The sequence below is a fragment of the Giraffa tippelskirchi genome, chromosome 5, assembly GCF_054371585.1.
Source record: "Giraffa tippelskirchi isolate mGirTip1 chromosome 5, T2T-mGirTip1v1.2.pri, whole genome shotgun sequence".
Classification (NCBI taxonomy): domain Eukaryota; kingdom Metazoa; phylum Chordata; class Mammalia; order Artiodactyla; family Giraffidae; genus Giraffa; species Giraffa tippelskirchi.
The window spans coordinates 79,535,171-79,778,963 of NC_137279.1; the positions used below are offsets into that span (position 1 = coordinate 79,535,171).

The window sequence follows — 243,793 nt, forward strand, 5'->3', positions numbered from 1 at the left end:
GGGCAGGTTGGGGCAAGGCTGGTAGGTGTGTGGTCGGGTGTATTGGGGTGACACAGATAGGCATGTGGCAGGATGGTTATGGGTGAGGGGTATAAATGAGTGGCAGAGCAAAATGGGGGTGTGGGCATAGGTGTATGTGGGAAGTACTGGGTTGAGGCAGGTAAACATTTGGAGGGGTATGAGAGGACAAGGTGGATAAGCTTGCTGTGGGGCAAATTAGGGTGGCAGGTGTAGGCATGTTGTGGTATAGGTTAGGGGCGGGCAAGTAGGTGTGTGGCAGCTCAGATTGAAGAGAGATGGGCACATGTGTGGGGGGCTGGTTGGAACGAGGCATGAAGGCATGTCATAGGGCAGGTTGGGGAGTGGCAGGTAAATGTGTAGTGGGGCAGGTTGGGATGAGGTATGTCGGAGTGTGGTGGGATGAATTGGGGTGAGGCTGTTAGATGTGTGGCAGGGTTGGGAGAGGCGGCTGGCATGAGTCGGAGTGATTTGGCAAGAGACAGGTAGGTGTATGGCAGGGCGGTTACCAGCAAGGCAGGTATGTGTGTCAAGGGGTGCACTGAGGCAAGGCAGGTACACATTTTAAGGGGTGGGTTGTGATGAGAGGCTAGGCATACGAAGTGCCAAGTTGGGACAAGGCAGGTAGGCATGTGCTCAGGCAGTAAGGTAAGGAAAGTAGACCTGTAGCAGGTCAGCTTGGAGTGAGGCAGTTTGCCTGCAGTGGTACTTGTTGGGTGAGCTGAATATGCATGTGGAGGGGCAGTTTCATGTGGTGAAGGTGAACATGTGGTTGGGAAGGTTGGTGCAAAACAGTTAAGCATATGGTGGGGTGGGTTATGGTGAGGTGGTTAGGCATGTGCCAGGCAGGTTGGGGTACAGTGGGTAGGCCTGTGGCAGGGTGTGTTGGGTGAGTTGGGTAGGTGTGTGGAGGGATGAGTCCATGTGAGATGAGTACACACATGTGGGGTCTGTTTGGGCAAACTGTGTTAGTGTCTGACGAAGAAATTGGGCAAGATGGATAGGTGCGTGACAAGGCAGGTAGTCAAAATGGTGCATAGCAAGGCAGGTTGATTGAGGCAATCAGGTGTGTAATTGAGTGGGCTGGGCAAGGCAGGTAGTCTTGTGGATGTGGGTAGTTATGTTACTGGGCGGGTTAGTGTGGTGTCTGTAGGCATGTGATGGGTGGGTTTAAAGAGAGAAGGGTAGGTGTGTGGAAGGGAAGATTGTTGAGTGGTGCAACGGTGTGTGGTTGGGCAGGTTGAGACAATGTGGGTAGGCATACAGAGGTGCATGTTTGGCGTGGCTATAGGTGTGAAGCAGTGTGGTTTAGGGTGAGCCTGGTAGACTTGTGGTGGAATGGGTGCTAAGGACAGGTGGCTATTAGTTTGTCAGGGCGAGTTGTGAGGTGTATAGCAGTGAAGTTGTGCAATTTGGGGCAAGGTGGCTAGCTGTTCGTGTGGTGCAACATATGTAGGGAGCGTGATACAGTGGATTGAGACAAGGCAGGTTAGTGTTCAGCAAGGAGGACTGGGGCAAGGCAGGTGGCATGTCACAGGGCTGGTTGAAATGAGGTGGGTAGGGGTGTGGTGGTGTGACTTAGTGTGAGGTAGTTGACATGTGTGGGACAATTTGAAGTGAGGTGGGTACTCATCTTGCAGGTGGGTTGGGGTGAGTTGGGTAGGTGTGTGGTGGGGTGATTTCAGTGAAACAGGTAAGCATAGGCAGGGCAAGTTAGGTTAGATGAGTAGGCATGTCATAGGTAGGGTTTGGGCAACGTGGATAACCATTTCAAAGTGCTGGTAGGGGTGAGGTAGGTAGAGGTGTGGCAAGGCAGGTTAGGGTGAAGCTGCATGGTGGGATGCACTGGGGAAGGATGGGTAGGCATGTGGTGGGGCAGGGTGTGGCATGGTGTTTAGGCATGAGATGAAGCAGGGTGAGGGGAGAAAGGTAGGTATATTGTGGTATTTCTTGCATTAAGGGGTGTAAGCATGTGGCAAGGCTGATAGGGACAAACTGTAAGTGTGTGGCAATATAGGTTGGAGTGAGATGAATTGGTGTTTGACACAGCATGTAGACACATGGTTCACTGAGGCAAGGCAGGTAGGTGTTCGTTGGATGAATGGGGTGAGGTGGATAGGCACATGGTAGGATGGATTGGGGCAAAGCAGGTAGATGTGAGGCTGTCCAAGTTGGTGTGAGGCAGCAAGGTAAGCAGTGGGGCAGTTAGGTGCAAAGCTGGTGGACATGTGGCAGAGCAAGTTGGGACAAGGCAGGTGAATGTGAGTCAGAGCAGATTTACAACAGGCAGGTAGCCCTCTGGTGAAGTGGGTTGAACAAGTCAGGAAGGTGTGTGGCTTGGCAGGTTAGGGTGAGGAGGGTAGTCATGTATTTTGTTGGGTTTGGACAAGGCATGAAGGTATATGGTGGGGAGGCTTAAAGTGGCAGGAATAGGAATGTGCCAGGGCATATTTGGGAGAAGCAGGTATGCATTTGGCGAAGCAAGCTGGATGCGAGGCAATTAGACATGTGGTGAGATGGATTGAGTGAGGCAGGTAGGTGTGTGGCAAGGTAAGTTTGTCAAGGCACTTAGATTTGTGGTGAGTCGAGTTTGTGCAAGACATGTAAACATGTGGAGGGTTGGAGTGGGGTGAGGCTGTAGGTGTGTGGCAAGATGAGTTTAGAACAATGTTAGTAAGCATTTGTAGATTTGGGTTGGGGCAAGGTAAATAGGCGTATTGTGAGTGGGTTGTGGTGAGTTGGTTAGTCACATGGCGGAGCAGGTTGAGGCATAGCAGGCAGTTGTGTGGCAGAGTGGGTTGGGTTGAAGTGGGTAAGCATGTGACATGGCAGGTAAAAGTATGTCGGGTAAGCATGTGGAGGGGCATGTTGGGTTGAGGCTCATAGGTATGTGGTGAGACAGATTGGAGTATGGAGGGTAGTCATGTGGCAGGGCAGGTTGGGGTGAGGTGGGTAGGTGTGAAGTGGAGCGAGTAGATATGTGGAGGTGTGGATTGGGACAAGACAGGTATGGATTGGGTTGATGTGTGGAAGGGCAGTTGGGGTGAGGTGGAAAGACTGGAGAGGGGCAGATTAGGGTGGCATGTATAGGCGTGTAGTGGGTCGAGATTGAGCAAGGCACAAAGAGGTGTCCTGGGGTGGCTTGAAATGGTGGGGGTATCTTTGTTGCAGGGTGGGGAGAAAATATAAGTGTAGGTAGAGTGAGTTAGGGGAGGGGCAATTAGGCATGTGGTGGGATGGGTTGAGAAAAGGTGGGTAGTCATGGGGTATTGCAGCTTGGGGCAAGGTGGATAGGAGTGTTGTGGGGCAAGATGTGATGAAGTGCCTGGGTGTGTGGCATGGCAGTTTAGGGTGCCATGGTAGGCATGTTTCTAGGTGGGTTTGGGTGAGGCCATTAGGTATATGGGGGCAGTTTGGGCAAGGAGGGTAGGTGTGTGGAGTTACTAGTTGATACAAGATGGATAAGCCTGTGTTGAGGCAGATCGGGGCTAGGTGGGTAGAGGTGTGGCAGGGTAGGTTGGGGTGAGGTATATATGTATGTGGCAGGGCAAGTTGGGGGCAAGGCAGGTAGGTATATGGCAGGCCAGGTTGGGGTGAAGCTGGTAAATATGTGGAGGGGCAGGCTGGGGCTGGTGGGTAGACGTGTGGAGATGTGAGTTGCTGTGAGTTTAATAAGTGTGTGGTGGGGTGGGTTGGGACAAAATGAATAGGTGTGTGGCAAGGTGGGTAGGGGTGAAAAGGTTAGGTGTGTGGCAGGGCAAATTGCAGTGTATGGATAGGTGTGTCTCAGATCCTTTTCAGAGGAGGTGGTTAGTAGTGTGGAGGGGAGGGCTGGGGTGAGGTGAATAGTCATTTGCCTGGGCAGGTAAAAAGAGGTGGGTAGGTGTATGGCGGACCAGGTTGGCCTGAAGGGGATGGCATGCGGCAGGACAAATTGACCGGTTGGGGAGAGGCGAGTAGGCATGTGACAGGGCAGGCTGAGTCACACATGTAAACATGTGACAGATCAGCTGCAATGGCTGGTGTAGGCGTATGGTTTTAGGGTGGAGTCGGTAGGTGAGCAGTGGAACAGGGGGGTGAGATGTGTAGGCTGTGGGCAGGGTGTAGTGTTGTTTGAGTAATTCATGAGGAAAGGAGGATTGGGGTGTCAGGTAGGTTTGGGGCAAGTCAAGTAGCCATATGGAGGGCAGTTTGGGTGAAACAGGCATATGGTGGGGTGGTCTGGGGATAGGCATGTGGCAACGCTGGTTAATAGAGATGAGTAGGTGTGTATTGGGGTGGTTTCTGGAGAGATGATAGGCATGTAGCACAGCAGGAGGAGCAAGGTGATTAGATGGATGCCAGTGTGGGTTTGGGCAAGGCAGGTAGGTGTGTGGCTGGTTGGATTGGGTCATGTTTTCATGTGGCCATGTGGGTTGAGTGAGGCCCATAGGCATATGTTGGGGCAGGCTAAGGCAATGGGACTAATCTTGTTGAGAGGCCAGTTGGGGGAAGGTGGTTAGACATGAATAGCTTGGGGTAAAGGAATATGGTAATAGTTTGATTTCATTGAACTACAGTTTAAGCTCTTCAACTTTTTTTTTTTTTGGTCACTAAACTGAAACTGGGCTTCCCTGGTGCCACAGTTTTCAAGGAAAATGGAATTAGAGAAAGATGATGGGCTTCCCTGATAGGTCAGATGATAAAGAATCTGCCTGCAATACAAAAGACCTGGGTTCAGTCCTTGGGTTGGGAAGATCCTCTGGAGAAAGAAATGGCTACCCACTCCAATATTCTTGCCTGAAGAATTCCATGGACAGAAGAGCCTGGTGGGCTACAGTTCATGGGGTCACACAAAGTTGGACACAACTGAGTGACTAACACTTTCATTTCTCACTCAGTAGAAACCTGTGTCATATGAACAACAAATTCTCCATTGACATAATTTTACTTTTACTTTTTTTGTGTGAAATTTTAAAAAAACACAGCACTCCAGAAATTCTACTCTTCTCAAAGAAATGACAATAAAAATTCAAAACACTGAAACATTTTTCCTGATATCTGACACAACTGAGTGACTAACAAATTTTTTACACATAAAGTTTATAGCAATTGAGCTTTTACTGGATTATAATTGCTTTACAATGTTGTGTTCATTTCTGCTGCACAAGGTGAATCAGTCATGTGTATACATACATCCCTTGCGTCTTGTGCCTCCCTCTCACTCCCCAATACACCATCTAGGTCATCACTGAGCACCAAGCTGAGCTCCCTGTGCTATAGCAGCTTCCTGCTAGCTAGCTATTTCACACATGGTAGTGTATGCCACATGTCAAAGTGACACAAGGTAGTCACTGCTACTCTCTCAATTCATCCCACTTTCTCCTTCCCCCTCTGTGTCCACAGTCCATTCTCTATGTCTGAATTCTATTCCTGCCCTGCAAATAATACGGTCAGTACCATTTTTCTAGATCCCATGTATATACGATAATATACAATATTCATTTCTCTTTTTCTGACTTACTCTGTACTACCATCTCCAAGTTCATCCACATCACTGCAAATGACTCAATTTCATTCATTTTTATGGATGAGAAATATTCCATTCTATATGTGTGCCACATCTTCTTTATCCATTCATCTGTCAATAAACATTTAGATTGCTTACATGTCCTGGCTATTGTAAATAGTGCTCCAATGAACACTGATGTACGTGAATTTTTTTGAGTTACAGTTTTCTCAGCGTATATGCCTAGTAGTGGGATTGCTGGGTCATATAGTAGTCTATGTTTAATTTCTAAGGAACCTCCATACTGTTCTCCCTTTTCTCCACAACTTCTCCAGCATTTATTGATGGTAGACTTTTTGATGATGGCCATTCTGGGTTGTGTGAGGTGACATCTCATTGTAGTTTTAATCTGCATTTCTCTAATAATGTGCAATGTTGAGATCTTTTCATGTGCCTCTTGGCTGTCTGTATGTCTTCTTTGGAGAGATGTATATGCAGGTCTTCTGCCCATTGTTTTTATTGAATCGTTTGGTTTTTGAATATTGAGCTCCACGAGCTATCTTTTCTTTTGCGGGGGCGGGGGGGAGGCGGGGGGGCGGGGAGAGATTAATACTTTGTCTGTTGCTTCATTTGGAAATGTTGTCTCCACTCTGAGGTTGTCTTTTTGTCTTATGGTTTCCTTTACTATGCAAAGGCTTTTAAGTTTAATAAGATCTTATTAGTCCATTTTTGTTTTTATTTCTATTTTACTATTCTAGGAAGTGGGTCAAAAAAGATCTTTTGTGGTTTATGTCAAAGAGTATTTTTTCCTATATTTTCCTCTAAGAGCTTTATCATGTCCAGTCTTACATTTAGGTCTTTAATCCATTTTAAGCTTACTTTTGTGTATGGTGTTAGGTAGTGTTTTAATTTCATTCTTTTAAATATGGCTGTCCAGATTTCCCAGCACCATTTATTGCTTTCAGTCTCTCCGTCATGTCTGACTCTTTGTGAACCCATGGACTGCAGAACGCCAGGCTTCTCTGTTCTCCACTATCTCCCAAAAGTTGCTCAAACTTATGTCCATTGAGTTGGTGATGCTATCTAACCATCTCACCCTCTGCCACCCACTTCTCCTTTTACCTTCAATCTTTCCCAGCATCAGGGTCTTTTGCAATGAGTTGATTCTTTGCATCAAATGGCCAAAGGATTGGAGCTTTAGCTTCAGCATCAGTCCTTCCAATGAGTATTTAGGGTAGATTTCCTTTCAGTTCAGTTCAGCCGCTCAGCCATGTCCAACTCTTTGTGACTGCAAGGACTGCAGCACGCCAGGCCTCCCTGTCCATCACCAATTCCCAGCGTTTACTCAAATTCATGTCCATTGAGTCAGTGATGCCATCCAACCATCTCACCCTCTGTCATCCCCTTCTCCTCCCACCTTCAATCTTTCCTAGTATCAGGGTCTTTTCCAATGAGTTAGTTCTTCACATCAGGTGGCCAAAGTATTGGAGTTTCAGCTTCAGTATCAGTCCTTCCAATGAATATTCAGGACTGATTTCCTTTAGGACTGATTGGTTTGATCTTGCAGTCCAGGGACTCTCTTCTCCAACACAACTCAGTGGCACCAATTCTTCAGTGCTCAGGCTTCTTTATGGTCCAACTCTCACATCTGTATGACTACTGGAAAAACCATAGCTTTGACTTCGTAAGTGGTATCTTTCAAAAATTTGTCCATCTCTTCCAGGTTGTCCATTTTATTGGCATATATTTGCTTGCAGTAGTTCGGACACGACTAAAGTGACTTAGCAGCAGCAGCAGCAGCAGTTTCTTATGTTCGTTTGTATTTCTATGGTGTCAGTTATTATATCTCCTTTTGCATTTCTAACTTTATTTGAGTACTCTTTTTTTTTTTTTAAGAGTCTGGCTAAGAGTTTATTGGAGAAGGCAATGACAACCCACTCCAGTACTCTCACCTGGAGAATTCCATGGACGGAGGAGCCTGGTAGGCTGCAGACCATGAGTCGCTAAGAGTCAGACAGGACTGAGCGACTTCACTTTCACTTTTCACTTTCATGCATTGGAAAAGGAAATGGCACCCACTCCAGTGTTCTTGCCTGGAGAATCCCAGGGACAGGGGGAGCCTCATGGGCTTCTGTCTATGGGGTCGCACAGAGTCGGACACGACTGAAGTGACTTAGCAGTAGCAGCAGCAAGGGTTTATGAATTTTGTTTGTGTTCTCAAAGAATCAAATTTTACTGATCTTTGCTATTGTCTTCTTTGTTTCTATTTCATTTATTTCTGCTCTGATCTTTATGATTTCTTTCTTTCTACTGCTTTGGGTTTTCTTCGTTCTTCTTTCTGTAGTTGCTTTAAGTGTAAGGTTAGATTCTTTATCTGAGATTTTTCTTGTTTCTTGAGGTGGAATTGAATTACTATCACCTTTCATCTTAGAAATGCTTTTGCTATGTTCCATAGATTTTAGGTTGTCATTTCCCTTGTCATTTGTTTCTGTGTATTTTTTTATTTCCTCTTTAATTTCTGCAAATCATGTGGTTATTTATTATAGTAGTTCGCTGTTTAGCCTCCATGTGTTTTTGTTTCTTATAGTTTCTTGTTTTCCTGTAATTGATTTCTAATCTCATAGAGTTATGATCTGAAAAGAAGCTTGATACAATTTCAATTTTCTTAAATTTTCCAAGGCTTTATTTGTGACCCAAGATGTGGCCTATCTTGGACTGTTCCATGTGCACTTGAGAAGAAAGTATATTCTGTTGCTTTTGAGTGGAATAGCCCATGAATATCAGTTAAGTTTATCTGTCTATTGTATCATTTAAAGCTTTCGTTTCCTTATTTTTTTCAGTCTGGATCATCTGTCCATTAATGTAAGTGAGGTGATAAACACCCCATTATTTTTGCATTCCTGTCAATTTCTCCTTTCATGGTTGTTAGCAATGGCCATAGGAGCATATTGAGTTGCTCCTATGTTGGGTGCATAAATATTTATAATTGCTACGTCTTCTTGTTGGATTAACCCATTGATCATTATGTAGTGTCCTTCCTTAACTCATGACAGTTTTTATTTTAAAGTCTATTTTGTCTGATACAAGTATTCCTACTCCAACTTTCTTCTGATTTCCATTGTGTGGAATATCTTTTACTACCCCCTCATAAGTTTCCCTACATCTAAGGTAGGTCTCTTGTAGGTGGCATATATACAGGTCTTGTTATTGTATCCAGTCAGCCAGTCTGTGTCTCTTGGTTGGAGCCTTTACTCCATTTACATTTAAGGTAATTATTGATATATATGTTTCTATTGCCATTTTCTTAACTGTTTACTGTTTGTTTTTGTGGGTCTTTTCCTTCTCTTGTGTTTCCTGACTAGAGAAGTTGCTTTACCATTTGTTGTAAGGCTTGGTGGTGCTGAATTCGCTCAGTTTTAATTTGAATGTTGGTGCATTTAATATTGTCCCTGGGGTCTCTGAGATTGTCCTCAATTCTTTTCATTCTTTTTTTGCTTGTCTGTAAAGCTTTTGATTTTTCTGTCAAATTTGAATGAGATCCTTGCTGGGTAGAGTAGTTTTTGTTGTAGGTTGCATTTCATCTCTTTAAATCTGTCCTGCCACTTTCTCCTAGGCTGCAGAGTTTCTGCTGAAAAATCAGCTGATAGCCTTATGCAGATTCCCTTGTATGTTATTTCTTGCTTTTCCTTTGCTTTTATTAATATTTTTTCTTTGTATTTAATTTTTGTTAATGTGATTGATATCTGTCTTGTTTTTCCTAGGATTTATCCTGTATATGACTCTGTACTTGGGTGGCTATCTCCTTTCCCATGTTGGGGAAGATTTCAACTATATTCAAATATTTTCTCAGCCACTTTTCCTTTCTCTTTTTCTGGGAACCCTATAATTTGAACGTTGGTGCATTTAATATTGTCCCTGAGATCTCTGAGATTAATCTCAATTTTCTTCATTCTTTTTTTCTTTATTCTGCTCCTTGGCAGTTATTTCCATCATTCTATCTTCCCAGGTGGTGCTAGTGGTAAAGAACCCACCTGTCAACGCAGGAGACATAAGAGATGAGGGTTCAATCCCTGGGTCAGGAAGATCCCCTGGAGGAGGACATGGTAATCCACTCCAGTATTCTTGCCTGGAGAATCCCATGAACAGAGGAGCCTGGTGAGCTACAGTCCACTGGGTCTCAAAGAGTAGGACATGACTGAAGCGATTTAGGAAGCATCTTCCCTCTCACTTATCCTTTCTTTTGCCGCAGTTATTCTGCTATTGATTCCTTTTAGAGTATTTTTAATTTTAGTTATTGTGTTGTTCATCATTGTTTATTCTTTAGTTCTTCAAGATCCTTGTTAAATGTTTCTTGCATTATTTCCATTCTATTTTGAGATTTTGGAAAATATCTTTAGTATCATTTCTGTAAATTCTTTTTCAGATAGGTTGCCTGTTTTCTCTTCATTTATTTGATCTTGTGGGTTTTTATTTTGCTCCTTCATGTGTAGCATATTTTTTTGTCATCTCATTTTTTTGATGGATGAACTTTGTTCCTCTCTTGCTAGTTGTTTGACCTGAGGTTTTTAGCAGTGCAGTTTGTAGGCAGTTGGGTGGAGTTGAGTCTTGGTGTTCAGATGTGGACCTCTGGGATACCTCACTCAGATTAATATTCCCTGGGGCCTGAGTTTCTTTGTTAGTCCAGCAGTTTGGACTCAGCACTCCCACCACAGGAGCTCGGGCCTGACCTCTGGCCATGAACCGAGATCCCATAAGCCACAGGGCATGGCAAATACTAATAACAATAAATGAAAAGAAAAAAAGCAGAGCAGAACAATGGTGAAGAAAAAAAAGCAAATTTGGAAAACTAACAGATATATTAGAAAAATAAGAGTATATATGAAACAATCGCTGGAATTCCAATAGCAATGAACTAAATAGCAAAGAACAACAAAAAAAAAGAAGAAGAAGAAGAAGCAGAGAAAACCTTGACTGTGGGTGGCAGGGTTTAGACAGAGGTAGCATTTAGGTGGACTCAGGGTCTAGATTCAAGACCTATGCCACTGAAAAAGGCCCTGGGTGGGAGTGGGGGTGGGCCTAGGCTCAGCCCAGATCAAGGGGCTTCAGGAGTGCCCTCTGCCTCCTAGTGGGGAGGACCAAGCCTGAGATGCCAGGAGGTTCCCCAGGGTAAAGTGGGAAGGGAAAGGGGAACAACAGACAAGTTGATCCTCTAAGCCTCGAGGGTCCCCCCCCCCCGCACACTACCCCTGGCCAGGTTGGCTTTTTCTCCTTCCCCTTCCCTCTCCCAGTACCTACATGGATGGAGGAGGCCCCAGAAGGCCTGGAGCCTCAGAAGACTCCCTGGGGGCTGAGTGGGCAAAGGGGAATCCCAAGCACATTCCTCTTGATCCTCCAACCTGGGAGTATCCCTCTTCATTCCCACTGATCCCCCAAAGGCAAGCATGTGAACTTCTCTCCTCCATTCCCTTAGCCACCTCTCAGGTGTGCAGATCCCCTCTGACCTCTACATCTTCTCCCGCACTTGCTCCCCCCCCCACACATATATATATATATATATATATCCTACCTGGTTGACCAGGAGTTCCTCCCAGCTGCCTGATTGTCAGAGGCTCCCCACCAGTGTTTGGTAAGTACCCTAGCTGTGGGAGACACAGACTTGTATCTTCTCTCTCCACCATCTTGGCTTCACCTCAGCAATAATGTTTTGAAATATTATCTTTACAAAATGGAAAAATTCAATCAAGATCATGACAGGGAGCATTCACAAGATGGCAGAGGAATAGGACAGGGATACCAATTTCTCCCCCACCAAGTACATCAAAAGATCATCTGCATGTGGAACAACTTTCACAAAACAACTTCCGCACACTGGTGGAGGACCCCAGACACCCGGAAAGACAAACCAATCTCTTTGAAATGAGGTAAGACAAAAGATAAAAGTGAAAAGAGAGACAAAGGATTTACAGATGGAGACCTGTCCTGGGGAGGGAGTAGTGAAAGAGAAGTTTCCACACAATAGGAAACCGTCTAACAGGTGGGGTCAGTGGAGAGCTTTGGAATCTCAGAGGGCAGCATAAGTGAAAAAAAAAAGAAGTCCCCCACAGTATAGGTGCCAAATGGCAATTACCAGTGGAGAAGGGGCTTACATGCTCTCATCCGCCCACAGTGAGTGGGGAGGCTGGGTGTGGAGGCATGGGCTGCGTCGTAGGTCCTTAGGGTAAGGACCGGGGTTAAATGCCCTGAGGACACTCTGAGGAGACTAACATGACATAGCAACCCAAACCATGAGAATGCCAGAGAAACAAAGAAAAACAAAAGACCTTTCCTGTGAGAAGGCTCTAATGCCACACTGTGACTCCTGGTGCACTCACCGAACAAAGGGTCATGCCCTAGTGAATACCAAAGGAGAATAAGCCAAGTGCAATTTTCATGACAGAGGTAGGTGTACAACAGCAAAGGCAGAAGGCAAGGGGCTGCTGCAATCTCAGCCCCAGAGACTGCATCTCCCGCCATGCTGTGAGCAGGCTACTAGTCACTAACCGAGTCTTCCTGGGGTCCTGAACTGTTCATATCTGCCAAGAGAGTCACAGTCTGAGACCAGCTTCCCTGAGGAGATACACAGTGCACCTGGGACTGTTCACTCTTGGCACACCTAGGAACCTGAGCAGCTTGGACCTGGGAAGTGCATGCTGTCTTGACCTGTGGCTACCCTAGTATATGGTCCATCCACTGTGAGTAGATGAAGTCATGATGCTACTGTAAGAGGGGGACTAAAACCTAGAGGCAGGAAGCTCAACTCAAGACCTTTGTAACATCATAGAACTCCTGACCCCAGGAAACACTAATAGATGAGAGCCCACCCAAAAATCTCCATACCTACACTTTGGGTGGACCAAGTGCCACCCAAGAGCCAGCAAGCTCCAGTAAAAGACACCCCGCACTAATCCTCCAGCAAAACAGGAACACAACCCTGAACACTGAAAAGACAGACTACCCAAAGCCATACCAAACACATAGACACCCCAGAACTCACTATTGGATGCTTCCTTGCTCTCGAGTGAGATGAGATCCAGCTCCATCCACCAAAACACAGACACAAATTCCCCCAACCAGGAAACCTTGACAAGCCACTGGTCCAACCCCACCCACAGGGAGCAGACTCCACAATTAAGAGGAACTTTGTCACTTCAGCCTGCAGAAAGGAGACTCCAAACACAGCAAAGTAAACAGAATGAATAGCCAGAGAAATATCCAGGAGGTGAAGGAACATGATAAAAACCCATCAAATCAAACAAAAGAGGAGGAAATAGGGAGAGACTACCTGAAAAAGAATTCAGAATAATGATAGTAAAATTGATCCAAAATCTTGAAAGCAAAATGGAGTTACAGATAAATAGACTAGAGAGAATTAAGAAGATGCAAGAAATGTTTAACAAGGACCTAGAAGAATTAAGAATAGTTAACCAGTAATGAACAATGTGTTGACTGAGATTAGAAACACTCTAAAAGGAACCAACAGTAGAGTAACTGAGTGAGGCAGAAGAAAAGATAAGTGAGCTGGAAGATGGAATGGTGAAATAAATGAAGCAGAGTGGAAAAAGGAAAAAGAATAAGAAGAAATTAGGACAGCCTCAGAGATCTCTGGTACAATGTTAAAAGCTCCAACATTCAAATCAGAGGTGTCCAGAAGGAGAAGACAAAACGAAAGGGTGTGAAAAAATATTTCAGGAGATAATAGTCAAAAACTTTCCCTAAAATGTGGGAGGAAATAGCCACCCAAGTCCAAGAAGCCTAGAGAGTCCCACACAGGATAAACCCAAAGTGAAACATGCTAGTTTAGTTCAGTTCAGTTCATTTTTTCAGTCGTGTCTGACTCTTTGTGACCCCATGTACTGCAGCATGCCAGGCCTCCCTGTCCATCACCAATTCCCAGAGTTTACTCAAACTCATGTCTGTTGAGTCAGTGATGCCACCCAACCATCTCATCCTCTGTTGTCCCTTTCTCCTCCCACCTTCAATCTTTCCCAGCATCAGGGTCTTTTCAAATGAGTCAGTTCTTTGCATCAGGTGGCCAAAGTATTGGCCTTTCAGCTTCAGTATCAGTCCTTCCAATGAATATTCAGGAATTATTTCCTTTAGGATGGACTGGTTGGATCTCCTTGCAGTCCAAGGGACTCTCAAGAGTCTTCTCCAAAACCACAGTTCAAAAGCATCAATTCTTCGGCACTCAGCTTTCTTTATAGTCCAACTCTCACATCCATATATGACTACTGGAAAAATCATAGTCTTGACTAGGCGGACCTTTGTTAGCAAAGCAATGTCTCTGCTTTTTAATATGCTGTCTAGGTTGGTCATAACTTTTCTTCCAAGGAGCAAGTATCTTTTAATTTCATGGCTGCAGTCACCATCTGCAGTGATTGTGGAGCCCCCCAAAATAAAGTCTCTCACTGTTTCCACTGTTTCCCCATCTATTTGCCATGAAGTAAGTGATGGGACCCGATGCCATGATCTTAGTTTTCTGAACATTGAGCTTTAAGCCAACTTTTTCACTCTCCTCTTTCACTTCCATCAAGAGGCTCTTTAGTTCTTCACTTTCTGCCATAAGGGTGGTGTCATCTGCATATCTGAGGTTATTGATATTTCTCCCATCAAACTTGAATCCAGCTTGTGCTTCGCCCAGCCCAGCATTTCTCATGATGCCGAGACACATATTAACCAAACTAACAAAAATTAAGCACAAAGAGCAAATATTAAAAGCAGCAAGGAAAAAGCAACAAATAACATATAAGGGGATCCAAATAAGGATAACGATTGATCTTTCAACAGAAACTCTGCAGGCCAAAAGGGAATGACAAGATATACTTAAAGTGATGAAAGGAGAAAACCAACAACCAAGATTACTCTACCCAACAAGGATCTCATTCAGACTCAAAGGAGAAATCAAAAGCTTTACAGACAAATAAAGCTGATAGAATTCAGCACCACCAAACCAGATCTTCAACAAATGCTGAAAGATCTTCTCTAGACAGGAAACACAGAAAAGGTTTATAAAAATGAACCCAAAACAATATAGTAAATGGTAACGGGATCGTACTTATCAATAATTACCTTAAACATAAATGGGCTAAATGCTCCAACCAAAAGACAAAGACTGGCTGAATGGATATATGCTGGCTACAAGAGACCCACCTCAAGCCTAGGCACATATAGACTGAATGGCAAAAGCTGGAAAAAATAATCTCATGCAAATAGAGACCAAAAGAAAGCAGGAGTAGCAATACTCATATCATATAAAATAGACTTTAAAATAAAGACTGTTATAAGAGACAAAGGACATTACATAAATGATCAAGGGGTCAATCCAAGAAGATATAACAATTACAAATACATATAGGAGTACCTCAATACATAATACTAACAACTCTTAAAGGGGAAATTGACAATAACACAATAATAGTAGGAGACTCTAATACCCCCACACACACCAATGGACAGATCATCCAGAGAGAAAATTAACAAGGAAACACAAGCTTTAAATGATACATTGGACCAGCTAGACCTAACTGATATCTACAGAGCATTCCACCACAAAACAATGGATTTCAACTTTTTCTCAAGTGCACATTGAACATTTTCCAGGTTAGATCAACAACCTGGGCCACATATCTAGCGTTGGTAAATTTTTAAAAATTGAAATCATCTCAAGCATCTTTTCTGATCACAATGTTGTAAGATTTGATATCAACCACAGAGGGGAAAAAAACTATAAAAAAAACAGACATATGGAGGCTAGACAACATGCTTCTGAATAACCAACAGATCACTGACGAAATCAAAAAGGAAATCAAAATGTGCATAGAACCAAATGATAATGAAAACACAACAACCCAAAACCTATGGGATTCAGTAAAGGCAGTGCTAACAGGGAAGTTCAAAGTAATACAATCCTACCTTAAGAAAAAAGAGAAGCATCAAACAAACAACCTAACTTTACACCTAAACAACTAGAAAAAGAAGAACAAAAAAAATTAGTAGAAGGAAAGAAATCATAAAAATTAGAGCAGAAATAAATGAAAAAGAAATGAGAGACTATAGCAAAGCTTAATAAAACTTAAAGTTGGTTCTTTGAGAAGATAAACAAAATAGACAAGCCAGTAGCCAGATTCATCAAGAAAAAAAGGGAGAAGACTCATAGAAAGGAAAGTGGAGAAATCACAACAGACAACACAGAAATACAAATGATCATAAGAGACTACTATGAGCAACTATATGCCAATAAAATGTACAACTTGGAAGAAAGGGACAAATTCTCAGTTTAACCTTCCAAAACTGAACCAGGAAGAAATAGAAAATTTGAATAGACCAATCACAACAAGGAAATCAAAACTAATCCAAACTTAAAAACAAAAGCCCAGAACCAGATGGCTTCACAGGTGAATTCTACCAAAAATTTAGAGAAGAGCTAATACCTATCCTACTCAAACTCTTCCAGAAAATTTCAGAGTAAGGAAAACTCCCAAACTCATTCTATGGGGCCACCATCACACTGATACCAAAACTAGACAAAGACAACACAAAAAAAGAAAACTACAGGCCAATATCACTGATGAACATAAATGCAAAAATTCTCAACAAAATTCTAGCAAACAGAATCCAACAGCATATTAAAAAGATCACATACCATGACTAAGTGGACTTTATTCCAGGGATGCAAGGATTCTTCAATATTTGCAAATCAATGTGATACACCATATTAACAAATTGAAAGATAAATCCACATGATTATTTCAACAGATGAAGAGAAAGACTTTGACAAAATTCAACACTCATTTATGATAAAAACTCTCCAGAAAGTAGGCATAGAGGAACATACCTCAATATAATAAAAGCCATATAAGACAAACCCACAGCAAGCATTATCTTCAATGGCAAAAAATAAAAACATTTCCTCTAAAATCAGAAATAAGACAAGGGTGCCCACTCTTACCACTATTATTCAACATAGTTTTGGAAGTCCTAGCCACAACAATCAGAGAATAAAATGAAGTAAAAGGAATCCAGATTGGAAAAGAAGAAATAAAACTTTCACTGTTTGCAAATGATATGATCCTCCAAATAAAGACTAAAGATGCCACCAGAAAGCTACCAGAACTAATCAATGAATATGGTAAAGTATATAAAATTTGAAGTACATAAAATTAATACCCAGAAATCCCTTGCATTTCTATATGCTAACAATGAAAAATCAGAAAGAGAAATCAAGGAAAAAATCCCATTTACCATTGCACCAAAAAGAATAAATACTTAGAAATACGTTTACCTAAAGAACCAAAAGACCTGTATATACAAAACTATAAAACACTGATGAAAGAAGTCAAAGATGACACAAATAGATGGAGAAATATACCATGTTCTTAGATTGGAAGAATCAATATAGTGAAAATGAGTGTACTACTTAAAGCAATCTATAGATTCAATGCAATCCCTATCAAACTACCAATGGTATTTTTCAAAAAACTAGAACAAATAATTTCACAATTTGTATGGAAACACAAAAGACCCAAAACAATATTGAGAAAGAAGAATGGAACTGGAGGAATCAACCTTCCTGACTTCAAAATATATTACAAAGCTACAATCATCAAGACCGTATGATACTGGCACAAAGACAGAAATATAAATCAATGGAACAAAATAGAAAGTTCAGAGATAAATCCATGCACTCCCTATGGACACCTTATCTTTGACAAAGGAGGTAAAAATATACAATGAAGAAAAGACAGTCTCTTCAACAAGTGGTGCTGGGAAAACTGGTCAACTATGTGTAAAAGTATGAAACTACAACACTCCCTAATACCATACACAAAGATAAACTCAAAATGGATTAAAGACCTAAATGTAAGACCAGAAACCATAAAACTCTTGGACAAAAACAGGCAGAACACTCTTTGACATAAATCACAGCAAGATCCTCTATGACCCAGCTCCCAGAGTAAAGGAAATAAAAACAAAAATAAACAAATGGGGCCTAATTAAACTTAAAATCTGTTGCACAATGAAGGAAATTAATAAGCAACGTGAAAAGACAACCCTTGGAATGGGAGAAAATAATAGCAAATGAAACAGTTGACAAAGAATTAATCTCCAAAATATACAAGCAGCACATGCAGCTCAATACCAGAAAAAGGAACAACCCAGTCAAAAAATGGGCAAAAGACCTAAACAGACATTTCTCCAAAGAAGACATACAGATGACTAATAAACACATGAAAAGATGCTCAGCATCACTCATTACTAGAGAAATGCAAACCAAAACCACAATGAGGTATCATCTCACACCAGTCATAATGGCCCACATCAAAAAGTCTACAAAGTATAAATACAGAAGAGAGTGTGGAGAAAAGGGAGCCATCTTATATTGTTGGTGGGAATCAAACTGGTACAGCCTCTGTGGAGAACAGTGGGGAGATTCCTTTAAAAAACTGGGAATAGGAGTGCCATATGACCCAGCAATTCCACTGCTGTGCATACACCTGAGGAAACCGGAACTGAGACACATGTAACCCTATGTTCATTGAAGCACTATTTACAATAGCTAGGATATGGAAACAACCTGTCCATCAGCAGATGAATGGATAAGGAAGTTGTTGTACACAGACACAATGGAATAATACTCAGCTATAAAAAGGAACACATTTGAGTCAGTTCTAATGAGGTGGATGAACCTGGAGCCTATTATACGGAGTGAAGTAAGTCAGAAAGAGAAAGATAAATACTGTATATTAATGCATATATATGGAATCTAGAGAGGCGGTACCAATAATCCTACATGCAGGGCAGCAAAGGAGACACAGATGTAAAGAACAGACTTTTGGACTCGGGGAGGGTAGGATGATTTGAGAGAATAGCATAGAAACATGCACATTACCATCTGTAAAACAGATGACCAGTGCTAGTTCGACACAAGAAGCAGTGCACCCAAAGCCAGTGCTTGGGGACAACCCAGAGGATTAGAGTGGGGAGCGAAATGGGAGGGGGGTTCAGGATGGCAGGGACACATGTATACCTGTGGACAATTCATGTTGATATATGGCAAAAACCATCACAATATTGTAAAGTAATTATTCTCCAATTAAAATAAATAAATTTAAAAAATAGACAATGATAGATTGATTCAATTTCGCACATCTACAGAATAAATTCTATTAACATTGTTGCTTCATTGAATAATTTATTCACGTTTTTCATGGCTCAATCACTCATTCAGTAAATATTGGTAGAATACCAAGCACTGCTTTATTATAAGAATGTATCTCAAGTATAAAATCATCTAAAAGTGAAAAGAGAAGAGATGATGTTAAGTCCAAGTTTGGTGTAATTTAATTCACTAATTTGCATGTTTTCAATGATGTATTTACTTGCCTTACCAAAGCATATAAAGCTCTTAGATTGAGATTCAAATACCTCAATTTTACATATTTTAAATATTAGCAAAAATAGGAAATTGAAAGAACTTAGAATTTATAAAATGGAACCATGAAGAATAAAACATAAACTCAAAAAAGAAGTGTTAAGTTCCTTTGTAGAAGAATGAGAAAACAAGGAAAGAGAGGGAGGAACAGCAGAAAACCAGCAGCAAAGATCCAGATGATTTTATTTATAGTGTACTATTAATTTTTTAAAATTTGACTGTATCACAAGAGAATTTTTTACTTTATCTTAATTTTCTTCAAGGTAAGTCTTTTCAACATCTAGTCAGGGCACAGGTCAGGGACAGAGGCACATATTTCAAGAGTAACGATACATTCCTGCTACTCTGAAGGAATGAACGCCACTTTAAAAAAAAAAAAAAAAAAACCACCAAGGAAGACAATACACCCAGAGATTTTTTTTAAATTTCTACCTTCACTTTTTAAAAAAAGTTATATTATTAGAGTGAAAACCTTCAGGCTCTGAGCTTTAATTCTTGCCACCCCGTAGGAGGAAGTTAAATGGTAGTTAGAATTGAAAGGACCCTCTCAGTTGTGGCTCTTCTGAGTAAGAGCATCAACATATAGTTTCATAGAGGTGGTATGTCAAAGTAATTGATTTTTAATGGACACCTACTGGGATTCTAAGTACAATCCTACTAGCCAGAAAGAACAACACCAATACAGTATACTAACACATATATATGGTATTTAGTTAATCGGTAAAGATAACCCTGTATGTGAGACATCAAAAGAGACACAGATAAATAGAACAGTATTATGGACTCTATGGGAGAGGGCGAGGGTGGGAGGATATGGGAGAATGGCACTGAAGCATGTAAATTATCATATGTGAAACGAATCGCCAGTCCAGGTTCGATGCATGATACAGGGTGCTCAGGGCTGGTGCACTGGGATGACCCAGAGGGATAGGATGGGGAGGAAGGTGGGAGGGGGGGTTCTGGAAGGGGAACACATGTACACCCATGGTGGATTCATGTCAATGTATGGCAAAACAAATACAATATTGTAAAGTTAAAAAATAGATAAATAAACTAATTTAAAAAAAAATCCTACTTCACCTGCTTCAGGGGTAAAATTAAGCTGCATAGAATTACATATTCAAAATAAACTTATCTATGTTGCTATCCTGTTATCACGAGAATCTTTTCTTCTTTTTAGGCATCTCACCTTGCCATGATGTTCAGAACAAAAGCCTCATGGATAATTCTGTATGCTGTGACCTACTCCATTCATGAGTAATGTTGAATGAGTGTTTTCTCATCCCTAGACTGAATGGGTGGCAACAAATGCTTTCTAAAGTCCTTGTAACTAAAACATCCTTCAAGTACTAGAATTATGCCAAGGTTGAATTTACTTTGCTGCATTTTGATATGGTTGTCTTGTGGAGTTGGGGGTAAAGTGAGAATCTACAAGGAGGTAAATATTCTCTGCTGGTCATCCAGAGAGAAGATGGGAAACCTCAGAAAAGAAACTCCTATGTTTTTCTGGGCAGCAGTCTCTTGGTTTGAATATCAAAATATTGGATTATATACTGAAAAAGTAAAGAGATGATCTTCTGACTGGAGGACAAGATGAGAGGTAGACAGTTCCTACCATTTGATTCCATTTATATGATGGTCAAAAACAGGTTAAATTAACATGCAGTGATAGTGGTCAGTGTACTGTTTATCTTAGAGTGCCTGGGAAGGGGCACAAAGGAGCACTCTGGGGTGTTGGAAATATTCTATATCTTGATCTTCTTGAGAGTTTTACAAGTATGAACATATATAAACACTGATCAAGCTTTAAACATTAAGATTTGTGGGCTTACTAAATGTTACATCTCAATACAAATAAAAAATGTTAAAATTTATGCCAGTAAATTGAAGATGATTAAACTCTACTTGAAAATCAAGTTATGTAGATATATATGTAACTCTTTCTGTTATAGAGAGTTTCCCCTCTGTAGTACTAAACCTCTAGAAAAAAGACATTACAACTTGGCTTGTGCATCACAGTTGGGTGATCACAGATCCACCACTGAGGCAGTGATAGAGTCCAGTGCAGTGGAGACTAGTCATTTTGAGAGATTTCCCAGGAATCTAGAAGCTTCAAATCTACCCGTCTCTCCTCAAAGAACATTTTCCCTCCACTGCCAACTGAAGAGGATCTGGGTTGACTTTGGTAACAGTGGTTTTCCTTGCAGTCCCTTCAGTATTTTTGTTATCATGATCCAAGATCCAAGCCACAGCCTGAAAACCAAGATGTCTGTAGTCTTTCCAGGCAGATATTCTGAATTGCAGATGGAGGTGATTAGAGCACTCACACTAGGATTCAGTCACATAATGGAGATGGCCTCCACTAGTCAACAAGAGAGAACAGTACTTGCCCAACTAGCAATGTGACTAGTGCTTAGCACAGAATCCAGCCAGTACAGACTCTTCAGAAACCATGTGTTGGATGTCCCAATGGGAGAAATGTCATCTAATGAAATCAACTCAGTCCCTTTTCTAGGCAAGACTAGGTGTGCTAATGAAGCTTGCTACTTGCCACTTTTAACCACTGGCCTCAAATCTCATTCTGTTCATGATAAATATCAGCTCCATTTTTTCCATTTTTACATCATTTTTATAGGCCTGTACCATAACACAGCCTGTACCATACTGAAACTTGGAATTAACAAGCTTCTGTGTGTTTGCCATGTTGCTTGTTTTTCCTGTAACAGATGGGACTCTGGCAGAGAGTCTCTCCAAACCAATCAACTCAGCAGGATGGAGTACAGGCATGATGGCCCCCACTACAGATGCGTAGAGTAGGAGGAGGGGAGGCAATTTCCCCAAGCGTGTGGGAGGGGGTGGCGGATTCTGTATCCAGACAGTTGAGGTGCTGGGTGGATATCACAGCTGTCTCTAAAATTATGATGGTGTTGGGAAGGTTTTGGAATCTTCAGACCCCAGAGGCTCTCCCCAAATGCCTTTTTTAGCACTGCACACACCCTCCCTGATCTCAGCTCCCAGATGCCCATATTCTCCCTGTATACCAACCTAGCCAGAGCCAACAAGTGGCTCAATAAGATGGGAATGGGTGGAGAAAATAGAAGGGAGGGAGATGAAACAAGTGCCACTGGAATGTCCCAGTTGCCTTTTCTCAATTTTGACTAACATTTAGTTCCATAAAGCAGGATTAATAGTCTTCACAAATGTGACATGCTAACTTGCTGATATTCACCAGACTTATCCAGTCTTGGTGAAACATGGCAAACACATATCAGGCCTCAGATATCTTTTATGGGGATTTTTCTTAATAACTTAGTGTTCTCACTCTCTTTATATCCCACCTCCCTGCTCCTTCCTTCCAGGTCTAGGAGGTACCCAGCGAGTGACTGGAAGGGAATGAGCAGAGCCTGCAAAGTCCTGGCCTAAATCCGGTGGGCAGAGGAGTTTGGTAATAATATTACTGAATCCAGGCTCACTTTGCTCACTGTACCACAGGTCAGTGACTCAGGAGGTGAGGTGTTGAGGCAACTTTATAAAGAAATAAAAAAGCCAGGAGACTAAGAAGATGGAAGACTAGTGCCTCCAAAACACCATCTTATGGGATCTGGATGCCAATTTCTTTTATAGAACAGAGAGGGAGAGGAGGTGAGGAAGTAAAGTAAAAAAGCCATTTATCAGGGCCGGGGCAATGGGATGATCCAGAAGGATGGGATGGGGAGGGAGGTGGGTGGGGGGTCCGGGAAGGGGAACACATGTAAACCCATGGCTGATTCATGTCAATGTATGGCAAAAACTATTACAATATTGTAAAGTAATTAGCCCCCAACTAAAATAAATAAATTTATATTAAAAAAAAAAAAAGCCATTTATCTTGTAAAATACAAGGTGTGTGGTTAGTCATGTCCGACTCTTGTAACCTCATAGACTGTAGCCTGCAAGGCTCTTCTGTCCATGGGATTCTCCAGGAAAGAATACTGGAGTAGGTTTCCATTTCCTTCTCCAGGGGATCTTCACAACCCAGGAATTGAACCCAGGTCTCCTGCATTGCAGGCAGATTCTTCACCGACTAAGCTATAAAGGAAGCACTAAAATAGGAGGGGATGTGTTCATTTCTTCTTTTCTGCAGCCATTAACAGGTGGGCAGGGTCAGATTGTCTTCCTGTGAGCTGAACAAAATCACTTTAACATTCAGGCAGAGGGGCAGGGTTCCCTGGGGCAGGCCATTATGTACGATTATAAAAACAAAAGCTGTATGTCTCAGGGAACTCATTCAGAGTCTCTGTATCAACCTAGAAGGGTGAGATGGGGAGGGAGATGGGAGGGAGGTTCAAGGTGAAGGGGATATATGTACACCTATGGCTGATTCATGCTAATGTTTGACAGAAAACAACAAAATTCTGTAAAGCAATTATCCTTCAATTAAAAAATAAATAATTTTTTTTTTAAAAGAGAAAAAAAGCAAAGAAAAGCAAAGGTTAAAGTAAAAGAAACAATCCAACATGGAGTCAGAAAATTGACTTCCCTGTTACCAAAGGGTGGCTCAGCAGGACAGGGGAGAGCCATGCAGACACCATTAGGCCCCACAAGGGGAGACACTTTCAAATAGACCAGGCCTTCAGAAGAGTTAAAATCTCTACCATCTAGCTAAATGAATTGTATTAACTCTTTCTTATCTAGGTGAGATTTAAGTTTCTCTTAAATGTCATGTGACAGGGCTAAACTCCTGAAATGGCACAACTTCTGTTTTATAATGGGTCAGATAAAGAATATGCATAAGCAAAGAAACAATGTAACAGGCTCCAAAGTTTGTCTAATATCTCAGAGACTCTGTCATTTATTAAACTGACTTAAGCAACTAAGTGTTATTCTTCCTGATCAGAAATTAGCCATGAACTATTTGGAGAAAGCACAAGAAAGTATATGATTCTTGCTGCATGGCTAACACCAAATAGAGATTCTCCACGTGGACCAACTATTGCAGTATTTAAAAATCATCACACGTTCCAAGCGCAGCATCTGGTAAGATTGATGAGGTATAATTGCCCCAAACTCAGCTAACACATAGCTCTGCACAGACCCCAATTCACCTGAGCAATATAAATGAAGAAAGAAGGGAGGTTATTGGCTTCTTTCTGCTCTGTGCCTCTGGTCCAGGTCTTCTGGCTTCTCCAGGCTAGGGGGAGGTGCAGGAAGGCTAGACTTGTTCATTTGCTCAGTCATATCTTACTCTTTGCAACCCAATGTACCACAGCAGGCCAGGCTTTCCTGTCCTTCGCTGTCTCTCGGAGTTTGCTCAAATTCATGTCCATTGAGTCAGTAATGCCATCCAACCTGTTGTACTCATTCTCTGTTGCCCTCTTCTCCTCCTGCTTTCAATCTTTCCCAGCATCAGGGTCTTTTCCAATGAGTCTTCTCTTTGCATCAGGTGGCCAAAGTACTGGAGCTCCAGCTTCAGCATCAGTCCTTATAATGAATAGTCAGGATTTATTTCCTTTAGGACTGACTGGTTTGATCACCTTGCTGTCCAAGGGACTCTCCAGAGTCTTCTCCAGAACCTCAGGTCAAAAGCATCAGTTCTTCGGTGCCCAACCTTCTTTATAGTCCAACTGTCATATCCATACATGACTACTGGAAAGGCCAAGCTTTGGCTATATGAACCTTTGTTGGCAAAGTGATGTCTCTGCTTCTTAATATGCTGTATAGGTTTGTCATAGTTTTTCTTCCAAGAAGTAAGCATCTTAATTTCGTGGCTGCCATCACTGTCCACAGTGATTTTGGAACCCAAGAAAATAAAATCTGTCACTATTCCCACTTTTTCCCCACCTATTTGTCATGAAGTGATGGGACCGGATGCCATGAACTTTGTTTTTCGAATGTTGAGTTTTAAGCCAACTTTTTCACTCTCTTCTTTCACCCTCATCAAGAGACTCTTAAGTTCCTTTTTTGCTTTCTGCCATTAGAATGGTATCATCTGCGTATCTGAGGTTGTTGGTATTTCTCCCAGCAATCTTGATTCCAGCTTGTGATTCATCTGGCCTGGCATTTCACATGATGTACTCTGAATATAAGTTAAATAAGCAGGGTGACAATACACAGCCTTGACATACTCCTTTCCCAATTTTGAACCAGTCCATTGCTACATGTCCAGTTCTAACTGTTGCTTCCTGACCTGCATACAGGTTTCTCATGAGACAGGTAAGGTAGTCTGATATTCCCACATCTTTAGGAATTTTCCACAGTTTATTGTGATCCACACAGTCAAAGGCTTTGGGGTAATCGATGAAGCAGAAATAGGTGTTTTTCTGGAATTCCTTTGCCTTCACTATGAGCCAACAAATGTTGGCCATTTGTTCTCTGATTCCTCTGTCTTTTCAAAGTCCAGCCTGTACATCTGCATGTTATTGGTTCATGTACTATTGAAACCTAGCTTGAAGGATTTTGAGCATTACCTTGCTAACATGTGAAATGAACACAGTTGTATAGTAATTTGAACATTCCTTGGCATTGTTCTTTGGGATTGGAATGAAAACTGACCTTTTCCAGTCCTGTGGCCACTGCTGAGCTTTCCAAATTGCCAACATAGAGAGTGCAGCACTAGCACTTTAACAGCATCATCTTTCAGGATTTGAAATAGCTCAGCTGGAATCCCATCACCTCTACCAGCTTTGTTTGTAGTAATGCTTCTTAAGCATTACTTCTTAAGCACTTGACTTCACACTCTAGCATGTCTGACTCTAAGTTAGTGACCATACCATTGTGGTTATCTGGGTCATTAAGACCCTTTTTGTAGTTCTTCTGTGTATTCTTGCCACCAGGTCTGTAGGAAGGTTAGACTAAAGGTAAGTTTCATAGATCTAATTGCACTTGCTAAGCACTTTGGTGTATGACCAACTCTTACAGTGACTGGTGAAGAGGCCTAACAAAATGAGAAATTGTCACTTTTTACAACTTACCAAAATACCGTCTTACAGAGATGCTAGTATATTAATATCTTAAAGGCCTCTTGGTATTGCAGAGGGACCAGGAAACCAAAAGCAGTCCTGTCTCAGGGGTATGCTGAGCGGGGAGCTTTTCAAGGAGCAATCATGTGGGCACATTGTGCTTCAGTCACTCACACACCATTTAGGGGCCCAGAGCTCTGGCTAGGCAACACTAAGTGCAATTTAATGCCTTCCCAGGTTCAATAAAGGACAGAAATGGTATGGACCTAACAGAAGCAGAAGATATTAACAAAAGGTGGTGAGAATACACAGAAGAACTGTACAAAAAAGATTTTCATGACCCAGATAATCACGATGGTGTGATCACTTACCTAGAGCCAGACATCCTGGAATGTGAAGTCAAGTGGGCCTTAGGAAGCATCACTACAAACAAAGCTAGTGGAGGTGATGGAATTCCAGTTGAGCTATTTCAAATCCGAAAAGATGATGCTGTGAAAGCACTTCACTCAATATGCCAGCAAATTTGAAAAACTCGGCAGTGGCCACAGGACTGGAAAAGGTCAGTTTTCATTCCAATCTCTAAGAAAGGAAATTCCAAAGAATGTTCAAACTACCGCACAATTACACTCATCTCACACACTAGTAAAGTAATGCTCAAAATTCTCCAAACCAGGCTTCAGCAGTACATGAACTGTGAACTTCCAGATGTTCAAGCTGGATTTAGAAGAGGCAGAGGAACCAGAGATCAAATTGCCAACATCCAGTGGATCATAGAAAAAGCAAGAGAGTACTAGAAAAACATCTATTTCTGCTTTATTGACTATGCTAAAGCCTTTGACTGTGTGGATCACAATATACTGTGGAAAATTCTGAGGGAGATGGGAATACAAGACCACCTGACCTGTCTCTTGAGAAACCTGTATGCAGGTCAGGAAGCAACAGTTAGAACTGGACTGAGAACAACAGACTGGTTCTAAAGGAGAAAAGGACTACATCAAAGCTGTATATTGTCACCCTGCTTATTTAACTTATATGCAGAGTATATCATGTGAAATGTCGGGCTGAATGAATCACAAGCTGGAATCAAGATTGCTGGGAGAAATATCAATAACCTCAGATATGCAGATGGCACCACCCTTATGGCCGAAAGTGAAGAAGAACTAAAGAGCCTCTTGATGAAAGTGAAAGCGGAGAGTGAAAAAGTTGGCTTAAAGCTCAACATTCAGAAAACTAAGATCATGGCATCTGGTCCCATCACTTCATGGCAAATAGATTGGGAAACAGTGGAAACAGTGAGAGACTTTATTTTGGGGGGCTCCAAAATCACTGAAGATGGTGACTACAGCCGTGAAATTAAAAGATGGTGTCTACAGCCATGAAATTAAAAGACGCTTACTCCTTGGAAGGAAAGTTATGATTAAACAAGACAGCATATTAAAAAGCAGAGACATTATTTTGCCAACAAATGTCCATCTAGTCAAAGTTATGGTTTTTTCAGTAGTCATGTATGGATGTGAGAGTTGGACTATAAAGAAAGCTGAGCACTGAAGAATTGATGCTTTTGAACTATGGTGTTGGAGATGACTCTTGAGAGTCCCTTGGACTGCAAGGAGATCCAACCAGTCCATCTTAAAGGAGATCAGTGTTGAGTGTTCATTGGAAGGACTGATGTTGAAGCTGAAACTCCAATACTTTGGCTACCTGATGCGAAGAACTGACTCATTTGAAAAGAGTCCCTGATGCTGGGAAAGATTGAGGGTGGGAGGAGAAGGGGACGACAGAGGATGAGATGGTTGGATGGTATCACTGACTCAATGGACATGAGTTTGGGTAAATTTCCGGAGTTGATGATGGACAGGGAGGCCTGGCATGCTGCAGCTCATGGGGTTGCAAAGAGTCAGACACGACTGAGCGACTGAACTGAACTGAACTGAAGGTCACCACGTGTTTGGAGTGGCATCATTTCCAGAGATCCAGGTCCAAAAATGGAATGGCACCAGAAAACAGGCTACCTACAACATGTTAAAAGATCCTTCTCTGTAGAAAGAGCCAACGACTCAACAGTGCTGTGTTTGGATGCCCCAGGCTAAGAGTTGGCCTGGGTGGTTTTGCATGGGCTCTACTGATGGAACTGTGGTAGTGATCTTGGTACCCAGCAGTGAGTGGTGACATGAAGTGAGAACTTAATTCTCTGCCCAGGAATTGAACCTGGATAGCCTAGATGAAAACTAGAAGACTTAGCTACCAGACCAGCAAGGGCTAGAGGCTAGAAGCTATTTTTCTGGGCTCTTTCCTCCAGTGAGAAATGTATTTATTATGGAGGCAAAAACTGTAAATGCAGGCTCAAAGTTTATTATTATAGGTACAGCACAACAAAAGTGGGACAGCACACAGAGGTATGGCTTGTTAAGATGGAAGCAAGGGAGAAATGCATACCCAAAGAGAAAGGGTATAGGTGTACCCCCTAGTGAGGAGGAGCACAATAAAGAAGTGGTTAAGTCATTTACATATGACAGTTCTTCAGATCTTTGTTTATCTTCTGCCAACTATCTGGCTTCTTTTTCCACACCTGACCTACCCTAGAACCCTTCCCAACACGCACACACAACTGTTTTCCAAGATGGATTTCAGTTGAGAGGCCTATGGAATCACATATTAACATCACATATTATGGGGTAGTACAGCATTCTTTTTTACCCCAAGGACTCTGCACATGTGAAATGTCTCTCTTGCCCCAAGGATGGCAAATATATAACCTCTTGATTCTTTACTCAAACAAGGTTTAGCTCCTCTATGTTCCTGCCATGACTGTTACCTTAGGGTGTCCACAGGAGACAAAACTTGGCTATTTATCCTGTTTCAGTTGTTACTTCAATTTAGAAGGGCAAACAGGAGGCTAGTTGTAAATATCTAACCTGGAGCCCACCTATCGTCTATTTCAAGAAATGCAAACAGGTGGCTAGCTGTAAGTGTCTAGCCTGAAGCCCACTTTTCTTGTCTCAAGAAATGTAAACAGGAGACTAGTTATAAATGCCTGTCTCTTGCCTCAGTGGGAACAGCTGAGCCATGGCCAGGTTCCAAATGGACTCTCCAAATGGACTGGGCAGAAAGCTGCCCAGTCAGTGCAGCTTGATGTCGATGCTGGGAGAACCACTTATCATCCAGATCTGGAGACCTCACTCCTGTAGTGATCAGCACATCCAGTAGGGGGTAGAAAAGGAAAACCAATGAAACGTGATTCTGCTCATTGGCTATAGCAACGGCCTAGAATGGTGCAGAGATTGAAACTTATCTGATAAGATCCCGGGAGTATTTATCATTCTGTTTCTCTGTTCCAGGCAAGTCATTTTCAAATTTGGCACTGAGACCATTGTCTGGAACACTTATATGAAATGCAGATTCCTGGATTCCACCTCCAAAGATTCTGATTCAAGAGTTGTGGAGTGTACCGAAGAATTTATTCCTCAGTGTTCCATGTGGTTCAGAGGAGGGGATCCAAGGACCAGTGTCTGGGAACAATCACTCTAGCCCACACCATCTCCTTATACATCCAATCATTGAGAAAGGGCTGCACTGCAAACGTAATGCCCAGAGTGTCCCCAAGCTCCCACTTTGACCAGCTGCCCATTCTGGGACATATATCTCTGAGCTCTGCCCCCAAGTGAGCTCCATAACTGTTCTTTTCACACATGCACTTCACATCCATTCAGTTCAGCCAGTGTTTATTGGGCACCTCCTATAGGCAAGGCACAGAACCAGGTGCTGCTGTGGGGAACAGAGAAGAGAAGGCTGGGCCTCACCCTCAAGGGGCTCACAGTCTAGTGGAAGAGAGACACAGGTACTAAAAATACAAGGCAGCATGAGATGAGCTCTATAACAGAGGCAAAACCTGTGGGAAGGCAGGGAGCCCAGGCAGATCAAATGCTTGATGCAGCAGGTGATGCTCTGGTCAGTCCATGGGAGACAAGCAGGATTCGCACAGGTGGAACTGAGCAGAGAAGGAAATTTCAGGCAGGAGAGAAGGTACAGAGGTGGGAAAGAACACTGCATGTTCAAAAGATAGAGGCAGAATGTATGCCTTGACTGAAATAGAGGATACTAATGGGGTAACAGGGAGCTAAAGCTGGAGAAATGTTTTGAGGGCAGATGGCAGAGGAGATGAACTTTGATCTGTAGGTGATGGTGAGTCATCCAAGGTTTCTGAGCCAAGGAGCAACATGATTTCATTTCCTCGATTCTCAGTGCTATCACATGTGATTAACTCTACTTCTGTTAACTTCACTCCATGGACTTACACTCTCTCTTGGTCTCAAAGCAGAAGCTCTGTGGCTACACATACCTTTAGGACTGTACAAAGTTATGATGCAGTAGCCTTAGGCTAGGTAAATTTTGAGCTCACTTACCAGCTTTACACTATGTCCACAGAACAGGAGGGGCAGCCTTCTAGAATCATTTGAGAGTAAGGGTCAGGGCACAAGGAAGGTACTCAACGAACTTTTGTTGCCTAAGCATGGCATGGATAAGCTGCAGAAAAAAATGGGAGCACAAAGAGAAAATGGTAGAGAGATGCAGGTGACAAAATTAGCGTCATCTAAACTAAACCATTTCCTAGGAGGCTTCTGCTACAACCCACTTCATTGGGTGGGGAGACTCTGCAGTCTGACTCACTGGGATCGGTAGGTGGTTCTTCTAAGAGCTCTATATCTAGCAGATTTTCTACTGACACCTTCACTAGGATCCTGCTTAACTATCCAGTGAGGAGGGAGAATGGTGCCCACCCCTACCTGGGCTACCCCAGCCTGTAAAGGAATGTGAAGCCACTGCTGTCCAGGTGGACATGGCGATGCTGGTCAGCGAGGGCTCCCCTAGAACCTCCACACTAACCGAAGTGGGTGTCTGGGTGGAGACAGGAGAAGTTACAGCTGGGTTACCCAGGAGAAGTGCTCCCGGAGAGTTGGCATGCACCTCTGAGCCCAACCCAGCAGGGCCCCCGCCACTGTTGTTGATGGTCCACAGGCATGGGTATGGGCTGCAGAAACACAGAGAGAGAGAGAGAATGGTGATGATACTCCCAGACAGGATTGCCATTTGATTAGCACATACACAGTGCTGAGAGGGACATGAGTTAGAAGGAGAGTATCTAGCCATGGCTTTATTTCCAGCTCTGACACACATTGGTCCCATTTCTGCAGAGAAGCAGCAAGATGTAGTAGAATAAGCACACAACTAGGTGTCCTGAGACCTGCATTTTGATGCTGGCCCTGTCTCTAGCAAGTTGTTCAGTTTTAACACAGCATTTTATTCCTCTAGCCTTTCTTTGCTACCTGTGTAAATGGACAGGGGAGTTGAAAGGAGAATATATGGGCAGTATAATCTGTGAGTAAGATCTCTCACTGGCCAAGAGAGGTGATGTGGCCTAATAACCAGGACAGAAAATCTAGGTTTAAATTCTAGCATTACAGCTTATTAGCTCTGTGACTTTGAACAAATTATTTAATAGATAAGTCTCAGTTTCCTTATCTTCAAGATTTGGAGTGATAATTAAATATACCTTACTAAATATTTTTATGAGGATTGAATAAGAAAATGAGTACATGAAATCCAAAACATAGCACTCAGTAAATGGTGGTTTTTATAATTAATTCTTCCATTCCAGGTTTCTACCTATCAGTTCTGGTCCCTGGTAGAAAGGTGGGGAACTGGACCACTTTCTTAGATTTTTCTATCCTACATCACTGGGTCACGAACTTGACTTCACATTGAAATCACTTAGCAAATTAAAAACATTACTGACACTTGGGTTCTACCCCCAGAGATTCTGATCTAATTAGTCTGGCATGTAGAATCAGAACTTTTTAAAGCTTTCCTGTTGACTGTGATGTGCAGCCAATACTGCACCTTAACACAGAACCTGGATTAAAATGACTGCAGTCAACACAGGCAAAATAACTTCCAGTACTTTTGTCATCACTCTTCAGAGTCCCTACTTTGCTTGATAATAGGCTCATTACCCAGTGACAATACTGAACACATTTTGCTTTTCTCTAGCAAAATATTTAGAGTCAGAAATGGGTTAAATATGCCACTGATGAAACCAGAGGTAGAAATGCCACCCTGCACTCTGCCATATTTCAGATTCTATAGACCTCATTGGACCATATGAAACCTGCAGAAACCTAGATAGGCTATGGGGGTTGTTGTTTTTTTTAGCCAGCTCAGCTTGCTGGGATTCTGACTCCAATTCCCCAGTTTTCAAAAGAAATTCTTCTACAATAACACTCAGAGCCCCTTTCTGATGGTTCCTGGGCTGATTCAAAAACCGTGGGCTCTGAGTTACTTCATTTACTGTCTTACCTTCAGGCAGTTTTTAATGCCTCTGAGATTTAGTTTCTCCATCAGGAAAATAGGAATTTTAAAAGCAGCCTCATGGATGTCTTTGAATCTTATAAATGACTTACATAAAGGATCTAGTATAGAACTTGGCACATAGTTAATTGTCTGATAGCTTCAAGGACACTCTTTCCCTCACTTCCAACACAGCACTAATAAATGCATTTCTCTGAGGTCCTCTAGTCAAGTACTGTCCAATAGAAATAAAATGTGAGCCACAAATATGAGGCTAAATTTTTGAGAAGCCACACTTGAGAAAAGAATAAAAAGAAACAAATGAACTTATTATTAATAATATTTTATGTAACTGAAAATATTTAAAATATTATCATTTTTACATGCATCAGTATAAAAAATTATTAAGAATTTATTTTTTATTATCTACTGTCTTTAACATTCTGTGTATTACAGCCCATCTCAATTTGGACCAGTTGCATTACAAGAGTCCAGGAGCCAGAGGCAGTTGGGGGCTGTTGCCTTAACAGCACAACACTAGATCCTCAAAGGCCATAGCAACATTAACGTCAAAATCAAGATCACAGTTTACAGCAACATCAGCAACACCTGGAAGCTTGTTAAAAATGCAGAATCCTGGACCCTAACCCAGACCTATTAATCAGATTGTGCAGTTGAACAACATCCCAGGTGATTCTAATGCACATTAAAGAGTGAGAAGCATTATTGTGAATCAAAGTTCTACGACCCTCAAACTTTTTTAGACCAGCAAGTCATAAATCATCTAACATCTCCCCCAAAAAAGATAGGACATCTTTTAATTTTGAATTGCTTTTTGGACCTTCTCAAAACTCTGCCTAATTATGTTTAACTTAACAAGACATGTATATATTGATACAATGTTATTGCTTCAGTTCAGTTCAGTCGCTCAGTCGTGTCAGACTCTTTGTGACCCTACGAATCACAGCATGCCAGGCCTCCCGGAGTCTACGCAAACCCATGTCCATCGAGTCAGTGATGCCATCCAACTATCTCATCCTCTGTCATCCCCTTCTCCTCCTGCCCCCAATCCTTCCCACCATTAGGGTCTTTTCCAATGAGTCAACTCTTCGCATGAGGTGGCCAAAGTATTGGAGTTTCAGCTTCAACATCAGTCCTTCCAATGAACACTCAGGACTGATCTCCTTTAGGATGGACTGGTTGGATCTTCTTGCAGTCCAAGGGACTCTCAAGAGTCTTCTCCAACACCACAGTTCAAAAGCATCAATTCTTCGGCACTCAGCTTTCTTCACTGTCCAACTCTCACATCCATATATGACTACTGAAAAAACCATAGCCTTGACTAGACGGACCTTTGTTGGCAAAGTAATGTCTCTGCTTTACAATGTTATTGCTTATAGTACATATTATGCTCTTTTTAATTTTGGTGTTCACCATAACTCTACAGAGTAGCTCATATTATTGCCAGGTTATAGATAAGAAAGTTTAAGCTTAGTGAGGCTAAGAAAACTTCCTAAAGTCACAGAGTCAATAAGAAGTGAAACTGGGACTGAAGGCCACATTTGTCAGATTCCAGGCCCCTTTCCTTTCTACTCATCACACTGATTTCCAACAGTCAGAACTGAATGCCGGTCTCTGGTATAAGAGTTATGCCATGGGTCCTACAAGATACTCTCAGCCCTATTGCCTGGGTTGAGGCCTGGGGACCCAAAATCTGTCCTCCTGTTAGAATGAGTAGCTTGTGAGGATATAGACAATCAGGGGTCTTGAGGTTTCAGTGCATAGTTACACTTTTCCCTTTTAATTCTCTGATGTTCAGTATTTATCTGCTACCACCATTGTTCACAGTATTTCCTCCTGACTTGAGACAAACATTCCTGGGCCACAATATCTTTTCCCTCTTAAAAAAATACCAAAGTTACAAATGAAAAGAGTACATGACTGGGTAGGTGCTTTCTCACCACACTTTTTCCAGGGGCAAAGAGTTGACCTTGCTATTTTCACTTCTTAGTGGCTTAGAAGTCAGGACAAAAGCTTAGACCAAGGCACCCCAGGAAAAAAATATGAATTCAAGACCCCATGCTAAAAAGTAAACCTCCAAGAACAATAAGCAAGTTGCTGGTGTTGGTCTTACCTAGGCCCTGGATTGACTGGTCCGCTGGTGTGGGGTACAGACAGGATGCTGGCGTGGGGTGTGGAGGACAAGGAAGTCCAGTTGTCAGCTCCAGAGAAAACTTGCAGATTATTGCTGGAGCTTTCTATCAAATTCACTTTGGGGAAATAACAACAGTTCAATTTATGAAGCATGGAAAATGTAAAGATAGTGACCAATGACATTATCCTAGGTCAAAACACAACCATGGCTGTGCCACACGTGCTAACAGTGTGTGGATACTTTCTGAAGGAAACAGAAAAGAGGGAGGAACCTAGGTTTATTGAAGTTTATTGAATGTCAACTATATGTCATGTACTGAAAGTGAAAGTTTCTCAGTCATGTCCAACTCTTTGCAACCCAATGAACTATAGAGTCCATGGAATTCTCCAGACCAGAATACTGGAGTGGGTAGCCTTTCCTTTCTCCAGGGGATCTTCCCAACCCAGGGATCAAACCCCGGTCTCCTGCAGTGCAGGCAGATTCTTTACCAGCTGGGTCATGTACTGTTCATCTTTTAATCTTTAACACAACTTTTCACCTCTATTTTATAGATGAGGCTCAGACAGGTGGGATGATTTTCCCTTTTTGACACAGATATAACTCAGGTCACCACACTCACATCCCCTTTAAAATGGGCCATGTCATCATCCCCTCAAAACAAGCCTAAGGCCACCAGTGCTTCAGATGAAATTTTTGAGGATCAGGACCTATTTTTCTCAGCAACCCCAGGGAGATTTAAACATTTCAGGAATAGTGTCTTCTATGTATTTGAATTTTCATTTGCACAAATAGTGCATATATAATAGAGAGGAAGAAGGGAAAGAAGATGGGAAAGAAGGAGGGGAAAGATAGGAAGAGGATTTCATGTACACCCCTGGCCAAGTCACTCCTTTTCATGGTGTGGCCCTCAGCCTCAACTCCTGCATCCACCACATTGCCTCCCTCTTTCTCTACTCTTTCCTCAAACCATTCCCAGATACCCTACGTTCTCTCCTCCTTCTGTACCTTTGCTCATACCACTCTCTCACATGGGATGCCCTTCATCTCTGCCTGTGTCCCATATTATCCATCTTTCACCCCTGCCCACTCCAACGTTTATCCTTTTCTATTCATTCTTCAAATCTCAACTTCAACATTAAGCCCTCTGGTAGATCTAGCTGCCCTTTTTCTTTCATTCCCATAGCACCTTGGCTTGTGTGCTTTATAGAATATTTCTCTAACTTTAATGTGCATAAGAATCACCTGGGGATTTTGTTAAACTGAAAACTCTTTCAGAAGGAGAACCTGAAAGTTTACATTTCTAACAAGTTCCCAGGGAATGCTACAGGTCTGAGGACCACATTAGAGCTCTCACTATACTGTATTAGGATTAATTATATGTATTTGCATAACCCTGAGATCCTCCAGGGAATAAACTAAACCTTAATCACCTTCCTTACCCCACTGCCTACAAGAGTGCCTGGTGCATAGCAAATGTTCAGATGTGTTTTGTGTGCTGACCCCAGGAAAGAATCAAGAAGTAGATGAGAGCCCTGCTCAGTTTCTGATATCGTTAAGCTCCATTTTCTCCCTTCCTGGAAGCAACTGTCAAGGTTGCTGGGAGTAACCAGTGATGGGGCACAGGGACAGGTAGCTGATGACCAGCAAAGTCATCTGCAGGTACAGAGCTCAGGATGTCCCTGAGGCTGGTATCCTAACGCACTCCTCTATCTCCCATACCATGAACTTTACTTGTTTCATTTAGTGTTAGTGTCCCCATATGAGAACAGAATCTCTGTGAGATGATTGGTGCTGTAATCTATTTTGTTCATGGACAAAACCTGGCACAAAGTCAACCCTTGATAAATATTTGCTGAATCAGACCAAAGCCTGGATATAGAGTGAGCTAGCTTCCCAAAACTTCCTAATAGCTCTTCAATACTGGGCCCAATATTTTCTGGACTGAGCCATGAACTACAACTGTAGAAAAGAGTCATGTGAGGGCAATGAGCTGAGGGTCTCAGAACTCCATGACTTAACTTGGCTTTTAGAGATGCAGCCTGAAATTAAACTTAGTACACCAGTGCCCTTGGAGGAGGACTTTCATACTCATTATAAATTGGGAGACTGGTTGTCTCCCAGCTTTTATAATTATTTGAAGTAATTATAAAACACTAATAATGCTATAATGATATAGTCAACTATTAGTATATAAAACATCAAAATTTTAATATATAATAATATTACATATATTACATAAAATGGATTCTATCATCAGATATTTACTTCTACTAGTTGTTTATCTACTTCTTACCACCATCCACACCCTCAAGGGTATTGTTAGCAGAATCACACACCTGAAGGAGAATGATTTCTACGCATGTACGCAGAAGGGTAGGGAGCCTGCCGGTGGTGTCCTCGGATGCCAGGATAGTGCTCACAGCCATGGTGGGTGTGGGGAGCAGATAGAGGCAAAGGAGTAGTATACTGGTAACTGGTGTTTCCTGCTGTGCACACTCCATCCGGATTGGAAAAGATCCAGCCTCCCACTGGAAGAGATAAGAGGAAGACACAGAGGAAGACTCTGCGAACTTCCACACCAAAAATCAGGTTACCAGCCACTTTGCATAGTTATGTTTCTGCATGAATGGCAATGTCTACCTGTGTGGACTTAGATACTACCACCTCCACTGCTACTCCCCTTCCATGTTAGCAGCAAAGTTGGCTTCTTTGGAGATGGATGACAGGTCCTATCAAGTTTGGAAAATCTCTTAAGAAATGCTGGAATCACAGCTATATAAAATATTATTTGAATGTATAAGTTAATAGAAAATACAAGGTAAGTTGCTTCTGACTTAATTGGATTAAAAGTCAGTCCAAGAAGGAGGTATCAGATGATATGTTAATCATTGATTGATAGCTACTAGGGAATGTTTAATTCGGTTATCCAGAAAGAATGGAGCCCTCTCTGTTTCTGCCAAGTGAGAAAATATCTTTAGTTCTCACTCCAAGTAAAAGGAGACATGATGCCTCCCATCACCACCCAACAAAGAGGATTCTGAAGGCAAAAAGAGAGGGAGATGGCTAGCACAACTTGATAAGAATCTTGCAAAATATTTTGGAAAACTGCAAAATATTTCACAGAAACGTGTTTGTGAAAGACCATCTCAGTTGATGCAGAAAAAGCATATGACAAAATTTAACACCCTATCATAATAGAAGCATTCAATAAAGAATACAAGAAAATTGCCTCAACATAATAAAGGCCATACAGGACAAGCCCACAGTTAACACCATACTCAATGGTAAAAAACTGAAAGCTTTTCCTCCAGGATCATGAGCAGGACAAGAATATTCACTCTCACCACTTCCATTCAGCATCATACTGGAAGTCCTAGTCAGAGCAATTAGGAATAAAGAAAAAGAAGAAAGAAAGAAAAGGCATCCAAATTGGAAACAAAGAAATAAAATTATCTCTGTTCATAGATGACACAATCTTATATGTAGAAAACTCTAAATATTCCACAAAAAACTTTTAGAATAAACAAATTCAGCAGTTGCAGGATACAAAATCAACACACAAAAATCAGTTTCATTTCTATACACTAACAATGAACAATCCAAAAAGAAGCTAAGAAAACAACCCAATTTAGAATAGCACCACAAGGAATAAAGTACTTCGGAACAAAATATACCTACACTGAAAACTATAAAATATAGATGAAAGAAATTAAAGAAGATATAAATAAATGGAAAGACATCCTATGTTCATGGATTGAAAGACTTAATATTATTAAAATGTTCATACTACCCAAAGAAATCTCTATCAAAATCCATAAGACACTTCTGTCAGAAACATAAAGCAATACATTTTAGTATTTAGTATTCATATAGATTCTCAAAGAACTCCAAATAGAACAATCCTGAGAAATAAAAATAAAGCTAGAGGCCTCACAGTTCCTGATTTCAAAACACATTTCAAAGCTACAATACTGTAAATAGTATGTGCTCGGTTGCTCATTTGTGTCTGACTCTTTGCAACCCCACGGATGGTAGCCAGCCAGGCTCCTCTGCCCATGGAATTTTCCAGGCAAGAATACTGGAGTGGGTTGCCATTTCCTATTTCAGGCGATCTTCCTGACCAGGGATCAAACCCAATCTCCTGTGTCTCCTGCACTGGCAGGCAGATAGTTTACCACTGAGCCACCTTGGAAGTCCCCTAATTAGTATGGTGTTGCCATGAAGACATATAGACCAATGGAAGAAAAGAGAGCCTATAGATAAACTCCACTTATATGGTCAATAATCTTCAACAAGAGTGCCAAGACTACACAATGGGGAAAGGATAGTCTCTTCAGCAAACAGTATTAGGAAAACTGGATATCCACATGCAAAAGAAATAAACTAAACTCGTATTACACCATATAAAACATTTAACTTTAAATAAATAAATAAATGTAAGACCTATAAAACTCCTAGAAGAAATGCAGGGGAAAACTTCATGAAATTGGATTTGGCAATGATTTCTTAGATATGACACCTAAAGCACAGACAACAAAAGCAAAAATAGACAAACTACTTCAAACTTTAAAACTTCTGCACAGCAAAAGAAACAATCAACAGAGTGAAAGAGAAATTTATAGGATGGAAGAGAATATTGGCAAACTATAAAACTATAAAAGGGATTAGCATCTAGAATATATAAAGATCTCTTATAACTCAACAATAAAACAACAAAAATCCTAATTAAAACAAGCAAAGGAGGTGAATAGACATTTCTTCAAAGATAAACAAAAAGCCAACATGTATATGAAAAGATGTTCAACATCACTATTCATTAGCAAAACACAAATCAAAACAAGATATCACCTCATACTATTAGGGTGGCCATTATCCAAAAAAAATTAGGAAATAATAAGTGTTGGTGAGAATGTGGAGAAATTGGAACCCTTGTGAACTGTTCGTGGGGATGCAAAATGGTGCAGCTGACGTGGAAAACACTATGGAGTGTCCTTAAAAAATTAAAAACAGAAGTACTGCATGATCCACCAATTCCACTTCTGGCTATATATCCAGGAGAATTAAAGACATTTGCACACTCATGTTCATTGCAGCATGATTCACAGTTGCGAAGAGGTGTAAGTAACCTAAGTGACCATCAACAGATTATGGGATAGGCAAATTTGGTATATACATGCAAGTGAATATTATTTCAGCCTTAAAAAGAAGGAAATCCTGTCGTATGGTACTATATGGATGAGCCTTGAGGAACATTAGGATAAGCAGAAGCAGCCAGTCATTAAAATATATATATATATTGCATGATTCCTCATACTAGGTATCTAAAGGCTATGGATATAGAGGTATAGAGTAGAACAGTGGTAGCCAAGGGCTTTGTGGAGAGGGAGATGTGAAGAGATGAAATTTGGTGAGTATATGTAGTTTTAACGTGCAGGAATTGGGGTGGAGGGGGCAAGCAGGTGGTTCTGGGAATCTTTTGCACCAAAATGTGCATGTGATTGACAATATTGTACTATACATACAATTCTTGTGAAGGTGCATTTTATATTGTGGTTTTAAGCCACAATAAAAAATTTAGTAAGTATTATGAGAAAAAGGCTTTACTGCAAGTGAATTCATGGGAAAAGACAGAGAAGCCCTAGAACAAGCAGCACATCCTTTCACCAACCAGCTCTCAACTGAGGGGCACACAGATAAAGATTCAGACAGGACCACAAATGTTCCTTAAGAATATTGACTAGGGATTGTCACCAGGGCTTTAGTGATAGGGAAATAGAACTTTTATTAAAACTATTTGCTTAATACTTTTTAAATATAAGTAAACAAATCGTATAGAATTCATATTACAAAATGTAGGTCAGTCATTCTCAATAAATCATTTTGTTATCTTCATTTTCTCTTTGTTGTATAGACATGTGGCACAAGGGATCACTATCTGAATGATAAAATCAAGATTCAGGTGCTCAGTAAGCAAAGCCAGGCAGAACCAGACTTTTGTTCATGAAGTTTGCCACATATAAGGATGTTTACTGAGAAGGTTGCAACACATGAATTTGAAACGGTGTGGTTCCACATGTGATCCTATCCTATACAAAATAGCTTTTCATTTCAGGTTAGTTAAAAAGTGCTTTTCTTGGATAAATTGTTAGAAATGTACCATCTCCCACAACTGAATAAGGAAGAAATAGAAAATATGAACAAATTGATTACCAACAATGATAATCAGTAATCAAAAAACTCACAACAAACAAAAGTTGAACTCTACCAAATGTTTTAAAAAGTAAACATCTATCCTTCTCAAACTATCCCAAAAACTGAAGAGGAAGGAATGCTTCTGAACTCATTCTATGAGGCCAGCATCACCATGATACCAAAACCAGACAACAGCACCACAAAAAAGAAAGTTACAAAGCAAAGCAAAAAAAATAACATTGCAGCATTATTTACAATAGCCAAGAAAATGAAGCAAATCAAGTGACCATCAAGAGATAAATGAATAAAGAAGATGTGTGTGTGTGTGTATACACACACACACACACACACACACACACACACACAATGGAATATTATTCAGCCATAAAAAATAGTCATGCCATTTTCAAAAACACGGATGGACTTAGAGGGTATTATGCTAAGTGAAATAAGTCAGGTTAAAAAAAGATAAATACCATATGATTTCACCTATACATGGAATCTAAAAAAACAAACCATATAAACAAACATAACAAAACAGAACAGACTAATAGATATAGAGAACAAACAAGTAGTTACCAGACAGTGGGGAGGAAATAAATAGGTGAGGGAGATTAAGAGGTACAAAATTCCAGTCACAAATGAATCATGAGGATGAAATGTGCAGTATGGGGAATATAGTCAATAATATTGTAATAATTTTGTATGGTGACAGATGGTAACTAGACAAAAAAAAAAAAAGACTCCTGAGAAAAGGTTTTTTTAAAGTAATTTTCTGAGAGTTGTTTCCCTTTATGTGGCTATACTGTCACTTCTGCAATGAAAGATGCATCAAACTTTAGGGGAAGGAGGGAGTAAAGAATTTCATAGCTGGAAAACTGCAGAAGGGATCTTAGCAAACCATTATACTCTAAATTAAAGGGTATCTCAGACACTGATGCTACTGACCTTGGATTACTGCTGCAGCTTTAGAGGACTTGCTCCACTGTGGAGCCTCCTCTCTGTTCTGAGACATGGAGAAGGTGGCACCCTATCAAGAACATTCAGTCTACCTGCAGAATTCCAGGTATATGACTTCACTAATACTGTAGTTTTCCAGTCAACAAATACGGAAGTTTCCTCATATGCAAAGCTATGGCCTTCCTGAAGCGTGGCAATAGTGATAAACTCAAAAACCAGAAAGTACTAAGAACAAGGAAACCCCAAAACAGGAGTGGAGTGTCAGGGTAGAAGGTTTATCCAGAATGCACTTTTATGAGCTCTTTAGCTTCCCTGACACAAAAATGGGAGTCAAAGAAATTCACTATTTCCATTTTTCTCTCCTGCCTTGGATTTGCGTACACTCCCCCAGGAGTAGTGGTTCTCTCTGGGAATTCTTGAAAGTGCATATACTTGTCTTGAGTGAAAGAAATAACCATTGGGTCTTGATAGAATATTGGGAACAAGACTAAAGCATTCATGACAGGTAAAAAGTCTGAGCATGGTGGAAATGCTCCTAGTGTATCCCCAGGCCCCTCCTATCCAGGGTTCACCCAACTCACAGTGAGAATAGGTCACATGCTGGCTCTCAGACATAGCTTCTGGAATATCCTTGAGGTGGTTCCTGAAAGAGCAATGAAAGTGCACCATAGCTGTCCAGCTTACCATTCACATCCAGCATCAAGTACACCCAAGATTGTCTTTGGAGAGCAATAAATTTCTTGAAATAAGAAAATCAAACACTTTTTTCCCCTCAAACTACTATCTTTCCCCCATTCTCCTTCTTCTACTTTATGTTCTTGTGCAATTGCTCTTTGAATTGCAACTTTATAGTCAATCCAATTTACCTTATTTATACCTATCCCTATGTAGCTTGATCTTACTGATTTGTGGTCAGTGTTTCTGCCTGCCAAAATTTAAGCAATGATTATAGCAGTTAAGATTTGCATAGGACTTCAGGGCACAGTCACATCTGTGATATGCTAGGTCCACCAATTATCCTGTGATAGAATATTACTACATGCTTTCGCAGATTTAGAAAGTGGGTCCCAGAAAAACAAATTGACTTATGCAAGTCAGGAAATGGTAAAGCCAGGACTCAAAGCCAAGATCTCTCTCTCAAAGTCCTAAATATTTTTATTATATGACTTTTCTTATCTGAAAAAAGATATTTCTTCTACGTCATCAAAATTAAGTCAAATATTGACAGGACAGACCCCTGTGACACATTATTATAAATACTTGTCCATTAGTCTAGAGCCTTTATGATGAAAAAGAGAGATTAGAAAGTTATAAGAATTAGTGTAAAGATTTGAAACAGAAACAACAAAATCCAAACACTTCAAAGGAAATCATTCACACCCCCAGAAGTCTCTGACTTCTGAAAGACATGAGCCTCTCACCTTTATGAATTACTCACCTTTCCTAGGTGAAATCTAGCTTTAAAAAATTTATTGAAATCATACTACTCAGATAACTGTGGTAAAGGAAGATTGGATTATTTAAAATGTAAATCACTTAGTTTTTTTTAAATGTGATTATATTATTTTTAAGAATCTATCATAAAACAGGGCAGAAAAAACATGGCCAGTTCCAGGTCCTCCTGTTGTTTAGCTGCTAAGTCATGTCCAACTCCTTGTGATCCCATGGACTGTAGCCCACGAGGCTCCTCTGTGCATGGGATTTCCCAGGCAAGAATACTGGAGTCGGTTGTCATTTCCTTCTCCAGGGGATCTTCCTGACTCAGGGATCAAATCCACATTCCATGCATTGTCAGGCGAATTATTTAACACTGAGCCACCTGGGAAGCCCCAGGTTCTCCTGGACTCCTATTATAAAGGACAAGTAATTATAAATTTGTTCTATCTTGCTGATTTTGTTGAACATTGAATTAAATATTAAAAACAAGTTTCTGTCAAAGGTAATGCAAATGCCACTAGTTAGTTCCTTCCAAGATTATTATAAACTTCATATTTGCAAAAATCATAAGATTTCCCTGAAATTTCTCTACTCACCTTTCTTTAGCATCCAAGAAGGCTTTGGCAAAAGGGTTGTACTTGATTTTGAGAGCTGTTATCTTGCATTTACAAAGACAAGAAGTGTTAGTGAAAGTAGAATATGCGTGGGGAACAGAACACTTTATCTTCACCTGTGAATTTCTGTAAAATCAGAATAATTCTCCTCTCTTTTTCTCCCTCTCCATGTTTCTTTGCTTTCTTCTGCACAAAATCACTATTGCACTGTCCAACAAGAAACATTTTATTGTCACATGTGGTGAAAACGGCAAATGCAGTATAAAGTGAGCAAAGACAGGACAAAGCAACAAAATTGCACAAACCTGATGTGCTAAATCTAGCATTTATTCTATTATCCATTCATTTTTTTCAACAGTAATTGAACACCCACCATCTGTCAGTTACTTTTCTAGTCTCTGGTACACAGAGGAGAGTGTACGGATGAACACCTGTCTCTAGACTCTCAAGTACAGACTAGAATCAACTCCCTGACCTCTTAAATAATCACCTACCTTTTGGGCCATGTTTACACACACACACACACACACACACACAATCAATTCCACCTACTGTCACCCTTTATCTCCCCTGGCCTTAGCCTACTTCATTTTCCTTCAGAGCCATCTGACCAAATATATATTCATCATTTTCATCTCTTCTCACTGGGATGTAAGTGCCTTGAGTACATTGCAATATTACCAGCATGTAGGAAAACATCCAGCCTGTAGTAATACTCAACAAATATTTGCTGAATAAAAGAAGATTTTTGGCTCCATCCACTCCTGTACCCACTCTCAGGGTGCATTTACATTGGCAGGGGTACGTTGTCAGGAGACAGAGGCTCTGACGTTCGAGTTTCCCAGGTTTGATTCCCTTCGGGCATGTTCAAGACCAGAATTACAGCATCAGGCTAGTAGCCTGCTGAAAACATAGCCTTAGCCTTGCGGCTAGTTCAGAGGGAACCCTCTAGCACGTGTCCAGGAAAACCTGAGCACTTAGCCAGAGGGCAACCAGATGACAGGTTCCACTTGCCATGGACTAAGAGAGCAGGCAGCATGTCAGTGGATAAAGGACATTGTCCAGAGAACAGAGGAGTCCAGGATGTGGCCCCCAGCTCCTCCTCACTTTCCAAAGTTGCAAAAGCCCACTCTCACTTCATAAACCCAGAGGCCATCCTACAGAGATTTAAAGGGGATGAAAGGCAATCTGAGAAACAAAATGTGTCAGCCTATAAAAACTGAACAGTATTTTAGGGCCTGTTTAAATTTTCAGATATTTGGTTAATTTTTCTTTCCAGTGACCTGCTAAAGGGCTCAGCTGAGAGGCCAGATTAGCTATAGAAAAGAAATTACATTTCCCTGCCCATCATCTGTAGGCACTAAGGCAGTAGTTTCCAAACCTGGATGATCATCAGAATCCTTTAAGAAGACTCTTAAAACTAGATTGTGGGTATTCTCCCTGGAGATTCTGACTCAGCTAGCTGAATGGGAGCCTAAAAATCTTATAAAGCTTCCAAATAAAGAAATGCAAATTAAAGCAACAGTAAGATACCATCTTTTCTACCCTATCGAATTATCAAAGCTGAAAATGTAGGTAATCACCAGCGTTGAGATTGGTGTGGGAATTATAAATGGATATGCTCTTTGGAGGGAGACAATGGGGCTTTGTCTATCACAGTTCTAAACATACACTCTCCTTGACAGAACAATTCCATTTCTGAGTGCTTAATATTCTTTGCAGTATTATTTTCATAGAAAATAAAACAACTGGAAACAACCTAAACGTCATTTAGGTGGGAAACTGATTGCCTGAAAGAAGATAAACCCGAATCCAATTTACATAGAAAGATATTCATAATGCCCTCTTAAATACAGGGGGTGGGGAGAAATTTCATACTAATATGAACATGAGCCAATTTGTGTAAGGAAATCTATACACTGTGCATATTTATAAATGGACAGAATATGCGTGGGGAAAAAAGCACACTCTAAGCTATTATTTGTAGTGTCCCTGGGGTGTAGGAGTCACAAAATAGGAGGGAAAGAGTAAATTTTTACCTCTAACTTTTCATTTCATTGTATATACTTCCATACTATTTGTTTATCATGTGAAGTTTTTTTAATAACCATGTATTATTACCATTAAAAAATTATTAAGGGTGGAGGAGGGATGAACTGGGAGTTTAGGTTTAAATGCAAACTATTAAATGCATAGAATGGAAAAACAGCAAGGTCCTTCTGTATAGCATGGGGAACTATATTCAATATTCTGAGATAAACCATAAAAAAGAACATACAAAGAGAATATATATGTGCGTGTGTGTATAACTGAATCACTTTGCTGTATAGCAGAAAAAAAACATTATAAATCAACTATACTTCAATTTTTAATAACCTTTTAAAGTTTAAGCAAAAAGAATCCAACTGATCATGTGTCCTGGTGACCAGCAGTCCTGGAAACTCCTATAGTACGTGGATGAACCAAACAAATTCTGCTCCCACAGAGTTTACGGAGGCCAGATGCTGGCTACTCAGCTGTAACCATCAGAGTGGCCCGAGTTAGGCAGGAAAAGATATACATATGCCCCCAAAAGAGCTAACAAGTGGGACAGAGAGTATGACAACAAACCCAGAGAGGGTGCACGATTGGATCAATTCCCACAGACTTGCTTTAGGGCAGGAGAGACACCTAGCTCTGTCAGGTCAAGGGCCTGGAAACAAAGACTCCTACATTTCTGCTGGTTGTATTACAATGCACCACTGTGCCTTATTGGCACCAGGAGAAGAAACACTGGTGGAGCTTTGGCAAGCAGGAAGAAGGAGTTGGAAATTGATTACCACACTGTTTAACTTTGTCTCTACCAAGTGTATCTGAGTATATCTGAATCTTAGAAAACCTACCTTTCATCCAAGTTTGGTCATAGCAATAAAAGCACCACTCTCTAGTCCCACCACGCTCCCCCAGGTGACATTTACACATACATACACACACACACTCACCTCCTCGTTCTGATAGGCAGTCACAGCTATGAACTGGGTTTCAGGGAAGGAGCAGTTCATCACCATTCGATGGGCATCTCCAACACGCACTATGTGAACCTGGGGTTCATATTTATGCAGAGAATTCAACATTATCTGTTTAGGTGGAAGAAGAGAGAGGACACACAAAGCCTGGGGCATCACAGGTGACAGATGACCCAGCACCTCTGATTAGTCCTAAGGTTAACACCCATCTCAGTTAGGGCCACACACTTTGATCCCCAATCATCTGAGCTGCCACCATCTCTCTGAGAAATTATTGAAGGGAGATTTTTTTAGAAACTCTTAAGGAGAATAACTTTGGAGCTGCTTATATGAGGGTGACCGAACACACACACATAAGAGGGTGAAGGGTGGGTTGCCAGAGAAGAGCTGGTCTAAAGAGCATTCAGTTTTCTGCCAAAATCCTGGCTTCCTTTTCTTTTTCTTCCTATTTTCAGCACAACGATATGAATTTTGCTCTGTTAAACCATACTGTTTTTCTTCCTGTGAGAAAGTGTGTTAGTGTTAGTAGCTCAGTCATGTCTGAATCTTTGCAACCAATCTAGCCCACCAAGCTCCTCTGTCCATGCAATTCTCCAGGCAATAATACTGGAAAGGGTTGCCATTCCCTTCTCCAGGGGATCTCCTTGATCCAGAGATCAAACTTGGGTCTTCTGAATTGCAGGCAGATTCTTTACCATCTGAGCCACCAGGGAAGCCCCCCTAGTAAGAAATCCTAATTATCTCAAAATCCTGACAAAGGGCTGAATTACCTAAAAAGTAATGATAGCTGACATCTGCTGGTTATATAACATCGACTCTTTGTGATTCAAATCAAAGGTTTATTGAAAATCTCCTGTTGTGAAAACTGGGAGGGAATAATATTTTCCTTTTCAATTTCCTCATTCAATAAAGAACTGGAAACTTCCAAATATTGCAGAGACTTAGGAAGATGACTTACCATTCTTAAAACGAGAACCCCTACATCCCAGCTGGATAAGCACAGAGATCAGAGAAGGGGTGAAAAGTCTAAGGGCTATGAGACTGACCAAAGTGAAATCTGGGGGAATAAGACCTCTTCCTCCCAACTGGGTCTAATCCCCCCAAACAGTCTACATTTTATAAAGCAAATGACAACCTTGCACAGCACACTAGTATGCACAATCCTACCAGAGAAAACAAAAGAGTAAAAAAGCCTCAAAATCTTGTTTACTCTAATTGGAGACCTTAAATAAAACCCTCCTTATTTAAGATTTGTTTGGATTCTTTTTCTGAAAACCCAAAGCTGATTCAATATTCTATTGATAATTATCATAATGCCCAAGTGGAGGGAGCAATTATTTCATTTAGGAGCAGCCTTTTATTAAGATGCCACTTACACCAAAAAAAAGGGAGAGGGAATGACAAAACCCTGGTACCCACAAACATCTCCCTCCTCCTAGGCTTGGTAAAAAGCACCACACACAAGGCAAAACTCTGAAAGGCCCCTGATGATTAAGTAAACTACTGCACTCTCTCACTCTCTGTTAACATCAGGAAGTCCATTAAAAACTGAAAGCACCAATTAACAGCTGTTTATTCCTGTTCACATTTGGACTCCAGGGAATAATTGGCTTCCCTGAGAGAAGAGGTCGGTGAGGACCCCCTAATTGCCTAAATGCACCCTTGATATTTCTTGATGGGTGTTGTGGGGCAGCCGGGTGGCCAGGCTACCGAGCATACCTGCCCACCTCCGTTGAGCTTATTGGTCAGCTTCACTTTGCTGAAGGAGATGGGTGCCTTCATCCAGTGGGCACCGAAGTTGGGGGAGTCTGGGTGGATGTAGACACAGCTGTGGCTGGAGACCTCTGGCTTGCCTGCGGGCACCCATTCTCCATTGACATACTTCCAGCGATGGCTGTCCGTTGGGACAAAGTCCAGAAGGAGTGAGTACATGGCATTGGGATCCAGCCCTGTGATACTAATCTTTAGGACTGGGAACATCCGTCTAAAAGAAAAGGCAGAAATTGAGCCACAAGGATATTAGAATGTTAGGAACATCTCTCCAGTTGCCCAGTCCTCTCTCTGCTCAGAGGAGACTGTCCTTGGAGGGCTCTGGTGGTGCAGAAAATGCACAGGGGGAGGGCAAATAAAGAGGGGCCAGGCCAGCAGCCTCAAAGTCAGACAAGCCTCTTTTTACCAATATATTTTATATTGAGGTTTTACTTTTAAATGTTGTGCTCTGTTTTAAAGTCTGAAAATCACTGATCGAGTCATTTGACTAAAATGAAATTCCTCCTGAAACTTGAGGTATTATATACAGGCAGGTGCCAGGTTCTCACAGAGCTTCTTTCAAAGGTTTTCTCCCAGCATACATCAGATTTTCACACTATTGCCACAGAGCAGGCCTTCTCTGTATCACAAAACAGTTCTAAATAATAGTAACAGTGTTAATACAGAAAACATGGTTTGTGGTAAAGGCAGTGAAGGGGACCCTTGACTCTACATATTTAGACCAGTTCCTTTCCTGCAGGACTTGTCAGAGGCTTTAATTCACTTGTGTGCGCTTTGAGAAGGGGTGAGGGATTCCACATTCTGCACTTGCATACCAGTGCAGCCATCTTCTCACTGAGCATTTTGTGGGAATTTGTGTTCAAGAAATACACTTTGAGGACCTCCCTGGTGGTCCATTGGTTAAGAATCTGCCTGCCAATGCAGAGGACATGGGTTCAGTCAATCCCTGGTCTGGGAAGATTCCACATGCCATAGGGCAACTAGGCCCATGAGCCACAACTACTGAAGCCTGCATGCTATAGAGCCCTCAAACCACAACTAGAGAGTAGCCCCAACTCACCACAACTAGATAAAATCTGCACACAGCAACAAAGACCCAGTGCAGCCAAAAATAAATAAATAAAATTTTTTTTAAAAAAAAGGAAAATATATACTTTGAGACATGATGATCTGGATTTGTTGCTCCTTCTCCCACCCTCTGGGGGATTCTCAGGTGGTTCGGTGGTAAAGAATCTGCCTGCCAATGCAGGAGACAGGGATTTGATCCCTGGGTTCGGAAGATCCCCTGGAGAAGAAAATGGCAACCTACCCCAATATTCTTGCCTGGGAAATCCCGTGGCAAGAGGAGCCTAGTTGGCTACAGTCCATGGGCCCCAAAAGAGTAGGACACGATGTAGAGACTAAACAGCTGCAGCAGCAGCTCCTACACTCTAAGAAAATGCCAGCAAGCTTACTCTCACAAATATTTGGAGAAGCTATCTCACCTGGCTTCTGATTCTCTTTAGCTTATTTTTCTTTCACCAAGCTTTCTAAGTTGCTCCAATCTCCTCAAAAGACCTAGTTTCCATACAGACTCTCCTACCACCTCCCAATTGCCCCAGAAGCTGTCTTATTTGTCAATACATCTTTGAAAATCTGAGTCCCCAAGTTGAGAAGCTAACAAACTAGGGTCCAAACACTTGCTATTCAGAGTGGGTCATGACTCAGCAGCAGCAGTAATCAGTAATGCAGCAGCTCAGACCTAACTCCAGACAAACACAATCAAAATCTGTGTTTTTCAAAATCCCCAGTTAAGTCACCAGAACTTTAAAGCTTAAAATGTACTGGTCTAGGGTATCTTTAGCTTTTAAGATAGCAACTAAGGAGACATCCAAGGGAGTAAGGGGAGTCACTTGGAGGATTTGTGGTTCTATTAAGGTTGGGAAGAGAATAAAAAGGGGAAAACTGAGTATGTCCACTGCTAAAAGAAGGAGTCCAAGGATGCCAGGTATGGAAATATTAAAAGCATAATGGGTATAGATGAGGGATTGGATGGTCACCAAGAGAATCCTCCTGCGTCCAGTAGTACCTAGTTTTGAAATGAGGTATAATAAGAACTGTAACATATGGAAAGTGAAGAAATTGACCAACAGGTAACAAGGGCTGGATCTAGAGATGGACTCAAGCCATCCAGGCTCCTCAGTCTTCTGAGCTTAAATTACATGGGCTCCCTGAATACTCTAGACAGACAGGATATTTTTCCCCTTGGCTCATCCACCTCATCAATACTTCCTTCCAAGTCCTTTGCTGGGTCCTCTTCCAACTTAGTCCTCCAGCAGTGTATGAATAATGGGGATCTGTTTTCAGCACCCCCTGTTTTCTAAATGCCCTGCCTTAGAGACCACTTCTAATCTCATGGCAGAATACAAAGAACCTGGGGGAGTTTACACCAACCAAGGTTTATACCCCGGTATGGCTCTTAGCAAGCATTTAATAGATAGTAAATAGATAGTACCTTTGAGTACTAGAGGCTGGGTGAGTGAGATAATGAAATTGAAGCTTGGTGAGTTTAAGTAAACCAACTTAAGTCCATATATTCAGGAAGAGTGGGAGTTTACACCTAACAAACTGAACCATAACCTACGTTTGAAATCATTCCTCATACTCACTAGGATGGATACAATAATAATAATAACAAAAGGTGAATAAGAGCAAGCATGTGTGAGGATGTGAAGAAATTGGAACGCTCATACATTGCTGGTAGAATATACAATGGACCAGTCACTCTGGAAAAAAAGTGAGTCTTGCAATTTCTCTAACAAGTTAAAATACAGAGTTACCATATGACCCACCCTGCCTCCAAGCCAAGTTCAGCACCTCCTGCTTCTCTGCCCCTTTCTCCAGCCTCACAAGGACTGGGATGTGATATCTCTTTACTTATGAGCAACACTCATGACCAGGCTGTTTTCAGGAATGAGCTGCACTTCTTTGATCTTTTCTCCCTTTTCTTCCATCTCTGTGGCTTATCACAGAGATGGCCAAGAATGTTTGAGAAGCTGAGAAATATGTAAACCAATCCCTATATCAGAGAGAGATAGAAGCAAATGTAGTAGGGAATATAAGCACTGCCCAAAACCATGCTTGAGAAACCACACATGCTTAGGCTTGGCCGTGAACTCTGTATTGTTTAGCTATGAGGCTAGTTTCCCAGTTTTTATTTCTCTTACAGGGGATCTTGAAAGCCAGCACTGCTGAAAGAGGCTATGAGGACTGAGATCTATAGGAAGAAAGAGGGCAGAGACAAGGTAGATTTTCTAGGTGGGGAAACAGCAAAGATGGTTAAAGGCAAAATTCAGGAAGTAAACTCCCTCTCTTTCTCCCCACAGAATTTTAATAATCATGAAGCATTCATCAGGGTTTTGGAGTGTGTGTGTATGCAGGCACATGGGGCATGGATGTTTAGGTTTATGTGAAGATAAGAGGAGGAACAAGTGAACAAAGTAGCCTGATTAGAGGCAGATCACATAAAAACATATGATCCTCATAAACTGAAATTGCAAACGTCAGAGAAAAATCTCCATAGACTACAGGAACATGGAAAATTTTTTCCTGATATGCAACATTGGTTTTCTCTCCTCTTGCACCACTATACCTTCATGGCCCTCATTGCCTCCCACTATGAGCATTAGCTCACCGTACCAACATCTCTAAATCACTGGGAAGTTCAACTTAGTGATCTTAACATTTTATGATAACAAATGGATACACCAGTTACATCAGAAATTCTTCCAATTTATTAAAATCTTCTCAAGGAAAATTTAATCTGAATGAAATCAAATTATTCAACTGCATGGAAATGCACATGAAATATAGCTTTTCCCCCTAAGGCAAATATGTTACTGTAGAGAAAACAAAAGTTACAAGAGATTTCACTTATTTGCCACTGAAATCTGAAATAAATCTTTTTGTGCAACCTAAAGAACAAGTTCTTAGCTTAAAAGATGGAGATGAAAGGAAGTATTTACAAGCTGATGCACTAGAGATGATTCAAATGAGCTCTAGGGAGGTATTATAATTGTTATTGTTATGTCTAAAAGGCTATTGAATATCAATAACTAAGCATTTTCAATAAAAAAGGAAAGGAAGAAAAGAGAGGAAAGAGAAAAAAAACAATAAAACAGCACAAGGAAGGGACAGGAGAGAAAGGAATGAAGAATATTCATAATCCCAGTTTCTGTGGATAATTCACTGTTTTTCAGGGAAAATCTCTATTACTTCTGATCAATGTCAGAAGCAAGTCTCCTATTTATGCATATAAAGAGACGTCCATTTGAAAATGAGTCTTTTAATTCATCATCTCATCCTATGCTATTTTCAAACTTGCTATTACACAGGACAATTATGCTCAAGTGTACAGGAGATAGCTGATTAACTCCATCGAAGATTTAGAAAAGTCAGAAAGTTAACTGACTACAGGGGCAGGAGGGTAACATGAATGAAAAGGTCCAAGACTGGGCACTAACTACCAGGAATGTTCTTCTTTCCAGAGAAGGGCCACAGTTCCATCTGCCTTAGGCTCAGGAGTTGGTATGAAAGGTAGGAATGGGGCATCTAGAAGAGACATTGTGGGTCTACTGACAGAGGAAAATGGGTCAAAAGGAGTGATACAGGGATAGCTGGTTAGGAGAAAACAAGAGGGAAAAGAGAGATGAAGAGGAGAATAAAGAAAACAGCAAAACAAGAAAGATGTGCCTATATCAAGAGCGGGAAAGTGTTGTTAACAGTTTATTCTGAGACACTAAACAGACTGAGAGTAATTCCAGACCACACTCACTCATTACCAACTGCATTCAGTTCTTAGAGATTTGTCTTCCCTTGTTTATCTGAAATACAAGGGGAACTATCTCCTGGCAAAATCTTGACCAGATGGGGTTCAAAGATCCTAAGAAAAGATTTAATTCACTGAGGAGGTAAAATGTCAGCAGGACCTCCACAGAAAATAAGAATAATCACAGAATAATCACATTGACCATAATTAGACTTTTTCTGTAGACTTTCTCACATAGTTAATGAGTTTAAATATGTGAAGACTTTTCAACTTTAAATATGGAGAAAATTATACAGGTGCAAAAAAGCAAGAGAAAGCTCTTCTAAAATTGTAAAAGAACATACCAATATGACATATTATTGTTGAATTTTATAATGGTTTTCAAAATTTTAATTTATTCCTCATTCAAATATATGAACTGTATTTTTACTTATGATTATACTTATTTTACTATCATATATGGCCGCTTTGACAGCCAAATAAATAGTATGAGGTTAAGTATTAGTGTAACTAAAAGAATAATAAACAGAAAGGTCTACCTGTCATCAGACATCATAAACTTTTACAATTGTATCATCACTCATCTTTAAAAGGAAAGACAGTATATCCAGTTTTAAGAATTGGGGATAATTCTTTGAAATTACAAACATATTTTCTATTTCTTTTTACAGAATATAATGTGTCAATACAGATCAAAAGTCAGAATAGGTGAAATTACAATTATAATTATTAAAAATAACAAATTCTATATATAAAATAAATATGGGACCCATTTAGAGAGAGAAAATATAAGCATCAAGCAAGATTGATATTCCTGCTTCTATTAGTAATCACAATTTATTGAAAGGCCCTTATCTCTAAAACAATTTTTATTTACAAAGCACTGTAATGTCACACAACAACACTCAAGTTCATAATTTTCCAGGATAGAATAGTTCATTCTCTATGCCATGCATTTTATTCAGAAATGGAAAAGTTAGAAGTCAGGAATGAAAGTGTTTTTCACAAGGACAAAAGCCTGCCAGAATTTCAGCTAGCTTGGACTTTTCTCTCATTGGAAAGCAGAATTTCTCTCAAAGGTCACAATCTTTAAGATTGTGCTGAAACTAACCATATTGAAAATACTTTTCAATATTTTGTACTTTTTTGACCATGTGAACAGAAAGATCAGTATCACATTAATATTGGGAGCTGTTTGGCCAAGCTTGGGAGCAATGATACTTTCTTTCTAAATATTTTTATCTCCTTTACTAAACAGAAACTCCAAATATTATGTTAGACAGTCACTTGGCAGAAATAGATTTAATATAATCCAAGAAATGCCAACAGAAGTCCATTTCAGTTAATCCCTAATTTGTTACAATGAAAAAAAAAAGAAGGCATCTTCTCTTTTCTCAGTCAGTATATTATGGTTTCATTAACTATTACTGCAATGGCTTTTATACTGTCACAAACACACACAATTTCCAATGAACACTCACCACAAACACACAGGATGAAGCAAGTGTAGTAATAGGCAGTGAGATTAAATTTGCCTTTAGCCTCTGAATCTTCAGCTTGTCAGAAATGTCTCCCAAGTTTGCTATACTTCAGACAAAATCACCCGGCTTCCAGATAAAGTTGCCTTTTATCTTATCTGAATGGAATTGGGGTTCAAAGAATAGTAATCTGCTCCAGGATGTACAGTCAGTCAAAAATTAACATTATTTTCTGACATTTGAGTGCATTTCCCAAATCCACAGGACATGCCCCCCTTTACAGTAATTTCAAAGAATTTCTTCATTTAAAGTGCAGGCAGAACAGGTGGCTTCATCCTCCACTTCTCTGACGATCTCAGAGAAATTAATTAAGTTGGCTGGGGGAAAGCCGTGGGAGACTGTTCTCGGGAGCATTTAATCGGAACCCGCTACCTCTGAGTGAAGAGCTGCAGCCTCTTCTATGTTCAACGGGCCTTGCCTCCCTTGCCAAGCCCCACCAGCCCAAGTAGAGCCACAGATAATCTCACCTGCCGTTCTTGGTCACGATCATTTCGTTAGTGACTTCCTTGAACCTCTGCCAGAGAGGGGCATCCTCCAGAATGATCTGAAGTTGCTTCTCTGTAGGGTCGCCTTTTTCCCTCCCTGCCTGAAGTTCACTTTCCACCACGTTGAGCAGACGAGAAACAGTGCCATCACAGGTCTTCGGAGTGTCCAACTCACTCATGGCCACAGGCCCCTCTCAAACTTTGCTGAGAAATGGTAGTTACTTTGCCGGCTTCCACCTCTTTCCTCCTATCACTTGCCTGCTTTTCAAATCCAGTTGGACAGTGCCTGGGAAGCTGGGGAAGAGATGCCTAGTCTCTTGCCTAAGCTCCTAGTATGACACCCTGAAAGTCTACAAATTATACCACCAACCTGTTAAGCTTTAGTTGGGGGTGGGTGGGAAGGGAGAGGTAGGGAAGAAAAAGCCCTCTCTTAATTACTCACTGGGTCAGGTGGGAGAAAGCCTGGCTTTCCCATTGGCTGCTGTGTATAGAGTAGATATTTAAGAAGGGTACTCCATCCAAATTATCAGGCTTTTATCTTGCTGTACCTGAAGAGGTCTAATCGGTGTATTGAGGACCATTTTCCAGTTAATTAAAATTGTTCTGGTCCCAGACTGTAACAATCAGGCAAATCACATTTGTGTATAAATCATGGCTTGTGGTATCTATAGGGAAAAAGAAGGATCGAAAACCTTGATGCCAATACAGGATTTCCTGACACAGTTGAGAACCTAAATCCCTGAGCTAACCACTAGCTCTGAATAGGATAGAATATATGGAAGGCCAAGGGCATTGTGCCAAGGAATATGACAACTGTACCACAGAAGGAAGGAAGATGCTCTGTGTGCCATCCACTCAAGGGTCAGAGATCAGGAGAAAAGAGCCAAGGACTTCATTCTCCCAGGATATCCCCTACTGGCCATCTCTCTCCTGAAGGATCCTACAAACCTCTCAAGGTGTAGTCTCCTGCTCATCTCAAAGTCCCTCATTGCCTCCCACAAGCAGAAGAGCTCTGAACCTTGCTCCTCCTCCCTAGTATCCACAGCCCAAATATTTCTTATTTCCAATCCTAGCCAGAAGGAGAAAAAATCCTTCTAGCACCATATTAATCTAAGGAAGCACTCTGTCCCCATTGATTGAAAAATAAGCTTTTTACTTTATTATGCAATTGTAATCTTAAATCCAGAAAGGCATTCTGGTTTCCCCTTCAGTGGTTTGTGGCCTGTCTGGCATTCTGAGGTGAATCCCTACTTTCCCTGAGGAGATACTACTAGTAGAAAACATTTCTTTTACCCATGACACCCAGTACACACAGTATACATGGGGAGGGCAGAGACAGCTCCACCTTCCCAATTCTGAGTAGATCCTGGGACTTGTGAGTTTTCCTCTTGCTACAACAGAAAGCTGTAGAAAATGAAAACAAAAGAAAAATAAAAGCAAAAACATAAGATAAAGTCAGAGTAAGGATGGTATACAAACAGTATGCAGTGCCTACTAAGTGCCAGATACTGATGAAGTCTTACACCTAACAATGAATGAAATAGAAATGGCCCTGCCTTCATGGAATTAAAAATCTGACAGAGAAGATGAATAATATAAACAACTGAGACGTTTGCTCTTTGGAAGAAAAGTTATGACCAACCTAGATAGTTTATTAAAAAGCAGAGACATTACTTTGCCAACAAAGGTCCGTCTAGTCAAGGCTGCAGTTTTTCAGGTAGTCATGTATGGATGTGAGAGTTGGACTGTGAAGAAAGCTGAGCACCGAAGAAATGATGCTTGTGAACTGTGGTGTTGGAGAAGACTCTTGAGAGTCCCTTGGACTGCAAGGAGATCCAACCAGTCCATCCTAAAGGAAATCAGTCCTGGGTGTTCATTGGAAGGACTGATGCTGAAGCTGAAACTCCAATACTTTGGCCACCTGATGTGAAGAACTGACTCATTTGAAAAGACCCTTATGCTGGGAAAGATTGAAGGTGGGAGGAGAAGGGGATGACAGAGGATGAGATGGTTGGATGGCATCACCAACTCAGTGGACATGAGTTTGAGTAAACTCTAGGAATTGGTAATGGACAGGGAGGCCTGGTGTACTGCAGCCTGTGGGGTCACAAAGAGTCGGACAAGACTGAGCAACTGAACTGAACTGAGTAATTACCAGTAGTGATAAGTCTATGAAGACTATGTAAAGGGGTAAGATAGTTGAGAAAAATGTGTGTAAGGCAGGGTGTGGAGGATCCTAATTAGGTGGGGTTGTATGGACAGTCTCCTTTGAGGAGGAGACATTTCAGGTGAGAACAAAAAGATAACAAGGATTTAGTTAGAGAAGAGTTGGAGGAAGAGTTTCAGGCAGAGGAGGCATATATGAGAAGTGTAGCTTGGGCCAGTTAAAGAACCATGAGGAGGCCAGCGTGGCTAGAACATGGTGGTACACAGATCAGAGTGAGATGTGCTTTAAGAGGGGCCTTATAAACCTTAAAAAGGAATTTGGATTTTATTCCACATGAGATACAAAACTATTAGTGTGTATTAAAGCAGGAAGCTAGTATGTTTTGCTTTGTGCTTTCCTTTAATCTGGGCAAATTATAGAGAATAGAGTAATAAAAGTCAAGAGTTGAATAAAAGAAAAAAATTAGAGGGTTGTTATAGTGGTTCAGGCAAGAGATGGTGGTGGCTTATCCTAGGGTGGTGGCAGTGGCCACAAAGACAGGTGATTGGACTCTAGATTCATCTTAGAAGTAGATACGGCAGAACCTCAGAGGGACTGGTTGTGGGGTGAGGGAGAGAGTGAGGAATCAAGTGTCTGTGGTGAATGGTTAGTAGGTAAAAGGGCCATTTACTGAGATGGGGAAGGATGCAGGGAGAGGAGTCTACAGAGCTACGGTTTTAGTTTGAGGAATCAAAATTTTCATTTTCATGTAATTAATATTGAGAAAATTGTGATAGTCTGAATAATATGTCCATGCCCTAACCTCCAGAACCTGTGAATATGGTATCTCACATATGATAAAAAAGCACTTTGCTGCTCAACATTGTATGTCATCAGGGAAAAGCAGGTTAAGCCAATAACGTTACCATTATGTGTCCATTAGCATGAACACAACACTGACAACATCAAATGCTAATGAGGTGGCTGAGCAACAGTAGTTCTCCTTCATTGCTGGTGGGTATGCAAAATGATACAGCCACTTCAGAAGACAGTTTGATGGTTGCTTACAAAACTGGACATACTCTTATCACACGATCTAACAGTCCATGGTACTACCCAAATAAGTTGAAAATTTATGTCCACAAAAAAAACCCACACACAGATGTTAACAGCAGCTTTGTTTATAATTGAACAAACTTGGAAGCAACAAAGAAGTTGTTCTATAGTTGAAAGGGCTAATAAATGGTACATCCCAACAATGATTATTCAGTGCTAAAAAGAAATGAGCTATCAAGCCATGAAAATACATGGAGGAAATTTAAATGTATATTGTTAAGTGAAAAAAGCCAATCCCAAAAGGCTACATATTGTGTAATTCCAACTATATGACATTCTGAAAAATACAAAACTATGGAGACAATAAAAAGACCAGTTGTTGCCAAGGACTGGGAGAAAGAGGGATGGATAGGGAGAACATAGAGGAATTTTAAGCAGTGAAACACTCGGTACGATTTCATAGTAATGAACACCTGTCATTATATACTTATCCAAACCCATAGGACGTACATCACCAAAAGGGTACAATACCAGAATGTAAGTGATGGACTTTGGGTGATAATGATTTGTCAGCATAGGTTCATCAGTGTGACTCTGGCCCAGAATGTTGACAGTTGGGGAGGCTATGCATGTATGAAGTTAGAAAGTATATGGGAAATCTCAATACTTTCTGCTCAGTATTCCTAATAAGCCTAAAACTGTTCTAAAAACTAAAGCTAACTGGTGGGGGGAGGAGGCTTTGCAGATATGACTCAGTTAAAAATTTGAGATGGGGAGATTATCCTGGATTATCTAGGTGGGCTCAAGGTAATCACAAGGGTCTTCATAAGAAGGGGACAAAAGGATCAGAGTCAGAGAAAAAAGATGTAGGCACAGAAGCAGAGGTCAGAGAGAAAAGTATCTTACTGCACTGCTGGCTTTGAAAATGGAGGAAAGGGTCACAAGACAAGCAAGTTGGAAAAAGATAAGGAAATGGATTCTCCCCAACAGCCTCCAGAAAGAACTCTCACCAATACCTGGATTTCAGTCTAGTGAAGCTGATTTAAGACTCCTGACCTGCAGAATTGTAAGATAATAAATTTGTGTTGCTTTAAGTCATTAAGTATATGGTAACTGTTATAGCAGCAATAAGAAACTAGTTCAAAGACGACGAGACTTCTAAGCAGAGATTTCGAGAAGAAACTACTTAAAACTATGGCACAAGTGTGGCTCTGATCTTCCTAGAAGCCAGTACAAGCAGGGGGAAATACAATCTGACATACATTACGCTGTGTTTCTGAAATAAAAAACAAGCCATTTGCCCAAGGGAAACTTCTCCTATGAGTCTTTAGAGGAAAATGTGTGATATGCTGAATTACGTTTCCTCAAATGGTCCATAAATACCAGTAGGATGAGGATCCCTACCTTCAAAGTATGTAACAATCTAAAAGAGAGAAAAAGGCATGTTGTTGTTCTGTCACTCCATCGTGTCCAACTCTTTTTGACCCCATGGACTGCAGCATACAGTTTTCCCTGTCCTTCACCATCTTCCAGAGCTTGCCCAAACTCATGTCCATTGAGTTGGTGATGCCAACCAACCATCTCATCCTCTGGCATCCCCTTCTCCTCCCACCTTCAATCTTCCCCAGCATCAGGGTCTTTTCAAATGAGTCAGCTCTTCCCATCAGGTGGCCAAAGTATTGGAGTTTCAGCTTCAGCATCAGTCCTTCCAGTGAACACTCAGGCCTGATTTCCTCTAGGACGGACTGGTTGGATCTCCTTGCAGTCCAAGGGACTCTCAAGAGTCTTCTCCAACACCACAGTTCAAAAGCATCAATTCTTTGGTGCTCAGCCTTCTTTATGATCCAACTCTCACATCCATACATGACTACTGGAAAGACCATAGCTTTGACTATTACAGACCTTTGTTGGCAAAGTAATGTCTCTGCTTTTTAATATGTTGTCTAGGTTTGTCATAGCTTTTCTTCCAAGGAGCAGGCGTCTTTTAATTTCATGACTGCAGTCATATGCCCAGGGAATTACAATACAGAGATGTGTGAAGTGTACCCACAAGGAAGAAAAGAAATAGTGTTATTTTTCTTATCCATTACATAGAAATCAGTGTGCTCCTAAAAACTAGGTTAACACACAAATATCTTCAACCAGTAGGCCCAGTAAAGAATGGTCCTTGGAAAACAGTACATGCAGTGGTTATGGGGTGAAACTAGCAATCAAAAATGATTTGCACTCTCTTGACTTTGAGTCTAGCCTATCTAGACAATGACTCCATTTCCTAGACTATCACCTCTAAGGTCTGTATTTTATTAGATAGTTTAGATTGAACCACATGAAACTACTGCTATTCAACCTTTGTTTTATTTAAAAAAAAAAAAAAGCAATTTCATATAGTTCAGTTCAACTAATTATTGGATTTGAAATTAATATAAAATGCTTTCACTGAAACAGCTATATATTGCGGTGTCCAAAGTTTGTTTGGGTTTTTCCATGCCATCTTATGGAAAAATCCAAATGAACTTTTTGGCCAACCCAATAATATCATTTCACTTGAATGATCTTTCTCTAGTTACTAAGTATCTTGCTATAGATAATTTTGAAAAATTAAGTAAAGAAAAACTATCCATAATTGCAGCACCAAGAGATGACCTCTGCTAACAAGTTTGATGAAGACACTTTTATTTATAATACATACATACTTCTTCTTTTAAAAAAGGAATTTTTAAAGGCTCTTGATTAAGCATGGCAGATTAAACACATTCTTTTATATATGCTCCTCAAACAGCTCTAAAATGGCACTAAGGTAGTATGAAATGTAAACCCACAAAGTTGAGGAGCACAGCAGAGGAAACAACAGCAGATAAGAGATGTCACCAAGACTTTGGAAACTGCCAAAACAAATGGCTGAGTGGCTACTGATGAGGCAGATCAGAGAAAGTTGAAATATAAGCTTCAGGGGAAGAGGCCAATAAGAAGCAAGCCAATTGTACCACAGAACCTTGAAATGCCTCAGGGATTTGATGCACCATACACCTCTGAAAGAAAGTTGTTCAGTTGCTCAGTCGTGTCCAACCTTTTGTGATACCATGGACCACAGCAAGCCAGGCTTCCCTGTCCTTCACTGTCTCCCAGAGTTTGCTCAAGCTCATGTACATTGAGTCAGTGATACCATCCAACCAACTCATCTTCTGTCAATCTTTCCTAGCATCAGGGTCTTTTCCAATGACTCAGCTCTTCACATTGGGTAGCCAAAGTATTAGAGCTTCAGCTTTAGCATCAGTCCTTCCAATGAATATTCAGGGTTGATTTCCTCTAGGATTGACTGGTTTGATCTCCTTGCAGTCCAAGGGACTCTCAAGAGTCTTCTCCAGCACCACAGTTCAAAAGCATCAAGGCGCTCAGCCTTCTTTGTGGTCCAACCCTGTTTCTGGCTAGAATCAAATAGGAAAATATCTTGAAATTTTATTTAAAAACCTATTAACTTTTTTTTTTTAGCTTTCTCAAACTTAAGTTTTATTCACAGATTATTATTGCTTTTCAGCTGTTCTTGGAGTACACAATTTGCTCAACAACCCCAAGTTTGATGAAGAAACGACAAACACGAAAGGCGGCAAAGGGCCTGTGAGAAGTAAATTGACTTGAAATCTGTGGTAAAAAACCATTAACTTTTGAGATCTTCACCTCTCAGCCAGGCAATTGTACCTCCCTATTGCAGGAGAAAACAAGAGAATGACTTTCAGAAGAGAGGGGATTTGGAAGGATTTGTACTCAGAGACAACAGTTGCTGGTGGAGGCAGGGGTGAGGAACATTCTGAAAACAGTGTTATGACACACTTCTTAGGTAATAGACTTGGTGATTCCTCAGTGAAATGACCCATCCCCAATTATCACCAACCTCAATCAAATGGGAAAGCCAAATTTTGTAAAACTTCCCATGAACATAGAATTGCATCAGCATTGACAGGCATACTTCAGTGGTTCAGTTCTAAAATCCCCAAACAAAATGAATATTGTGATAAAATGAGTCACATAAATGTTTTTGGTTTCTCAGTGCATATGAAAATTATCATTATGCTATAGTATAGTCTATTAAGTGTGCAACAGCATTGTGTCTAGAAACATAATGTACATACCTTAATTTAAAGATATTTTATTGCTGAAAATGCTAATCATCATCTGAACCTTCAGAAAGTTATAATCCTTTTACGATAGTTACAACATCAAAGATCACTGATCACAGATCACCATAAAAAATATAACAATAATTTAAAAGCTTGAAATATTGTGAGAATTACCAAAATGTAATGCAGAGACATGAAGTGAGCAAATGTTGTTGGAAAAATGGCACTGATAGTCTTCCTCAATGCTGATTTGCCACAAACCTTCGATTTGTAGAAAACACTATATCTGTGAAGCACAATAAAGTTAAATGCCTGTATATGCCTCAAAGTAAGAGATCATCAAACATCAGACATGGAAGTCAGAGACCAAAGCAAAAAATAAATTTAAAAAGGAATTCTGAGTAAACAGAGACCATGTAGGGAGCAAAATATAACAAAAGAAAACTATTTTCCACCTAAACATAAGAGAAAATATTGCATTCATAAAATAAGACAAGGAAATGGAAGGAAGGAAGGAAGAAAAGAAGGAGATAGGAAGCACAATAAGAGAGGAGGGGAGGAGGAGAGGAAGAAACAAAGGAATGAAGAGAAAGGGGGCGCAGAAAGGAAGAGAAGGAAGAACTGGAGGACAAAATAGAGCTCTTGAGAATTAAAGACATCAAAATGTGCATTTAGAATTCAATAAGAGCTTGGAAGTCAGAGTTTGTGAAATTTCTAAGAAAGTAAAAGAGTGACAATGAATTCCAAAAAGAAAGAACAGCGGGACAAAAATGCAGCAATTCTCCAAGAAATAATACAGGAGATGTTCCCAGAATTGAAGAACATAAGTTTCCATATTGAAAAGTCCATGGAGGGCACAGAATAATGAATAAAAAATATTTATCTGCTCTGAGACACATACATCATCATGAAATCTTCTAGAGAAAAAGCAATTTGTTACAATAAATCACAAATTATAATGCTATCAACCTTCTCGATAACAACCTGAAAGCTACAAGAAAATTAAACAATGCTCTCAGAATTGTGATGGAAAATTATTATTCATTCAGAATTCTATACCCATTCAAAATACATGGTTTGAGACTAAAGACATTTTCAGACCTACAAGGTATTTAAAAATTTACCTGCCATTCACTTTTGCTCAGAAGTTGCTAGAGAATGTCCTTAAGTGAAACAAAAGAGTAAAATAAGAAAAGAGAGCAGAATATGAAACCTTGGAAACAGGAGACCCAACACAAAATAAAAACAAAGGAAAGCCCCTGGAATGATAAGTGTACAGACAAATGACACTGTACAGACAAATGTCAGTGGTAGGCTAGGCTTTATGAAGAGATCAGAAACTGAGAACATTTGGGTAAATCAAAGTTGTTTGCCTAACAGTTATGGAAGGCAGTGAGCATACAGAGCAGAGAGGTCAGCAACATTCCCCAGAGTAGACAGAATGCAAATTTCTGTGTCCTAAAAAGTCCTCACCAGTAGACTTATTGTTGACTGATGAATTTGAGTAAGTATGCCAACACATCTGCCCCCAAGACAAATGCTCCCACATATACATCTATATTTTCTTCCAGTAGTCACGTATGGATGTGAGAGTTAAACTATAAAGAAATCTGAGTGCCGAAGAATTGATGTTTTTGAACTGTGGTGTGTTGGAGAAGACTCTTGAGAGTCACTTGGACTGCAAGGAGATTCAACTAGTCCATCCTAGAGGAGATCAGTCCTGAATATTCATTGGAAGGACTGATGTTGAAGCTGAAACTCTAATACTTTGGCCACCTGATGTGAAGAGCTGACTCATTTGAAAAGACCCTGATGCTGGGAAAGATTGAGGGCAGGAGGAGAAGGGGACGACAGAGGATGAGATGGTTGGATGGCATCACTGACTCCACGGACATGAGTTTGAGCAAGCTCCAGGAGTTGGTGATGAACAGGGAAGACTGGCATCCATCGGGTCACAAAGAGTCGAACGCGACTGAGTGACTGAACTGAACTGAACTGATACATCTAAATTTGAAAAACTGCTACGCATGTATCAAGAACCACCTCTTGGGGTCAGGAACCCCAGAATTCTTCAAGTTATGAAATATTACAATAGCCAAGAGTAGTGTAGCTAGTATTTGAGCCTATGGATAGCTTATAATCTTAACCATTATGTTTTATTGACTATTTATTATGGACCAGGCAATGTATTATGTTTTTACATACATGATTTCATATAATAGTCATAACTTTGTAAAGAATCATTGCCACTCTTTTTCTTTTAAAATGAGGCAGGCACTCCAATTCCGAGAGATTATGAATCCTCCCCATGTCACATAGTAAGTAAATGGAAAAGTCATTTCAGTCTAGGTCATTCTCATTCTGAGTACCAATTTATAGTCCAAATAGATAGACTTCATTTTAGCCCATCTATCTCCAGGAATTCATTCATTCAGCAATTTAATGATCAAATCGGGAGATGATAATTATCTCCATATTATAGGTGAAAAAACTCAGTAAGGGAGGAAAAATTATTTATCCAATAAGAAATGAACCAGGGAATGAGTTAGAAAAGAAATGACCCCCCCACCCCCGAAATACAGTGCAAAAATAAGTGCACTTTTAGGGATCCAGGAAGAAAGACCTCATGAGTGGCCCTATATCCCCTTGCTAAGCTGAAAGGTTAACAGGGAACTAGCAGGTGGGATTCCCCACCTCACCATCCCCTTGCTCCACTGAACATCCTTCAATCACAGAAATTCTTTTTCTGCATTGGGTTGCCAAGGAACTTCTTGTTTTAAAGAAAGGTGAGAAAAATGGTCTCATATTCTAAACATAGATAGTAAACTTTAAAAATACATTTCAAAATCCCTGGTCTAAATGATGCCAAAGGTGTTTCCCAGCTCTAGCAAACTAGCATTCCTTTGATACATATTGGTGGTACTACTGTAATTGTTGCTATTTTACCTACTAGCAAGGGACCAATTGTTTCATGTATTTAAAAAAAAAAAAAAAAGGTCAAAATTCCTCATGGAAATCTTGTCTTGCTCAGATGTAATATGCTATTCTGACTTTCCATGGCAGTGTGTTACCACTTTCTGATGTTCTAAGGGCCTCACATTGGGGTCCTTGGCACATTTTATAAGTAGAAATGCTAATCAAGCCTCTTAAAAAACAAATCACTCATTTTATTCTCCCTTCAGTTGTCTTAACAGAACAATGCCTTCCTGAAGTACAGAGTTAAATCTTATATAATATGTAATTCAGTATCACATCTTCAATAGTTTAAAATAGAGCTTCATATCTACATTTTAGGATTAAATTACTAAACTGTTTTGCCTCCAATATCATGTCCTTACTGCCTTTAACCATAAAGTTAGTAGCTAGCGCATAGTAGATCCTCTATAGTTAGTGTTTGATTTATTGCTTAATGTCAAGATGCAATAAGGTAAAAATTCATATTTATTAAGAAAAACCATTGTGTTTATTTAATAACAAACTTTTAGGGGGAATCACAATCTATTTTTATTATAATATCAGTTCAGTTCAGTCACTCAGTCGTGTCCAACTCTTTGCAACTCCATGGACGGCAGCACACCAGGCCTCCCTGTCTATCACCAACTCCCGGTGATTACCCAAACTCATGCGCATCGAGTCAGTGATGCCATCCAGCCATCTCATCCTCTGTCTTCCCCTTCTCTTCCCGCCTTCAATCTTTCCCAGCCTCAGGGTCTTTTCAAATGAGTCAGCTCTTTGCATCAGGTGGCCAAAGTATTGCAGTTTCAGCTTCAACATCAGTCCTTCCAATGAACACTCAGGACTGATTTCCTCTAGGATGGACTGGTTGGATCTCCTTGCAGTCCAAGGGACACTCAAGAGTCTTCTCCAACACCACAGTTCAGAAGCATCAATTCTTCAGCACTCAGCTTTCTTTATAGTCCAACTCTCACATCCATCCATGACTACAGGAAAAACCATAGACGGACCTTTGTTGGCAAAGGAATGTCTCTGCTTTTTAATATGCTGAATAAGTTGGTCATAACTTTCTTTCCAAGGAGCAAGCGTCTTTTAATTTCATGGCTGCAATCACCATCTGCAGTGATTCTGGTGCCCAAGAAAATAAAGTCTGCCACTGTTTCCACTGTTTCCCCATCTATTTGCCATGAAGTGATAGGGCCAGATGCCATGATCTTTGTTTTCTGAATGTTGAGCTTTAAGCCAACTTTTTCACTCTCCTCTTTCCCTTTCTTCAAGAGGCTCTTTAGTTCTTCTTCACTTTCTGCCATAAGGGTGGTGTCATCTGCATATCTGAGGTTATTGATATTTCTCCCAGCAATCTTGATTCCAGCTTGTGCTTCATCCAGCCCAGTGTTTCTCATGATGTACCCTGCATATAAGTTAAATAAGCAGGGTGACAATATACAGCCTTGATGTAGTCCTTTTCCTATTTGGAACCAGTCTGTTGTTCCATGTTGGGTTTCCTTGGAAGGAAAGTTATGACCAACCTAGACAGCATATTAAAAAGAAGAGACGTTACTTTGCCAACAAAGGTCCATCTAGTCAAGGCTAGGGTTTTTCCAGTGGTCATGTATGGATGTGAGAGTTGGACTATAAAGAAAGCTGAGCACAGAAGAATTGATGCTTTTGAACTGTGGTGTTGGAGAAGACTCTTGAGAGTCCCTTGGACTGCAAGGAGATCCAACCAGTCCATCCTAAAGGAGATCAGTCCTGAGTGTTCATTGGAATGACTGATGTTGAAGCTGAAACTCCAATACTTTGGCCACCTGATGCAAAGAGCTGACTCATTTGAAAAGACCCTGATGCTGGGTAAGATTGAGGGCAGGGGATGCCAGAGGATGAGATGGTTGGATGGCACCACCGACTCAATGAACATGAGTTTGGGTGGGCTCCGGGAGTTGGTGTTGGACAGGGAGGCCTGGTGTGCTGCAGCTCATGGGATCCCAAAGAGTCAGACATGACTGAGGTACTGAACTGAACTGAATTGTTTTTCCATGTCCAGTTCTAACTGTTGCTTCCTGACCTGCATACAGGTTTCTCAAGAGGCAGGTCAGGTGGTCTTGTATTTCCATCTCTTTCAGAATTTTCCAGTTTATTGTGATCCATACAGTCAAAGGCTTTGGCATAATCTATAAAGCAGAAATAGATGTTTTATTAAAGTATAGTTGATTTTAAATATTTTATTAATTTCAAGTGAACAGCATAGTGATTCAGTATTTTTATAGATTGTACTCCATTAAGAGTTATTGCAAGATAATGGCTATACTTCCCAATGTTATACAATATATGTTTGTGGTGCTAGTGGTAAATAACCTGCCTGCTAATGCAAGAGACATAAGAGATGCATGCTTGATCCCTGTATTGGGGAGATCTTCTGGAGGAGGACATGGCAACCCACTCCAGTATCCTTGCCTAGAGAATTCCATGGGCAGAAGAGCCTGGTGGGCTACAGTCCAAAGGGTCACAAAAAGCCGGACACGACTGAAGCAACTTAGCACAGCATACGCAGCACAGTCTGAATTTCTTAATCTCATCGCCATAACATGCCCCTCCCCCTCCCCTATCCCCAATAGAAACTACTAGTTTGTTTTTTAATTTCTCTATTTTTTAATTGAAAGATAATTGCTTTACAGTATTGTGTTGGTTCTTACAAAACAGCAACATGAATCAGTCATACGTTTACCTACGTATCCTCCTACTTGAATCTCCCTCCCATCTCCCGCCCCATCCCAACCCTCTAAGTTGTTACAGAGTCACTTTGTGTTCCCTGAGTCATACAGCAAATTCCCATCAGTTAGCAATTTTACATATGGTAATGTAAGTTTCCATGTTACTCTCTCCATGCATTTCACCCTCTCCTTCCTTCCGCCATCCCATGTCCATAAGTCTGTTATCTATGTCTATGTCTCCACTGCTGCCCTGCAAATAATTCCATCATTACCATCTTTCTAGGTTCCATATATATGCGTTAGTATACGATATTTATCTTTCTCTTTCTGACTTACTTCACTTGGTATAATAGGCTCTAGGTTCATCCACCTCATTAGAACTGACTCAAATACATTCCTTTTAATGGCTGAGTAATATTTCATGTAAATATGTACTACAGCCTCTTTATCCACTCATCAGTCAATGGACATCTAGATTTCTTCCATGTTCTAGCTGTTGTAAATAGTGCTGCAATGAACAATGGGGTACATGTGTCTCTTTCAGTTTTGGTTTCCTCAGGGTACATGTCTAGTGGGATTGCTGGGTCAAATGGTGTCTTTATTCCTAGTTTTTTAAGGAATCTCCATACAGTCTTCCATAGTGGCTGTATGAATTTATCTTCCCACCAACAGTGCAAGAGCTTTCCCTTTTCTCCACACCCTCTCCAGCATTTGTTCGTAGACTTTTTGATGATGGCCATTCTGTCTGGTGTGAGGTGTTATCTCATAGTTTTGATTTGCATTTCTCTAATAATGAACGATGTTGAGTATCTTTTCATATGTTTGTTAGCCATCTGTGTGTCTTCTTTGGAAAAATGGCTGTATAGGTCTTTTCCCCACTTTTTTATTGGATTGTTTGTTTTTCTGGTATTGACTTGCATGAGCTGCTTGAATATCTTGGAAATTAATCTTTTGTCAGTTGTTTCATTTGCTATTATGAGGGTTGTCTTTTCACCTTGTTTATAGTTTCCTTTGATGTGTAAAAGCTTTTAAGTTTAATTAGGTCCCACTTGTTTATTTTTGTTTTTATTTCCATAACCCTAGGAGGTGGGTCATAGTGGATCTTGCTTTAATTTATATCACCAAGTGTTCTGCCTATGTTTGCCTCTGAAGTTTTATACTTTTGGGTCTTACATTTAGGTCTTTAATTAATTTTGAGTTTATCATTGTGTGTGGTTTTAGAAAGTGTTTGAATTTCATTCTTTTACATGTAGCTGTCCAGTTTTCCTAGCACCACTTATTGAAGAGGTTATTTTTACCCCAATATATATTCTTGCCTCCTTTGTCAAAAATAAGTTACCCATAGCTGTGTGGGTTTTTCTCTGGGCTTTCTATCTTGTTCTACTTGTCTATATGTCTGTTTTTGTGCCAGTTCCATGCTGTCTTGATGACTGTAGCTCTGTAGTATAGTTTGAAGTCACGAAGATTGATTCCTCCAGCTTCATTCTTTTTTCTCAAGATTCCTTTGGTTATTTGGGGTCTTTTGTGTTTCCATATGAATTGTGAAATTTTCATTCTAGTTCTGTGAAAAATGCCACTGGTAGTTTGATAGGGATCACATTGAACCTGTAGACTGCATTTGGTAGTAGTCATTTTCACAGTATTAATTCTTCCAACCCAGGAACATAGAATTTCTCTCCATCTGTTTGTGTCATCTTTGATTGCTTTCATCAGTGTCTTATAATTTTCTGCATACAGTTCTTTTGTCTCCTTAGGTAGGTTTATTCCTAGATATTTTATTCTTTTTGTTGCAATGATGAATGGGATTGATTCCTTCTCTTTCTCATTTTTCATTGTTAGTATATAGGAATGCATGACTTCTGTGTATTGATTCTGTATTCTGCAACTCAGCTGAATTCAATGATTAGCTCTAGTAATTTTCTGATAGTATCTTTAGGGTTTTCATGTCATCTGCAAACAGTGTGAGCTTTACTTCTTTTCCAAACTGGATTCCTTTTATTTCTTTTTCTTCTCTGACTGCCATAGCTAGGACTTCCAAAACTGTGCTGAATAACAGTGATGAGAGTAGGCATCCTTGTCTTGTTCCTGATCTTAGAGGTAATCCTTTCAGTTTTCCACCATTGAGAATAAGGTTTGCTGTCGGTTTATCTTATATGGCCCTTACTATGTTAAGGTAGGCTCCTCCTATGTCCATTTTTTGAAGTTTTTTGTCATAAATGGGTGCTGAATTTTGTCAAAGGCTTTTTCTGCATATACAGAGTTCACCATATGGTTTTTAGTTTTCACTTTGTTAATATGGTGTATCACACTGATTGATTTGCATACATTGAAGAATCCTTGCTTCTCTGGAATAAACCCAACTTACTCATGGTGTATGAGCTTTTTTAATGTGTTGTTGAATTCTGTTTGTTAGAATTTTGTTGAGGATTTTTGCAACTATATTCATCAGTGATATTGGTTTGTAATTTTCCTTTCTTTGTGTTGTCTTTGCCTGGTTTTACTATCAGGATGATGGTGGTCTCATAGAATGAGTTTGGAAGCATTCCTTCCTCTGCAATTTTTTGAAAGAGTTTTAGAAGGATAGGCATTAGCTCTTCACTTCTGTGAAGCCATCTGGCCTTGGGCTTTTTTTTTTTTTTTTTTTTGAGAGATTTTTGATCACAGCTTCAATTTCAGTGCTTGCAATTGGGTTGTTCATAATTTCTATTTCTTCATGGTTCAGTCTTGGAAGGTTGAACTTTTCTAAGAATCTGTCCATTTCTTCCAGGTTGTCCCTACTATTCCCATATAGTTGCTCAAAATAGTCTCTTATAATCCTTATGGCTTCCTTCATAGCTCAGTCAGTAAAGAATCTGCCTGCAATGCAGGAGACCTTGGTTTGATCTTGGATTGGGAAGATCCCCTGGAGAAGAAAATGGCAACCCACTCCAGTATTCTTGCCTGGAGAATCCCATGGACAGAGAAGCCTGGCAGACTACAGTCTATGGGGTCACAAGAGTCAGACACGACTGAGCAATTAAGCATGCACACACACACACACACACACACAATCCTCTGTATTTCTGCATTGTCTGTTGTAATCTCTTTTTCCATTTCTAATTTTGATTATTTGATTCTTCTCTCTTTTTTTCTAGATGAGTCGGGCTAAAGGTTTGCCAATTTTGTTTATCTTTTCAAAGAACTAGCTTTTAGTTTTATTAACCTTTACTACTGTTTCTTTCATTTCTTTTTTTTTTTAAATAAATTTATTTATTTTAGTTGGGGGCTAATTACTTTACAATATTGTAGTGGTTTTTGCCATACATTGACATGAATCAGCCATGGGTTTACATGTGTTCCCCCTCCTGGACCCGCCTCCCACCTCCCTCCCCATCCCATCCCTCTGGGTCATCCCATTGCCCCAGCCCTGAGCATCTGTCTCATGCATCGAACATGGAAAGGTGTTCTGTTTCACATATGATAATATACATGTTTCAATGCTATTCTCCCAGAACGTCCCACCCTCACCTTCTCCCTCAGAGTCCATAAGACTGTTCTATGCATCTGTGTCTCTTATTCTGTCTCGCATATAGGGTTATCGTTACCATCTTTCAAATTCCATATATATGCATTAGTATACTGTATTGGTGTTTTTCTTTCTGGCTTACTTCACTCTGTATAATGGGCTCCAGTTTCATCCATCTCAATAGAACCGATTCAAATGTATTTTTTTTAATGGCTGAGTAATATTCCATTGTGTATATGTACCACAGCTTCCTTATCCATTCGTCTGCTGATGGACATCTACGTTGCTTCCGTGTCCTAGCTATTGTAAACAGTGCTGCAATGAACATTGGGGTACACGCGTCTCTTTCAATTCTGGTTTCTTCGGTGTATATGCCCAGCAGTGGGATTGCTGGATCATACGGCAGTTCTATTCCCAGTTTTTTAAGGAATCTCCACACTGTTCTCCATAGTGGCTGTACTAGTTTGCATTCCCACCAACAGTGTAAGAGGGTTCCCTTTTCTCCACACCCTCTCCAGCATTTATTGCTTGTAGACTTTTGGATAGCAGCCATTCTGACTGGTGTGAAATGGTACCTCATTGTGGTTTTGATTTGCATTTCTCTAATAATGAGTGATGTTGAGCATCTTTTCATGTGTTTGTTAGCCATCTGTATGTCTTCTTTGGAGAAATGTCTGTTTAGTTCTTTGGCCCGTTTTTTGATTGGGTCGTTTATTTTTCTGGAATTGAGCTGCAGGAGTTGCTTGTATATTTTTGAGATTAATTGTTTGTCTGTTGCTTCATTTGCTATTATTTTCTCCCATTCTGAAGGCTGTCTTTTCACCTTGCTTATAGTTCCCTTTGTTGTGCAAAAGCTTTTAATTTTAATTAGGTCCCATTTGTTTATTTTTGCTTTTATTTCCAATATTCTGGGAGGTGGGTCATGGAGCATCCTGCTGTGATTTATGTCGGAGAGTGTTTTGCCTATGTTTTCCTCTAGGAGTTTTATAGTTTCTGGTCTTACATTTAGATCTTTAATCCATTTTGAGTTTATTTTTGTGTACAGTGTTAGGAAGTGTTCTAGTTTCATTCTTTTACAAGTGGTTGACCAGTTTTCCCAGCACCACTTGTTAAAGAGATTGTCTTTTCTCTATTGTATATTCTTGCCTCCTTTGTCAAAGATAAGGTGTCCATAGGTGCGTGGGTTTATCTCTGGGCTTTCTATTTTGTTCCATTGATCTATATTTCTATCTTTGTGCCAGTACCATACTGTCTTGATGACTGTGGCTTTGTAGTAGAGCCTGAAGTCAGGCAGGTTGATTCCTCCAGTTCCGTTCTTCTTTCTCAAGATTGCTTTGGCTATTCGAGGTTTCTTATATTTCCATACAAATTGTGAAATGATTTGTTCTAGTTCTGTGAAGAATACCATTGGTAGCTTGATATGGATTGCATTGAATCTATAGATTGCTTTGGGTCGTATACTCATTTTCACTATATTAATTCTTCCAATCCATGAACACGGTATATTTCTCCATCTGTTTGTGTCCTCTTTGATTTCTTTCATCAGTGTTTTATAGTTTTCTCTATATAAGTCTTTTGTTTCTTTAGGTAGATATATTCCTAAGTATTTTATTCTTTTTGTTGCAATGGTGAATGGTATTGTTTCCTTAATTTCTCTTTCTGTTTTCTCATTATTGGAGTATAGGCATGCAAGTGATTTCTGTGTGTTAATTTTATATCCTGCAACTTTACTATATTCATTGATTAGCTCTAGTAATTTTCTGGTAGAATCTTTAGGGTTTTCTATGTAGCGGATCATGTCATCTGCAAACAGTGAGAGTTTTACTTCTTCTTTTCCTATCTGTATTCCTTTTATTTCTTTTTCCGCTCTGATTGCTGTGGCCATAACTTCCAAAACTATGTTGAATAGTAGTGGTGAAAGTGGGCATCCTTGCCTTGTTCCTGACTTTGGGGGAAATGCTTTCAATTTTTCACCACTGAGGATAATGTTTGCTGTGGGTTTGTCATACATAGCTTTTATTATGTTGAGGTATGTTCCTTCTATTCCTGCTTTCTGGAGGGCTTTTATCATAAATGGATGTTGAATTCTGTCAAAGGCTTTTTCTGCATCTATTGAGATAATCATATGGTTTTTATCTTTCAATTTGTTAATGTGGTGTATTACATTGATTGATTTGCAGATGTTTGGTGGGCATTTCTCATTTTCCTTTACTTGCTGAGTATTTCTCTGCCTTTTCATCTTGTTTAGATTGCTGTGTTAGGCGTGGCCTTTCTGTATTCTGGTAGTTTGAAGTTCCTCTTTATTTTGGAGGTTCCTCACTGTGGGTGGAGTTGGACAGGTGGCTTGTCAAGGTTTCCTGGTTTGGGGAGCTTGTGTCGGTGTTCTGGTGGGTGGAGCTGGATTTCTTCTCTCTAGAGTGCAATGGAGTGTCCAGTATTGAGTTTTGAGATGTCTATGGATTTGGTGTGCCTCTGGGCGGCCTGTATATTGATGCTTGGGGCTATGTTCCTGCGTTGCTGGAGAATTTGCATGGTATGTCTTGCTCTGGAACTTATTGGTTCTTGGGTGGAGCTTGGTTTCAGTGTATATGTGGAGGCTATTGGATGATCTCTTATTAATTAATGTTTCCTCTGGCTTTCAGTCTTATTCTTACAGTAGCCTCAAGACTTCTCGATCCATACAGCATCAATAATAAAACTTTTAGGTTAATGGTGAAAAGATTCTCCACAGTGAGGGATACCCAGAAAGGTTCACTGAGTTACATGGAGAGGTGAAGGGGGGGGGAGGGGGTTGAGGTGACCAGGAGGAGAAGAGGGGGACTCAAACGTGGAGAGAGCAGTCTAGCCAGTAAGCACTTCCCTCTGTGCTCTCCACAGTCTGGAACCCTCAGAGAGGTTCACAGAGATACATAGAGAAGGGGGAGGAAGGTAATAGAGGTGAGCATGAGTAGAAAGGGAGGAATCAAGAGGGGAGAGAGAGATCTGGGCAGTATTCTGTTCCTGAAGTGTTCTCCGGTGCCCAGAACACCCTCAGAGATTCACAGAATTGGGTTGAGAAGAGAAGGAGGAGGGTGGGAGATAGAGGTTCCCTGGGGGAGAAGAAAGAGCATCAATAGGGGGAGAGAGTAATCAAGCCAGTAATCACACTCCTGAGTAAAAATGGGTCCTAAAGATTGGATTCTTAAATACACAAAATTGATATCAAATATGTAAAACAAAGATTAAAAATCTAGAGTAGAGGTTAGATTCTTATAAAACATACAATATAAAAAAAAGAAAACAGTGTAAAAAGAAACAGTAAAACAGTAAAAAAAACAGTAAAAAAAGTAAAACAGTAAAAAAAAGAAAACAAAAAGGTATAAGATATATGTATGCAGTTTGCTTTAAAAATAGGGTTTTTTTTTTTGCAAGGTAATAGTGGGTTATGAAAATGAAAATTAATGTTGTAATAGAGGACTTAAAGAAAAAAGAAAGAAAAAAAATTTTTAAAAACAAAAAAATGATAATAGTAAAAATATATATCCCAGACTTTCTCTGGAGCTGTTGTGAGCAGTGTGAGGTCTGTTCAGTTTCAGATAGATCCTTGTTCCTGCTTATACTTTTCAAGATCTATAGGCCCCTTTCAATGCAGTCGGTGTTAACTACAGGGGTTTTTATCTGTTGGCCTTCCAACGCGCTTCCCTGTGTTTATTTGGCTTCTGTTTGGAGGTCTCTTCAGTATCTGATTTCCGCCCTGCCACAAAGGGGCGGAGGTGGTCTCTTTAGGTTCGCTTGTTCAGTCGTGCTGTGGGGAGGGAGGAACACTGCAAACCTATATCACTGGCGTGTGTGTGGAGAGCTTGCAGTGTCTCGGCCGCACTGGGTTTGCCCCCACGCACGGCGTGTGTGCTTTCCCCATCTGCCCTGCTCAGGCTTCAGGTTACTTGGCCGGTCAGTGGGCCTTGAGATGTGTGCACTTCCCAGGTCTAAGCCGCTCAGGTTCAGGTTCCCGGGTACTCCACAAAGGCGCAGACTCGGTTGCGCCCGCAGTTTGTGCCGGTCCCGGTTGGAGCAGCTCAGGCAGCCAGGATTTTGGCGAACGTACTCTCCCCTGTTGGGGTGGTGCGGCTTATCACCTCCCTGGTCCCTGCCTCGGTTTACGGGTGCGCCCGGCTCCAGTGTGCTTTGTGTCAGTTCTGGGGAGCTGGTCTCGGGCTGCGACCCTCCCGGCAGCTGTCGACCCTCCGGGATCTCAGGCAGTCTTTGCTTAGAAACTGGGAGCCTGTTTGCAGTTTGGTAGGGGGTGCCCTCTCTGGGGCCGATTTTGCCCCTTTCCGGCTCTGGCTGGCCGCGCCTGCCTGCTGTGTCCGGCGGGGGATGGCGCGGTCCGCAGCCGGCTAGCTCTCCTCTGGTATCGCTCAGTCCTTTGTTCTGTGAGTGGGCCGGCAGTGCCTTAGATTTGGGCTTTTCGCGGGATAGTTCTCTCTCTCTGGCTGTCCCACAGTTTAGGTTACTATCTCATGTTAGCTCCCTCAGATTGCCCTCAGGGCGTTCGGGCCCAGTCCTTACCCTAAGCAGTGCCACCTGCTCCTCTCCGTTCAGCCCCCACTTGCTGGTGGCAGATGCGAGCGTCTGGGGTTCTTTGCTGGGAGTTGCCTTTAGGCACGTAATCTGTGGGTTTTATTTATTTTTTCTCCCAGTTATGTTGCCCTCCGAGATTCGAAATCTTCCCCCAAACCCGCCGGTGAGAGGGTTTCCTGGTGCTTGGAAATTTCTCCTCTTTTACGACTCCCTCCCCGGGACGGGTCTCCATCCCTAACTCTTTTGTCTCTCTTTTTATCTTTTATAACTTCTCCTACCTCCTTTTGAAGATAATGCTCTGTCTTTCTGGATGCCTGACGTCCTCTGCCAGCGTTCAGAAGTAGTTTTGTGAAGTTTGCTCAGCATTCAGATGTTCTTTCGATAAATTTGTGGAGGAGAGAGTGGTCTCCCCGTCCTATTCCTCTGCCATCTTAGCCCCGCCCTCCTCATTTCTTTTTCATTTATTTCTGCTTTTATTTTTATGATTCTTTCCTTCTGCTAACTTTGGCGGGGGTTTGTTCTTCTTTTTCCAGTCATTGTAGGTGTAAAGTTAGACTATTTATTCAATGTTTTTCTTGTTTCTTGAGGTAGGATTGTATTGCTATAAAATTCCCTCTTATAACAGCTTTTGCTACGTTCCATAGATTTTGAGTTATCATGTTTTCATGGTCATTCGTTTCTAGGATTTTTTTAATTTCCCTTTTGATTTCTTTAGTAACCTGTTCATTATTTAGGAGTGGATTGTTTAGTATGCATGTGTTTGTGTTTCACAGTTTTTTTCTTGTAATTGATATCTAGTCTCTTAGTGTTGCAGTCAGAAAAGATGCTTGATACAATTTCAATTTTCTTAAATTTACTGAGATTTGATTTGTGACCCAAGATGTGGTCTATCCTGGAGAATGTTCCATGTGGGCTTGAGAAAAAAGTGTATTCTTCTGCATTTGGGTGGAATGTCCTGAAAATATCAATGAGATTCATCTGGTCGAATGTGTCATTTAAGGCTTGTTTTTCCTTATTGATTTTCTGTTTTAATGATCTGTCCATTGGTGTAAGTGGGGTGTCAAAAGTCCCCTACTATTATTGTGTTATTGTCATTTTCTCCTTTAATGTCTATTAGTGATTGTCTTATGTATTCAGGTGCTTCTATGTTGGATGCATAAATATTTATAATTTCTATATCTTCCTCTTGGATTGATCCCTTGATCATTATGTAGTGTCCTTCCTTATCTCTTGTAATATTCTTTATGTTAAGGCCTATTTTGTTTGATATGATAATTGATACTCCAGTTTTCTTTTGCTTTCCATTTGCATGGAATATATTTTTCCACCCTCTCACTTTCAGTCTATATGTGTCTTTAGGTCTGAAATGGGCATATATATGGGTCTTGGTTTTGTATCCATTTAGCCAGTCTGTTGGAGCATTTAATCCATTTACATTTAAAGTAATTATTATATAAATGTTCCTATTGCCATTTTCTTAATTACTTGGGGTTTGTTTCTGTAGGCTTTTTCTCCTCTTGCATTTCCTAACTATACAAGTCCCTTTAACATTTGTTGTAAAGCTTGTTTGGTGGTATTAAATTCTCTTAACTTTTGCTTGTCTGTAAAGCTTTTGATTTCTCCATCAATTTTGAAGGAGATCTTTGCTGGGTATAGTAATCTTGGTTGTAGATTGTTCCCTTTCAGTGTTTTAAATATATCCTGTCATTCGCTTCTGGTCTGCAGAGTTTCTGCTGAAAGATCAGCTGTTAAACATATGGGGTTTTCCTTGTATGTTACTTGTTGCTTTTCCCTTCTTGCTTTTAATATTCTTTCTTTGTGTTTAATCTTTGTTAGTTTGATTAGCATGCATCTTGGCATGTTTCTCCTTGGGTTGATCCTTTATGGGACTCTGTTCTTTCTCTTCAAAAATTTTCTCACATCTTTTCTTTTTTTCTTCTTCTTCTGGGACTCCTATAATTTGGATGTTGTTGTGTTTAATGCTGTCCCAGAGGTCCTTGAGACTATCCTCAGTTCTTTTCATTCTTTTTCTTTTATTCTGCTCTTCAGAAGTTATTTCCACTGTTCTATCTTATCCATTATCCATTTCCACTTATCCATTTCTTCTGCCTCAGATTCTGCTATTTACTCCTTCTAGAGTATTTTTAATTTCAGTAATTGCCTTGTCTCTGTTTGTTTATTCTTTATGTCTTCTAGGTCTTTGTTAATTGACTCTTGCATTTTCTCCATTCTAGTTTTGAAGTTTTGGATCATATTTATTATCATTATTCTGAATTCTTTTTCAGGTAGTTTGCCTATTTCGTCATTTATTTGGACTTGTCTGTTTCACTTGTGCAGTATTTCCCTGACTTTTCATTTTCTTTTTTTAACTTATTGTGTTTGAGGTGTTCTATTCCAGGGCTTCCCTGATAGCTCAGTTGGTAAAGAATCCGTCTGCAATGTGGGAGCCCTGGGTTCAATTCCTGGGTTGGGGAGATCCCCTGGAGAAGGGAACGGCTACTCACTCCAGTATTCTGGCCTAGAGAATTCCATGGGTCACATTGGGTCGCAAAGAGTCAGACACGACTGAGCAACTTTCACTTCACTTTTCACTTCATTCCAAGGCTTTGGGTTGAATTATTTCTTCCTTTTGGCTTCTGCCCTCATAAGTTTGGTCCAGTGTATTGTGTAAGCTGTATACGTGTGACTTGTGCTTGAGATCTGATGGGAGGAGGTGAGTTTGTTTTCGGTTTTTGGTTTTTGTTTTTTCTTTTTCCCTCTGATGGGCAGGGCTCTGTGAGGTGGTAATCCTGTCTGCTGACGATTGGGTTTGTTATTTTGTCTTGTTTGTTGTTTGGATGAGGCATCCTGCACATGGTGCTGCTGGCAGTTGGGTGATGCCAGGTCTTGTGTACAAGTGGTTGCCTTTATGGGAATTCTCACTAATTGATACCCCCTAGGGTTAGGAGTTCTCTGGTAGCCTAGGGTCTTGGAGTCAGGGCTCCCACATCAAAGGCTAGAGGATTGCTCTCTGGCCAGGGAATGGAGATTCCACAAGTGGTTTTTTATGGGATTAAATGGGATTAAAACAAATACACAAATATGAGAAACAAATGACACACCCCAGACAAATGGCAATTACAGAATCAAGCAAACAATAACTAAAATAATGGACTATACACGTATACATATACACCCATAAACCAAACCAAAACAGACAAAAATAATAATAATAATAATGTACAATAGATTGACCTGGTGAACAAAGGAAACCAAAAATGATGTCCACCAGTTAAAAAAAAAACTAACTAGAGCACAAATTGGAAAACAAAACTAAAGCAAGATGCCACCTAGGGGATAAAGCAATGAAAACAAAACAAACTAATAAACATGGTGAGGAAAAGAGAAAAAAGAAAGAATAGAAACACAAAGTTAAATAGAGGTATATAAAGAAGATTTATATATATTAAAGATTAATTACAATGGAAAATGAACAGTAGGAAAAGGAAACAAAAGAATAAATGTAGAAAAAGTAATAAATTATTAAAATGCAAAAATTAAAATTTTTAAAAAAAGGAAAACCCCATAGAACCGCAAAAGGCCCAACATAGAGACAGAAGTATATAAAAGAAACAGGAAGTGTGATTTTTTTAAAAAAATTCTCAAAAACTTAAATAGATTTAATAGTACTAATAAAATTAACAACTGCAACAACATAGAGGGGAAAAGGGGAGGCAGGAAAGAAAAAGAAAAACCAAAAAATCCAGAGGCAACTATATAACAAGTTAAAATATAAGAATAATAAATGTTTCTCTTGAGTCTCTGCTGTCAGCATCCTTCCCCTTGCTGGGAGTCACAGTCTACCTCGCTTCCCTAGGATGACCTCCAACACTGGGCTGATCTCTGGACCTGCTGTGGGGGCAGCTCAGACTCTAATCTGGTCCTACTCTTCTGTGTTCTTGCCTCCAATGTCCACACTGTCAGAACTAGTGCATTTTCTTTTGTGGGAACTCTCATTGTTCTTTAATATATTCCACAGACACAGAGTCTGCCTAACTGATCATGTGGATTTAATCTGTAGCTTGTAAAGCTGGTTGGGAAGGTTTTGGGTCCTCTTCCTTAAGCACACTGCCCCTGGGTTTCAACTGTGGTTTTATCTCCTCTTCTGTGAGTCACCCACAGAGATTTGCTCCTGAGGCTGCCCTGGAGGCCTTGGGTCTGCCCCAGTGAGGGCCAGGTGTGGAGGTGCCACAGCTGCTTGGGTCGCAGGAGCCCTGGCAGCACCAGGTATTCAGGGGAGCTGGTGGCAGGGGCAGCAGGAAATATGGTGCTCTAAAAGGGTATGGCAACTCACTCCGCTATTCTTGCCTGGAGAATCCCATGGACAGAGAAGCCTGGCAGGCCACAGTCCACAGGATCACAAAGGGTCAGAAATGACTGAAGCAACACCACATGCACAAGTGCAGGATTTTTTCTAGCCTCTGGCAGCTCTGTCCCACTGGGGATCATGCATAGAGGTGGCACGGTTGCTTGGATCACAGATTCTGGCAACACTGGCTACACAGGAGTGCCAGCAACTATTGTCACAGGATAACGGTGCTATTAGAGCTTTTTCTATCCTGTGGCGGCTCTGCCCCAGTGAGGATTAAATATGAAGGTGGTGCAGCTGCTTGGGTCATGGGGACCCTGGCAGTGCCAAATGTGCAGGGACACTAACTACCTCAGCTGCAGGAGCTATAGCTCTAACAGAATCTTTCTAGCCTCTGGCACCTGGTGATCAGAAGGCCTCTTTAGCTGGTCCTTCTCTGTTGCTCAATACATCAGGGGCTTAAAGAGGCCCCCTGGCTGGGGTCCTACTCTGTTGCCTGGCGGTCAGGTGCTTAAAGGGCCAGCCTCTCTATTGTTCAGCTGTCAGTGCTGGCGTGTGGGGAGAGAGAGGCTACAGTGATGACTCCAGCCCCTACACATGACTCAGCAGTATTGCCTTGCCTCCGCGGCTGCCTGGTTTTCCTTCACAGGCAATGCCCACCACAGTCTCCTCCCTCATACTCCCTTGGGCTGTGTCCTCACAGTCAACAGCAGACCTCACCCTGGGATTGTTCCACAATCCCTACGCTCCAGCTCCCAGCCACTGTGCCTTCTAGGGGACCCATGTCCCTGTCCATGGTATGTCTGGCTGTGGCAAGGATTGTCTGTGTGATTATTATTCCATTAGGATTGTTGCAGCTCAGCTGTTTCACTCTCAGCCTCAAATGTTTCTCCTCTGTCCCAAACAATTGCCCCGATGTGGGGATCAGACCTCTGCTTCAGTTCCCCTATCTGCTAAGGGCAGGTCCAGTCCTACTAACTCTCTTCCCCCCTACTTCCTTCATCCTACCAAATTTTGTGTGGTTCTATATATTCTTTCCCGGTGGTCAGGTACTCTTGCCTGCTCTCAGCAGGTATTCTGGAAACTCTTTCATTTCTGAAGGTGTATTCCTGATTATCCATGGAGAGAGATGTATTCTAATCCACCTACACCTCCACCATCTTGTTCTCATCACTAGTTTGTTTTTTATACCTGTGAGTCTGTTTCTGTTTTTCTATACATTCATTTCTATTATTTTTTAGATTCCATATATAAATGATATCCTACAGTATTTGTCTTTCTCTGATTTATTTCACTAGTATAATATTCTCTGGGCTTCTCTGCTGGCTCAGCAGTAAAGAATTCACCTGCAATGCAATAGACACAGGTTTTATCCCTGAGTCAGGAAAATCCCCTAGAGAAGCAATGACAACCCACTCCAGCACTCTTATCTGGGAAATCCCATGGGAAGAGGAGTCAGGCAGGCTAGAGCCCATGGGGTTGCAAAGAGTCAGAGACAACCTAGCAACTAATAGCAACATAATATTCTCTGGGTCCATCCATAGTACTGCAAATGGCAGGATTTCACTCTTTTTATGGATGAGTAATATTCCATTATGTGTGCATATGTATGTATATATATGTGTGTGTGTGTATCTTTATATATTAATATCTCTACCCATTCATCTGTTGATGGACAGTTGGTTTGCTTCTATATCTTGGCTATCGTAAACAGAGATGCTATGAATATTGAGGTGCATATATCCTTTCAAATTAGTGTTTCCTTTTTTTCTGTATATATAACCAGTATGGAATTGCTAGATCATATGGTAATTCAATTTTCAGTTTTTTAGAAGCTCTCATACTTTTTTCCATAATGGCTGCACCAGTTTATATTCTCACTAATAGTGTACAAGTGTTCCCTTTGGTCCACATCCTTGTTAACATTTATTTATAGACTTTTTTATAACAGACATTCTGACAGATGTGAGGTGGTATCTTGTTTTGATTTGCTTTTCTCTGATGATTCACAATGTTGATGATCTTTTCATGTGCCTACTGGCCATGTCTTCTTTGGAAAAATGTCTGCTCAGTTCTTCTGCCATTTTTTTTGGGAGGGGGGTAATCTTTATGATGTGGAGTTATATGAGCTGTTTATATTTTTTGCAAATATTTTCTCCCATTCTGTAAGTTGTCTTTTTGTTTTGTTGATGGCTTCCTTTGCTGTGCAGAAGCTTTTGTGTTTAATTAAGTTGCATTTGTTTATTTTGCCTTGAAGACAGTTCCCCAAAAATATTGCTACAATTTATGTTGAAGAGTGTTCTTTGTTCTTTTCTACGAGTTTTATGGCTTAAGGTCTTACATTTAGGTCTTTAATCCATTTTGAGTTTATTTTTGTATATTATATAAGGAAATACTGGGCTTCCCTGGTAGCTCAGCTGGCAAAGAATCTACCTGCAATGTAGGAGACTCCACTTCGATCCCTAGGTTGGGAACATCCCCTGGAGGAGGGCATGGCAACCCACTCCAGTATTCTTGCCTGGAGAATCCCCATGGAGAGAAGAGCCTGGTGGGCTACAGTCCATGGGGTCACAAACAGTCCATTGGGTCAGCACATGGAAATATAAACTCATTGTTTTAGATGTTGCTCTCTAATTTTCCCAGCACCACTTATTGAAGAGACTGTCTTTTTTCCATTGTATATTCTTGCTTCCTTTGTCATAGATTAATTGACCATAAGTACATGGGTTTGTTCCTGGGTCCTCTATTCTGTTCCATTGATATATGTGTCTGTTTTTGCTTCAGTACCATGGTGTTTTGATTACCATAACTTTGTGGTATAATCTGAAGTCTGGGAGGCTTATCCCTCCAGCTTTTTTCTTTTTTTCCCAAGATTCCTTGGACAATTTATAGTGTTTTCAGTTTGGGGTTCCATAGAATTTTAGGATTATTTGTTCTATGAAAAATGTCATGGGGTATTTTGACAGGGATTGCATTGTCTGTAGATTGCTTTGGGTAAGTATGGCCATTTTAACAATATTAATTCTTCCAGTCCAAGAGCACAAGGTATTTTTCCATTAATTTGTATCATCTTCAATTTCTTTCATGAATTTTTTATGGTTTTTAGAATATAGGTCTTTAACTTCTTTGGTTAAGTTTGTGTGTTAGTCACTTAGTCGTGTTTGACTTTTTATGACCCCATGGACTATGGCCCACCAGGCTCCTCTGTCCATGGGATTCTCCAGGCAAGAATACTGGAGTGGATTGCCATTTCCTTCTCCAAGGGATATTCCTGACCCAGGGATCAAACCCAGGTCTCCTGCATTGCAGTCAGATTTTTTACCATCTGAGCTAAGAAAGTCCCTGGTTAAGTTTATTCCTGGGTATTTTAGTCTTTCTGATGTGATTTTAAATGAAATTTAAAAATCTATTCTCTGATGATTCATTATCAGTGTATAGAAAAGCAGTAGATTTCTGTATATAAATCCAGTATCCTGCAATTTTGCTGAATTAGTTTATAAGTTCTAATAGTTTTGGGGTGTAGATTTTGGGGTTTTCTATATAAAGTATCAAGTCTACTGTAAAAGCAACAGTTTAACTTTTTCCTTTTCAATTTGGATGTATTTTCTTTTTCTTGTCTTGAGTACTGTAACTAGGACTTCCAATACTATGTTAAATAGAATTGGTGAGAGTAGGCATCCTTGTCTTGTTCCTGAATTTAGAGAAAAGGCTTTCAGCTTTTCACCATTGAATACAATGTTAGCTGTGGGTTTGTCAAAAATGGCCTTTATTATGTTGAGATATGGCAACTCACTCCAATATTTCTGCCTGGACAGAGGAGCCTGGAGGTTTACAGTCCATAGGGACGCAAAAAGTCAGACAACTCAGTGACTAAACAACAATTTTCCTTTTATATTCACTTTCTGGAGAGTTTTTTTATCATGGATGTTGAATCTTGTCAAACGCTTTCTCTGTGTCTATTGAAATGATCATGTGATTTTTATTCTTCCTTTTGTTAATGTGGTACATGTGTGTGTGTGCTTAGTAGTTCAGTTGTATTCAACTCCCTGAAGCCCCATGGACTATAGCCCACCAGGCTCCTCTGTCCATGAAATTTTCTAGCTGAGAATACTGGAGTAGGTTGCCATTTCCTCTTCTAAGGGATCTTCCCAACCCAGGGATCGAACTCACATCTTCTGTGTCTCCTGCACTGGCAGGCAGATTCTTCATCACTGAGCCACCTGGGAAGCCCAATGTGGTGCATAACATTGATTGATTTGTGAATGTTGAATCATCCTTGTGTCCCTGAAATAGATCCAATTTGATCACGGTGTATGACTCTTTTTATACACTGTTGAATTTGGTTTGCTAATCTTTTTGGGGGAGGGTAGAGGGGGGCTGTGCTGGGTCTTCATTGCTTTTGCACAGGCTTCAGTTGTGACTAGCAGGTGTTACTCTTCATTGTGGTACACGGGCTGCTCATTGTGGTGGCTTCTCTTATTCCAGAGCACAGGCTTCAGTAGTTGTAGCATGGGTGCTTCAGTAGTTGTGGCTTGCAGGTTCTAGAGCAAGGGCTCAGTAGTTGTGGTACAGAAGCTTAGTCACTCCATAGCATGTGGAATCTCCCCACACCAGGGATCAAACCTGTTGTCCCCTGCATTGGCAGCTGGATTCCTACCACTGAGCCACCAGGGAAGTCCCTACTAATATCTTCTTGAGGATTTTTACATCTATATTTATCAAAGATATTGACCTATAATTTTTTTTGTAGGGTGTTTGTCTGGTTTTGATATTATGGTAATGGTGTTCTCAAAGAATGAATTTGGGAGTGTTCCCTTCTCTTCAAATTTTGGAATAGTTTGAGAAGAATGGGTATTAGTTCTTTATATGTTTGGTATTATTCCCCAGTGAAACCATCCAGCCCTGGACTTTTGTTTCCTCAGAGTTTTTATTACAAATTCAATTCTACTAATAGTGATCAGTCTGTTCAAATTGTTTCTTCTTGGCTCAGTCTTGGCAGGTTGTATACTCAAATAATATCAAGGAGTCAAGCCTGTGGACCATTAGACTAGAGAAGAAATGATAAAGGGCTTTGGATGTTACGTATTTCCCACAAGGAAACAATTTTAGGTGGCAAATGGACTAACATCGATTACTGTATTAGTTACAGCAAAGAACTTTAACTAGCATGTGAAACCCAGGCCATTCCTAGGACAAGTAAAAGTAAAAGGAGTGGTAAGGTTTAAATTAAAATAATAATAAAGAAATAGTGAAGGTAAAACTTGAACATTACAAAGTTGGTAAGAAGACTGAAGATTAGCAAAAGCTGCTATATGTGACTAGGAGCCATTCTGTAACTTTAAGCAGGTACACAACCTGAGATTGACACTTCAAAAGAGTGCTTTAGTAGTAATGTGGAAGCTGGACAGGAAAGTGATGGGATTTCAGGCAGGCAGGGAGAATGCTGCAGAAATCTCAAGTGGGGTGGTGAAGGAGAACAGGGTAGGTGCAATGGAGGAGAGGACACAGTAGATGTGATAGCTATTTAGAAGGTAGAAGGCACATATGATACCAAGCATCTGGCTGGATGACTGGGCAGATGACAGGACCATTCTCAATATATCAAATACAAGAGGAGAAAAGTTGGGAGGAATGGTGTTCCATGTTCACCACCAGCAGGGTGTTAATTTTCAAGAACAGCCAGCAGTTCACAGACTGTTTGTGAATACACACCTAGACAGCAACTTGAATATTCAAAACCCAGAACTTGGGAAAGCAGATTCCCAGTTCAGTGACTTCCGGCCTTAAATGCTGCCAAAGGAATTAAGAGGGCTAAATGTTCCTCTTCTTCTTGATGACATAATGGAGTTCTATCTCACAGGCCTGGCAGATGGCTTGCTGGAAGTGAGGGGCTATTAATTAAGGTGTGTAGTCTAACTGACACCTGATAGCACTCCCGTGTCCTCTGGCACACAGAGGTTCATGTCTCGGACATAAAGGGCAGAAATTGAATGCCATGCAATCTGAGCACATGAGCATGAGCTCCCCTGAACATTGTCCGCATCCCTAGGCACAAACCAGGTAGAATCCATGTCTGCACATTCAGTCCCTGCAGCGTAGAGAAACCTAACACCTTTCTCCACCCACCTCCAGTGCCACCAGGAAATTAACACTCCTCCAGGTATTGGGTCATAATTAAACTGAACAAAAAGACAGCTGCTCCTACTTTTCTTTTTTAATCACCAACATGCAGCCCTAGGGATTACTAGCTTTTGGGTGATTTAAGGAAGATTACTCTTTCATTAGTGTCTGGAGTCAGTTCCAAATCAATCATAAGAGCCTTGTAAGATACCTTTCCATAACAACAGCTCATCCTTTTCCATGTGTGAAAGGTTAGATTTTATCAAGTCACTGACAATCTATTTGTCAGACCCCTAAATATCTGATTTTTCACTGAAAACTTCACTCAAAAATTAATTTGGTCCTGAGTTTCTAGGTGTCCATGAGAATGTCATTCTAAATTCTCGATTGAGTTTCTAACAATAATGAGAAGGAACAGCACTGGGATAGGAATATGACTGTTCTCCATGTGGGCAAAGTAAAAAGACCCTTGACTTCCCCACAGATACCCACTGTGCATCTGCCATGCCCTCATGCAGCTAAACCAAAGAACATAAACACTCTAACATGAATGAAGGACAGGACTAGGGAAATGGAAATGCACATGTCAATCCAGAGGCATCAAAAGACATTTTAAACATTGTGTGGGAATAAACAAAATATGTCTGTAAGCCAAAGTGACCCACTTGTGACCTTATATGGCTATTTATACTGCCATTCCTTCAGCAAATATTTCTTAAGTGTCTATTCTCTGTTAGGTGGTATGCTAAGTGCTAGAGAAAGGGCAGTTAGCTAACATAAACACAGCCCATGCTCTCGTGGAACAGCAGACCGTAAGTCTGCTAAGGACAATGGCACTGAGTCAAGGAGGTCAGGGCAGAGCACCCTTGGAAAGCAAAGCTTGCTCTGAAATATAGAAGGTAAGGAAGAAATAACTTGGCTAACAGGAGGAACACAGGCAGATGAAACAGCATGCACAAAGACCACGTGACAAGAGAGAACATGACAAAAAGAGAAACAAATGGAGGCAAAATGAAGATGAAATGGTAGGTAGAAGCCAGACTATACAGGACAATATACAGTCTTATAGGTCAAAATATGAAGCATTCAGTAATCCTAAAAATAATGAGAAAATGCCCTTTTGAAAGATCACTCTGCACTATTGATACTATGTATAAAATAGATAACTAATAAGAACATATTGTATAGCACAGGAAACTCTTTAATGCACCATGGTGACCTGAATGGGAAGGAAGTCTAATCAGAGGGAATATATGTATAGCTGATTCACTCTGTTGTACAGTAGAAACTAACACATTGTAAAACAACTATATCCCAATAAAAATTTTTTTAAAAAAAGATCACTCTGGTTACAATAAAGAGACTATTAGAAGAATGCTAGAAAGATGTGAATAGACAAATTAGTAGACAGCTTCATTAGTAACTGAGGGCTTCCCTCATAGCTCAGTCGGTAAAGAATCTGCCTGCAATGCAGGAGACCCAGGTTCAATTCCTGGGTTGGGAAGATCCCCTGGAGGAGTGCATGGTAACCCACTCCCGTATTCTTGCCTGGAGAATCCCATGGACAGAAGAGCCTGGCAGGCTACAGTCCATGGGGTCACAAGAGTTGGATACAACTTAGCGATTAAACCACCACTAACTTGGACTACATGTATTATTTCTCAGAATCACAAACATCACATTTACTCCCCAGCTTTTGTTGTTCAGTTACAGTTGTTTCCGATTCTTTGTGACCCCATGGACTGCAACATGCCAGGCATCCCTGTCCTTCACCATCTCCCAGACTTTGCTCAAACTCATGTCCGTTGAGTTGGTGATGCCATTCAACCATCTCATCCTCTGTCATCCCCTTCTCCTCCTGCCTTCAAACTTTCCCAGAATCACAGTCTTTTCCAATGAGTCAGCTCTTTGCATCAGGTGGCCAAAGTATTGGAGCTTCAGCTTCAGCATCAGTCTTTCCAATGAATATTCAGGGTTGATTTCCTTTAGGATTGACTGGTTTTATCTCCTTGCTGTCCAAGGGACTCTGACGAGTCTTCTCCAGCACTACAGTTCAAAGGCATCAATTCTTCAGTGTTCAGTCTTTTTTATCATCCAGCTCTCACTCCCCTGCTAATATAGTGGTAATTTGAATCTAAAATGGTCTCCTTTAATCTTCAAGGAGTACCTCCAGTTCTGGGACTCAAGAATTTGTGACATCAACCTGTGTTGTTTTTTTTTAATGACTACCATTCTTTCTATAATTATATAATCTCTATTTATAGCCAGTTAGTTGGCTTCATTTTTCTATCCTAAGGACCTCACGTTTTTATTCTTACCTTATTCAGAAACCCAGGATTTTTTGAACCATTTCCAGCTGTATCACAGCTTTTGTGAAGTGTGCCAACAGAACTGTATCCAGTGTTTTGGTACAGAAAAAAAATCCAGGGGAAGATTTTCTATGTTTTGTTTATAATACCTTCCCACCAATACCCATAAGGACTCCAAAGTTCCTCTCAAGGTTGCAATAGGCAAGATGGAGCCCATGATCATAAACACAATTTGAGTTGCTTTACACTATGTGCTTAGTCTTCTACCACTTTTCTGACCATTCTTAAGATTTGGTTGGATTTTTCCTGCACTTTTACATCACCTCAGAATTTTTACTTTTTAGGTGAACTTTACCTCATCTATAAACTTCTCAATTTTACATGTATTCACTCTTGAGGAATATTTAAGAGAATACTAAAATAGAAGCAACCTCAATTTTGATCCTCAATGGACCTCATTATTTGACATATTCCCTTATTGTTTACTTTAATTCCCAAAATACAATGATAATTTATAACAGAAGAGTTTTACTTGCTTGTTTGGAAAATAATACATTTCTATATAGAAACGTATGAGTGGTTTTTGGAAGTATCCCCCATCAGTTGGTTAGCTTATCTACCCTATTTCAAGTTCTCTGATGTTCTATCTAGAGGCCAACATTCTCCCCTTTTTCCTAAATTAGGTTTAGGGTAAGTATAACTCCAGAAAACAGAAGTATGACTTCCATGAAATAGTTCAGAAGAAAATAAATTAAAAGTAGATTTTTATTAATTACCCACTTCTGTGTATATATATATATCTCTAATGAGAATTTTTAAATTTTATATATATATATATGTATATAACTAAAAGATGTTTTTAAAATGTACAGCTCAAGCATTTTATCTAAGTTACTAAATATTATGGTATCTTCTAATACTAAATTCCCAAGCAAAAGAATTCTAAGGCCCAACAACTACTCTTTTTATGAGGAAGAATGAAAACAAATTTTACCTTGCACAACACACAAGTTTTTTTCTGTTGCATGCAGCTTTGATATAACTTGAAAAAAGATGCCAAATGGAAAAATAAATGTTGAGGGTGAGCAAAAAATTCAACAACAACAAAAAAACACAGGGAAGGAGGCTAAATAAGGTCATTATTCTTATTAGTCAAAAGCTTAAGCACCATAAAAAGCATGAAAAGGTCATTTGTGACTATGCTGCTGCTGCTGCTGCTAAGTTGCATCAGTCATCTCCGACTCTGTGCGACCCCATAGACAGCAGCCCACCAGGTTCCTCTGTCCCTGAGATTCTCCAGGCAAGAATACTGGAGTGATAGAATCACAAAAGTTGATAGGAAGGCATTTTTGCTTCCATTCATAGCAAATCAAATAATCTGAACTAGCCTTCATTCTGAGGACAAATAGAAAATCTGAACAAAATGTAATTATCTACTTGAAAGCATTAGAGAGCCAACAAAATGGTAAGGATTTATAAAGTCAAGATAGGAAAGAAGACAGAGACTGGAAAAGTGATTTGACTGTTTGGAGTGCTTTTTCTGGGAAGGTTTTGCTGATTCCGAAAGGGTCTAGCAAACACTTCTGAAGGCTTCCTGAATCTAGGTCAGGTCAGGGAGACTAGCACACAGGGAGGAGAACAAATAATGGATCCTCCTTTTCTTGGGTTTGGCCTTGAAGATCTCTGCACTGGGAAACAGAGTAAACCAGGAGTAACTTATCTATCAATCACCTTGAAATTACCCTGAGTGCTGGTATTCCCAGCCACTTAACAGAAGCTAATATAAATTATCTCTGGAAGATTATAGGCTTCAAATTATTTCCACAGAGCTTTCTGTAAAGCTCTTCCTAGCATGCAATAGTCAGGCAAATAAGGGAAACACGATGACATGACGAAAACCCATAAAACCCAAGACACTAGAAAGGGAACTATTGGGGCCTTCAGATAATAGATGCATGGATTCAACAGATATATGCTGACCATTTTCAGGGAGATAAAAGATAGTATGATTTTTCAGCAGAAAACTGGAAACTATTTAAGTACTAAATAGACATTTTAAAACTAAAACTACAATTGAAATTAAGAATTCAATGTGGATAAGTTCAACATAGAAGGGACAGCTGAAGAGCAAACGAACTGGAAGAAGTCATAAGATAATATCTAGAATTAAATATGAAGAAACAAAAGAACTAAAAGTATACAGAAAATAGGGTAAGAAACATAAAATGAAACTATCACATTAACTACAGTCCCAGAAGGAAAGGAGAAAAACAATGGAAGAGATAAAAGCTAATATTTTTCCAAAACTAATGAAAGACATTGAGCTAACAGTTCACGAAGCCCTAAAAATTCTAAAAACATGAAAAGAAATGGACATCTAAGAATGTCATAGTAAAATACTGAGTACAGACAGCAGGTGGAAAAAATAGACTGCTTTCAAAGATGTACCAATTATCATAAAACTGACTTCTTAATGGACACAATGAAAGTAACAGACAATGAAAATTCTGAGAAGCTTGGCAGAGTAGAAAGCACCAGGAATCTGCCTCCTCACCTAGACAACTACACTGGCAGTGTGTCTGATATAACTATTTTGGAATTCTGGGGTCTGTTGAAGGCTTGCAACTTTGAGAAGGCTTGGACAATAAATTGTGGTTAATAACTGTGGTCAATTTCAGCTCTAAGCACAGTAGCACCTACTCATCACCCATCCCCAGCCAGCTGGAAGGCAGCTGTGCCGTGTTCCTGAAACAGTTTGCACACAGCTTATGGGAGCTAGGATAATAAAAAGGACTTAAATGTGGCAGAAGAAGCAGGCAGAAGAATCAGTGAATTGAATGTAGGACAATGGAAATTATCAAGGCTGGGAAACAGGAAGAAAAAAGATCGAAGAAAAGTGACCAGAGTCTAAGGAACATTTGGGATAACAGCAAGTGGGCCAACATATGCATTGTGGGTTTCTCAGAAGGAAAAAGACAGAGAAAGGGAAAGAGAAAATATTTGAAAAAATAATGACTGAAAACTTTCCAAATTTCATGAAATACATGAAACATCCAAGCCCCAAAACTCCAAGTCAAGTGAATTCAAAGAAACCCACACCAAGACACATGATAATCAAACTCTCAAAAGCCAAAACAAAGAGCAAATATTGAAAGTAGCAAGAGAGAAGCTAATCATCACAAGGGATTCTCAATAAGATCCTCAGTGAGATTTCTCATCCGAAACTTGGAAGGCCAGAAGACAGTAGGCCAAGATAGTCAAAGTACTAAAAGAAAAAACTGCCATCTAAGAATCATGGTCAGCAAAACTGTCCCTCAAAAGTGAGGAAGAAATCAAAATAACCACAGATAAACAAAACCTGAGACAGTTCATAACTATTAGACCTGCCTACAAAAAGTACTCAAGGGAGTCCTGCAAGGACACCTGAAAAGATACTAGACAACACCTCAAACCCATATGGAAAAATAAAGATCTCAATAAAAGTAAATACCTAGGCAATTATAAAAGGTAATCTTCTTGTAACAACAGTTTGTAATTGTACTTATTTTCTACATGACTTTAGAGACTAATTCATTTAAAGAAAAAAAGCAATTATCAACAAAGTATAAAAGACTGTATTATTATGACTTTGGTTTATAACTCCAAATTTTGTTTTCTACAAAATTTAGGAGAGTAATACATTTAAAAAAATTATTAGTTTATGTTTTCAAGCACACAATAATAAAGGTGTAATTTTATGACACTGACAACCAAAAGAAGTGTGGATAAGAACTATAAAGAAATAGTTTTTATTTGTTATTAAAAGTAAGCTGCCACACACTCAAATTAGAATATATTCAAATTTATACCTTTAGGATGTTAAACACAATTTCCATGATAAGCACAAACAAAACTGCCCAGAATAAGCACCAAAGGAAATTAAGATATTTAAATATTTCACTCCAAAAAATATCAATTAAACACAAAAGAAGATGAACATGCAGAAAATGAGGGACAATAAAGCTATAGAGCATATAGAAAAGAAATAATACAATGACAGATGTAAGTCCTCCCTGATAAACAATTATTAATACTTTAAATGTAAATCGACTAAACTTTCCAATCAAAAGACAAAATTTGGTAGAATGGATTAAAAAAAAGCATGATTCAACTACATGCTATCTACAAGAGACTCATCTGAAAGCCAAAGTCACAAACAAGTCAAAAGTAAAAAGATAAAAAACGATATTTCATGCAAATGGTAATAAGAAGAAGGCAGGAATGGCTATACTCATAGCAGATGAAACAGACTTTAAAGCAAAAAGACAAAGTACATTACATATTAATGAAAGATTTAATACAGCAAGAGATATAACAACCATAAACATTTATGCACATAATGACAGAATGAATATCTATGAAGCAAAAACTGACAGAATTGAAAAAAAGGATAAACAGTTCTACTGTAATAGTTGCAGATTTTAATATCTCACTCACAGTAATGAACAGAACAACCAGCCAGAAGATAAGGAAATAGAGGACTTAACACAATAAACTAATGAGATTTAACAGACATATACAGAACACTAACCAACAACAGCATAAACATTCTTCTCAAATGCACAAGACATTTTCCAAGATAGTTCATGTATTAGGACATGAATTAAGTCTCAATAGATTTTAAAAGACAGAGATCATACAGAAGGTCTTCTCTGACCAGAACAGGATTAAGTTAGAAATCAATAGCATAAAGAAAACTGGAAAATTCACAGATTATGGAAGTTAAACCAAAAAAATCACTAGGAAATATAAAGAAGAGGCTTGTGGACACAGTGGAAGGAGAGGGTGAGACGAATTGAGAGAGTAGCACTGAAACAAATACATTACTATATGTAAAACAGTCAGTGGGAACTTGCTGTATGATGCAGGGAGCTCAAATCTGGTGCTCTGTGACAACCTAAAGGGGTGGGGTGGGGAGGGAGGTAGGAGGAAGGATCAAGAGGGAGGGGACATATGTATACCTATGGCTGACTCATATTGCTATATGGCAGAAACCAACACAGTATTGTAAAGCAATTATCCTCCAATTAAAAACAAACTTTAAAAAAGAAAGAAAATATTTGAAGATGAACAAAACTGAAAACACAACATACCAAAACTTATGGGATGCAGCAAAGGCAATCCTGGAGGAAATATACAGCTATATACATGCTTACATTAAAAAACGAAAAAGATCTAAAACCAACAGCCTAACTTTACAACTTAAGGAACTAGGAAAAAAGAACTAAACTCAAAGCTAGCTAGTAGTAAAGTAATAAAGTAAACTTAAAATAATAAAGGTTAGAGCAGAGATAGAGACTAGAAAGACAATAGAAAAAATCAATGAAACAAAAACAACAGGTCAATAGATCTACAAAAGACTGATAAAAAGATCAACAACAAATCAAGATCAATAAGATCAACAAATCTTTAGTTAGATGAACTATGAAAAAAAGAGAGACAATTCAAAATATTAAAATGAGATATGAAAGTAGGAGCATTACTACCAGTTCTACAAAAATAAAAAGGATTAAGAGAGTACTATGAACAATTACTGGATAACCTAGTTTAAACGAACAAATTCTAGAAACACAACACTTGGTAGTCCTCTACCAAGACTAAGTCACAAACCAATATAAAATCTGAATAGACCTATAACTAGTAAGGATGTTGAATCAGTAATCAAAAATATTACCACAAAGAAAAGCCCTGGACGTGATAGATTCACTATAATTCTACCAAACATTGAAAGAAAAACTAATCCTTCACAGACTTTTCCCAAAACTTGCAGGGGAAGGAAGACTTCCTAAATCATTCTATGATGCCAAACATACTATTTAAAAAACTAGAGACAAATATTCCTCATGAACATTTATGCAGAAGTTCTCAAAACAAGCAAACAAACAAAAAAAAACCCCAGGAAACCAAATTCAGCATCATATTGAAACACAAACAAAGGAATATTATGCAGCCATAAAAAAGGAAATTCTGCCATTTATGACAGCATGGATGGATAAGTGAAGTCAGACAGAAAAAGACAAATACCATATGATCTCACTTATATGTGGAATCTTAAAAATAAAACTCACAGAAAAAGATTCAGATTTATAGTTACTATTTATAGATTTCTAGACAGGGATTGGGAGGTGGGAAACTGGGTGAAGGTGGGTAAAAGTTAAAAACTTCCAATTAGAAGATAAATAAGTGTTGGGGATATAATGTACAACATGATAACTATAGTTAAAACTCTGTATATCTGAAAGTTAAGAAAGTAAATCCTAAAAGTCCTCATCACAAAGGAAAAAAAACTATTTTTCTTTTTCTTTTTTTGTATCTATATGAGATGATAGATGTTAACTTATTGTGGCAATCAATTCAAGATGTATATAAGTCATTATGCTATATGCCTTAAACTCACACAGTACTGTTATGTCAATTATATCTCAATAAAATTGAAAGAAAAAACTCTGAATAAAACCAAGGAAGTGACACTATAAAATCAGAATACTGGTCCCCTTTTTGAAGGATATAGGAAATAATACCTGGAAAGGAGCATAAGGGAACTTTGGGGTGATGGTAATGTTCTATTTCTTGACCTGGGTGGTGGTTAGACAATCATTCTGTAAAAATTCATTGAGCTATACATTTTTGTCTCATATTTTGTTTCTCCATGTGTACTTTATTTTTTAATGCTTTAAATAAGCTATTTTTAAAAAGCTAATTGAATGGATAATTAAATTCAATTATAATTTATACCATCTCACTCAATAAATTTATAGAAGTAGACAAAATTAGTAAGGTTAGAATTTAAATAATACTATTAGCCAATTTGACCTGGTATCTGTAGAGTACTCCACACAACCAGTGCTAAATGCAATTCTTTTCAAATATACATGGAACATCCATCAAGACAGAGACTATATGCTGGGCCATAAAACAAGTCCCAATATACTTAAACACATTAGGATAATGTAGACTATGTTCTTTGACTACAACAGAATTAAATTATAAATCAACAGCAGACATCCAGAAAATCTCCAAATATCTGAATATTAAACACACATGAATATAATCAATGGACCAAAGAAAAAAAACAGAGAAATAAAAAATATATTGGACTGAAAATGAAAACACAATATATTAAAATTTGTGAGATGTAGCTAAAATGGTCTTTAGAGAGAAATTTACAGTATTAAATTATATTACAAGAGAAAGATCTAAAGTCAACTATTTAAGTGTCTAACTTTTAAAAAGCTAGAAAAGTAATATAAACCCAAAGTAAGTATAAGAAAAGAAATAAGAAATGTAAGAAATCAATTAAATAGAAAACAGACAACCAATGAAACTGAAGCTGGTTCTTTTATTATAAAATACAACACACCACAAAAGTGCACATGCAGGGACTTCCCTGGTGGTCCAGCAGTTAAGAATCCGCCTTCCAATGCAGGGGACACAGATTCAGTCCTGCCTGAGAAACTAAGATCCCACATGCCATGAAGCCCATGTGCCTCAACTACTAAGCCAGCACAGTGCACCTAGAGAGAAGCCTGTGCACTCCCATGAAAGATCCCACCCACATGCTGCAATGATGAACCTGTGTGCCACAACTAAGTTCCAATGCAGCCAAAAATAAATAAATATTCTTTTAAAAGAGCACATACATAAAAAATACAAAGTGCAATGATTTACCAATGAACACCCTGTAAGTACCACTTGATCAAGAAATAGAATACAATCAGCACCCAGGGTCTCCCTACGCATTTTGCTTCTTCTCAATCATTAACCTCTCCATCCTTCTCAAAGTAATCACTATCCAAACTTTTATGCAAATAACTTCCTTGCTTTTATTATAATTTTACCACTTAAGAATATATCTTCAAAATCTAGGATTGAGTTTTACCTGTTTTTATTAGCTTCATATAATGATGATATATTATTATTAGATGTGTTTGCTTGCTATTCACATATTTTCTTAAGTTAAATGTCTGTTCAAATCTTTTTAACTGAGTTGTCTTTTGAAACAATCAGTACAATTGATAAACCTAAAGCTAGACTGATCAATATAGAAACAAATAATCAGTATCAGCAATGAAAGAACTGACATAACTACAAGTGCTACAGACATTAAAAGAATAGGAAATATTATTATTAAAAACCTTACAGTAATTAATTTGACAACCTGGTTTACACAAAGTAACTAAACCAGCTAGGTATACAGGAATATTCCAGAATAACCACTTGAAATTTCTTACATTTCAAAACCTTTAAAACTGTCCTTAGATATGTATTTATCCTAAGTCATTTGAAAAAAGGATAAACATATCAGTTTATCTCAAAACACATCTTTAAGTACCTATGATATGTGCTACCATTAAAGATTCATATTAAAGACATGGTCTTTTCTCATAGTCATGCAATCTTCATTTGGCTTAGTGACTCCTGGAAAAACAAACATGAATAAGAGACAACACAAGATTTATTAAAGATCATAATGCTATCATTTATTGGAGAAAAAAAAAGTTTTGTGATATTTGGGGGAAAAACAGCTTGCTTAACAGTAAAATTCTTTCTCTTTGAAAGGAATTAGTAAAAAGAAAACAATATTCTTTGTATGAAATAGGATCTCAAGGTAGGAAAAACAGCACACAATATATTTTTTGATATAAAAATTCAGGTATGCCATCAGCAGCATTCAAAATTAGCTTAGTATCTATACAATTATAAAAATTGAATTTTTAACAAAGTGTCTTAAAAGCTTGTCATATTAGAACAGGCACAGTGTTCTGTAGGCATATAAATTCCCCATGGGCTTTTAAAAATCCTTAATCTCAACTGCACAATCAGAATGTACAAAAGCAGCAAAAGATCATAGTTCAGAGGTTTTAATTTTTTTTCCTTGTTCAAAGTGGCTAAGTCAAGCAAATATATTGAAAAAGGTAAGAAAGCACTTTTCATAGCATTAAGACCACAAGATTGCATGTGAAGTATGGTTCTCCTTTAAGACACTAAACAAGTATAAGGTTCATCTACACTTAAGGTGCATTAACCTCTTCTTGCAGTTTGGAAGTTCAACAGGCAGAAAGCAACATTCTGTCCAGGAGCAAGTCTTAGTTTGGTCTCAAAGGATGGCTCCCATGGATCCACACTGATATTAAATCTAGGCAGCCATTTATATCAGGGAATTTTTGCCTGTGCTATGTCTATTTTTTGGTGCTATTTATTAAATGTAATGACCACTGTAAAAATTATACTCCAATAAAAAAATGTAGTGACATTGTTCTGAATATACACATCAGTAGCAGTTGTTTACTACGATGCTATGGATTAACCTTTCACTTCAAATAAGCCATGCTCCTTCTGCCTAGTGAACATACCCTTCCCTGCTTTCAGTTCATTCCATCTATAGAAAATGCTTTGTACATTTTCAAGCTCATCATCAGTTTATCAGCTCCAGCTAAGAAAGAACATAATTTTATTCAGTCAGTTTACATCAACAAAGGCACTGATGGTCCCTGGACTCTGCTCACAAGCTCTGCAGCGAGATCTCTGCCAGTGCTTTGTGAAGCCAAGGGGCAGAAATCTGAGCCATCAACAGCAAAGCTTAAGTGTACCAGGGCCTTAGGACTAAGTGTTATCAAGGCATTCAGGGTAGAACTAGATAACTGAAAAGTAGGACTAAATGCCCTACCCCAAGTAAACTGGGGGCAACTACACCGCATAGCACTCTCCTCTTCATTTGACCAAAAAACCCTCAAGATCTCAGAATTTCATAAAATTATAAATGAGAAGGTACTTTAAAGTCACATGATTTAACTTCTCAACTTTTTAAATAAAAATTGGTAAAAAAAAAAAATGTAGACTTTTAAATGTAAATTCTTTTGTTAATCTTTTCAAGAGCTACATACATATAAATCGGTATTTAACATCAGGTGAGAGTCTATTCACTTTTTTTAAAATGCTAACTGCAAGGAAACTACTGCATATCTAAAAACTTAAGTCTTGGATTTTAAAATCAAAAGAACGATGCCTACTATCTAGCAAAATGACTTTATAAACCTTAAACACTGATTTTGTTGTTTTCATTTGTTTAAAATGAAGTTTAAAGATGGGTTGCGAACTCTGAAGTATCTGTAATTCTGCAGCCGACTCTAGTCAAAAGTTATCTGAGCAAAGAGATAAGACAAGCCTTGTATAGGCAACCCCATACAAAAAGAATACCGAAGTCACAGGGCTGCAGTTTTATTTTCTAATTCATTCCACCAAGTCTCATCACGTGTGTTGTAACATGTGTCACTCTCGTGGAGAGATCAAAAGCAGAAGCTGCCAAACCAGTGCCCCCACACCATTTTTTTTTTAAGGTATGACCCTCTTCTTAATTATCTTTCCTAATGGAAGTATCCAAAAGTAATTTTAGATGCATTTCATGATTATATTTCTTGCTTCTGAGCATATACTGATTAGGATATATGGGTGGATAATCCACAGTCACCACACAGGAGTGATTCACAGACGCTCCAAGCACTGATAATGAGGCCAATGAGAATGCTCAGCCAGAGAGAGTGTTTGCTCCGTCCCAGAGACAACACAGTCTTTGGGAGGGAGAGAGGAAACCTTGGCCCAGGGCTCAGCAGCCCATAGCCATGGGCACAGCCATGCAGAGAAGTTGGAGAGCCAGAGGCCCCCCTGAGCACATCAGGCAAAAGTGAAGAACTCTGCAACAGGAGATGGGGGGCAGTGAGTTAGTAAACACACTAGCCCAGCATCAGACAAGCAGTTTCTAAGGGGCGGGGAAACCTAAGAGGAAGCCAGGCCTCCAGGACTGGACAGCAGTGCTGCTCCCAGCACAGTGGTCACAGGCCAACATAGCCAAGGAAGAGCGTTCAGGCCAGCCTCCCACCCAGCTGCTGGAAGCACCGCCTTGAACAAACACATTTCTTGTCTACAAAAGATCCACCTCAGTGGTTCCCTTCATTCCAAAATGCAAAGATCTAACCCAGCAATGAACAGGTAAGATGGAAGGCAGAGGAGCAGGGAAAGAGACCAGGAACAGCCACAGGATCTAAAACCCTAACTCTCCACTCCTTGTCTCATCCATGGGGTTGCTTTTAACCAGCACTGTTGCTTGGTAACAGGTTTCGATACATTTGAAATGGACACCTACAACCCCGCAGACAAGAACAAGTAGAGAAGCAACTGAAAGGTAAGGCAGTGGAAAGAAAAATGTAGGCATCTGGGAAGACCCTGGAAGGCAAGATTACCCACGAGCTGCTAAGGTGTTGGAATGGACCTGTCTGAGCAAACTGGCCACAGGACTCAAGAGTAGACAAAGCAGGAGCATTTACCTAAGAACTGGCGTCCTCTGCCTGTGAGATCTGGTACAGACCCTTTACCATTTCTGAGGCTGTTCCTTGTCTAATAATGTCTAATAATAGAGACAAGACTGCTAGTCTATGGTAACTCACTCCAGTATCCTTGCCTGGAATATCCTATGGACAGAGGAGCCTGGTGAGCTACAGTATGTAGGCTCACAAAGAGCCAGACACAACCTAGCGACTTAGCATATACTGCTAGTCTAGCAAAGTTATTGTGAATATTCAGTGAGATGTTGCATGGTGCTATTTATAGTGCCGGACACATACTACAAAATAAATTTTTTTAGATAAATTAATGATCAGAGACATTCACCCTGTCACCTTCAATGGTCATCCATTATTGTCAGGCTTAAATAATAATACCCACCTTTTACTGAGATATTTACCTATGCTGGGCCTCCTGCTAAGCACTTGACACATTTCTCATTGATATCCTGCGATGATCCAGCAGCAATTATCCCCATTATTTTTAAACAGATGAGCAACGTGAGGACCAGAGGTTAAGGAGCTTGTTCAACCTGACACTAGCATGTGACTGAGCCACAACTCACCCAGACCTGTTTGAATTCACAGCCCACATTAACCACTACTACATCATACAGGCCAGATGACCTCTTGACCTCATGTCTCACAAAGTCCAAGTCCAGCCTCTGAAAAAGGTACAGAGGGATTAGCCACAGAGATCCTGTGGCTGTCTGTGGCCTCCAGGCTAGTTGAAGCTCACAGTGAGACCAGGTTAGTTTCACATCAGCTTTAAAGAGAAGAAGCAATGAGGACTCCTGACTTCCTTCTGGCCCCATTCAGGGCCCTTCTGAGATCTGAGCAGTCTCCTGGAAGCACCTGGCATGTGAAGGTAACCAGATGGTAGTATATACTTTCCACTTCTAGCTGAAGGTATATTAGGGGTCTCAGCAGAAGACAGGATGCCCTCAACAGCCCAGAAAGGACCCAGTAACATTGGTTCCTCACTCTGGCACCATCAGGCCTGTTCATACCTTCCCCAGATCAGAAGAAAAGCCTTGCCAGTCTGAGGTCTCAGCTATAGCAGAGAAAAAAATTCAGCGATTAGCAAGCAAGGAGACAAGAGGTGGAACACTGCCTTTGGTTTGGTGACTCCCAGAGCAAGAGCCTGAGTGGACAGGTCAGACCTGGAAGAAGAAAAGAAAGGCAAACCCAAATAGACTGGCTTTGAAGGCGACTTTGGAGGCCCTGCAATGCCAAGAGCTCTGATGATCAATACAGGACATTCTAATGGTCATGCAGCAAGGAGGGGCAAATGGGCACAAAAGAACTGACGAAGAGGCCATAGATGCAGGAGGAAGCTTCCCACAGGCAGACTAAGCAGGAGAAGATACAATGATGTGGAGGACTGGGGCCAGAAAAGGAACAAGCTTGACTGATGAAAATGGGGAAAATAGTTACAGGAGATATCACCAGAGCCACATCCAGAAATGCGGGTTACAAAGGGGAATGAAGCAGGGGCACCCAGGCTCAGGACTCAGTTCTGCCATCAATTCTGATTTTGGGTTGATCTAGTAACTTCTCTGACCCTTGACTTTTTTTGGACTTCCAAGTGGGTTAACAATCTCTGCTTCATCCCAAGGCTCTTACCAGGACTAGACAAGATCAGGGACATGAAAGCAGTCTGTCTGTGATCAGGCATCAGGCTGTGATATGGCCACTCTGCAGCCCCTGCTGTCTTCTCCCACTGTTTCCAGCACAGGCTCCAGTGCAAAACACTGGGACTGTTTAAAGGTCACTGGGTAGGCGTGTCTACTTTCTGCTGGCTCCACGGTTGGGCTCTGTCTTCCCACCTACTCTCCCCTGGCCCCATTCCAGGGCAGAATGGAAAATACAATCAGTTTAAAAGCAAACATTTACAAATAAAGGTGGTGGGGGCAAAATACAGCAGAGAGCAGAGTGGTTTTTCACCGCCTACTGGCTCCTGTCCAAAAGAAAACACTAGTATTTACTGCTGCAGCTTTCTTCTCTTTCAATCTCGTTCTAGGAGGTCAAGAGTGAAGATACATTGGGGAGGGAGAAAGAAAGAAAGGAAAACCCAAGAAAAAGAGTATGCACTGAGCATTAGAAAATACATTCCCACCCAACACTGTAAAGCAACTACATTCCATTAAAAAAAAAAGGAGAGAAAATACGTTCCATAGTCAAGTGTGGAATCAGAAGAGAGCTGTTCAGGTTTAAAAACAACACACATTATCAGAAAGTGCTTTTCTACCTCATTCCACAGCCAGGCTCTTCACAGGCTCGTGTTCAAATGTCAGGATGGCAGCTTATTCCTGGACACCAGAGTAGAAGTACATCCATGTTGTATGAGACAGGTGTGACACGCTGAGGGACAAATCTACAAAGTCCCATTGACTCCCAAACTCTATCCCTTCCTGTTGCACCTGAGTCTCCAATGGGGCCATCTGTCACCAACTGGGAATCACTGGCTCCCAAGGCTTATCTGCTGTTGCTAACAAGGTTTTCACTCATAAGAACTCAGTGGAACACCATCCAAAGGTATATGAGGAAGATTCCACTCTGTCAGATATAGAACCCATTTCTTGTATCATGCGACAGACATTTGGGTTTGGGAATACACAGTTGCTCCAGAAGCAGTCCTCAAAGGTTCAAAATGCAAGCCACACGTTGCTTGCAAGATCAAAGGCACATGTCTGTGAGACAGAGGTTTAGAAGATATTTACAACACAGTCCACCCACATCCATCCACGGTGCTTTCCAGAGTTTTGCAAAACTGGCTGTGTGTTATGCAAGACACACGGTAAAACACTTCTTTACAGCATCCCTGGGAGAAAAAAAACACAAAGAAAAACAGGAGATCATCACCCCAAAGCCTCCTGGAAGTGGTAAAGGCCCTCCTTGAGGTTTCCTAGGCACCCAGAGTAGCATGCTGCAGAGCAGAAAGCACCTAGAATGAGGTCATATCTACATGGCATCAACTTCAGCTTCAACATCTATTAGCAATGTTATACTGGGCAAGTTACTTGCCTTATTTGAATTTCAAATTCCTCGTCTGTAAAAGGGCAGTTCCCACCTATCCTACTGACCAGTTTGGGGATTAATGCATTGAGCAGAGGAGGTATTTAATAAACTACAGCTATCTTGACAATTAGAGGGAAAAATAGGAAGAAAGCAGAAACTTTCTGAAACCAAAAAATTAGTCAGGACTGTGTACTTTAATATCAACCAGAAGTGCAGAAGGCACTAAAAACATGAAATAAAATAGGCACTAGGGCCTTTCTAAGTAGGCAGTAGAAACTTGTTAAGAGACATCGTGCAGTTCCCTAGCACATGGAGCTCTCTATGAGGACTGAGCACTTGTGACCCCGCTGTAGGAGCCCTAACTCAGGCACTTACTCCTTGGAATTCAGTGTAGAGCATGCAAGAAAAGAGTGAGGGCTTAGCAAATTACTATGCTCACCAAGCAGGCATGTCCATCCCACCTCCACAGCTAAAACTTCTCACCCAAGCTCTATTCTCTGTGTTCTCAGCTGCACTTGTGCTAAGGATGCTAGAGTCACCTGAGGGAGGGAGCATGAGAGAATGCATTCACATGAACAGCCACTGTATTTTACTATCAAGATAATTCTAGGACTGCATTTCTTAAGATACGCTCCACACTGAAGTCCCAGCAGATGCACAAGAAAGTGTTTTATGACCAAGTAAGATCCCTCGTGGCAGCTCACAATATACATAACATATTAAAGAACCTGGAAAATCTATTCACACAGCCTTTAACATAATGAGCTGGTTAACTTCCTGTCTAATCAGTCACTCCCCAGCATCTTCTGGTCACTGTCAGACACAGGCTTGGAAGGCGTTGAAACTTAAGCCTGCTCTTCCTCGTTCCCAGCTCTCCCACACTTCTCATTTCCTTAACACAGTTAAGGAAAAGCCCCTTTTTAGTTAACAGGTTATAAAACAATGGAAATTAAAGAGTGACATGAGAACAGAGTCAGAGATAGAGATCACTGAAAGTGCTAATTTAAGGAAGTCTTGAGGTCAGAAGCTCAGAGTGAGAAGGGGTGAAACTATTCTTAGTTATCATGAGTCCTTTCAGGCCAAGGTGGGGTCAAGTCAGTTGCCCACGGTCACACTGCTAATTAGGAAACAGCAGTCCTCCAGAGTTCTGGCCCTACTTACTTCCCTTTATGAATTCTTTTCTGAAATGTTCCTTCAGTGGGATAGGGCAAGAAAACAAGCATGAACCTTCCATCCTTTGCTCAGTGATTATTAAGGTGATAATCACCTTTAAGAAAATATCCACAAAGTTAAAGGTTAAAAGAGTGATAAGGAATCTATCTATCTATCTATCTATCACAGCAGAATGTTCCCAGCATCAGGAATTGGTAGACCTGGGTCAACGACCATCACTGGTTGTATTATAGATGGGGCTGGGGATGAGCCTCAGCTTACAAATGTATAAAATCATAAAATAGATGTATAACATCTGCCTATTTGTCTCAAGGACTTTTAGTAAATATATAATAGCACGAGGTCTACAAAACCACCCTAAACTAAAAGGACCTGTGCAAACATACCCTCATCCCCAAATAATTGAAGTTACAATCCTAAGGAGAGTCAGTCTTACCTTGCAAATGGTATGTAGGAAAGACTGTACCTACAATGAAAAACAAAGAAAAGATCTAGTCAGATGAAGGGAGTGGAAGATTACACAGTGAACTGGGCTTCTGAGCACCTGCAATGTGTGGAGGGTACATGAACACACACACACCTATACACACATATACACATACACAAGCACACACACACAAGCATACACACACACTGTGTCATGTGTATAACAGGGAAGCGAGTATCATCTGTAATCAAAGTTGGAGGGCAAAAGGCCCATGTGGCGATAACTGTCACCTCAGCCTCATGGGGTTAATCTTTAACCAAAGGAGCCAGCAACATCAGCTACAACACACAGATTCCAGATATCCTAGGAGCCCTATTCTTAAAGAACACTAAATAAGATCCAGATCAGTTGTCCCCTAATATTTTACAAATCCTCAACAGAATGTACTTTCTACCCAACTGGGATAAATTTTCTGCTCTGTGCCTATTAATTGTAAAAGAAGTGAAAAGAGAATAGGTAAAGTTGGGGAAACACACTACCAACTACTCTATGGATCAAAGTATAAGCAAGCTATGATTCTTCTTTTTAAACTATGACTCTTTAAGAACCCAAGCCCACAGATTTCTTGGTGGTCTCAGTTAACTCAGCTCCTTCCCCAGGAGGGAACCACACAGGGAGGAAGCTGGCCACACCCTAAAAGACCAGGCTTGGGTGCTAGGCAGGCTGGAAGTCAATCAGCCCTAAGAAGGCATATATCGTTGGAACACATCAGCATTGTAACAGGGCCATTTGCCTGTGCCCATATGAATGCCAAACCTTTAAAAACTGGCTTCGTAATCAGTCTATAAGCAAAGAAAGGCATGTGCATGTGAGGACTAATTTCTGCCTCTAGAAGAAAACCAAAATATAAACATAAGCCATTACACCAGGCCCTTTCAATACATTAACACACTGTGTGCATCATATTAAAATCAGGCCATCCTTCTCTGATTCTGACACTCACTATGTACAGAAGCTCACTTACTTGGAACAGAGTAAATTCCAAAGGGCATTTTGAAAGTACATTTATTCAAAAGTCCAAAATTACTAAAAGGAAGAATGGATGTTAAGCATGCAGTCTCAAGATTGAATTCTATCAAATAAGACTACACTTGATCCCCGGAAGTTTTAAAACTTTCAGTTCTCCTTTCTTTGCATTAGAGCCAACATTTCTTTCCCAAAGTAGATCCAGTCACATCTTTATGAAACTGTCCTGGCAGATACCATCCTTTGATAAACTGTGAACATACTACAGCAATGTCTCAGAAGCTATTGTTTCCATACGTGCTTGGACAGGTTTGAGATGGTCATGAACCTACAGCACCATCTATGGTTTTGAATAATAACGTCTCCAGTGGTCCTTTCTCTATGCTTGGGCTCTGGGCCACAGTTCTCTGGTCGTGCTACAGCCCACAGCCACACGGTTTTCCATTTCATCAGTCTGTTCCTGGACAGTGACACTTTTTGTCCGTCTGTTAAATGATTGATCCAACCATAAATATAACACTCATGATTTTTTTTTTGCCAGTTTCCCTTTTCTTTAATTATGTTTGACTCACAAGCCTCTTTTTACCAGCCCCTACAATACTTCATTGTCCTCGCCCTTACTGGACGTGAATGGTTGAATAATGTTAGCAACATCTCAATACAACCCTGAGCCCAGCAAAAATGCAGCGGTAGGCAAATAGCCTCCCACGACCACTCAAGATCACTAATGCCACCTATTGGCAGTGGGCTGAATTGACAGGTTGTGGCTCTACAGTGTACTTGACTTGCATCATTAAGGATTTTTAAACTGAAAAGCTTCTGTTTTCCTAATCCACCTACCCACATCATGTGGGATTTTATCTCCTTCAGCTGCATTAGTCAGAGACTGATGTGGGAGGGGATAGCTAAAAAGGTTACTTACCACGTCAGGGCCAGAGACTGCAAAATGCAGAAGATGAGAGCAAGCCCTTTGTTGTGCCACTGGAAGAAAAATGATATGGTTACAGGAATGTGTATGACAAGAGGCATACACCAAAAAGGTTAAGGAAAATTAAAAAAAAACACTTACCCAAAAGGCAGAACACAGGGTAAGTGCAAAACACAACTAGAGAGAGAATGGAAACGTTAATTAATGTAGTGACAATGACAACAGGGAAGGGAAAAACTGTAAAGACATCATTCTTGACAAACTTACAACAGCACATCAAACTGCAGTAATCAGATTCTGTGATTATTACAGCAACCAAATGCATCCATTACTTCAAAGCATCTAAGCTACCTCAGAACCCATGTTTTGGCAGAAGAGTTCAAATGAAACTGTCAATAAGAATTCATGTAGATTAAAAAGAGAAGGAAGATCCTCTTCTACTTTCAAATTTTCTCAAAATCTCTGCCCAGCAAATACAAGCACATTTCTGGTCTACCCATCCATCCATCTTTCCATTCAAATGTGCTAAAGTAGGCTTAACACACACTTCTTTATAGTCTCTGGAGTAGAAAGGGCATGCAAGGACAAAGGTTAACATGGGATGTCACTCTCAGAGCCCATGAGTCAGTTATCTGTTTGTATCTGTTTACACCTCTTTCCCCGAGTCCTTTCTATTCTTCTTCTTTTTTTCTGGCTATGTCACACAGCTTGTGGGATCTTAGTTCCCTGACCAGGGACTGGACTCAAGCCATGAGAGTGAAAACACAAAGTCCTAACCACTGGACTGCCAGGGAATCCCATGCCTTCTCCTCACCCCTGCATCCTTTCTTAGAAAGTTCTTTCTGCAAGAGCCTTCTCCCGCTCATCTACATCCAGGGCCGGCCAAGAACAATTAATCCAGCTGTGAGTCATGCTTGTCCTCTCTATCCTGCTGTATCAGTAATTGCTCAATAAATATGATGGAAATAAACTGGTGTCCAGCATTATACCCAATGCTCTGAAAGAACACAAAATAGTTGCAATGGACTTTTACCTATCTAAACAAATGAGATGTACACAAATAAAACTAAAAATAGAAGTATATGGATAAAGTTACAATACTGTAATACTGATAATTGTAACAGAAGTCCAGAGAAAATGGTCTGGAATGATGGGATGGTCCAAGGGAACGAAATGGCCCAAGGAAGAGAGAGGCATTCCCCATTAGGGACAGAAAGACAGGACAAGACTTAAGGCACTGCGGTGACCAGCAGGGAACAGGAGTGCTGAGCCAGAGGGAGACCAGACCCACCACAGGGAAACTGATGAAAACAAATAGGATTCCAAAGTCAGATAATGGCAAGGAGAAAAAGAGACCGTGTTAGACTGGACACCCACTCTAGAGAAAGAAACCTGTGTTCCTGAGTAATGCCCTCCAAGCTCTGCTTGTATGTGGCATCACCTGCTACCAGAAGGATGTCACAGCTCTCTTATTACCACATGCCTGCATGCATGCTATGCCGCTTCAGTGACGTCTGACTCTTTGTGACTCTATGGACCATAGCCCGCCAGGCTCCTCTGTCCATGGGATTCTCCAGGTAAGAATACTGGAGTGGGTTGCCATGCTCTACTCCAGGTGACCCTCCCAGCCCAGGGATTGAACTCACATCTCATGTCTCCTGCATTGGCAGGCAGGTTCTTTACTCCAAGTGCCACCTGGGAAGCCCATTACCACATGAGTTTGGCTAAATTGACAAGCAACACCTTCTGGGAGGTCTTTATAGAACTGGCAATACCTTAATACCAACTAAAACACAAGTCAGAAGGAAGAGAAAAATTATTAGATAAAGAATTCTCCTGGGACTTTCCTGGTAGTCCTGTGGTTAAGACTCCTCACCCCCAATGCAAGGGGCCCAGGTTCAATCCCTAATGGGGGAACTAGATCCTGCATGCCACAACTAAGACCCAGCACAGCCAAATAAATTAATAAAAATAAATTTTAAAAAAGGGATGCCCCCTTCTGCCACAGTGGGTACAGACATTGGGTTGTAAGTGAAAATGAAAGAGAAAAGGGTAGAAGTCTACAGATTTAAGAGGAATAAAACTCCAAACAGAAGAAACAAAAACTCCTATTTAAAACAGGCAGACCTTACCAGCACCATGACAGTTGCAATCAAACGCGTAGGCTCAAACATTCGCTTCAGCTGTTTCATTGGTCCCATGAGGAAGACAGTGCTAAGAAGCAAACACATACAGCCATTCAGACCAGAACAAAACCACACTGGGGACACCAAGGTGCCTCCTCATCACCTGCTCCAGCTCACCTGTGGCAATGATACCAGTAACAGCAACCAACACCTGAAAAGCTCTGTGCTAGATGCTGTGCTCAGGGCCTTTGTGCCTTATTCTTATTCAATCCATTAACAATTTATGAAGTGGTCACAGAACAGTTACCATACTTATTTTGCAGATGAAGAAACTTAAATCCAGAAGTACTTATTACTTATCCAAGGCCATCCAACTAGAAAATGGTAGAGGGAGGCTACAGATGCATGTAGGCGTGACTCTAGAACTACCCTCATAACCACTAGGCTAGAGGACCCCTCTCTTACAGGTGCTACCTTGGCCTGCTTAACAACCTACCCATGGAGACAAAAAGACTCAGGTAATTGAAAAAAGAAAAAACATATCTTACAGGCTTAGGTAGTTTATGTTAATAAGTAGAGAATTCCATTTTCTTTTATAATCTCCAGAGAATAATTCTAATGATGATAGTAGTAGCATCCATGATGTGTGGACTATTTGCTAAATGCTAGATATCACATACATGATTCCATTTCATCCTCTCAACTACTCTGGCAGTTAGGTATTATTACACTTATTTTAGAGCTGAGAAAATGAAGTTCAGAAAGGTTAATTTACTTGTGTAACTTATCCAAGATCACACAGCTGGCACTCCAGCCCACATCTATTGGATTACCAAGCTCCAAAGGACAGGTTTAGCATGTCTTCTGCAGGGATGAAATTTGAGAGGTGGCTAATAAGAAAGAGTAAACACAAATGAAGCAGACATGCCTAACACAGCAAGAGCCAGGGCCAGCTATAGGTCATGCTTCCTGACTCCTGACAGAAATGCCACAAGAAGCATCACTCCAAGAGCAGCTGGTTATAGTCAGTGTTTCACACAAGCCAACCAGCAGATGACATTAGCTACTAAGTGTTCTATAAAAAAAAAAAAGTTAAATAAATCTACCTCTCTTTGAAGTGTCATTAAGTTTCCACTTGAATTCAAGGCTGCCAGGTCAAGTGTTTGAGCTGAGTGCACTCTTAAGCCTACATTGAACAAGAAGCAAGAGCCAAAGGAGGCCTTCAAAATTAAATGCAGCACATATACAAAAATATAAAAGATTACAGGTAAAGCCACAAACTTCTAGACACATGCTGAAATAATTCACTCCCTTTATTATCTCCCCAAGCAATGCCATGAAGGGTCAGCTCCATTAGGATTTGTTAAATAGTTCTTTTGGACTGCTGTTGCTGCTGCTAAGTCGCTTCAGTTGTGTCCGACTCTGTGCGACCCCATAGACGGCAGCCCACCAGGCTCCACCGTCCCTGGGATTCTCCAGGCAAGAAACTGGAGTGGGTTGTCATTTCTGTCTCCAATGCATGAAAGTGAAAAGTGAAAGTGAAGTCGCTCAGTCGTCTCTGACTCTTAGCGGCCCCATGGACTGCAGCCTACCAGGCTCCTCTGTCCAAGGAATTTTCCAGGCAAGAGTACTGGAGTGGGTTGCCATTGCCTTCTCCATCTTTTGGACTAATACACCTATATATTTCTGCTCAACCTAGACTCTACATTATAACCTACGCTACTTACCCAAAGCAAAACTCCCCAAAAGTTAAGTCTTTGAGAGAGCTTTAGAGCAAGATTAGACATCTTCAAGGTCCAGCATTATACTATCATAAGAATTAATAAATTAAACTTCAGGAAGGTGTCCAGTGCATTATACTTAATCATTCGGTTAACATTTCCAGCCAGAAAAAGATCTAGATTTGGGGACATGTAGAGACAAATAAGACAGAAGTACAGCCCTTGTCAAGTGGTTTACACACCTGCAACAAGTCAGTGTAATAAAATGCTATCTGTGTTGTCACTTAAATATGTATGGGATAGACAGAGCCCATTTTAAAGGAGCAGGTCAGTGATTCTGAAGGGGAAAATGGAATTAAGAGAAGTTTCATAGAAGAGGTGACTTTTAAGTCAGGTACTGACAAATAAGCAAGTACCCATCAAATAGGGGGTGCACATGGGCCAGGACCCCAGGCAGAGAAAAAGTCCCAGCAAAGAACAAAAACGTTTGGGGGAAATCCAAGTTGAGCCTGGTTGAGGAAGAGGACTGAAAGGGTCTGTCCCACATGCATGCTGAGGGGTTTGGACTTCACCTGTTGAGAGCAACTTGATTTAGGTCATACCTGAATGGTCTAGTGGTTTTCCCTACTTTCTTCAACTTAAGTCTGAATTTTGCAATATGAGTTCATGATCTGAGCCACAGTCTGCTCCTGGTCTTGTTTTTGCTGACTGTATAGAGCTTCTCCATCTTTGGCTGCAAAGAATATAATCAATCTGATTTCAGTGTTGACTATCTGGTGATGTCCATGTGTAGAGTCTTCTCTTGTGTTGTTGGAAGAGGGTGTTTGCTATGACCAGTGCCTTCTCTTGGCAAAACTCTATTAGCCTTTGCCCTGCTTCATTCTGTACTCCAAGGCCAAATCTGCCTGTTACGCCAGGTGTTTCCTGACTTCCTCCTTTTGCATTCCAGTCCCCTATAATGAAAAGGACATCTTTTTTGGGTGTTAGTTCTAAAAGGTCTTGTAGGTCTTCATAGAACCATTCAAGTTCAGCTTCTTCAGCATTAGTGGTCAGGGCATAGACTTGGATTACTGTGATATTGAATGGTTTGCCTTGGAAACGAACGGAGATCATTCTGTCGTTTTTGAGATCGCATCCAAGTACTGCATTTCGGACTCTTTTGTTGACCATGATGGCTACTCTATTTCTTCTAAGGGATTCCTGCCCACAGTAATAGATATAATTGTTATCTGAGTTAAATTCACCCATTCCAGATTCACGACCCAGATAATCACAATGGTATGATCACTCACCTAGAGCCAGACATCCTGGAATGTGAAGTCAAATGGGCCTTAGAAAGTATCACTACGAACAAAGCTAGTGGAGGTGATGGAATTCCAGTTGAGCTATTTCAAATCCTCAAAGGTGATGCCGTGAAAGTGCTGCACTCAATATGCCAGCAAATCTGGAAAACTCAGCAGTGGCCACAGCACTGGAAAAGGTCAGTTTTCATTCCAATCCCAAAGAAAGGCAATGCCAAAGAATGCTCAAACTACCACACAATTGCACTCATCTCACACGCTAGTAAAGTAGTGCTCAAAATTCTCCAAGCCAGGCTTCAGCAATACGTGAACTGTGAACTTCCAGATGTTCAAGCTGGTTTTAGAAAAGGCAGAGGAACCAGAGATCAAATTGCCAACATCCACTGGATCATCGAAAAAGCAAGAGAGCTCCAGAAAAACATCTATTTCTGCTTTATTGACTATGCCAAAGCCTTTGACTGTGTGGATCACAATAAACTGTGGAAAATTCTGAAAGAGATGGGAATACCAGACCATCTGACCTGTCTGTTGAGAAACCTGTATGCAGGTCAGGAAGCAACAGTTAGAACTGGACATGGAACAACAGACTGGTTCCAAATAGGAAAAGGAGTATGTCAAGGCTGTATAATGTCACCCTGCTTATTTAACTTATATGCAGAGTACATCATGAGAAACGCTGGGCTGGAAGAAACACAAGCTGGAATCAAGATTGCCGGGAGAAATATCAATAACCTCAGATATGCAGATGACACCACCTTTACGGCAGAAAGTGAAGAAGAACTAAAAAGCCTCTTGATGAAAGTGAAAGAGGAGACTGAAAAAGTTGGCTTAAAGCTCAGCATTCAGAAAACTAAGATCATGGCATCTGGTCCCATCACTTCATGGGAAGTAGATGTGGAAACAGTGTCAGACTTTATTTTTTGGGGCTCCAAAATCACTGCTGATGGTGATTGCAGCCATGACATTAAAAGACGCTTACTCCTTGGAAGGAAGGTTATGGCCAACCTAGACAGCATATTTAAAAGCAGAGACATTACTTTGCCAACAAAGGTCCGTCTAGTCAAGGCTATGGTTTTTCCAGTGGTCATGTATGGATGTGAGAGTTGGACGGTGAAGAAAGCTGAGCGCCAAAGAATTGATGCTTTTGAACTGTGGTGTTGGAGAAGACTCTTAAGAGTCCCTTGGACTGCAAGGAGATCCAACCAGTCCATCCTATAGGAGATCAGTCCTGGGTGTTCATTGGAAGGACTGATGTTGAGGCTGAAACTCCAATACTTTGGCCACCTCATGCAAAGAGTTGACTCATTGGAAAAGACCCTAATGCTGGGAAGGATTGGGGGCAGGAGGAGAAGGGGATGACAGAGGATGAGATGGTTGGATGGTATCACCGACTCAATGGACATGGGTTTGGGTAAACTCCAGGAGTTGGTGATGGACAGGGAGGCCTGGCATGCTGCGATTCATGGGGTCGTAAAGAGTTGGACATGACTGAGTGACTGAACTGGACTGAACTGTTGAGAGGGAATGGGGGGCCACTAAGGGGGTAAGTTGGGCTACAAAATGAGTGACTCCACAGTTCTGTGGAAAATGGCCTGGCGAGGGGTCCATAAAAGAGGCAGGGAAGCCCAATAGGAAACGCATACAGTCTTCGGGGGGGAAGGGGAAGTTGCTCAGTCGTGTCCGACTCTTTGCGACCCCGTGGACTGTAGCCCACCAGGCTTCTCCGTCTGTGGGATTCTCCAGGCAAGAATACTGGAGTGGTTTGCCATTTCCTTCTCCAGGTGATCTTCCCTGACCCAGGGATCGAACCCGGGTCTCCCACATTGGAGGCAGACGCTTTAACCTCTGAGCCACCAGGGAAGCCTTATACAGTCTTCAGAGGAGCAGTGATAGATGCCAGAGCTCTGAGCAGCTCAGATAGCACCTTCTCCACAGAAAGTCCTCCTGGCTCCCCAAGTTGAGTCAGATCAGCTCAGCCCACCTGCCCCTCTCCCAAGCATCACTCTCTCCATATCCTATATGTCTGTCTGCCTGGCCAACCAGTGAGGAACCAAACCCTGTTTGTCTTTGAATCCTCTGAGACCAGCACAAGGTGGGAGCATGTAAGTCAATCAGCAAGGAGCAGAACAGTAAGACTAGAGCAATGGAGAAGGTGGTGTTGGAGACGGTGGAGTTGTAAATCTTGAAGAAGTCATTCAACTGCTCTGCGCCATGTAAAATTACAGTGGTAATTTTTACAAGTGGTTCTTGCCTCCTCCTAGGGGTACTTCAAAGATGAACTAAGATGTAAATACATACTGAAGTTAAAAATACATATGTATATATAGAAGTGATAGGATATGAAAGTGATGTGTTTTAACGACCTCTTTACTCTCCAAATCCTTATAATTACTGAAGCATCCTCCTTCACCTCCCTCTAAACACAATCTACATCCATTTCCCCATCTAATAACTGGCTAAGGTTAGATTTTGAAAAAAACAAAACTGTTACCTCCCAAGAGATGCGATGTTACCAAAGGTATAAAACACTGCGAAGAGATATAGTCCCTTCCTGGGCACCCAGAGCAAAAGAGTTCCCTGTAAGACAAGGCACAGGGTATTTGCATGTGAGGAACTTCTACCCTAGCCACAGAACCAGGAGTTCACAGAGAAACCTGTTCCCTCCCCGCACCCCTTAGCTTCCTCTCCGCCTCTGTTACCTCCCCCTCCTCTTATCCATGCATTTCAGTGAAAAACAAAAGAGAAAAGGTGGTTGATGAAAGTAGAAAGAGGAGAGAAGAAAGGCAGAGGGAAAGATTGGAGGAGGGGAGAGAGGTCTTACCAGAAGTGAGCAGAGAATTCCTGCAGCAAAACACACAATGAAGCCTTTTATTCTGGTAGCTGAGCTTAATGAAGTTGCCTCAACAACCTGAAATAGTTAAAAAATAAAATTAAAAAACTAATTACATACATGTGTATGCATATTTAATCACCAAAACAAAGGATACACATAATTAAATTTAGAATTTGTACTGAGGAAGGCAGGAACACAGACTCCTACTTGGTCATGTCTACAACAGCCGTCATGAGTCACTGAATCCAGCTCCTTATCTGTCCCACGAATCTCTTCTCCTGTAGCTAATTAGAGGCTACCAAGCTTCTGGCTGAATATCTCCAGAGGTGAAAACTCTCTGCCTTAAGCACAATGCATTTCACAAACAGAAAGGCAAGACTGCAGAAGATCCTAGAGTAGCCTGAGCCCTTACGGCAGCCCAAGCAAGATGAGGAGCACAACTGGACAGGCATGAGCTCTGCCTGTAGGGGCCCAGGAAAAGGGGAAGAGACAGGAGTGGCACTCGGGCAGTTGGGTCCATGGGGCACCATCTCCTAATTCAACCAGCCAAGTTTTGTCACTCACTGCTTTTGCTGGCCTTTCCAGCACCCGGGAGGAGTCTGACTCTCATCCTAATCAGGATTCTTATCCAAGTCTATTCACTCTTGGTAGAAACTGTTCTTCAAGATGTTGGCATCAGCCAAGCCACCCTCATGTGAGATGGATTCTAGTTAATTAATGACTGTCCTACTCATCCCTCTCTGCCACCACAATTAATCCTTCCCAAGAGCAAAGTTCAGAAGAGGCCAAGATTTCCAGAAAAACTGCTAAAACAAGGGAGCCTATGAGTAGCTCTTGAGGCTTTTTTCCCCATGTCAAAGATGACAGTCAGGTGTCTGCACCAGAGGCATGAGGCCTGCTCACCTCATGCAGGGGCCACAGCTGTTCCAAGCTGCACAGGTAGCTGCCAGGGAGACCAAAGGCCTTTCCTCCAGCCCAGCTGAGGCAGGGCAGCCAGGACCCATGTATATTCATTCACCCAGGCCTCACCTCAAGTGGACAGCACATCCACCAGGCCATGTGGTAAGAGCTTACAGACTCCACATCCCCACAGCTAATGGAAGAAGGTAGTGTGGTAGAGGCTGTGAAGGTCACTAGATGGGCACCGCCTTGACTGCTCCCAGCTTAGGAGCCTGTTCTCAACCCTGTCTCCAAACTTCCTGTCAAACCAGAAGCCAGAAGCACAGGACCAGAGGCTCCCCCTGGCATGGCAAGTCTTGCTACAACATGCTTCCTCTCCACTCACAAGAGAAGTATTTAGGGCAGCTTATCAAAAGGGGCTCTCCTGTCCCACCTATTCATACATATTGAAAGTGGGCTCATGACACTGCAAACCCCCTCACACACACATGTACACAAACCCACAAAGAGCACCTGCAGAAACACATGGCAACAGAATGCACCAATGGCACGATCAGAGACGGTGACGTGCAGGGGGAGCAGGTGGTCAGAAGCTGACAGCAGAGCCATCTGATTTCACACTCTCCCCCAAAATGAGCCTTGTGATGCTGTTACCAGGCTTTACTGGCATCCCAGAAAATCAGGTTAGACCCTTTTTCAACCTCCTACTGAGGACAGAGGAAAAAAATCAAAGCTACCACTCTTGCTACTCATGCAAGCACCAAAGAAGGTGCTTGTCAAGGTGGAAAAAGGAACAGAGCTATATGAGAAAAAAAAGTGTGGTGGCGAGATTGGATAGGATTGCTTGGCATCTACAGAGACATTTTAAGAGTCACCTGTTATTAAAAGACGCTTACTCCTTGGAAGGAAGGTTATGGTCAACCTAGATAGCATATTTAAAAGCAGAGACATTACTTTGCCAACAAAAGTCCGTCTAGTCAAGGCTATGGTTTTTCCAGTGGTCATGTATGGATGTGAGAGTTGGACGGTGAAGAAAGCTGAGCGCCGAAGAATTGATGCTTTTGAACTGTGGTGTTGGAGAAGACTCTTGAGAGTCCCTTGGACTGCAAGGAGATCCAATCAATCCATCCTAAAGGAGATCAATCCCGGGTGTTCATTGGAAGGACTGATGTTGAAGCTGAAACTCCAATACTTTGGCCACCTCATGCGAAGAGTTGACTCACTGGAAAAGACCCTAATGCTGGGTAGGATTGGGGGCAGGAGGAGAAGAGGATGACAGAGGATGAGATGGCTGGATGGCATCATTGACTCGATGGACATGGGTTTGGGTAGACTCCGGGAGTTGGTGATGGACAGAGAGGCCTGGTGTGCTGCAATTCATGGGGTTGCAAAGAGTCGGACATGACTGAGCGACTGAACTGAACTGAACTGTTTTTTAAAGAGGATAAGCCACAAAGTATCAACCTGATATGGCCTTAGCATTTAAAGCACAAAATAGCCTCAAAAGGATGATGAGCTGCCAGCTCTTGTAAAAATTAAAATCATTTGTTATAGGAAGTTCTGGTTTCTACCTTCAGAAAGGAAAGTAACACGTTGGTTCTACACGTCTCTCAAGCTGACCATCATCCAAATGTCACCCTATTTACCAAAATGGGGGAGGAGGCCATAATTTTTCATCCACGTAATGGCAAGTTCTTTCACACCTATGCTTGGTCACAGGCCAGAGGAAGCTGTTGCTGTTGCTCCAGTTCCAACTGGACCCAGCAAAAACCAAACACTTCTTTTTGTCAGTTTGTGAAGACCAACCGTGTTGATGCAAAATAACTCCCTAAATTCACGGTTTCTAGAAACTGCTAGTGCACTTTTTGGAAATTAGAGTAGTTGGAATAGCACCTGGATAGAACCTGTAGGCAAACAGCTCCTAGGCTGTCTGACTGGTAGTTATGCACAAAGGTCCCTTTGACTCTGGGATGTGGAGAGAAGAGGGGCTCTTGCCAAAATAAGAAAAACTGAGAATCATTCAGGAAAACAGGATTGGTAACCAGAAGAAAGTGAGAAAGGAACACTGCTTCATTCCTGTGCTTTCAAACCAGGTACCATTCAGACCTTCCTCATCCCTACAATCCTGTAGAGAAAACACATAGCCTCTATTTTCAGAAAGCCCACAGAAAATAAAGGTTGAAGTTGGATTTATGAAGACCAGGTTATCAATTAGAAAACTCACCAAGAAGCCATCTGTGACTAGACATTACCAGGCAAGTTTTATAATTCTGCATTTTCATACGTAGGAGAAACAGAACTAATCATACTTCTGTTGTTTGCATTAAAAGAACAACATTTTTTTAAAGCACTCATTTCTGGTGACATCTGACAGCTTTTATAATTCAATGTAAAGAGACTTTAAGGTCACCGAGTCTAACTGCACACACACACACACAAAACAGAAATTTCACCAGCATCCTCAAGCCTTAAAAGCATCGGAAATGTGAGACAAGTCAGGACCAACATTTTCAAGGTGGCCTGGACCTAATTAGTAAAAACTAAGCCAAAAGCCACCAAAAGTGATTCAGCTGGATGCAAAATGCTTCCTGAGAGTCAGACTCAGGAAGTGCCACACAGTGATGTACGCAATCAGGAATCGCACACTCAAGAGAGAGGAACCTGACAGCAGTGCTTTAGAACAAGAGAGAAGCACCTAGTCTTTCTAAAACAGACTTTACATATCTGAGCTTACAACTCTTTAAAGCCTTTCATTGTATCCAACATAGGTGTTCACTATTTTAGGTAAAAACAAACGCAGCATTTATATTTTCAATCTGTATTACCATCATTCACTCTTGAAGATCTGTCTACCACTTCATGATGGTTTTCTAAATCAAAATAACTGCATAATTCCCACTGTTTCCCCAAGAATCCTCAGGAAAAGAAAACATCTCCCTTTTGAACCCCAGCTGCTTTAAAACCTTATTGACAGTCTGTGCAGCATAAAACTTAAGATAAGCATGATTGTCAACCATCTAAATTTGCTTAGGCCTAGTCTGAGGTTGGGCTTAAGGGTTCATATTAGAAGCCAGAAATCAAGAACAAGGAACTAATGAAATTACTTCTGAGCCTTGACCAGTTAATAAAGGCAATAGATTTAAAAGAAGCCAAAGGCTGCTTTGAACTGTCCAAAAAAAGTTAAACCCCAATTTCTGTAACACTCAACATCTACAGTGTTACTTCTTCAAGGTGAAGATTCAGACAGCAAGTTTCAGGGTTCTGAGATTTCATGGAGGGGTGGAGGTATCAGGGTCACTCAGCATAAAATCAACAACGGCAAAACCAAGTGAAAGCAGCATGCTGAGATAACCACTAAAGACACTGATGAAAATTAGAGGAAAAACTTAGGTACAGAGTTGAAAGAAGCTATATTATCTTGTGCAACGGCTTCTTTTTACAGATGAGGAAACCAAGGCTCATGGAATACAAAAAAGAATAAAGAGAAATGTTATTTTGTCATCCACAAAGGAAAAAAATAAAATAACAAAAGCTCAAAGCATTAGAAATAGGCAATAAACATACTGTGTAGCTCTAGAACATAGCGGGTAATACTGCCCACGTTTCAGCTCAACCAAATCTTTCTAATAAACTAAACACACAAGCAGGTGGCCTCAAAAGGTTTTGGGCGTCTATGAAGTCTAAGACGTCTACGTGCAGGCAGAGAAACAAGATGTGGTCCCAAAGCTCCAGGAATTCACGGTTTTCCTGGAGGCAATTTACAGCAACAGTGTACACAAATGTCGGGTGAGCGTGTCACATCCCACAACTTAAACCGAGCAAGAACGCAGCCGTGAGCACCAGGGCGCGGCCGCAAGTCCCGTCACGCAGTAGGCATCGAGCAGGGACCCTCACCAAGGCCTAGCCCAGGCAATCTATACGGGGACTCCCTCCGCCACGTTCTCAGAGACCTCTCCCCAGCTCGGCTCTAAAGCCTCTTCCCTGGCCAGCAGGAACGGGGCCGCCGATGGCCACCCTTTCCTTCGCAGATGTTTCTAGGTTTTGCTCCAGCGTGGCCCTCCCTTTGTGGGGGGATGGGGCGCGGAAGGTTGAAAGGGTGAAGGACAAAAAAGTAAACAGATGCCAACCGCCCTATGCAGAGTGCCTGGGCCCTGGCACTTGGGGTGGGAAGTGAGGGGAACGCGAAGGTCTTGAGCCTGCAGGGGAGGAGAAAGGGGAACAGGCAGAGTTGCTTTCCAAGAAATCCTAGAAGTCCAGCATGCTTTTCTCACCAGCCAGCAACAAGAGCCGGCGGAGCTGGGGGGAGGGCCTGGTGCTCTCCCAGGCCCCCGACAGACCTTCCACCGCGGCAGGGGCGCAGCAGCCGCGGGGCGGAGAAGGAGAATGCGACCAGGAGGTGGGGCGCCAAGATGCACTCACCTCGGACAGGCCGCCCCGGTCCTCGGTGTCCTGCCCGCTCAGCACCTTCTTCAGCTTGTCCATGGCGGGACTGGTCCCCCGGCTGCCCTTCTAGCCGCCTGTTGCGCTGGCTAAGTCGCAGGTTCTTCCGGCTGCGGCCCTAGCCGCCACCAACCACAGCGCGCCCCGCCCAAGTACCTGCCCACCTGGCTCCTGCCCACGCAGGCGCCTAGCGAGGCCACGCCCACAGCCCGCCTACGCCCCGCCCTCTTTCTCCGGTTGATTTTGATCAGGGAAGGAGGGGTGGGCCGGAAGAGCTGGATTTAAGGTCTGTCGAGCTAGGATAAGTTGTGGTTCTGCGTGCAGCGCTGCATTCCACACTCCAAGCGGCAGCCCTCCCTTCTGGGGGCCCTCCATAGGTTCAGTTGACAAACGCGGAGTCCCTAGCACATGAAAGGCACTGCAGAAACAAGACTGAAGCCTGGAACCCATCTTCCTGTGCCCCACACGCCCTCTGGTGTGGGTGCAAACTTATAAACAAATGCTGTGAGGAATCTGCATTCTTGTCCTAATGACAGTGTAAACAACTGTTTAAAAATCACTTGAGGCCAACTGGAGTAAATTTAATCTAATAAGCTTAATGGAAAAGTTAACAAACACTACTGTAATTCCAACTGGAAATGCATCCAGAAGACTGATTTTGGCAGAAAGGGTAGAACTTGCTTGAGGGAGTGGGGGAAAGTATATTATATTGTTTTGTGTTTTTTGGTGTTGACTAAAAAATTAGTCACAACCTGAAAGTAGAGAGTTATTTTATTTCGTGGGAATGTTAAGGACTCTGAGCCTGGAAGACTGAGCCCGGAAAATAGTGTCTCAGTAGCCCTGAGAAAACTGCTCTGGGGAGGCAGGAAAGGGAGTCAGGCTATATACAAGTTTGTTACAAAGGGGCAGGCAGTCTGAACATCAAAGATTATTGTTAAGTGGTAAGGAAAGCCAGATGTCAAGGGAAGATGCAAGCCTCTGGGCTCACTGAATTCATTCCTTTTACATGTACCTCAGCTATCTGGGGGCTTCCCAGGTTGGCACTAGTGGTAACGAAATCGCCTACAGATGCTGGAGACATAAGAGATGCTGTTTGATCCCTGGGTTGGGAAGATCCCCTGGAGGAGGGCATGGCAACCCACTCCAGTATTCTTGCCTGGAGAATCCCATGGACAGAGGAGCCTGGCGGGCTACAGTCCATAGGGTCACAAAGAGTCAGACACGAGTGAAGCCACTCAGCCGCCGCTGCCAGCTATATGGGGCCAAATCCTGTCTCTAGATTGTTTACCTTCTTAATTGCTTGTTCACCGTAAAGGGTGGCAGATGTGGCAGATGGCTTCTTCTTGCATTCCCCCACACCCAGCTCCTCAGCAATCTGTGTGGGGTTAGGGGGAGGGCGTGGAGGGTTGGTGGCATCTGCTGGATTGCAGGCATTGTGTTCCATTTTGGGAGCCTTCATTCACATTTGGAGGCCTGAAATCACTGATGGCTGTGACATTTCTTGCTCACCATATGGCAGAAAATATTTCATTTCACCTTGGTTTGTTTTACTGAAACCAGACTCCAGTGCTAATGATTCTATGTTGGAGAATCCATGTTACCCTCAGATGGTGCCATAGACAGGACATGGTCTCACATCTCAAACTGCTTGCTGGGAAATGTCTGGAAAACTAATTTCAAGTTTAAAAAGGTTTAGAAAAAGAAATCCACAGGGAGAGTACCAGGAGCACCCACTAGAGAATCTTCCTATACCCTCTTTCCCCACCATGAACACAAACACACAGAAGAACACTTATGAAAGGGTAGGAATGCTGTGTCTGAATGGAGAGAATTTAGATGTTACCAAGAACTTCGACCTTTAGAAAGTATTGTAAATCAACCAAGCAAAGGAATTTGCACAGGACCCTATGCAAATCAGTCAAATGGCTGTAATTACACCTTTATGTGATTTCATCTTTATGGATAGGCTATGCTTTATAATTTTAGTTTACACCTGAGATCTTGAATAACAAATGCTATTGCTCTTGCCTGGATGCTCTTTACCCTCTTGTTTCACTCAAGTAAATTCCTACACGTCTTTCAAGACTCTTCACATATAAGGACAGAGTGAAAAGTCCATCCATAGTGGAATTAGAAAGATATGGGTGTTAAACATCACTTACTAGCTGTGTAACATTGAGCAATTTACTTAACCTTTCTGGTCCTCAATTTTCTCGTGCATAAAATGGACACAAATAACTACCTACGCAAGGTACTGTGGGCAGTAAACATGACAGTATATGTAGAAAGTCTGGAACATGGCAGGCATTCAGTTAGCAACTAATGGAAGCTGGTATTACTCTGCCTCATCCTCTGAAGCCTTCTCTAGGCCAACCCATACTGACATGGCAGTTGCTCTTTCCTCTGTGTTCCCAGAGCCCCTTAAGCACACATGTAAATACTTACCTCACAGTATTACCTTTATTACACGTCTGTCTCGTCTACATTGTGAGACTCTCACAGTGCCATTCATTTCTTTAGTCCCTGAACCCAGAAAACACCCACGAAACAGGTGCTCAGTAAATTCACGTTGAGTGAGTGAATGAATGAATGAGAAACTTTGTCTTTTGCAATTCAGTGAATTTAACAGCCAGATTGGCAGATATGGTGACACTTAAATGGCTATGCTATGTAACTCAGCAGAGAAAGCCTATTTTTGTTAGCAAAGTGAGACCCACTGGTCAGCCCTCCACCTCCACCTCCACTCTGCATTCATCAGAGTCAGTGAGATTTTGATAAGAAAGGCCATACTTGTAATCTCACTTCATGCCTAAGATTAGTGTTTCTCTTTCGGCTGGGTAGGGATAGACTCTGCTCTTGGCCCAGGCTGGCAGGAGCCTGAAAACCACAAACACAGGCACACATGCATTAAAGAACACAGGACACTCTGGTTATTTGGGATCTCACACTCAACACTGTGACACCCCGTTCTTGTGGTTAACACTGCTCAGGCCCCAGGGAGCTGCTTATCCATGTTTTCTGGCCAGTGCCCTTGAAACAAAAGGCAACAACATCTGAATGCTGTGAAATTCCTAGGTTGTGCCACTACCTGTGCAGACAGAGACTGCTTCGCCAGTGAATACAAACAATGGAAGAGCTTAGGTAACAGAAGAAAGATAAGTCCACTTGTCAGATCCCTCCATAAGATTCCTTGAATGCAATAGATTCTTGTGTAAGAACATACCATCTCCCAGCACTACCAAATAACCATTTTCTTGTTTTTCTGAATGCTCTAATTTAAGATCCCAGAGGTACCCATAAATTAATTCAGTATTTGCACCAGTTCACATGGAGGCTGGCAAGTATTTTGCAAAATTAAACAATTCACATTACTCTTTAATATGAACACACATAAAGTACATGAAACATGACTCTCACTTGATACTGAACACTAGAATCATAAATAACTTTATTTAATAAGATTTCATTACATTTTCAAAATGTCAAGTAAAAAGTTTCAACTTTATTTCAATACTTGATATTCAATTCTTAATGTTTATTAGTCATAAATTATATTTCTTCCCTTCAACTTTTGATTTTGAATATTTTAGAAAAATTACTCTTGAAAACATAAAAAAGTGACAATTTTATTTGCAAACTGAATTTATGTTGTTATGATAATATATTCCACTGGCTTTTAAAATAGTATTTAGACAAATGGACTTCCATTTGTACAGTTTCTCAGGCCCTGAAAATCTTAGGGGAACACTTACCTGGAAGTGGTCCAGTCAAAGGACTTTTGAGTTGTCTGAGGGGAAATGCTAGAAGGGTTCAGATATAAAAGTACAAAGCCTTTCTGTTTCTTTTTTTTTTTTTTAGTTTTTTTTATTTTATATTATAATTGATTTACAATGTTGTATTACTTTCATGTATACAGCAAAGTGGTTCAGTTATATATATAATATTCTTTTTCAAATTCTTTTCCTATATAGGTTATGACAGAATATTGAGTAGAGTTCCCTGTGCTGAGAGGGTTAAAGCTTAGGGCCCTTTAAGGAGGAGGTGAACCTTCTTGTTCATGCTTTCCTTAAGCCTTGTGCAACAATGTACCCAGCCCGAGAACTGGCCTTTCTTTAGAAGGGGAGCTAAGGAACTAATGATCACAGGCACAAGATCTTGCTCATGGAAATGCTTTTCTTAGGCTCTATGTTAATGATTGTAACTGTAACAAATCTTGCCTGGGAACCTGTTTCTTAAGACTTGTACCCTGATTTCATAGCAACAGTATATCTTTCCCAGAGACCTTTCCCAGAACCCTTCCTCCCTGGCTAATCTTGTGCCAAAATTATCTCAGAATGTATGCTTTGGGTAATGGTCTGGTGAAAGTCTTATACCTTGAGGTATTCTTTTTATCTATTCTCAGCAACCAGCTGAGAAGTAAATAAGGCCCCACTTAAAACAGTGAGGTGGGTTCTCTGCTACCCACTTCTGATGTCTATGTCAGATGCCTTGACTAGACGGACCTTTGTTGGCAAAGTAATGTGTCTCTGCCTTTTAATATTCTATCTAGGTTAGTCATAACTTTTCTTCCAAGGAGTAAGCGTCTTTTAATTTCATGGCTGAAGTCACAATCTGCAAAGATTTTGGAGCCCAAGAAAATAAAGTCTGTCACTGTTTCCACTGTTTCCCCATCTATTTGCCATAAAGTGATGGGACCAGATGCCATGATCTTAGCTTTCTGAATGTTGAGTTTCAAGCCAACCTTTTCACTCTCCTCTTTCACTTTCATCAAGAGGCTCTTTAGTTCTTCTTTGCTTTCTGCCATAAGGGTGGTGTCCCAATGTAAGAACCCCATGAACAGTATGAAAAGGTGGGGGGAGGCATGCTCAGTAAATCTTTAATCCAATTTTCTGCTGATGGGTGGGGCTGTATTTCGTTCCCTGTACACCATACACTAAAATAAACTCAAAATGGATTAAAGACCTAAATGTAAGACCAAAGTCTATAAAACTCTTAGAAGAAAATTTATAGAACAGTCTCTGACATAAATCCCAGGAATAACCTTGATGACCTGCCGGAGTCCAGCTCCAGCAGTCAGGGAATCGGCCTGAAGGGATGAGCGGTGTTGGTGGAAAATGATGCAGCCTCTCACTCAAAGTACTGGACTGCATGTTTACTTCAAGCATCAGGTTTTCTTTTATACTTTTACAAAAACATTAGGTCAGAGGTTTGACATCTTCAGTTTCCCCTCACCCAGATTTACTGTGTCCATAAATCATTGTTGTCCTTCAGAGTTCTCTCTTGTGATTACATTGTAACTCATGTTTGTCTCTGGGCTGCATACCACATTCCTCAGTTTATTTCTTATCTTTCTAAATCCTGCTATCCCCTAGTAACTTAAGCTCATTATCTCCTAAAAAGGCTTCTAGCTATTAGTATCTCTAAAATTCCTAGTCTCTATAAGCTATAGTAAAATATGCCAACACTACAACATACCTTAAACTTTTAGCTTCTAACTATTCTTAATTGTTCCTCAACCCTAAACTCAGCAAACTTCTTTCACCATAAACATTTTCCTAACAAGCAGGTTTCAATAACAGTCTTTCCCGTGGCCTCAAGCTGCGGCCTATGTGCTCATCCTGAAACATTCTTTGTAAAGGTCCTTGAACAAATGTAACTTTATGGATTATTTCCTGGGCAACTGCAGAAGGCTTTGTGCTTTCTCATGCAAGAACAATAAGCACCTTAACACTCTTTCCAGCCAACTCAGCTGAAGGAAGGAAAGGACAAGTCAGAATCACAAGACCTAACTCCTTCATCCCGGGACCGTGCCTGCGGGATGAGGAGAGGGGGTTGGGGCCGTGCCTCCATTTTGTCAGTAATGCCTAACGCGGCTCCTAACAATGACCCACCTCCTAAAATAACGGGGGGGGGGGGATAAAACAAAAATACACAAATGGGATCTAGTTAAACTTAAAAGCTTCAGCAAAGACAATCATAAACAAGACGAAAAGACAACCCTCAAAATAGAAGAAAATAATTGCAAATGAAGCAACTGACAAAGGATTAATCTCCAAAATACACAAGCAGCTTTTATAGCTCAATCAGAAAAACAAACAACTCAATCAAAAAATGGGCAAAAGACCTAAACAGACATTTCTCCAAAGAAGACATACAGATGGCTAATAAACAGATGAAAAGATGCTCAACATGGCTCATTCTTAGAGAAATGCAAATCAAAACAACAAAGAGGTTTCACCTCACATCGCAAATCAAAACAACAAAGAGGTTTCACCTCACATCAGCCAGAATGGTCATCATCGAAAAAACCTACAGACAATAAATGCTGGAGAGTATGTGGAAAAAAGAGAACCCTCTGGCACTGTTGGCGGGAATGCAAGTTTGTATAGCTACTGTGGAAAATAGTATGGAGCTTTCTTTTAAAAACTAGGAATAAAACTACCATATGATCTAGCAATCCCACTCCTGGGCATATACCCTGAGAAAACCATAATTTAAAAAGACACATGTATCTCAATGTTCATTGCAGCACCATTTACAATAACCAGGACATGGAAATAACCTAGATGTCCATTGACAGGTGGATGGATAAAGAAATTGTGGTGTGTATATATATATAGGAATATTGAAAGTGAAAGTGAAGTCGCTCAGTCATGTCCGACTCTTTGCGACCCCATGGACTGTAGCTTCCTCTGTCCATGGGATTTTCCAGGAAAGAATACTGGAGTGGAATATTACTCAGCCATAAAAAGGAATACATCTGAATCACTTCTAATGAGATGGATGAATCTAGAGTCTATTATACAGAATGAAGTAAGTCAGAAAGAGAAAAACAAATGTCATATGTTAATGCATATATATATGGAATCTTGAAAGATGGTATTGATGAACCTACTTGCAGAGCAGAATAGAGATGCAGACATAGAGAACAGACTTGTGGACACAGTGGGGGTAGGAGAGGGTGGGACCAATGGAGAAAGTAGCATCAAAATTTATACTTTACCACATGTAAAATAGATAACCAGTGAGAATTTGCTGTATGACACAGAGAGCTCAAACCCAATTCTCTGTGACAACCTAGAGGAGTGGAATGGGATGGGAGGTGCAAGGGAAGCTCCAGAGAAGGGCACATATGTATACCTATGGCTGATTCATGTTGACGTATGGTAGAAACCAATAATAATTTACAATAATATTGTGAAGCAATTATCCTCCAATTAAAAATAAATAAATTTTTAAAAAAAGAAATGTAAAAGACTCTCGCTACTTGGAAGAAAAGCTATGACCAACCTAGACAGCGTATTAAAAACCAGAGGCATTACTTTGTCAGCAAAGGTCCATCTAGTCAAAGCTATGGTTTTTCCAATAGTCATGTATGGATGTGAGAGGTGGACTATAAAGAAAGCTGAGCGCTGAAGAACTGATGCTTTTGAACTGTGGTGTTAGAGAAGACTCTTGAGAGTCCCTTGGACTGCAAGGAGATCCAACCAGTCCATCCTATAGGAGATCAGTCCTAGGTGTTCATTGGAAGGACTGATGTTGAAGCTGAAACTCCAATACTTTGGTCACCTGATGTGAAGAACTGACTCATTTGAAAAGACCCTGGGATGCTGGGAAAGATGGAAGGCAGGAGGAGAAGGGGATGACAGAGAATGAGATGGCTGGATGGCATCACTGACTCAATGGACATAAGTTTGAGTGAACTCTGGGAGTTGTCATGGACAGGGAGGCCTGGCGTGTTGCAGTCCATGGAGTCGCAAACAGTTGGACATGACTGACTGACTGAACTGAACTGAACTGAAAAAAAGAAAACATTGTACAGGAAGTCATGATAAAATCATCCCCAAGAAGAAGAAATGCAAAAAGGCAAAATGGTTGTCTGAGGAGGCCTTACAAATAGCTGAGAAAAGAAGACAAGTGAAAGACAAAGGAGAAAAGGAAAGATTATCTCTCTGAATGCAGAATTCCAAAGAATATCAAGGAGAGATCAGAAAGCATTCCTAAGCTATCAGTGCAAAGAAATAGAGGAAAACAATAGGTTGGGAAAGATTAGAGATCTCCTCAAGAAAACTGGAGATATCAAGGGAACATTTCATGCAAAGATGGGCACAATAAAGGACAGAAACAGTATGCTGCTACTGCTGCTGCTAAGTCACTTCAGTCGTGTCCGACTCTATGCAACCCCATAGACGGCAGCCCACCAGGCTCTCCTATCCCTGGGATTCTCCAGGCGAGAACACTGGAGTGGGTTGCCATATCCTTCTCCAATGCATGAAAGTGAAAAGTGAAGTTTTTCAGTCATGTCCGACTCTTTGTGACTCCATGGACTGCAGCCTACCAGGCTCCTCTGTCCATGGGATTTTCCAGGCAAGAGTACTAGAGTGGGTTGCCATTGCCTTCTCCAAGAAACAGTATGGATCTACAGAAATAGAAGATAATAAGAAGAGGTGGCAAGAATACACAGAAGAACTATACAAAAAAGAAAAAAAGACTGTTAAAAGAAGAATGAGGGTGTTCTTAATATTTTGATATGAAACTATTTCCAAGATATACTGTTAGGAGAAAAAAAAATCAGGTCCAGCAGTGTGTGTGCATACTAAGTTGCTTTAGCCTTTCTGACTCTTTGCGACCCTATGTACTATAATCCTCCAGGTTCCTCTGTTCATGGGATTCTCCAGGAAAGAATACTGGTGTGGTTTGCCATGCCCTCCTCCAGAAGATCTTTCCAACCCAGGGATTGAACTCATGGTTCTTATATCTCCTGCACTGGCAGGTGGGTTCTTTACCATTAGCATTACCTGAGAAAGCCATTCAAAGAGTGCTGGAGAAGATAAATCGATGATGAATACATAAATAGATACATATGTATATATATGCATGGGTGTGTGCTAAGTCACTTCAGTCATGTGGTAACTGTTTGTGACCCTATGGAACATAGCAGACCAGGCTTCTCTGTCCATGGGGTTCTCCAGGCAAGAATACTGGAGTGGGTTGCCATACCCTCCTCTAGGCAATCTTTCCAAACCAGGGATCAAACTCTTGTCTCTTACATCTCCTGCATTGCCAGGCAGGTTCTGTACCACTAGATCCACCTGGGAATATATATATATATAAACACACACACACACACACATATATATATATATTTGTTTAGTTGTGTCTGACTCTTTTGCAACCCCATGGACTGTAGCCTACCTGGTTCCTGCTGTCCATGGGATTTCCCAGGCAAGAGTACTAAGAATACTGGAGTGGGTTGCCATTTCTTTCTCCAGGGGATCTTCCCAACCCCGGAATCAAACCTGAATCTTTTAAGTCTCCTTCATTGGCAGGCAGGTTCTTTACCACTGAGCCATAAGTGAGGCCCATATATGTTTATTGCAGAAGGAAATGGCAACCCACTCCAGTATTCTTGCCTGGAGAATCCCATGGACAGAGGAGCATGGCAGGCTACAGTCTATGGGGTCGTAAGAGTCGACACAACTGAACGACTAAGCACATATATGTGTATATATAGATAGATAGATGTAAACATAGATAGACTATGTATATATAGTAATATACTTGCTTTTATGTACATGAAATATCGTGGCAAAGGAGAAAAGGAAATATATACCCATTTGAATGCAGAGTTCCAAAGAATAGCAAGGATAGATAAGAAAGCCTTCCTCAGTGATCAATGCAAAGAAATAGAGGAAAACAAGAGAATGGGAAAGACTAATTTTCTGAGATACCAAGGGAACATTTCATGCAAAGATGGGCACAATAAAGGGCAGAAATGGTATGGACCCCACAGAAGCAGAAGATATTAAGAAAAGGTGGCAAGAACACACAGAAGAACTATACAAAAGATCTTCACGACCCAGATAATCACAATGGTGTGATCACTCACCCAGCCAGACATCCTGGAATGAAAAGTCAAGTGGGCCTTAGGAAGCATCACTATGAACAAAGCTAGTGGAGGTGATGAAATTCCAGTTGAGCTATTTCACATCCTGCCAAGGGCAGAGGACATATCTCTGTATATCTTTCATTGACTTTTCAATTATGAAACTTTTGAATATGTCTACTATTCACAAATAAATACAGACAAAAAAGGTCACATATTATATGACTCTATTTTTAAAAAAGAAAGAATCTTGAAATTATTCTGGTTTATCTCAGTTCAGTTCAGTTCAGTGGGTCCGACTCTTAGAAGCCCCATGGACTGCAGCACGCCAGGTTTCCTTGTCTATCACCAATTCCCGGAGCTTGCTCAAACTCATATCCATCGAGTCAGTGATGCCATCCAAACATTTCATCCTCTGTCGTCCCCTTCTCCTTCTGCCATCAATCTTTCCCAGCATCAGGGTCTTTTTCAATGAGTCAGTTCTTCACATCAAGTGGCCAAAGTATTGGAGCTTCAGCTTCTGGTTTATCTAGGTGGGTCCTAAGTGCAATCACATCCTCAGAAGGAGGAGGCAGAAGATTTGAAAAATGAAAGAGGAGAAGGCAATGTGGCCAGGCATTGGAGGGACAGAGCCACAAGCCAAGGGATGCTGGAGGCCACCAGAAGCTATTAGAGGCAAAGAAAGGATTCTCCCCTAGAGCCTCCAGAGGGATCATAGCTCAGCCAACACCTGGACTGGTGCATTTCTGGCCTTCAGACATGTGAAAAAATAAATTTCTTTCTTTTTAAAACACTTATTATTTTGCACTGGGTTTTGCCAGTTAACAATGTTGTGATAGTTTCAGGTGAACAGCAAAGGGACTCAGCCATATATATATATACATGTATCCATTCTCCCCAAAACTCCTCTCCCATCCAAGCCTGCCACATAACATTGAGCAGAGTTCCATGTGCTATAAAATAGGCCCTTGTTGCTTATCCATTTTTAATACAGCAGGGTGTACTTTTCCATCCTAAACTCCCTAACTATCCCTTCCCCGCTGGCAACCATAACTTCATTCTTTAAGTCTGTGAGTCTCTTGCTATTTTGTAAGTTCATTTGTATCGTTTCACATGTAAGGGATTTCATACAATATTTCTCCTTCTCTGACTAACTTAATTCACTCAGTATGACAGTCTCTAGGTCCATCCATGTTGCTGCATATGGCAATATTTCATTCTTTTTAATGTCGGAATAATATTCCATTGTGTATATGTACCACATCTTCTTTATCCATTCCTCTGTCAGTGGACATCTAGGTTGTTTTCATGTCTTAGCTGTTGTAAACAGTGCTGCAATGAACACTGTGGTGCATGTATCCTTTCAGATTATGATTTTCTCTGGCTCTATGCCCAGGGTGGGATTGCAGGGTCATACGGTGGCTCTATTTTTAGTTTTTTTAAGGAACCTCCATACTGTTCTCCATAGTGGCTCTCCCAATTTAAATTCCCACCAATGGTGTAAGAGGATTCCTTTCTACGTGTGGGAGAATAAATTTCTACTGTTTTAAGCCATGAAATTTGTAATAATTTGTTATAGCAACCCCAGGAAACTAATGCATGTGGGTCCTCACCACCTACAGATAAACTGTGGCTGACTCAGCAGCACATCCCTTCCTTCATGGTCTCATTTCTTCCCTTTCTCTGACATGCCCAGGCCCTAAGCTTAAGAGACAGTAATTCCTGAATTCATTGCATTTGCCATCTTGTCTTCCTGAAAAACTCCTGCTCCCTGTCCATCCTTTTCCCCTTCTCTCTCCCAACACACAGTGCTCCCAAGTCACCTGATTCTTACTTCTATTTTAACACTTGGCATCATGTGCTCTAACTTGCTGTTCCTCCCATCTACATAAGAGTTCCTACAGGGCATGGAACCTATCTTATTTGCCTTCACATCTCCAGCACCAAGCACAGTGCCAGGACACAAAGGAAGTGCTAAATGAATGAATAAATTTAGCATCAAAGCACTACTGCATCATTGTCCATTTGGCTTGCTATGGACAGCCAATTCTCCTGATTCTCCACTGCACAATGCAGAGGCTACCAGCTCCTCCAGGCTGCATGATGCACTCCTCCACAGCCTCTCTGTACACCTGTCTTGCTAGGGTTGACAAGCAGGTAGCATTTTTTTTTATTATTATTAATTAATTAATTTAGGTTGCACTGGCTCTTCTTTGCTGTACTCAGGCTTTCTCTAGTTGTGGCATGAGAGACCTACTCTTAATTGTGGTGTGTGGGCTTCTCTGGTTGCAGAGCACAGGCTTTAGGTAATGTGGGCTCAGTAGTTGTGGCACAGGGGCTTAGGAGCTCTGTGGCATGTAGAATCTTCCCAAACCAGAGATCCAACCTGTGTTTCCTGCATTGGCAGGCGGATTCTTATCCAATATACCATGAGGGTAAACAATAGAATGGGAAAGACAAGAGATCTCTTCAAGAAAATTAGAGATACCAAAGGAACATTTCATGCAAAGATGGGCTCAATAAAGGACAGAAATGGTATGGACCTCACAGAAGCAGAAGATATTAAGAAGAGGTGGCAAGAATATACAGAAGAATTGTACAAAAAAGATCTTCATGACCCAGATAATCACAGTGGTGTGATCACTCACCTAGAGACAGACATCCTGGAATGTGAAGTCAAGTGGGCCTGAGGAAGCATCACTACAAACAAAGCTAGTGGAGGTGATGGAATTCCAGTTGAGCTATTTCAAATCCTGAAAGATGATGCTGTGAAAGTGCTGCACTCAATATGCCAGCAAATTTGGAAAACTCAGCAGTGGCCACAGGACTGGAAAAGGTCAGTTTTCATTCCAATCCCAAAGAAAGGCAATGCCAAAGAATGTTCAAACTACCACACAATTGCACTCATCTCACATGCTAGTAAAGTAATGCTCAAAATTCTCCAAGCCAGGCTTCAGCAATATGTGAACCGTGAAATTCCAGATGTTCAAGCTGGTTTTAGAAAAGGCAGAGGAACAAGAGATCAAATTGCCAACATCCACTGGATCATCTTAAAAGCAAGAGAGTTCCAGAAAAACATCTATTTCTGCTTTATTGACTATGCCAAAGCCTTTGACTGTGTAGATCACAATAAACTGTGGAAAATTCTGAAAGAGATGGGAATACCAAACCACCTGACCTGCCTCTTGAAAAACCTGTATGCAGGTCAGAAAGCAACAGTTAGAACTGGACATGGAACAACAGACTGGCTCCAAATAGGAAAAGGAGTATGTCAAGGCTGTATATTGTCACCCTGCTTATTTAACTTGTACGCAGAGTACGTCATGAGAAATGCTGGGCTGGAAGAAGCACACTGGAATCAAGATTGCCAGGAGAAAAATCAATAACCTCAGATATGCAGATGACACTACCCTTATGTCAGAAAGTGAAGAAGAACAAAAGAGCCTCTTGATGAAAGTGAAAGAGGAGAGTGAAAAATCTGGTTTAAAACTCAACATTCAGAAAACTAAGATCATGGCATCTGGTCCCATCACTTCATGGCAAATAGATGGGGAAAGAATGGAAACAGTGGCTGACTTTATTTTACTGGGCTCCAAAATCACTGCAGAGGATGACTGCAGCCACAAAATTTAAAGATGCTTCCTCCTTGGAAGAGAAGTTATGACCAACCTAGACAGCATATTAAAAAACAGAGACATTACTTGGCCAACAAAGGTCCGTCTCGTCAAAGCTATGGTTTTTCCAGTAGTCATGTATGGATGTGAGAGTTGGACTATAAAGAAAGCTGAGCACTGAAGAATTGATGCTTTTGAACTGTGGTGTTGGAGAAGACTCTCGAGAGTCCCTGGGACTGCAAGGAGATCCAACCAGTCCATCCTAAAGGAGATCAGTCCTGGGTGTTCATTGGAAGGACTGATGTTGAAGCTGAAACTGCAATACTTTGGCCACCTGATGCAAAGAGCTGACTCATTTGAAAAGACCCTGATGCTGGGAAAGATTGAGGGCAGGAGGAGAAGGGGATGACAGAGGATGAGATGGTTGGATGGCATCACCGACCCAAAGGACATGAGTTTGGGTGAACTCCGGGAGTTGGTGTTGGACAGTGAGGTCTGGTGTGCTGTGGTTCATGGGGTTGCAAATAGTCATATACAACTGAGTGACTGAACTGAACTGATATTATGAGGGAAGTCCAGCGGGCAGCTTTTTTTTTTTTTTTGAAACTTCAAACCTGTTTATTAGTTACAATTAGCCTTATAATGTACTAAAACAATCAAACAATATAGTGATATGAAACTGTTACAAATTTTAAGTGTATTATATACTTACATAATATATAGCACTTTAATCATAAATGCTTAAAAGTAAATATCACACATATACATAAAACACAAGATTCTAATATGATATGGAAAATATAAAAATGAAGCAGTGATTGTAAAGTCCCAGCAGAAGATAAAGTTAATTTGAACAGAAGCAGTCTCTTTGTAAAATTGAGTAGTTATTTCATGTATATTGCACATCAGCAATAAATTAGATATTATAGCAAAACTGAAAATATCTTGGCTATAGATTCTAGAGGTGACTTGGGGAGCAGAAAAATATGCATTTTTTTCTGGGTAGTTCTTTGTTCAGTTCAGTTGCTCAGTCATGTCCGACTCTTTGTGACCCCATGAACTGCAGCATGCCAGGCCTCCCTATCCAACACCAACTCCCAGAGCCCACCCAAACTCATGTCCGTTGAGTCGGTGATGCCATCCAGCCATCTCATCCTCTGTCGTCCCCTTCTTCTCCTGCCCTCAATCTTTCCCAGCATCAGGGTCTTTTCAAATGAGTCAGCTCTTCGCATCAGGTGGCCAAAGTATTGGAGTTTCAGCTTCAACACCAGTCCTTCCAATGAACACTCAGGACTGATCTCCTTTAGGATGGACTGGTTGGATCTCCTTGCAGTCCCAGGGACTCTCAAGAGTCTTCCCCAACACCACAGTTCAAAAGCATCAATTCTTCAGTGCTCAGCTTTCTTTATAGTCCAACTCTCACATCCATACACGACTACTGGAAAAACCATAGCCTTGACAAGACGGACTTTTGTTGGCCAAGTTATGTCTCTGCTTTTTAATATGCTGTCTAGGTTCGTCATAACCTTCCTTCCAAGGAGTAAGCGTCTTTTAATTTCATGGCTACAGTCACCATCTGCAGTGATTTTGGAGCCCAAAAAATAAAGTCTCTCACTGTTTCCAATGTTTGCCCATCTATTTGCCATGAAGTGATGGGACCAGATGCCATGATCTTAGTTTTCTGAACGTTGAGCTTTAAGCCAACTTTTTCACTCTCTTCTTTCACTTTCATCAAGAGGCTCTTTAGTTCTTCTTTGCTTTCTGCCATAAGGGTGGTATCAGATGCATATCTGAGGTTATTGATATTTCTCCTGGCAATCTTGATTCCAGCTTGTGCTTCCTCCAGCCCAGCATTTCTCATGATGTACTCTGCATGTAAATTAAATAAGCAGGGTGACAATATACAGCCTTGACATACTCCTTTTCCTATTTGGAACCAGTCTGTTGTTCCGTGTCCAGTTCTAACTGTTGCTTCCTGACCTGCATACAGATTTCTCAAGAGGCAGGTCAGGTGGACTGGTATTCCCATCTCTTTCAGAATTTTCCACAGTTTATTGTTATCTACACAGTCAAAGGCTTTGGCATAGTCAATAAAGCAGAAATAGATGTTTTTCTGGAACTCTCTTGCTTTGTAGTTCTTTGTAATCTTCCTGAAAAGAAGTCTGTAGATACTTATATTGTTTTACTGTCCCCCAAATTCTGCCTAAGTATACTAAATATCTCCTAGTTGTTTCCTTCTAGCTTTTTCTATATCTTATCTCCTTTCATTAAGTTTAAATCACTTCACTACAATGAAAAACTATTTTTAAATTCAGAATTCAGAGGTTTTGTGAAATTTGTCTCAATATTTTTTTTCTTCTTTTAATTTGTGCCAATATTTATGGCTATTTATAGAGAAAATTTTTACTCTTTATCTATATGATACCAAGTAATTTCAATTTATTTCTCTTTAGTGTATACAAATAAATATATAATATCAAATATCTGGTTCTATATTTATACAGTTTTGGTAGTAATTTTTGCCCAGATATAAGCTTTGTTTTAAAAAAAAAAAAAGAATAAAATAAATGAAAGTATATCTCCCTCTATAGTTTTTGAAAACCTGTGGATAGTTACTACCATCATTATGAATAATGCATTTTAGAAATACCATCAAAGAAGAAGTAATTCCAACCATCCTCTGGCCTTTATAATGGTAGTTCTGATCACTGTAATGTGTGTAATTTTCTTCAGTTGTCAATCCAACTCCTCACTGTATTTGCTTTGTAATACATCTCTAATGCAGCTATTGAACTTTTATGGAGGTTACTTACTTATGAAAAATTCTGTGGCTTAAAACACTTTTCTTGTAATTGATTCTCAGAATAAAATTAGACTTAAAATGTAATCAAGTTGTAAAATGTTTTAAAGTGGTTGCATTCACTTTTTTTATATGCTTATCCCCCAAATTTATCTTTCAAGTGACATCAGTTCTAGAAATCAGGATCCTTTTGTAGATCTCTCTAATTAATAGTGTTTAATTTTTTTTAAATTACCTTAATCTATAAAAAGCATGTAATTTTTTCTTTGTTTTCCTTTGTATAACATCAATCCCTATCCTCACCTATAAAGGTGGAAAATATAATGGAGAGGCTAAATATATTTCTGCTCATTTTCCCTTGAGGGAAATTGGCAAAAAGCCTTTGTTTTCCATCAGGGCTAGAGGACTAGAGAGATCCTACAAACTGTCAGAAACATATAACAATGTAGAGGCCCAAGAGATATAGAGAGGATTTCGGCAGAAAATCGAGACTATGAGTATAAGGTGGATGGGAGACAGTACTAAGTGTGCAAACCAGAGCAGCTTTTCAACTGTTTCAGAATTGGACTTTTTTTGTGAAAAAAAAAATCCAATTCATTTTGAAAGAATGTGATGGAAGACAGTAATGAAAACACTCCAACCCACTACATAAAAACAGAGGACTCTCACTGGCAATTTTTGACTAAGAAACTAAGTGGTTAACAATTGCACTTATGTATACAGTCTTGTGTAATAAAATAATTGCAAATTAGCTCTTAGCATACCACTTTTCCTATATTAAATTTTTTGTTCTTTTTTTATTTTAAAAAATATATTAACTTTTAATTGAAGGATAATTGCTTTACATTATTGTATTGGTTTCTACCAAACTCAACGTGAATATGCCATAGGTTTACCCATGTCCCCTCCCACTTGAACATCCCTTCCACCTCTCGCCTTATCCCACCCTTGTAGGTTGTTACTGAGCCCCAGTTTGAGTTCCCTGAGTCACACAGCAAATTCCCATTGGGTATCTATTTTACATTTGGTAATGTATGTTTCCATGTTACTCTCTTCATATATCCCACCGTCTCCTTCTTCCCCACCACTCCAGCCGTGTCCATAAGTCTGTTCTCAATGTCCATGTCTCCATTGCTGCTCCAGCAGGCATCTTTTAAATGAAATTTCATGTGTGCCTTGTTGAATTTCATCCTCCCCTTAGCAAGAGCTAAAAGAAAAACAGCCTTTAGAGGGTCTCTAAGAAACTGTATTCAGGGTGCTCTACAGAGGTAGCCTTGAGGGAATGAAAAACAAGACAGACGTCCGAGTGATAATGCATGATATTAAGACAGAAACTATCAAACCTGAGATATGCATTCCTGGTGATTTCAAAGAGAAAGACCTAAAAGATGTTAAGATACCGAGATTGAATGTTTTAATATATTGGGAAAGAAGAAAGGGGTAGAGGGAAGGAAAGTCAGTTCCTCATACTGATTCATCCTAAAAGCCAAAGAAAAAAAAGTCTAAGGCAATGTTGGCAAAGCCCATTTAATCATATAGCAAGTAAGATGTGGTTTTGATGCATGAATTCTGCCTAAACCACCTACATCCCCATCATACTTGTGAGAACATGGGGCCACTGATTGCGCAAATCCTGAACTTTATTCTTTTGCTCTAGTTTCTTGCTTACCAAGCAGCCTTCTCCATTATAATCTGCTGTGCCCAAGGAGATGTCCACTCTTTGAGTGGACGGAAGTCAGACCTTGGAACTGTGAAGCTGAAAGGCTGGACTGGAGCAGGAGAGGTGCTCCTCAGGGTTGTCTCCTTGTGGGGATTTATCTGGGCAGCCAGGCTTCTTCTCTCCATCTGATGAGTATTCTTGCCTTTCTTGAATCCTTCACATGAAATAAATAAGTGAAGTAGGAACAGTGCCTTAGCAAGCCAATGAGTATAGCGATTCTTATTCTATTTTGAGACTATAATTGTCATAGAGCCTCTCTCCATAGGCCCACATGCAAAAAAGTTGCCTCCAATTCCAGCGGAGTTATGTAGAGCAGAAGTTTAGCTGTTGACTGTGGGTGCATGGTTGAGAACCCAGGCTCAGCAGGGAAATGGACATCAGTTTTCTTTTTCACAAGCCCTAGATTGCTTTGCTTTGATTTTAGTGGTGGTGTTCACATTTTTCAAAGTCCCTTTGGGGAGACGCATGATCATTTAAAGGAGGAAAAAGAACTAAAGGGTGATTGTTTGCCACCTTATCAACCCTCTTCAGGGATACTTACTGTCCAGTAGTCCCTTGATCAATTACAGCACAGCTGGCTGATAAAGGAATAGGTATATGGACAGGACAAAGAAACAATTTCAGTTCAGGAGTGCACAGAATTGGGCCAAATAAAAACAAGACTCTCTCTTCTCATCATGTCCTCGGGGGAGTAGTTTGCAATACATGAATTTGGGGGTTTTAACAAGGGCTGTTGATGCCCCATCTCATATTCTTTGGCCCACCTGAATACACCTATGCCAGTGGCAGACATCCTCACATGCAGACAGCATCTCTCCCCAAGCCCTTTCTTGCTTGCTTGTGTGTGTGTGTTTGTGTGTATGCATGGTTGTGTATGTGTACGCATATGTGCTAAGGTGTGGCACTTAAGGGAGACCTATTACCCGGAGCCAGGCCCAGGAAGTTGGGACGATAAATGCCCCAGGCCCTTCTCCTGTGCTAGGACAATCTAAAATATGACCCACAAAGCATCTCAGAAGTCTCCAGCAAGAGGCAACCTGCTCATTCATTACACCTCATTTTGCCTGGCCTCCCTTATCTCCCCTTTTCCATCTTCTCACTTAGTTGTTCTTCCTGAGATCACCTCCCAACTACCTGCATCTTAGTGCTGGTTTCAGGCTATGCTTTGGAGAAAACCCAAACCAAGACAGTGGTGGTATTTGCTGTAATGGACTTTTATTTCTATCTCTGACAAAGTCAAATCCCATACCCACACAGAGACCTGTCACTGTAACACTAGTCCAGCCCTTGCAGTCAAATGGGTGTTTTTCTGCCAGTGCCCTAAATATATCCTGAGTAGGAAAAGCCACACCCCTAAAGATGTGTACTGAAATGATACCAACACAGGCAGACTTTCCATATGCATCACCTGATCTAATAGTTACAGTGCAACTCAGCAAAGCCCCAAAGCAATAACAGGCCTCACATGTATAGGAGTATCACATTCTAGGGACAGCTAAGTTCACACTCCTAGGAAAGATTAGGGAAAGCCTTTGATGTTCTCTAAATGCCTGAGGGAAGCTATGTAGTTAAGCATGTAAGGAAAGAAACTAGATAATTCCTGGTTTCTGGAGCAGTGTTATCTGGAAACTTATTTTGATAGACTTAATCATTCTTTACAAAATTACTGTGAGAAAAGGCTGATAAGTGAGTATAAAGCATGAGGCTTTCTTTCAATTGCTTCATTTACAATAACACTGATTGCTCCACTGGTTGTATCCTCTCCTGTGTCACCAGTCTGATTACTGGACTATTCTCGTAGACATAAACATGATTGTCTCCACACCACAGCTACCAACCCATTTCTGTAAAAGCAGTTTTGCTGAAAGCTCTATCATCGCCATATTTGATCTTCACAGTCCATGCTGGCTTGTGCCATCATCACTCCCCCAAAACTATCAAAACCAGCTATACCTCCGTGCTTCCATTAGAAACCCCTGTCTTCTTACTATCAGTAATTCCCTTGACAGCATTCCACACAGATGATAACTCCTTCCTTTAAACATTCTGCTCTTCCCTTGACTTCCACTACTCTTCTTTGATTGCTACCTACTTACTGGCTGTTCTTTCCCCCTCCCTGAAGGCCTTCTTAATTTTCTTTAAAAATTCTCAAAGTGATCTCGTTCATTGCTATGACTTTAAATGTTATCTATATTGGTGATAACACCCCCGATTTCCAGCTCAGACACATTTTGAGCTACAGATTTCATTACTCATTAAAATACACATTAAGCATTTCCATTTGGACTTCTCTTAGGCATTCCATATCCCAAGTGTTCAAACAGAAATTTCATTCCTCTAAACTTGTCCCTCCTCTTTCTGTCCCCATCACATGTCATAGCACTAATATCTCTCTACTCAGTCAAGACAAAAACTTAAACATTCTCCTTAATTCCTCCATTTTGTTCTTTAGAAAACCCAATAAATTCAACTTTGAGTCCAGTTTTCTTAATATGCACTGGTGTTGCAGAAACTGGCTGTGGAGAAACCAAGCAACACTCAGAGAGTTGGAGAACTCAAGTTTAATAAGCCAGCGGGCCCAGAGGAGTTAACACTCCAAGTTCTGAGCCCAGACTGTTGGGTATACAGCTCCTTTAAAGGGTCCCAATTCCAGGTTTGCGTTCTATATCTTCTATTGGATACTTTAGACATGCAGGATGGGGAGGGGTCGGGGAACTGCCTGACCTTCACAGACAAGCATGGCTAAGCAAGATTACAGGGGCTGAGCAGTTGCAAAGCAGGGGCAAGATAAGCTTCAGGTTCTAATATTGTTGTAAGTTTCCATTTCCCTGAAACTATGTGATCAACATGATAATGCAAGGAGCAAGCTGAGTTACAGAAATAGAAGGTGTATATTAGACTTCATTTTGATTTTTATAGGTCCCTCCACAGTGTAACCCTAGTTCAAATGGCATCAACCCCTCACCTGTCTTACTGTTACAGCCTCCTTAATTGATTCTCTGCTTTGCCTCTTCACACCTTCAACCCATCCCCATGTCACAGCTAAAGTAAATGTAAAATATAAATCAGATCACTTGCGTCTATACTTTTCATTGTTTCTCACTGCATTGAAATCTGTCCTCCTTAAACATGAACTATAAACTCCTAAACGATTTGGACTTAATTTCTTTAATCTCACTTTGTGTTCAAACAACCCAGGTCTCTCCACTTCCGTGAATTTGCCAGTCTTTCTTACCTGGAGGACTCTTCTCATACTGTTCCTCTCTTAGAAAGCTCTTCCCACCCCCAGACAAATCACATGGCTAAATTATCTTCATCCTTCAGGTTTTACCTTAAATGCCAAGTCCTCAGAATAGTTTCCAGACTTATTATAATAAGCATAATGATATCTCATTGAAGTTTTCATTTGTATTTGCCTAATAACTGACGACTTAAAAAAAAAAATTTGGCTATCCTGGGTCTTTGTTGTGGTGCGTGGGCCTTTTCTAGGGGTGAGGCGTGGGGGCTTCTTCCTGTAGTGCTCAGGCTTTTCCAGTTGCAACACAAGAGCTTAGTTTGCCCCACAGCATGTGGGATCTCAGTACCCACATCCCCTGCATTGGAAGATGGATTCTTAACCACTGGACCATTAGAGAAGTCCCATAACTGATGTTTTTAAGCATCAGTTCATATGCTTATTGGAGAAGGCAATGGCACCCCACTCCAATACTCTTGCCTGGGAAACCCCATGGACGGAGGAGCCTGGTAGGCTGCAGCCCATGGGGTCGCGAAGAGTCAGACACGACTGAGCGACTTCACTTTCACTTTTCACTTTCACTTTTCACTTTCATGCACTGGAGGAGGGAATGGCAACCCATTCCAGTATTCTTGCCTGGAGAATCCCAGGGACGGAGGAGTCTGGTGGGCTGCCGTCTATGGGGTCGCAGAGAGTCAGACACGACTGAAGCGACTTAGCAGCAGTAGCAGCATATGCTTATTTACCATCCATACTTTTTTGGTTGGAGCATTTGCCTTATTACTGAGTTCTTTATATATTTTGGATATAAGTCCTTTGGTCAGATAATTGTCTTACAAATATTTTCTCCAGTATGTGGGTTATCTATTGATATCCTCAACAATATCTTTCAAAGAGTAGTTTTCATTTTAATGATGGTCATTTTATCATTTTTTTCTGTTTATGTTCAGTGCTTTTTGTGTTTTATTGAAGAAGTCTTTGCCTACCTAAAGTCACAAAGATTTTTGTTTACTTTCACAATTTTAGATTTTACATTGATGTCTATGATTTAATTTCTGTACAGGTATGAGATAAGGTTAAGTATTTTTTTGCCTGTGTATGTCTCATTGTTCCAGTGTCATTTGTTGAAAAGACTTCATTTCGTATAAGACAGATAAATAACAAAGACTTACTGTATATTACAGGGAAGAATCTGAAAGACAATATGTATGTGTGTGTGTGTGTGAGAGAGAGAGAGAGAGAAATGGAGTATTTTCTGCCATATCAATAAATAAGGATGTCATAGCCATCACAGATTCTAGCCCTCCATATGTGAATTTCTGAGCCCAGGAAGAACAATGTCTGCTATCCAGCACCCACGGAGCTGCCGTCACAAGCTGCTGCCATTCTCTAGGATGTGAAAAATCAAATCGTGAAAAATCAAATCTCAGGATACTGGCCCCAGATAACTGATGGGCATTGGAAAGGAAGGATTTCAGTAGACCCAGACTCTTGCATCTTCCCATACATAGAAAAGCACTAAATTTGTTAACTTGAGATATCTGTTTTTCCTTAATTAACAATAATCTTTTGATGTTCAGACTACCTGCCCCTTGTTGCAAGCTTCTATATAACCTGACTCCTCCCCTCACCTCTTTAGAACAGTTCTTTCAAGGTTATTTGAGATGCTGTCTCCTGGGCTTGAAGTCCTAAAAATTTCCAGCAGATAAAACATAACACTCAACTTCTACGTTGTGACTACTTTTTTAAGTTGATATATATACCAACTTTCTGGCCACTTTGTTATACAACACAACATAGTAAATCAACTGCACTTCAATAAAATTTGTTTAAAATATCACAAAAAAAGACTATCATTTCTCCATTTAATCATGTTTGCATCTTCGTTCAGATCTGTAGGTCTCTTTCTTGATTTACTATTATGTCCCATTGATCTGTATGTCTTTACAGGGAAGAGCTAATTTTGACTCCATGTTGGATCTGTTTCTTTAAGCTTTGCTTTTGTTCACTAAAAGGATACTGTCCATACACAGTGGCCTGCCTCAGGAACCCTGCTCTTCTGCCTAAATGTTAAGCCAAAATGCCTTTGTTCAGGAACCTGTCCACCTGTGGATGGATGGAAGCAAGAAGGAAGAGATTAATACATTCCTTCCCCAGAGCTGGCCATTCCAGGAAATATTTGCAAGAGTAAATGGCCTTTTTACTTGACTTCTTCACCTTCCCACTTTGTTCTGTAATAGAACCTGGCACCTAGACCCAAATAAGATGGCTATTTTGAGACACTGCCATCTTCTCAGTCTGCCAGCTTTCCAAATAAAGTCTTATTCCTTGCCTCAACATCTCATCTATAGACTTATTGGTGTGTCATGTGGTGAGCAGAGCAAGCTTGGACTCTATGACATGTCTATTCTAAAACAACTGTCATATAGTCTTGACTACTGTACCTCTAGGCTGTTTTGAAGTCAAGTATTCTGAGTTCTCCAACTTTATTCTTTTTCCAAATTGTTTTGGCTATTCTAGATTCTTCGGAATTTCACATATTTTAGAATCCTATCGTATAAATGTCTAATGAAAAAAAAACACTAAGGATTTGAATTTGAATTTGCTGTGAGCACTGGGGTAGGCCCTTGAGTGTATGACATCTTTTTTGAGACTCTTAGCTCTTCCAAACATACACACTAGCCCATAATTAACCTTTCAGAATTTGTTAAAATCTTAGTTGATTTCTTACCTATTTGTACAGTGGCCACCTCTTTCTCTCATGCTCTAAGATGGAACAATTGGTATGTTCCACCTCTTGAGGGCTTATCACTTTGTGATTCAGTTGACTTTGCTTTGCAACCTCAGCTGTCTGATGTGCTCACAAAAAACTGTAATTATATAGATTGCTGTTGTTGTTCAGTCGCTCAGTTACGTCTGACTCTTTGTGACTCCACGGACTGCAGCACATAGGCCTCCCTGTCCTTCACCATCTCCCGGAGTTTGCTCAAACTCATGTCCATTGAGTCAGTGATACCATCCAATCATCTCATCCTCTGTCGTCCCCTTCTCCTCCTGCCTTCCCAGCACCTTTAATCTTATTACATAAATTATCCAGCTTTTTCTCCTGGTTAAGATAAGAGTGACATTCTCTTGAAGCTTTCTATATCCTCTTCCAGGCAGAACTCTACCTACCTCTACTAAAGGTGATTTTGTTAATCTCTTAAATCACTATTATTTCCATCATTGAAATTACTAAAATTTATAATTACTTTTACTTTGTTTCCTCCATTAGACTTTAACTCCATGAAGACATAAGCAGCAGAGTCATCCCTCAGTATCCAGAGTATTGATTCCAGGCCTCCCTCCCCTCACCAACATCAGAGGATGGTTCAAGTCCCTTATACAAAATGGTGTTCAGTTCAGTCACTTAGTCGTGCCCAACTCTTTGTGACCTCATGAACCACAGAATGCAAGGCCTCCTTGTCCATCACCAACTCCTGGAGTTCACGAAACTCATGTCCATTGAGTCAGTGATGCCATCCAACCATTTCATCCTCTGTCGTCCCCTTCTCCTCCTGCCCTCAATCTTTCCCAGCATCAGGGTCTTTTCAAATGAGTCAGCTCTCCCCATCAGGTGGCCAAAGTATTGGAGTTTCAGTTTTAACATCAGTCCTTCCAATGAACACCCAGGACTGATCTCCTTTAGGATGGACTGGTTGGATCTCCTTGCAGTCCCAGGGACTCTCAAGAATCTTCTCCAATACCACAGTTCAAAAGCATCAATTCTTCAGTGCTCAGCTTTATAGTCCAACTCTCACATCCATACATGACCACTGGAAAAACCATAGCCTTGACTAGACAGCCCTTTGTCGACAAAGTAATATCTCTGCTTTTTAATATGCTATCTAGGTTGGTCATAACTTTCCTTCCCAGGAGTAAAGAGTCTTTTAATTTCATGGCTGCAGTCACCATCTGCAGTGATTTTGGAGTCCCTCAAAATAAAGTCAGCTACTGTTTCCCCATCTATTTGCCATGAAGTGATGGGACCAAGATGCCATGATCTTAGTTTTCTGAATGCTGAGCTTTAAGCCAACTTTTTCACTCTCCACTTTGTTTCATCAAGAGGCTATTTCCTCATCACTTTCTGCCATAAGGATGGTGTCATCTCCATATCTGATGTTATTGATATTTCTCCCAGCAATCTTGATTCCAGCTTGTGCTTCATCCAGCCCAGCATTTCTCATGATGTACTCTGCATGTAAGTTAAATAAGCAGGGTGACAATATACAGCTTTGATGTACTCCTTTTCCTATTTGGAATCAGTCTGTTGTTCCGTGTCCAGTTCTAACTATTGCTTCCTGACCTGCATACACGTTTCTCAAGAGGCAGGTCAGGTGGTCTGGCATTCCCATCTCTTTCAGAGTTCTCCACAATTTATTGTGATCCACACAGTCAAAGGCTTTGGCATAGTCAATAAACCAGAAATAGATGTTTTTCTGGAACTCTTTTGCTTTTTTGATGATCCAGCAGATATTGGCAATTTGAACTTTGGTTCCTCTGCCTTTTCTAAAACCAGCTTGAACATCTGGAAGTTCACAGTTCATGTATTGCTGAAGCCTGGCTTGGAGAATTTTGAGCATTATTTTACTAGCATGTGAGATGAGTGCAATTGTGTGGTAGTTTGAGCATTCTTTGGCATTGCCTTTCTTTGGGATTGGAATGAAAACTGACCTTTTCCAGTCCTGTGGCCACTGCTGAATTTTCCAAATTTGCTGACATATTGAGTGCAACACTTTCACAGCATCATCTTTGAGGATTTGAAATAGCTCAACTGGAATTCCATCACCTCCACTAGCTTTGTTCGTAGTGATGCTTCCTAAGGCCCACTTGACTTCACATTCCAAAATGATGTATTTACATATAACCTACACATATCCTCCCATACACCTTAAGTCATCTCTAAATATTTATAATATGTAAAGGCTATGTAGATAGTTTTAAGTACAATGTAAATGCTATGTAAATAGCTAGCAGGTACACAACAAATTCATGTTTCGCTTTTTGGAAATTCTTTTTCAATATTTTTGATCCATGGTTGGCTGAATCTGCAGAGGTCGAACCAACAGATACAGAGGGCTGAGTGAGTATCTTCTTCATTATTGTGATCCCTGTATCTAGCACCATATAGGACATATAGTACTTAAAATGAAATGGAATGATACATTACCACCAACATGTATAGCATGGTACTTCCCTGGTGATCTAGTGGTTAAGACTCTGCCTTGCAGTGCGGGAGACACAGACAGGTGTGATCCCTAGTCAGGGAACTGAGACCTCACATGTCTTGGAGCAACTAAGGCCGCGTGCCACAGCTACTAAAGCCTACACACTCTGGAGCCTGAGTGCCACAGAACTAAGACTCAATGCAGTCAAATAAATAAATATTTTTTTAAAAAAATATAAAGCACAAACAAGAAAGGTACACCAAACCATTTTTAATTAAGTTTCAAGAAAAATGGAATCAAATGAAATAGCAAAACACAGATCAGTAATTACTTATTGTTTATTCTCCTCTTACAAAAAGACACTTGGAACAAATAAATATAAAATGGTATAGGTCTTGTTTAGCAATGGGCAAATACAAGTTCTCTTGGTATTCTCCACAGGAATAAGCTAATGAAGTTTTTATAAGTTTATCCATCCACCTCATCCTACCCACTTCCCACCCTCTATAAAAAGATCAATTCCACAATTTTTAATACTGGATTCTCAAAATAAGTAATCTAAGACTTATTTTGTGACTAAGATATCTGAATTAAGTTAAAAATATATGTATAATATGTTGTTACCCAGAAACCTCAACTAACTCAACTCATGAATATTCTTACAAGTTTTCCATTTTTTATAATTTGTATAACTCAAGAGTCTGTTCTGTTCAAATCTGCATGGCAAATAAAATAAACAGAAAGCAGAGTACAAAATATACACTTTTCTGTCTTAAGAGGAAACACTAAGTACAGATATATTTAGTATACAGTGAGCATGTCATATGTTTTCTTATAGCCAAAAAAATCCTGATTTGTTTACACCTTGCAGGTTGATGAAGCAGAACACAAATACACAAATTATTTGTGACTAAATTTAGCTAATAAAATTAGCAAAAAAAAAAAAAGCACACAACAATACACCAGAGTCTGAGCAATGATGAATATCCAATTGTATTTGTTTCACTAAAATTTATCTTCAGGCTAATACCTGAAGAGTTTTTCTAATACTTACAATTAAATATTCTTCTTTAATGACTTATGCATCAAGTGGAAATATGTACAACAGTTATTTCAAACTAGAAAAAGTGCGGGGGTGGGGGGCTCTTTTCCCCTGCCCCGTAAATAAAATATTTTTAAAAATCCATTTAAAATAATTTCTTACTTGGTGCTTTATAACTACTTTCTACTTTATGGAGATCATTTAGAAAGGCAGAAAAGAATATAAAATATTTAAAGGTCATCATCAAAATAACCAAATGGATTTCTAACTTACCTCTGTGTACTTTCTGTACGACTGAAGTCTTATCCTAATTAATTACACTTTTCTGGTTTCTCTGTAATGTTAAAAACATGAATCTTAAAAAAAATGAAAAACTGGCTTTTAGACTTTAAAATAAGCCTCCTCCTCCTTCTCCACAGCTACCCTTCAAATATTTTAAGCAGAAAATTAACCTGATTGCTTTAGGGGTTGATGTAATGTTTGCTTAAAATAATCCACTTTAATTCAAACTTTTTAGGACTAATATCAAATTCAATATCCAATGGAAGATGGAAGTAGAATACATGTCAGTACAAATAGTACCAAACACAGAAAAAGCACCTAAAGATGGAAGGAGACAGCTCTGACACTAGCTGTTAGTGGCAAACCACATTCGTATGTTTCCATGGACATAACACCTTACGTTATCCAAAAAAAAAGTTTATTTGGTTCTATGTCTGACTTTCTTTAAACTTCAAAAGCCAATTTGAAATTTAATGGGTAATTTTTAAAAAAATTCCTGGGCACAGATCAATTTCCTAGGAGGCAAAAAACAAGTTAACGAGTCACTAAACTACATCAATGTGCATGATTTGGAATCCAATGAAAGCCACAAGGTGCTATGATTGAGTGATTTAAAATAACCTCTCCTCATGGTAGAAGATAGTGTTTCCTGATAGATGCAGGTTGTGTTCACTCCTTCAGAGACAAACACACATCACCTTCTTCTTAGTGAGACTCTGCTTTACAATTTAGAAATCTGAACTTAATTCCAGAGAATATAAATTCCTGGAATATGAATTTGAAGACAGGGTACAAACAGCAGTTGAGTGGAATCTGCCTGCAACAATCCTTTATTTTTTTTTTCCTTTAAGGTTACAGAAAATCTGCACATAGACAAAGCAATTAATTCTCAAAATAAAAATACCCCCCTCCAAATAGCCAGTCAAATTCCACAGTGAGTATATGTTGTAACACATTCTATTCCACAGGTGTACATTCTTTTGAGTCTGCAGGGTTAGGATCAATTCTTTCTGGAAATATTAGCTTCTCACAAACTGCCTCCTTTATCGGTAAATACTGTGATATTTCATTAGGTTCCGTGAAGAGGGAAGGTGAAACATGCTAGGAAATATATAAATCATATTAGCATATATAAAGTTACTACATTGATAGTTTTGGAAATGCTTTGGTTCAAGCATTCATAAAGCATGACAATTTTAAAATGAGGTACAACATATGTATATAAGGAACATCATTAGGTACTCCTAATAATATCTCTTGTTACTGACTCATTTAGCTCTGTTACTAGAGGGTTTCCTCAAAATTCATAGGGAGATGTCATTTATAATGCACCATTAAATGTTCTAAGAATTTAATACATTGTATTCCAATTCCCTTTTCCTGTTATTTTTGTATCCTGAAAGCACTAGTCTTCAGTTAGATGCCAGTATGTAGTCTACAATAGACTCTAAGTAACTTTTCTAATTCATATATATTCTATTTGGTTGGCCAAAAGGTTCATTCAGATTTTTCCATAACATCTTAACATCAAAATCCAAACAAACCTTTCAGCCAACCCAATACATACAGACAGAAATAAGCACTAAGGGTGAATTTAAAAATATCAACTTAGCAGGAAGGTATCACTTTTTAAACAAGCCATTATTAACGTCTATAGACTTGCAGAAGCCCTTTACAAGTTCCAGGGGAGCAAAAAAAGGAGGGGGGTATTATGCCCCCCAAAATAATAGTGGAAAGAACATCCTATTTCAGCTCCACCACCAACCAGTTGCAAGAGCTGAAGTAAGTCACACCTCTGGCTCTCAGTTTTTCCAGAATACAAGTGGAAATTGGATTGGATGATGACTAAGATACCTAACAACTCTAACTGTAATTGAGGTAAGTACCAGAAAAAATACACTTCAGCAGGATTAACCTATCTATTAGGTAAATGAATGGGTTTAGGGATACAGGTTTGGTGGATGGGTGGGACATGGGAGGATACCATACCTAAAATAAAACATTAAAACTTAACTTTTAAAAATTGATATTTAAATACTGTACCATTAAATTAGCAATTTTGCTCTCTCGCGATGTATATTCTCGTAACATGTAGGTCTTGTCAGCCTATATTTAAAAATTAAAAAATCGCAATAAATTTATTTATATTGATTTACAAAATCCTTCCTATTAAATAGAATTGCCTGCATTTTAGAACAGGTTGGGAAAGTAGCATTAATCTGATGAGACCATCTAATTCTACAGTGAGATAACTAACTCAAGAATTCTGAATTATTAATACCAATCTGTATAAATTACAGTAATATAACATACACATATGTAAACATATTTAATAATTATCATGTAAGATAAACACAAGCAAAGGTTTTACTCTGAAAGAAAATGTATATATTTGTAATGAAATATGTAAGAGATTTAAATATCATTTCAACTTTGGAACCACACCTTTTTCTTAAGCTATATTAGCATCTACCCACATAACTGTTGGTACCCTTATATTCCAAAAAAAAAAAGCTTAAACAAGTTTTATTCTTTCCTCTTTTTTTTTTATTCTTTCCTATTTCTAAAAATTTGTTAAATTGCTTATTTATAGTCACTTTTTCTATACTTCAATTTTCCCATTTAAGACTTTTTAAAGGGAGGTTTACCAATTTATTACAATTTGGTTTTTGGTAAAAAATTATTTAATAAGAGAAAAAAAATCACAAGATTACATTCCCTTAAAGTTTCAATCTTCTATATCAACAAAAAGATTGATGCTCATTGTAAAAAAAAATCAAATAATATAAACGTAAGAGTATAAATCATCAACAATCACAACTTCTATAGATAACACTATCAACATTTAGAAATCTCTACAGAAAATCTTATATTCATACTTGCACCTTAAAAGTCAATATTAATTTGTATATCTCTTCAAATCAACCACTAATTTTAATGGTTATATATTTTCTACTACATGAATTGTAAAAAATTGAAAATAGAAACCTCAATTAAATACAGTTTGGAGACTAAAACAGGGAGCTCTCACATCCTGCAACCACAACAAAGCCCAACAAAAAAGAAAGACTCCTCTTATTTTCTGGCAAGGAATCAGCCAATGGAAAGCCATGGACTCTCTGTTTCCTATAGCCCTCCCACCTTCCTTTTCCAGTCTATAAAAGTATTCTCCTTCCCTTGCCATGCGGGGACTTGCACATGGCTCACCATGGTTACAGATCTCAAACTGAAATTTTCTGCTGATCCTGAATAAATCCAATTTTGCTGGAGAAATATCTGGCAGTCTATTTGTTGCAGGTTCACAGGATATAAATGGCCATTTAATCAATATTCATTCAATGGTTATTAAAGCACTTTCCTTCTTTCCTTTGAACTGTTATAAACAATAGCACTTCCATGAATACACACACACATATATATATATATGTATATACACACACAACTCTATACATCTGCCTAATTAACATTTGTGGGTTACTGCATATAAGAATATTTTTGAGGATAAACCCTGAAAAGAAATCAACCTTTCTGAGCTAAAGTGCAAGCATTTCTAAAAATGCAAATTTCATTTTTTTCTGAGGGAGTAAAATGTAGCCTATTTTTAGTACTTTGCTATCACTTTTGAAAAGAAAAAGATCCAGGAACTTTCCTGGTGGTCCAGTGGTTAAGACTCCAAGCTTCTACCACTGAAGGTAGCCGGGGTGGGGGTTTCAATCCTTGCTTGGGGAGCTATCCCTGAGGCCACACAGTGTGGCCGTAAAAGAGGAAAATACAATCCAATTCTATCTTACTGGGTTCAAATCCCAGTTCTGCCACCTGTTAATTGTATGAAAAAAAGTGAAAGTCACATCCGACTCTTTGCAACTCCATGGACTATACAGTCGATGTAATTCTCCAAGTCAGAATACTGGAGTGGGTAGCCATTCCCTTCTCTGGGGGATCTTCCCAACCCAGGGATTGAACCCAGGTCTCCCACATTGCAGGAGGATTCTTTACCAGCTGAGCCACAAGAAAAGCCCAAGTATACTGGAGCGGGTAGCCTATCCCTTCTCCAGCGGATCTTCTCAACCCAGGAATCGAACTAGGGTCTCTGCATTGGACGTGGATTCTTTACCAACTGAAGCCCTATTAATTGTATAACTTAGGCAATTTACCTAATTTCTCTTTGCCTTAGTTGCCTCAGCTGTGAAGCAAAGATAATAATCATATTTATTTTATAGGATTGTTAGGAAAGTTAACTATTACTACAACTGCCATGACTGATACTGGTGGTCTCTTCTTTTATTTATCATTCTGTATGACCACTAATCTGATGTCAAAAATTCATTAAAAAGAATAGGCTGCTATAAGCTACTAGAAGAATTTTTATGACTCAATTAAGCCTCCCTATACTTTCTTCACTTATTTTTTAAGAATCTTGTAGGTTAACAATTCCTTGAAATAGAACACAGAACTTTCAAGCATTAAAACAACTATTAAAATGATGGGATGATACAAATTTCTGGAGGCTATGTGATTGATATTTCTAATATCAGGACATCACATAAACAACACATACTATTAAAAAAAAAGTTAAGAGTTAAGGGATAGTTTTCTTAAACAGATTAAACACAATTTTTTTAAAAAAAGCATTAGGCTCCCCTTAATGGAAATGTCTTTTAGAAAAACATTTTCAGCTACTAGAACTTTTGGAAAAGAAGATGTAATGTTTTGATAACTGTGCAATCAACAGTGAATGTGAAACACTCAATCTTAAAGGTTAGATGGATAACCATATAATATAAAGCACTGTTGAATTTCTAACTCTCAGACTGACAACATAACATGAACAAGCCCAATATTAAGTGTATATTCACTAAATAAGAACAGATACCTCATGGTAAAGTCTTGTGTCATTCATTCTAATAAGCACCCCATCAATTCTCAAGAAAAATCGCAACAGCAAGAAAAAGCTAGAAGGCATTACTCTCTGGAAAAGAAAAAAGTATATCAATATTTTAATGAAAATTAAATATTTTATTAATTTGCTAAAAGAAAAAAAATTTAAGGCATAAAATCTCTCAACTAGAGGTTCTTTGCCCTAGTTCCAATCAAAGCTGAAAACCTGTTTATATTATGTAACATAACATAAACAGCTTCCTATAACAGAAAAATATTTTTTCTAGGTCAAAAGATAATGAGGTTAAAGACTTAAAACATAGCTAAACAATACAAAAATTATAATGTTCACTATAAAAAAAATGACACTTATAGCAAATGTCAATATCAGTAATATAAAAGTGAGAAAACAACCTAGTTCTTTGTTGCTACTCATCTTTCATTAACTTTACATAGAGACAAGAGGCCTTTAATGGTATGGTCTAATTCAACGCAACCAATTAAGTATTTACTATTTTATACTGCCAAGGTCTGGTTTATGAGATCATTATATAACATGTTCTTAACATCTTTGACCTGTGTCACATCTACACATCTCTGTTTTCCAAGTATTACCACTGAAGAAAGTCAGAATAAGTGGAGTGTGGGTCCTGGTGTCAGGAAGGGAGGGGGATGGATGGGGTGTGAGTCTTTAAATCTCATAGGAATGCTGTCAGAAACAAGGTTACCTTTGTTTCTCCCCTTCAATCTACAACCTGCAAAACATCCACAACTCAACAAAAGTATACCTGTGCCCAATAGGACATTGGAGAATTCCACGTATCTGCGAAGAGTCAGACACGACTGAGCGACTTTACTTTCACTTTTCACTTTCATGCACTGGAGAAGGAAATGGCAACCCACTCCAATATTCTTGCCTGGAGAATCCCAGGGACGAAGGAGCCTGGTGGGCTGCCGTCTATGGGGTCGCACAGAGTCGGACGCGACTAAAGCGACTTAGCAGCAGCAGCATACATCTATTGGTGGGTGTACTGGAACATATGGAAGAGGCAGAACCAAAGGAACAGTGGAGTCCTTGCCTGGAATCCCAGCCCTATGTCTGTGACAGCTGAGCCCACAGTTTCAGAAACCCCAGCAGCAGGGGAAGCAGCACATATGACTTTGGTGTCCTGAATGTGGGAGCACCTGTGGGCACAGGTAACTGGGAAGCAGTAGCAATAGGGCCTAGAATTCTGTCCCTCCAGCGGCTGACATACCCGAAGACCTGCCCCCCAGTCTGCAATGGCAGAGCCCAAGACACTTACAACACCCAACATGGTGGAGGTGACTGCACAACCCTGCTCCCCTCCAATTATCATCCTCCTCCCACAGCAGAGCCTATGTCTCAGGGGATCCCAGACACAAGGGAGAGCCCACCATCCCCATGACACAGCAGCTCCAACAGAAGCAAAGCAGTAGCTAACCCAGAGGCACAAGAAGAGCCAAAGAAGGTGCAGAGCCATGCCTCTTACAAAAAGTATGGAAAGCGCCAATTCTCAAATTTAACCAGAAGAAGCACAGCCAAGAGAAACCAAAACCTGTGTTACAGTGCCACCTGAAAGTGAAAGTGAAGGCGCTCAGTCGTGTCCGACTCTTTGCAACCCCATGGACTGTAGCCCACCAAGCTCCTCTGTCCATGGGATTTTCCAGGCAAGAGTACTGGAGTGGGTTGCCATTTCCTTCTTCAGAAGATCTTCCCGACCCAAGGATTGAGCCCGGGTCTCCTGCATTGTAGGCAGACACTTTACCGTCTGAGCCACCAGGGAAGTCAAGAGGGACAGAAGTCAATAGTGCCACCTACCGGAAAACAAAAGAAAACACTCTCACTTTAACCTGTTTATCTAAATACACCAGCAGAGGAGCACCTCATCAGGCACCACGAAGAACCATGGTAATGCTACACCACAAAAAGAAAATGACACATCTCCAGAAACCAAACTTAAAGTCACACAATATTTCAATCTAACTGATAGAGAATTCAAAGTAGCTATTGTGAAGAAACTTAATGAGATTTAAGAAAACTCAGAGGAGGAACCTTCAACATGGCAGGACATAGGACATTGGCAGGACATAGGACATAGGAGAGAAGGACATAGGAAAGGGAGAAGACCTTCCCCCCCACAAATATATCAAAAAAATCACCTGCACGTGGAAGAATTCCCACAGAACTTCTTCTGAATGCGGACAGAGGACCCCAGATTTTCAGAAAGGCAAACCAATCTCCTCAGAATAAGGTAGGGCAAAAGATAAAAACAAAAAGGGAGACAAAGGAGTTCCAGGCGGGGACCTGAGCTCCTGAGAGGGAGTTATGAAAGAGGAAAAGTTTCTGCACACTAGGAAACCCCCTCACAGGCAGGGCCAGGGGGAAGTTTCAGAACCTCAGAGGGGAACACAGCAAGCCAGGTGCTCTGAAGGCAAACTGGAGAAAATTCACCACAGAGATTGCACTGGTTGGCACTTCCGAGCCAAGAAACAGCTCACACTTGCGTCTCCCCACAGTTGAGTAGGGGCTGGGTGCAGAGGCTCAGCCCTTGGGGATTGGTCCTCAGGGAAAGGATCAGGGTTGACCACCATGAGGATACTCTGGGGGCACTAACACGACACTGCAGAGGCAGATCTGGGAAAATGCCAGAGAAGCAAAAGATCATTCCCATGGGAAGACTCTAATACTTCGCTCTAGCTCTGCACGCTCACAGAAAAAAGGACACAACCCTAGTGAATGCCAAATGCAGGCAAGCTGGCAGTGGTCTGTGGCCCCAGAGGCAGAGAGGCAGGAGCAAATGCCAGAGGTGGAAGGTAGAGGACCACTAAGGTCCCGACCCCAGAGATTGCAACTACCGCCAAGTTGTGAGCGGCTGAGGGTTGCTACCCACGTCTTCCTGGGAGCCTGAGTAGCACGGCTCTGCCAAAGACCAGGACCAACTTCCGTGGGGAAGTACACAACTTGCCTCAGACTGGGGACCTCCCGCAGGGACCAAGCAAGGACCAGCTGTGGCGAGCACTCCTCTCACACTCTAACATCTGCTGTACCTCTCCCCCCTTCCAGCACAATTGAGCAAGCGAGCCCTAATAAGCTCCTATTTTCACCCCCTCGTGTCTAGATGAAGGACAGACACTGGAGAGAGACTTACTAGCAGTTTTGCTCAGTTGCTAAGTCGTGTCCTACTCTTTGCAGCCCCATGGTCTGCAGCATGCCAGGCTTCCCTGTCCTTCACTGTCTCCCGGAATTTGCTAAAACTCATGTCCATTGATTCAGTGATGCCATCCAACCATTTCATTCTCTGTGGCCCCCTTCTCCTCCTGTCCTCAATCCTTCTCAGCATCAGGGTCTTTTCCAATGAGTCAGATTTTCACATCAGGTGGCCAAAATCTTAGAGCTTCAGCTTCAGCATGAGTCCTTCCAAGGGATATTCAGGCAAGCTGGCAGTGGTCTGTGGCCCCAGAGGCAGAGAGGCAGGAGCAAATGCCAGAGGTGGAAGGTAGAGGACCACTAAGGTCCCGACCCCAGAGATTGCAACTACCGCCAAGTTGTGAGCGGTAGTTTTAGGATTGGCTGGTTTGATCTTGCTGTCCAAGGGATTCTCAAGAGTGTTCTCCAGTACCACAGTTTCAAAGCATCAATTCTTTGGCACTCAGCCTTCTTTACGGTCCAATTCTCATATCTGTATATGGCTGCTGGAAAAACCATACCTTTGACTATACTTAATATGCTGTCTAGGTTTGTCATAGCTTTTCTTCCAAGGAGCAAGCATCTTTTAATTTCATGGCTGCAGTCAGCGTCCACAGTGATTTTGGAGCCAAGAAAATAAAGTCTGTCACTGTTTCCATTTTTTGCCCACCTATTTCCCATGAAGTGATGAGACCGAATGCCATGATCTGTTTTTCGAATGTTGAGTGTTAAGCCAAGTTTTTCACTCTCCTCTTCCACCTTTATCAAGAGGTTCTTTAGTTCCTCTTCATCTTCTGCCATGGGATGGTATCATCTGCATATCTAAGGTTGATATTTCTCCTGGCAATCTTGATTCCAGTTTGTGATTCATCTAGCCCAGCATTTCACATGATATAATCTGCATATAAGTTAAATAAGCAGGGTGACAATACATAGCCTTGACATACTACTTTCCCAATTTTCAACCAGTCCATTGTTCCATGTTCCAGTTCTAACTGTTGCTTCTTTTCCTGCATAAAGGTTTCTCAGGAGGTAGGTAAGGTGGTCCAGCATTCCCATCTCTTTCAGAATTTTCCACAATTTGTTATGATCCACAACGTCAAAGGTTTTTTGCATAGTCAGTGAAACAGAAGTAGATGTTTTTCTGGGATTCCCTTGCTTTCTCTATGATCCAGTGGATGTTGGCAATTGATCTCTGGTCCCTCTGCCTTCTCTAAATCCAACTTGTACATATGGAAATTCTCAATTGACGTACTGTTGAAGCCTAGCTTGAAGGATTTTGAGCATTACCTTGCTAGTATGTGAAATGAGCTCAATTGTACACTAGCTGGAACATTCTTTGGCATTGCCCTTCTTTGGGATCAGGATGAAAACTGACCTTTTCCAGAGGTAAGGCACCTTATAAGGAGAGGTGAGCTCCAAACCAAAGCAGAACGCCAGTGGCTGTGTAAGCAAAGGAAAGGAGAAACTGCCCCATAAGTGGCAGGTGCAATGGTTTACATTTCTACTCTAAGCCTGAGACTGTAAGCTTTACAGGCAACTGTAGATTTTGAGAACAAGTACAAACTGGAGCAAGGGAAGATGCCCACAACAGGTCAAGACCTTTCTAGAAATACTGGAGGACTTTCTGAGTAGGCAAATCAACTGGAGCAGGAAAACAGAAGAATCATTTGGACATTCCTCTCACTACCACTCTACATATATATATTCATTTTTTCCCCCTTTTAAAAAATGATTTTCTCATATTGTCCTAATATGGTTATTTATTAATCCTTTAATTTTTATTTTTATAACTACTTTTTCCATAAAAAGCACTCTATTTTTAAAATAAATTCCATGTTTCTGACTTTTGTTTTTTGGTTTTTTGTTTTTAATTTTGTACCTTTAAGAGTCTAATTTTTAGTATCAATTTTCACTTAGGGGTTTGATTATTAGCTTGATTGCTGTCTTTTGACTCCTCTTCATAGCCTTTCTTCACCCCCTTTTCTTCATCTTTCTTCTCCTTTTTCCTATGTCAGTGTGTAAATCTTTTTGGGTGTTCTTGGCTGTTGAGAGTTGTTTCACCATTAGTCTAGACATTTTGTGTTCTGTGCTAATGTGGACTGTGAAATCTTTATGCTATTGTAAGGGGTCAGACCTGAACCCCAGATGCAGGAGACTTGAGTCCCAGGACTTTAGATCACCAAAACTCCTGACCCCATGGACATTAATAGGTGAGAGCCAACCCAAAGGTCTCCATCTCAACACTAAGACCAAGCCCCACCTAAAACCCAGCAAGTTCTAGTGCTGGACACCCCATGCCAATCCTTCAGCAAAAGAGGTGTAAACCCTGGCACATTAGTAGACAGGCTGCCCAAAGCCACACTGATCCTATAGACATCCCAAAAAACACCACTGAACACTGCATTAAAGAAAAAAGAATAAAAAAGAAATGAGGATAGTCTCTGAGACTTCTGGGACAACACTTAGCACCCCAATATTCATATCATAGGAGTCCCAGAAGAAGACAAAAGGAAAGGGCAAGAGAAAATATTTAAGGAGATTATAGTTTAAAACTTCCCTAAAATGGGAAAGGATATAGTCACCCAAGTCCAGGAAGCCCAGAGAGTTCCATACAGGATAAGTGAAAGTGAAAGTGAAGTCATGTCTGACTCTTTGCAACCCCATGGACTGTAGCTTACCAGGCTCCTCCATCCATGGAATTTTCCAGGCAAGAGTACTGGAGTGGGTTGCCATTTCCTTCTCTACCATACAGGATAAACCCAAGGAGAAACATGCCAAGACACATATTAATCAAACTAACAAGAATTAAACACAAAGAACAAATATTAAAAACAGCAAGGAAAAAGCAACAAATAAAATATGGGGATTCCCATAAGGCTAACAGCTGATTTTTCAACAGAAACTCTGCAGGCCAGAAGGGAATAGCAGGGTATACTTAAAGTGATGAAAGGGAATAACCTACAACCAAGATTACTCTATTCAGCAAGGATCTCATTCAAATTTGAAGAAGAAATCAAAAGCTTTATAGACAGACTAAAGTTAACAGAATTCAGCACCACCAAACCAGCTCTTCAACAAATGCTAAAGGAACTTCTCTAGATAGAAAACACAAAAAGAAAAGGCCTAAAAAACAAACCCAAAACAATAAAGTAAATAGTAACAGGATCATACATATTAATAATTACCTTAAATGTAAATCGGCTAAGTGTTCTAGCCAAAAGACAACAGATGGGCTGAATGGATACAAAAATAAGACCACTATATATGCTATCTACAAGAGCCCCACCTCAGACCTAGGGATAAATACAGATTGAAACAGAGGGGCTGGAAAAAGATATTCCATGAAAACGGAAATCAAAAGAAAGCAGGAGTAGCAATACTCATATCAGATAAAATAGACTTTAAAATCAAGACTGTTACAAGAGACAAAGAAGGACACTAGATAATAATCAAGGGATCAATCCAAGAAGAAAATGTAACAATTACAAATATATATGCACATAGGAGCACCTAAATACATAAGGCAGATGCTAACAACTACTAATGGAGAAATCAACAGTAACACAGTAATGGTGGGGGGCTTTAATACCCCTCTCACACCAATGGACAGATCATACAGGCAGAAAATAGGGAAAAACAAGCTTTAAACAATACATCGGACAGTTGGACCTAATTGGTATCTACAGGGCATTTCATCCAAAAACAACAGAACACTTTCACTTCTTCCTCAAGTGCACATGGAACATTCTCCAAGATAGAACACATCTTGGGCCATAAATCAAGCCTTGGTAAATTAAAAAAAAAAAAAAGAAAACTGAAATTGAGAGAGTTAATTCTTTGATAGGTTGATAAGGAGTCTGGGGCTCCTGAGGAGGAGGAAGGGGTCCAGGGCCCTCAAACAGGAAAAAGGGACAAACGTTTCTTTTCTATATTGCTTTGTCTTAGTCACATAAGACTTTTTATTTAAACACTGAGTTGTTATGACAACAACCTTTAAGACTAACTTTGTTTAAGCCCAGATCTAAACAAAACTCATCTTGCTCAAGGGTATGTTTTTCCTTAAACTCTGTACTAATGATTATATAACAACAATGTATCTTGCTCCAGGACACCTTCTCCTTCTTATCAAGAACCTTCTGACTAATCTTGTTATCATAAGACCTAGTTGTGGGAGTGGGTCTGGCAAGACTTTTCTATTGTTACCTCTAAGCTTGTTAATTTAAGGTTTATGTTGTGGAAGTGAGTCTGGTAAAAGTGTGTCAGGCCTTGATAAGCCTGGTGAGTCGGACACTATCCATCCCCCTTCCAATGTCCATGTTAGAAGCCTCCTGAGTGGGACACTCTCCATCCCCCTTCCGATGTCCATGTCAGAAGCCTCATGAGTGGACACTCTCCATCCCCCTTCCGATGTCCATGTCAGAAGCCTCGTGAGTGGGGCACTCTCCATCCCCCTTCCGATGTCCATGTCAGAAGCCTCGTGAGTGGACATTCTCCATCCCCCTTCCGACGTCCATGTCAGAAGCCTCGTGAGTAGAACACTCTCCACCCCCCTTCTGATGTCCATGTCAGAAGCTTTGTGAGTGGACACTCTCCATCCCCCTTCTGAAGTCTATGTCAGAAGCCTCGTGAGTGGAACACTTTCCATCCCCCTTCTGATGTCCACATCAGAGCTTTGTCTGTCCTTCTTCACTGTAATAAAACTTCTGCCAACAAAGCTCTGGTTGATCAAGCTTGGTCCTTGGTTCCAAAGCTAAATCTTCTTCAGAGATCATGGATCTAACATCGTTGGCCATAAGCTATCAAAATCATCTCAAGCATTTTTTTTTGACCATGACACTAGATATCACAACACTAGATATCAACTACAGAAAAAAAAAAACAACTAGGAAAAGAATAAACACATGGAAGCTAAACAATACGCTTTTGAATAACAAACAGATCACTGAAGAAATAAAAAAGAAAATCATAATAGGCCTGGAAACAAATGATACTGCAAACATGACAACTCAAAACCTATGGGATGGAGTAAAAGCACTGCTAAGAGGGAAGTTTATAGCAATACAAGCCTATCTCAAGAAACAAGAGAGACATCAAACAAACAACCTAACCTTATACCTAAAGCAACTAGAAAAAGAAGAATGAAAAAACCCCAGTTAGTAGAAGGAAAGAAATCATAAAGATCAGAGGAGAGATAAATCAAAAAGAAATGAAGGAGACGATAGCAAAGATCAACAAGACTAAAAGCTGGCTCTTTCAGAGGATAACTGAAATTGACAAATGGTTAGCCGAACTCATTAAGAAAAACAGAAAGAAGACTCAAATCATTAAAATTAGAAATGAAAAAGGTAAAATTACAACACACAACACAAAAATACAAAAGGATCATAAAAGACTATTACCAGCATCTATATGTTGATATAACGGGCAACCTGGAAGAAATGGACAAAATTTTCAAGTTCAGTTCATTTGCTCAATCCTGACCAACTCTTTGCGACTCCATAGACTGTAGCATACCAGGCTTCCATGTCGATCATCAACTCCCAGAGCTTGCTCAAATTCATGTCCATCGAGTTGGTGATGCCATCCAACCATTTCATCCTCTGTCATCCCCTTCTCCTCCTGTCTTCAATCTTTCCCAGCATTAGGGTCTTTTCAATGACTGAGTTCTTTGAATCAGATGGCCAAGTACTGGAGTTTCAGCTTCAGCATCAGTCCTTCCAATGACTATTCAGGACTGATTTCATTCAGGATCAACTGGTTTGATTTCCTTGCAGTCCAAGGGACTCTCAAGAGTCTTCTCCAAGACCACAGTTCAAAACCATCAATTTTTTGGCACTCAGCTGTCTTTACAGTCCAACTCTCACATCCAAACATGACTACTGGAAAAACCATAGCTTTGACTAGATGGACCTCTGTCAGCAAAGAAATGCATATGATTTTTAATATGCTGTCTATGTAGGTCGTAACTTTTCTTCCAAGGAGCAAGCATCTTTTAATTTCATGGTTGCAGTCACCATCTGCACTAATTTTGGAGCCCCCCAAAATAAGTCTGTCACTGTTTCCATTGTTTCCCCATCTATTTGCCATGAAGTGATGGGACTGGATGCCATGATCTTATTTTTTTTGAATGTTGAGTTTTACGCCAGCTTGTTCATGCTTCTCTTTCAGTTTCATCAAGAGGCCCTTTATTCTTCACTTTCTGCCATGAGGGTGGTGTCATCTGCAAATATGAGGTTACTGACATTTCTCCCAGCTATCTTGATTCCAGCTTCTGCTTCATTCAGCACAGCATTTCACATGATGTACTCTGCATATAAGTTAAATAACCAGGGTGACAATATACAGCCTTGATGTACTCCTTTCCCAATTTGGAACTAAAGATTATAATCAATCAGATTTTGGTACTGACCATCTGGTGATGTCCATGTGGAGAGTCGTCTCGTGTGTTGTTGGAAGAGGGTCTTAGCTATAACCAGTGCGTTCTCTTGGCAAAATTCTGTTAGCCTTTGCCCTGCTTCATTTTGAACTCCAAGGCCAAACTTGCCAGTTACTCAAGGTATCTCTTGATTTCCTACTTTTGCATTCCAGTCCCCTATGACAAAAAGGACATCTTTTTTTGGTATTGCTTCTAGGAGGTCTTCAAAGAACCATTCAACTTCAGCTTCTTTGGCCTTAGTGGTTGGGGCACAGACTTGTATTACTGTGATATTGAATGGTTTGCCTTGGAAATGAACAGAGATCATTCTGTCGTTCTTGAGGTTGCACCCAATTACTGCATTTCAGATAGTACAAACTCTTAGAAAAGTATATATAACCTTCCAAAACAGAACAAGAAAGAAATACAAAATAGGAACAAACCAATCACAAACATGGAAATTGAAACTCTAATCAAAAATCTTCCAACAAACAGAAGCTCAGGGCCAGATGGCTTGACAGGCAAATTCTACCAAAAGTTTAGAGAAGAGCTAACACCTATTCTACTCAAACTATTCCAGAAAACTGCAGAGAAAGGAAAACTCCCAAACTCATTCTACGAGGCCATCATCACTCTGATACCAAAGCCAGACAAAGATGCCCCCCAAAAAGAAAACTATCAGCCACTATCACTGATGAACATAAATGCAAAAACCCTTAACAAAATTCTAGCAAACACAATCCAACAACATAATAAAAAGATCATACATCATAATCAAGTGGGCTTCATTCCAGGGATGGAAGGATTCTTCAATGTTTGCAAATCAACCAATATGATACATCATATTAACAAACTGAAAAATAACAACCATATGATTATTTCAATAGATGCAGAGAAATTCTTTGACAAAATTCAACACTCATTTATGGTGAAAACTCTCCAGAAAGTATGCACAGGGGGAACATAAGTCAACATAATAAAGGCCATATGAGACAAACCCACAGCAAATATTGTTCACAATGGTGAATAACTGAAATCATTTCCTCCAAAATGAGGAACAAAACAAGGTTTCCCACTGTTGCCACCATTATTCAACAGAATTTTGGAAGTCCTAACCAAACAATCAGAGAAGAAAAAGAAATAAAGAATTGAGATTGGAAAAGAAGCAAAATTCTCACTATTTACATATGTCATGATTTTCTACATAGAAAACCCTAAAGATGCCACCAGAAAATCCAGAAAAACATCTACTTCTGCTTCACTGACTACACTGAAGACTATGACTATGTGGATCACAACAAACTGTGGAAAATGCTTAAAGAGATGGGAATACCAGACCACCTTAACTGCCTCATGAGAAATCTGTATGCAGGTCAAGAAGCAACAGTTAGAACTGGACATGGAACTACAGACTGGTTCAAAATTGGGAAAGTAGTATGTCAAGGCTCTGTATACTGTCACCATGCTTATTTAATTTATATGCAGAGTACATCATGCTAAATGTCAGGCTGGATGAAGCTCAAGCTGGATCAAGATTGCCGGGAGAAATATCAATAATCTCAGACATGCAGATAATACCACCCTAATGGCAGAAAGTGAAAAGGAACTAAAGAACCGCTTGCGAAGGTGAAAAAGAAGAGTGAAAAAGCTGGCTTAAAACTCAACATTCAAAAAACTAAAATCATGGCATCCAGTCCCATCACATCATGGCAAACAGAGGGGCAAAAAATGGAAACAGTGACAGACTTTATTGTCTTCGGCTCCAAAATGACTATAGACAGTGACTGAAGCCATGAATTTAAAAGACGCTTGCTCCTTAAAAAAAAAAAAAAAACAAACTATGACAAACCTAGACAGTGTACTAAAAAGCAGATACATTACTTTGCCTATAAAGGTCCGTCTAGTCAAAGCTATAGCTTTTCCAGTATTCACGTACAGATGTGAGCATTGGACCATAAAGAAGGCTCAGAACCAAAGAACTGACACTTTCCAACTGTGGTGCTGGAGAAGTCTTGAGAGTTCCTTGGACTGCAAGGAGATCAAACCAGTCAATTCTAAAGGAAATCAACCCTGAATCCTCACTGGAAGGGCTGATGCTGAAGCTGAATGCTTTGGCCATCTGATACAAAGAGCAAACTCACTGTAAAAGATCCTGATGCTGGGAAAGATTGAGGGCAAGAGAAGGGGATGACAGAGGATGAGATGGTTGAATGGCAACACTGAATCAATGGACATGAGTTTTAGCAAACTCCAGGAGATAATGAAGAACAAGGAAGCCTAGCATGCTGCAGTCCATGGGGTTGCAAAGAGTCGGACATGACTGAGCAACTGAACAACAAAAATCAATGAATATAGTAGTCGTAGGATCAAAATTAAGACACAGAAATCTCTTGTGCTCCAATATACTAACAATGAAAAATCAGGAAGAGAAATTAAGGAAACAATCCCATTTACCACTGTAACAAAAAGAATAAAATACTTAGGGATAAATTTACCTAAAGAGACAAAAGACCTATATTCAGAAAACTATAGGACACTGATGAAAGAAACTGAAGATGACACAGATGAAATAACATACCATGTACTTGGATTGGAATAATTAGTAATGTGAAGATGACTACACTACCAAATGCAATCTATAGATTCAACACAACCCCTATCAAACCACCAATGATATTTTTCACAGAACCACAACAAATAATTTCACAATTTGTATGGAAAGAAAAAAGGCCCCAAACAGCCAAAGTAATCTTGAGAACGAAGAATGAAGCTGGAGGAATCAACCTTCCTGACTTTAGACTATACTACAAAGCTACGCTCATCAAGACAGTATCAAAGTGGCACAAAAATAGAAATATAGACCAACGGAACAAGATAGAAAGCTTGGAGATAAATCCACGCACCTATGAACACCTTATCTTAGACAAAGGAGGCAAAAACATACAATAGAGAAAAGATAGTTTCTTCAATAAATGGTGCTAGGAAAAATAGGAAGCTACGTGTAAAAGAATGAAATTAGAACACTTCCTAACACCAAAACCAAAAATAAACTCGAAATGGATTAAAGACCTAAATGTAGACCTGAAACTATAAAACTCTTAGAGGAAACCAGGCAGAACACTCTTAAAACATAAATCACAGAATGAACCTATGTGACCCACCTCTCAGAGTAATGAAATAAAAACAAAAATAAACAAATTGGATCTAATTAAACTTAAAAGCTTTTGCACAATGAAGGAAAACTATAAGCAAGGTGAAAACACAACCCTCAGAAAGGGAGAAAACAATAGCAACTGAAACAACTGACAAAGGATTAATCTCCAAAAAGTCCAAGCAGTTCATGCAGCTCAATATCAGAAAAACAAACAACCCAATCAAAAAGTGGGCAGAAGACCTAAACAGACATTTCTCCAAAGAAGACATAAAGATGGTTAATAAAGAGATGAAAAAATGCTCAACATCACTCATTCTTAGAGAAATGCAAATCAAAACTACCCTGAGGTGTATCACCTCACACCAGTCAGAATGGTCATCATCAAAAAATCTACAAATAATAAATATTGGAGAGGATGTGGAGAAAAGGGAACCCTTTGCACTGTTGCTGGGAATGTAAATTAATACAGTCACTATGGAAGACAGTATGGAGATTTATTTAAAAACTAGGAAGAAAACCACCATATGAACCAGGAATCCCACTACTAGGAATATTCCCTGAGGAAACTGAAATTGAAAAAGATACATGTGCCCCAAAGTTCATTGCAGTGCACTATTTACAATAGCTAGGATATGGAAGAAACCTAGATGTCCATTGATAGATGAGTGGATAAAGAAGTTGTTGTACATATATACAATGAAATATTACCCAGTCATAAAAAGGAATCCATCTGAGTCAGTTCTAATAAGGTTGATGAACCTAGAGCCTATTATACATACAGAGTGAAGTAAGTCAGAAAGAGAAACACAAATATTGCATACTAATGCATATATATGGACTCTATAGAAAGATAGATCTTTCTTTCCAGGGGATCTTTCCGACCCAGGGATCAAACCCAGGTCTCCCGCATTGTAGACAGACGCTTTTACCGTCTGAGCCACCAGGGAAGTCAGTCACTACATAGAAAGACAGTACTGAGGAAATTATTTGCAGGGCAGCAATGGAGACACAGACATACAGAACAGACTTATAAACATGGGGAGTGGGGAGGAAGGAGAGGGTGGGATGTATGGAGAGAGTAACATGGAACCATACATTACCATATATAAAATAGATAGCAAAAGGGAATTTTCTATATGACTCAGGGAACTCAAACTGGAGCTCTATAACAACCTAGAGGGATGTAATGGGGAAGGAGGTGGAAAAGAGGTTCAAGAGGGAGGGGATCTAGGTACACCTATGGCTGATACATGTTGATGTTTGGCAGAAACAAACACAATACTGTAAAGCAATTATCCTTCATTAAAAATAAATAAAGTTAATTTTAAAAAACTAGGAATAAAACCAGGAGAAGGCAATGGCACCCCACTCCAGTACTCTTGCCTGGAAAATCCCATGGACGGAGGAGCCTGGTAGGCTGCAGTCCATGGGGTCGCACAGAGTCGGACATGACTGAGCGGCTTCACTTTCACTTTTCACTTTCATGCATTAGAGAAGGAAATGGCAACCCACTCCAGCGTTCTTGCCTGGAGAATCCCAGGGACGGGGGAGCCTGGTGGGCTGCCATCTATGGGGTCGCACAGAGTCGGACATGACTGAAGTGGCTTAGCAGCAGCAACAGGAATAAAGCCACCATATGACCCAACAATTCCACTACTAGACATATACTCTGAGAAAACCATAATTTAAACAGACACACGTACCCCAGTGTTCACTGCAGCACTATTTACAATAGCCAGAACATGGAAGCACTTCAGATCTCCATCAATAGATGACCGGATAAAGAAGTTGTGGTATATATACACAATAGCATATTACTCAGCCATAAAAAGAATGCATTTGAGTCAGTTCTAATGAGGTGGATGAATCCAGAGCTTATTATACCAAGTGAAGTTAAGTCAGAAAGAAAAAGGCAAACATCAGATATTAAGGTATCTATATGGAATCTAGAAAGACAGTACTGATGATTCTATCTGCAGGGCAGCAAAGGAAATGCAGGCATTAGGGAGAGGGTAGGAGGGAGGCAGAGGGTGAAAAGAGTTGAGAGAGTAGTTCTGAAACATATATACTACCATATGTAAAAGAGATAGCCAGGGGAAATTTGCTGTATGATGCAGAGAATCCAAAGTTGGTGCTCTGTGACAATCTATAAGGATGGGATGGAGAGGGAGGTGGGAAGGAGGTTTAAGAGGGAAGGGGACATGTGTATGCCTGTGGCTGATTCATCTTGATGGATGGCAGAAACCATCACTACCAGGGAAGCCTAAGCAAAATAAGTCAGATGGAAAAAAACAAAAACTGTATGATTTCACTCATATGTATAATATAAAAAACTAATAAACACACAAAACAAAATAAGTGAATAAACCAAACAAACATACAGATACAGAGAACAGAGTAGTAGTTATTAGAGGGGAAAGGGTGGGGGAGGAGGGCAAAATGGTTAAAGGGAGTCAACCATATGGTGACAAATGAAAAGTAAATTTTTGGTGGTGAGCACACTGTAGGGTATGCAGAAGTAGAAATATAATATTTCTACAAAATAACTAAACTTGTATAATGTAAATCCATGTTACTGCAATAAAAAATTAAAAAAATTTTAAAAGATTGACATTGGTACATGACAAACATATACTGATTCATTATAGAATTTTGTCTAATCATCAAGGAAATGCAAATCAAAACCATAGTGAGATACCACTTCACACCTGTCAGAATAACTATCAAAAAAGAACACAAATAACAAATGCTGGCAAGGATGTGGAGAAAAAGAGAACCCTCATGTACTGTTGCTGGGAATGTAAACTGGTGCAGCTATTGTTGAAAACAGTATGAAGGTTTCTCAAAAAATTTAAAATAGAGCTACCATATGACCAAAAAATTCTACTCCTGGGTATATACCTGAAAAAAACAAACACTAATTTGAAAAGATACATGCACTCCAATATTCATAGCAGCATTATTTAAAATTGTCAAGAAGATGGATGCAATCTAAAGTGTCCTAAGATGAGTGGATAAAGAAGATATGGATATGATGGAATGCTACTCAGCCATAAAAAAGAATGAAATTTTGCCATTTGAAGTAACAAGGATAGACTTGAAGGGCATTATGCTAAGTGAAATATATCAGACAGAGAAAAGGCAAATACTACATGATATCACTTACATGTGGAATTTTAAAAACACAACAAAGTAGTGAATATAACAAAAAGAAAGCAGACTCACTGACACAGAGAACAATTAAGTGGCTACCAGTGTGGAGAAGGAATGGAGGAGGGGCAACACAGAGGTAAGGTATCAAGAGATGCAAACTATTAGGTATAAAGTAAGCAACAAGGATATGTCATACAACATGGGGATTATAACCAATATTTTATAATAACCATAAATGAAGTATAATCTTTAAAAATTGTGAATCATTATATTGTATACCTGTATACTGTACATCGGAGAAGGCAATGGCACCCCACTCCGGTACTCTTGCCTGGAAAATCCCATGGACGGAGGAGCCTGGTAGGCTACAGTCCATGGGGTTGCTAAGAGTCGGACACGACTGAGCGACTTCGCTTTCACTTTTCCCATTCACGCACTGGAGAAGGAAATGGCAACCCACTCCAGTATTCTTGTCTGGAGAATCCCAGGGATGGTGGAGCCTGGTGGGCTGCCGTCTATGGGGTCGCACAGAGTCGGACACGACTGAAGCAACTTAGCAGCAGCAGCAGCAGCATACTGTACATCAACTAGACTTTCAATAAAATTTTTTTAAATAAAAAAGAGAAATGCACCTACTTTTGAATATGGAAGTTTTATAATAAAGAATTATTTAAAAAGGAAAGAATACATTTGACCATTTACTAAACAAATACTATTGTCTACTATGTGTCAGGTTCTTATTAGTAGGCCTTGGAGGTATATAAATGAAGTACAATCTCAATTCTTAAGAAGTTCATCAAAGAGGGAAACAGACAAAATGATGTCTTAGCTGCTGTAACAAAGGTACATACAAGGTTCAATAAGTGCTCAAATAAAGAAGTAGGTAAGTCTGCTGGAGAAAGTCAGAGAAGAGCTGATCATGAAAAGAAAAGCTAGAGTGGGAAGAATTCCAGAAAGAGGAAATAGCACGTACAATAAAAACAAAAGTACTGAAGCATGAAATAGTTCCAGATAAGCACAGGGTAATGCTAATGAAAGAAACAACAAGATAACCCAGGAAACAAAAGCACCTTTACCGCCTGTAGAGTCAGCAGCGGTGGGCGAAGCTCTCCTGCCCTAGGACCTTTCAACATCCTGTTCCTTGTCCTGGAGTTGTTCTTCTGGTTAATGCTTACTTGTCCTTCAAATCTCAGAATAAATGTCAATGCTTCTCCCACTGTTCGATAATCACAAAGATTTTTCTTGTTATTGTCTCTCATAGTTCTCCATCACAAATGAACAGATCTGTAGCTATATTCATTTTATGTGCTTACTTGCTTAAAGTCTGTCTCTTCTCCACTTTACTGTAGGTTCTAAGACAGTGGGAATAACTGCTTCATTCATCACCATGTCTCTACTGCCTAAAAAAGTTGCTAGCACACAGCAGGTGGTAACTACTGACTGAATGAAATGGAGGCCAGAAGCTATTTGGTGGAGAAAAAGCTGAGTCAAACTGTATTCTGCAGATTAACAACAGACTTAAAAAAGCAAGGTTTACAGGAATGAAGAGCTGAAGAAAGACCCTGACTGATGATAACTTGATATTACAATTGGTTGAGAAGCACATCATTACCTGGCAGAGTGCCATTGGACTCATTTGCAACATTTTTTAAATTTCAAAATTATTAACTGTCATCCAGGCACAACAAATGAAGCAAGTTGAAGTATCACTTCAGCATGGTACAATGGAGAATCTAAGGGATACAAGTTCCATCTCCAATTCTACAATTCAACTGTATATTTTAAGACAGTAGTTCTCTCCAATGGGACATCTGAAAATTTGAGGGTATTTTTCACTGTCACAAAAATGAGCAGCCAATACTAACATTTAGCAGTTAAAGACCAGATACATTAATGTTTGATAGTGCCCAGATCAATCCTTTACAACAAAGTCCAATTTTGCTTCCCACAAAACTGCCAAATATCTCACCTAGCATTCATGCAGATGAAAAAAATCAACTTATAATTAATTATCTGACCTTTGAACCTTATTCCATTTTATATTTTTTAAACATATAATCACTCAATTTCCAAGGAAGGCAATTACCTTGTAAATCAAGGGAATATTATACTTGGATTTGACACTATTTGACACTTCACTAAGAGTTGCTCACCATTTTGAAAAATTACATCACTGATGGGAGTTATCTGAGTCACTGACACTGGCATATCTGTCATTCTACACTTGCAGCTGTCATATTCACAGTGACTCATATGCAAATGTATGCAGTATGCAGTCATACTGTGCACATACATAGAGAAATACTCATCATTTTATTCTAAATCAATTTCAAAGTTTCCTTTTTATCTTATAAATAGGGCATTATGTTGATTTCTTAGAAAGACGATGGCTTATATTATCTATGAATTTCTTTCAGGATAGTAAGAGGTTAAAATAATTGGTTTAAAAAAAAAAAAAATGAAGCAATGGGTCTGATAAGGTTGAGAACCACCAAGTTACCAAACCACCCAAAGTCTTCTCTTTCACCTACAAAAACAGGGGATGTAAAGAAACAGTTTCTTGGTCCCTGTGTCTGTAAAATATAACAATTCTGTGGGACTACATGTCCAACAAAAGTTACCTCTGCACAAGCACTGTAGAATTCTTTGTACACAAAGGTGAAAGCTACGTCTCTGCCCACTATACTTGGACTCACACTTCCAATGCAGGGATGCAGGTGGTGTGGGTTTGATCCCTGGTGATGGAACTAACAAATGGCTCAGTGGTAAAGAATCTACCTGCCAATGCAGGAGATGCAAGAGACACAGGATCAATCCCTGGGTGGGCAATAATATCCCTTGGAGCAAGAAATGGCAACCCACTCCCTCATTCTTGCCTGGAAATTTCCATGGACAGAGAAGCCTGGCAGGCTACAGTCCATGGAGTTGCAAAGAATGGAACATGACAGAGCACGCACATACAATGCAGGGAACTAAGATCCTACATGCTGCATGGTGCAGCCAAAAAAAAAAAAACAAAAACATGGAAGCAGAAGGTAGACAATGTTCACTTCTGACTCAGAATGGAATTAACCATTAGCTGTAAAAGCCATTACAGAACATTACAGCACTGCCAGTATTTGGTAGATTGTTGTTGTTGCTGTTCAGTCACTAAGTTACGTCCAACTCTTTGGGACCCATGGGGTCCTCGGGCACGCCAGGCTCCTCTGACCTCCACTATCTGCCAGAGTTTGCTTAAATTTATGTCCACTGAGTTGATGATGCTATCTAATCATCTCATCCTCTGCTGCCCCCTCTCCTTTTGCCTTCAATCTTTACCAGCATCAGGACTTTTCCAATGAGTCAGCTCTTTGGTAGATAGGAAACTAATTTTCTTTGAAAGCTAAAAACTAACAGCACAAAAAAAGAGCTTCTCTTGACAAAAAAAGATCTCTGTGACAGCACAGTCCCACAAGCTGAAAGCCTTAACAAAGACAGTAGGTTAAGACGCAAAATTCTAAACTAAAAACAAACACTGCTGAGAGAAACTACTTTAGAAACACAAGGGAGCAGGGCTAAGATAGCGGAGGAGGGAGTGGGGCTAAGATGGAGGAGGAATAGGACGGGGAGACCACTCTCTCCTCCACAAATTTATCGAAAGAACATCTGAACGCTGAGCAAACTTCACAAAACAACTTCTGAACGCTGGCAGAGGACATCAGGCATCCAGAAAAACAGCCCATTATTTTCGAAAGGAGGTAGGAGAAAATACAAAAGATAAAAAGAGAGACAAAAGAGTTAAGGAGAGAGACCCGTCCCGGGGAGGGAGTCGTAAAAGAGGAGAAATTTCCAAGCACCAGGAAACCCTCTCACCGGCGGGTTTGGGAGAAGACTTAGAATCTCAGAGGGCAACATAACCGGGAGAAAAAATAAATAAAACCCACAGATTACGTGCTTAAGGCAACTCCCAGCAAAGAACCCCAGACGCTCGCATCTGCCACCAGCAAGTGGGGGCTGAACGAAGAGGAGCGGGCGGCACTGCTTAGGGTAAGGACCAGGCCCGAATGCCCTGAGGGCTATCTGAGGGAGCTAACGTGAGATAGTAACCTAAACTGTGAGACAGTCAGAGAGAGAGAACTATCCCGCGAAAAGCCCAAATCTAAGGCACCGCCGGCCCACTCACAGAACAAAGGACTGACCAATACCAGAGGAGAGCTAGCTGGCTGCGGACCACCCCATCCCCCGCCGGACACAGCGGGCAGGCGGGACCAGCCAGAGCCGGAAAGGGGCAAACTCGGCCCCAGAGAGGGCACCCCCTACCAAACAGCAAACAGGCTTCCAGTTTCTAAGCAAAGACTGCTTGAGATCCTGGAGGGTCGACAGCCGCCGGGAGGGTCGCAGGCAGAGACCAGCTCCCCAGAACCGACACAAAGCACACCGGAGCCGGGCGCGCCCGTAAACCGAGGCGGGAACCAGGGAGGTGATAAGCCGCACCGCCCCAACAGGGGAGAGTGCGTTCGCCAAACTCCTGGCTGCCTGAGCTGCTCCAACCGCGGATCGGCACAAACCGTGGGCCCAACCGAGTCTGCGCCTTTGTGGAGTACCCGGGAATCTGAACCTGAGCGGCTTAGACCTGGGAAGTGCACGCATCTCAGAGCCCACTCCCAGGCAGAGTAACCTGAAGCCTGAGCAGGGCAGACTGGGAAAGCACACACGCCGTGAGCGGGGGCAGACCCAGTGAGGCCGAGACACTGCGAGCTCTCAACACACACGCCAGTGATATTGGTTTGCAGTGTTCCTCCCTCCCCACAGCACCACTGAATAAGCGAACCTAAGAGACCACCTCCGCCCCTTTGTGTCGGGGTGGAAATTAGACACTGAAGAGACCTGCAAATAGAAGCCAAATAAACAGAGGGAAGCGCTTTGGAAGTGACAGGCCAACAGATTAAAATCCCTATACTTAACACCGACTATATTGAAAGGGGCCTATAGATCTTGAAAAGTATAAGCAGGAACAAGGATCTATCTGAAACTGAACAGACCCCACACTGCTCACAACAGCTCCAGAGAAAGTCCTGGATATATTTTTACTATTTTCATTTTTTTTTTTTAATTTTTTTAAATTTTTTTCTTTTTTCTTTAAGTCCTCTATTACACCTTTAATTTTCATTTTTATAACCCACTATTACCTTGCAAAAAACAAAAAACAACCCTATTTTTAAAGCAAACTGCATACATATTTATCTTATACTTTTTGTGATTTTGTTTTTCTTTTTATAGTGTATTTTTTTAAGGGTCTAACCTCTACGCTCGATTTTTAATCTTTGTATTACATATTTGATATCAATTTTGTACATTTAAGAACCCAATCTTTAGTACCCATTTTTACTCGGGAGTGTGATTACTGGCTTGATTACTCTCTCCCCCTATTGATGCCCTTTCTTCTCCCCCAGGGAACCTCTATCTCCCACCCTCCTCCTTCTCTTCTCAACCCAATTCTGTGAATCTCTGAGGGTGTTCTGGGCACCGGAGAACACTTCAGGAAGAGAATACTGCCCAGATCTCTCTCTCCCCTCTTGATTCCTCCCTTTCTACTCATGCTCACCTCTATTACCTTCCTCCCCCCTCTCTATGTATCTCTGTGAACCTCTCTGAGGGTTCCAGACTGTGGAGAGCACAGAGGGAAGTGCTTACTGGCTAGACTGCTCTCTCCACGTTTGAGTCCCCCTCTTCTCCTCCTGGTCACCTCAACCCCCCCCCCCCTTCACCTCTCCATGTAACTCAGTGAACCTCTCTGGGTATCCCTCACTGTGGAGAATCTTTTCACCATTAACCTAAAAGTTTTATTATTGATGCTGTATGGATCGAGAAGTCTTGAGGCTACTGCAAGAATAAGACTGAAAGTCAGAGGAAACATTAATTAATAAGAGATCATCCAAAAGCCTCCACATATACACTGAAACCAAGCTCCACCCAAAAGCCAATAAGTTCCAGAGCAAGACATACCACACAAATTCTCCACCAACGCAGGAACATAGCCCTGAGCATCAATATACAGGCTGCCCAGAGGCACACCAAAATCCATAGACATCTCAAAACTCAATACTGGACACTCCATTGCACTCTAGAGAGAAGAAATCCAGCTCCACCCACCAGAACACTGACACAAGCTCCCCCAACCAGGAAACCTTGACAAGCCACCTGTCCAACCCCACCCACAGTAAGGAACCTCCACAGTAAAGAGGAACTTCAAACTACCAGAATACAGAAAGGCCACGCCAAACACAGCAATCTAAGCAAGATGAAAAGGCAGAGAAATACTCAGCAAGTAAAGAAAAATGAGAAATGCCCACCAAATGAAACAAAAGAGGAGTAGATAGGGAATCTATCTGAAAAGGAATTTAGAATAATGATAATAAAAATGATCCAAAATCTTGAAAACAAAATGGAGTTACAGATAAATAGCCTGGAGACAAGGATTGAGAAGATGCAAGAAATGTTTATCAAGGACTTAGAAGAAATAAAAAGGAGTCAATATATAATGAATAATGAAATAAAAGAGATAAAAGACACTCTGGAGGGAACCAACAGTAGAATAACGGGGGCAGAAGACAGGATAAGTGAGGTAGAAGATAGAATGGTGGAAATAAACGAAGCAGAGAGGAAAAAAGAAAAAAGAATCAAAAGAAATGAGGAAAACCTCCGGGACCTCTGGGACAATATGAAACGCCCCAACATTCGAATCATAGGAGTCCTAGAAGAAAAAGATGAAAGGCCATGAAAAAATACTCAAGGAGATAATAGTTGAAAATTTCCCTAAAATGGGGAAGGAAATAGTCACAGAAGTCCAAGAAACCCAGAGAGTCCAAAACAGGATAAACCCAAGGCGAAACACCCCAAGACACATATTAATCAAATTAACAAAGATCAAACACAAAGAACAAATACTAAAAGCAGCAAGGCAAAAACAACAAATAACACACAAGGGGATCCCCATAAGGATAACAGCTGATTTTTCAGTAGAAACTCTTCAGGCTAGAAGGGAATGGCAGGACATACTTAAAGTGATGAAAGAGAATAATCTACAACCCAGATTACTGTACCCAGCAAGGATCTCATTCAGATATGAAGGAGAATTCAAAAGCTTTACAGACAAGCAAGAGCTGAGGGAATTCAGCACCACCAAACCAGCTCTCTAACAAATGCTAAAGGATCTTCTCTAAACAGGAAACACAGAAAGGATGTTTAAACACGAACTCAAAACAACAAAGTAAATGGCAACAGGACCATACTTATCAATAATTACCTTAAATGTAAATGGGTTGAATGCCCCAACCAAAAGACAACGACTGGCTGAATGGATACAAAAACAAGACCCCTATATATGCTGTCTACAAGAGACCCACCTCAAAACTAGGGACACATACAGACTGAAAGTGAAGGGATGGAAAAACATATTTCATGCAAACGGAGACGAAATGAAAGCAGGAGTCGCAATACTCATTTCAGATAAAATAGACTTTAAAATAAAGGCTGTGAAAAGGGACAAAGAAGGACACTACATAATGATGAAAGGATCAATCCAAGAAGAATATATAACAATTATAAATATATATGCACCCAATACAGGAGCACCACAATATATAAGGCAAATACTAACAAGTATGAAAGGGGAAATTAACAATAACACAATAATAGTGGGAGACTTTAATACTCCACTCACACATATGGACAGATCAACTAACAGAAAATTAACAAGGAAACACAAACTTTAAATGATACAAGAGACAAGTTAGATTTAATTGATATTTACAGGACTTTCCACCCCAAAACAATCGATTTCACCTTTTTCTAAAGTGCACATGGAACTTTCTCCAGGATAGATCACATCCTGGGCCATAAATCTAGCCTTGGTAAATTAAAAAAAATTGAAATCATGCCAGTCATCTTCTCTGACCACAATGCAGTAAGATTAGACCTCAATTACAGGAAAAACAACTATTAAAAATTCCAAAATATGGAGGCTAAACAACACGCTTCTGAATAATCAACAAATCACAGAAGAAATCAAAAAAGAAATCAAAATATGCATAGAAACAAATGAAAATGAAAACACAAAAACCCAAAACCTATGGGACACTGTAAAAGCAATGCTAAGGGGAAGGTTCATAGCAATACAGGCGTACCTCAAGAAACAAGAAAAAAATCAAATAAATAACCTAACTCTACACCTAAAGCAACTAGAGAAGGAAGAAATGAAGAACCCCAGGGTTAGTAGAAGGAAAGAAATCTTAAAAATTAGGGCAGAAATAAATGCAAAAGAAACAAAAGAGACCATAGCAAAAATCAACAAAACTAAAAGCTGGTTTTTCGAGAAGATAAACAAAATTGACAAACCATTAGCCAGACTCATCAAGAAACAAAGGGAGAAGAATCACATCAACAAAATTAGAAATGAAAATAGAGAGATCACAACAGCCTACACAGAAATACAAAGGATCATAAGAGACTACTACCAACAGCTATATGCCAATAAAATGGACAACTTGGAAGAAATGGACAAATTCTTAGAAAAGTATAACTTTCCAAAACTGAACCAGGAAGAAATAGAAGATCCTAACAGACCCATCACAAGCACGGAAATCGAAACTGTAATCAGAAATCTTCCAGCAAACAAAAGCCCAGGACCAGACGGCTTCACAGCGGAATTCTACCAAAAATTTAGAGAAGAGCTAACACCTATCCTACTCAAACTCTTCCAAAAAATTGCAGAAGATGGAAAACTTCCAAACTCATTCTATGAGGCCACCATCACCCTAATTCCAAAACCAGACAAAGATGCCACAAAAAAAGAAAACTACAGGCCAATATCACTGATGAACATAGATGCAAAAATCCTCAATAAAATTCTAGCAAACAGAATCCAACATCGTATTAAAAAGATCATACATCATGACCAAGTGGGCTTTATCCCAGGAATGCAAGGTTTCTTTAACATCCGCAAATCAATCAATGTAATACACCACATTAACAAATTGAAAGATAAAAACCATATGAGTATCTCAATAGATGCAGAAAAAGCCTTTGACAGAATTCAACATCCATTTATGAAAAAAAACCCTCCAGAAAGCAGGAATAGAAAGAACATACCTCAATATAATAAAAGCTATATATGACAAACCCACAGCAAACATTATCCTCAATGGTGAAAAATTGAAAGCATTTCCCCTAAAGTCAGGAACAAGGCAAGGATGCCCACTTTCATCACTACTATTCAACACAGTTTTGGAAGTTTTGGCCACAGCAATCAGAGCGGAAAAAGAAATAAAAAGAATACAGATAGGAAAAGAAGAAGTAAAACTCTCACTGTTTGCAGATGACATGATCCTCTACATAGAAAACCCTAAAGATTCTACCAGAAAATTACTAGAGCTAATCAATGAATATAGTAAAGTTGCAGGATATAAAAGAAACACACAGAAATCACTTGCATGCCTATACTCCAATAATGAGAAAACAGAAAGAGAAATTAAGGAAACAATACCATTCACCATTGCAACAAAAAGAATAAAATACTTAGGAATATATCTACCTAAAGAAACAAAAGACTTATATATAGAAAACTATAAAACATTGATGAAAGAAATCAAAGAGGACACAAACAGATGGAGAAATATACTGTGTTCATGGATTGGAAGAATTAATATAGTGAAAATGAGTATACGACCCAAAGCAATCTATAGATTCAATACAATCCCTATCAAGCTACCAATGGTATTCTTCACAGAACTAGAACAAATCATCTCACAATTTGTATGGAAATATAAGAAACCTCGAATAGCCAAAGCAATCTTGAGAAAGAAGAATGGAACTGGAGGAATCAACCTGCCTGACTTCAGGCTCTACTACAAAGCCACAGTCATCAAGACAGTATGGTACTAGCACAAAGACAGAAATATAGATCAATGGAACAAAATAAAAAGCCCAGAGATAAATCCACGCACCTATGGACACCTTATCTTTGACAAAGGAGGCAAGAATATACAATGCAGAAAAGACAATCTCTTGAACAAGTGGTGCTGGGAAAACTGGTCAACCACTCATAAAAGAATGAAACTAGAACATTTTCTAACACCATACACAAAAATAAACTCAAAATGGATTAAAGATCTAAATGTAAGACCCGAAACTATAAAACTCCTAGAGGAAAACATAGGCAAAACACTCTCCGACATAAATCGTAGCAGGATCCTCCATGACCCACCTCCCAGAATATTGGAAATAGAAGCAAAAATAAACAAATGGGACCTAATTAAAATTAAAAGCTTTTGCACAACAAAGGAAACTATAAGCAACGTGAAAAGACAGCCTTCAGAATGGGAGAAAATAATAGCAAACGAAGCAACAGACAAACAATTACTCTCAAAAATATACAAGCAACTTCTGCAGCTGAATTCCAGAAAAATAAACGACCCAATCAAAAAATGGGCCAAAGAACTAAACAGACATTTCTCCAAAGAAGACATACAGATGGCTAACAAACACATGAAAAGATGCTCAACATCACTCATTATTAGAGAAATGCAAATCAAAACCACAATGAGGTACCATTTCACACCAGTCAGAAATGGCTGCTATCCAAAAGTCTGCAAGCAATAAATGCTGGAGAGGGTGTGGAGAAAAGGGAACCCTCTTACACTGTTGGTGGGAATGCAAACTAGTACAGCCACTATGGAGAACAGTGTGGAGATTCCTTAAAAAACTGGGAATAGAACTGCCATATGACCCAGCAATCCCACTGCTGGGCATACACACCGAGGAAACCAGAATTGAAAGAGACGCATGTACCCCAATGTTCATTGCAGCACTGTTTACAATAGCCAGGACATGGAAGCAACCTAGATGTCCATCAGCAGACGAATGGATAAGGAAGCTGTGGTACATAAACACAATGGAATATTACTCAGCCATTAAAAAAATACATTTGAATTGGTTCTATTGAGATGGATGAAACTGGAGCCCATTATACAGAGTGAAGTAAGCCAGAAAGAAAAACACCAATACAGTATACTAATGCATATATATGGAATTTGAAAGATGGTAATGATAACCCTATATGCGAGACAGAATGACACAGATGCATAGAACAGTCTTATGGACTCTGAGGGAGAAGGTGAGGGTGGGACGTTCTGGGAGAATAGCATTGAAACATGTATATTAGCATATGTGAAACAGAACACCATTCCATGTTCGATGCATGAGACAGATGCTCAGGGCTGGGGCAATGGGATGACCCAGAGGGATGGGATGGGGAGGGAGGTGGGAGGGGGTTCAGGATGGGGAACACATGTAAACCCATGGCTGATTCATGTCAATGTATGGCAAAAACCACTACAATATTGTAAAGTAATTAGCCCCCAACTAAAATAAATAAATTTATTAAATAAATAAATAAATAAACAAAAATAAAAATAAAAAAGAAACACAAAAGAAGATTAATTTCTGCAACAGCTCCTAATTAGGTACACAAAGCCACACAAAGCTATCAAAACTCATAATAAACTCAATGAAACAAATCCAAAACATTCCAGGCCTCATAGTGTACAGAGCTCTAAATCTACTCTTTGCCACTGGGGAAGTGCACCACAACAAAATTATGATTTTTTTTAAACAAAAATTGTCCATGTTTAGAATTGAAAATTTATGTGAAAACACTCTAAAACCTGAAACAGTTAAATAAATTAAGAGCAACCTAAAAGGCTCAATCCAACAACATTAAGATTCTAAAGTATGTTTCTTTGTTTATATAAGTATCTTCCACATTTCTTTTCAGAATGTTTTATAGGTATTATGGAAACTGAAAAAACAAACACTCATAACCAACTAGTTTCCTGATTCTAAAACAGTAATTATTTAGTAGTTTTTCAGCCAAGGTTAAAACACCAAACAAAAGCAATGAACTCGATTACCAATGATGCTACGAACATTTTGAAAGTGAGATATCTATATGTTCCATACCCCTAATTGAATGCCTAGCAATAAGAAAAGAGCTAAGATAGTCCTTAAAATATATATGCTTTTTTTTTAAGAAGTTCTTTGGAAAACTTTGAGAAACTGAAAATAATCTGTGATGGTTCACATTTTATTTGAAAGATATTGGGAAAACTGTAGATTTTAAGTCAGGAAAAACTCTACGTAAAAAGGCCAATTAAACAACCTTCTTAAGTGAGCTCTAAGTGGAAAGAACCTAGCAAGGACTTTGGAAATGATCATCATACTTCATTTTCTGACAGAAGCAAGTAACATGACAGCCTGAAGAAATTAACTCAGAAAATACATCAGTGTTACTGTGTTCAACTGACAGATCCCTCTCTAGTCTAGCTGGAGAAACTTATACACCTCAGACTCAGATCAAGGACCACTTCCTCTAAAAAGCCTTTCCTGACCTATTCCCTCCATTTCTACATCTGTCTATCCATCTTTTCAGTCAACAAACACATGGCAACTGTACAATGTACTGTCAAATAAATATTCTTTGTCCTATAGTATAAAAAAACAACTAAATTTCTAACATAACTAGGTATTCTGATTAAATTCCAGGTTTAGGAATCACTGGCATGGAGGCAGACTTATCTAATCCTGTTCCCCTTTTCCTCTGATCACTAGGGAAGACGCATCTCTCTTTCCTAAAGCTAGTCCTTATACTCATGATCTAGATCCTAGAAGATTATGAACAAAGGCAGGGAGACAAACTCATCCATTGTATGACTTATGTAGGGCAAGTGACTTAATATCTGCAAAAATAAGGATAAGTATTCACTGTATAGAATTTTCATGAGGATTAAATGAGGTAATACTGATAATTATCTAGCATGTTATCTGTGAGATAATACAGAATCATACATTGATCTCTACCCTTGGTTCCCAAAACAGGACTTTGAAACCCTTGTAAATTCCCAACTGATAAGAGAACTACAAGAACTACAAGAGAACTACAGTTCTACTGAGGTGACTCTGGATGGGCTCCTGGAAGGAAGCTGGTCCCCAGAAAGGCCAAGTCATGATTGTAAGCTTGGAGTTTTCAGAACCCCTTCATTCTCCAGAGAAGGGGAGAGAGGCTGGAAATGGAATTAATAATTGATTATGCCTATGAGAAGAAGTCTCCATAAAATCCCAATAGCATGGGATTCAGAGAGGATCATGGATTCAAGCTTAGGATCCTCCCAGACTTCACCTTATGTATCTCTTCATTTGTATTCTTTAACATACCCTTAATAAACTGGTACTTGGATGCAATCTCAAAAACGAAAGAATGATCTCTGTTCGCTTCCTTGGCAAACCATTCAATATCACGGTAATCCAAGTCTATGCCCTGACCAGTAATGCTGAAGAAGCTGAAGTTGAACCGTTCTATGAAGACCTACAAGACCTCCTAGAACTAACACCCAAAAAAGATGTCTGTTTCACTTTAGGGGACTGGAATGCAAAAGTAGGAAGTCAAGAAACACCTGGAGTAACAGGCAAATTTGGCCTTGGAATACAGAACAAAGCAGAGCAAAGGCTAATAGAGTTTTGCCAAGAGAACGCATTGGTCATAGCAAACACCCTCTTCCAACAACACGAGAGAAGACTCTACACATGGACATCACCAGATGGTCAACACTGTAATCAGACTGATTATATTCTTTGCAGCCAAAGATGGAGAAGAAGCTCTATACAGTCAGCAAAAACAAGACCAGGAGCTGACTGTGGCTCAGATCATGAACTTCTTATTCCCAAATGCAGACTGAAATTGAAGACAGTAGGGGAAACCACTAGATCATTCAGGTATGACCTAAATCAAATCCCTTATGATTATACAGTGAAAGTGAGAAATAGATTTAAGGGACTATATCTGATAGACAGAATGCCTGATGAACTATGGATGGAGGTTTGTGTCATTGTACAGGAGACAGGGAGCAAGACCATCCTCAAGAAAAAGAAATGCAAAAAAGCAAAATGGCTGTCTGAGGAGCCCTCACAAATAACTGTGAAAAGAAGAGAAGGAAAAGGCAAAGGAGAAAAGGAAAGATATACCCATTTGAATGCAGAGTTCCAAAGAATAGCAAGGAGAAATAAGAACACCTTCTTCAGTGATCAGTGCAAAGAAATAGAGGAAAACAATAGAATGGGAAAGACTAGAGATCTCTTCAAGAAAATCAGAGATACCAAGGAAACATTCAAGCAAAGCAAACATTTCAAACATTTCAACCAACAGAAATGGTATGGACCTAACAGAAGCAGAAGATATTAAGAAGAGGTGGCAAGAATACACAGAACTGTACAAAAAACATCTTTATGACCCAGATAATTGTGAAGGTGTGATCACTCACCTAGAGCCAGACATCCTGGAATGCGAAGTTAAGTGGGCCTTAGGAAGCATCACTACGAACAAAGCTAGCAGAGGTGATGGAATTCTAGTTGAGCTATTTCAAATCCTAATGATCACGCTGTGAAAGTGCTGCACTCAATATGCCAGCAAATTTGGAAAACTCAGCAGTGGCCACAGGACTGGAAAAGGTCAGTTTTCATGCCAATCACAAAGAAAGGCAATGCCAAAGAATGTTCAAACTACCACACAATTGTACTCATCTCACACGCTAATAAAGTAATGTTCAAAATTCTCCAAATCAGGTTTCAACAATACATGAACCATGAACTTCCAGATGTTCAAGCTAGCTTTAGAAAAGGCAGAGGAACCAGAGATCAAATTGCCAACATCCACTGGATCATCGAAAAAGCAAGCGAGTTCCAGAAAAACATCTATTTCTGCTTTATTGACTATGCCAAAGCCTTTGACTGTGTGGATCACAATAAACTGTGGAAAATTCTCGAAGAGATGGGAATACCAGACCACCTGACCTGCCTCTTGAGAAATCTGTATGCAGATCAGGAAGCAACAGTTAGAACTGGACATGGAACAACAGACTGGTTCCAAATAGGAAAGGGAGTACATCAAGGCTGTATATTGTCACCCTGCTTATTTAACTTATATGCAGAGTACATCATAAGAAACGCTGGGCTAGATGAAGCACCAGCTGGAATCAAGATTGCCAGGAGAAATATCAATAACCTCAGATATGCAGATGACACTACCCTTATGGCAGAAAGTGAAGAAGAACTAAAGAGCCTCTTGATGAAAGTGAAAGAGGAGAGGCAAAAAGTTGGCTTAAAACTCAACGTTCAGAAAACTAAGATCATGGCATCCGGTTTCATCACTTCATGGCAAATAGATTGGGAAACAGTGGAGGACTTTATTTTTGGGGCCTCAAAATCACTGCAGATGGTGGCTGTAGCCATGAAATTAAAAGATGCTTACTCCTTGGAAGGAAAGTTATGACCTACCTAGACAGCATATTAAAAAGCAGACATGACTTTGCCAACAAAGGTCCATCTAGTCAAGGCTATGGTTTTTTCAGTAGTCATGTATGGATGTGAGAGTTGGACTACAAAGAAGGCTGAGCGCCAAAGAATTGATGCTTTTGAACTGTGGTGTTGGAGAAGGCTTTTGAGAGTCCCTTGGACTGCAAGGAGATCCAACCAGTCCATCCTAGAGGAAATCAGTCCTGAATATTCATTGGAAGGACTGATGCTGAAGCTGAAACTCCAATACTTTGGCCACCTGAAGTGAAGAGCTGACTCATTTGAAAAGACCCTGATGCTGGGAAATATCGAAGGCAGGGGAGAAGGGGCGACAGAGGATGAGATGGTGATGCCATCCAACTCAATGGACATGAGTTTGAGTAAACTCTGGGAGTTGGTGATGGACAGGGAAGCCTGGCGTGCTGCAGTCCATGGGGTCACAAAGAATCAGACACAACTGAGTGACTGAACTGAACGAATAAACTGGTGAACTTTAATGTTTCCCTGAGTTCTATAATCTGTTTAGTAAATAATCAAATCCAAGGAGGAGAATTTCACGGGAGCCTCCAATTTGTAGCCAAGTCCAACAGGGGTTGTGGGTAACCCGGGGATCTACTGTTTGCAATTGGCATCTGAAGGAGGGAAGGCACTCTCATGGGACCACTTAACCTGTGGGATCTGACACTATTTCCAGGTAGATAATGTCAGAACTGGGTTAAATTATAGGACATCCAGCTGATGTCACAAATTGCTTGGTGTTAGGATAAAAACTCACATATCTGGTGTCAGAAGCGTTATGGGTATAATAGCAGTGTGAGAATAAAGGAGAAATACAGAAGAAGACTAGAGTTTTTCCAATCAGTTTCACATACAGCAAAGGCTCAAAGCCTTCCTCTTCCTCCCATACTCATCCTCAGAAACCTCACTCCATCCATTTTCACCCTTTACTCTACAAGTCCAGTGACTCTTTCCTGCCCCTAAATATGCTAACATCTTCCCCATATTTAAGAAAAACAAAGCACACACACACACACACTGCTTTGTCAACCTCATGTTCTCTCTTAGCCATGTCTGTTTCTCCCCTTATACCAGTAAGTTTTAGGAAGGTACATCTACACTTTGTCTCCACTTCCACATCTTTCATTTACCCCCTAACTATTTAACTTGCATGGACCTTGCCAAGATGTATAACAATACCCTAACTGCTAAAACCAGTAAACAAAAGTTTAAGTCTAGTGGACACCACCCTATTCTAAGTTTACTGAGATCTCTTTTCAGCATGACACTGACCCCATGCCATCCTTCTTGAAAAGCTCTACTCGCTTCACTTCCCAGGCATCATTTTCCTGGTTTCCCACATACATTCATATTTTCCAGGCTAGTCTTTACTTCTAGGCTAGTCAGGCTAGTCTTTGGAAGAGAACTTCACTTGTCCATCCCCTATTACCTCTAAGCCAGAAATTATGACATTTATTTTATTTATAGCAATATCTATTACATTCTTAGAAAGAGACCAACCCAGAAAAGAAATTCACTATTCTAATGAAATCCTTCCAGGCATTCTTAAAATGGAACCCTCTCACATAACTTTTAAATTACACGAGGTAAGAAGAAAACATTTTAAGATGATGTCACTCTTCAGTTTGAGACTTACTATTTACTCTGGTACACACATCATACATTTATGCCCATAGCCTCTCCAACTTCTTCAACTGCAAAAAAATACATGTGCTCCCCACATATCTACCCACTGGAATACAAATGCACACCCAGATATGCAAATTCATAATAAAAACTCAACATCGTCAATTCTGTAGGTAGGTAGACAAGTGGAAAGGTACATGACTAGATGAGCTGGAGAATGGACAAATCTAAATTACAAGAGATAAATTGGGGAAAAGTTACAGGTGAACAGAAACAATCAATTAATGCTAGAATAATGAAATATGTTAGATGGTACAAAGAAAACTTTGTCACTAGTTAGTGTCACAATCTCAGATTAACTTTTGGGGCCTTATCTACAGAGGTGAGGCTAAATGATTCTCTAAAAATTCATTACAGTTCCAAAATCCTATGATTCTACAGAAAACTCAGCTTTAAAACGCATTTATTGCTGCTTTTGACTTACTGTTTTCATTCTTTATTATTATTTAAATCACAATATCAGTAATCATGCTCCAAAAACAATGTTTGATGCTGGGGCCTTTGTCTTTGGCAGTCCTTATGATAAGTGCTATAATGGAGGGGTTAAAAAAAGTACTTAAAGAAGTATGGTGACAGAATATTTGACTCTGCCTAAGGGAGCTGTGGAAGGCTTTACAGAGGAGGTGACAATTTAGCTGGGTCTTAAAGATAAGACAAGTTTCAGTTGAAGTGTCTCTGGAAAGTGTTAGAAATCCAACTACAACCTAATAGTAAACAGATATGAATAACTGCTAAGAGTCTATTTCTTTTCTTTTTAAGCATGTTCCACCAATAATACTGTTAATGGAAGTAGTTTGTCTTCTACTGATAGAAGAGAATACAAAAAAGAGAGAAAATGAGACTAAACTGTAACTTAATAGTGCACTGAAATTCTGACACATAGGTGACTTCTTAAAATGACATCCACTGTGATGTCTGCAGATCCTTGCAACGTCATTTTAATTCAGAAATGTAAAAATTAAGATATATGACTTCCCTGGTGGTACAGTGGATAGGAATCCACCTGCCAATGCACAGGACATGGGGTTGATCCCTAGTCTGAGAAGATTTCACATGCCATAGAGCAACTAAAGCCCATGTGCCCAAAGACCCCAAATAGCCAGAGCAATCTTGAGAAAGAAGAATGGAAATGGAGGAATCAACCTTTCTGATTTCAGACTATACTACAAAGCTACAGTCATCAAGACAGTATGGTACTGACACAAAGAAAGAAATATAAATCAAAATAGAAAGGTTGGAGATAAATCCATGCATCCATGGACACCTAATCTTTGATAAAGGAGGCAAAAATATACAATGGAGAAAAGACAGTCTCTTCAACAAGTGGTGCTGGGAAAACTGGTCAACTACGTGTAAAAAAATAAAAGTAGAACACTTTCTGACACTACACACAAAAATAAACTCAAAATGGATTAAAGACCTAAATGTGGACCAGAGACTATAAAACTCTTAGAGGAAAACATAGAACACTCTCCAACATAAATCACAGCAAGATCCTGTGACCCACCTCCCAGAGTAATGAAAATAATAACAAAAATTAACAAATGGGACCTAAGTAAATGTAAAAGCTTTTGCACAACAAAGAAAACAATAAGCAAGGTGAAAAGACAGCTGTCATAAAGGGAGAAAACAATAGTAAACAAAACAACTGACAAAGAATTATCTCCAAAATATACAAGCAGCTCATGCAGCTCAATACCAGAAAAACAAACAACCCAATCAAAAAGTGAACAAAAGACCTAAACAGACATTTCTCCAAAGAAGACATACAGATAGCTAATAAACATCACTCATGCTCAACATCACTCATTATTAGAGAAATGCAAATCAAAACCACAATAAGGTATCATCACACACTGGTTAGAATTATTGTTGCTGTTTTTCAGTCAATAAGTCACGTCTGACTCTTTGTGATCCCATGGACTGCAGCATGACAGGCTCCTCTATCCTTCACTATTTCCCTGAATTTGCTCAAACTCATATCCATTGAGTCAGTGATGCCATCCAACTATCTCATCCTCTGTCACCTCCTTCTCCTCTTGCCCTCAATCTTTCCCAGCATTAGGGTCTTTTCCAATGAGTCAGCTCTTTGCATCAGGTGGCCAAAGTATTGGAGGTTCAGCATCAGCCCTTCCAATGAATCAGTTCAGTTCAGTCGCTCAGTCGTGTCCAACTCTTTGCAGCCCCATGAACTGCAGCATGCCAGGCCTCCCTGTCCATCACTAACTCCCTAAGTCCACCCAAACTGATGTCCATTAAGTCGGTGACACCATCCAACATCTCATCCTCTGTCATCCCCTTCTCCTCCTGCCCTCAATCTTTCCCAGCATCAGGGTCTTTTCCAATGAGTCAGCTCTTTGCATCAAGTGGCCAAAGTATTGGAGTTTCAGCTTCAACATCAGTCCTTCCAATGAATACCCAGGACTGATCTCCTTTAGGATGGACTGGTTGGATCTCCTTGCAGTCGAAGGATCTCGCAAGAGTCTTCTCCAACACCACAGTTCAAAAGCATCAATTCTTCGGCGCTCAGCTTTCTTTACAGTCCAACTCTCACATCCATACATGACCACTGGAAAAACCATAGCCTTGACTAGATGGACCTTTGTTGGCAAAGTAATGCCTCTGCTTTTTAATATGCTATCTAGGTTGGTCATAACTTTCCTTCCAAGGAGTAAGCATCTTTTAATTTCATCGCTACAGTCACCATCTACAGTGAGTTTGGAGCCCAGAAAAATAAAGTCAGTCACTGTTTCCACTGTTTCCCCATCTATCTGCCATGAAGTGATGGGACTGGATGCCATGATCTTAGTTTTCTGAATGTTGAGCTTTAAGCCAACTTTTCCCCTCTCCTCTTTCACTTTCATCAAGAGGCTCTTTAGTTCTTCTTCACTTTCTGCCATAAGGGCGGTGTCATCTGCATATCTGAGGTTATTGATATTTCTCCCAGCAATCTTGATTCCAGCTTGTGCTTCCTCCAGCCCAGCGTTTCTCATGATGTACTCTGCATATAAGTTAAATAAGCAGGGTGACAATATACAGCCTTGACGTACTCCCTTTCCTATTTGGAACCAGTCTGTTGTTCCATGTCCAGTTCTAACTGCTGCTTCCTGACCTGCATACAGGTTTTTCAAGAGGCAGGTCAGGTGGACTGGTATTCCCATCTCTTTCAGAATTTTCCAGTTTATTCAGGGTTGATGTCCTTTAGGATTGACTGGCTTGATCTCCCTACTGTCCAAGGAACTCTCAAGAGTCTTCTCCAGCACCATAGTGCAAAAATGTTAATTCTTTGGCACTGAGGCCTTCTTTTTGGTCCAGTTAATTCTATATTCCGGCCATCATCAAAAAATCTACAAACAATAAATGCTGGAGAGGGTGTGAAGAAAAGGGAACCCTTTTACACTGTTGGTGGAAATCAAACTGGTACATCCACTATGGAGAACAGTGTGGAAATTCCTTAAAAAACTGAGACTGGAACTGCCATATGACCCAGCAACCCCACTGCTGGGCATACACACTGAGGAAACCAGAATTGAAAGAGATAGGTGTACCCCAGTGTTCACTGCAGCACTATTTACAATAGCCAGGACATGGAAGCAATCTAGACGTCCATCAGCAGATGAATGGATAAGGAAGTTGTGGTATACAGACACAATGGAATATTACTCAGCTATAAAAAGGAACACATTTGAGTCAGTTCTAATAAGGTGGATGAACCTAGAGCCTATTATACAGAGTGAAGTAAGTCAGAAGGAGAAAGACAAATACTGTATATTAATGCATATATATGGAATTTAGAAAGATGGTACCTACAGTCCTACAGGCAGCAAAGGAAACACAGATGTAAAGAACAGACTTTTGGACTCAGTGAGAGAAGGAGTGGGTGGGATGATTTGGGAGAATAGCATTAAAACATATACAGTGCCATATATAAAACAGATAAGCAATGCAAGTTTGATGCATGAAACAGGGCACCCAAAGCCAGTGCCCTGGGACAACCTAGAGGGACAGGGTGGGGAGGGAGGTGGAAGCAGGGTTCAAGATAGGGGGGCACATGTGGCCGACACTATGGCCGACACTATGGCCGACTCATGCTGATGTGTGGCAAAAATCATCAAAATACTGTAAAGTAATTATCCTCCAATTAAAATCAATACATTAGTTTGTTTTGTTTTTTTTTTAAAAAAAAGCCCTTATGCCACAACTACTAAGCCCGCACTCTAGAGCCCACAAGCTGCAACTACTGAAGCCCATATGCCTGGAGCCTATGATCTACAACAAGAGAAGCCACCATGCACCACCACAAAGAGCAGCCCTCACTCACTACAGCTACAGAAAAGCCTGCGTGTTCTACTCCCATTTTTTTAAGGAATCTCCACACTGTTCTCCATAATGGCTGTACTAGTTTGCATTCCCACCAACAGTGTAAGAGGGTTCCCTTTTCTCCACACCCTCTCCAGCATTTATTGCTTGTAGACTTTTGGATAGCAGCCATTCTGACTGGTGTGAAATGGTACTTCATTGTGGTTTTGATTTGCATTTCTCTAATAATGTACCATGTTCGATGCATGAGACAGATGCTCGGGACTGGGGCAATGGGATGACCCAGAGGGATGGGATGGGGGGGGTGGGAGGGGGTCCGGGAGGGGGGCACATGTGGACCCATGGCTGATTCGTGTCAATGTGTGGCAAAAACTACTACAATATTGTAAAGTAATTAGCTCCCAACTAAAAAAAAAAAAAAAAAAAAACAAAGATGAAACAAAAAAAAAAGAAAAGCCTGCGTGGAGCAATGAAGACGCAGCACAGCCAAAAATAAGTAAATAATAAAAGGAAACTGCATTAACAAAAGAAAATTAAGCTATAATTTTCATTCAAATTAAATAATAAACAAACCACAAAGTAACCAGATGGGCCTACAAAAAAATGCTTTGCTAAAGTCTTAGCAATATGCTAAGATTTTGTGAATTTTATGATGGATATTAATAAGATGTATCCTAGATTCAAGTGAAACTTTAAATGACATCATGTTAAGACTGTGATTTGAAGTGAGTCATATTTCTAACCAATAGCAAAAATGAAAGAAGTTAATTTTAAACAAATTCATAGTACTCACAATTTTCACACTCAGGCTTGAAACTCCATGATCATGAAGTTCATCCTCAAATAGGAGAACTTCTTCGAAAAACTTAATCTGTTCTCTGGCTTTCAATTTCTCTGTATCTATATGATCTGTTGTAGGTACAACCTAAAAGAAAAAATTTAAGAACGGGCACATAAAAAAAAATTTAAACAGTTTTCCTACCAATATTTTCTGCATAGACAGAGCATGATTCTAAATTTCGATGTTATAAGCAGACACAAAAAATGAGATACATACCTTGTCCCTGAAAAACCGAAAATGTCCAATATTATAGCTTCACAATACATAGAGTCAAAATTCATCATCTCATTCAAATCATCAACTGCTCTATTGTGACTATGAGAAAATTAACTATCTGAAAATTAGTCAATGTGCTGAATAAACTACTACTATCATAGAAGTTCAAAGCAGTTTGGTGCTATAAAAGTCTACTTATAAGACATTTATTTGGAACTTAGAAAAATCTTTCCTCTAAGAATGATGTTACATATTTTAGATCTGTCTCCAAGTCCACAAACAAAAGTGTTTTAAACATTGAGATAAATAAGAACTTTAGAGAAATTTTAAAGGAAACTCTTAGTATTCCAAAGAGCTTTAGAGGATACTGGCTATTTTTTTTTTAAAGTATTATTTTACAGCCACCAGACACAAACATATGTAACCCAACAAAAGCACCAACAATCTCAAGGTGGGTCACATCAGTAACTCACTAAATCCAAGTGTCTCCTAAAAGTAACATGAAAGTATGTTTTGTGATATTTTATAGTTTTTACTATAAATGTTCAGCTATAAAATGTTCAGCTTTTCAACTCTTTAACAAAGTTGTATCATGAACAAACACAACAAAGCAATGCTTGTCAAACTATAAGTATTCAGTATATGGTAGCTATTATTGTACTTTACTTAGAAGCTGTGAATAGGTCATTTTTTTTTCACTCATGGATAGAAATAAGAAATTTAGAGTAGTTTCAGAAAACTGGATGAGAATTAGAAAAATATGATAATGGATATCTAAGAAATTACATAGACTTTGTGGGAAAATGGTTTTAGGTCCCTATTAAGTAATGCAGAGGAGGAAAGGTTGCTATGAAAGAATTTGGCAATTTGATTCCCAAGAGGTGAAAAAAATGTCCATGTTTACTTACAGATAATATTTTAGCTCTCTACAATTTTATTTCAACATTGAGCAGACATGAGACCACACATGGAGGTGAAATTAAAAGGAGCGGAAGAAAGGTGAGGGGTAGGGATAGGGATTTAGGGCAGCATATGACCAGTCCTTTGCATCATCTGCATGTTTGTGATCTATTTAAGACAAAGGTTGGTGCCTCTAGGACTGCCTAAGAGCATAAAACTTTAGCTAGTATTAAATAAATACAACTTTTAATTCCTTACTTTTTATTTAGTTTTAGTTCAAAGGAACACATTTGAAAGATCCTCCTTATAGATACATCTGATTTCCAAAAATTAACCATTACACCTTGTTAGTAAATGGCCATTTCACTAATATTTCATATATGCCTTCAATAAGTGATTGGTGAACATGAATCCATCCGTTTTGCCAAGTAAGTACTCATAAAATGTTTGAAAAAGAAAGACAAAAAATAATTAGATAACACGTGGATTAGGGAAATTCATTATATTTAGCTTAGCTATATACTATCTTCTTCATTCATAAGGACAAATATGTTTAAAACTTTATATTTCTCAGCCTTTTTTCTTCCTCAACTCCACTTATCTCCCCTCTGAACTCAATCATCTGAAAAGGTAAAACAGCTAAACTTAAGAGATACTGAACATTTCTGGCTTCTGCTATTGTCAAAATAAATAATCTCGACAAACTTTCTTGCTGAAAGTGAAAAGTAAAAGTGAAAGTCGTTCAGTCGTGTCGGACTCTTTGTGAGCCTATTGGCTGGCTATACAGTCCATGGAATTCTCCAGGCCAGAATACTAGAGTAGGTAGCCTTTCCCTCCTCCAGGGGATCTTCCCAACCCAGGGATCAAACCCAGGTCTCCCGCATTCCAGGCGGATTCTTTGACACCTGAGCCACAAGGGAAGCCCAAGAATACTGGAGTGGGTAGCCTATCCCTTCTCCAGCGGATCTTCCCAACCCAGGAATCGAACTGGGGTCTCCTGCATTGCAGGCAGATTCTTTACCAACTGAGCTATCACAGAAGCCCAAGTAAGTTAAAGGCAATTTAAAAAGCTGGATGAAAAAACAAAAACTTCTTAAAAGCTTTATACAGTCAATGCAGTGAAGAAGGACTGGACTGAGATCTGGAAGAGGACTGGAGCCCAGACAAGTGAAAATGAGCCTACATGTGGCTGGCTTTAGCCCTGAGGCATCAGCAGTGGCTGGACCAGAGGATAGTCTGAGGTCTGCTGGCACCATCACTGTTCAGTCTTCACCAGGGGCAGAGGCCTTGGAGAATTCCTTGCCCTGCTCCCAATTTTGCAAAGACATCTCAAAGTGCTACAAAGGATCTACAACTTCTTATATTACAGGCCCAGTAAGCTAAAGGCAAAGGAGAAAAGGAACGATATACCCATTTGAATGCAGAATTCCAAAGAATAGCAAGGAGAGATAAGAAAGACTTCCTCAATAATCAATGCAAAGAAACAGAGGAAAACAAGAGAATGGGAAAGACTAGAGAACTCTTCAAGAAAATTAGAGATACCAAGGGAACATTTCATGTGAAGATGGGCACAATAAAAGAAATGGCATGGACCTAACAGAAGCTGAAGATAGTAAGAAGAGGTGGCAAGAATACACTGAAGTGAAGTTAAGTGAAGTCGCTCAGTCATGTCCAACTCTTTTCGACCCCATGGACTATAGCCTACCAGGCTCCTCCATCCATGGGATTTTCCAGGCAAGAATACTGGAGTGGGTTGCCATTTCCTTCTACAGAATACACTGAAGAACTATACATAAAAGATCTTCACGACCCAGATAGCCAGGATGGTGTGATCACTCACCTAGAGCCACACATCCTGGAATGTGAAGTCAAGTGGGCCTTAGGAAGCATCACTACAAACAAAGCTAGCAGCGGTGATGGAATTCCAGTTGAGCTATTTCAAATCCTAAAAGATGATGCTGTTAAGCTGCTGCACTCAATAGGCCACCAAATTTGGAAAACTCAGCAGTGGCCACAGGATTGGAAAATGTCAGTTTTCATTCCAACCCCAAAGAAAGGCAATACTAAAGCATGTTCAAACTATAGCAGTTGCACTCATCTCACACGTGAGCAAAGTAATCCTCAAAATTCTCCAAGCCAGGCTTCAACAGTACGTGAACCATGAACTCCCAGATGTTCAAGCTGGATTTAGAAAAGGCAGAGGAACCAGAAATCAAATTGCCAATATCCACTGGATCATAGAAAAAGCAAGAGAATGCCAGAAAACCATATACTTCCATTTTATTGACTACACCAAAGCCTTTGACTGTGTGGATCACAACGAACTGCGGAAAATTCTTCAAGCGATGGGAATACCAAACCACCTTGCCTGCTTCCTGAGGAATCTGTATGCAGGTCAAGAAGCAACAGTTAGAACTGGACATGGAAAACAGACTAGTTCCAAATCAGGAAAGGAGTACGTCAAGGCTGTATATTGTCACCCTGCTTATTTAATTTATATGCAGAGTACATCATGCGAATTGCTGGGCTGAATGAAGCACAAGCTGGAATCAAGATTGCCGGGAGAAATATCAATAAACTCAGATATGCAGATGACACCACCCTTATGGCAGAAAGTGAAGAACTAAAGAGTCTCTTGATGAAAGTGAAAGAGGAGAGTGAAAAAGTTGGCTTAAAACTCAACATTCAGAAAACTAATATCACAGTATCCAGTCTTATCACTTCATGGCAAGTAGATGGGGAAACAATGGAAACATGAGAGACTTTATTTTGGGGGCTCCAAAATCACTGCAGATGGTGACTGCAGCCATGAAATTAAAACATGCTTACTCCTTGAAAGAAAAGCTATGACCAACCTAGACAGAACATTAAAAAGCAGAGACATCACTTTGCCAACAAAGGTCTATATACTCAAAGCTATGGTTTTTCCAGTAGTTATGTATGGATGTGAGAGATGGGCTATAAAGAAAGCTGGGTGCCAAAAAATTGATGCTTTTGAACTGTGGTGTTGGAGAAGACTCTTAAGAGTCCCTTGGACTGCAAGGAGATCAAACCAGTCAATCCTAAAGGAAATCAGTCCTGAATATTCATTGGAAGGACTGATGCTGAAGCTGAAACTCCAATACTTTGGTCACCTGATGCCAAGAACTGACTCATTGGAAAAGACCCCGATGCTGGAAAAGACTGAAGTCAGGAGGAGAAGGGGACGACAGAGAACATGATAGTTGGATGGTATCACCGACTCTATGGACATGAGTTTGAGCAAGCTCTGGGAGTTGGTGATGGACAGGGAAGCCTGGTGTGCTGCAGTCCATGTGGTTGCAAAGAGTCAGACACGACTGGGCAACTGAACTGAACTGAACTGAAACCTCAAGCTATGATCCCATGTAAGAGGTTAGCAAACTAAGACTTCCAGGCCAATGTGGTTTGTCACCTAGTTTTGTATGAATGCAAGCCAAGAATCATTTTCACATTTTTTTCAAATGACTGTGGGGAAAATTTTTTTTAATATTTCATGACATAAAAAACTATATGAAATTCAAATTTCCATGTCCATAAAAAAAAATTTTGAAACACAGCTGTGCCTACTCATTTGCATATTGTTTATGGCTGCTTTCAACTACAACAGCACAGCTGAGTAACTGCAACATAACTCTATGGTCCTCGAAGCCTGTAATATTTACTATCTGATCCTTTACATAAACAGATTGCAGACCTATGCCCTTGACTATGAATGCCCTTAGTAGCTTATGAGAAATAAATAAAAATCCTCTCTGGAGGAAAATATCAAATTCCTAGGATTCAAAGAAAATAAGGTATATTAGGAGTCTAGACACCATAAATCAGAACCAACAGAAATAAGACAATAAAAGACACTAGGGACTCTAAATGCTGAAAATATGAGGCCCAAGCTATAAACAATAATGCACACTAGTCTTATTTCAAGGAAATAAAATTAAGGTTGAACATATCAAAAGATACTAGGAAATACTTTTTAAACAGAATTATGATCAGGCAAATCCTGCTGGGGGTGGGGGGGAGATGATCACGATGTTCTACTTCTTTCACTCTCTGTTTACATTAAACTGTATTTTCATATTTCATGAACTTTTCTAAGTTATTTCACAATTTTCAAAAGGCTTAAAAATGTACAAATAGTCAAGCTAAAAATATTCTTGATACCTTGCAAGAAAAGTAAGTCTTGGTCACATCTTTCAAGTGAACGTCTCTCACTCTCTCACATCAGATGAAGGTTTATAATAGGGAAACTACTTGATATAAGTACTTTTATATTTATCATATAAAGTTAATTAATAGCAAATGTTAAGAACCCAATGTTAAATTTCTTTTTCAAAAATTACTGAAAATAGTGTGTGCGTGTATGTACATCCTATTAGGAAATACCATGAAATTGCTATGTTTTACAGTGATTTCTTTCTTTAAAAAGAAAAAGAGATACAACTCCCACACTATAATTCACTGGTTTTTAGTATGTTCACAAGACTGTATAGACATCACTATTACCTAATTCCAGAACATATCATTACCCCAAAAAGAAACTGTCATACCCACTAACAGTCTCTCTCCATTCCCTACTTCTCGTAGTTCCTGGAAGCCACTACTCTAATTTTTTTCTATAGATTTGTTTTGCAAATCCTTCTGGAATCATATACATGTAACTTTGTGTCTGGATTCTTTCACTTAGCATAACGTTTCCAAGGTATGTATCACTGTTTTGTTTCTTTTTAAAGACTAAATAATATTTCACTGTCTAGATACACCAGTTTTGCTTATCCACTGATGAACATCTGGGTAGTTTTCACATTTTAGCTACTATGAGTAATGCAGCCATGAATATTTGCATACAGGTTTTTATGTGGATATATAGTTTTCTCTCTTGAGTGTATACCTAGGAGTGGAATTGCTAGGTTACATGATAACCATGTTTAACTTTTTTTTTAATCGCTGGCAAGAAAAAAATGAGTAACAAGAAATCTACCATTTAAATCACTTATAAGTGTACAGTTCAGTAGTGTTAATTGTATTCACACTGTTGTCAGACAGAACTCTAAAACTTTTTCATCTTGCAAAACTAAAACAGTATCAGAATTGTTAACCTACAGGTCTGTGGTAAACAACTAGCAAGAAGCATGCAATATTCATACATGTTCTTCTTGCCTTTTATCTTACAAACTCCATTCATTTCCAATGTTTGTGTCAGCACATTACCCCTCCACTTTACTTTTAAAAGCTCAAAGTATTAAAGATTATATACAAATGGACAACAAGCATATGAAAAGATGCTCAACATCACAAGTCATTAGGAAAATGCAAATCAAAACCTCTCACACACTGCTGGTGGGAATGTAAAATGGTATAGCTGCTATGGAAAACAGTACAGAGGTTCCTCAAAAAATTAAAAATAGAATTATTACCATATGATCTAGCAATTCCACTTCGGGGTATACACTCAAACAAATGAAAGCAGAATTCTGAAGAGATATTTGCACACCTATGTTTGTAGCAGCACTATTCACCATAGCCAAGAGGTAAAAGCAACCTGAATGCTCACTGACAAGTGAATGGAAGAACAAAATGTATATACATGCAATGGAATATTACCCAGCCCTAAAAAGCATGGGAAGTCTGACACATGCCACAACATGGATAAACCTTGAGAACATTACGCTAAGTGACATAGTTCAGTTCAGTCGCTCAGTCATGTCAGACTCTTTCCGACCCCATGAATTGCAGCACGTCAGGCCTCTCTGTCCATCACCAACTCCTGGAGTCTACCCAAACCCATGTCCATCGAGTTGGTGATGCCATCCAACCATCTCATCCTCTGTAGTCCCTTTCTCCTCCTGCCCCCAATCCTACCCAGCATTAGTGTCTTTTCCAATGAGTCAATTCTTTGCATGAGGTGGCCAAAGTATTGGAGTTTCAGCTTCAACATCAGTCCTTCCAATGAACACCCAGGATTGATCTCCTTTAGGATGGATTGATTGGATCTCCTTGCAGTCCAAGGGACTCTCAAGAGTCTTCTCCAATACCACAGTTCAAAAGCATCAATTCTGCAGCGCTCAGCTTTCTTCACCATCCAACTCTCACATCCATACACGACCAATGGAAAAACCATAGCCTTGACTAGACAGACTTTTGTTGGCAAAGTAATGTCTCTGCTTTTAAATATGCTATCTAGGTTGGCCATAACCTTCCTTCTAAGGAGTAAGCGTCTTTTAATTTCATGGCTGCAATCACCATCAGCAGTGATTTTGGAGCCCAAAAAAATAAAGTTTGACACTCTTTCCACTGTTTCCCCATCTATTTCCCATGAAGTGATGGGACCAGATGCCATGATCTTAGTTTTCTGAATGTTGAGCTTTAAGCCAACTTTTTCACTCTCCTCTTTCACTTTCATCAAGAGGCTCTTTAGTTCTTCTTCACTTTCTGCCATAAGGGTGGTGTCATCTGCATATCTGAGGTTATTGATATTTCTCCCGGCAATCTTGATTCCAGCTTGTGTTTCTTCCAGCCCAGCATTTCTCACGATGTACTCTCCATATTGTGTTAAATAAGCAGGGTGACAATACACAGCCTTGACGTACTCCTTTTCCTATTCGGAATCAGTCTGTTGTTTGATGTCCCGTTCTAACTATTGCTTACTGACCTGCATACAGGTTTCTCAAGAGACAGGTCAGATTGTCTGGTATTCCCATCTCTTTCAGAATTTTCCACAGTTTATTGTGATCCACAAGGCAAAGGCTTTGGCATAGTCAATAAAGCAGAAATAGATGTTTTTCTGGAACTCTCTTGATTTTTCGATGATCCAGCGGATGTTGGCAATTTGATCTCTGGTTCCTCTGCCTTTTCTAAAACCAGCTTGAACATCTGGAAGTTCACAGTTCACGTATTGCTGAAGCCTGGCTTGGAGAATTTTGAGCATTACTTTACTAGCATGTCAGATGAGTGCAACTGTGCGGTAGTTTGAGCATTCTTTGGCATTGCCTTTCTTTGGGATTGGAATGAAAACTGACCTTTTCCAGTCCTGTGGCCACTGCTGGGTTTTCCAAATTGCTGGCATATTGAGTGCAGCACTTTCACAGCATCATCTTTCAGGATTTGAAATAGCTCAACTGGAATTCCATCACCTCCACTAGCTTTGTTCGTAGTGATGCTTTCTAAGGCCCACTTGACTTGACATTTCGGGATGTCTGGCTCTAGGTGAGTGATCACACCATCGTGATTATCTGGGTTGTGAAGATCTTTTTTGTACAGTTCTTCTGTGTATTCTTGCCACCTCTTCTTAATATCTTCTGCTTCTGTTAGGTCCATACCATTTCTGTCCTTTATCGAGCCCATCTTTGCATGAAATGTTCCTTTGGTATCTCTAATTTTCTTGAAGAGATCTCTAGTCTTTCCCAATCTGTTGTTTTCCTCTATTTCTTTGCAATGATCGCTGAGGAAGGCTTTCTTATCTCTCCTTGCTATTCTTTGGAACTCTGCATTCAGATGGGAATATCTTTCCTTTTCTCCTTTGCTTTTCGCTTCTCTTCTCTTCCCAGCTATCTGTAAGGCCTCCTCAGACAGCCATTTTGCTTTTTTGCATTTCTTTTCCATGGGGATGGTCTTGATCCCTGTGACATAATCCAATCATAAAAAGGCAATGTATGGTCCCACTTACATGAGGTATCTAAAGTAGTCAAATTCACAAAAACAGAAAGGAGAATGGCAGTTGCCAGGTGCTAAGAGGGAAGATATGGAGAAGCTGATGTTCAATAGGTACAGATTTTCAGTTTTTAAAGAGGAAGAAGTTCTGGAGATTGGTGGCATAACAGCATGAATATACTTTAACACTAATTAATATGCTTGAAAATAACTAAGATAGTAGTTTTATGTTATATATCTTTTTACCAAAAGGAAAAAAGAAAAAGAAAATTTAAGATACTGAATCATACTAAAATAACTGGGCAAATGTTCCAATGTGCTTAAAAAAAAAAAAACTTTTTTAAATGCATGCACACTAAGCATGTTTTATTCCTAAAAGGCCGTACCAATAGAAAAGGCAGCCTTGTACTTCTGTTTTCCTGTATATCTAATTTATTTATTTAATAAGTGAAAGTGAAAGTTGCTCAGTCATGTCCAACTCCTTGCAACCTCATGACTATACAGTCCATGGATTTCTCCAGGCCAGAATACTGGAGTTACGGGTAGCCTTTCCCTTCTCCAGGGGATCTTCCCAACCCAGGGATCAAACCCAGGTCTCCCACATTGCAGGTGGATTCTTTACCAGCTTAGCCACAAGTGAAGCCCAAGAATACTGGAGTGGGTAGCCTATTCCTTCTCCAGCAGATCTTCCTGACCCAGGAATCGAACCAGGGTCTCCTGCATTGCAGGCAGATTCTTTACCAGCTGAGCTATCAAGGAAGCCCATTTATTTTATAGGAAAGAAAAAAAAACAGCCAAATGTTGATAGGTTACTATGGGTTGGTACATATTATGCATTTGACCTGTTTTCTCATAATATTCTCATACCACAATCTGAGAGAAGTGCCCACGGTAGCCCAGACAACAAATGACAAGGCTGGGTATGAATCCAGCAAGGTCAGTATTACTCCATGACTGGCTCTCTCCTCCTACACCATGATACAACTCAGGGTAATGGGTTATACAACCTGAAGAGTGAGAAAACATTAAATATACACACACACACACACACACACCAGAAGCCACCAGCAACTAAAAAGCAAGAATTTAAGGGCAAAGGAAAGGCTTCATTCTAATGCCTCATTCTCTGATACTCTTATTGTACATATAAAATACCTTCTCCTACACTGGCATACACTTCCTATACATATTAGGGCTTCTGAATAAGTGTTCTGAGGAACAGCTGAAGGATTAAATAATTAAAAATCTCAAATAATATTATAGGTCAAAAAATATATATATTATAGGTCAAAAAATCCTTAGATATTAAAACAAAGTTAAATGTAAAATATGTTCCTATGAAAGTGATCTTCCACATTTAACAAATGTGCTTAACAATAAGCTCTAGCATCACAGTGTTACCTTACTAAGACATACATAATTAAAGATCTTGAGCCCATTTCTTCATCAACAAAATGAGGATAATAATGCCTATCTAACAAGATTATTTTGAGAGTTAAACAACTAAGTCCTAACAATTTTACCTGGAAAATAGTCACTATTTTTTAAGGCGGCAAAGGAACACATTCATCAACTCTATTTAGATCATAAAGCAAGAGGTAAATACTATTTAGACAATATATCTACTTTTATTTTTGGTATTTCAATAATATTAACTTCACATTTGAAATATGATACTATAATAATAGCAGCTGCTATTAAGATCTTATTGTATTAACAGACACTGTGCTATAAACACTTAATAAATATATTCTTTACTACATCAAAACTGATATTATCCTTAGTTTACCAAAGGCTTGAAAGTGAAAGTGAAAGGCGCTCACTCATGTCCGACTCTTTGTGATCTCATGGACTATACAGTCCATGGAACTCTCCAGGCCAGAATACTGGATCTTCCCAACCCAGGGATGGAACCCAGGTCTCCCACATTGCAAGCAGATTCTTTACCAGCTGAGCCACAAGGGAAGCCCAAGAATACTGGAGTGGGTAGCCTATCCCTTCTCCAGCAGATCTTCCTGACTCAAAAATCTAACTGGGGTCTCCTGCATTGCAGGCGGATTCTTTACCAGTTGAGCTATCAGGGAAGCCCAAAGGCTTAGCAAAGATTAAACTGCTTTTCCAAGCTATTAAGTAATGGTGCTGAGATTTGAACTAAGGTCTGCCAAAGCCTCAGCTCCTTACCACTAGTAAGTGGTTGATCATACTGACATTTGTCAGCAACACCTTAGAACAAATTAAATGACAGGCTGAAGTGCCAATGAAGAGTACTGAGCATATGCCTTTCACCTCCTACTGCTCTCACACTCCTTGTCTCCCACAAAGAAAGTCATCATTATTACTGCATAAGGTAAAACAAATTCTCATTTCCTCACTTTCTGCAATGAAATAGCAAATGGTCTACATACTTCGAAAAGTTTTTCAATCAGGAATGAAGAGGGAATATTAATCTATAAAGTATTAACAGACTAGAATAACTTTCCTCCCCCATTAGACTGTAACGGAGGGATTATTTGTCTGTACTCTGCTGTATCCATGACTCCATGTAGCTAAGCTCCCAATACGAGTCCTGCCGGTTCCACATTCCTAGCGTCATTTACCATGAAGTGAATCTCTTCTGAAGCAGGTCAATACAGAGTTTTAGAATTCACTGAAAACTCCCATAGATAATTTTATATCAAAACTCTGCTATAAGGTAGATATTTCTGTTTATCCAATTTATTGATAAAATAGAATCAGACAGATTAAATAACTTGTCTAAAGTCATATCTGATTCACACATAGTGCAGACAGAACAATAATGCCAGTTGTCTGACCAAAATTCCTACCTGCCCACATACCCGTTTATCTGTAAAACTGCAAGCTACTAGCTAGCAGGGTTTGTCTAAATCACCTAATACCGTACATCAAGGACAGTACATTTTAATGCTTCTTGATATTATATAATAACATTAAGGCAATCCACCAGCTACTACAACCATATGTTTAACAAAAATGGTTCCACCATGGCCTTCTTTTATTTTGTGCTGACAATCAATGGCAAAATTCCCTCACATTAGGTTCTAAAGCCTCCCACAATACAAAGTAAGTAGGATGAAAGTAGCAGCATAAAATAACCCATTACTAGAAAGCTTTAACATTGAGACTATCCAAGGCAATTAATGATTCATAAAAGCAAAAAATAAGATTTACCTTTAACTTAAGTGATTCTCCAAGTAATGTTCCCTTATAATCCGTTGTATAGGTCCAATCATACGGTTTAATAACCTCTTTAGAGTGTTCACCCTCCGTCCTCAAATACCAAAATGAGAAGGATCAGATTCAGTGAGGTAGAATATAGAACATCTGTATTCATTTTGTTGTTTAGTTGCTAAGTCGTGTCCAACTCTTTTGTGACCCCATGGACTGTAGTATTCATGCATCACACCAAATTACATTCTATACATAATATAAAATATCCTATTAATAAACACATATACTTGTCAAAATTCACTAATATAAGATCTTTCTTAGCTTTTCCGTACATTTATTGTTACTTAACCTGTCATGAATTGATAATGTAGTCTCTCCAATTAATCTGTACACTGCCTAAGGACATGGTTTAAAGGTTTATACTTTTTTCAAAGAACCTAATAGGAACAAAATAACTCTCAATTTGATTATGAAATAAAATACATTTTTCATTTTTCTTGATTTCAATGCTCCTTAGATTTTCAATGCAAATCATAAGCAAACATTTTTCTTCAAAAACAGGAACATTAAAGTACACAGTGTAATGTGTCTTCACTAAAGAACACTGAAAGCTCAAAAAGCTAAACCTTCCATAGCTCACGTCAACTGTCATTCAGTTTAACTCAAGAAGTACTAAAAAGGGGGTAATTAATCTCTTTCATCAATGAGAAAAATGAACTCTAGAATGATTCAACTATCAAATGTAATAATAATACTAGCCCTTCATTCTAATAAAATACACATATCACGACTGAATACTTTTTCAGCTCTTTTCTATTTCAACCCCTAACTGCCCAGATTCTCACCTGCTTTCCTGCCACTCTTCAGCACAGGCTACTTTAAGCATTCCTTGGTAGTTGTTCACACATCTTAATGCATCTGTAGCATTGAACTCAATTCCAAAGCCAGAGCCATGCTGGATTCTTAAAACATTGTCACCAAACATCATTTCAGGGAGAGATGGCATATGCAATTCATCAGCTAACCTATGCATAATCAAAAGTCAGAAGGATTATTTTATATCACTGTTGGCACTCTTGTTTACTTTTGATCTCCGCAGAATACCTTCTACTCCTAAATGAGTTAAATAATACATGATTTAATAAGATGATATAGTTGTAAAGTCTATAAATGCTTTCATCATCCATTGTCTTTGTGTATACCTTTTTGGCACTGTACTAGGTAGTGGGCTAAATAATAAGACAAGTAATAAACAAATAAACAAAAAATACATAATATAATGTCAGCTAGTAATAAGTGATACACAAAAACTGAAGCAAAGCAATGAAGGGGTACCATTTAAGGTAGGATGATCAAAGACAAGTCTGAGATGGTTGAATCTGAGCCTCAAAACTACCCTGTGAGCTAAGAAAGGCTCAGAGAATTTAAGTAGCTAACTGAAATCACAGAGCTAGTAAGTGGTAAAACTAGGCCTCTTTCCATTATACTGCTGCTGCTGCTACTAAGTCACTTCAGTCGTGTCCAACTTTGTGCGACCCCATAGACGGCAGCCCACCAGGCTCCCCCGTCCCTGGGATTCTCCAGGCAAGAACACTGGAGTGGGTTGCCATTTCCTTCTCCAACACATGAAAGTGAAAAGTGAAGGTGAAGTCGCTCAGTCATGTCCGACCCTTAGTGACCCCATGGACTGCAGCCTACCAGGCTCCTCTGTCCATAGGATTTTCCAGGCAAGAGTACTGGAGTGGGTTGCTGTTTCCTTCTCCGTCCATTATACTAGCCTGCTTTATAAAAACTTGGACCTCAACTAGCTAGTCTTATTACACAAGAAAGTTATATTAGACCTACTATGAGGCCAAGATCACAAATTATTAACTCACAGATAAGTTACTACTAGCCTACACAGAATAATTTTTTTAATATTTGAAATAACTGGCAAAATTATTGAGCTGCCAATAAAATTGAGAGACTTTTGAGAAATCTGGGCTTTTGGTTTCTCTTTGGAAAATAAAAAGGAAGATTTGGCCAATACTGGACCTGTATTTCCACATGACACCAACTGCCTGGAACAGAGTAGAGGCTTCTCTCTCTAAGTGGGGTATGAGCTTGCTGGTTCACCAGTCCCCTTGACTCTTTAGAAAGCTGAGTTTGCAACCCCTGTTTTAAAGATTTTTAAGTGGCTACTAGTTACTTCTGAAAAAAGTAACTCTATGTATAGGTTTTTTATTGTTGTTGTTTAGTTGTTAAGTTATGTCGGACTCTTTTGCCTGCCAGACTTCTCTGTCTCTGGCATTTCCCAGACAAGAATACTGGAGTGGGTTGCCATTTCCTTCTCCAGGGGATCTTTCTGACCCAGGGATTGAACCCATGTCTCTTGCATTGGTAGCTGGATCGTCTACCATTGAGCCACCAGGGAAGCCCCATATGTGTAGGTTACCATGCCTTACACCCCTCACCTCAGTTACAACCAGGACTTTCAGTTTAGGGATCAAAGTTCAGCTTCTCAAACAAGGGCAATTATCTATGGGCTGGCAGGAACTCCTGAATTTTAGCCTGAGAACTCTGCCAAATACAGTCATGCTGAATTGAATAATGGCCAATTAAATTTATTCTGATCTCTCTTTTCCAAAGTTTGGATGACAGTTAAATAAAGCACAAGCCAAGAGATATGGCATGACATAGAACCATGAGGTAGTGAGGAGGGGAGAGTGAAAATTTTAAGTAACAGCCAGAGAAGCAGACAGAGCAAAGGAGAAACTGAAAAATAAGGATAAGAAGAAGATTAGAGACATCTATAGTTGTTTTGGTCATAAGAACTATTCATTTTCTGAGCTGTGTTTAATTATTTCTTCATGTACTATTAAATTCTCATCACTTGAGACAACCTAGGTGGACAGGGATGGAAAGGGGGTTGAGGGGTGGGGTAGGGATTCTCTTTCCTTGCAACCTGAAAGCATAACTAACACAGAGGCTCCATGGAAGCAATTTTCTAATTATCTTTTATATCAATTTTTTAATTTTATTGCTTTCAGAAAATTTTCAAAAAGTGTTATGTACTTTGTTCACAAACAAAACTATAAAATGTTATTTCACCTTTTCCTACTGATCAAAGATCACCATATTTAACAAACTTGTTAAGACAAGGTCCTCAAGTTCAACTGAGGATTTATACCTCTAGCTGCTGCTGTTAAGTCGCTTCAGTCGTGTCCAACTCTGTGTGACCCCATAGACGGCAGCCCGCCAGGCTCCCCCATCCCTGGGATTCTCCAGGCAAGAATACTGCAGTGGGTTGCCATTTCCTTCTCCAACACATGAAAGTGAAAAGTGAAGGTGAAGTCGCTCAGTCATGTCCGACCCTTAGCGACCCCACGGACTGCAGCCCACCAGGCTCCTCCATCCATGGGATTTTCCAGGCGAGAGTACTGGAGTGGGTTGCCATTGCCTTCTCCGATCTGCCCCTGAAGCACTCTCATCCCTTTTTATTTTGTTTTAACCTATCAAAGGCTGGAAAAAGCAAACAATCACACTTCTTTAAATTGCATAATGAATAAAAAGAGAACAGGAAAAATAATAATTCATTTATTAGGGCAAAGAGACTGTAGGGATCTTTTCTCCTTCTTTACATTTCTAATACAGTTATAAAGTATGCCATAGAGTCCAAAGTTTAAAAATGCTTTGAATGAAGTTCTAAGGGATCCTGAACAAAGCATAGGATTTTAGTGCAAGTGGTCTATGACAGCTACTTTAGCAGATCAGGTTTTCTTTTTTTTTTCTAAGACTTCCAGATTTTTGCACAGCTATATAGCTATACAGGTTAGGTAAAGTGAAACAATATATATAGAATGTATTTTTACATAAAGCTAACAAAAGATCTATGCATATCCCAAGACCACAATCATCCTCTTTCCAATTGTTCTAAATCTATTCCCAATTAGACATACTAATCAAGTCTTGTAAAAACCATGCATAAACAAATTATTTAAGCTTTAAATGTAAAAAATATTGATAGTAGAAACATCTGCTTCATTCCTGGATGATCAAATCCTCACCACTTTTAAGAATGAAGATGGGTTCTAATTTTACCATTGACTGCCCAGAAGAGGAGTTAATGTACCACAGACCCATGTTTCCGTAAGCTTGCTATCTCTGGTGAATTTTCTGTCCTCACATAACAATTATATTAATTTTGGCTATGAAGCAAAGAAAAAAACACTAAAAAATTAAAAAACTAAAAAAATTAAAGCTGCTCTTTCTTATAGGAAAACACCTTTGCCAGTAAAATTCTCAACTTGCTGCAAACTTTAAAAGGTGATAATGAAAAAAGCAAATACACCCACTGAGGGAAACCAGCACTTGCTCGCTTAGATTTTCAGAAGAACTATGTCAATTTACATTCCACCCTGGGGCAAAAATTAAGAAAAAAGTACCAATCTTAAGTACCAAACTTAATCAAATTTATATTCTTTGACTCAAAATACCAGCTTTGGGCAATCTGTAATAAAGAAATAATCCCCAATGCAGGGAAGAAAAAACCTACATACATTAATACTCATAATCATCTCATTTATAATAGTAAAGAAGAATTACTCTAATGATAAGGAAATAAATAGTTTATGTAAACTGTTGTCTGGGCTTCCCAGGTGGTGCAGTGGTAAAGAATTCACCTGCCAATGCAGGAGATGTAAGAGACACGGGTTCGATCCCTGGGTCAGGAAGATTTCCCTGGGGTAGAAATGGCAACCCACTCCAGTATTCTTGCCTGGAAAATTCCTTGAACAGAGGAGCCTGGCAGGCTACAGTCCAGGGAGTCACAAGACAGACATGACCGAGCGACTGAGCACACAAACTATTGTCTATCCAAATGATAAAACATTACAGAATCATTAAAAATATTTAAAAGGAGAATATAATAATGTTGAAAAATGCTTATGATACAACAGTAAGGTAGAAAATAGGCACACTGTATGTTCATCAGATCTCTGTGGTTATGTATATAAGCACATATCAGTGATCTAACATTTTAAGTTGCACATCTTTAAGGTGATACCTGATACCATTAATTTTCATCATAAATTTAAGTAAAATTTATTCTTTTGTTATTAGGAAATAGAAAATAACAAACACTAGAGAGATCAATATTCCCATGCAAATGCCATAGACATGACAGACAGCGAAAATCTCATTTTAAAAAAAGAGAGAAAAGAAAAGGAAATGTGGTTTATATATACAATGGAATATTATGCAGCCTTTTAAAAGCAGGAAATTCTGCAATCTGTGACAGCGTGTATGAACCCTAAGAACATTATGCTAAGTAAAACAAACCAGTCATAGAAAGACAGACACTACATGATTCCACTTATTCATAGAATCAAAGAGTGAAATGGTAGTTGCCAAGGGCTGGAGGAAGGGAAAAGTGGGTTGCTAATCAACAGGTGTAAAATTTCAGGCAAGCAAGATGAATAAGTTCTAGAGACCTGTTGTACAACACTGTCCCTATAGCCAATAATAATGGATTCAACATTTATGAATTTGTCAGGAGGGGAGAATTCATATTAAGTGTTCTTACCACAATAAAACAAAATTAAAAAAAAATTAAATACTTAAAAGACTAAATAGGATGGATTATAATCAGAATAAACATTTCATAAAAAGAGTAGATATAAATAAGTTGCAACCACTGCAAAGTGCATATAAAATACAAACTAATATAAGGTGTGATTCTATGGATTTTTCCCAACATATCTGAAAAAGTCTGGTAGTCCTCTGAAATACTCCAGTTATATATATGTCAAAAGAATACCTGCCAATAACTTACATTTCTTCAAACGTCCTAAATTCAGAGTATCTTGAACACAGGCCAAACAGAATATCTTAATCCCATTTTTAATGGCAAATTTTAGTCTTTGTAACAAACAGGTATGCCTATTTATAAGGTCAAAGAAAAGGCAGCAGTGGCCACAGGACTGGAAAAGGTCAGTTTTCATTCCAATCCCAAAGAAGGGCAATGCCAAAGAATGCTCAAACTACCACACAACTGCACTCATTTCACATGCTAGTAAAGTAATGCTCAAAATCCTACAAGCTAGGCTTCAACAGTACATGAACCAAGAAATTTCAGATGTACAAGTTGGATTTAGCAAAGGCAGAGGAACCAGAGATCAAATTGCCAGCATCCACTGGATCATAGAAAAAGCACAGGAATTCCAGAAAAACATCTGCTTCAGTGACTACGCTAAAGTCTTTGACTGTGTGGATCACAACAAACTGGAAAACTCTTGAAGAGTTGAGAATACCAGACCACCTTACCTGCCTCCTGAGAAACCCGTATGCAGGTCAAGAAGCACCAGTTAGAACCCAACATGGAACAACAGACTGGTTCAAAATTGGGAAAGGAGTACATCAAGGCTGTATACTGTCACCCTGCTTAGTGCTAGTTAGTGCTAGTGAAAGTCGCTCAGTTGTATCTGACTCTTTGCGACCCCATGGACTATATAGTCCATGGAATTCTCCAGGTCAGAATACTGGAGTGGGTAGCCATTCCCTTCTCCAGGGGATCTTCTCAACCCAGGGATCGAACCAGGGTCTCCCACATCACAAGCGGATTCTTTACCAGCTGAGCCACCAGGGAACCCCCTGCTTTTAAATTTATATGTAGAGTACATCATGCAAAATGCCGGACTGGATGAAGCTCATGCCTGAATCAAGATCGCCAGGAGAAATATCAATACTCTCATATAGGCAGATGACACCACCCTGATGGCAGAAAGCAAAGAGGAACTAAAGAGCCTCTTGATGAAGGTGAAAAAGGAGAGTGAAAAAGCTGCTTAAAACTTTTGGAAACAATTAATCACATGAAGGAAATCCTGAGAAAGGTAATGTTATGCACAATGTACCAAACTCATTTAGCCACCTAATTCTTTTTTCATGCCTAGTATAAAAGTGAAAGAGGAGAGTGAAAAAGTTGGCTTAAAGCTCAACATTCAGAAAACTAAGATCATGGCATCTGGTCCCATCACTTCATGGCAAATAGATGGGGAAACAGTGGAAACAGTGAGAGACTTTATTTGGGGGGGGGCTCCAAAATCACTGCAGATGGTGATTGCAGCCATGAAATTAAAAGACACTTACTCCTTGGAAGGAAAGTTATGACCAACCTAGACAGCATATTAAAAAGCAGAGACATTACTTTGCCAACAAAGGTCTGTCTAGTCAAGGCTATGGTTTTTCCAGTAGTCATGTATGGATGTGAGAGTTGGACCATAAAGAAGGCTGAGCACAGAAGAATTGATGTTTTTGAACTATGGTGCTGGAGAAGACTCTTGACAGACCCTTGGACTGCAAGGAGATCAAACCAGTCAATCCTAAAGGAAATCAATCCTGAATATTCATTAAAAGGACTGATGCTGAAGCTGAAGCTCCAATACTTTGGCCACCTGATGCAAAGAGTCTACTCCGTTGGAAAAGACCCTGATGCTGGAAAAGATTGAAGGTGGGAGGAGAAGAGGACGACAGAGAACAAGATGGTTGGATGGCATCACCAATTCAACGGACACAAGTTTGTGCAAACTCTAGGAGTTAGCGAAGGACAGGGAAGCCTGGCGTGCTGCAGTCCATGGGGGTCACAAAGAGACAGATCAACTGAGCAACTGAACAACAACAAATTTATAAGGCCAAGAAGACAGGAAGTCTTTATAGGATTAAGGTGCCTTAATTCATTAAAGGAAATTTCACTAATTCAAAGAAAAGTGAAAGTGTTAGTTGCTCAGTTGTGTCTGACTCTTTGTGACCTCATGGACTGTAGCCCACCAGGTTCCTCTGTCCATGGAATTCTGCAGGCAAAAATACTGGAGTGGGTTACCATTTCCTTCTCCAGGGGATCTTCCCAACCCAGAGATCGAACCTGGGTCTCCTACTGCAGGCAGATTCTTTACCGTCTGAGCCATTATTAATCCAGAATTTTCCTAATTCACTTAAATATCAATATACAACAACCAGAGACGACCAGCTCAGTGGTTGGACAATGGAGAAGCTCCAGAGCACTTCCCAAAGCCACACTTGCATCAGAAAAAAAGGTCACATTCACTATTTGGTGGTCTGCTGCCAGTCTGATCCACTGCAGCTTTCTGAATCTGGGGGAAACCATTACATCTGAGATGTAAGCTCAGCAAATTGATGAGGTGCATCGAAAATTGCAATGGGTGCAGCCAGCATTGGTCAACACAAAGGACCTAATTCTTCTCCACAACAACGCCCGACTGCAGGTTGCACAACCAATGCTTCAAAAGTTGAATGAATTGGGCTACCAAGTTTTGCCTCATCCACCATATTCACCTGACCTCTCACCAACTGACTACCACTTCTCCAAGCATCTCAACTTTTTGCAGGGAAGATGCTTCCACAACCAGTAGGAGGCAGAAAATGCTACCAAGAGTTCATCGCTGAATCCCAAAGCACAGATTTTTACACTATAGGAATAAACAAACATTTCTCATAGGTAAAAATGTGATGATTGTAATGGTTCCTATTTTGATTAATAAAGATGTGCTTGAGCCTAGTTACAATGATTTAAAATTCACAATCCAAAATCACAATTAGGTTTGCACCAGCCTAATATATAGCACAATTATATATATGGTGCAACATGTAGCAGAGAAAGTTATATACAGAGGAAAACTCAGAGAATAACTCAACCTGTGGTGGGATGAAACAAAATTTTTCTTAGTGACTCTGCAAGAAAGCTACCTTTTTATTAATTATGATACTAAACATCCTTTCAAACTCTCTTCTGGTCACTTTCCTCTGCCTAAATCTGTCATTGCTCCCTGGAGTTCCACCTCATGACCTTTTTCTTTTCTTCTGGATGATTTCTAGACAATCTTAATTCACTCTTAAGCCTCCAGGTACCAGCTGATGATTCCCAAACATAAATCCATAAACAAATTATCTTTTTTAAGCTCTAAGATAAGTGCCTAAGACATCTCCACTTTATAAACTACACTCAATTCATATTTCAACAAAGTAAACTCATCCTCCATCCAACACCTGCCCCCAACTGCTCTTCCTCCTGTATTTCCCACCATGTCCAATGGCAAAACTTTCCATGCCTAACCCAAGCCAGAAATCTTGCCAAGGGTATAGATTCTTCCTTTTACCCTTACTCCTCCTATCAAGTGACCATCAAATCACTTAATCTCTAAAACCTCTCCTCTCCTCTCTACCCTTCTAACTGGTCTCTTTCCCCAGTCCTGCAGCCCTCCAATCCAACCGTCACATCATGTTCAGATCTTTCAGAGTGTACATCTGATAATGCTGTTCCTTAGTATAAAATAACACCTGGTGGTAGTCAGATAAAATCCCACAAAACTCCTTAGCCTGGCATAAAAGTTCTCTCAGTGGTATCTTCACTGCTCAGGAGCCTATCTGCCACCGGCTTCTCACTGCAGTTCTTCCCCTCTGATACCTCACGCTCTAATCACACAGGAACTGTTCATGCCTCCCACTCTCTCTGACCCCCCTGGCTTTCCACATCCCCCTGGACCTCCCCAAACCTTGTCAAGATTCAGCTCAGGCATCACAACGCATCACAGTTGTCACTCTCACTGGCCCTGCGGCGCTACACACGAGCCCAGCCCCACCCCATCCCACCGATTTTATTAAGATCCATTTCAGGCATCTCAGTTTCCTGGATGCCTTGTTCCCCCTGCCCCCACCCCCCAAAAATCCCAAATAACCCTGCAGGTACACCTCTATCAATTCACACTGTTCAACTGTCTGTCTCTCTCACAAGACTGTGAATCCCTCGAGGAAGAGGCTTTCATCTTCTGTATCTCAAGACCCTGGCATGGCACTTGACATGTTAAAAACCAAGCATATATACCACCCCCGTTATTAACCCTCAAGAAAACAGGTCACAGCCACCCAGAAATAGTCTAAAGGTGGCGCCGGCTTTGGCAGGTAGAGACCTACGGGAGGGGGCAGTCCACCGGAACAGTCATGCTCTACTCAAGCCCAGGCGGAGTGACTGTTTCACGAAGCCAGAGCCTGGCGAACCCGAACCGAAGGACAGGAAACGGAGACAGGAATATTTCCTGGTGTTGTCAATTCAAAGGTCCCGTCCGGAGGGACGCGAGCCTCCGCCCTAGAGGAGGGCTGGGGCTTCGCGCACCTCGCTCTGCCTGCCGCCCAGGCCCAGCTCCAACGCCCGCACCCCGATCCCAGCCCTAGAGCCTCACTTCTCCACATCCGCCGACTTCATGATGTGAGTCTTGGACGCCGTTAGCTTCCAGGGCCCGAAGGAGAAGTCCTGGTGGCTGCTCTGGAAGCCGTGGATCATCATGGCCGCGGCAAGGCCAGCGTGGGCCACACGGAACAGGTTGGAGCCCCGGCGGCGGCGGCAGCGGCGGCAGATATCGGTCCCTCCTCCTCCACCTCCCACCAGCCCAGCAGCCCAGACTTCCGAGCCGTTACCGTGCCCGGCCCCTCCCCATCCCACCCCGCCCCCTGCCGGCTACACGGACGCAGGCCCTCCTTTCCGCCTCCTTCTCCGTCCCTCGACTTTTTGCTTCCGGGACCAGTTGCCGAAGTTGTGTGACCCACGTCTTACGTCACGACGCACCTGAAAAAGGTGGAGAGAAAATGCTGAGGGGCAAGGCTTCGGCAGTCGGGGATGTGGTTAGAGGCGCGCACATCATTGGATGACATCATCTTGGCCCCTTCGCGGAAGCCCAGTGTTGGAGAATCCGACGTGATCCTTGTAGACCTTGCAAAGCAGTGAACTACCTTGCGTGTTACTGAATTGGTGTAGAGGAAATGCCCAACATTTTTCCGTTGAGGACAAAGTTTTAAAATCACATAGAGTTTAGGAGGTTTAGCATTAAGTGCGGCAAGACAAGTGGACCTCTACCTACTATTGATTAAGACTCCTATCAAAAATTTCATCCTTCACACATTTCAAGACTCTCCTGGTCTAACTATTACCTAAACTTGTGTAATGGTGGAAATAAGACTGGAGATCTGGTGCTACACCCACCATTGCAATGTTGTTCTGTGCATGCTTGGCAATTGTTGTTTAGTCGCTAAGTGGTGTCCCACTCTTTTAGGACACTATGGAGTGTAGCCTGCCTGGTTCCTCTGTCCATGAGATTTCCCAGGCAAGAATACTGGAGTGGGTTGCCATTTCCTTCAGGGGATCTTCCTGACCCAGGGATTGAACCCGCGTCTGCTGCTTGGTAGGTGGATTCTTTACCCCTGAGCCACCAGGGAAGCCCAATCCTTGGCAAACCACTTAACTAATGATTTGGTTTCAGCTGTCTCAAAATAATAAGCGTTTATGTTAGAGGATCTCCCAAATCTTTCTTTCCGGCTTCATTTCCAGCAACCCCCTCACAGGTCTACTCACCTGCACTCCTCCCTACTACTGAGACCTTACTCTTACTGTTCTATATGCTTAAAACTGTCATACTCAAACCTGCCCCACTTCAGAGTCAACCTGGAACTTTTTTAAAAGTATAGATTCCCCAGTCCCTGTATTGTAGAATCCAGAGTCACAAAACACACCTCAGAGTACACTCAAGACAGTGGAGTACAGTTTATTACACCAGCATGTCCAAGGGAAATGGTTCCCAACAAGGACCATAATGATTTCCGAGGACTTGGTTTTACACCCACCCCACCCCCTACACGACTGGATACATGTTAGTAATTAGTTTTACAACATGCAGGTGTGGAAGAATTAACAATTACAAGATGCAGGTGCAGGCACTATCATTAATCTAACTGAGACAACCTGATCTTTACTTCCAATCTTTGTTTGCTATCTGTGAGGAGGGGGTTCCTGGTTTTTCTTCAATGATGGTAAACAGGGTTCAGGCCCAGTTCACATCCTGCCTTAAAATAGCTGACAGCCTTCAAGATGGAATCCATCTTGCTCTCCTCCCAGCGGCCCCAACAACTGTGCCTTTCCCTAGATTGGAATGATCATCCTTGGAATGATACATCTCCTTCAAAAGGATTTTCCTGAACCCTGGAGCTGGATTTAATCACTTCTTCCTTTGAGCCAACATGTTGATTTGTCAACTTCTCTCACTCCAGTTATCACTGTTAATTCATTAATCCAAATTAATGTCAAAATTTGAGCACCTGCTAGTTGCCAAGGGTTTATTTTGTTACAAAACAGCACTGACCCCCTTACTTATAACAGAGGTTGACAATGGAATTCTAAGATATGATTTCAGTGATTCAAAGAAAAACTCACTGCCCCTCAAAATATGTCATCCATCTGTCAAATTTTATCTAAAATTTTAATTGCTTTTCAATATGGCAACAGGCCATTGGTTGGCTTAATCGGTCATTTACATCTTATTATAAATGATTTTTATATCATTTTCTATGAGCTGGCTTTCAGGTAGCCTTGAGAAGTGCCAGGCCACCCTATCCAAAGCTGAGTCAGTGCTTTTCCACCTATTGTCCTAAAACATTTGTTCCCTTCCAAAATTTTCCTAGAAAAGATCTGATGAAGACTTCTTATTAGAAGGGTGTGTTAATTCAAATCGAAAATCGAAAAATTAAACCAATTATCTCTATGGCCTCCAATTCAGAAATGTGTTAGGGGACTTTAAAATTCTTTGAGGATATAAGAAAATGAATCTTTAAAAGTACAATTTCAAGCACTCACACATTAGGAAAAGAGATATTTAGGCATTGACAGGGTATTTTTCAGTGTCTCTTCAAGAACCATCATGCAAGACTTCCCTGGTGGTCCAGTAGTTAACACTCCATTCTCCCAATACAGTGTGCATGGGTTTGATCCCTGGTTGAGGAACTAAGATCCCACAGGCCAAATGGCTAGGCCAAAAACCAAAAAGAGCCAGAGCCATCACGCAGCAACTGTCTACTTTATAAAGCTGGTTCTTAGGATGGAATAATTTCTGGGACTTGATGGGGGTGATGAGGAGGATGGATTTATTTTCAACCAAATTGGCAAAGTATGTTAGAGTCACCAAATCAAATTGTCTACAAGTTTATCAAGATTCAGTTCTGAGAACAACCAACTGGTTATTATAGAAATTAACTCATTCTACAAATGGTTTGGGACACCTATTATGATGCCAGAAAGTTTTAGGTACAAGGACACAGCAGTGGATAAAAAAAGGCAACATCTCTTTCATCTTGGAGCTCTAATGGAAAAGGAAAAGACAGGTAATAAGTAAATACAAAATTTATAATTTCAGATATGGATAAATTCTGTGCAGAATGATGAGCAAATTAAGTGGAAAATGTGGCACGTGTATGTGTGTGTGTGTGTGTGTGTGTGTGTGTGTGTTTGGGAGGTGGGGAGACTGTGTAGATGAAGTGATCAGAAGAACCCTATCGATGGAGGTAACATTCAAGCATAGACATGCTGATAATAAAGAAGATCCATGAGAAAATCTGACAGAACATTCCAAGTCTCAGGTATTCAGGTCTAGAGGAGGCAGTGGGCTTGTCACATTTTAGGAAGAACAAGGCCAGTGTGACTGGAGTAAAAGGAAACTGGGAAGAGTCCAGAGAGGCAAGTAAGGTCTCCACCACATAGATAAATTGTAAGCTATATCATGTTCTCTCTTGGCAAACATTTAATTAATGTGCTGCTGCTGCTAAGTCACTTCAGTCGTGTCTGACTCTGTGCGACCCCATAGACGGCAGCCCACCGGGCTCCCCCGTCCCTGGGATTCCCCAGGCAAGAACACTGGAGTGGGTTGCCATTTCCTTCTCCAGTGCATGAAAGGGAAAAACGAAAGTGAAGTTGCTCAGTCGTGTCCAACTCTTTGCAACCCCATGGACTGCAGCCTACCAGGCTCCTCTGTCCATGGGATTTTCCAGGCAAGAGTACTGGAGTGGGTTGCCATTGCCTTCTCTGATCAAATTAATGTATATGTCTTTAAAAAACAAAAAGCTTTGTTAAGTGGAGGCTTACTGTCTCTAAATAACCTGTACCATTTATGAAGCTCCATTGTTGAGAGCTTGTTGCTATTGCTGTTCAGTCGCTACGTGGTATCCAACTCTTTTGTGACTCCATGGACTGTAGCCCGCCAGGCTCCTCTGTCCATGGGATTTCCCAGGCAAGAATACTGGAGTAGATTGCCATTTCTTTCAGCAAGGGATCTTCCTTACCCCAAAATCAATCAAACTCATGTCTCCTGCATTGCAAGTGGCTTCTTAACCACTGAGCCATTTGTTTGAAGTAAAATCTACTTCCTTGTTACTTATATTATTTGAAGTTGGTCTTGCCCTATGGAGCACCATGGAACAAGCATATTCCCTCTTCCTCATGACTGTTCTTATTTCATAACAGCTTTCTTGTCTTTCATTTATCCATTTACTTATATCATCTACCTTTCCATTCATTCACCTATCTACTTATCTATTCAATAAATATTTATATTTCTTGGGTCTGAAGCACAGTACTGGGAGAAAAATATTACAATGAAAAATATGAGCAAGCTATGTCATTCCCCAGCCTCAAGGAACTTTGTTCATCTGTGACATATGCTAAGGCATTGTCTATCAGTCAGTTCACTCAGTCATGTCCGACTCTTGGCGACCCCAAGGACTGCAGCACGTCAGGCTTCCCTGTGAGAAAGTCATTTCCTAGGCAGGTTAATAAGAAGTCTAGGGGTCCCCAAGGAGAGAGGGGTCTGGGATTCTCAAGGAGGAAGAAAGGACAAGTTTTTTTTTCTTTTCTCTCTACATTCCTTAGGATTATATAACAATAATGTATCCTGCTGAGGACAGTCTCTGGATTAAACTTTCTGGCTAATTCTGTTATCTTAAAGTGTACATTATGGGAGTAGGTCTGTCTTTACAAGGATTATATGACAATAATGTATCCTGCCTGAGGACAGTCTCTGGATTAAACCTTCTGGCTAAGCCTGTTATCTTAGAGTACATAACTCCACTGCTAACACTAGCAAGTGGGTACTCTTGCTGCCGCCTTCTGATGCCTATGTCAGAAGCTTTCTCTATCTCCTTTATACTTTAATAAAACTTTATTACACAAAAGCTCTGAGTGATCAAGCCTCGTCTCTGGCCCCAGATTGAATTCTTCTCCTCCGGAGGCCAAGAATCCCGGTGTCTTTACATGGTTCAGCAACAAACCTTTCATCTATCCATCACCAACTCCCAGAGCTTACTCAAACTCATATCCTTCGAGTTGGTGATGCCATCCAACCATCTCATCCTCTGTCGTACACTTCTCCTTCCATCTTCAAACTTTCCCAGCATCAGGGTCTTTTCAAATGAGGCAGTTCTTCACTTCAGGTGGCTAAAGTATTGAGGTTTCAGCTTCAGCATCAGTCCTTCCAATGAATATTCAGGACTGATTTCCTTTAGGATGGACTGGTTGGATCTCCTTGCAGTCCAAAGGACTCTCAAGATTCTTCTCCAGCACCACAGTTCAAAAGTATCAATTTTTCGGCACTCAGCTTTATTTATAGTCCAACTCTCACATCCATACATAACTACTGGACAAACCATAGCTTTGACTAGAAGGGCCTTTGTTGGCAAAGTAATGTCTCTGCTTTTTAATATGCTGTCTAGGTTGGTCATAACTTTTCTTCCAAGGAGCAAGCGTCTTTTAATTTCATGACTGCAGTCACCATCTGCAGCAATTTTGGAGTCCCCCCAAAAATAAAGTCTGTCACTGTTTCCATTATTTACCCATCTATTTGCCATGAAGCGATGGGACTGTATGCCACGATCTTAGTTTTCTGAATGTTGAGTTTTAAGCCAACTTTTTCACTCTCCTCTTTCACTTTCATCAAGAGGCTCTTTAGTTCTTCCTCGCTTTCTGCCATAATGGTGGTGTCATCTGCGAATCTGAGGTTATTGATATTTCTCCCAGCAATCTTAATTCCAGCTTGTGCTTCATCCAGCCCAGCATTTCACATGATGTACTCTGCATATAAGTTAAATAAGCAGGGTGACAATATGTAGCCTTAATGTACTCCTTTCCCGATTTGGAACTAGTCTGTTGTTCCATGTCCAGTTCTAACTGTTGCTGCATACAGATTTCTCAGGAGGCAGGTAAGGTGGTCTGGTATTCCCATCTCTTGAAAAATTTTCCACAGTTTATTGTGATCCACGCACTCAAAGGCTTTGGTGTAGTCAATAAAGCAGAAATAGATGTTTTTCTGGAACTCTCTTGCTTTTTCGATGATCCAGGGGATGTTGGCAATTTGACTCCTGTTCCTCTGCCTTTTCTAAATCCAACTTGAACATCTGGAAGTTCATGGTTCAAGTACTGTTGAAGCCTGGCTTGGAGAATTTTGAGCATTACTTTGCTAGATGTGAGATGAGTGCAATTGTGCGGTAGTTTGAATATTCTTTGGCATTGCCCTTCTTTGTGATTGGCATGAAAACTGACCTTTTCCAGTCCTGTGGCCACTGCTGAGTTTTCCCAATTGGCTGGTATATTGAGTGCAGCACTTTAACAGCATTATCTTTTAAGTTTTGAAATAGCTCAGCTGGAATTTCATCACCTCCACTAGCTTTGTTCATAGTGTTGTTTCCTAAAGCCCACTTGACTTCACACTCCTGGATATGTGGCTCTAGGTGAGTGATCACACCATCGTGGTTATCCAGGTTATTAATATCTTTTTTGTACAGTTCTGTGTATTCTTGCCACCTCTTCTTAATATCTTCTGCTTCTATGAGGTTCATACTGTTTCTGTCCTTTATTGTGCCCCCCTTTGCTTGAAGTGTTCCCTTGGTATCTCTGATTTTCTTGAAAAGATCTCTAGTCTTTCCCATTCTATTATTTTCTTCTATTTATTTGCATTGTTCACTTAAAAAGGCTTTCTTATCGCTCCTTGCTATTCTCTGGAACTCTGCATTTAGATGAGTATATCTTTCCTTTTCTCCTTTGCCTTTCACTTGTCTTCTTTTTTAGCTATCTGTAAGGCCTCCTCTGATAACCATATTGCTTTTCTTCTTCTTGGGGATGGTTTTGATCACCGCCTCCTATACAGTGTTACGAACCTCTGTCCATAGTTCTTCAAGCACTCTATCAGATCTAATCCCTTGAATCTACTTGTCACTTCCACTGTATAAGAGATTTGATTTAGGGTATACCTGAATGGCCTTGTAGTTTTCCCTACTTTCTTCAATTTAAGTCTGAATTTGCAATAACGAGTTCATGATCTGAGCCAGAGTCAGCTCCAGGTCTTGTTTTTGCTGACTGTATAGCGCTTTTCCATCTTCAACTGCAAAGAATATAATCAATCTGATTTCAGTATTGACCATGTGGTGATGTCCATGTGTAGAGTCTTCGCTTGTGTTGTCGAAAGAGAGTGTTTGCTATGACCAATGCATTCTCTTGGCAAACCTCTGTTAGCTTTTGTCCTGCTTCATTTTGTACTGAATGCAAATCTTGCCTGTTACTCCAGGTATCTCTTGACTTCCTACTTTTGCACCCTAATCTCCTATGATGAAAAGGACATCTTTTTTGGTGTTAATTCTAGAAGCTCTTGTAGATCTTCATCGAAACATTCAATTCAGTTTCTTTGGCATTACTGGCTGGGGCGTTGACTTGGATTACTGTGATATTGTATGGTTTGCCTTGGAAATGAACAGAGATCATTCTCTTTTTTGGAATGCACCCAAGTACTGCATTTTAGACTGTTTTGTTGATTCTGAGGGCTACTCCATTTCTTCTAAGGGATTCTTGCCCACAGTAGTAGATATGATGGACATCTGAATTAAATTTGCCCATTTCTCTCCATTTTAGTTCACTGATCCCTTAAATGTCAACGTTCACTCTTGCCAGCTCCTGTTTGACCATTTCCAAGATACCTTATTTCATGGGTCTAACATTCCGGTTTCCTATGCAGTATTATTTTTTACAGCTTCGGACTTTACTTTCACCACCAGAAACAACTGGGAGTTGTTTCCACTTTGACTCAGCCTCTTTACTCTTTCTGTAGCTCAGGTTCTTTGTTCCTTCTGGAGCTACTTCTCCACTCTTCTCTAGTAGCTTATTGGACAGAGAGAGCTGAGAGCTTCATCTTCCAGTGTCATTTCTTTTTGCCTTTTCATACTGTTTGTGGGGTTTTCAAGGCAAGAATGCTGAAGTGGTTTGCCATTCCCTTCTCCAGTGGACCACCTGACCTAGGGACCCATCATCATCTGTCCCTGCCCAAAATCTGTGTGGATCAGTTCATTCTGATGATCTGATAAGTACAATAGGCAATGAAGAGTACAAAAAAGGCAATATCTTCATTGCCTATTGTACTTATCATATTCACATTGCCTCTGTCAATTAAGTGCACCTATTTGGCTTTTGCCCACTTGGACATCCCTACATCCCTATAGAAATCAGGGAGACTGTTTCAATGAAACATCTTCCACATCCATCTCTAAAGTACAGAGGTCAACCATCAGAGCACTTTCCAAGGGTGGGAGTTCTCTTTTCACCATTGCAGTTCTTGGTAAAACACATGTCTGCTAGTCTTCTCAGGGGACATAATTAGGAGGTGGATGAGCAGGTGGACACGTGAGAAACTCACTCCTACATTCTTATCACTCTGTGTCTTTGGTTTACTTCTACATTAAACCATGAAAAATCTCTATCTCTACTTCTGTCATCCTCAGTCATGGCTGAGTTCAGGTTTCAGTCATCCTACTGAACAAACAAGCAGGAGGATAATTACTTTACAATATTGTGGTGGTTTTTGCCATACATTGACATGAATCAGCCGTGTCATGTACAAGTGTCCCCAATGCTGAACCCCCTCCCACCTCCCTCCCAATTCCATCCCTCTGGGTTGTCCCAGTGCACTGGCTTTGAGGGCCCTGTTTCATGCATCAAACTTGGACTGGTGATCTATTTCACATATGGTAATATACATGTTTCAATGCTATTCCTTCAAATCATCCCACCCTCACCTTCTTGCACAGAGTCCACATATAAGTGATATCAAATGGCATTTGTCTTTCTCTTTCTGACTTACTTCACTTAGTATGATAATCTCTAGGTCCATCTGTGTCCTTACAAATGGCATTATTTCATTCTTTTTATGATTGAGTAGTATTCATTGTACATTTTTACCACATCTTTTTTATCCATTCCTCTGTCAATGGACATTTAGTTGCTTCCATGTCTTGGCTATTGTGACTAGTGTTACTATGAACACACAGGTGCATGTATCTTTTCGAATTATAGTTTTCTCCACATTTATGCCCAGGATTGGAATTGCTGGATCATGTGGCAACTCTATTTATATTTTTTTAAGTAACCTCCATATTGTTTTCCATTGTGGCTGCACCAATTTACATTCCCAACAGTGTAGAAGTGTTCCCTTTTCTACACAGCCTCCCCAGCATCTGTTGTTTGTAGACTTTTTATGATGTCCATTCTGACCAGTCTGAGGTGGTACCTCATTATAGTTTTTTTAATTAATTTATTCGGCTGCATCGGGTCTTAGTTGCAGCATGGGGCATCTTTCAGTGCAGTACACAGACTCTAGTTGTGGTGCAGAGCTCCGGAGTGCACATGCTCAGTAGTTGCAGCACACGTTTAGTTGCTCTATGGCAGGTGGGATCTTAGTTTCCTCACCAGGGATCAAAGCCACATCTCCTACGTTGCAGAGTGGATTCTTAACCACTGGGTCACCAGGGAAGTCCTCCCCTCATAATTTCCATTTCCACTTCTCTAATAATTAGTAACCAACATACTTTATTCTTATTCAAAAACCAATTGGATTTTTTAAAATTTTAAATTAGTTTATTTATCTATTTTTTAACTTTACAATATTGTATTTGTTTTGCCATATATTGACATGAATCCACCATGGGTGTACATGTGTTCCCCTTCCAGAACCCTCCCCCACCTCCCTTCCCATCCCATCCCTCCAGGTCATCCCGGTGCACCAGCCCTGAGCACTCTGTATCATGCATCAAACCTGGACTGGCGATTCGTTTCACATATGATAATTTACATGCTTCAGTGCCATTCTCCCATATCATCCCACCCTCGCCCTCTCCCATAGAGTCCATAATACTGTTCTATTTATCTGTGTCTCTTTTGCTGTCTCGCATACAGGGTTATCCTTATCGATTAACTAAATACCATATATACCAGTTAGTATACTGTATTGGTGTTTTTCTTTCTGGCTTACTTCACTCTGTATAATAGGCTCCAGTTTCATCCACCTCATTAGAACTGATTTGAATGTATTCTTTTTAATGGCTGCGTAATATTCCATTGTGTATATGTACCATAGCTTCCTTATCCATTCGTCTGCTACCAATTGGATTTTTTTGTTGCTTGTTTTGACTGTGCTATCAATAATCAGTTAGTGAAAGTTTAATTTCATTATGAAAAATAATTTTATAACATTTAAAAAAAGATTTCTGACAACACAATTACTCTAAGATCTCAACAATGAAACCATATTTCTAGTAAAACAAAATAATTTGGAAGGCCTTTTAAAGTTGGTTTTGTTTTCCCAGAGCAAACTCTGGTAGGAGGAATGGGACCCAGGAACCTTCAAAGTGTCAGGAAAAGCCAGCTTAGAACTCAACTTTTCTTCTAGAATCTCTATGGTAAATCACCTATGTGCAGATAAAGAGAATCTGTAACTCACATACGGGAGAACTGGGCTGGGTCTAAATAAATACAGATAATAGAGTGAAAAATATTCTATTCTGTCCAATTTCTTCTGAGTCACAATCAGAAGGATGAACAATAAAATAATTGCTTTTGTATCTTAGTGGTATGATTCTATCTTCCAAATGAACCACACTGAAATAAACCATAGGTATACAGGGCTGTTTTTACACAACTTTTGTGACCTTGATGTCACAAACTCTCCTTTCTACTTCCTTAAGTCTATCTGTTGCCTTAGTTCTCTTTTTCCCAGTTCCAAACTTCCAAATTCCCATTGATCTATCCATTAAGTTGAAGCTATTGTCAAAAGTCCTCAAGTGTGAACTCTTCAAGGGCAGGGACCCCTGTCTTACTCATGTTTATGTCCTCAGAGCCTGTCTGAGACAGTCATTTCAACAGACCACTCAAGGAAATGGACAGATGATCCAAGGCTTGGTAAGCGGTAGGAAGGGCAGACAGGGGATTAAATGGACCTACAGAGTCAACACAGGGATTGGGATGAATTCTAGACAGAGTTGATGTGAGAAAGCAGAGGAGGACAAATAGGCCCCCTCAGGAGAAGTCCGACATAGTCAAGCAGAGATATTCATGTTCAGGGGTGGAAGAGCTGCGGGTGGGGGGTGGGGGAACTCATACCACAAAGAGAAGGAAAAGGCAATTCAGGCAGAAGATCCAGGCACAGATCTGAGGACCAATAGCAGGATTCTAGTTCCTTAGCAGTAAGAGAGGAAGACAGAATCACACTCGCCAAAAAGTATTTTGCCAGCAGGGAATTACAGCCAAGTATGGCACCCCACTCCAGTACTCTTGCCTGGAAAATCCCATGGACGGAGGAGCCTGGTAGGCTACAGTCCATGGGGTCGCTAAGAGTTGGACACTACTGAGGGACTTACTTTCACTTTTCCCTTTCATGCACTGGAGAAGGAAATGGCAACCCACTCCAGTATTCTTGCCTGGAGAATCCTAGCGACGGTGGAGCCTGGTGGGCTGCCGTCTATGGGGTCGCACAGAGTCGGACACGACTGAAGCGACTTAGCAGCAGCAGCAGCAGCAGCATCTGGCATAGAGCGAGAAAGGGGGTCTCCATTACTCAAGGCAGAGACTAAGTCATGGAGAAACAAAAGAAGTACTTAGTTCCTGAGCTGTGAGTGCTCTTTCCTTGGTCTCATGTGTATCATTACATCAAGTTCCTTGGAGCTTGAAAAAACTCAGGGGAATCTCTGTTCCAAAGAGCTCAGTTGAAACAATGTTACTTTCAACATCCCCTGGAGTTCCCCTGTCCACAACTATTCATGTGAAAATATTCACATATGATATATATAAGGGATGCCAAGTTCTGTTCTGCAGAGAAGAAGGAATAGAATGAGAGCATCCAGACTTTGGGGAGCTCAAAAAGGAAGGAAGGGCATACTAGGGATGAGGATATAAATATTTCAGCAGAGTTAGGGGTAGTGAGAGAGGACGTAGAAGACCTATGGGATCTGAAGAGATGAGAGAATAGCAGAAGCAATTGCATCCAAATATTTTTTGAAAAAGAAATTTTGCCTGTTCTCATCATGGCATGACATAGAAATAAAACTAACTCATTAGCAAAGGAGAAATAAAAGCCAGCCATTGCAAGTGCTTAGAGGGTTTCAGAGAACTACATTAGCTAACTTAAATTGCAGAGCAAATAAAGACATCCAGATTATATTGGGCTCTCTTATTACATCAACAAAGAAATGATTAGTTTTTACTAATAGAGCTGGAGCTAATTGATTTCTGTATAACCATAACTCAGTTTAATAAATATGTTCTAATAAAAGCTCAATTAACAAATCAACTTGATTGCAATATCACATTAAGTCTCCCAGTCTCTTTCCTATTAATTTCCCCCCTTAGAAATGTCTTTCTTTTTCTCTCCTGAAAAGCACATCTGGTATGAAAACTTCTGGAAATTCCAGTGGTTGCTCCCTAAATAAATGGCAGGGCGTTTGAAACCAAGGGTGTTTACTTAAGCTAGGCTATAAACTAGATTAACGTTTGACTATAAACCAGATTTGTCAAGAAATAAGCCTTTTTGCTTCTTAACAATAATAAAATATTTGAGGGCTAAATGATGTGGAGTTCTGAGAAAGTTACGTTAAAAACTGTGTGGTTTAATGTGAAGAACACAGGATTTAGAATCGATAGACCTGTTAGTTTTCTGAATCTGCTGTGTCCTTGCTGTTTAACAACAGCTTTAAATCATATTTTTGAATCTTTTTTCTGTAATATAATAGCAATAACAATAAGAATGCTAGTATATCACTTCCCTTAGTTTGTTCACGAATATTATGGCCATTCATAGACCATTCATTCCTATTCAAATATCAGTTATTATAATGGTTAAAATGCTCAAGCATATAGCTCCATTTTCTCGATTGTGAAGCAAATGTGGAAAGTTACAGAGGACTATTACTTGACCCCTAACCTAGAGTTCTAGAAATTTCCAATGATTTTAGCTCTTTGTTCTCCTACAAATCTAAGAACCCAAAGCCAGTTCAGATGACAAATCAGATAAAGACTGGGTCCCTGGTGGAAGCATCTTCTCAGAATATTTGATGACCACTTTGTTCAGGTTCATGCCTATATGATCAGGTCATCCAAAATGACTGTTCTTTTGGTTTCTGTACATCCCCTGCTCAACCAGCAACTACTTCACCTACATGCTACTCACCTGACTGATGTTCCTACATACTTGCCCCTGGCCCTAGCTAGTGATTGTTCTAACCTTTAGATCAGAACATCTCTACCATGATAGCTTATCAAAGAGATGCATGCCCCTCAGCTAGTTTTCCTGGTAATCATTAAGCCAACCTGACACCAATTCACCCTAATCCCACCAGGAAGTGAAGACTGCCACCATGTTCTGCCTTCCATCTGCCACACAAAGTGAGGCATCACTCCAGAACCTTGCTTCAGACATGTAAGATCCCCCATCTGTTAACCCCCTGATGTCTCTGTCACTGACTCCAGGCTCTTTCTTTAGTGTCAAGGATGGGCAAGTACAGATCTTACAGATCTGCAGGGTGGAGGCCAACAATGCCACATAGCACACAATAATCTTCAGTTGGCCAGCTTGCAAAGATAGTATTTCTGTTTATTCCAACATTTACAAGCTTGGTTTGTGCTGAACTAGGGATAGAGATGCTTGTTCCTTGGAAGAAAAGCTATGACCAACTTAGACAGCATATTAAAAAGCAGAGACATTACTTTGTCAACAAAGGTCTGTATAGTCAAAGCTATGGTTTTTCCAGTAGTCATGTATGGATGTGAGAGTTGGACCATAAAGAAAGCTGAGCACCAAAGAATTGATGCTTTTGAAGAAGACACCTGAGAGTCCCTTGGACTGCAAGGAGATCAAACCAGTCCATCCTAAAGGAAATCAATCCTGAATATTCATTAGAAGGACTGATGCTGAAGCTGAAGCTCCAATACTTTGGCCACCTGAAGCGAAGAACTGACTCATTGGAAAAGACCCTGATGCTGGGAATGATTGAAGGCAGGAGGAGAAGTGGATGAGAGAGGATGAGATGGTTGGATGGCATCATCGACTTGATGGACATGAGTTTGAGCAAGCTCCAGGAGTTAGTGAAGGACAGGGAAGGCTGGCGTGCTACAGTCCAAGGGATCACGAAGAGTTGGACACAACTGAGCAACTGAACTGAACCGGGGGATAGAGACCAGTGATATGGATAACATCACCCAGGAATTTCAATTACGGACAGAAGGGAGGGCTTGGGTGTATCAAACAGGGGAGAAGGAGAAATTGCTTTATTCAAGGCACACCCACTCAGTACATGATGTGTCGTCTGTATTTTAGGCACTGCTCTAGATTAACGTTGAGATTAAAAACATCATTTTGACTGTAGGAAGCAGATAGTGTATAAGGGAAAGTGACACATCTACATTTTTAAAAAGACATGGAGCTCTCTTCCTTAGCACTACCAGCTCTAGTGGTAGCCATTTTCTACCCAGCATCATAGTGCCCTCAAGGGTAAAATGGAGATGCTCAATACTGGGTTTTGGGACAACAGAAAAATAAGGGACATGTAACCCAGAGGCTTCTGGAAGATCCTGGTCCATGACATCAAGGAGCTGGAAGCACTGCCAATATGCAACAGCTCTTATTGTTCTGAAATTCCTGATGTTTCCTTCAAAATTGGCAAAGCCATCTTGGAAAGCACAGCCCAGCTGGCTGTCAGAGTCACTAAACCCAATGCCAGACTGCACAGGGAAGAAAGCAAATAAACAACTCATGAACACTCTTTATTCGTGGTAAATAGAACCTTGAAAAGTTTGGAGAAAAAAAAGACATGGAGATAATATGCTTATGTGAACTCCATGAGGGAGACTTTCTTCCTCTTAATAAACCAGCCACTAGGAGGGTGTTTAGGAGATGTGTGAAAGAAGGGCTGAGCAAGATAAATGCCTTGAGTGTTCAGAGAAAGAAAGTCTGCCCAATGGTCAGGAAAGGCATAAATGGACAGCCCTTATGTTAGGACTTGAAGGACAAAGTGGGATTCAAATAACAGAGAAGGAAAAGTTACCCCAAATGCTGAATCATCATGTCCAGAGACCAAGAGTTAGTAATGTCCAAGAGAATGAGAAAAGGGGCAGTAAAAATGGGCAGTGATGGACTCTTCTGCACTGTCAGGGACACTCTCCCGACCCAGTCTTCACATGCAACAGCTCTGTGAGTTATGTATTTATTACTATTGCCCATTCTACAGATGAGGAAGCTGAGAATAAGAGTTAAATAACCTACTTCCCCATATCATACAGTAATACAGCAGATAAGAAAAAGAATAAAAATATGACAGGTATTTGATATTGCCTATGTGTTTTCTTTAAATCAAATTAAATTCAACTCAGACCCTTACCAAAAAGAAAAGGACTCCTCACCGCAGTCCCATTCACTACTATCCATAGGATAATACAGAGATATAACGTTCTAGACTTTAGAAAGGGGAAAATGGCTTGAGGAGGCCTCTGGTCTTGTCCTGCATGCTCACCTTGAGATGCCCACAGCCCCAGTCTACAGGTTTACAGAATCTCTGCTGTCTGCATTCGGCCTCCCAGGTGTTCCATCCCTTCAAGAACTGGCTTCCTCCTCGGGCTTCAAGAGAGGCAGGATGAAGTGGGGCTGGGGGCAGGATGGGGGAGAGGAGAGGTTTCTGCCCCTAACTGACACTGACACCCTTTGCGACCCTGTGGACTCTAGCCCACCAAGCTCTTCAGTCCACAGAGTTTTCCAGGCAAGAATACTGGAGTGGGTCAATGTATGGCAAAAACCACTACAATATTGTAAAGTAATTAGCCCCCAACTAAAATAAATAAATTTATTTAAAAAATAACAACAACAACAAAAAAGACCTTCAGAGAAGGAAAAGGCAAAAATTCTGTCTACAGTGTAAATGACTGGTAAGACAAAGTATTGTTCATACTGGGAACATTTGCACTTTGGATGTAATAAATGCCTTAAGCCACAGGGAAAAAAAAAAAAAAAGAATACTGGAGTGGGTAGCCATTCCTTTCTCCAGGGGGTATTCCCAACCCAGGGATTGAATCTGGGTCTCCTGCATTGCAGGCATATTCTTTACCACTGAACCATCAGGGAATCCCCAGTTTTCAGTATCCTTTCCAGTTTGGAGAAGTCCCTGGATCCCTATGGCTGTCTCCACCTACCCTCTCCCACCAAATGCTGCAAATCTCCCTTGAAACTAGGAGCTCAACACCTTGGCTGCCCATTTTAAACAGAGGAAGGAAAATGCTGAGAGCACAGCACAGATAGCTTTTTCTTTTGCACAAATCCATAGTAGTCAAAAGAAAAAGGAAATTCAAATTAATAGCTCAATAAATTAATCTATCACAAATACCTAACATTTTTTAAAATTTGCTGCATGGCATGGACTGCATCAAGCCCTTTATAAAGGAGTTAGATACAATCATTATTCCCATCTCATTGTTGAAGAAACTAGAGCTTAGAGAAATCAAATATCTTACTTAAGATCACAAGGCTCCTAAGTGGTAGAATCAAAACTCAAGTTCAAGAATGTCTAGCTGGAAAACCTAAGTTCTCTTCATGGCACCATAAAAGGGAAGCACTTATTCCCCTCCAGAGTCCAGAGCAGAGGGTTTTTTTCTTCCTTTCTGTTTAAAAAGAGAAAACATGCATAATTACAGACTTTGTATTAAATAACAAATCTGAGAAGAAACTTATTTTCAGTCTCATAAAAAAATCAAATCAAATTTTATGTTAATCACCTTCTAGAACTTTGCATTTGCATACTTAATTTTTACATATTTACCATAATATCATAAATAGAATTTTATAGTCTACATTTTCAATTGCCATTATACTGCTCCAGTCTCATTGTTTTAATATATTCTATATACTTTACATATTATATATAAATACATCAACTTTATGTTTTATTTCATATATCCAAGCAAAAAATATTTCTTGCTATTTTTTGTTAATATAATCATGTTATTTCTTTCTCTTACAATACCCTTAGCTTCTTCCTATGCTCACCTCTCTCCACAAACAAAAACTATTGCACTTTAGTGTGTATTGCCCATACATTTCCCCATAGTCATACAATCACATAATAATGCAAGTATTGGGGAATTGTGTTGTTTAGTTGTCATGTCTGGCTCTTTTGTGTCCTCCTGGATTGAGGGACTGGCCATTGATTATCTTATAGACATCTTACAATACATAGTTTTATACTCTTCTGTACTGTGCTGTGCTTAGTCGCTTTGCCATGTCTGACTCTTTGCAACCCCATGAACTGTAGCCCACCAGATGCCCCTGTCCATGGGGATTCCCCAGGCCAGAATACTGGAGTGGGTTGCCATACCCTGTTCCAGGGAGTCTTCCCAACCCAGGGATCAAACCCAGGTCTCCCGCATTGCAGGCGGATTCTTTACTGTCTAAGCCACCAGGGAAGCCCAAGAATACTGAAGTGGGTAGACTATCCCTTCTATAGGGGATCTCTCCAACCCAGGAATTGAACCGAAGACTCCTGCGTTGCAGGAAGATTCTTTACCAGCTGAGCTACCGGGGAAGCCCCTTTATACTCTTCTACTTCAGTGAAATATGTATTTTTATATGTTGTTTTATTTTTTTAATGCTGTACATTGTGAAAGTCTTTCCAGCTCAGTTGATATTACTCTAATTGTATCTTAGATCAAATCCCTTATGATTATACAGTGGAAGTGACAAATAGATTCAAGGGATTAGATCTGATAGACAGACACCCTGAAGAACTATGGACGAAGGTTCATAACATTGTACAGGAGGTGGTGATTAAAACCATCCCCAAGAAAAAGAAATGCAAAAAGGCAAAACGGTTGTCTGAGGAGGCCTTACAAATAACTGAGAAAAGAAGAGAAGTGAAAGGCAAAGGAGAAAAGGAAATATATACCCATTCTCAGAGTTCCAGAGAATAGCAAGGAGAGATAAGAAAATCTTTTCAAGTGAACAATGCAAAGAAATAGAAGAAAACAATAGAATGGGAAAGACTAGAGATCTCTTCAAGAAAATTAGAGATACAAAAGGAACATTTCATGCAAAGATAGCACAATAAAAGGCAGAAACGGTATTGACCTAACAGAAGCAGAAGATATTAAGAGGAAGTGGTAAGAATACACAGAAGAACTATATTAAAAAGACCTTAATGATCCATATAACCACAATAGTGTGATAACTCACCTAGAGCCAGACATCCTGGAATGTGAAGTCAAGTGGGCCTTAGAAAGCATCACTGAAAACAAAGCTAGTGGATGGAATTCCAGCTAAGCTGTTTCAAATCCTAAAAGATGATGCTATGCTACACTCAATATGTCAGCAAATTTGGAAAACTCAGCACTGGCCACAGGACTGGAGAAGGTCAGTTTTCATTCCAATCGCAAAGAAAGGCAATGCCAAAGAATATTCAAACCACTGTGCAGTTGCACTCATTTCACATGCTAGCAAGGTAACGCTCACAATCCTCCACGCTAGGATTCAACAGTATATGAACCGAGAAATTCCAGATGTACAAGCTGGATTTAGAAAAGGCAGAGCAACCAGAGATCAAATTGCCGACATTCGTTGGATCATAGAAAAAACAAGGAAATTTCAGAAAAACATCTATTTCTGCTTCATTGACTACCCTAAAGCCATTCACTGTGTGGATCACAACAAACTGTGGAAAATTCTTAAAGAGATGGGAATACCAAACCACCTTACCTGCTTCCTGGGAAACCTGTATGCAGGTCAAGAAGCAACAGTTATAACCGGACATGGAACAATGGACAGGTCCCAAATTGGGAAGAGAGAACATCAAGTCTGTATATTGTCACTCTGCTTGTTTAACTTACATGCAGAGTGCATTATGCGAAATGCTGGGCTGAATGAAGCCCAAGTTGGACTCAAGATTGCCAGGAGAAATATCAATAATCTCAGATTTGCAGATGACACCACCCTAATGGCAAAGAGTACGGAGGAACTAAAGAGCCTCTTGATGAAGGTGAAGGAGGAGAGTGGAAAAATCTGGCTTAAAACTCAACATTCAAAAAACTAAGATCATGGCATCTGGTCCCATCACTTCATGGGAAATAGATGGGCAAAAAATGGAAACAGTGACAGACTTTATTTTCTTGGGCTTCAAAATCACTGTAGATGGTGGCTTCACTGTGGATGGTGATTTCCAAGATGCTTGCTCCTTGGAAGAAATGTTATGACAAACCTAGACAGGTGTTAAAAAGCAGAGACGTGACTTGGCCGACAAAGGTCTGTATAGTCAAAGTTATGGTTTCTCCAGTAGTCATGTCTGCATGTGAGAGTTGGACCATAAAGAAGGCTGAGAGCTGAAGAATTGATGCTTTCAAACTATGGTGTTAGAGAAGACTCTTGAGAGTCCTTTGTACTGCAAGGAGATCAAATCAGTCAATCCTAAAGGAAATCTACCCTGAATATTCATTGGAAGGACTGATGCTGAAGCTGAAACTCTAATACTTTGGCCACTTGATGTGAAGAGCCAACTCATTGGAAAAGACCCTGATGCTAGGAAAGATTGGAGGCAGGAAGAGAAAGAGATGACAGAGGATGAGATGGTTGGATGGCATCACCAACTCAATGGACATGAGTTTGAGCAAATTCCAAGAGATGATGAAGGACAGGGAAGCCTGGCGTGCTGCAGTCCATGGTGTTGCAAAGAGTCAGCATGACTGAGCAACCTAACAACAATGCTTCTTGTTGACTAATACAAGCTGTAGTAGAGTCATTCTACAGTTCATTCAGCCTTTCCTCTTTGGATGGGCATTATCTTTTTTGTCACAGCTGACAACGGTGTAATAAACTTTCTTGAGTGTGTATAGTCTCCTGTACTAGTGCTTTTATTTCTATGGGATAGATGGCTGGATTTCTGGGTCAAAGTCCCAGATGACTGGATTTCTGGGTCATATAGTTATTTTAATTTCATAGATATTGCTAGATATCTTTTCAAATTGTTTTACAAATGTACACTTTTACCAGCAGTGCCCTAGATTCAAATGCTAGTCTGAGGACAACCACGTCTCCAGAAATGTCCATTTTGTAGTCTCTCCATGTACTTTAATAGATTCATTAATAGGTTTGCCTCCCTGCAGGATCTACCATAAGGGAGGAATAAGGGGCAAGGATTAAGAAAGCCATTCTTTGGGGATTCCCTTTCACAAAGGGTCTCCATTTTAGACTTTACATGTTATAAAGAGTAATATGTAACAAAGGTACCCTGATAGGACTAAAAAAGAAAATATTTATAATTCAACCTTAAATTTATATTTTGTTATTGATCATCTTCACTGGCAATATTTATATTTTATTAAATTTTTGTCATCAGCCCAATTATATGGTAGAACACTGTAATCTGTGATGGAACATTTTAAATTCAGTTAAGTCTATACCTTAGGTATGACATGTGGTCATTATTCAAATGATAAATTAGAAGAATTTTTCAATATTATTTGTCTGTAAAAATATCTACCCATTTTATAAATCAAAAATATTTCAGTGTGCTAATGTTTCAATGAACAATGCAAAGAAATAGAGGAAAACAACAGAGAAGGTAAGACTAGAGATCTCTTCAAGAAAACTGGAAATATCAAAGGAATATATCATTCAAAGATGGGCACAATAAAGGACAGAAACAGTAAAAACCTAATAGAAGCAGAAGAGATCAAGAAGAGATGGAAAGAATACACAGAAGAACTGTACAAAAAAGATCTTAATGACCTGGATAACCACAATGGTGTAGTCTCTCACTCAGCCAGACGTTCTGGAGTGTGCAGTCAAGAGGACTTTAGGAAGCACTGCTGTCAATAAAGCTAGTGAAAGTGATGAAATTTAAAATCCTAAGAGGTGATGCTATTAAAGTGCTGCACTCAATATGTCGGCAAACTTGGAAAAACCGGCAGTGGCCACAGGACTGGGAAAGGTCAATCCTCATCTCAATTCCCAAGAAGGGCAGTACTAAAGAATGTTCAAATCACAGGACAGTTGCACTTGTCTCCCATGCTAGTAAGGTTATGCTCAAAATCCTCTAGGCGAGACTTCAGCATTATGTGAACCAAGAACTTCTAGATGTTCAAGCTGGGTTTAGAAAAGGCAAAGGAACCAGAGATCAAATTGCCAGCATTCACTGGATCACAGAGAAAGCATGGGAATTCCAGAAAATCACCTTCCTCTGTTTCATTTATTGGGCTCCAAAATCACTGCAGATGGTGACTGCAGCCATGAAATTAAAAGACACTTACTCCTTGGAGGGAAAGTTATGACCAACTTAATATTAAAAAGCACAGACATTACTTTGCCAACAAAGGTCCATCTAGTCAAGGTTATGGTTTTTCCAGTAGTCATGTATGCATGTGAGAGTTGGACTATAAAGAAAGCTGGGCGCCAAAGAATTGATGCTTTTGAACTGTGGTGTTGGAGAAGACTCTTGAGAGTCCCTTGGACTGCAAGGAGATCCAACCAGTCCATCCTAAAGATCAGTCCTGAGTGTTCATTGGAAGGACAGATGTTGAAGCTGAAACTCCAATACTTTGATGCGAAGAGCTGACTCATTTGAAAAGACCCTGATGCTGGGAAAGATTGAGGGCAGGAGGAGAAGGGGATGATAGAGGATGAGATGGTTGGATGGCATCACCGACTCAATGGACATGAGTTTGGGTAAACTCCAGGAGTTTGGACAGGGAGATGGACAGGGAGGCCTGGTGTGTTGCAGTTCATGGGGTCACAAAGAGTCGGACATGACTGAGCAACTAAACTGAACTGAACTGAAAGCCTTTAACTACACTGATCATAACGAACTGTGGAAAATTCTTAAAGAGATAGAGATGGGAATACCAGACCATCTTACCTGTTTCCTGAGAAACATGTATGTGGATCAAGAAGCAAAAGTTAGAACCCTGTATGGAAAACTGACTGGTTCAGGATTGAGGAAAGAGTACGACAAGACTGTTTATTGTCACCCTGTTTATTCAACTCATACACAGAGCACATCATGGGAAATTCCAGGCTGGATGAGTTAAAAGCTGGAATAAGCCTGCCAAGAGAAATATCAACAACTTCAGATATGCAGATAATACCACTCTAATGGCAGAAAGCAAAGAGGAACTAAAGAGTTTCTTGATGAGGGTGAAGGAGGAGAGTGAAAAAGTCGGCTTAAATCTCAACATTCAAAAAACTAAGATCATGGCATCTGGTCCCATCACTTCATGGCAAATAGAAGGGGAAAAGTTGGAAGCATTGACAGATTTTCTCTTCTTGGGCTCTAAAATCATTGTGGATGGTGACTGCAGCCATGAAATTAGAATCTGATTGCTTCTTGGCAGGAAAGCTATGACAAATCTAGATGATGTGTTAAAAAGCAAAGACATCACTTTGCCGACAAAGGTCCATACAGTCAGGGCTATGGTCATTTCAGTAGTCACATATGGATATGAGAGCTGGACAATAAAGAAAGTAGAGCACTGAAGAACTGTTGCTTTTGAGCTATGATACTGGAGAAGATTTTTGAGAGTCCCTTGGAAAACAAGGATATCAAACCAGTCAATCTTAAAGGAAATCAACCCGGAATATTCTTTGAAAGGACTGATGCTGAAGCTGAAGCTCCAGTACTTTGGGCACTTGATTTATACAGCTGACTCATTGGGAAAGACCATGATGCTAGGAAAGATTGAAGGCAGAAGGAGAAGAGGGTGATAGAGGGTGATGGGATGGTTGGATGGCATCACTGATTCACCGGACATGAACTTGGGCAAACTCTGGGAGGTTGTGAGGGGCATAGAAGCCTGGCATGCTGTAGTCCATGGGGTCAAGAAGAGTCAGACAAGACTTGGTGACTGAACGGCAACAATTTTCCTGAATAGAGAAACAAGTTAGCACAATATTTGGAGAAGATAATTAAAACTATTTATTTACTAAAAATAGCTACTGAATATAGCGTATGTCTTATAAGCCTGTACTGGCATTTCTTCATCTTTTCTTCTCTTTTCTATTCTTGACGCCCTCCCTCCCAATCTCCCTCCCAGGCTCTCCCTCTCTCCTTTCTTCCCTCTCTCCCTGTCCCTTTCTCTCCCTTCCCTCTACTCCTGACCCTCCCAACATCCGTCTCATTTACAAACACCAGATCTATCTCCAAGCCCTTCAGGTCTTAGGCAAGGGTTACTGCAGATCCATCATTGGCCACTAGGGGTCCTCTGCTCCCCTGGCCTGAGGGAAGAGAAACACCTTTACTCATTTCCAATTTTCTAACTAGAAATAAGTCTCAGAGGTATTTTCAAAAGATTGTCCCAGAGCAAACCAAGGGAAACCAAAAAGAAATAAAGAAAAGACGCTTCAAACAGCAAATGTGATTTCTGAGTTTAAGCTGACTAAAACCTACTCTTCTCTGCTTTGCATGCTGAGTTTTGTCTGACCCTATGCGACCCACACAGTAGCCTGCCAGGCTTCTCTGTCCATGGAATTTTCCAGGCAAGAATACAGGAGCAGGCTGCCGTTTCCTCCTCCAGGGGATTTTCCCGACCCAGGGATCAAAGCTAAATCTCTTGTGTCTCCTGCATTGGCAGGCAGATTTTTTACCAATGTGCCACCCGGGAAGCCCCAAAGCCTACTCTTAGCTGTCTGATTGAGACAACTGATTGGACACAGGCTTCATTCCTCTCCTTCCATATGGAGGAAACAGACCAAAGATAAAATTAAACTGACCATGATGTGAAAGTTAGCAGGCAGCTTACTGCCTCCAACACTTCGCTCTTAACCATCTCTCTTAGCATGAACGTAGGAGGATTCTCCCTGCTCCTGCCTCTTCATCCTGGGGAGATTTTCCTCTGAAGCAATCCTGATCTCTGACTCTCTCTCCACTGGCCCAGAGGGAACATCACCGGTCTTGCACCTGTCTCACAGGTGTTTCTTTAGCTCTCGTAGAGGTCACTAGGACTGTCAGCATTGGAAATCTTGGTCCCTTCAACCGCTTCCCTTGCTAGCCTCTGACTTGACTCTTCATCCCCATCTCACTGTGAAGTCACCACTATCAGCAAGTTGGGGGGCAGAGTCAGGATCAGAACCCAGGTCTTTTGACTCCCAACATGTGGACTGCCATTTACACTATAATATCTCTTTCAAAGGGCCATATGTGGAGGTAACATATATATATATATATATGTGTGTGTGCCATACATATACACACACACATATATATATGACAGTGACAATAAGAATAAAAAGGTAAGCATTTAATATTCTAGCAACACTAGTGAATCTTGAGGGTTTTTTTTGTTTGTTTGGTTTTTGTTGGCCATGAAGACCTTAATTCCCCAACCAAGGATGGAACCCATGTCCTCTGCAGTGGAAGAACAGAGTCTTAACTACTAGACCACCAAGGAAGTTCCAATCTTGAGTTCTAAAACTGAACATATTAGGTGTGCAGAATAAAATACATCTATGCCTTCCCAGCTAGCTCATATTTTCATTGGGAAAAAAATAATTTTCTCCACCCTTCAATGTACTGGTTTTCAAAGACTCATGTTTTAATCTGAGAGGATACTTTCAGTGTACAAAGGATTTATATTCCATTGCTAGCCAAAGCCAGTTTTTACGAGGCAACTTGGGATTAGCACTGCAACAAACTGACAATAAGTGGATAGAAAACCTACTCAGGGTAAAAATCATAAGGCAGGTGGGAAAATGTTGGTAATGTTCCTAACTTTGTCTCCTATTCTTTGGGGCCTTTTTTCTCATCTGGCAATCAGCTAAACGAGTAATTATTGCTTTCAGTTTAGCATAGCCAATTTTTTGTCCTCTCTTCCCCTGCTCAGCGTCTATCCCCCATCATTATAGTTATACAAGAATATTTCTATATGGGGCTTTGTGCTTCTTCTTGCATATTGCATCTCATTTTTTATGTGATATTAAGATTAATAAGTTGTCCATCAACCATTCCCCTAATGATTGTGCCTGAAAGCACTGACCTGTCCTGTCGCCAGCCCCCCTTCTTCTGAGATGCCTTTTGCACCCCTCCCATTAGAATAATAGTCCCCTCTTCTTAGGAGCCCCCTTTTCTTTCTCTCCCTTTGTCCCTCCCGGCACCCAGCCATTTACCCAGATGTGTCCCCTCCCCTGCCATCCCTCCCACCCTTGTAGCCAGCCCAGCTGGTTTTGTAAGATACTAGGTTGGTGCCCAGTGATGTATTTCTTATAAAACAGGCCCAGCACTATTGGTTCTATTTAGTGGACACAGATAATGTTACAGGTTTTAAAGTGACTAAACATGCAGACTATGCAAACCAAAAAAAAGAAATTAAATAAAATTCTATTCTTTCTTGGGTATTTATTTGCTGGAATTTTACTATTAAGAAAAACTTCTCTCATCTACTCTTGGGTTAAACTGAAATACGATTCTTACAGAAAAGTGGAATCAGTGTTTGATTTCTTCCTTTTATTTATTAATTTTTCAGAGGAATGAGTTGGCTATGTAGAAATCACCAATGATGACCAATAGATTAAACAAAAAAAATACAAACTCAGACTTTTATATGTTTGGCTATGTTCCAACTCATTGCAATTATTTTTCTTTCTGATACTCAAACTGTCTCTTTAGATTGACTCTTGTATTTTTTTTGAAGCAGCTTTCTCAATCTTTGATAGCTCTTTTCTTTTCCTGTTCAAGAAAATGTTCCAGATCCATTTTATACATTATCTGATCCAGAACAGTAAGACGTCATTGCTGCAAAAAGCCTTCAGTTCAGTTCAGTTCAGTTCAGTCACTCAGTCATGTCTGATTCTTTCTTTTCTGTCCATCACCAACTCCCAGAGCTTGCTCAAATTCAAGTCCATTGAGTTGGTGATGCCATCCAACCATCTCATCCTCTGTCGTACACTTCTCCTCCTGCATCAGTCTTTCCCAGTGTCACGGTCTTTTCCAGTGAGTCAGTTCTTTGTATCAGGTGGCCAAAGTATTGGAGTTTCAGCTTCAGCCTCAGTCCTTCCAATGAATATTCAGGATTGATCTCCTTTAGGATGGACTGGTTGGATCTCCTTGCAGTCCAAGGGACTCTCAAGAGTCTTCTCCAACACCACAGTTCAAAAGCATCAATTTTTCAGCACTCAGCTTTCTTTATAGTCCAACTCTTACATCCATACATGGCTACTGGAAAAGCCATACCTTTGACTATATGGACCTTTGTCAGCAAAGTGATGTCTCTGCTTTTTAATATTCTGTCTAGGTTGGTCATAGCTTTTCTCCCAAGGAGCAAACATCTTTTAGTTTCATGGCTGCAATCACCATTCACAGTGATTTCTGAGCCCAAGAAAATAAAGTCTGTCACTGTTTCCCTTTTTGCCCATCTATTTGTCATGAAGTGATGGGACCAGATGCCAGGATCTTAATTTTTTGAATGTTGAATTTTAAGCCAGCTTTTTCACTCTTATCTTTCACTTTCAATAAGAGGTTCTTTAGTTCCTCTTCACTTTCTTCCATAAGGAAGGTGTCATCTGCATATCTGAGGTTATTGATGTTTCTCCAAGCAATCTTGATTCCAGTTTGTGATTCCTCCAACTCACTTTTGCATGATGTATTCTGCATATAAGTTAAATAAGCAGGATGACAGTACACAGCCTTGATGTAATCTTTTCCCAATTTGGAACCAGTCTGTTGTTCCATGTCCAGTTCTAACTATTGCTTCTTGACCTGCACACAGATTTCTCAGGAAGCAGGTAAGATGGTCTGGTATTCCCATTTCTTCAAGAATTTTCCAGTTTGTCATGATCCACACAGTGAACGGCTTTGGGGTAGTCAATGAAGAAGAAGTTGATGCTTTTCTGGAATTCTCTTGCTTTTCCTATGATCCAATGAATGTTGGCAATTTAATCTCTGGTTCCTTTGCCTTTTCTAAATCCAGCTTGTATATCTGGAAGTTCTTGGTTCACATACTGTTGAAGCCTAGCTTGGAGAATTTTGAGCATTACTTTGTTAATGTGTGAGATGAGTGCAGCTGTGCGGTAGTTTGAACATTCTTTGGCATTACCATTCTTTGGGATTGGAATGAAAACTGACCTTTTCCAGTCCTGTGGCCACTGCTGAGTTTTCCAAATTTGCTGGCATATTGAGTGCAGCATAGCATCATCTTTTAGGATTTGAAATAGCTCAACTGGAATTCCATCACCTCCACTAGCTTTGTTCATAGTGATGTTTCCTAAGGCCCACTTGACTTTGAAGTCCTGGATGTCTGGCTCTAGGTGATTGATCACACCATGAAGAGTATGAAAAGGCAAAGAGCCTTAGTTCTCCTTAATGAGGAATGGTATTTTGAGACCACATCTAGTTGCTAGGGGTATTCATTACTCAAAAGTGCTCATTGCTTCTGGGTTGTCATTCCTTTTTGACTTTTCAATAGGAAGAGTTAGAAAATACACCATTTAAGAGGAAAAAGTTATAAATTCATGCTAACATTTCCAATTCAAGTTGCTCCTTTAAGATTTTTGCTTGACCTTTTCAAGTTTTTGCTTAATCTCTTTTTTTTTCATCACAAAAAATATCAGGTTTCATAATATAAACATAATTACTTATTTGTTTTTCCTATACCATAGGTATAATTGTTTCAAACAATACCAAATTACTATTGACAGAATATGATTAAAGTAGGTTAAATTTTTATAAGATTCTTTTTATCCTTAGAGCTTATCCCACGAGGGAAGTACAATCAAAATATTCTAAACTCGCTTGAAACTCTTTCTCTACTTTGTTGTGGTAGAATTTGAAGGAAGAGGGCTTCATGAAGGTGTCCTGCCATAATCCCTAAGCCTCTGAATATGATAAGATATCATGTCTGTGATTATGTTGTTATATGGCACAGGAGACTTTAAAATAGGGATATTATCCAGGTAGCCTGACCTAATCACATGTGCCCTGAAAAGCAATGCGCTATGTGTAGCAGAATGGGGGTTTAAGGGGATACCAGAGAGATTCGGAGTGTGAGGAGGACTTTGTATGCTTTGGCTGACTTTGAAGATGGAGGGTGCAGTCAGCCTCTGCAAACGAAGCATGGCACTTGGTTCACAGCCAGAAAGGAAATGGGGACGTCAGTCCCCAAACTATCAGGAACTGAATTCTGCCAAAAACCTGAATGAGCTTGGAAGGAAATTTTTTCCCAAAGCCTCTAATAGATCCCAGCTTAGCTAACATCTTGATCTTGACATTGTGAGCCCATGAGCATAGAAACCAGCTGATTCACCTGCGTTTCTTCCTAAACTATGAGATAATATATAGGTGTTGTTTTAAGTTGCTAAATGTGTAGTAATCTGTTATGCAGTGATTTGTTGAAGGAAGAGGGCTTCACAAAGGTGTCCTGTCATAATCCCTTAACCTCTGAATATGATAAGATATGTCTGTGATTATGCTGTTATATAGCACAGTTGAATTTAAAATAGGGATAATATTATCCCTTTAAAAGAGGCCACTCTGTAATGGTTTATGGAGATTTTCCTCATTCTTTTGTACTGCTGAATCATAACTTATTCAATCAGTCCCCCTATGGACAGACATCCAGAACATTTTGATGTTTAAATGGAACATTTTAAAGGCAACATTTTATATTTTGACTAGATTCCTTGAAGCGCAACTGTTTTGGCTAGATTCCTTAAAGTGCAACTGTTGTAGGTCAAAGAGTAAAGTGTATGTAATTGAAGGTCTCTCCCCCACCCCAATCCAAATACATGGTATCTTTTCCAACACCAACAATTCTCTGCTTTTCTGGCTCCAGACTGGATATCTGAGAATTCAATTCAATGCTGACACTAACCCCTGGAATTAACTCAGATCCCACCAGAGAAGAGTTCAGTCCCACAAGACTATCTTCCCTTCAGATGGCAGACATAAATGAGGTGTCCAGGCTACCTACAGTTCTGTCCAGTGACTACAAATTCAGGGGTTTCCATGATTCTCCTTCAGGTTTGATAATTTGCTATAATGCCTCACAGAACTCAGGAAAGTGTTTTCTTACTATTACTGCTTTCTTATTATTACAAAGGATGCACTCAAGAACAGTGCATCCTGTTCTGCAGGATGGAAGAGATGGGTAGGGCAAAATAAGGGGATGAGGGAAGAAGAGCTTCCATGCCCTCTGCAGCTGTGTGTGAGGATGCCTGTTTCCCTAGAACCTTCCTGTCAAGTATGGCATCAAACTTTTGAATTTCCATCAATCTGATAAGTGAAATACAGTATGTTAGTGTAGTTTCTAAAAACTACTGAATATTTATTGAAGTGTGAGAAATGGAATATTTCCTGCCTTATTGGAAAACAAAGGATGTCACAGTCATCAGAACTGCAGCCCTCCAACATGAGCTAGTGAGCCCTGAGAGAACTCAGGAAGGAAAGAATACCTACCATCTAGCAGACGTTAGACTGCAGCCACTCCCCAAGGTGAGCCCTGAGGAAACTCAGGATGTGAGAATACTACATCCTGGCTCCAGGAAGGTGAAAGTGAAAGTCGCTCAGTCATATCTGACACTTTGTGACCCCATGGACTATACATTCCATGGAATTCTCCAGGCCAGAATACTGGAGTTGGTAGCCTTCCCCTTCTCCTGGGGATCTTCCCAACCCAAGGGTCAAACCCAGGTCTCCCACATTGCAGACAGCTTCTTTACCAGCTGAGCCACCAGGGAAACCCGAGGTGCATATCAAAGGAATGATTTCAGCGGGCCCAGACTTTCATCTTCCCATACAAAGAAAAGCACTAAATTTCTTAACTTGACAAATCTGGTTTCCTTTAATTAACAATAATCTTTTGATGTTCTGACCTACCTACCCTTTGTGGTAAAACTTTTGTATAACCTGACTCCCCCTCACATCCTAGGAGCAGTTCTCTCAGGGTTACTTGAGATGCTGCTTCCTGGGTTTGAAGTCCTAAAAATTCCCATCAAATAAAACATAACTCCCAACTTTTAGTTTGTGAACTTTTTAAGTCATCAAGTTTAATACAAATATAAAATGTGCATACACCAGAAGTTTGAAAAGTGAAGTGAAAGTGTTAGTCACTAAGTTGTGTCTGACTTTTTGCAACCCCATGGACTGTAGCCCACCAGGCTCCTCCATCCATGAAATTCTTCAGGCAGAAATACTAGAGTGGGTAGCCATTCCCTTCTCCATGAGATCTTCCCGACCCAGGGATCAAACCTGGGTCTCCTGCATTGTCGGGAGATTCTTTACTATCTGAGCTACCAGGGAAGCCCTACAAGAAGTATGCAGCTCAATAAATTTTCACAGGGAACACATTTGTACAACCAACACCCAGCTCAAAAAATAGAAAGTCACCTGCTCTATCCCCTCCACACTCCTTTCCAATCACTACCTACCTCATTGCACTCATTAATCCAAATTATAAAAGCACAGATTAGTTTTACCTCTTTTTATACTTTTAAAAACTGGAATCATATAATATAGCTCCTTAGGGTCTTTTTTTTTTT

At 40.3% G+C, this 243,793-nt stretch overlaps 3 protein-coding genes, 1 long non-coding RNA gene and 1 other non-coding gene across 21 annotated transcripts; all 5 read right to left on the reverse strand.

Annotated features, from left to right (window-relative positions):
- Positions 1-29,624: 29,624 nt before the first annotated feature.
- TBX19 (T-box transcription factor 19) lies at positions 29,625-100,975 on the reverse strand. 5 transcript variants are annotated; one of them, XR_014053370.1, is made up of 10 exons: positions 100,825-100,975; positions 48,343-48,607; positions 46,600-46,734; positions 43,601-43,662; positions 42,149-42,210; positions 36,752-36,943; positions 34,395-34,530; positions 30,700-30,944; positions 30,319-30,439; positions 29,625-29,903 (listed from the first exon to the last, which is right to left on the reverse strand). XR_014053370.1 is itself a non-coding variant. In XM_081489177.1 (10 exons), the coding sequence occupies exons 2-9, from the start codon at positions 48,601-48,603 to the stop codon at positions 30,365-30,367; spliced, it is 1,110 nt and encodes a 369-aa protein (XP_081345303.1). In that variant the 5' UTR covers positions 48,604-48,607; positions 100,825-100,975; the 3' UTR covers positions 29,625-29,903; positions 30,319-30,364. The 5 variants fall into 5 exon arrangements, 3 of the variants coding, with proteins under 3 accessions (XP_081345303.1, XP_081345301.1, XP_081345300.1); XR_014053369.1 differs by having other exon boundaries at positions 36,752-36,985; XM_081489177.1 differs by having other exon boundaries at positions 30,800-30,944; positions 36,752-36,985.
- On the reverse strand, positions 97,542-120,417 carry SFT2D2 (SFT2 domain containing 2). Of its 6 annotated transcripts, none has more exons than XR_014053372.1 (9): positions 120,299-120,417; positions 114,968-115,054; positions 114,638-114,723; positions 109,131-109,212; positions 107,140-107,175; positions 106,993-107,051; positions 105,054-105,083; positions 103,884-103,983; positions 97,542-103,247 (listed from the first exon to the last, which is right to left on the reverse strand). XR_014053372.1 is itself a non-coding variant. In XM_081489178.1 (8 exons), exons 1-8 carry the CDS (start codon positions 120,359-120,361, stop codon positions 103,208-103,210), a joined length of 483 nt encoding a protein of 160 aa, XP_081345304.1. In that variant the 5' UTR covers positions 120,362-120,417; the 3' UTR covers positions 97,542-103,207. The 6 variants fall into 6 exon arrangements, 3 of the variants coding, with proteins under 3 accessions (XP_081345304.1, XP_081345306.1, XP_081345305.1); XR_014053371.1 differs by having other exon boundaries at positions 102,611-103,247; positions 103,928-103,983; XM_081489178.1 differs by lacking the exon at positions 103,884-103,983.
- On the reverse strand, positions 113,934-114,006 carry TRNAW-CCA (transfer RNA tryptophan (anticodon CCA)). The gene has a single exon. It is a non-coding gene; the product is annotated as a tRNA-Trp (tRNA).
- A 23,010-nt stretch (positions 120,418-143,427) lies between the features above and the next one.
- Positions 143,428-144,995, reverse strand: LOC145505912 (uncharacterized). Its single transcript, XR_014053374.1, has 2 exons — positions 144,306-144,995; positions 143,428-143,680 (listed from the first exon to the last, which is right to left on the reverse strand). It is a non-coding gene; the product is annotated as an uncharacterized LOC145505912 (long non-coding RNA).
- A 2,037-nt stretch (positions 144,996-147,032) lies between these two features.
- On the reverse strand, positions 147,033-242,816 carry TIPRL (TOR signaling pathway regulator). Of its 8 annotated transcripts, XM_081489189.1 has the most exons (9): positions 242,712-242,816; positions 229,804-229,950; positions 206,305-206,636; positions 203,981-204,160; positions 203,136-203,235; positions 191,115-191,246; positions 152,979-153,074; positions 150,149-150,211; positions 147,033-149,206 (listed from the first exon to the last, which is right to left on the reverse strand). In XM_081489189.1, exons 4-9 carry the CDS (start codon positions 204,139-204,141, stop codon positions 149,063-149,065), a joined length of 696 nt encoding a protein of 231 aa, XP_081345315.1. In that variant the 5' UTR covers positions 204,142-204,160; positions 206,305-206,636; positions 229,804-229,950; positions 242,712-242,816; the 3' UTR covers positions 147,033-149,062. The 8 variants fall into 8 exon arrangements, with proteins under 8 accessions (XP_081345315.1, XP_081345314.1, XP_081345308.1 ...); XM_081489188.1 differs by lacking the exon at positions 206,305-206,636; XM_081489182.1 differs by lacking the exons at positions 206,305-206,636; positions 229,804-229,950; positions 242,712-242,816 and adding an exon at positions 213,748-216,342.
- Positions 242,817-243,793: the final 977 nt, after the last annotated feature.

Coding starts and splice junctions, on each gene's coding strand:
- TBX19 (XM_081489174.1), bottom strand. CDS start 55,402: ATGAGTGAGTTGGACACTCCGAAGACCTGTGATGGCACTGTTTCTCGT. Junction 46,735..48,342: donor AGCTCAACGGAGGTGGGCAG/GTATGCTCGGTA, acceptor CCACCTAAACAG/ATAATGTTGAATTCTCTGCA. Junction 34,531..36,751: donor TAGAAATCATTCTCCTTCAG/GTGTGTGATTCT, acceptor ATTTCCCCAAAG/TGAATTTGATAGAAAGCTCC.
- SFT2D2 (XM_081489178.1), bottom strand. CDS start 120,361: ATGGACAAGCTGAAGAAGGTGCTGAGCGGGCAGGACACCGAGGACCGG. Junction 109,213..114,637: donor AACATCGCATCTCTTGGGAG/GTAACAGTTTTG, acceptor TTTGCTTCTTAG/CACTGTCTTCCTCATGGGAC. Junction 103,248..105,053: donor TCCTACATACCATTTGCAAG/GTAAGACTGACT, acceptor TTTTTCTCCCAG/GGATGCTGTAAAGAAGTGTT.
- TIPRL (XM_081489181.1), bottom strand. CDS start 213,468: ATGATGATCCACGGCTTCCAGAGCAGCCACCAGGACTTCTCCTTCGGG. Junction 203,236..203,980: donor GAAGAGTGGCAGGAAAGCAG/GTGAGAATCTGG, acceptor TTGGTATTTGAG/GACGGAGGGTGAACACTCTA. Junction 150,212..152,978: donor ACACAAGACTTTACCATGAG/GTATCTGTTCTT, acceptor TTTTAAATATAG/GCTGACAAGACCTACATGTT.